The sequence below is a fragment of the Sparus aurata genome, chromosome 17 (genome assembly GCF_900880675.1).
Source record: "Sparus aurata chromosome 17, fSpaAur1.1, whole genome shotgun sequence".
Classification (NCBI taxonomy): domain Eukaryota; kingdom Metazoa; phylum Chordata; class Actinopteri; order Spariformes; family Sparidae; genus Sparus; species Sparus aurata.
In genome coordinates this window covers 17,980,012-18,268,369 of record NC_044203.1, presented here as the reverse complement: position 1 = coordinate 18,268,369, position 288,358 = coordinate 17,980,012, and the positions used below count along the sequence as shown (strand labels likewise).

Genomic DNA, 288,358 nt, shown 5'->3' with positions numbered 1-288,358 from the left:
GTTTTAGAAGAAGAAGTATGGGAGAATTTCTAAAGTGACATTATTTGAGTATCTTAGCTTCTGCCTAAAAGTGCCATTTTAGCAGAGCGCCTGTTTTACAAAGTGGTAGTACAGTGTTTAAAAGACAAGGACAGATGATGTTTTAAAGAAAGAGGACAAGTATTTATCTTATTTCGCACTGAGGGTAAATTGGCCTCTTTAAACTTTAATCTTTAATGGAGCCCTATTAGCTTCCATGGAGTCTTCCTGGGGTCGTTATCCACATAAAAAAAAACACAACACAAAATAAATAGTGCAGTATCAACAAGACCAAAGAATACAGTGCCAAGTATATGGAGCAGAAATTAGATGGAATAAAACTACACACAAATCAACAAATAATGTCGACTCAAAATTGTCAGAAAAAACAAATAAAAAGGCAGCAAAATATTTATCTGATTGACTTCATTTATTTCTGATCAGTTTTGATGTTGTTAGGTTGATTGTTCCAGGCGACAAAAAAACCTCCACGCTGATCCACTTTTGTCTTATAATTTGTTGAGGGACAAGGACGTGAATGCAACTTGATTTTAAGTTTTTACAGATTTTAGCTGGAAGCCAGGATTGTCTATTATGCATCTCACACCATTAGTGTGGCGGGAACAATGCAGGACTAATCCGGCTGCTCTGCTGTCTGTGGTTTTAAGATTTTTTTGACAAATTAAGTGTGAGAGTAAAGTGCCTTTGTAACAATTATCTGTCAATTTTACCAAATGAATGGAATCCCACCACTAACTTGCAGGAGCACCAGGCTTCAGCATAGCCTCAGCTTGACTTTTCTTCACATAACTTTGTGTTTATGTGTCTGCCTGTATTACTATTCTTTGTCTCAACATACATAAAATAAAAAGCTCCTCTTAGTGCATTTATGCTGCTGCAACGGTCATCTGCATATCTTCACATATTGTAGAAGAAAATACTGTCTGCTCAAAGTCATGCATTGTAATGATAATATGCTTAAACAAAACAATTATTTTCTTCAAGCCCGTTCCTACAAATCAAATGCACGCTGGCTTTGGATTTGAGCATTCACATTCCTGTGGTGGCTGACATGGAAAATTCTGCTTACCTGTTGTGAATTATTCGTACTTGCCAATCTCCTCAGTGCTGATTTTAGTGTATGTGCTGGGACTGGTGATGTCAGAGAATACACATCAAATCTCAACTGCAGACGGTGCATTCACTTTAAGTATTGCATCACCTTGCATAAAACTTGGCAGCGCATGCACTGAATAGAGGCAAATATTTTTGAAAATGAAGCAACTTACCAGAGGCAACAGTACACCCAATTACCAAAGGGTTGAACATTTTAGTGGACCAATAAACACTCCCGCTGATGGGTGATGTGCTGCACAAATTGGGCAGCCAGTTTGTAACCAACAATGTTGTATCACAGCTGATACCGTAAACTTAAATATGTTGTTGAAAACATTTTAGGTGAGAAATAAGCTCACATTCGATCCCGACTGCTTTGTTTTCCTTTTCACAATAAAGTGAAGTATATGCAATCACTTCCTGTTCACAATCTTTCTCTATGGCAGCTTAACAGTTTGCTCAAATATGTCTCTGACAACAGAGGACAGTGGTTTTCTGGTTAACCAATTTTCATTTGCATGTCCTACTAACATTGGTGATACGAAGCTGGTTGAAAATTCCCTTATAATAAATCAGTTCCCCGTTTCTCGGCTGACTGAACAGCAAAGGTCAACAGCTCTCAAAACTCTAATGTTTGAAAAGAGACAGTTTTGATTTAAGTTCAATGAGTTCTCACTTAGTTTTTAATTCTGACTGATCCGTCATGTTTCTGCTCCTCCCAAAATAGCTGGAGAATTGCTCCATCCCCATAAATCAGCCATGAGGCTGCTGAATAAAAATGTTATCAAACTGAGAAATGATGGCCAAATGTACGAAGAAAAGAAGAATTTATGTCGCGGAACTCGGTCGCAGTCAGCTGTCTCATCAGGGAGTGAATTGATTAAAAGCAGCTTTTTCTTTTTCTCGTCTGAGTGAAGCATTCATTTATTGTTTGGAGAGGATTTTCCTCTGATTGAGACGCCAAATTGCATTAAGATGAAAAGAAGAAGTGAGGAACTCTATTACTGGAGGATGGATTCTGTATTATTTCCTTCGACTATTATCTTTAAGTTGTAAGACGCAGAAATCTTTATATGTGGGCCTCGTTATAAGAATATGTTCCCCTGATGAATTTATTTTCCCCTTTGTTTATATTGATTAGAGTCCTGTGCTCGAAAGACACCCTCACAAGAATAACAACACAAAAGAACTGCTGTGAAAGGAAACATTTTCAAATAAGAGTCTCACTTTACACAAAGTCTTATTAGATCCTGGACCAAGGTTATATCTCATCTCAAGGTACGTATATGTTTATCAATGTATATATGTATGTTGATTCTTTCACTCAACAAAAAGTTCAGATGTGACTCAACAATAACATCAGAGTGACCACAAACAGTATTCAGTCTATAAGAGTCTTGCTGCAGTTTACTGTGCAGGTTGATGCCATATGCCAGATCAATATTCTTCCTTTTTCAAACGCAGGGTTTCTATCAGCCAGCCGTTCACATCTGCGCAATCAAAGTTAAACAAAGGTGAACTCTGAACTCAAAAATCTGTCAGGGCCAGTTGGAAATCGACCCAAAACAGGAAACGTCATCCAAGCTTCAGTAGAAAGTGAATGACAGATGGCGCAAATATTCACAGGATGCAAGTGTGATGTACCGTTAGAGGATCAAGAGTAGAGAGCTGGCAGGGAATGAGCAGTGAATAAGACAAGAAGTGACATGCGCTAAGAACCTCAGACTGATCTCAAACGAGACGTATGTGGAGCGCCTTAAACCATTAGGCCAACCGGGTGCTTCAACCCTGACGTCTTATCATCTAAATCTCATTTTGAAGTTAAGATAGGCACCACTTTCTTGGAGTGAATCGGCAAAAAAAAGTAAAGAAAAGAAACAAGTTATACATTAAGAAATCCACAATGATAGCAACATTACTGTAATTTAAGCAATCTGAGAGAAAAGTGGACCTCTCGGCTCTGTTCTCCAGCTTTACAGAATCTAGCTTGTGACAGCAGACTTCGGCTGATCAAGTTCGATTGCCGTGGCATAAAAGACCTGACGACAAACGTGGGGAATAGCTTTTTTGAGAAGGGACAGTGATGTATGTTTGTGTCTCTAAGTGAGAGAGAGACTGTCCAATTTCCTTTTACGTCTTATAAGAGGTCAGTGTGACACACCAGTAATATTGTTCCCGTCCTGGAGAAATCAGGTCCTAGGGTGTTTATTGCCACTTACTGCCAAAGCAGAGTGTTGCTGATGCAGCCGAAAAGGATGTCTGGACTGTCCTTTCATCCAACTGTTTGTAGCCTGGGGCAGTCTGCCCTCGGCCCACAAAGCGCTGGATGCTGGAGGGGCACCTTTGAGAAGATATGATACGGAGAGTTTGGTCTTAGAGAGGCTTATATCGTTGAGCGTTGACCCCCGAGGCATAAGGTTTGCAGGGCACTGAATCCTTTGTTTGAACTTGGTTTGGTAGCAGGAGTTTTACATTGTGTACTGTATGTCCAAACTGTAAATTCAAATGAAAGTGCTATAAAATCCTGTGATAGTGCTGGATAATGGGAGACGCTTGCTTCATTAAAATGAAACCACCATTGCAGATGAAAATCTGTCTGATATGACTCAGGCAGAAATGTTCTCAGGTGTGGTTTTACATTTTCATTCACTTTACGTTTAGTCACGTTTGTTGACTTCCTTACTCTCTGGAAGTTCTAGCACCACGGCGACCAAACCAAACCTAAAATCTGACATTTTAATGCATACTTGTCACTTGTTGTGTCTCTCAATTACGTAGCTTAAGCACCTTCTCATAATTTAAAACTGTCTCCTGAGTTATTGCTCTTCACCTGATTTCCTCCTTTGCATGTGTCAGACTTACTCTGGCCACTAGAGGTCGCTGCCAAACAATTCATGTAAATGCGGATAGTGATGAGCTGTTTGCACAGACAACCAAAAGCCAACTGCTACTCTGGTGAGGTAGGGCTGAACATGTGGATACGATGTTTTGTTAATCCATCCATTCAACTTGACCTTCTCCCACTATGGAATTTATTACTCTACTACTCTTTAACGTCACTGGACCAGTGGGGGTTCTAGACCAGTTTTAATAGGGGGGCCAGGTTGGGGCCGGCTTTTTTGTTAGGGGGCACATACAACCCGGAAAAAAAGATAAATCCCTTATTCAGACAAAACAGTGTTTACAATTTCAGCTATTTTGATTGGGTAGTAAACTGCTGAGACACTTTATTTCTGCCTTTCCCTTCAAAACAAAATCATTGCAAGAAATCTGTCATTGTATTATTAATGCAGACTCCCTGTCAGGGGGGCCACAGGGGGGTCCAGACTCGGAGTTACGGGGGCACTGGCCCCTGTTGCCCACCCCCCCCGCCACAGAACCGCCCCTGCACTGGACTCCTTTGCTCCTGTAAATTAATGTGGCCTATGGAGAGCTTTGTCACTTCAACATAAACATCCTTTTCTTGGTTTTTAAGGCCCTCAGTAAAACTAATGTTTCTGCCATTCTTCTAGAAGGGACAGTCTCGTCTAACATAACTGTTCTGCATTAACAATGTATTCTCAGAGACAAAGTCGAAGACGCAGCGTGGCGCTCATAAAGCACAGGGAAGATTTACAGTGGGGCTGTGTTTTAAACAAGGTTGGACTGTCTGTTGATTATAGTATCCTGCTGAAATGAACTGAAACCAAAGGCTGCCCAAAAAGTAAAAGAGGAACTCTCTTAATCAACCTAAAAGCATGTGAATGCGTGTAAAGCAGCTGCTGTGGTAAATGTGCTACAACAACAAACAGCAGCACACAGTGTGCACATTCGCAGAGATTCACGGGGGGTAATAAATCAAATAGATTAGAAAATTAAATTCATGCTTCATAAAACTTTTAGTAGGAGCACCCAAATCACTGATAGTAGCCTTTGAATTGCTCCCCCTTTCCTCTATGCTTAACTAAGCTTCAGTATATAGATATAATGTGCATATACGTCACAATCTGTCATTGATATCTGACTGCAGGTTAATTCTTTTCCTGCCCTCTCTGGGGTCTTTCTACACACCAACGAGCAGTTTATTTTGAGTTGTCACTGAGTCAGATTTTTTTCCTCCAGAGATATCTGGCGAATCTCTTAATACCGCAATCATTATCTCAACTCATCCTATTCCTGCTTAAACATCCTTTGCACTTGATTCTTTTTGTATCGCAAACTTTTGTTTGGCTCGTCAGTCTGAAGGAGCTAATTAGATGCCATTTAAAAAGGTTGTAATATGTTAAATATGAGCCCGGATTGATGCATATCCTGCAGTGACTTCTTCTACTAGGAAGGAAAATGAAAATGATCTCTGCAGTTTATTGGCTAATGTATATTATTAGCAAGTTAAAGCAACTTGATACTCGAAATGTGTCACATTTTTAAACTTAATATTTTAGCAGGGTCGCCCAAAGCTCATCTCCTGTGAATGACTGACAGGATCTCAGAAAATCTATAAATTCTAACTGCTTTTGTTTTATAATTCTCTGTGTGAGCACAGCGAGGAATGTTTAATGGCACGTCTCAGTCTCTTATATAGCTCCTCAGTGGGGCACCACATCTTCCAAGTGCTTTTCCTCTGTGTGAGCACACTTTTTTATTATTTTTCTAATGAAAAAATCTTTTCACCCCCCTGCAGTTCTCAATGGCTGATAAGTGACAATTTAATGTCAGTCAGTTGGTCCACCGCATTGTTCCAGCCAGAAAAATTGCTGCAGCTTCAGGATGAATTGACATGAAATTTGGTACAGACACTCGTGTTTCCCTAACAGATTAATTGGAGTAACTTCAGTGAACTTTTAATGGTTGATCTAGCAGCAGCATCAGTTCAATATCTAATTTGTTTGGTTTATAGCCAGAAACCAGCAAAAGTAATGACGTCCCTATCAGCCTCAGCTGTAGTGTCTGTTTAATGCTATTAAGTAAATGTAAGCATAATTTAACCTAAATACAAAGCCTGCAGGGACAGTGTTGGGGTTCGAGGTAACTGATTTCATAGTGGCCACACTTGGTACTGCAGCATCTCATGACACAAACTGGTCCCAAAGACTCTCCCATACACAATTGTTACAATTTGTAATGTAATGCCACACAAACAAACACATTATCTCAGCCCTAAACGTACATAATTTCCAAGTTTACAGCTTTAAAAACGATATACTGCTGGATGTGAAATCTTATTTGCCACACGATGCATCACACATCAGGAGGCTGGCATGTACGTGGCTCAAGAGAGAAGAGAAATGTCCTCATCATTCCTTTGAGAACAGCAACGTAAACATCTTGACCAGAGAAGACAGATGGTTTGAAAGACAAATAAAAGAATCCATCTATGTGAAGCTAGAAGTTTTTTTTGTTTTGTTTTTTTCAAATCTTGAAAGGGTTTTGAGGAATCTAACGATGAATAGCACATCTATACATGTAAACTGAGGCGTCAGCCCATTTGCCTAGCTGCATTGTTTGGCGTACTAGCTGGATAGAACTTAAGCTATTACATAACTGACTTTATCATTTTTACCACTTATACAATTTCACTAGCTTTCGCTTGTAAAACCTTAAAGTGTGCCATCGGTGCAGTTGATAAATAGTTATTTGTTATTAGCCCTCTCAGCAATCTCCTATTTACTTGCCCAGGAAACTCGTGGATAAGTGGTGTAACCTTTTCCAACAAAGTTCTGCTCAAGAAAGAGGAGATTTTAAGACCACATCTGTCTACACTCCTGTTCTCAACAAAGACTAAAAGATCCATCATGTTGTCTTTGTAATAACCACCACTTGCTACTGACTTTCTTTCAATATCTCGTATGTCACCTGCGTGTTTAAAGATTTCTTGCCACTTGTAAACAGAAGAGTACAAGGAGTGTATAGTAGATAGTTTCTTCACTGTCCATTTTTGTGGTCATATTTTTGAAAAATTAGAAAAAATACTTAAAAAGATTAATTGAGCAAGTGTTAAGTTTCTGGTTTGATTCTCTTTGTCAACAAAATAGTAAGCATCCCTGAAAAGGTCACTGACAAATACAAAGCAATATTTCTTGAGACTGTGTGGCAGCCAGTTGATAGATCTATTAAAGTTCTCTCTCTGCCACCCATCACCTTTACAAAATAACAATGCTAAAGTCAAAATATCCATCTCTCCACTGTGTGTGACACATAAAATAATATTCCTTTACAACAGGAGGGCTTTGAGATCCACAGGGTCTTGCTGACTAACTGACAGGAAGATGTGTGAGACAAAGACTCTGTGCTGCCATTTGATTGATGTGTCATGGCCAACTTTTCCTCCTCTCATCATTTGACGGAAGTCACATTCCTTCAAACTGGACATTGCATATGTGAAAGTATGTTTCTAGGAGAGTAAAGGTGTGTGTGTGTGTGTGTGTGTCTGTGGAGGGAGGTGCCGTCATTGTGTGCAGTAGAACGAACCGGACAGGAATGTTTTATTCTTTCATCTTCATTTCTGATACACAATTTCGCCTGTGCTCTCTGCAGTGGACAAAACAGTAAAATAGAATATTCACCTTTCTCTCTTTGCGGCTGTTATTGTTATTATGCGGCGAAAATGAATGGGCTCATTAGGAGAAGACAGAAACATGTGTCGACCACATTTCCCTGTGCCTGCTGGGCTACAAACTGTGGAGGTTTATCTTAATAAAAAGTTAAAATAATAAATACAAAAAAAAAACAAGCAAAGAGCTACAGTGGGAAGCTGACATCCGATGCACTGAAGTAGATGTGGTCCTCAGGGCTTACAGACTTACACATGGATGAAGTTCCAGTTGCTATATGATCAAGAGATTATTCCACAGGGATGTACAGTGTGGTTTTTTTCTCATAGTCCAATAACTGCCAGTGTATCTCCAACTTAATCACCAGAATAAATGTTGACAATGTACATCCCTGCAAACCACTGATATTTTGAAACGTAACTTTTTTTATGTTGCAACTTTAGATTTCTTTAGGTTCGGTTTTCAATTTTATTTTGTGACAACGCTGTGCTAATGGTCTTGGCAAAAAAGTCCAGCGGTGTCATATAACTAAAGAGAAGAATCTCTGTGTATCTATCTGTTCTTTACATATCTCGAGAACCGTTGATCCTATCTACTTGACACTTGGCAGGTGTGTTGCTAATGACCCAAGGGATTGCAGTGTTAAATGTGGTGCTAGCGACACATTTTTTATTGATATATTTGGAATAAACAGCAGGAGGTGTGGCTTCAGCAAGCGCTGATTTCTATATTTCTCGGCGCAAACTAGAGGTAATATTTTAATTTTCTGTCAACAGTAGTATGCTAGCCAACCTGATTGCTAATGTTGCTTGGCAGCACTGTCAGCTGCTCCAGGATGCCTCTGAAATTGGCTGTTGCTGTCCGGCTCGGAAAGTATAGATATATAGGCCGAGGACTGGATCCGTAAACTCTTCACATTACCAGATCATTTGTGCTGACACATGTTGAAAAGTTGTCTTCCCTCCTCAGAAATATCCAGTGGTTTCACACTTACAAATGTTAAGACGCAGTCTTGACTGACCTGGCAGCTTTCTGGCCTACCTCCACTGCTATCCCCTCCTCAAGATACAAAAGACATGAGTAAGTTATATAACACATATTAACAAAAGATCATGATGATATGGTGCACAGCCTATGACACATGGAAATGGGAAAGAAAAAAAAGGTTTTGCAGGAAGAGTAGCTGCCAATATTTTATTCTAGGGAGTCGGCCGGTACTTCACGACAGAAGTTTTATTTCAAGACCCACAACATTTGTTTTTCTGGGAAGCCAGTCACTGATTTAATGTTTACAAATCACCTGTTGTACACAGCCATTAGCAATAAACTCAAACTGATATTGTTGATGACTGACAGATTTATGGAGTGGGAGCCAACCTTGCCCGGACCCAAAGGAAAGAAGAGGGACTCTCCCCCTGCAGTGGCTCCCCACGCTGTCAGGATTATTTATGAATGTAAATACTGCTTCCTCTGCCTAGTAATTACTTTTAGAGTGCACTTCAATTAGAGTAGCTAATTAGTGTTTATCGTGTTTATGTTTTTCCTACTCCCTCTCTCTCTCTTTCTCCCCCTTTCATTATGTGTTTGTGCCTCTCTGTCTGTGGCCTTGCATTGGCTGTCATCTATAACATCTGCCGCTGAAAAACTCTGCCCATTCAATTCTTCACTTTTTTAAATTAATGATGCGGTGTAATTTAATATTTAAATGTGTCTGCTTTGAAGTGAGGGAGTCATTAGGCGTATCTACTTCAGCTCTCCTTGACTCAGAGGGAACCACCAGGAGACAATCTGCTGCTTCACGTTAAAGTTTTTCAAATGTGAATACACAAACACAAGGGGTTTGACCATGAATGCAGCACTTCACCTGTTCAGTTTGTTTTCCCCCGCTTGCTCCCAAAATATTACATGTTTTATCTTTTAATTCTACAGGACAACATCGTGTCTTGGAAAATAACCTTGCTCTATACTCTGATGGCAACAAAGTGTTCTCTGTGTTTTGTGGAACAGTGATCGAGCCAAGACGTGTCCTTGTAATGAGTTATACATTTGCTTGTAAGATTTAGAAAAACAGAGATCAGAGTAGAAAACAAACTTTATCAGAGTTGGTAAAACAGGTAGATATTCAGACTCTATGGAGTCAATTTTTTAAACATTTTTCTAAGAAACTTTTTTGCTTTAACCTATCACTCTTAAGTCAACACCAAAATTGTGCTGTCGCTATAATGTTACAGCTCAGCCACAGAGGACCCTGATAATGACACATCCCACACTGTCATTAGCACAAGTCATGCTTTCTGCAGAAAGACATTGCTGTTGAGTTTATTAAATGATTTTTTTTTTTGAGCACCACAAGTGTTGAGTGCAATCTAATTCCTTTGTATTTGAGGGAAGGCAAATTCATACCGAAGCAATGTAGATGGATAAAAAGCAATGCAGGTAAGAGAAATGATATGATATATATATATATATATATATATATATATATATATAAGGGCTGTCAAAGTTAACGTTATAACGCATTGACGCAACATCCTCTTAACGCCATTAATTTTTTTAACGAGCGATTCACGTTCGGTATTTTTAAAAAAACGCGCATTGTATGATTTACGGCCGTTGATGGCACCTGTAGTCTTGATCCAGTGGGTGGCAGAAGAATAAGAAAGGGAATCAGAAGAAGAAGAAGCAGGGTGGGCGGTTCAGGAAAAACACGGTGGACTGAAAAGCGAAAGCGAAAGGAAGATATAATGTTTATTTTAGTCACTGCCATATGATACTCTCATGACCGTTGATTCACTTCTCCTGGTCCATATTCCAATTAAAAACATAGTTGACTGACCTGGGCATTCCCCAACTAGGCATTGCTCAGTGCCAGTGGGTGACTTTCCCACTGCCAGGGACTGATGGACAATAGTTTGCTTTAACTGATGAGACACACCTCCCTCTTTCTTGGCTCCTGTCCTGGCAGGCGTAGAACGCAATTGGGAGGGTCGTCAGCTGATTAAACTCACCTGGGTCCTTTGGATATAAAAGTTGGCTCATGTGTTCACTCTCTTTCTACAGCTGGCATCCACCTCGCATGATGGTTCTTTGGGCTGTCTTATGATTTGTGTCTACCTTAGTTTCATAAATTTATTTTTTTCTTGCATGGACTATCTCCTTGTCAGATTACTTTAGCTGGTCTGTGACAATGATCAAGCTAAATATTTGCCTCAGCTGTCAAGCTCCCTTCATAAACCTTCCAGATCATGGTTGTGTATGCCCAGCTCCCTCTGCTGTCTTTTGTTCTTCCTCATTAAAGCCAGTTATCAAGTCATTTCTTTGTTTTTTACTGTGACCAGTTCAGTTGTTCAAGTGTTTACCTGTCTACTGTTGCAATAGATTTTTGTATTGACCTGAACAAAGACAATAAATATTAAGTATGAAGTCACAAATTACTCATGTTATTTGATTTCTACACTTTACAGCAAGTTACAACTGCAGCTGAACACACCAATAACTTTAGATCAGTCCAATGAAGATATTAATATATGTCCATGTAACCAAGAAATATAAGAGGGATGACTTTTTAGTCTGTATGGTTGGTACTATGCTCCTCACCTCTGAAAGATTGTGATAATTGATTGACATTAGCCTTGAATTGGCTGGTACAATATATCATCACACAACACATCCACACATTAGTTGAATAAGAGACAGCCAAGAGGTAGCCTTTCTTTAGCAGGACGCTCCTTGTGTACGCCTGTGTATATTATAAAGTACCTTTCTAAAATTGGCTTTACAATAGATGTATTATCAGGATTCATGCAGATTATATCTGTTTTCTCCACAGAAGCTACATAAGTTGATAGAATGAGATGAGGTGAGAGACGAGGACTGCTGGTAAACGCTTCTTAGGATAATGTGTCGGTACATAGTTCTCAGTAGGCCAGACGGTATCTGTCACTTTCATGTATTCCTGTGAGAGATCTCTCCCCAGTAGTCGGCTTGTGTGTGTGTGTGTGTGTGTGTGTGTGTGTGTGTGTGTGTATGTGTGTGTATTAAGTCAGCATCTGCCTCCTTCAGATAGGCCTGTTCCCTGCAAAAGGGACAGAAAGCTCTCTGAACATTGTGTTTACACAGGTTTTACTTGTGTATGTGTTTTTTTTTCCTAATGAATTTAAATCAGTAAGTCAGAAGGTAGAATTTATTTATGGAGCACTTAAAACCATAGCTACAAAGTGCTCTACAAATACACCCAATAAATTAGAATTGTACGATTGCTCAATTAAAGGAGGATACAAACAAGTCTGCAGTACATTTAAAGTGTTATTTTAAGGGACCCTGATTGGTAGTGTTGCAGATGATGTTTATGTAGAAGCAATATGTTAAGAAGTTACCTTTGAGGATTTGAATGTAATGAAAAAAAATTGTACTGGATTGCCCGATGTACGAACATTGGCAGGACTGTGCTCATTAACCCGCTTATACTGTCAGAAAGTATAAAACCATTTGTAAGTTTTTATTACCTAGCCAAAGAGGTTATGTTTTCACCCGTGTCTGTTGTTTGTTTGTTTGTTGGCTGGCTGGTTTGTCAGCAGGGTTACAAAAAAACTACTAAACAGATTTCCATGAAACTTCGATAGATGATGGGTTTCATCCTAGAATAGACTGTCAGCTTTTGGTACAGAGCCAGATGAAGGGATGGATCCAAAATCTTTTCTCTCACTTCCTTTAGCCTTGAAAGATAAGGTGTCTTTTCAACTGGTATCTCTAAGAGAGTACAGTGTGATACAGATCTTAAATCTGGTGCGGGTGATTTTAAATTTAGAGTGATTCCGGCTTATTGAGTTTGATATTGGATTAGGCTTGATTGAATTAAAGGTCCCATATTATACTGTTAGTTTCACACAGCTGTCAGAGGTCCAACAATACTGTATCTGAAATGCATTGCCCCAAACCCATCCTTGGTTCTGAATTTCAGCTGTCTAAAAGTCGCTCAAGTGAGTTCTACTGAGAGCAGGCTGTTTCTGTGCCTGCACCTTTAAATGCTAATGAGCTCCGTCTGTCAATGCCTGTCTTGCCTTTTACATGTCACTCTCAGGGAGAGGATGCTGCTTGCGCTAGCAGTAGCATGCGCTAATGTTTACGGTGGATGTAACGCTATGGCTCGCCGAGATGCTGTTGTTCAACCATACCAGTTTGACCCAGAATCGGACCCAGAAGGAGAGGCTCCTGAAGAAATACAGACTCTGCAGCTGCAGCAGGATGTTTCAGAATGGTTAGTGTGTCTGAATATGTTACTTAGTTTGTTCGTATGTGCTGTTACATTTACTACCTGCAGCCCTCCCACTGGTAAAACAGCGCTCCTAGAGGCAGTTCAGATTCAGCTCCTGTCGTTACGTAATGAAAGGTGTTCATAGGCCGGCCTCCTCTGCGCGATGATAGGAGATATCCGAGAGGGGGGCGTCCATCCCCGAGGTTAATTCGGTGTGTCCAGCGGTAGATAGCAGTGTTTCGAAAATGTCCTCACTTAGAGCTAGACACGCAAATTGCTTGGTTGTTGGTTGTATAAATCAACATAAGTGCCTTTATTCTGTCCCAGCTACAGAACAACAGAAGAGACAGTCGTTGCGTTTCATTTTTAATGACAACGTGTTAACTAGATAGCTCCGCTTCGGTCTGCTATGCAATGGCGTTTGAAGCAAGTTTAATGTTAATAATATTACAAGGGAGCTTTGTTGTCACAGTAAAAAGTCTGGAAACATGTGCAGACTGGATACTGAGACAATGCGAACAGTGTCCAAGAGTTTGGAGACTGTGTTGGAGACAAACACAGCTTTAGCTAGCTGTTAGCCATTAGCTACATAGTAGTAAATGTAACAGCACATACGAACAAACTAAGTAACATTATTCAGACACACTAACCCTTCTGAAACATCCTGCTGCAGCTGCAGAGTCTGTATTTCTTCAGGAGGCTCTCCTTTCGGGGTCCTATTCCGGGTCAAACTGGTATGGTCGACAGCACCTTGAGCCATAGCGATACATCCACCATAAACATTAGCGCATCCTAACCAAACAAAATAAACAAATTGCCTTGGGTTATGAGACTGAATTAACAAACTGACCTTAAAGGACAACTCAGTTTTATACTGTTTTACTTTGTTTATATTTGGCGGACATACTCTCTCTTCGGAAGTTAACCTTCTGGTTGTAATCTGTTTGCAGTGGCAAGTCCTCTCTGTCTTGCTGTTATTACTCACACGTCTCAGTTAGCAGTGACCCCTCAACTCACCTCTGCTGTTGAGCGTGGATGTTTACAACTTAAAGTTCAGAGCTGATGAATAAAGGTGTTTGTTAAAAGCTGCTAAAAAAAATAAATACTGTGTAAATGACAATATTAGATAATTTTTCAAAAAACTGCCATGTGCCAAGCACATAACATGCTGATGAGAGTTGCTTAGCTCTAAAGCTGTATTTGTATTTATTAGCATTGTTAAAAATGGCAAAGAGATTTTGAATGATGTTTTCTTACTCCTGGAATGGCACCCAACAACCACTCCTGTTTTGAAAGCACTTTATTGTTGACAGATACATGAATAAACATTTATAATGATGCTTATAAATGCTAATGCTGGCAACGTTTCTCGGCTGTGGGATGCGGGAGTGAAGGAGACGTTTCATATGAGGAATCACAAATAACTGTGCCATCAAAGCAAATTAGCAGCAAATAAATTTGCACTAATTTTCACTTCGCCAATAAATGTACTGACTGTTGTCCTCATGTAGCTTTAAAATCATTATTTCAGTCTAGACAACAGCTTTGAAAACAGAAAATAACCTTTGACGCACACATTTTCAGGGATTATTTCTCAGTGTTTTGTCACAGACACATCAAGGCTTGTGATACGTTTCACCTCAGTTTGGCCCGAGACTTTCTAATGAGCACTCCCTGTTAATAATGAAACAACAACAGGTGGATGCAGAGTTTCAGCACACTGCCTTGTCTACATGGACTAGACTAAAGAATAATAATGAACGATTTAGTCTGTTGCTTCTCTGTTGATTAACATGAGGAGTGTTAGCTAAAAAAAAAAAAAAAAGCTGCATAAAAGGAGAAAAACCAAGGCATGTTGCCAAGAAAACCATTTTTATTGACAAAAGGAAAACTGACAAGTGTAATTTGATGCATTTCACTCGATCATGTTTGTGAAAAGCCTCTTATCCTGAGCAGATAAATGGGTTTAGGGGGAAGATTTGTAGCAAAAATCACATATTGCAGCCATTTGCTTTATCAAAATGGGCCATCAGACAACTGCATGAACAACACAGTGTCTTTCTCAATGCCATCCACAGTTTGTTCACCTCGGTGCAGCACATGCTCTCAGAGCCAGAGAGGGGGGAGGATTTAACGTCTCTTTACTTACCGTACAGTGTTGCTGCCACAAGGTAATAGATGTTGAAGCACAAAGAAAAGATGGCACACACAGGTGAGGAACAGAGCGAAAAGGTGACATGAATAAGCAACAGTGAATGAGGAGCAGCCCTCTCTCATCCTCATTATTCAATAATCCTCATTCTATTACTTTTACATTCAGTCGTGCAAGCATGTGGGCCGCTTTCCATGCGGACGCCCCGCCTCTGCCCTCTGTACAATAATTGTTTGTTATGGCTGACTGAGCCCGTGTATCTCCCACCGATAACGCTAAACGCAATTTCCCCCAGGCACCCAGTTTGCTGAGAAAAACCTGCACAGTGCATTTCTCAGTAAAGGGCAAATTAAGGAGAGAAAAACAAGTCCCTCCGGATTGAACATGGTGTTTTCAGCATGTCAGATATAGATATTTATATATAGTCTTTTTAAAGGGGAATTCAGTGATATGCCTCACCTTCAGCGCGTTCTGTGAGACTAGTCGTCAAAACTTAGATTCAATGCATGTATATTATTTGTTAATAATCTATAGAGAACATTCTGAATTAGGTTGTTTGGATCCCTTATTTCTGCCTTTATGTCGTGCACTGATTTCAGGAACAAGCAAACAGAGGGGGATAAAATTAATCTGAGCTGTAGCATATAGGACTATTGTTGGGTGTCCATCATTGATCCGCAGCAGGTAGTCTGTCCTGGTGTGGGCCTAAGTGAAGAAGCAATCGGAAAGCCCCCTTGTAATTGAAATGTCCCCGTTGTGTATAGATGCCTGAGAAGAGGAATGACAAATCAATAATGCTCGCTATTAAGTTGCTCTTTTTCTCCTCTCCATTTTCAGAGGTGGGGGGAGGGTGGGGCAGGTTAAAAAAAATTGCTCCCTGTCAGGTGCGTTTGCATCTTGCGGGGTTCAATTTATCTAAGTTCCAAAAATAAAGAAATTGCTGCCTCCCTGTTGCCTTGAGCTTGGAGAAATAAACAGTCAATATTTGCTCCTGGGGACCCGCGAGAGGACGCACACATAAATCACCCAGCATGCACCTGTCCAAAGAATCAGCCACAGAGTCCTGTGTCATCTCGTTTAGGATCACGCTGCTACTGAGGCTCCCCTTCATCTTTGAATCAATGCGCCAGGGGGCACTCGGCGCTGCGGTGGCACTCCTGGTCGAAGGGACAGGAGATGAAAATTACTTTTCCATCGTTTCCCGTTGTACTCCCGTAGTAGCCAGTTTACATGCACTTCAGCGCTGTGGTGATGAAGATTGTAAACTACTGGCCTCAAACTGGTTTAATGTCTTCCTTTCATTTTCCTCTTATCATTTGTTAATATATGACAGACACGCAGTGCTTTTTTTATACGCTAGTGTTTTGATCCTGATCATAAAAACACTTCATTACTGCAGTTTTGTAGAAAATATTGTAACATGTCCACATTAAGATGTCTAAAAATGACCTTTGTTATATTTTTCGAGTTGTGTACTTGCATTATTCGAAATGTTTCCAGCGATGTTCAAACACAGAGAAATATGTAATTCATTCAAGATTACGCTGCTTTTCATCTGGTCGCCTGTCGCCAAGCAAAACATCAGACAAGAGAGTGACGAAGGAAGTCAGCGAACGTGACTTGACCTACATCAGTGGACTAAAAGTAATGTGAATATAGCTTTGATACATTACCTCGTCCGTGAACATTTCTGTCAGAGTCCTGTCAGAAAGATTTTGGCAGCATTCGCTGGGAGTCTGCGAGTGCTGAAGGCTGTCCGAACCCAACATTTTTTTAAGTCCACAGGCTCAAGCGGACTCGCTGCAGACTTCCAGGGGAACCACTTGGGGGTCCAGACTTGATTAAACTACCCACATATTCATCCCAATACAGACATGACGTCAGCAACTAAAAAAAGAAGAAAAACACATCATTATACGTGTAAAACAAATACTATATTAAGATGCTACTTGTATCATATAGGCCAAAAATAAGAGCGACCCTAACCCTAACCCTAACCCACATCATTATATGTGTAAAACAAATACTATATTAAGATGCTACTTGTATCATATAGGCCAAAAATAAGAGCGAGAGAGTCCACGCATTATTATTTTTTTCACCTAATCCTAACCAAGTAGTTTATTCACTTAATCCTAACCATATAGGTTTTTTTAATGGGTTAAACCTAACTAAACTGTGACCATAAAACATAATAGGTCATTCATTGCAAACTGTTTGTCAGCAAGCTTTATTTTGAAAATCCAATCTGATCTGACGACAGAGGGGGAGGTAAAGCGTCACGGTTTGACGCTTAGGCCACCGACACAATTTGATACATTGTGAGTAAAAACGTGTTGATACAGAAGTACATGTTATAGAGGTAATCAAATGCATTTCATTATTGTAGTCTTGAGGCCTGTCTATCAGCAGTTTATATTCGCCTTGCAGTTTCACACCCTTGCAGACTCGACGTGATGGCAATGACCAGGTCACAGTATGTTCAGCTGAGGTCTGAGAGTCCAGAGGGTGGACATTTGGATTCAGTCTTAATCTGCAACATTGGTTGTTAAACAGTGAAGACAACACAGCAGCAGAAGTTACATATTGTGCATTTAAATATGAAATAATTATCAGCACTATACAGTAGTCTTATGGCAGCAGAGGCTGAAGGTTTTGTGCTAACGGTGCTCTGATGTTTGCCACATCTTCATCTGACAAGTGAGAGGACATCCAGCAGAGAAAATGAGTCTGGATATATCACCGGCCCAGCCATTTCTGATGCCCTTTTCTGAGACGAATCAGACCTGTCCACTAATGTAACAGCAGTCTCGCATCATGTCCTGTGTCACAAGAGGCCGGTCTGCCTGGAAGAGCCACTAGCTGCTGTCATTAAGAGGAAATGGGCCCCAATGCACCAGCTCGGCAAGACTGATAGGCTTCCATTGACCGGAGCGATCATGCTGAGACAACAGAGGTTTATACACAATTTCACACATAACTTACCTCGCTGGACGTTCTGTCCACCGTGGCGTGTGCAGTTAAAGCATTATCAGGCCAATTTTGCGTGGCTTTATATAAATGTTTGATGTGAACACATGTAATTACATAATTAAAGACTTTGTCTATATGAAATATGCAGTGAAACAACGGCAAATATGTTACTGCCAAGCATGAGTAATGCTTTTGAAGCCAGTGTTTTGTCTCTCAGTCTAATTGTTTTATCAGTGGGATATTCATTGGAGTGGAATACGGACAGAAGGCTGGCAGAAGAGAAATGGAGATTCATATTGGATAATGGCTTCGTCTCTTCCCGCTTTTCCCGCCTGCCAGTCTGTCCGTCTGAGTCTCTATCACACACACATACACACACATATCCCCCTCTGGTGTCACACAAACACGTTCAGGGGTCCTGGCAATCTGTTCAATCATTCCCTCTCGCAGGTCTTTATACGGCTCTCTGAGGTCTAATTACTAGTGACAGAGGACTTTACCCGGTTGAACAAATGACAGAGCATAAAGAACCACCCTTCCTTCACCTCAGCAAGCAAGAGGCTTTAATGTGAAAGCCCCCTAATAGTTTGCAAGTTAAGTATTAATAGACGAATATCATCCTCGGCCTTAAAGTGATGAAAAGGAAGAAGGATGAGAGCATCAATGAGATGCTCATTGATGCTCAGAGAGGAGTCGTAATGTTCGGTGGCACCCTTTTAATTGAGAATGACATTCAATAGAGAATCACATACTGCAAACTGATACCTCGAATCACTGCGGTGTCATACAGTCAAGGATGCAGAAAGATGGTAAGTAGAAACTCACACCTCTGGTAGCCGTTTCAGGACTATGAGGATCATTTTTATCAATTTGAAATGAATTCTGAGAGTTTTATTGTTGGGCATTAGAGAAGCAATTTGTAAGATTTGGATTGAGGTGTAAGGTGCAAAATTATGGGATATTTGATTTTGGCGCCCTGCTTCTTTAATTCATACTCCCAACAAATAGGGCAGCATATCACCAAAGTAACTACTAACTGATGCTAATCTGTTTATGCATCCACGACTGTAGCTACTGCTAGCTCGTTAGCTCAGTTAGCTGTGCAGCTATCCTGACTACCAGGGGTGTGTGTTGGTGTTTATAGCGCTAGCACAGGAGCTTTGGACCACTGGGAGAAAGTTTCTGGCTCAGGGCTAACCAGTTCAGCAGACATTTCTGTAACAAAACATCAGAACTGTTCTGATCTATCCACATTTTGTTGATAATTTAAGTTATTTTTTCCATATTTTAAACTAAATTTCTTACATATTGCAACTTTAAGGACGTATCAAGAAATGATTGTCTCTTCAGTTATGCTCATTCATATTATGTAATGATTCGTTCCAGTCCTCACCATTATCTGAGTTTCGCTGTGTGTTTTAGATCATGTTTGTCTCCCTTCTGAGTAGAGCACACGAGAAGAGTACCAATATATGAGTCATGTCAATAAAACAAAGGCTTTGTATCATCAAGAGGTCTGTTAGGAAGTCTACCTGTCACAACAGCCATTTAAAAAAACAAAGCGAGCCGGATAATGGAAGCCTCTGTGAAACCCAAATCTTTTAGAAATACAGAAACAGAACAGAGTGAAGAGGATTGGAGATGAGATAAGCACTGATCGAAGTCTCATTTCACAAACCTTCGCTCTCAAGTTTGTCTTCCTCTGTGCTACTTTGTGCTGCTGAACCTAATTTATTCACTTGGCGTAGCTTGAGCGGCATTGCTGAATTAGAAGGACTAGAAGCTGTGAATTGCATTTATCAGCTGAAGGAGTTAACGACATGCCAGGTGGGATGATATGAAAGCCTTGCTTCAACAGTGAAAGAGGGAATACAAAGTTAATCTAAAAGCGGTGGGAGGTGCACGCTTCAGTACATGATAGGACGAGAGGGAGGCAGCTTATATTCCATGCAAAGCGTAGCTTTTCTGCACAGATCTTAATGAAAACCTGGGATGAACATTGTCATCCTTGATGCCCCCTGTTGTGCTCCGCTGCCTCTCCCCAGATAACTCACGGTAAAACCTCTTGTCAATGCTTTATTGAACTTGAAGATAACGGCAGCTGCTAATGCTGTCGTTCTGCCAGAAATTGTGTCTCACAGTGTCCCCGCACTTATCAGCTAATTCGTGGGTTTCAGGTAAGAGGAGGGAGGAACCGCACAGAAACAAAAGGAGATTATGAATGCGTGACCTACAACATGTCCCCTGTCAAGGATACGTCCTCAAGTTTCACTATAGAGCATTGAGCTGTTTCTAAAATCCAATGATTACGCAGTGTATTCATCCAAAGCCTGTATGGATTCTCCTCGCTGACGTTCCGGGTGTGATAATTACTGTTATCAAGTATCTCGCAGTTTGCTTTGCTTTTGACAACCGTGAGAGATGCATGTGCTTTTTGGTTTTGCACAGCAACATGTTAATGAAGAGAAGGTGGGAAATGGGATGATTTATAAATACTGTGTTGGCATGTCTGCTATATTTCCTCTGCCAATTCAAGTTAGCACAATCCGTATGGCAAATGGGGACAATGAGTTGCACATGTTGTGACTATCTGTCAGCTGTCGGTCTCCTGCGGCACTGAGAACTCACTTGGTGCAGTTGATGGAAGATGCTCGACTTTTTTAGCCTGTTGCACGTCGCAGATTTTGCACTTGTAGGGGACACGAACATTTTAAGACATTGTAAGTCATTTATAATTAAGGAACTGGTCATGATTCGGAGAGATACTTCTATAAACTTTTTCAGAGGGTTAGATTAGAGGATCAGCACCACTCTCATTTCTCTGTGCTAAATAAGGAGCTTGAGCTAGGCGAGCAGCTGGTTAGCTTAGCGAAGCATAAAGACTGGAGGAACAAAACCCTCCAGAAGAAATAGTCCAACACGAAGGCTCTTGTGAGATGTTTTACACTTTCATTTTTGTACAAATTAACGAAGAATGTGTTAATTGTGTTACGTAGAGTTTTAGAGATGTGAGCTATTTCCTCTTGCTTCTAGTCTTTATGCTAAGCTAGCAGTCTCCTGGTTACAGCGGCTGTTCGTCCGAGTAATGGTAAAGGCATGACCTGCCCTACTCTGCCTCTGATTGGCTTACCTTGTTATTCTGACTCTTACCCTAACCATCACTGCTCATGCCTAAACTAACTAAACCAGCAGTGATGGAGACAAATTCTAGCTAATCAGAGGCAGAGGATGGCGGGTTATCTCTTTGCCATCCTTGGAAATATAATTCCGCCTAGCGTACAGGCAAAGGCCCAAACACAATACATTCATTGCTCCTACCAATAGCCCCAACAGAATAGGGTGTCAGGGTTCTTGTTGGGCTCCATGGCCCTCAAAACAGAGGTTTTTCCAGAAGCTTGGGGGTTATGAGAACTGTTGTTTCAATTTATTATGGTCCTTTTCTTCATGATACTGATAAAACAGTTGCAACTAGTTTGCAGATGTCACCATAGCTTGGCAACCCTGCGCTGTTATTGCTTTTTTGTGCACAACAGTCCAACATTTACAACTTAAAACATCCACAGGCATTGTGTAGGCAATTGAGAGCGACTGGAAGGTCTCATCATTCATGTCACGTTACAGTCCACTCACATACGGTCAATAAAGAAGTGATTAATGCATCTAAATTACTACAGATTGTTACTTAGCGCCCGTTTAAGAGCAGCAGTGACATTGCTGCCTTTGGTATTCCTTCTCTTATGTCAGTGCAGACTGGCAGGGTATGAGCACAGGCTGCAAATGTTAGCTTAAAAAGCACAGCTTATATTCATATGCCTGATGGGAGTAAAGAGACGATTTATTTATTTACATGGTATCACCAGCACATGACTAAAGGTAGCATTAGTACAACAAATAATCATACAATGTGCATGCTTCCCAAACCCAAACAGGAGACGAGAGCTTTAGTGCAACTCTTCTGTTTGCCATGGCGGAGTGTAAAAGCAGACGCTGTCTAAGTGGAGCGCCAATATGAGGTTTCATTATGTGGTTAGTCATTTGTTCCTGTGGTCTGACCGCTGGTGGGCTGCACAGCTGCTGGCTGAATTAAAAGCCCAATCTCACCAGAACTGATAGAGGTCAAGTTCAGTACCATAGTAGCACGGAATATTGGTTTGTGCCAGAGTCATACAGATGGTCCACTGTCTTTAGCGCTCACTGTCAATCATATATTCCTCATAGCCATTCATGCTCTCCTGACACACACAAGCGCGCAAAATCCTCTCTATCTCAAGGCGCAACAACAGTGTGAATTTTCCCTATTGGCAGGATGCAGCCTGCAAGTAAACAGACAGTTGTGTCACATATGATTACAGCATCGTGCTGAAGACTAATGGTTGTATGACGCATGTTTTCGAGGCTCTGTTATCCAGTGAAAATGTTTGTTTTTTTTATCAGGATGTATCATACGGATGGTGAATTAAACAGAGGGAAATATTTGTATTACCATCTTTGTCACATGCATTTCAGACTGTGCAGGGTTACTAAATGAAAGTAATTAATGCCATTTGAAAGAAACAATTCAGTTAACAATTTCTTAAAAAATGAGAAAGTGCAATCTGAGAGTGTATGAGCGAAAACTAAACAGTCAGCCTACTTCTTCTACTCTGACAAATTGCAGTTGTCGCCCACATCAGTATGTTTCTTATGTCTGACAGCTGACATCTGAAATTCCTCAAACGCAGGCTGTAAATGCAAATGTGATGTATACATCCATTCTAAGTTCACTAATGTGCAGATTTGAGCGGTGGGATGCTAACTCATTCTTTAGCTGCTCCTCTAAACAGCATTAAGCACCTGAATCTGCAGCATTTCAGGTGAGTTTGGACTGTTCAAATCCCCATAGCTGAAAATTAAATCGTACCAGATGCGACTGAGAAAAATGAATCGTCATTCAGTCCTATCTGCGCCACTGTTTTCTGTCCTGAAGCGCCGAAAGCAGCAGGTATGAAAGTCAGTTTATGGAGTTAGAAAAGAGAGAGCCACTGCTCTCCCTCTCACTTGAGCACAGACATTTTCAGAGAAAAAGAGGAATCCCATCTGAAGGTGCACTTACTTACTTTTAACATTAAATTTGATCAGTGACAGGTCAAACCGATTTACAGAAGCCCTGAACAGTCAGTGGCGGACTCAAGATGTTTGAGGTGCAGGGGTGAAAGAAAACAAAAAGAGCACCACATGTATGTGGACAGATAGCTGTGATATATTTATAGTGAAGAGAGGAAACTTCATGATGTTTTGTTCATCACCCAAGAACAGTAATTTCTTTCCAACATGGGAGAACCAGTGCATTGGCGCCGCCAGCCGGAATCCTGTACGCACTGTGCGTACTTTTTTTGAAGGTGAAAAAAACATAAATAATAATTAAAGCAATTTGTTTGTTTTTTTTGTTTTTTGTTTTCTGAGGGTTGTGTAATAAAGAGTGCTTGTTTGTAATAGGCTGCTGAGTCCACTGATTGTTAAGCCAATCACTGGAAGCCTAACATAAAGGCCAATTCACTTGTCACTTGTGATTTGGATTTCTGGCGCCTATTCTTCTTCTGGATGAAAACGAATGCTGCAGGTCTGCAGTGCACTATCCAGGGTGCTGAACCGGGCCGGATTGGAAGGTTCGGCGGGCTAGATATTTAAATTATGCAAATCAGCGGGTGACACCAAACAACGTCTGCCCAAGCAAGTCAGAGCTTTTCTTTCTCTCACACAGTGACCTGGAGAGACGCAGCCGCATCTGAGAGGACGATCGCGTGTGTGTGCGCAATTGCGCATAGCGTGTGTTTCCCCTTCTCCACTACACAATACAGCTCGGCTCTACTCGACTCAGTTTAGGTGCTTTTCCATCACAACTGAGTTCTTCATAGTTCCTCCTCAGCGGGGGCGACGTCGTCATATCATGGCGGCTACAGTCGCGTCATATCGTTCTCTTTTTTTCTCTCCTCTGGTCAGCTCCAAACTCACTCGTCTGCACCGCGATTACGGACCACAGCGTGGTTTTCCACACAGCAGCCATTTAACTCGTGTCAGAATAACCACAGTCTCAAAGATCATGTGGGCGCTGCAATCTGTTATTTCACTGTTACTGAAAACATTAGATTTTGTCTTAAAAAAGTATTTTTCCATTTGTTGTATTTGCCGTTTCTGTGCGTGCTTTGAAATTGAATCCTGGCGGCGCCACTGAACCAGTAGAGGGGGTGATCACCCTCCCTTCACCCCCACTGAAAACAAAACCCTCCGCTCCTGCTGGGCACATAACAACAGTTGTGGATCAATCAAATGATTTCTTCAGTTTTTCTTAATAACTAGTTGAATTACATTTGTTTTCTTGAGATCACAATCATGTTGTAATCTAAGAATAACAAACGTTTTCTTGACATGACAAGATAACTTTCTTGAGATCTGGAGATAATGAGTTGAGATTAGTGTGTCATTTAGAAATGCATGTGGAAAAAGGTTCAACGTAATGATACTATTGTTACACCTACACTTACAGTAGCCATAATGTAAATACTCTGATATCAAATCAATAGACTAAACAATCAAATGGCAAAAGTTCTAAAAAGTTAATTTGGTTTGTGTGTATGTGATGGCCCACTGTAATGAATCTTATTAAGTCGTTTTCACGTGAGAAATTATCTCTGTCTAAAACAACATTTGTTTTTCGTGATAATGACATAAACGAAGTTCGATTCCTCAAGAAAATGATCTCATTATCTCGGGAAAACGTTTGTTATGATGAGAAGCACAAAAACAACTTGTTATCTCTAGAAGACAAATAGATTTAAGTCACGGGAAAAACCGAGGTAGTGACATGTTTGACCCACATTTATTTAGGGCTTCCGTACTGATTACAGCAAACACAAGACACTTTGTCACTATGAGTCATTTGCAGCAAAAGCCAAAAACACGACAAATGTTTGACGTCATCACTGACTCTGAAAACATATTCACATAACAAGACTTTGTCTGTCCATAGAAGGTAACCATTTCTCACAGTTCCACATTTTACTTATTTCTAATGCATCAGAATATCTTAACTTCCCATCTTCCTCTGCTGTTTCCTTACAAGGGCCTTGTAGATATTCAACCGCCAAATAATTCACTAGTTTCAACAGTCATGGCCACCTCAGAGCTGTTTGTCATGCTGGTTGTGCATGTGTGTGTGTGTGTGTGTGTGTGTGTGTGTGTAGTTGTCTGATCCCGCCACAAGAGGCCAGTGCAATTGGAACTATAAATAGGCTGCACAACAGTCCCCAAGTGACTGTCTGAGGAGTAAAAAGTGAAATTTGGAGGCGCTCACCTCACTCACAGATACCTGAAACCACCAATAAAAGTGATTTGGAGCCATGCTTATTCTTTTCAGCGAGGCACAGCGAACTGAATCCCAAATACGAGCCAAACTTCACTTCACAAAACTTTGCGAGAGCCAACATAGCTCAATACAGCTATTTCTGTTACTATTCACTCCGAGGGGAACATGAATTACTGTTCGCACTTAAGGGGAAATGAAATATAACCTGAGGGAAGAAATAGTGGAGGAGGCTGAAAGACTGATTTGGTTGGTGGAGATGTGCTGACAGGTTTCTGAAGGTACTATATTACTGCAGTTTTGGTTTTTTGCTTGTCTGTCAAACCCCTCCTTTCAGCTTGAATCTCGACAAACTCTTATCAAGCAGTCTGTTCAGAACTGCCTCAGCATGTCTATTCAAAACTGTGATTCATTTTGTGATTTTCTGGATGGTTTATTTCAAGAATGTGTTTTCCCTCGTCAGTCTGAGTTTCTGAGCAAAAATATATGCTTAAAATCTGAGTTTCATGTCAACAAAAACATAATTGACTGGTGATGAATATTTAGTCTGTATATTTAGCACATGTCCACTTGTCATCTGGTGTATTTATCAAAGTCATTGCTTCTTAAGATATTTCATCGATTGCCATGTGTTTTTTATTCTATTAGTCTAATCTGTTAATCACTCAACCTGTTGAACCTTATTTAAAAACGTAATGTGTAACCTCAGTATTTATCATCACAGTAAGTCACTTTCCTTCTGTTGTACTTACTGAAGTCATCTGCTCAGTCTTTTATTTCTCTTGATTTATGAGGCGCTCTGTAACTTTGAGTACCAGGCCTAATTGTATTGATTTGACATTGCATCTTTTGTTTCTGGCCGCTTCTGACATCGGCCTTAATGCTCATAGAGGTGTTACTGATAACATTCAGCCACTAAATCTGGCTGCATTCACGTCAGAACACCTCTGTTGTTCAAGTCATCAAGGGGTTAACAGTTTGTTACACAACCTAGCATTGCTAATGCTAGCTTACTATCATTCACGTTGCTAACACTAGCTAACATCAACTTTGATATCCCTTGCTAGTTGACATGAATGTTGCTTACACGAGCTAGCTAATGATGACATTGCTAACACTTGCGAGCTAACATTACTATTGCCAGTGCTTGCTAGCTCGCACTAACATTGCTGATGTTGTTAATGCTACTTGACATTAATATTTCTTAGACTAGCTGACAAAGAGATAAACAAAACAATCATTTTGGACTCGGCAACATTTTTGAAATTATTCATTTTCAATCATGATAATGTTTTTAATACTCTGCACTTTTCCACAAGCTTTGTAGGTGTGTTTTAGGTGTTTCATAAAAATAATTCTTGCTACAATAAACTGTTTTCAATATGACCTTTGAGCCTGATGCTGGAGACCATAACTTAAAACTCCTGCAAAATGAAAATACATCATTTATAGATTCACATATATGCCAAAAACTTGCTGGAATAAATCCTCAAAATAACCATAAATCTATGGATATTGTAACACTCTATCTTCCTTCGCCCACGACGATTCAGGTGCTCCTGGACATGCAGCTTCTTCACAGTTTACGGCCAAAGATGGATGGAAGTGGCTGCAATGCACAGTTCAGGGAAAGTGGAAGCAAGAAGCAATGACAAGAGTGAAAACCATCACCTCAGTCAACTATTTACAGATGATTAATGTGAAGAGTTGCCCATCATGGTTAGTTATCCAGACAATTGAGTAATAATACTCCAAATGTCAGAGAACAGAATGTGAAAACAAGAATTTTGCACGTCTGTATATAACAATAAATGATTCAATAAGATGCTGAAATCCAGTTATCTTCTTAACGATCCCTCCATTCAGTGTGTTCTTCAGTGAACCGGATTCCAATCTTTACTCCACCTCAAACATTTATATTACCAAGTCATTACTCATTATTTTATCTCAAGTTTTGTCTTTACATGTGACACTAACTTTGGAGCTTTTGCATATCAAAACATACACTTTACCCTGAATATATGCTGTGAGGTGAAGCTGAAAAGTAAGTGTGAAGAAAAGTGAATTTTGAACCGGCTTTTCTTTTCTGTCAAAATGCTGGATCTCTTTTGCAAGGCAGATGGACACTGGTGGGCAGAAAGTCTTAGAGCCTGGTTAGGCCTCCACTGCTCTAACCTTTAGGAAAATGTCAAGATCATTCACGGAGGGAATCCCAGCTGAATTAATCAGCGGGTAAAATAGAGTTTTTGGCCCTTAAACCTGGAAGGTAAAAAAAAACCAGCAGTGGTGGGTGGGCCACTGATCGTGCTGCCGCATCAACGCTTCAGTCAAATATTTGTATCCTTTTTTATGAAACTTAGAGTTTGTTGAAATATTATATAATTCCAAATGCATGATCTATATCAAACTATCAACCAAATGTGGTAATAACATTTTTATTTTTATGGTAGCTGTTTGGAGAGTGATTCTGAAGAAGCGCACTCAGGCAGCCTGGGGCTCATAAATAAATGGTAACGCTACTATGCTTGCAATTAATAACCAGACTTAGCAATAAAAAGCATATATTTTATACACACACACATATATATATATATATATATATATATATATATATATATATATATATATATATATATATATATTAGCTCTTTAGAGATCACGAGTCTAAAGCCATGCTCACAACTGTTACACTCAGGTAGCCTACTGTAGGTTGATTGTAGCACTAAACACAAAGTCGAATTTAGGTCACTGGTAGACCCGACCCTGGCAGGGGAGTCATTTGCCCCCATGGTAGATAGACATGAGTGCCCTCTAAGTTTTTGAATGTATCTGAATTTTCTTCATGCTGTTGCCCCACCACATACAGCTGGTGCCCTTTTGTTTTCTTCATCCCTGCCCCTTAAAGATCCTGAGTCCGCCACTGGTTGAGGTTGATGTGAATGTCATTAGTTTTGCAGATATTTGGTCAAAAAAGCAAAGTTGTCAGCCTACAATTCATCCTGAGGTGAACGTCTGTTCCACATGTCCTGACAGTCCTTTTAATAGTTGTTGAGAAAGTTCACTCGTAACCGAAATCGCTAACCTGCTGGTGGCACTATAGAGGAGGAATAAATCAGTTGGATCATCAAAGCTATTAGGATTCATCATCTGAGGACCATGAATGTATGTACAACATTTATTCAAAGTCTGTCCCGTCATTTCTGAGATATTTCTATTTGGCTTCGAATGTACCTAGTTTCCAGACCTCCATGTGGATTTTTAGGTTTTTAGAGAAGTAAAAAAAAAATAGCCTTGCTGAATAAAACATAGCAGAAAACATGAAACATTAGTGTACATCACTGCAGACGCATTCACTTTGTGAATGAAAATTTGAACCGAAAGGGTTTACCACGCAATAAAACAACTTTCGAGGATCATTTCAGTTCTGTTTTGCTGTGCTGCTCTCTCAGCGACTTCCTACTATCATCATGCCGTTTCAACTCTCCTAATGTTTATGTGCAAACCCATTGGGTGCAACCTTGAAATGATCCCAACTGGATCCAACAATCAAACAGGAATATTTTCATCTGTTGCTCTGAATTCATTCATGTTACCCCCCACGTTTGTAGCCGCCAACCATCAAGTGGTGTAAATGTGTATGAGCGTTTTGATTTCTGTGTTTTCTCTGATTCACAACTGGAATCAGAAGGGATACATGACCACATTTTATGTGCCAGGTGTCAGCTGGGCCTGCAGATAACGCAGGAAGCACATTTGAGTGTTTTCACATCACTGACATGAATCCACAAGGGATTTCGCTTTCATCACGAGTAGCTGTGCTGTCTCAGCCACCGGCCAAGTAAAGTGTGTTGACAGCGTGAAAAAAACAAAAGGCGATGTGTTGAAAAGCCCACAACCTTCCCCCCCCCTCTCTCTCTCTCTTGTAAATGCATTTAGCTGAATCTTAATTCCTTTCATACATGATAGATAATGAGAACACCTACCTGGCTAAATCAGGTCAAAAGCATTAAATTCCCTTTCTACACGTGTTGCATTAGATTTCAGCCCACACTTTCAAACTGACACTGAATACGCTGGTCTGAGAGCGTTAAATAATGACCTTGCAACACGTCGACCATTACCACCAAACCACCAGCACCCTATGCAGAGCTGACAGTGGGCTTACATCCAGGGAAAGAAAGTGAGGCACAGAGTATTCAGAAAGCACCGTCTGTGGAAACTGTCAAGCGTCAATTTTCCTATCCTCTCTGTCCTTTTACTCACTTGGTTGAGCTTGATTGATACTGCAGCGCGCCATTCCCTCTTAATCCTATGCATTTTTAAAGAACTAGTGGGACACTTGCTGGGAACTCATTTCCAATGACTCTAACCATATTGTAATAAGGCAGAGATAGTGCTGGCGTGGCGCTTTGTATTGATTCAAGGCAGAGGTTTCTGAATTGTGATTCATTACAAAACCCAGCAAAGCAATATAGAGGACTAAAACACCCTCTTGTGTCGGGAAGTTTGTGTGAATATGTGATACGGAGTCTGCGTACTTCTGTGTCCTCGTTTAGCCCCACCTATAAATGTTCTGTAAAGAAACACATCATTGCACGGTGGTGCTTATTGGAGAATATTAGCATTTCATGCAAAGACATTACATTGGAATTCTTAGAGTTAGCATTATGCTGTGGCTCCTTTGCCAATATCAACTGCATATTTCAGTGCACAATAACCCAGGGAGAGGCAAAGACTGTTTGCGGGCTATGCTGAATATTTTAACACCTCTGCATATTGTTCTTGCACTGAAAATTGTTGTTCATCTTAAAATGCCTGTAGCCGCTTCATCTTTCAACTAGTTCCTCCTGTTGAGAAGAGCCGCTTCCATGGAAACATTTACATATGGCAATCACTGAATTATTAAAAAACGTGTCAGAGGAGACGCCATAAATACACACCGTTTCCTTTGTGTGCATAAACATTAGAGGCAATAGAGTTGGACAGTGTAACGCAGCACTTGCAGAGTCACCAGCTTCTAAACTCTGATCATTATCCGGAAAAACCCGCGTGGCTGGAGCCTCTGAGGGATGTTTGTTTTCGAGCTGGCGCTGCGGAGAAATCTGATTGGAGGCTGAAATATAAAGGCATCAAAACCTGAGAGAGGGGAAGAATTTTAGCAACCAAGCCGCAGCGTCCACATGTTTAATGACACTGCACTTTTGTAGTTTTGTCAGAGTATGGAGTCAGATCATGAACTGTCGTGACTTCATTGACATATAGAGCAACCATTTCTCTCTTAAACTGGACATTTTTAGCCTACTTACATACAGTATGCATCCTGGGAAAGATGACATAACAGCCAAAAGGTCAAGTCACCAATTATTTGCCTCGTCTGTGCAACGGATTAACAAGGAGAAATGTTCCACTCCCCTCACATGCCAACACTTATGCGCACAAACATACATTTGTTAGGAATAAAATGCGAGTCTGTGATGGAGAAAATCCAAACAGTGTGCATATACGCAAAAAAAACCAACCCAAATACTGAAGCAAAGAAAAAACAAAGCCTTTTCTAAGGGTCCCTCTATCTTCATTTGGCTGACAGGCGAGTCTGAGTGTGTGACAGGCTCAGATGAAAAGTGTATCTGAGCAGGCTTTCTAATGAGAGCGGGGAGTGGTCGTTAGAGCTTTAATCTTAGGCTCGTAGCAAAGGGGACATAAAGAATTTGCAGCCCTGATGTTAAATAATGGCGGACCGTAATGAGGCGACACAAATTGATATGAATGTTCTCCTCGGTACAGTAGGGTCAGAAGGGGTACAAACTATGGACATGTTGGTTGGCGAAGCTGTGGAGGCATAAAAGCCTTTTCTGCCAAAGGGCAGATAATCGCTGAGCCCGGGCTGTTTACACGCGAGACATCCGGAGGAATTGCTTTTTCAGTTCAAACTTTTTTTAGTTGTTGTTTCCAGAAAGCAGAGCTGTTAGCATATTCATTGTTGCAGCATTGTTAAAGCAGAAGCATTGTGCTGTCAGTGTATGTGCTATGCTCTATATTGGGTAGTTAACCAACCCAATGTGTTGCCCAAGGACATGCTTGATAGCAATTGGTGGAATAATGTAAAAAGAATTGCATGAAAAGACTGTTCAACTGCAGTGCAAACAGAAAAACAGATCGCCACAGGCAGTGTCCCTCCATATCTCCCCCTTCTCTCTCCTCTCTCGTCCTTTCTCTCGCTCTCGCTGTCTGTCTGCATGTTTATGTATGGTCATAGGCAGTTTCATATCACTTGTATACCCACAGCTGTGTGGGTGTCAGCGTGCATTTGTTTGGTTCTTTGTGCTGTTTCCTTATGTCAACATCATTGTGGGCCACATCAAAGCAACTTCGACTCCACAATTCCTGCGACAGCTGAGCTGTGTTTTAACAGTTTCGCAGCCGCGAACCCGGCTTTCGGAAGTGTTCAATTCTACAACGGTTAGTAAAACTCGTTACTGTACGCTTAGCCTGGACAAAGACCTCATTTGCTTTCTGACCTCTCATGCGTGCAGTATTTTTTCAGCGCTGAATCACATTGTTGCATTTCAGTCGGTCCACCTTCATGCTGCCATCTTTAGTATTGTAACACTTGCGTAGATGTGCGCTTTGCTGGACAATGTTATGTGTATACACATAGATTGACACTTTGTGTATATTTTTGCGACGTGCTTTCATTCTGTGTACCTGTGTGAGCCACATCAAGGACAAAGGTCAATTGTAAGTGGGAGTTTTTTTGTTTTTTTCTGAATCTACTGCTGCTACCTTGTTCTGAGAACATTCAAAGATTTTTGTTTTTTGTTAATATAGGATTTCATGGAACATATCATTAATACTTTATATCTCTGAAAGAAAATCCTCATTTCACAGTTGACAGGTATGTGCTTCTATGCCCTCCCTAGAGCCTCCAGTAGCCAATGAGTGATCATGTAGACAAGTGACCCACTCTCTCTTCTTTGTCCTCTCTCCTGAGCCAGATGAATGATGCATTATGTAGCCAGTGACATTTATCGTCCAGAAATATATAGTTTCTATCAGTTTTTAAAGCCCTAAATTTGGAAATGCAAGTTTATGTGGTATTTGCATTTTGCTCTGTGAAAGCTGCTGACACCTAAGCACTTGTTTTTTACACTGAACAAAAATATAACCGCAACACTTTTGTTTTTGCTCCCATTTTTCATGAGCTGAACTCAAAGATCTCAAACTTTTTCTATGTACACAAAAGATCCATTTCTCTCAAATACTGTTCACAAATCTGTCTAAATCTGTGTTAGTGAGCACTTCTCCTTTGCCGATATAATCCATCCCACCTAACAGGTGTGGTATATCAAGATGCTGATTAGGCAGCATGAATATTGCACAGGTGTGCCTTAGGCTGGCCACAATAAAAGGCCACTCTGAAATGTGCAGTTTTGCTTTATTGGGGGAAAACCAGTCAGTATCTGGTGTGACCACCATTAGCCTCACATCTCCTTCGCATAGAGTCGATCAGGTTGTTGATTGTGGCCTGTGGAATGTTGGTCCACTCCTCTTCAATGGCTGAGAAATGGATCTTTTGTGGATATAGAAAAAGTTTTAGATCTTTGAGTTCAGCTCATGAAAAATGGGAGCAAAAATATTTTTGTTCAGTGTACTACTTTATATGCTTAATTAAAGTTTATTTCAATTAATCAAATTAAGGAAATAAAATATTATAATGAGATTTTGCCCCTGCTACTCTCAGGCAGTGGGGTTCTGAGGTCAAAGAATAGTTTTTTGTTTGTTTGTTTGTTTGTTGTTTTGGCAGGTGGCTGAATCATTCCTTAGAAAACGTGTCAAGTCTTCATTTTCAGCGATATTGTTATCAAATTTCCAATCCAATCAAAACAGTTGGCCAAAGTGTGCCAGTAAGTCAGCCTATAACTGACCCTTACAGGTCATCTGCTGGCTAATGTGTGCATTAAAGAATGTAGGCGAGAAAAAACACATAAATAAATTGGTGTGTTCAAACTCCTATGGATTAATGTCAGTAGCATTAACAGAGCTTCAAAAAGCTGGGGGAAAAAAACAGTTTATAACCTTTCAAAAGAGTTGTGTTTTAGGATAATTATACATAACTTTCCAGGATTGGTAAAATGTTGATAAAAGGTGTCTGGAGGTTTGTTAAAAACAGACTATAATCTGGTGAGGGCCTGGTTTGTGGAAGGGCTCAATATAGTTTATGTATCAGGCAAAGAGCAATGTGCCTGATAATGATCCTTGTGGAACACCAACATCTCCTATCTGGAGACTGTAAACAGAATTATCAAAACAAATGACAAGCAGCTTATGAAAATATGACATTATGATCATCAGTATCTAAAGAGAGAGATCCACATAGAGTGCAGAACAGTGTTGCTTTTTATAAACCATTTAAGACAGACTATGCTCACATCTTTGGAGCTTCATCCTCATTTCCCTGTAAGAGAGAGGGTGGGGGAGTTTCACAGCAGGAGAGCCGTGTAAAGCAGGAACAAGCTATGGTGATGACCTCCCAAGCTGCAGATGAAAAGTTAATTTGAATATAATTACTTTCACCACCTGCTTTTGAGAAGCACAATGCACAGTGACGCTTGATTAATATGTCGGTTCTTTCTCTCTTTTTGTCAGCAAACATTTGCTTTCAGGCCTTGTGTTAGTGATGTGTTTGACATTGATATACACTGGACAAGTGGTTGAGCACTGGCTTCTCAGCATCACCCAGTGGGAGGGCACAAGTCAATACAGAAGGTGTGCACAGCAATAACTTGTGTCTCCTGTACATTGGGCATAGACCAAACACCACTGTGTGATAGAAGGGTTTGTCATGCCTGCTGTCATGCTCAAGGGCATCCAGAAGGATCACTGGGTCTGCTTTTAATATGTTCGCTGTGTGTGCCTGCAGTCACGAACTTCTGTACCTGCTTATTCATTACTATACACACAATTCCTTTGTGGAAAAAATATAGTCTCATACATTTGACTTAACAGTTTGGTGCTCAAACCGTATGAAACTGGTATCTAACACAGATCATCACCTTATGCTAGAAAAAAAGTACACAGTGAATAAAGCAGTATGAAATAAAATGGAAAATGCTCAGCAATACTGAGACCACAGCCATGTGTGAATGAAACAGACAATAGTGTCTGGAAGGATTTAGTTGCAGTCATCGAGCAAGCGCCTCCATTGCTGTCAAATCTTCCCCAAGGTGTGTGAGAAAATAATCACGGATAAGAAAAGTGACTCTGCATTCTCGCCTTTTGTTCCTTTAGCGCTTGAATAATGGCTGGGCCACTGTGGAGAGAATTTCCCAGAGTAAATATTGCCATCTTTTCAAGAATAAGTTATGCATTAACTTCATTTTGACTGAGAAGTCTATAAATTGATTCCAAGGCTCATTTCTTATTTTGTTGCCCTCAGTTAAGAAGTTTGATTTCAGCCTGAGTTTGGTTTAAATTCAGGGTGTATTAGCATTTTATAAACCTGTTGTCACCTAAATGGAGGCTTTATGTATGCAGTTTCTACAGTGACATATGCCGGTGCACTCAATAGAACTATTTATGGGGGTAAATGGGCATTTATCTCATAAGTATCAATATAAAACCTAATTTAATGACATAATGTTGGTGATTCCTCCTGATATATAAAGAAATGTTCGACAAAGCTGTAATAGCATAGAGAGAAAGAGCAAGCAGGAGAAATAATGAAGTCATGAGGTTTCCAGATTAAAGTAATTCCTTCCCTGTGCTTTTTCCATCCCCTCCACAAAAGCCTCCATGAGCTCACGCTCTATTCTCCAGACGTTAAAATGTCTCTCATTTCTTCTCGCTAAGGAAGGGAGAGAGAATAGGTCCTTTTGCCATCATTAATCTGCTGACTGGCTTCTCCTCCTGCCCTAGCTCAAAGCAGACAGAGCACAGGCCGATTTAATGTGAAGTTAAGCGATGCTGAGGCTGCAGTGGCAATCAGTGTAGAGCACTGATGTCTGCAGAGGCAGCGCAGGCTCTGCGTTAAAGAGCACCCATTAGCCCTCTTTTTAATGAAGCACATCTCATAATGATATCTATTCCTTTCTCTTTACCTCCACGAGAAGAAAAGGAACAAACTTCCTGGCTCATGAAGCTGCCATTCTCGGGTGTCAATAGCTGCTCGGGGAGAGTTCAGCAACGGAAGCTGAAGCCGCAGAGGAGCACGGTGGTGGTTAGAAAACAGATGGCTAAAACACACAGCGAGTTCACACAATGTGATTTTCAAGCATCACAGCCAAAACGAAAAAAAAAGTCTGGATCATAGTTCACACTTTTCTTAGCCAATCCAGGACATGTCGTTACAGGTTGTATCACAGTGTGTAAGTAAAGCAAATATGTTGAGGACGAAACATAATGTAACCTAACAGTTCTTTTGAAGTTCAGTTCATTTGTCCTGTTAAAAAAACAGCTGTATAATGTTGGCTGTGGCTCAAGAGGGAGCTTTCCAAAGTTTAAAGTGTGTCACATTTTGGTTTAAGTTTGAGACTTAAATTAGTAACATCTGTTCCAAACGGGAGGTATGAGTTTTTAGAACAAGTGGACAATCAGGAGGGAGATGTTAAAGGCACAATGGCGTTATGTGAAACGCAGGAGCCAAATGTTTATGACTTTGACCCATATTAGAGACTAATAGCTCTCTGTGAGTCTCCTTCCTTCAGGTAGTGAAATGTCATTTTCTGGAGGCACCAAACAACTCTGTGCTCAAACATTTCCGGTCTATTAGTAGAGAAATTGTGAGATACTTACATCTTATTCTGCCTATTCGTTTCTATTTTCAAGCGTCCATGTCACAGGACTGTCAAGTTTTGGTATGTGAAACAAATAAACATAACCATAGTGGCTATTATTGGTTGAAAATGCAGCATTTCAAGATATGTTTATGATTATCTCTACTGTTTTGTTGTATATATTATTATTGTTATAGTATATTTTGCATATTTTGTTTTGTTGTATATATTATTATTGTTTATTGTTTATAGCACACTGTGCACTGTATATATACTCTATGTATATATTGGATTCTATTTATGTTATGTACAAAGTGTTTTATTTGCGGACCCACTACTGCTGTAACAAAATAATTTCCCAGTCTGGGATCATTAAAGTAATTCTATCTATCTATCTATCTATCTATCTATCTATCTATCTATCTATCTATCTATCTATCTATCTATCTATCTATCTGTGTTGTTATTATTTTTTGGAGAAATGTTTGTTCTATTTTCATAGTCCTTGTTTAGTAAATGTGTATGGTCTTTAGTTTTGTTTGAAAATTGTTTAAATGTAAATTGTTTGTTGTTGCTATGCTGGTTGCTATGGACTCTATCACTGAAATGACAGTCTCCACATTTGAATCATTGTTCATGTTGCGTAGTAATCTGAGTTTTTATGTTATAAACATGTTTAATAATGTTCTTTCAATAAAGTTACAGCAACAACAAAGATTTGAAGCTAAAATTAGCTTCCGGCTGACTTCTTGGACTCTCCCAGTGATGATATATTTCTTCTGATGTGAGACAACAATGGCAGCACACATGGGGATCGGGCAGTGTGTATTTGTAGATGACAGTTTTTGTATTAGTTTCAATACATACCTAAGTAAAGAGATGCACTTAAAACAAAATATGTAATGGCATCTGTTACCTCATATGTGGTTTCCCTTTATCTGTTAATATATGCGAGGAGGTTGCACCGACGAGGGGTTCGGCTGTGTGCACATTTTTTTTTTTTGTTCCAGTCAGTCAAGTTTCTTTCTTAACTTTTGGCATCGTCACCTGGAACGCTTTGAGGTCAGAAGGTTGGAAATTTCAACGCGGCGCCGGTACAGATAAGACTGAGAGCGAGGCGAGTCGACGTGCCCAGACAGGGGCGACAAAACCAACAGAAGGGTGACAGAGCTGTCAATCAAGCGCAGTCTGTGCACCCACACAGTCCCGAGCAGAGGTCTGATAGGCAACAAGTGAAAACACCTGTGTGTAGGGAGGGGGGGCTTTAAGAAGTGCAGTTCAACATTGTAACCCAACCAGTTACATTGTAACAATCTCTGATATTTGAGCTTCAGGATTTTACCATAGAGCTTATTCTTAGGCTCCATCAATGATAATGGCTTATAAAAATTTACAGTGTGTTCGCTGCTCCTTCCAACTGCTAACTTTGATTCGGTGTTTCTTTTAAAAGGATACCTTCACAGGGACCAATTAACATAAGAAGAGGCTCCCCGTAAAACAAAAAAACCTTTCACTGAACTCACTACATTTGATCAGCTTTCAATAACAGCATTCAAAGCTCCCCTAAAGACGCCATTAAAATATTTCTGAGAGGCTCAGATTGCCCTTAACATTAAAAACACATTAGGTTACACATAATTCACAGTCACTCAAGTTCCCGAAGCTTTGAGAAAGAGAAGAGAAATGATGAATTCAGGCGCTTAGACATGCGAGGAACAATGTAAAGTACATCCAGAGACCGACAGTGCAGTTTTTATAAACGCACTGAGACACCATGAGATGCAGAGAGAGAGAGAGAGAGAGAGAGAGAGAATCAACCAAAAACTGAGTTCCTTCTCATGAGAGACGCCTCAGTACTGAAGCACTTTTATGTAATGAGAGCTACCGCGCTAACCTTTAGAAAAGACAAGCATAACAATAGATGCAAAGCCGCCTGTTTTTTTGAGTCAGGTGTTTATCTTTGCTGGCAAAGTGAGGAATTTTTTATATATATATATATATATATATATATATATATATATATATATATATATATATATATATATTTCCAGACGGTGGCATATTTTTTTTTGAGATCACTCTGAAATGGACTGTTCAGCGATATTGTGCAGCTGCTGAATTCCCAGTTTTGGTGACAGCAAAAGGCGGAACAGTGGCCCATTATTTGGGTTATGCAATACAAAGTAGGCAGTATTTAAAAAGCGTGACACAGATTTTGGGTGAGTGTACCACAGAGAGGTGGCCACAGTGGCAAGTCGCTCCCGCTCACACTTTTCTGACAAAGCGATGAAGAATGCGGTGGAATTGACTCTTCTTCTTCTTCTTTTGTATCTTAGCAGAAAAAAGTGGAGCTGTGTTTGTGTTGTTGAAGAGGCTCGTACACCACATCTGAGGAGGAAAAAAGACCCCTCTCAGCTGCTGCTCTGAGTTCACAAGGAGCCAACTTTCCAGTTTCTCAGTTTCTGGCCCACTAGCTCCCCCTGCTGCTCGACAGAATGAACAAAACAGAAACTCAACCAGAGAGGTTTTTCTGCACGTGCTTTGCAACACCACACCTCTTCACATCAATCTATTTCTCACCAAAAAGTCCCCTCTGGGGTGTGCAAGCTATCTCAGCAGGTAATTCTGTTCAGCCACGATTGGAAGAACAGCAAGATATACATTTTTATTTTTTTCCCTTGTGCGGAGCGACTGTAAAGTCATTACTGGGAGAAATATGTAGCAGCTGACATGGAATATTCATCAAGAACGTTTCTGAGGAGGATCCCTAAGCCCACGAATCATTAAAATCTGAATAAAATATAAATGACCCCGGTTCGTTTGTTGGGTGTTGGCGTCTCACTCACAAGTATCACAATGTTTGGTAACTATCCGAGCAGGCAGTCAGGCGACTCAACAGGAATACAGATTATCTGCACAGCACAGCGTGTCCAGTGAACTTGACCTTCTTTAAAATGTAAGATTTAAGCAGTGATGAAAATGGGGGATGGGGATGTATGAAATATGGTCTATTGTGGACGCCCCGCGACCTTGAAAGATGAGAGGCTTGATAGGCTTATTGATTAGCAAATTCTCGGCCCCGCTTAGGAATATCAAGTGAGATGCACTGTGGCGGGAGGAAACAGGAGCAACAGACAATAGAGAATCATGATTAAGAAGTCTTCCACTGTGAATTTCACACCTAGCGTGAGTCCTGTTTAGTGGCAGCTGGGTTGTCCTCGCCCTGTGTTGTTCTGCAGGCTCCAGCGCCCACTAAAATGCAAAGAGCCACAGGGGAAGAGACAGAGAGACACCGAGAGAGACACACAGAGAGAAAGAACGTCGCTCTCTAAACCGGAATTATCAGCTCCCTCTTTACCAACACATCTGAATTCCATAAGAGCCGCCTACTACGCTAGATTGTGCTCTGCCCAACTACTGGAATGCCAGCCCTTAGCATAGCATACTTGGCCATACAGTCAGTGTGCAGCACACACAGTCCTCAGACATTGTTTAGTGTGTGGGAGCTCGTTTTGGCAGCGTTTGAGAATCAAGCTTTTGTTTTCGCGAGCTTTATGTTTGTTAGTGTTAGCTAAGGCAAGGCTCCACGGCAACAAGGGGAGGGAGAGCATGAGGGGGACGTCAACAGGACGAGGGGGAAAGTCACGATGGATGGTTTGTAATGGTGCACGCTGGTGATAATAGGCTCTGAGTGCGCAAGCAGTCGGTTATAAATCCACTTTTAACGACAGAAATATGAGCAACAATGTTGGTGGCTCGTGTAAAGCATGGAGCAGGACTAAAAATAAATGTTAATATTCAGCACTGAAGCGAGAATCTCGCAGACATGAGAATATGTGTCCCGGCTCACAAACACTGGATAAACATGATGGTCCAATAAAGAATCATCTCAGAACATCCAAAGCTTTGGCTCCAGCCCCGCCCTCGGATAAACTATGACAGCTGGTTTCGGGCCCCAGTTGTTCCAGGGCAAAACAGCTTTAATCTGGTTTGGGGGGCCTTAATGAAATGTGCTGTTCATAAGGCCTGTAACCATATTAGGAAGAGGGAAACTTGATATTGAGGTGGCCTCCATGGCAACAGTGCCGGGGACCGTGAGTCCAATGTTTGGGAGGATTTGGAAGCAGATTCGTCAGGCTTGAGGGGAGATGACAATGTGGAGAGGAAGGGGTGTCGAAGGAGTTTCATTTGCACAGTGAAAATCCCTTTGGAAATAAAAATTGAATACCTCCTCTGATCTTTTGGCTTTAGCACACATGAGTCGGTGGTATCATATTAAACACGAGATGTGTGTTTTATATTCACCAGCAGGAGAAGTTCATATTGAGGATTTGTCCTGCGCGATCAGTTGTCCACTACACAGCAGGGTCCAAACGTCAAAGTGGTGGATTTTTATTTTTTTTTTTGCAGACTGTTTATATTTTCTGCCGCTCTTTGCCCTTGATTGAACATGCTGACACTGTCACAGGTCAGTAATATGCCCTCCCCTTGTTCACTGCACAGAGGAAATGAATGTTTCTCTCGATGTCCTGGACGGTGTGGAATGTCTAGGAACACAGTGGCATGAGCAGCTTTAATAAAACATGACATTAAAACCAGATGGACCATTTTGATCCCTTCTTATTAATAACTTCTTATCTTAATCCTTTAATTGTAATAGCTTCTTATTCAAAATATTTGTATCTTATATGTTTTAATAAATTAGATGCTAGCCTTCTTTGTGTGTACCCCTCTTCTCTCTGAGGTGGCCATATACAAGAGAGGCTGATGAGAAGGAGCTCTTAGATTTTGTGTTTGTTTCTTCAGAGGATGGAGGTCTGGTGGCTTTGTCTTTCAGTTTTTTAACTCATGAAGCTTTCCTATACTATCCAGAGCTTCCCAGGTAAGTGACTGTGTACCTCTCATTTTTGAAAACGAGTCTCAAAAATCAATTTTCTTCTGAGTTAGTTCTACATGCTGTTTCTTTAATTGTGCATGCACAGTGGCTTGCCTCACCTTTGTTTCTCTCTCCTTTCTGTTTTCTCTCTCCCAGCAACACTGTCTGCTTTCTTAAACAGCAGCAAGTTCTATAAATTCGACCAATAACTGTTTTTTTTCATCCACCATTCCGTTGTCATAACAGCGGCTGAGCTGCAGAACGAAGGAGCTTGTTAATTATGTTACCGATAAAATCAACATGAACCGAATGACATCGCAACAACCAAGTGCACTTACAAGTATAAGCAGGTCTGCATTAAATAGGAGCAGTTGCATCACAATCAGTGTGTTTACAGGAGGCATATAACAGCAGAGAGACTCTCGCTGTCTGTCTGCCAAGCATGTGGGATTGACAGGCGGAAGAGGAAGAGCGAGGGCTGATTGTTATTGCAGCCGGTTAAAACAAAAAAAAGGAGCCATTAAAATATATTAATTGTTTGCAGAATATGCTTGGGCGGCTGTTAATTTACCTGGGTGGTCCGCCTAAGTAAACTGTATGTGTGGGAAACACTGGTTTAGGGAGGGAGGTTTTTGCCACAGCCAATTGCGTGGCTGGCCCAGACTTCCCCCATGATCCCTAAGTTCTCTTTGGCCATGCCTCCAGAATTAATTTTTGTTTGATTTTGGTTAAAACATGATAGTATTATTTGTAAATAAAAAAGTTGCGGGCACGGCGCCCTCTCATTATGTTGCTGTTCTCAAGGTTGAGCCAAGTGTTGTTCTGTTGTGGCTGTAACAGTAACACCTTCTTTTCTATATGTTCTTATATTGTGTTTTTTTATGGGTTTTTTTTTGTCATGTATATTCTGTGTCCTTTTATTGATTTCTATTTTGTAGTAGATTGACTCTACACCTGATGCATGAAATGTCCTATATAAGTGAACATGACTGAAATCATACATTAACAACATTACACACACACGCCTTAAAACTCCCAAATTGACATATGATACAGCTCAAATCAATAAAACTTACCATCCTGATTTTAGACATGGAAAGAGCAACACTGTTGTTGCACTCATAATGTGAACAATGATTTTTTTTTTGCCAGAAACAAATAATAGTAATAATAATTACTCAGAGTTCCCTTCATACAGATTATTATTTTTTCACAATAACCAAGGAAACAAAAATGAAAAAACTGACCTGCACCATCGTCTACACAACACATGGTTTCTTTCCAAAAATGTCCAAGAAGAAGGCTGTGCTCCAACAAATTGTCAGTGACATTAAATGATTCAGCTACAGCTGAAACCACAGCTGGCACCACACCAACAATTTAGTGGATTTTGTCCACAACGTCCAAGTGATTAAGAAGGTAGCCGATGAAACACGTCATAAATGATGCGTTGTTTTCCTCACGCCTCCCAACCAAACAGTGAAGACAGTGATGTTGACAGCAGGCCCAAACACCAAATACAGAAATGTACTGGCTCAACAGAAAGGTACTGGACACACACAGGTTCAGTTATTTGGAGGGTAGCTGGGTATAAATATTCAAAACTGGCAAGCTGATGGCTTTCAAAAAATACATCAACACAGCCGATGATAACATCATTTTCACAAAGATGGATTTACATAATAACAAACTGGCATTCATGTACTGCACCATCTCCCCTCGAGAAGGAGGGTGCCTTGAAGTTGAGGTGCACAGAAAGCCCGCATGAACCAGTGCTTCCTCTTTGATCCTCACCATCCAGTTGAGCATAAATTGGCCAGAGTTCGAAAATCTCGCACCATAGACAATCTCAGAAATCACTGAGGCACCAACACCAAGGGAACAGACACACTTCCAACAGGCTTTGAGAACCTGTGGTTATCCCGCCTGGGCCTTTGTTAAAACCCAAACATCTCTTATGTGGCCGCATGCTGCCTTTGAAAAGTACCAGAGGATCTGTGCAAACCACAACATTCTTGTTTTTTTTTTTTTCCAAACCTGGCAACACACTAAGGCAACGCTTAGGTCACCCAAAGGACTGCATACCTAAACATCAGCAGTGCAGCGGTTGCAGTGGAGTGCAGCGAGGAGCGTCGAGATCTGTTTGGCCAAACCATGAAACACTCCACAAATGCATGGCACAGCGCAGAGGAGCAGCAGACAGGGTCAGGACTCAGCTGTGCTCATCTGTTGACAGGATGAGAAACGGGTTCAAGTACAAACATGACTGAGAAAGTGTGGTCGTCAGTAAATGGTGGAATGGATTGTTCAGGGAGCTCAGGACATCACGTTTGTTGCCATGCAAACTGCCTGGCTCTCTGGACGTCGATGTTGTTCGACTGTCACCTTTTTGGACAGACTGAATGTTTAAATTATCTCAACAAGCAAATTTATTGGGACACTCATGGATCCCAGGTGAATCCTAATGACTTTGGTTGACCCTCAACTGTCCTGTTTTGAATGAAATGTCTCAACAGCTATAAATTGGATTGGAATTTAGTGCTTTCATAGTTTCACAGGATTATAATAATATTTTGGGTGATTCCTTAAAGCTAATTTCTGCTGCTTGAGGTCTTTCAATCGTAAAAAAAGATAGAAGTAGCGTGGCATCATTAGAGTTACTTTCTTGATTGCTGAACAACCACCAGAGAAAATGTATGTGACTCAGGCAGAATTGTTCATGGATGAGGTAATATTTGAAACTTTGATTTACATTACATTATGTCTCGCTCCCCAACTTCCTTCCTGGCTTTCTGACTCTTCCAGAAGTTACAGCAGCAGGTGGTGAAATGAAATGTACATGCTACACGTAGCATGCTAACATGGCAAACTAAGATGGTCATCATGGTAAAAGTTATACCTGCTAAACATCAACATATCCAACATCAAACTGCCTGAATCAGAAATGAATTGATAAAAAACGGGGTCAATAACTTAATTAATATGCCATTTAATGCCCCAAAAATAATATTGAAAATAAATGTCGCCATTAATTAAGATGTAAAATGTGACATAAATGGATATTTCTTGATTAGCCTCATATTATCACACATTTATTATTTTATATCATAATTTATTTATTTAATATTAGCAAGCTGATGTTAGCATTAAGCTCAAAGCACCATCATCAGGTGATGGGCTGGGTTGTAGACCTATTAGTCTTATTTATCTTATAAAACTTATCCGACTGTCCTGACCAAGTGGAGTCAAACCAACTGAAACTGTTTCATCATGTGACTTCCGAGTTTTCAACTCCTATAGAGGTGAAACAACATTAAATCAAACCCTCTTAGGATTCAAGTCGGGTAGATGGTTTTTACGTGTTATCAAATATTCTTTAATTTGTAAGGTGCTAATTGCTGTAGATAATTCAGGAGTGCAAGGCAAGGTGGAGATCAAGTCATCTGGGTATGGCAGTCTATTAAGATGTTCCATATCTTTTAAAGCCCTCAGTTTTCATCCAGATAATGTAAATCCCTTGTGTTTTTGGAGAGATTTTAAACATACTCCTCTATTCGTAAGTTTTATCTTACTTTGCATGAGGTCCAAAAAAAACTTTTTAAATTCTATAAATAAAATTGACTTGACTTTACCCATAATAATAATGTTATCTAATCAACTCCACATGCACATGAACATAATTTAAAAACACATATAAATAAACAGTTGCAGCTAATTATTAACAAAATCATCATTATAAGCTATACACCAATGCAATAATACATATTGGATGGACCCACTACACTGTCCTGGGGCTCTAATGATGATGATGATATGAGATTGCCTTTTGTTTCATCAACTAAATCCAAATAAATCTGATCGACGATCAAAATAACCTGTTACAACCTATTTCATGACATGTAGCGTGTCCGTGCCGTATTTTGATCTCTCTCTGTAGAAATTCAGTACAAAGCCGTGTCTCTTTAGTAAAACTCATCAATATGAAGGGAAAAGATGGAGAGAACATCAGTCAAGTCTTGCTGCTAAGGTTACTACATGGTATTGACACGGCTCAGACACAGATTTGTGGTTATGTAAGCTTTGCCTCACACTTCAAATCCAGTCACGTTGTCCTGGCAACTTGCCCAGAAACAACAGAACATCGCCGTGTAGCTGGAGAAAAGATAGTTCTACCACAAATCCAGGCTTATCACCCCTCCATAAGACTCTTCTGATAGCCAGTACAGTTGCTGATTTATAACATTATACATGCGGGTCACAATGGATGTGCAGAGCAAGGAGGTGACAGGCACTTCGCAAGAGGATGAAACTAAATCCTCGTCTTTGGGTAAGTGCATAAACACACACATTAATATGTATGCGTAGTGAACAAGCCAATCCTCTGTGACCCGACCTTTAATTTTGCCTGTTTGTCTGTGTTCACAACAAGTTCACAAGTAGCTGTTCAAAAAGCTCTGCACAGGAAGCTACTAATGGCACTGTCGTGTCGATCTGATGTACCGCATGTTAATAGTACTTTCCCCTCCTCCCACATCTCCCACACCTCCCTACACACACTCCTCAGTACCCACCTGAGTCTCGTTCATAAAGGAAATCAAGTGTCATCATCCGCATCTTGCTTTGGCTCTGCTCCTCTGGGTCCTCTGCTCCCTGTCTGTCGCTGTGGAGAAACACCGCAGCTCAAGTACACACTACCTGTTTGGCTGATGTTTTATTGGTCCGTGGAGGACTAGATATCCGGATTGGGCCACATTTGCATTTTAATTTTATATTCCGCACCACAGCTTCCACATTTTTTAACTACTTTGTGCTTGCTTAATGGTCCTTGGTGAAATGAACGTGCAAGTTTATAGTAAACAAAGGATTTCATTATGCAAATGCAGACCCGAGTCAGACCCTGGACTTATGAAAATGTTTGTGTGGATGTTTGCTGATATACAATCCGTCGACTTGGGGTTTTTCCACAAGAAACAAGACCCGCCGAGGAAGAATGTGTGCGAGTATTATTGGATTACCTGCACTCAACAGCTGGATAGGATACAGATGCAGCAGGGCACACAGCGTCTTAAATTTCAATTTAGCTTAAGGCATGCAAATATCTCCTGTGCTTATGCAGCACATTCGTTGCCTGATGCTGGGCCACATGCATCCTCATGTGCAAGTGACCTCAGCAATACTGTTAAAAACTAAGTAATTACCGTATCAGTTTAGATTATTACTATGGTGGGTGCCACAAAAACACTTTAAGGAACCTTTTTTATTGAAATACCTTTCAAATACAAATACAATGAGTCTCAATGCAAGCTTAAAATTTACAATATTTAAAGGATGCCACCAGGGGGCTCTCTATCAAAACAAACAACAGATATTTGCCTAGAGAGTTGTGTGCAGAGTCAGACCTTCTGGAGAAATAAACACCCAGAGTCACATCAGATTCTCCTCTGAGCTTTTTACTGACGGGAGGAGAGCTTAGAGATTACTTTTGAACTTTTTGGGGAACAAATTGTGGACTTATCCTACACCTGACCGAGGTGACCTCCATTGCTGGGGGTTCATGTTCTGTACTGCTGTCTGCTGACTGGAGCTGGAGGGTTAATGTGCTTTACACCATGAATCTAACATTACAGAGAGGAGAGGGAGAAAAGAGGAGAGAGTACCGGAGTCTCTGTTGAGTGCTGAATTTAGTGAGAGTTGACCTCGGTAACGTTATCTTACGGCTAGCATACAGTAAAGTGATCTGTTTTGGGCAGTGAGCACACCATTAAACAACCACCACTGCTGATGAAAACCTCGGTCACAAATGTTCGTGGACGAGTTAGGTTTCATTTGTGTATCCCTGAAGTCATGAAGGGCAACCAAATGAAACGAGTGAAACTGTAACCTTGAGTAAAGTTGTAGATTTCTCTGGGTTTCAGCGTTGTTGGGGACATTTTAAAAAATGAAAGTAGGCCTACACATCCCAACAAAATAACAAAAACCTAGTAGTCTTTTAATGTAGGATTCCTGCTTAGTATGCCTTTAACTGAGGAATGTTTTCTTAGAGGCGCTGTATAAATTAGCTCCTTTGATGAGATAATGATTGTGAGAATGGAGGTAGCAGGTTTTAAAACATATAGGCTAATGAAGGATTTACCAAAGACCATCTGGAGCATAAAATTAGCTCTCTGATTCCCTGCATCTGCTGTCTGGTAAGAGCTGTCAACAAATATAAATAGTGATTTGCTTTGCATTATCATCTCTGAGATTGTTTTTGAAGTCTTAACATAGTCAGTGTTCTTGCTCAGACTACCATCCCGAATAAACAGAGAAAATGTCTTGTTCAATACATGAAAACACAACAGTATGTTATTTTCTCCTGGACATTCCTCATTCAAGCGCACGTCTTTTGAAAAGCGCTGATGGTCAGTCCTAATCGACAGATTTTGATGAGATCTAACACTGGATTTCAGGAGACGGAGGGCTGAACAAGATGTTATTTACTGAGCTAACCCCAGCATCAGTGAACTGTGGAAAGGGCAGATTTTTATTTTGGGGTAATTAGACTTTAGTGCGAGGAAAAGGGACATCCACCTTTAAAGGGAACATTTTGCAGCACTCCATCTCCCTCAACCACTATGCTGTAGCCACAGCTAACAAGATAAATGCCGGCAAGAGCAGTCGGCTTTTAGCGGTCAGATGATGCAACAGAGAGTACAGTGAGTCAACTTGCTTTAAGTTCCTTTCCACAGTACAGTAAATTGCAAAAGAGTGTCCCATTTTGCACTGCCTCTCCGTCACTTTGTCATAATGACAGTTTTCTGAAGGGAGCAGAGCTGTGAGCAAGGTTGGTACATCTCAAATTATCCCTAAGCCCAGCAGCAAGCAGAGTGGAGACTGGCCTGACCTCAACCCCTTGACTTCTATTTTTTAATCAAAGATACATTTTTGAATAACGTTTCGCAGCACACTGCAAAGGCAACTTTCTACAGTATATGTGGTCATGCTAGCAGCTCTGTGAGGCTGCACATTGGCATAGCAGTGCTTTGAGCTAAAACACTGATGCCACAATGACAGTAAAATATAATGTTTAATGTGGGCCGCTAGGGCAGCATCAATTCTCAGTTTAAATGGTGCAAATCTGTTTGAGAAGGGCAGTCCGAGTTACTTAGTAAGTAGCCAATAGCCTAACAAGCTCAATTCCCTCAATGACCCGCACGGCATAATTTGAGATCAAGATTAATTACTCACCACTGAGAACTTTTGTAATGAGAACAGAAGCTCACAGACAACAATTAAAAAGAGAGATAGAGGCTTGAGTGTGTTCCTTCACACAAACAACGCCTCTCAGTTGAGCCATGTTCCAGTGATGGCAGAAAAACTCTGGAAGACACGCATGCAAACAGCCGCCACATCCCCACATCATAACAACTGACTAACAAACACGACATTTATCACTATGCCTTAGACAAGACAACTGTCGCAGGGCACCAGCGTACAAGTGGACCGTACGCTCACTGTTAAGTTGGTTTGAGGCACTAAGACTGTGCTGTTAGGTTTCACAAATCATTGTGCTTTGGGTTAAGATCACTACGTTACATATGTCACTTCAGTTACATTACGTTATGTACGTGAGGTGACTTACAGCTACAGTTATGTCCGACTGCCTTTCAACTGCCAGCCGACTGCCACCTGATTCCCTATTGTGAGGATCAACAATTCAGTATGATTAATTTTCTGGTAAATACTAATATCTGTGCATAATGTCAGAACAATCGTAGAACTAGTTATAGATATTTCAGTTTGAACTAAAGTGCTGCAGTGCAGGCGCGTCGTTAGACCTGGGCATTTGAGGCTAACCAATCTACATCGACGAGAGCCGCCCAACAGCGCAGACTGTTGCTCATAGAAAAAAAATGTTCTTTAGAAACTTATAACCTGACCAAGCATGGTATCACAGTCTAAGATGTGAAACACACAGTCAGAAAATTATGTGGCCCTGGAAAAACAGTGGCACAGGGAGGATTCATCAAGAGCAGTAAACAAGATGGGCCCCTCAGTGACAGTATAATAACAAACATCAAAGTGTGGAAAAAAGGGCCGGCATAACTTCAACTTGTCTGCCTCTAAACTTAATAATGCTCCCCAAAAGGTCGCACTTGTTTTGGCTTTTAATCCGTTCGAATGTCACACTCGAAGACGTTTTAGTATTCCTTCAACAGACGCACCGCCATTACAGCTCAGATGTGGGTAACTAAATAAGAGGAATGTCACATATGGTCCTGTGAACGTAAACACCTGTTAATAGAGGTGTATCGTCCCTGGATTGCGTTGTGAGTTTATTTCACAGAGTCACTGAGGTGTGGGTGACTGCTGTTAGTCCAGGGCTGATTTGAGAAACAGTACAGTACACTGAGGAAAGTTTTTTGCAGCTCCTCTTTGATTTCTTTTTTTTTTTTTTTTTTTTTTTTTACCTTCAGTAAAGTCTGTGCACATTAAGTCCCCGCCACCTGGCTTTACATCTGTCCATGCTCCTTCTTTGGAAATGAAACTTTTTTTCTTGAGCACAATGTGAATAGCTTAATTATTTTAACCAAGCGTCCTGCCACACAGGAAATTACCGAAAATTGGAAAATAAGTGGCAATTTCATCCGATACCATTTTTTTCCACCCCTCTGTCGTGACGTTGGAGGCTTGTGGGGTTTGAGTGCCAATGCTTCAGCAGGATGATACCTGCTGTCACGGAGGTGTAAACCAAGAACTCACTCTCAAATACACACTCGGCGATGCCCCTCACTGCCATGCCACTCTGCTCCCGACTTTTCTGTCAGCAGAGTATATCAAACCATCTCTGAAGATTTCTTTGACTCTGCCTCACTACTTTCACCCTTTCATTTTCTTTCCTGGTTTCTTCAGCACGACCTTCTTCTTTCCTGTCCCTCGTCTTTTTTAAAGGCCTCCAGTCCTTCATTTCTCACCACCTGAGCTAAAATTGCTTTCCTTACTGCCTGTAATAAGCAGTTCTTCAGTGATTTGTGTCTGACCCGCCACCTGACTCCACTCCTGCTTGATATGAAAAAGAAACGAAACCTTTGCTACCTGTAATCTGAAGCATTTGTCAACATTTAATAGCATTTTGAACTGACATACCAGCTGGCTTTTTTTTTTTCTCTTCTAAAATAAAAACCTTTGAAACTCGGGGATACAGATAGAGCTGGGAAGATTTCAAAAAGATGACTTCAGTATTGTCGAAATAGCCGCATTAGTTCAAGGAGACTGAGCTCGAATTTAGTGATAACAGCATTAATAAGTGACTTAAAGAAACTGGAGCAGCCTTGAGACTGGGCCTGTGGACAGAGATGGCTTCATTCAAACCGTCCCTGTCAATCACAAATGCATCTCTTTGTTGTTTAGTTTGCTGGGGCTTTTTTTCCATTTTTTTTCCACCCTTTTTTGGCCTGAGACAGACTCAATAAGTCGGTCACAATGTGTCCCATATGCGCATAAGCCAGCGAGTTTCCATTGTCCTCGTTCCACAAGTCCTGCGGAGAGATTTGCATATAATGGGCCACCCTGTTTGAACCAAAACTGGTTCACATTTTCCGGTCATACTTGGAACATCATATTAGATACATACAACTGAATATGACTTGAGAAAAACATTTTCACATTTTTTACCATCATAAAGCCAAAACACAGTCAGTCTCTAAATGAAAAACAACTAAATCAACTGAGGAAGGGAGGAAAGAATGTAAAATAATCCCATCCTGTCACCTGAATTCACCCAAACTCCCTGAACGTCTTCGGTCACTCACCTGCTCTCACATTTGTATGAAACTGTGAAATATTAAAGGTTTAAAGTGAAGATCCTCTTCTTATTTCAAGCTGCAACGCTGAATGGGTTGAAGGGGGTTTGTTGGTGAAAAGCCTCTCTGGATGTAAGATGTTAATTAAATCTTCCAGACACTTTTTTAATGGTTGGGGAAGCAGTCATCGACCAATATGTGAGGACTGTAATGAGGGGAAAAAGAAAAGGAAATCATTCACCGCTCATTTAAAGCGAGCCCGGGATGGCAAGTGAAGGATCTGGTTCTGGATTAAAGGTAGTGACTTTGAAAGGCAACAAACACCGGAGCGCAAGGGTTGAGTTTCTGCACACATGAAATAACTGTGGCTTCTGAGAGCTGGCAGCTATGACATACGGGTAGAAAACAGCCGGTCAGATTTTGTGAAGTTACAGTTCAGAAAAAGTGGCGTCTGTGCAGTGTTTTGAATTGAATTAAGCAGTTTGTTTGAGGTTGTGTGTATGTGTTGAAGCCTCTCCTACCATATGTCATAATTGCAGTTTTTCTTCCCTTTTTAATCCAAAACTGAAGATAGAGAATCTTCCATCGGCTGCAAGTCATACAAATATAGAGATATCTAGAAAGAAAATCTCTTCAGAAGCCAAATTTCTTCTCAATTAGTGGCAAAGGTATGGTCAGTGTACAGATCTCCTGCGTCGTATCACCTGACTCGTTCCATGTTCTGAATGTCTTATAAATCGAAGATGGAACCATTTAATTATTGGCTATAGGATATAAGATACTTTATTAAGATTGAAACGTGATTTACTGCACTTCATGTGAAGGCCGTGTGATTCAATTTGCCGTAATTGTATTAATCCATACACGAATCGTTAATCCATAACTCCGCGAAGTCATATATGTGGAGGTTTTATTGGCTCACGGCCACCCTCTCTTAGATGTTAATGTGAAACGCTGAGTTGGGTTGTTAATCTCAGCACTGTGTTTAAATTATTAATACCAGCATCTCCTCTGTGAGAATATGTATGTGTGCACTGTGACTTAAACGCGAGTACTAAGCTGGTCATAATGCACTCTGTAGAATAGCTAGCTGGATACATTAGCTGAAATTAGAAGAAGCATGTTTGTGCTGACCGTGGTGAGCCAACTGTGTGTGCATATGATGATATCCTAGTCAGACAGTGAATGGAACCAAGGCCGAGTAAAGGGGTCGATTAACTAGCCATTCGTTGTTACATATGTCATGCTCACGCTGGAGCAGGGAAGGTGGACCCAGATGCGCGAGACAGCAGGCAGGAAGCGCAACTGATGGGGTTTTAGTCTTAATCCGGACAACATTAATACAAGGGACAGGTAAATAAGAAGGAACATCAGGGAAACAGGAACATTAGAATAACAGAACAGAGCAAGGGGAACAGCAGTGTCTGGGAAACACAGCAGATGACTCAACAAAAGACTGGACTTAAATACAAAGTAAACCAAAGAGGGAACGAGGTGCAGGTGGAGCGAGGCAGATAAAAACACAGGTGATGGAGATTAACGGAAAAAAAGACTAGAAACGGAAGGGGGCTTATGGGGTGGGAAAAGGCTAGAAAAAACACTGGAAGGAGGGAAGAGCTAATGAGGGAGATGAAGTGGGGGAGAGGAAGCAGACTGGGGAAGAACTCAGGTAACAGGGCTGAGCTAATTAAACAGAAACCAGACAGGTGTGGAGGGAAAATAAGGCTGGGGAAGAAAACAGGAGGGAAAATGGAGCAGTGGAAAAAGCTGACTGCACACCCCCAAAAAACCCAGAAAACACACAAACACACATACAGTGATGTTGGGTTTTCAGTTAGATGCTTGAAATAAGGTTTGTGGTGCGCACGAGCTCCAGGATCATGTTTTCATGTCTTTTAAGACCCGGTTGCTAACAAGTGGCTACATGCGACCACAGAGGTCATCAGACATTGTCACACCTCATCTAGACTCATCTACATCATGTGAACAGTGTAGTGTAGTAAGAAGCTAAATGTTGGTGACGTGTTGAAGTCAGGGGGCTGCGATGTGACTCCTCTACAGCCCAACGTTGGCTTTTCACTTTAAGCAATTACATTGCGCTTGAAAAAATCACAAATTTTGATTGAAATGGTGTTCGTCTGCGAAGATTGAAAAAGACGCGCAAGTGTCTCTTCAAAGAGTGCTTGACACTATTTAGACAGCAATGAACATCCGTGGTACGGAGGCAGAATTAAATCTGGACACACAGTTCATCAATATGAACAATTGCTGGCTTTGGTCTTCTCATAAGATTTGTCCATAATAATAAAAGAATATCCTAGTACCAGCCTTATTCAAATCATGGTTTTGGTAGTTGGACTGTACCTTATGAGAAGAGGATGACTCTGCATTGCTATGGCGGCGCTCAACAACTCCACAAATGCTTTACAGGAAGTTATGCTAATGTATGCAAGTTTTTGTCGGTAGTAATTACAGAAGAACAAAATGAGAGGGTCTTGAAAGTGAAACTATGAATAAGAGGGAGGAGCGACGTTGGTCTCGATGTAACATTAGTGGCAGGTCTCCATTTAGCTGAAAGAACAGACACCTCATTGCGGGGCAGCTTAAACAGTCAGGGCATCACATTCTTATCTTAAAGGGAGATTTTTAATTCTGGGCCCTATGTGTTTATATTTTCATGTGTAAGTTATTCATGCTTAACAAAGGTTTTGGAAATGGTCCAGCAGATCGCCTCAGCTGGCAGCTGACACGACCACCCTGACCGTCAACATTAGAAAATCTAAAAGGACTTGTTTTTGTTACTCACAGGCTAAAATTGGTGTTCTTAGTGTATGACAGCACTGCAGAAACTATTCATACAGAGTCATCTTTTTGTTTAAGAGTAAGCCTCCCTACGGTCAGGCCCGCAACGTGCATGGTAGCCATACGTATATGTTGGTATGTGTGAATTGGTGAAGCGGAGGCAAACTGATAAATGCAGCCTCCAACCGTTTATACCATACAACCAAAGCTCCTGAAATGACTGAGTGGGCATCAGGCGTCATGGTTTGATTGTCTTTAGACAAATAGTTTGATATCATTTGCATCGAGTATAGAAACAGCAGCACTTCTTCCAAAGCTCCCACCCACAGAACCTGACCTTCTCCACCAAAAAAAGTAATCCACTCCCACCCAAAACCTGAGCCTGTTACTGCATCTCTCTCTAACTTTAATAATAGATTCATAATAGATTCGTTGTCTAGTCCCTGTATTCAAAGGCCTGCCAATCACTGAGTGAGAGATAGCAGGTTCCGCTCTTTGTCTTTCTCTCGTTTTGTATGTTGGTGCCGAGGCTGTACTTCTGTTTACATGTGGAGCATGCCTTTAAGACATCTAGTATTAAGATTTCGACCTCTGACACCTGTCTCATGATAAATTCATGTAGCATCTTCGGGTTGACCAACAAGCTTTTGCATTATTCAGGAAAGCAGAGCTCCTATATTGATACTGCCACCTTCCTAAATTTCATGAGCTGTAGGTGTTCAAACAAAAATATTTGCATGCACATCAAAGCCAGTGCCTCCTCAAAGATCTCTCCTCTTCACTGCATATATTTCAGCTCCCACTGAAGCAGACTTTTATACAGTTGGACTTCAATTGGATAGGACTCCAGGTGCAGATCTGCTCAGTTGTGCAGCGCAGGTCAGCGGACGTTACGGCAAGTTCTTTTTGTCGCTCCACGATGCTTCCACGCAGGCACCAACATCTAAGCCCTCCCCTTTGAATGCACATTTATTAAGTCAATTTCGGTAATTACTCAAGAAAGCTTCTTGACATATTATGCTAACTTATGGGTTCATTATTTTATCCTGGGTTATTACAAGAATAGGTTTAAACTTACACATTTACTCTGTCTGAAACTCTCTTTTAGCACCTGTCTCTTTGAGGTCTACTCTGATTGGTCAGCTCACACACGCCGGAACCTGCATCGCTAACAACAACAGAGCAGCTGTTGCAGCAAGTTAGTTAGAAGCCGCTAGGCATAAATTCTGCACAATGACATTGTGTGATGTCACAAAGTCACAGAATTAAAGGGATGAGGCTTTTTAGGAGCACTGGTTTCTGTGGGAGAGTGGAGCTTCATGTTGGTGTGGACTTTGACCTTTTTAACTTTTCAAGTTCTTTTACAAAAGATGGTATGCAAAAAACTGAAGCAAAGAAAAGGAAAATGAAAAAGCATAATGGGTTTCCTTTAATGCACTGTTATTTCATATTAAATGGGTACACTTGTGCTCTTTGGTACTGTGCAGTTTTCAGACCGAGTAAACATCCTTTTCCTGCCTCTGTTTGTCCTTTTTTTTGGTCTTAAAACTGGAACAGAACCTCATATTGCAGTAGAGAAAAAAGAAACATTAAAATTTCTGCCCTCCTCATTTGTTTCCTTTTGATTGACTACACAGATACTAGAATCACTGAGGCGTCACTCACTAAATCATACTGATGGCTTACAACAAGTCAGCGTAGGTGTGGAAAAAAACAATTTACAGAGGGAGGAAGATGATGCAGATTGTTGCTCCTATCTGAAAGATAAAGCTGGGGGAGGCTGCAGAGATCATCAGGGAGGGAGAGAAAGGGAGAAAATAAAGACAAGATTGAATACCCGGCACGCATGAGAGATTGGACACTTTCTATCCTCCAAACCTCTCCACTGATTCTAAAAACACAGACTCCCAGAGGGGGAGCGGGCGGATAAGAGGACGGTGGAGCAGAGCGGCGTGGTTTGAGAATCAGGTGGCGAGGCTTGGACTTGCGGGTGGGTTGTACTCGAGCACAACAGATGGTGTTAAATGTTGAGTGTTGGAAAACAGTTGAACCAGTAAACTCATTAAGCCTGGCTTGTGGGTCAATAGCATCATGCCAAGAATGAGGGAGAAAGTGCTCCCCGGAAAAACCAAGAAATCTGTGGGGGGAAATCATTCTAAATCGGTGTGTGTCACCGAATTTCATGCTGTTGCACAATGTTTCAAACTTTCGAGCTGACATATTATCATCCCACTGCTTAGGAAGAAATAATAAAAATTCAAATTTGCCCTGTGCATGCAAGTTTTACCATCAGTTTGGTATGTTTATGCATTTTACCTCCATCTCTTCGACATTTTCACTAACTATACATTTCTGCGCGCCCACACATCATGAAGCTTTCTCACACTCATTTATGCTCTCAGGATTCTCCATAGCTATGCCATTTATGCCAACCAGAACACAAAACAACATGATCAGGGTTAATTGAGGTAGCGGAAAAGCCTCCGTGTTGCCGGGTCTATCTATCACATTCGCGGCAAGCCATCTGTAAGCCACGCAACATCAGGCAGCCATGTTCTTTGTGCGGCTAAAGCGATTCTTAATTGCATGCAAATAAAAATGACCCCAGTTCAAGATGTGATGCAACAAATCCTGCTCATCACACAGGCTCGACGTGAGAACTGACTGCATGACAATGTTACACACCAAGAGTGTCCTGATAAAAAACGACTCGTGTTCGTGGAAAACTCAGTGAAACCACCAGAAAGTCTTGTGCGTGTCAGGACACTCCAAACTGTCTTTAAAGTTATATGATTCATGTTTGGAGTCGATCCTGAAAATCCCTCCTCTTATCGCCAGTTTTTCATCCTGAGTTCCAAAAACCCTTTTTCTCCAATCCTTCAATCCCCAGTCAGGTCTGATCTGTTGCTCTCCTCTGTTCCCTTACCTCCCTCAGCCATCTGTCACAGTAGGGTCGACGCTGCCAAAGCATCTCCTTTGAAAATATTTTAAAGCTCATACTGTCTCGCAACTCGACATTTTCCTGCTTAAATAAACTCTTTCTTGTTGTCCTCAATCAGCTCCAACTCTTTTGCAGATCCTAATAATAAAGCAGTCCAAAATCAATCGCATTCTGGGTCATTATAACATGCGTCACATCTGACAGCACTGTTTTTTTTTCTCTCTGTTGTATTCTTTTGTTGTTGCAATGAATTTCTCCACAGATGACCCAATCTTAAATCTGCCCTTGTACATGGACATTGTAAAGAACATTAAATATGGGAGAATAAAAGGGCAAAACACATAAACTACATACTTTGTTGAACTTGAGTTAGGATCAGACTCTGGCTTTTTTGTCACAAATTTAATTGTATTAGAATTAATGTGGCATGTAAATGTGTACATTTTGTGAAAATATACTTTTGATTTTTCGGATCTACAAAACAAAAGATCTGCCAGGTATTCTGATACAGTAAGCCACCAAAAAGAGTCTGTAAAGGCTGGTCCTGATGTTGGATACATATTGCAAATGCCTCCAGCAGATCCCCTCAAACGGACACCACCAGGAAAAAGGCCCAACTGACCACAAACGGAACTTTATGGATGCCTCAAATCCGACAGAGGCGCCTACAAGAAAGGAAAGTACAAAACGGAACTAAAGGCAAGCCAAGCAATAGGGGGTGTAGTTTATGAAATTTGACTTTGTGGCTAAATCTGGCTGGATAAACAACTGATGTCAGAGAGTTATAGCAACTGCGAGCTACAACTGTGAATTTACAAATCCTACTATGGCGAAGGCATACTCGCCTAACTACCGTACATATTTTTTCTGAAATAAGAATCCCATGTCTGTCTAGCAGAACGGGCGTGATTCTGCCTTTCTGGATTTATAATTGAGCGCCATAGCTAGCCTTAGCTAAAGCTAAAAACCAACGAGCTTACTTCATGATTTTCTCCCTGTTGTCTTGAAATGTAAAATCTGTGTTTTCTGATTAACTAACATGTTATTCAGTAAGCGCGTCCACTTAAAAAAAGGAGACAGCAGCTTAATCCAAACATGAAGGAAAAAACTAAGCTAACCTTTGTTCGAGGGAGTTAACCTGGATCTCAGCATTCAAGTTTCAAGGAATTCAGTGATTTGTTGAAGTTAAGTAATTTATAAGAGTAAATTATTATTTTAGAGGCATAAATGATAATAGTTGCAGAACTACTTAAACTCTAGCATCTGTTTTATTTAACATTTTAAATGTAATAGAAACCTGAATAACTCATCATGTTGACAAATTGCACTCACCAATTGCACTTCTTTGTTTCTTTATTTTGCTCAGCTCAGTCCCTTGGTTTTCGCTGCTCTCTGTAGGGCAGACAACAGGCCGCAGGTTTGCTTCTGCAGATGGTATTTCAATTGTATATCGAAACACAGTCTTTGCAGAAGAGATTAACATGTCAATGAAGAGGCCCTTATTTGTGACCTCCTGAGAGACAGTCATTTGGAAACATATTGTAAAAGTGGAGCACTTTTAGAATATGTAATATGGTCTGTAGCTGTTAGTGAAGTGTTAGCTCTGGGTTTGTTGTCAAAATGATGCATTAATTCCTGTCGCACCATCACGCCTCAGCTTTATGTCTTCTTTTACACTTTGGTAAGACTGAAAAAAGGTTTATCATATGAAGAATGAAAGCTGTGGCAGCGAACAATGATTCCTGTGTTGAGCATTTAAAGTGGGTGTATGAATTTAAAGTCAGACCTGAAAGGATAATTTCGGTCGATTTCAACATGCAGCTTTATTGCTCAAGCTACCCTTGACTTGCCAGTACCGAAGATGCAAATATTTTTGGTCCAACCCTTACAGGGCTCCTTGAACGGAGAGTTAGCATTGACAGCTAACGCATGGGGGCAGAACTTTACATTGTGTTTTAAATGTCTTAACTTTTTTTCTTAAGATTTTTTGTGGCGTAGACACCTTTATTAGCAGTAGACAGAGAGGAAACATGGGAGAGAGAGGGGGAGGTGACATGCAGCAAAGGACCTCCGGCAAGAATCGAACCGGGGTCGGCTACGTTTTATGGCATGCGCTCTAACCACTCGACCACCTGCGCGCCGTTAAACATCTTAACTTGCTGCAAATCTCACCCCAAAAGTTATGCAACATCAGCAGACCCTTACAACACAGCACTGTAGCGTGTATGACTCAAAATGAATGAAAAAAAAAAAAAAAGTGGTTAAAACAGTGTGTTTGTGCAAGCAGCCACATACCGGTTTGTTTTCAGCCCTGTCGTCCGGTAGTCCAAACAAGTCAATCCGTCGAGCTTCCGCCTCTGCCTGTTCCGCTCTCTGCGCCTCTCTCTCCACTCTCTCGTTCTCTAGTGCAAGTAACTCCTCATCTGTATACTCCGGTTCGAACAAATATGGTCTACCATCGAATTCAAAAGGTTTGTCACTGATATCTTCGACTTCGACATCAGACAAGTTCTCCATTGTGACTATTTCGGAAACAGCTTCGATCGCCACTGACGAGGCCACTCTCTGTACGAGCTACAATCATGCGCAGGAAAGCTAGCTCTCAGTGCAGAGCAAATAGACTCATAACAGGCTATTGTAAGGCTCATGGCTCATGACAGCCTGTAACATGGTCATGTATGAACAGAAAAACGAAAATGCTGGAATACGGTTTCTGTCTGCGAAATTCAAGTTTTCGCCTCTGCCAGTGAGGGAGCAAGCGCAAGCTCGACGGATTGACTTGTTTGGACTACCGTAAGACAGGGCTGTAAACAAACCAGTATGTGGCTGCTTGCACAAACACACAGTGCTGTGTTGTAAGGTGTCTGCTGATGTTGCATAACTTTTGGGGTGAGATTTGGAGCACGTGAAGACGTTAAAACACAGTATAAAGTTCTGCCCCCATGCGTTAGCTGTCAATGCTAACTCTCCGTTCAAGGAGACCTGTAAGGATGGAACAAACATTTTCGCGTCTTCCGTACTGGCAAGTCAAGGGTAGCTTGAGCAATAAAGCTGCATGTTGAAATTGACCAAAATTATCCTTTAATATTTACAATTTTAATGAAGTGATAATATGCTTTATAATACCAACTCAGAAATACAAATTTTACCATAACTAAACAAACAAGGTGGTCTCAGAGGAAAATAAGGTCACCAGAACAGTATGAAGTAAAACTCTGCAATATTGTGTCCTCCTTTAATACCAGTTTGTATATTTAGTTTGTTTCAGCAAAGAAAAATCAGTCAATGAAGACTTTTCTCTTCTGACTGTAACTGTCTTCCCCCAAACTACATAGTGCACCTTTAACGGTGTACACATAAATAAAACAGACTGTGGTTCTTCCTCCATTTGCACACAGTGTCTGTCACTGAGGGTTAAAATAAGAAAGCTTTTGTTGTTTTGAAGCAACAGGGAAGCGGCCATTTAGGAGCAAAACATAATTTACAGCCCTGTCTGTGATATATCCGTATCAGAATATGCAGCTGTAAGTTTTATTTTCTATTTTGGTTGTTGTGTGCATTCAGATAACTTTTCATATTCTGCTGGCAGCCCACAGTGCACTGTATTCAGGGACAGCAAATATGCCATGTTTTTGTCTGTGATTATTACAAGCCTGTGAAAACAGCCGCTAGCAGGCCACTCCGGGGTGAACGAAAGTTTGCAGAAATCCTCCTTGACCTTTGCCAAAATACTTTAAGGTAGGCCTTTAAAAGCTTTCAAATGTTATTGTCCCAGAGATACCAACTAGTGCTTGATTAAATATTCTGTTTAAATTCCCCTCTGTTATCCTGAATGGACCCATACTCTTATCACCTCATGCCAGTCCCCTCTATAAATATTTACCCCAGCAAGTAGTGCCTGCAGAAGAATACCAATTCTGTGTCGGCAGACCTTCACACCGAGGGGAGGAAGTGTGTGGCATGCCGCTGAGTATTGGATTAACAGCGAGTAAATTAATACAGCATCTGTTCTTCCTCTCATTCACTTGGCTTTAATATGTTTATATTCACTCTGTATATGAGTTCCAACTGCACTCCCATCTGTGCTGATATATGTTATCGCTTGAGTTTTTTTGGGCTGTGGCCACTGGCCTGAGAAACAGTCTGAACTGAAGTACACTGCAGTTAGAATTACTTTACAACGTCCAGATTTCAGCCACGAAAACTGTCGGGGCTGGTCTGTCGAGCAACAGGACTTGGACCCAAACACAGAAGGCAGGCGAGGCAGCAGGATAGCTCCAGTGATTTATTAACAAAGACTGCTGTCGTCGTCATAGCTGTTGACTGATGAGATTTGCACCTTTTGTCAAGAGATGAAGACGAGCCAGAACAAACAAATTTTCATATATTGGATGTGTCTGACTGTCTGATTGTATTTCCTGTGAGGTGGGTGAGCAAAAGTAAAGGAGAATTCAAACTTAGTTTGCTGTTCCATATTTTGGCCATTTGCAAGAGACAGTTTGAAAACATGAATGGCACTGAGTAGAGCGTATACCTCTGCCAAGGACCAACAGTCCCACTTAATCCACTGAAGCCTAATCCAATAACGAATAAGACTCGCTCGTAGATACCAGCTACACACACGTGGCTAATTTTTTTCATCAAGATCCATGAAAAATGTCGAAAAATGCCCCATATTTTGCAATGTTAATGTGAAAAAAAAATCCTGGATCCGCACGAAAAGTTCACTGGGTCTAATCTGGGCCGAGACCCATCCTCATCCAAGTGTCATGGAAACCCATTCTGTAGTTTTTGTGTAATCCTGTTGACAAACCAACCGACCGACCGACGACCAAAATAATAACGCATAATCAAACTCGTCACAGCAGAGATATCCTACGTTTTCGTCTCAAGTTTGGGTCAGGCCCCAACAACACTGGATACTACACTTCCCATAGTTCAACTGGATTATTTTGATAGAAACTCCCTGTTTGTTAAGGATCCACATCTTTAAAACTCCTGTCTTTAACACAGACTTTTTGTAAAAACCTTAGACTTCCAAGTTCAAGCATAGACAACTGCGATGATATCAGTATATTTTTCAGCGACCCAGATAAAAAGCCAGATTTAGAATTACAGTACAGATCCACACAACTGTTCTCACAGACTGAGAAGGGCTAATGAGTACACTGATCTTGATGTGTCAAATTAGAACTTTGCAGCTTTAAAGAAATTCAAACCTCATACGATGACTTTTTGGTCAAAGTCATAATTTTACCTCAGTGTGTTTTTCAGTTATACCCTTATAATGTGATTTGTTATGTAATATTGAGTTCAGTGTCAGAAAGAGAAGCTTGATTAATTAGGGCACGCTGAAGTTGTTCTTTTCAGTAGTGTCATCATTCAAGTCATCCTCTACACTACAGGTGGTGCAAAGACACCGGCGGAGAATATAATCATGAGAGCATGTTACATGATGTGACATTCCTTGTTGTTCATTTTCAGGATATTCTCTGCCAGAGTTGTACAAGTTGTACTTTATGTTGTTGTGGATGAAAGTAATTTAAATACGATTTCGCAAAAGATTTTTTTCCCTAATGAACCATATGGACCATAAAACTCTCTTTGTTTTGTTTTCCCTAAATTAAGTTCTGTAACAATTGCCATTGTTTCATACTTAGGATTCATCTCATTGCATCTGATTAAAACCCCTTTTCTTTTCAGGAACTTTCCTTTTGTTTTGTCCCGAGCACGGTAAAATAAGAAAAATACAGGCAGAGGGCAGCATCTCAGCAGATACACTGACACTGCCACACACTTATACTGGCTCATAATACAATATGCAAAGTTTAGGAAATCGTTCTTATTCTGCTTTTAAGAATCAACATTATGTTATCTTTTGTTAGGGAGGGATAGCCAGAAAGAACAACATGAAGATATTAATTATTCAGCGAGAAAAAAAAAACAGCTGCATTAATATGTTGTTGCTGAGTGTGGTTTCACAGCAGTGAGTTTACTTATTTGCTGCTCCATAAAAGTTGTTGAGCCAGCTGTCAACAGTAGCAGAGGGAGATGACTCACTAGTGCACGTGGGTGTGCGCTTCGTTAAACCTCAAAGAGTTACTATTCACACAGCTCGAAGTACATTGTGGACCCACACGTTCTTTTAGGTTCTTGAGTCTCCACCAAAATGCAAACTGTTTTTTTTAAGTCAGCACATCATCAATCTTTCAGTAAATCTACAGCCCGATTTATTTGGACTTGAAAGCGCTGAAGAAAAAAAATCTAAATAGCACCATAACTCATCTTCAACACTGCAAATATGCACGGCATGCACAAAGACCTTATTACCCTCATAAGATTTTGTGTTTCACAGGCCCAAAAAGACGTTAATGTATATTTTTATCACAAGGGTGGTGATGTGTGATGACCAAGACAGGCTCTTGAGCCCAGAGTGTGAACTTAAGCATCAGCTTCATAGGTGTTAAATGTTGAGCTGAAATCAATATACAGCATTCTGACGTGGCTGCTCAGATCCTCCAGGTGTGAAGACTGAGTGGAGGGCAATGAATTTGGCATCCTCTGTGGATCTGTTGGTTCTGAAAGCTTTCCAACAAATTATAAACCCAAACTATGAAATGTTGCCTTTGGGGATCTCTCGAAATTCAGGCTTAAAAACCAACCATAAAATCAAGATATACACAGTTTGTTTGAGAGACCAAGCCTGTCCCAACAATTGCTCATCTTATCATAGAAAATACTAAATATATATGTTTATCTTAGCTCTCAGCTTCTCTTCTCAAAGATATAACCGATAAGAAATTGGCAGTATATGGCTGTTATCAAATAGGTGACTATAACCCTGCGCCAAAATGTTTTATTTTCAAGTGCACGTTCTGTTAACAGAGCCCAAGAGTCTTTTATCTAATCATTCATTTATTTATTTATATATTTATTCATTCCTTAATTAGGGAATTTGGCAGGGACAATACATGTAGGAATACATATCGGCATTGTGCCATTTATTTCAAATGTAACCCACACAAGCCTTCCAGCCAATGGCTAATTTTGTGTGTTTTTATCTTTTAACTGTTTTATTTATTTAGAACATTTAAACGTTTTATCATATTCCAATACCAGAGTCTGAATATTAAGAATCAAAAGTTAATCGCTCTTCGAAAGGCGTCTTTGTGTTATTTTATTATGGTTTTATCAGTGGCATTAAATGGTCTTAAAATGAAAATAACGCCATTCATCAAATGATTTCTGGAACAATATAATGTTCAACAGAAGCAGTTAGCTTGACGGGCCTGTGGGGAAACACATTAAATGCACATCATGCCAGCCTTTTCCCTTCTCCTGCAGAAGCGCTCAGGTTAATTGGGATAAGAAGGAAGTTTTTCACTTCCCTCCAGCATCTCTAGAAAACTCTCAGACAAAGTTTAAAACCACTGCTCTCTCACAATGGAGAGGCTGAAACAGAAGCTTAATCAGAAACCGTGTGACAGTCCCAGAGTTTTTATCAGCACTGCCCCTCCTCTTTGTGATTTAGTTACTGTGCCGGCGCTGTCAGCCCGTGTGCCATCTATCAGCCCGTGTCGATTCACAGAGCCGGGAGCTCCACACCACACGACTGCCTCCACCCATTTCTTGTTTTCCCTCAGACACTTCTATTTAGATTTTGTCAAGATACACTCATCACATTATAAGTATTGTTTCAGAGTGATGGGCATGGGGGTTCTCTTCTTTTTGTTAACACTCCCGACTCTCCGTTGCGACAGATAAGAAAAATTGTGTTGTACATGTGCGTGGGGACTTTACATTGTTGAGGGCCACTTAGTAAAGACTGGTTCAGTTTTTTCAGCTATAACAAGGGTTTAAATGAACCAATATGGATTGTGCGCACTACCCGTGGCTCCACGATTTCCCCATTTATGTTTATTTCAGGGAGACATATTGATCAAGACCTTGAAAAAAGTAATGAATCACAGCGATTGAAAAAGTTACGGGAATAAACAAACACATTTTAATGATAGGTAAGTGTAAGTTTACCACCTGCTGTTCTGCCTGATGGATTCCAGGCCTCGTGTATAAATAGACTCTTAAGTAGACTATTGTTTTTGCAGTATGTGTGGTCTTTTGCAAAAGAAAAAACAAAAAAAGTAACCTGTATTCAAATAAACTGCCTACAATCACACCTGGGCCGGCTGTCAGGAGAATTCCCAGTTGTCCGGCTTGCTGATTGAGGCTGGATTGTCAGGTCAGTGTCCAAAATGCTAAATGGAATGTGTGAATCAAAAAGAAAACAACACAGTCAACACAACATTCAGTCAGCGTGTCGCGTGTTCATGGCTAAGAAGTCAACAGCACAGGAGAGAGAGAGAACGAGAAAAAGAGAAAAGGTGGAGTTAAGTGGGAGTGCATTAAAAGAAGAAAAGGCCAGAAGGAAAGTGTTGCTAAATGCTGTAAAATTACAGATATCTGCATTAGCAAGGTAGGAACGAACATCCTATCAGGGCTGCCCTCAGCACGTCGTATCTCAGCCACCTACCCTGAGTTAATTCTGTGTGTCAGGAATGAATCATGCCATGTAGTGAAGCCGTAGATGCATGAGGATGGAAATAATCTGCAGAATGAAGACCTTGTGTATCTTCTTCAGTCACGTTGAAGTGCCTCCAGTTTCTCAGAGCTCTGGAAATGCCAGGCTAAATGATATATACAGTATGAACTCTTATTTCTGAGTTGAGGGTTAGTGGGAATTTACGTACCAGTAGTTGAAAAGTTAAAAGAATGTGTGAGATAAATATAATTCTGCTTATTGATTGTAATTGAACAATTGAAGTCCATAATGAGTCCGATAGGCGACATAGGAGTGCAGTGCTAAACTAGTGGGCTGCTCTTTAAAACCTACATTACCCACGATGCCACTTGCCCACTGAGTGACATCACTGGAGGCGCGCACAACCTGATGGATGCAAGTACAATATTCTGTCTTCGTACTGGACTGGTAACATAGAAAGGCTTTATCCGAGCTGCAATGTGCATATTTACCCAAAATGATGCGGCTGTAAATGAGGCTGATAAGAGCAGTGAGACTGAGGGAAACAGGAACTTGACATGACATATAACCAAATTAATACGTTTGAAAGATGCAAAAATACTCAATACATCTCGAGGGAACTGCAGTTTGTCACTGCAGACAACTTTTTTACCATTACAGATTCTCTAAAGTCCAACAATGCAATATATTCAGGAAAATAATGTGTACATTTAAGCAATCAAAAACAGCCCATTTGATTTAATTTTGGTAGATGGCCTCAAGCTCTTTATTCTCACTATTCAAAGATATAAAACAAAGCCGCTGGTGATTAGTTTTTCTCATAATCACAATTTTTTATGTTATTAGTGCAGCCACTGTACACAATTACTTCTACTTTTCTTTTATACTCCTGTGGCAGACTTACCTCCACTCTAAACAAGCCTCCCACCGGATGCCCAGCTGTTGCTGAATAAGCCGGTTTAGACTGTAGAAAAGGGATCAGAGAGGGTTGCCAGTTTTCAGGCTGCTCTTGGTTCTCCTGCTCTTTGAAGGCGAGCAAGTCTATTCAGCAAACACTGAGCCAACACACCATATAGCACCATTTCCTTTCATCACCTTTGCGCCTCCCCAAAATTCAATTTAACAATTTCCGTGCTAATCCTCAGTGTGGATGTAATCCCTAAAAAAAAGTAGCAACAATAATTGAGCCCAGCCAATTGCTTAATCCAAGAATTACATTCAGAGCTACAACAGAAAAAAGATAACCACCGACCATCTCCTGTAACAGCATTGTTGTGTCTTGCTCAAGACTTTCATCATTCACTTGGAGAAGGAAGTTATTCTAACCGCTCCATCGTTAAACAACTCTCTCCAATATAGGATATTGTAAAGATATTAAGGAGTGATTGCGACGAGAAAATCAAAATGGCTTCTGATTCTCTATAGTAGCGAGCATGAAAAGCTTGTTCAATCACATCCGCCAGAAAATTGAAACCAGCGCTGCAGGTGGATGGGTAATTGAATAGTGTGTATCAAGGACAGAGATGAGCCGAGGAAGCGTACAGATGCACCTTAACAAAAGGATCCCGAGCCATCTGGATTCTTTTGAGAAAACTCATAATGTGGAGGAGGAGGTGGAGGGGACTCTTCACCAGGTGATGGATTTCAGAAGTGGAACATAAAGATTTTTCTGTGAGGCAGTATGAAAATGATGGCAAAGACACATTTGGCGATAAGATGAGGGGCTTGACGTTTTGACATGCACTTAACCTTCAATACTATGATTTATTCTATTCAAATATCAACAACACAGATGATGCAAATCATCTTCACCATTTCCATACCTACATATTAACTGTGTACAGTGTGTGCAATATGATCTTCAGTGCACTGTTAGTTAGGACACAATAAATCTATGTGCTCAACTTTTTCATACTAACAGGAAATGATACAATGCATCAATCAAAGTGCAAGGTTTGCATGTTTCTCCCCCCAAAACCCATCATAAGAAGAAAGACATAAGCTTCATATATTTTGTTGTTGTTGTTGTTGTTGTTGTTATGGAGCTGTTTTAACATCATACAAATTCACTCTGCCTAAGTCCGGCCTCTGTGCTCCAATAACAGTTTAGCAAGCTTCGTACGTAGATGAACCTTGTTCTACTTACAAACCTTATTCAACATTTCTATTTCCTGTTTACTTTAGGTTTGTTTATACAATTACAAAGATGTTGAACACACACAAAAACACTAGATAATGTGCAACGGTTAGCTAATTTTAGTTAAACCCAGCTAGCTTACTAATGTGTAACCGGATGACTTGGCCTCAGTTCAGGTAGTTTTGCTAAAACACTGTGGATATATCCTTGCATTGTGTATTGCAGTCCTTCCCGACTAAACAGGACTGCCGTCGCCATGTCTCTTACTGTCAAGATTGTTGGACCTAGCAACAGTAACTGAGCGAGGCGGGACTTGGTTGGTTTACGCTGATAAATGGCTTTCTGGCTGAGAGTTGGATGAGAAAATTGATACCACTATTTGTTAAATTTAAAGCTGAAGCTGGGAAACTGCTGCAGCTTGTTATTTGACACTTACAGAATGGTTAATGGCCTGAACTTATATATAAATATATATATATATATATATATATATATATATATATATATATATATATATATATATATATATGCCTTAGCGACCACTCAAGGTGCTTTACAGCACAAGTCAGTATTCACACATGTTCATTTGATACTGGAGTTCAGCATCTTTGACATGCAGACTGGAATAGAACCATCTTCCAATTGGTTGGCAACCGCTGTACCTCCTGAGACACAGCCACCCCAACATAACATACAATATAGAGCCGTACTAGACTGAAAATGTCAAAAAATGACTCCGTCTTGGTCATCTGTTTTAGTGAGTTTTGGATTTTGACATCATTATCCCAAATGTTTCCAACAATTGGATTTGTCAATTAGCTATCGATTAGCTATTAAAAAATAAATATATTTTTACATGTTGGGAAATATGTTTACGAGCTCAGAGTGTGTCAGTGAGAAGTTCAATACCACTCTGATGTTTATATGGTAAATATTATGACACCTCCAGCAAACAGTTAGCTTAGCTTAGCACAAAGCCCATAAACAGGGGCAAAGAGCTAGACTGACATCAGTCTCAAAAAATCTGCCTATAAAAATTCAGCAACACTCTACAACACTCAACACACTTATCCTGTTTGTTAAATCTGTACAAAATCCAAAGTGTGGACGACAAGTTGTAGTTTCTCACTCGTCAAAACAAAATTTTTTTCATGTGCTGCAGTTCTGGCCTCTCATATTAGCTTTTCAAAACATCTGGCTATATACAGCCACAAGAAGGCAAGTGCTCTACTGAAAATATGTCCCTAAACCCTGAAATGTAAAACTGACAATGACAACTGTTCTAAATAGGCTGCTGAATGTTTGGTCCATCGACTTCCCCTGGATTTCTTGCCCAATTGAATTTGTAATTGCTCTATTTTTGGCCCTTCTTTTCTGTGTATTCAGAATATGCTGAGATTTATGGTGTAGTACAGAGTTGTGACACAGCAGAAGTATTGTACTGTACTGTTAGCGCTGTATCCAAAATCAGATTACACAGGAACCCAAAGGTTTAGGTCACAGGGAAGAAGTTGTGCTGCAGCAGCGTGGAGTATTGGCTGTCATGTCACAAGGTTATTCAAACAATATACCCACAAAACAAGTCTATCTGCCCTCCTAAGCTGCACCGGCATAGGCCCCGCTGTGAGAGAAAAAACAATGTCCAGGCCTCTTAAAGTTTCCCACTTTCTGGTTATCTGTGTATAATGTGTTGGGAGTGTATAACCCTGCTGTATACGAAGAGGTTAAGGGGCAGGAGGAGGGAATTCATTATCCTTGAGCGGCCACGGGCTTTGGCAGGAGAGAGAGAGAGACCTTCAGATAGGGGGCATACGTGCTTCCTCCTCACCTCCGCCAGCCTCCAGTATCTCCTCAACCAGCCCGTGATGAATAGGCCCGATCAGCAGGCGAGTTGACTGGTGAAGCAAGTAGCGTCAAGGCACCCTGCAAAGATGAAGAGGAGGTAAGAAGTGTCTGTTTCAGAACGGACTAAATCTATTACGTTCGTGGTGAATTCTGACAGTGCTCTAGAGCGAGGGCTACAGTATATATCAATGCCAGCAGGGACCATGTTTGTGAGATTATGAAGAGGCCGACTCTCTCATGCTTTAAGTAGAATTCACATTAGACTATACAGTGAGCCAGTGAGTCATTATATCTTTTCACAACGTTAGTAACACACTCATTGTGTAACTTCACAATGTTCATATTCATTCTGATTGGCTCAAGGCCCACAATTTACACGCCAGTCTTCCTCATCATCCGACTTCAGCATCTATATTTCATGGCACTATTCGTCGTCCTCTGCTGAGCTATACACAAAATGACGACTGATGAGAAACACAGCTGCTGCAGGATTCGTGGGAGGTAGGACGCACGATTCCTATTCGAGTTGCTAATTGCGACGCTGGAAAACAATGGCTTTCAACACTTTGTAGAAAATTCAGGGCTGAGTGACAAGTGTAATATAAAGGCTACCGACGTAAAGCGTCGTCTATACAGTGCGTTAGTTGAAGGAAGGGGGCACAGTGTAATTTTCGCAACTTGAACTCAAAAGTATACATGTTCATTACTTTCAAGTGCAATCTGTGAAACAGCACCTGTGAAGCTGGAACGACGGATTTTGAAAAGTACTGAATAGCTCTCGCATGGATTAATAGGAATGATTTACTCTTATAGGTACTAACTTTTACTCTGATAAATGGCTTTCTGGCTGAGAGTTGGATGAGAAAATTGATACCACTACTTGTTAAATGTAAAGCTGAAGCTGGGAAACTGCTGCAGCTTGTTATTTGACACTTATAGAATGGTTAATGGCCTGAACTATATATATATATATATATATATATATATATATATATATATATATATATATATATATATATATATATATATATATATATATATATACATATATGCCTTAGCGACCACTCGAGGTGCTTTACAACACAAGTCAGCATTCACACATGTTCATTTGATACTGGAGTTCAGCATCTTTGACATGCAGACTGGAATAGAACCATCTTCCGATTGGTTGGCAACCGCTGTACCTCCTGAGACACAGCCACCCCAACATAACATACAATATAGAGCCGTACTAGACTGAAAATGTCAAAAAATGACTCCGTCTTGGTCATCTGTTTTAGTGAGTTGTGGATTTTGACATCATTATCCCAAATGTTTCCAACAATCCCAGAGAAATCCACAGTTTACTTCTTACTGCTTTTCATTGGGTTGATGTCAACACCTCCCCGACAGACGGACAAGACTAAACTCAACATGAATAAAACTTCGAAGCTAACTTTGTGTGAACACGTGCCTGAGTCACGTCAGATATTCATCAGCAATGGTGGAGGTCAAACGGTGAATTAACCGCCAGCAGATCAAGTTTGACTACAGGATCGACTGTGTTTGTTTGCCTTTCTCATGCAGCAGCCCGAACAGTCCGATTACGACATTAGCCATGAGCTAACATCAGCATGCAGAGAGTCTGTGTGTGTCCGTGGGTTCAAATTCAGGTAAACTCTCACTATTCGGCACTCACCACCGACTGTGATTCTCTCTCTTCTTTTCCCTTCTCCTCTCAGCCAGCAGTTAACATTATGTGACGTGTGACATTAACACTGACAACGATGCCCCCTCAGCAGATCACTGCTGCAGGAGTGAAGATAAATCTATTTTCTAATACCGAATCGTTAAAAAAAAATCGTCTCTGAGCTCTCCTGCCATCAGAAAATGGCTCCAGATCAGAGCTTAACGGCAGAAAATACATATATACTATGTTTGAACAAATAGTATCTAATGCGTTCATTTGTGAGCGATAGAGGTGCTGGTAATCGGAAGAACTTGTCTAGACGTTTACTTTACAGTTGCCACTTACCTAGCTATGTCTTGGCTTCAGGTTATATTGAAGGGATGTGAGTTGTACCAATGTTCTTATCAAACTTTTGGAAAAAAAGCAAATGTACATATTTCCCATAGCTATCCCCTTAAATCTAAACGAGAAATCATATAACACACATTGAGTTTGTATACTGTTTATACACTGAATATCACAGTAAGAAATGAAATATTTTAAACCCGAAGAACCAAATGAAGAAGTCTTTTCAGTTCACCAGAAAATGAGGTCTTTGGAGGTGGGGAACATCTCACCACCCTGCTTCTCTTCCTCAACACGCACCGACTCCGTGCTATTATTAGTTGTGAGTACATTGCAGGGAGCGCAAGGACAGGTATTACGTTATTTCCATTTTGATTCATTTCTAATTTCCAGTCTGATAATGTTTTGTTCGGTCCCTCATATGATTACATCCCTCATAAAACAGTGATTTTCCCTGAGCTTTTCACCGCGTAATAACAAAAGCCAGAGACCATATGAAAATACCACAATAACAAAGGGATGTGGGGACAAAATACCTGGCAGCGCAGGAGAGGTTCATCCAAAAATATATATATATATATATATATATACAAAATAAGAGAGAGAGAGAAGTTGGCTGTCTGTCACCTGGCAGAAAGAGAGAAGGCGGTTTAATAACTCTGAACAAAGCCGTTCCCTCCAGCAAGTCAAACCTTTAATTACAAAACATGATAGGAGACCAAGGCCACCCAATATTACCTCGGCAACCTTGATACAAATCATACAAAGCAAATGAAGCGTTTTAAAGGGGGGAGCGGAGAGGATGCAGTACGACTCGCAGACTGAGGAAGACGGGAGGGAGAGGAGATGGGTGGAGCTGGGAAGAGAGGGAGAGGGGGAGGGAGAGGAGACAGCGAGCTGCTCCAGAAACAGACGCATGAAAATTGATGGAGTCTGGGAAGCAATTGATGGTTAGAGGACAGGAAGCAGGCTGTAAGGCAATTATCACTATCTCTGCCATTTGATTTAAGACCCTCTGAGTGTGTAATACTGTGAATTAATCACATCCCAGGTAGATACATCAGGAGCCCGTTTCTGCCTTAAATTTCAATTATTCTTCTCCATCACGAGAAAATGTCCCTTAAAGATGTTCTAATTAGTGCGGCGTATGAATGTCCGCTCACTTCAGGTTTTACGGGTGTGTGTGTGTGACAGAGAGAGAGAGAGAGAGAGAGATAGAGAGAGGCTTAGCTTGATGACGGCTACCGTATATGAATTCACAGCATATGAGTCAGCGTAATCATCATAAGCAAAGCTCCTGATGAATATCAACAGAAAAGCCTGATGCTGTGTAAACCCCACACACACTTCCGCATATTTGTACTAATAGAGGACCCAAACAAATAACGAGGGACGTTTAAACAAAAACAAGTCTTAACACCCTCATGCAGCTACACCACAATACACACGAGCATAAATAAACTGTATGTGCCATATGAAATGTAACCATCGCTCCCTCGAGGAACATCTACATGAGCAACATGAGACGTAATCGTGTAATATTATTCTTAGTCTATTAAGCAAATGTTTACAGCCGTAATGAACTATTTGTTCATTTTCACCGGCGGTACAATCCAGCAAAGCAAAGTGCCACGCAGTGTGTTGTTAAGTAATCCGGGCCACAGATGGCTTCTAATGAATATTCTGATAAGTAACAACAGCAGGGGCATCGCTATCACTAAAAGGCAATTTAAAAAAAACAGTCTTGATTGACCTGCGAGTTGCTGTGATACATCAATAACACAATATATGTGGGGAAGATATGCAGATCGTTTGTGCCCCCTAATGGAAAGATTGGTCCTTGTGAACATCGGCGCTGTGGGAGTTGAGATAAACTTTGCCAGAGTAATTGAGCCTGTCAGAATAACTCCAGACGATGCAACTTTTTGTTTTTCCTGGCGAGGTACCATTTAGAACTCACCGTCCAAGAAGGAAATGATTGTGTGCTTATGTCTGCTGTACAGAGCGGCGAACCCATCCGTTTTGTATTTGTTTTCTGTCCTTTGTAACCAAAAACAGTGGAACCGACGTAATGGGACATTTATCAGCTTGGTGCAGTAAACAGGGTGACATCATCACAGTGGTTTTCTGAGTCCCAATTTTCATAAAGCTTTGAAACATTTGAGTCGTTTAGTTCAGCTTTAACAATAGCTTATTATTGAACTTATTCGCCATCTGAAGCCATTTTACTTTTCGGTTTACAGGATATAAACTTTTTTTTCTTCATGTTACATAGTCAAGATTAGAAGGCTGAGCCTTCAGAGAAACGTCTCGGTAATATTTGTCTGGTTTCTTTCAAAGCTCTGTAATGATTACGGAGAAAAGACTTTAAGCCTCCTTTATAGAACACATTACCTTGAAACACCTCTACAGAGTCAGTTATTCATAAGATGAGTCAATCCTCTCAATATGTTTCAGCCTTACCTTTGCTGTCAAACTATAACAGTTCAACCAAACAACAAGGCTGCCCTCTGGTGGCGACAGAACAGTGATTCATATAACAGGCATGTCTGAGGAACAGCTGGATGTAGAGTAGACCCGTCTTTATTGAGTGTATTTAACATTTACCGACTCAATACATGTAATCCAGGGCTCAACAAAGAGTCTCAGAGTGAAATTAACTGTCTGTTGCTCATTGTGGCTGCCAGTTTCATGGCTTAACATATATCTGCGTTCAGAACAGTTTTATTGTCTGCACGCCGAATAGATCTGCAGTCTCTGTTGGACACAAATCAATCTTGTGTCTTGACACTACTTATTTTGTTGTGTCTGGGAATAAGATTTACAATGTAAGATTAACAATGACATGCACGTCGTACCAAGATCACCAATATTTTGAATCCATTTAAAGCATCCAGTTAATTTGCTAATGTTGCATAGACCTAGATGAATGAATGTGAAATAAAACTGAAAGGAAGCTCCTTTAATTTGAAAACATAGTTTTGTGGTCTACGAAAGCAAAGAAAGGCCAAAATTATTTAAATTTTTTAAAAGAAATTGAAAACCTGTGGATCTTAACCACCACCAGAATACTTGAATTTATAGCATTGAAATGTCTTTCTCTGATGTATGTTGTTTATATTTTGAAATATCTTTTCACATTCCTGAATGTCTCTGTCTTGAATCATATGATTGACATGAGCCACCGACTGCATCCACTCAGGCTCAATTGACTAATTTTTGCTTAATATCTGAATTTTGGTGTCTGAATGTAACGATCTAAACCTCCAACTAGAGGAATATGTTTGTGCTGTGTGTTTGTTTGTCTGTTCCGTGGAACTCGGATGGTTGTCGGCTCTCAGCCCAGAATAAACCCCATTATTGTTATCGTGGATGCAGATGACACGACAAATCCAGGAACTTTATCTCACTTTCTTTAACATTCAGAGGTGTGTTTTTTGAACATTTGCATTCATTTCTGCATGAATTATTGCATGGGTATTGATGAAAATGGTCACGTGTGTTTAGGCGGCTTGTGTCTGACTGAGCAGTACTTCAATCTGGATTAAAGACTTTAGATATGTATTAGGACTCGATGAACTGAATCTGAGAATATTTAAATTGTGATTTTCTATATTTATGAAACTTTAAAATATCTCAAATGAATTAAATTCAACCTCAGATGACTGTATAGAACATAATACAGATGATCTCCAAAGTGAAATATTTTAATGTTATAACTTTAATGTCAACACTGGTTAAATTACACAAATTACATTTTCAGGTACACAAAACGTTCACATTATTATGACCTTTCTTTACTTCCATATGGCCTCTGACCTGCGAAAAACAAACAGGAGAAACTGAAGTTACTTGAACACTTTATTTTCTTAAATACCACATAATATTAGTACAGTCAGTCACACATATTTTTTTTTAGAGGCAGAAGACATTCTGGTCCCTCTCACCCTGCTTTCATGAAGTGATAAAGGGAAACCTTGGGTGGCATCAGAAACTATGTTTACACACGCAAATTTAGTCAACTGGCCGTATTCCAGTTAAGATCTCAGTCAGGTTGAACTGGCATGCAACTGAGACGATCTGGTATCCGCATTGCAACAAAAAATAAATACTAGAAATAGTTTTGGTCCTTTTGATGGTCAGGACGATAAACTCCTGTCACACGCAGGGCTGGTGAAAGACTTATAGGCTTCATTTGCCGATCTGCCATATCATTAGCCTATAATCGAGCCTTTTGTTGGACTATATGTGCACAAGAGCCTCAATCTTGTCGCCAACTATTAAACATGCACAAGATGGTAGGTGCCTTGCACCAGTTTACCTTGGTTATTCCAAGACTCATCGCAGACCAGAATAACCACTTTAACAGCAGATACCTCCACACATGTTAACATAGCCAGTGTTGTCAGCTACAGTATATGTACAGTGTTGATTCAGGCAGTGCATGATGAGACCAGGTAAGTATGCCAAAGTCAACAGTTAAAAGGTTCATATTCAGGGATTTAAATCTCACCAGTCACATGTTTGTAGTCAGGTCAGGACATCATTTAAAAACCAACGTGTCACTTCTATCATTCTGTCTCTGAAATCATCTCTCAGTAGTACCATCACTGAAGCAATAACAGATTCATTGGCACATTAAACATCATGAACGGAGAGCGCTATAATGAATACGGATCAGTTCTGACATTTAAGATTCTGTGAGATAAAAACCTAAGCAACATTACCAGTGAGCCGTATCCGTGTGATGTTTCTCATAACAAAAGTCATCAGACAAAAGAGGAAATCAGAAGGAGTCTTCAGTGTAACAGTGCAGCAGTATGAAATTATGTATTCATGGCTATTAAAGTCTGATAGGCAGGAGGACAGTGAGCACGACACGCACTCTGAAAGGATGCAGCAAAGTAGAAATGTGCTGTATTCCGCCGGAGGATAAAAGGATGCAGTCAGTCCTGTGCACTGTTTTGTGGGGAGAAAATGGGATGCAAATGACCGTCTCGAGAAACACAGCTTATTTACAGGATAAGAAAGGAGTGCAAGGCTAAGCTTTCATAGACATTCACACACTTAATATCCACAGCATATACCAAAAGACATGCGCAGAGGCACATACATATTCATCATACAAAAAAAACAAAGACATACCAAAAGCAGAACACCAGTCAGACACGGCTTTTTGTGACTCAACATCTGATCGACCCGACGATGAAAACAACGCGCGCAAAAAGCACTGACATCATGGGATGTGAAAAAGGCAAAAGCTGAAGTTCCAGCCCTTTGAGTAAAAAAAGATTAACATTGTCATAACAACAAAGAGACATCAGTAATCTTCAATTCATCTCTTAACCAATACTGAGTGCCAGCCTCATTTTAAACACAATTCAACAGAATGGTATCACCCAAAGAAAAATATCCTTTTTTTTTTTTTTTTAAACAGGAGGTTACAATATTTGGTTTTCTAATTGGGTTCTCAACTTTCCCAGAAATATGGTCAAACATTTGTGTGACACAGCGTTAGTGTCTTGTTAAATTGAAAAAAGAAATCCCTGCTTTGATCCATAAAGAGAGGGTCGGGAGCCGAGTGAAAAAACATTGTCAGATTTTAATTGGATTGCAATTGGTACCTGACCACATTTTACAATTTGTTAAGGGACTGTAAATTGTAAAAGCAAATGCTTGCGTGGTTTGAAATGCTTCGTCAGATTATTCGAATTACATTTGGTTGTAAGGCATCTTAAGAACCTCTTTGTCTATGCACCTTGAAAGTAAAAAGTATCTTTGCAGAAGAAAAAAAATATTTCTTTTGAGTTAGAGGTGCACTATGTAACTTTTTTTAGTAACAGCTTGGTTCTGTAGTGCTATATTCTTGAACTGTGGGACCTCTAGGATCTTTCTGTTCTCATCATAACTCATACTACAAGCTTGTTCATTTACAAAAATGTAAACGTTTGGCTTTAAAGGTGCAATATATGTAAGATTTATCCACCTGTCGAATTCATGCTTAGAACAAATAGAAACCGACAAGTGCTGCCAACTTTAGCTGCTGTTAGCTAGTTACCTCAGTTAGCCGTGCAGCTAGCAGTCCTACTGGCTGACTCTCCAAGACTGGGGGCTCGGAGCACCGATGGGAGTGTTTACTCATTGAAAAGAGCAATTAGGGGCTAGCTACTTAGCACGCTAGCTTCAGAAGATATCTCAGCAACACAATTCAAAGGCGCACAGACATAGAGAGAAAACTGTTATTTCTTCCCATTCTGTTGATAATATTAGTTCATTTGTTGATGACTTAAAATAGAATTCGTACATATTGCACCTTTAAAATACATCTAAAACTTGTTCTAGCACTTGCAAACTGCTATTCCTTGTATCAAGAGCTCTGTCTGTTAATAGGCCTGTAAAAAAAGTTGCGTAGTGCACCTAAGATACGAGGACTCTTTCCATTGTTTGAACACTACCTGTACTGCTACAGACAAATTATAAGACTCCCTTTGCATCGTTGTAACTCATAAAAAAAACCTTCAATCAATTGTTTTAGCTGACTGTAGTTTTGGCAGATCACATAGAGAAGAAATAATCAAGTAACTGTCACAAAATAATAACGTTCATTTACAAAAAACATCTCCATTATTTTTAATTAACGGTCACTACGGAGTAAAATAAATAAGACTTTCTTTTTTTTTCCCCAATCGTTTCGAATCTTACTCCTCTTTCTCATGTAGAGAGGCACGTACACGCTGGCGCACACAAAAGGCTGTGAGGGCGCTGCAGCAGGCAGTGAAGATGAAGAGTGCAACTGCGTCGTGTGCGAGGTCGCCGTGGAGGCGCTCGTAGAAGGGACGGCGCTCCGTGAAGTCTGTTCGCAGCGCTTCAATCTGCATCAGGGTGCACACCACCACAAACACGTGAAAGAGCTGGTGGCCCTGCCCGATGAAGTCACACCTCCCAGGGAACCAACTCTCTGGGTGAGGACAGCAGAAGAAATAGGCGCCGACTAAGAAAAAGAGCACATGGTACAAATGGTACGCCACGACTGGGTCGGAGCAGCCCTCCTGGTAGCAGCTGTAGATGCGGTGAACCACAGGGCTTATGTCTAAACAGTAAGCCAAGGCTGAGGGCACCACTTGGAAGAGCTTGTGGGCTAACTTGGGCATCTCGGGCCGCGCATATTTGCCATAGCAGCAGCCGAAGCATGTAAGCCAGGCCAAGAATGCTGCAGCGGGCAAAAAGAGCCCTCGCACTCTAGAGTGCCACTCTTTCTCTATGGCGTAGTAGTAGTGCGCCAGGGCACTGCCATACTGGTAGACAGAGACCCCCACGTAGTCGAGGAAGTAGAAGGTGTAGTAGGAGAGCTCGGACTTGGCAGAGAGCAGATGAGCGAGGGCGCTGAAGGAGAGGTAGGTGAAGGCTGCCAGGAGGACAATGAAGAGGGGCTGAGCATGAGGGTCTCGCAAAAAGTCGACAGTCTGCGAGATCTCCTGACACTTGACCAAGATGATAAAGGCGGCCAGCAGATGGGTCCACACGTTGAGGGTCTCGTTGTGCCTTTGGAAGAGGGTGAGGAAGTAGTAGCGCCAGCTTTGGTCCGGCTGCCTGTAGCCGGTGAGGATGTGGCGCTCCTGGAACACCCAGGGGACATCGGACACCTTGACGGTGCAAGGCAGCGTGGGGAAGGCCGACTCCAGGAGCTGAGGGATCTGACGCAGCTGCTGGGCGTTGATGAACAGGCGACCGATCTGCTCCATCACCACCGTCGCCATGGCAAACTGGAGGCCAGAGAGGAGGAAACAAAGAGTCAGTTAGTCAATATCTGTCTGATTTTGAGCTACTGCCATCTCCAGGTCTGTTTGCGTGCTTATGTGTACAAAGAAGTCATGCATTTTTCATTTGACTAATGAACAACACAGTTTGGAGAATAAATTATTGTCAAAAACCTTTTTTTTTTGGTATATTGTTGGAACAAATCAGATCATAAGATCATAAGATGATGTCACCTGGGGTTCAGAAAATCTGAAACAGGACTCATCTCTGTCTTTTTATATTCGGTTGAACAAATCAACAAATTTACTGATCATAAAAATGATTAATATTCACAACCATAAATTAAAACATCTGATTAATTGACAAATAAATTATCAATGAGATAAATGACTGATGGCATTTCATTAGCATTTTTCCTTAAAGGTGCGATATGTAAGAATTGGCCGCCTCTCATAGCTAGTTAGCTCAGTTAGCCATGCAGCTAGCAATGCAGACTGGGAGCTCGGAGTGTTATTGCAGGACAGGATGTCCTGGGGCATTTTTTTTTTTTTTGTCATTTCCACCAAAAATACAACATTAACTAATTATAACCATTTTATGCATTTTATAAGCATTCAGCAGTGGCCATGGTTTCTGACACCTTTTAACTCAGTTTTGGTCTCCACCAACTTCTACGAAAAATATCAGTCTCTTTATCTGCTCAATGCTGCACTATATTCACCAGTCAGTTGCTAAATGTGTCTGTTTGCCATTTGGCTTCTGAGCAGCAGGTAGTACAGTGGGTTTATGGCTGAAAACAGCTGCCTGTTGCAGCTGGAGTCGGGGGTTGATGAGAGAGGAGTTGTGGGCCAGTAGAGACAAACAATAAACCATAGAGCACAACAAACAGACTGAAAGGCTTCATAGAGATGAGCTGCAGTCTGTGTGACACTGCAGCGACCTCATTCGTATTAGTCATTCGAACCATTGTTACTGATTAGTGCAGCTTTGAGTGTTTTAATTTCAACAAGTGAATTAACCTGATGTTTTGGTAATTATTGATGGATTCATCTCAAATTGTTGCATTCGAGTGTGGCTGCTTGATATTGTCAAAACATTATTTTGACATTATTTTGACAGATTATAATTGTGATATGGTTCCTGACTGAGTCTGCTCTACAGCGAAAGTCTGTTGCAAAACCCCAGGACCTCAGGTGCAATAAAACGCCGACCTTTTCCGTCCCCACAGTCATAAATTTTGCCAACGAGGTGCTCTACCTCGTTCCTCAGGGCGGTTGATTGCAAACAGGATATTACTTAAGGACAAGTGTCGAACTCGACACAGAATCAATATTTCCCACAGCATCTAATATGCTTAAGAGGTGGGAGGTAGGATTTAAAAATAGCTTTTAATACTTGAGAGAGTGGAAGTTGTTTTCACATTGTAATGAATTAAATTATTAATGATAAAATAATCTGACAGGCAGCCTTACACACTCAGGGATGTTACATCATTTTGCCCCAACATTTCCCCTTGGATGGCCAAAAGTGAAACTTAATTGTGAACACAGGCCAAAAGAAAGCACTGATCGTACTGTGACGTTAACATGTACAATGGTTCTATAAAGAAATCCTGAGAGGAAAGAATTAAATTATTTTCTCTCCTGTGTTTATCACTAAAGAACAGGTGGAAAAAAAAATTTCCCAGGATGATCTATAATCCCTCTAAATACCCTTTTTTTTCATATTTGCCCTTTGGACTTCCGTAGTTTTAGGATTCCAAGTTCCCTTAATTTACTTACTTGCTGCATAAAGTCTTGCTCTGCCCACGGAGCTCAGATCAGAAAAATACACAATAAGTCAGGCTCCTACATTTAAAAAGCAATTTTAGGGTTTTTTTTTTATTTGCTTGACAGGCAAAATCAAAACTTTTGGTTTAAACTGAACTGAATGACCTGGTTCCTCAGCAGTACTTTAAATGGGCGGGGGCTAACCCAGTGTTAACCCCAAGTGGGCTATACTTAAACCAGAAGTGGATGGGACTGGCCCAGAAGTTGTTAATTTAAGAGTAGACTTTACAAGAGTAAAACATTTTTTTTTTCATGAATCAGAATGAGTAAACATCTGTTGGCGATCCAAAGAGGACTTTTCTTCCTCGCGAGTAAAGATATAGACCCAAATTTCACTCTCATGACACTTCAAACTGCATTATCTGTTACAGATAGTCACTAGGTAATAGCCAAATTAGGTGACAGAGGTGTGATTTCTTCTTCCGAAGCCATTCCCACTTGGAGATGCAAAATAATCACAACACTGGAAAATGGCTCAGAGCTGGCAAAGTGTTGTGCATCTCTACCTGTTTAAGATGCTTGATTGGATCTCCCTCGTCAAATCTGGCATAATTATCCCTCACACCTCAGAAAATATTCAAGAGAATTGGGGTCAGTATGACTGGCTTATTAAATAAAGTGAGCTGAACTGTGCACACTGCAATGATTTTTTCCTCAGGGCTATCTTTGATAGAGTGCCCTCTACAGATGTGCACTGAGGCCAGGGTTAAAGCCAGTCAAACACATCGCCGGCGCGGTGTTCTCGCTCCAGATCTTTCCTGGGCTGGTGCTTCACTTCCTCGGTGATGAGGGGAAGGCAGAGAGCAGAGACAGCAGCTCCACACGGTCCAGGATGTGTGGGATGAACAACAGGCCGAGGTTCAGGAGGAAAGGCGTGGAGTGATGAATGGGAAGGGATTACGTAACATAACCCCATCCGATGTCCACACCCTCGGTTTCCAGCAGGGGTTGCGATCATTTAAAATATTTATGGGTAAAGGGGAAAAAAATGCTCGACTAAAATCGGGGACGGGCTTTTTTTTTTCTTTTCTTTTTTTTAACGTATATATTCAACGCGGGCCTGTGCGGGGCCTGGTGCGGTGAATTCCCACAAGCAAAATCTGCACCTGATCGACATGGCTGTTAAAATTTCAGATCCTGTGTCCGAAATCAATTTGCATGCGCCCTTCCCTCGAGCCTCGAGGCGTATTGCCTCGATTCCCCGTGTGCATCCCTCTCCTGCGAGGTTGTTTCTTGATGGATTCACTAAAACACCGCTGCACATTCATGAAGGAAAATGACCAAGAGGCGCATCTGAACGTATTTCACGCTATGCCACTATAACGGAAGAAAAAAAAATGGCATGAATCTTCGAGATGAAATTAATAAAATAAATGGGCGTACCTGTAAGATGGTCGAATCAATCCGAAGCGTTCAGAAGATCAGTCGATGAAGGATGTTTAGAGCCGCACAGAATAGAGATAACATTGTTTGGAGGGGTGAACGGTGGAAGGATAACCGTGACGGGAGCAGCGCCAGGCGGCTCTCACACGGCGGAGCTGCTGCCAGGATACAGGGTGCTGTGACGGGCGGGTCCTCTAAGCCAATCGGCGAAAACGGCGCCGCTCTTGCGCACGCCGGCGCATATCGCTTTGACCAATGACGGCAGCCGACTGGCCCATCGGCCCGCCCACTCTCCGCGGAAATTCTTCCACTGTCATCTGAATGTATGGCACTCTGGTGAGGCATCTGTGTGATAAGAGGCTGCTGTACCACCTCGTATTCATCAGGCGGCTTCAAATGTCTCTTTATGACCGGGAAGTGTTGATTGAAAATAAAGCAGAAGTTATGAAATGTCTCTCGTCAGTGGTGGAAGGTCACTGAGTGCATTTACTAAAATACTGTATTTCTGTTTCTTAAAGTGAAACTCTCGCCAAAATGCAACGTAGCCTTTTTTTGTGAATGTATATGAGTCAAACTTTCTTGTAGAAGCATAATTACGATGAAAGAGGCACTTTTAAGATTTACCGTATTTTCGTTTTCGGGTCAAACTCATTTTCAGTGGGAGTGCTTGGGACAAATTAGCGATAGCATCAAAATCGTTATTTTGAAAACACTAAGAAGGCTCGACACAACATGATACTTTGCAGTATCACCTGGGTCTCTACACATGAAAACGAGCATTGAGAACATTGTTTGTGTGCACACAGTTTACTAAAAAGAAAGTTTTTGAACAACTCACCTTAGCAGTAGCTTGTTCCGCTCACCGCAGTCATAACAGCTGAGCAGTATCGATCTCAGAATGCAACGTAACCTGGAGGAGAAATAAGGTGGACCCGCTACTGTCTTCCGGCAACAACTATCCAGCGATATCTCATGTGACTTTTCTGGCTTTTGATTTTAGTATTGTTTCTTATATGACGCTCCTTTATCAACTTCAAGGTCAATATTGTTTTTTGCTAACGACAAAACAATGAATTATCCGTGGATTTATATGGAACTAAGCTTTAGGAGTGGTCCACCTTAACTCACCTCCATGTTATGTCGCATTCGGCGATCGATACTTCTCACTGGCAGGACAGCGGCAAGCGATTTTGATGCTATCGCTAATTTGCCCCAAGCACTCCCATTGAATATGAGTTTGACCCAAAAACAAAAATAGTATAAATCTTAAAAGTGCCTATTTCGTCGTAATTATGCTTTTACACAAAGGTTTGACTCATATACATTCACAAAAAAAGCTTAGGTTGCATTTTGGCGAGAGTCTCACTTTAATACTTCTGGGTCATTCTACGCATTCTATTCAACTTCCATTTTTCTGTTTTTAGCCTTTACAGAAAAATGGCACCTGAGAAACACTTGAGACTTTTTAAGATTTTTGACTGAGATTAGTCACTAGTCACTACATAGGGAGTCCGACATAATGGACTACATAGGGAGCTCATCAACAGAAAGAGAAAAGCACTTTCGGACACTACTCAGCTGCCATTTTCTCTCAGCGCAATGCATGATGGTAAATATTGCTTGGTTAGTGACCATCGGTTGCACAATACTTTTCACAATGAATTGTGGGATACTTTAAGTCCACTATATAGGGTTTACAAAATTGTGCACTCACTATATAGTGCACTGTATAGGTAGTGGTAAGTGATTTTGTGTTTTTATTCGCATTCTGGTCATAATGTTCATTGATTTTTTTATGTTTTATCTCAATCTTTAAATAAAAGTTTAATTCCATTACTTTTCCTTGTGACGGAGTTTTTCTACACTTTATTTCAAATTTTACTCCACTTCTATTTCTAGTCATTAATCATGAGAGGTCAGAAATATATACTGTAATATTCCCTAATCCTTCTACAATAACCACACAGGAGTTTACTTTATAATGCCATCATTACTAGATTTGTTATTGTGGGCTCCAGCTCCCAACTTTGCACATACCTTACATGCATGTATCATGGTGTGTCTATTCACAGCTACATGGAAACAAAAAAGTTCTCATTCAACAAATATTGACTGTTTTGGGTTCAACATTTTTAATTTTGCACAAGCTATTTTTTTCAACATTCATCATTTTCCCTCATCCATGAGAACCAGCTGGAATGTAGAGCCTGTCACCACCCTGGAGATAATGAACTGGACAGCGATCTTACTGACACATTTGAAGTTCCTACCCTCAAATAAGGTTCAGATTGCACTCCATGCTTCTGTACCTGTGCTAGAATTTGAAGAATGATATCACATAGGCCCTTAAAGTGGACAGCATTCCTTTGCCAGTGCGTGGCTTGTAAATTAGGCTCCGGCGATAAACCACACTCGATCTTATTTGGTTATCAAGCAAGCAATATCTTTGCTTGACGTGTATGGTCAAGTTAGTTTTTATGGCCTGTGTTGTTCTCTTGTATAGCATGCAGTTACAATGCTCCCTTTGATAGACTCAGTGTTTCTGAAAGATGGGCATTGTTTCCTGATCCAAACCATCTTCTCGTGTATATTCCCAAGACGGGTGGATTCAGGGCGTGTCCACAGCGACACTGACTATGTTTTGGCCTCCTTTTTTTTTCTTATCCACTCTCAGATGATCCGTGTCTTAACCCGAGTAAGGCAGACTTCGGGGAACATGAGCATCAAGTGTCAACAGAAACTCAGAATATGATTCATAGTACGGATTAGTGTAGCTTATATTAATGCTGATATACTTTCGTATGAACCAGGAAAAGTCATGATCACGAGTCCAAAAAATCCAGCTCAGGCTAAAGAAACTGGTGTTGGAGTAGAGCCAGGCCCTGTGCAATGTGTTGTTGTCAGAGGAGCAACGCTGCTCTATGGGACGAGCAGCTTTCTGGGCTGATGAATCCAGCAGTTTCTTCCCAACACATGACAAAGATGGGATTGTGCAGCAATGTGTCTGTGTGTGCTTGTGTGTGTGTCTGCACAGCGATACAGACTCACCACAAATACAACCAACTGTGTGTACATTTCTTTATGTTCCGCTCAAGGCTTTCTCTAGTGTGAGCACAAAGTATGAAATCACTATAAAACAATCTAAACATGAGTGAAAAGATGTGATATGTGACCATATTGGTAATTTCTCAATAAAGCAGCAATTATATTGTTCTAGATTTAAGAACAATAAGAAGCTTTTTTATGTGTGCCTCAGTTCATTTATCAGTATTTTTTGAATGATGTAGCATATATTTCCAACACTTCTGGAAATAAAGGGTAACTCCACCAATTTTGCATATTAAAGTGCTTTTACAGGTCTTGGTGAGTACTGCTGCATACGTGGAAAATGTAGTTGAAAGGCTTTTGCATCTCCAGAGAAAGCTGTGCATGAAATAATACATTGCCTCCAGTGATGTCACTCAGTGGCTAAGTTGAATTGAGGGTAATGTGGGCGGCGGGTTTGGAAAAGGAAGAAGAATGTGTGGAATATAGAAGGTGATATCTCTGGTTCTGCTTTACCGATGATTTTGAGCATCATTTCTTAAACTGTCCATAATGAGTCCAACAGTGTTACAGGAGGGCAATGCTTGACCACTGGACTGTTTTTAGAAACCTGGCACCTACATTACCTACAGTGCAACTCACCCAGGTTCCTCTGGAGCCACTATAGTCTTTATACTGCTTCTTTTCATATATGTGGTAGCACTCCCCAAGACCTGCAAACACACTGTAATGTGTAAGATGAAGGTGAATTTGAACCACCTCAAATTGTTGAATTAAATGAGACACAGACAATATTATACATTTTCTTTATGCTAGATTTAGTGTAATTTTCTAATACATATACTAACAATGTCCATTCAAATGTAATAGCAAATAGAAGTACAAATCCTGATGTGCAATTCAGATAATAAGGTTAATAAATATGTTACATGAGAGTTATCACAAATACAAACCTAAAACTTTACATTTTCCCGCGTCCGTGCTGAAAGCAGCCATGGTCGGAGGCACTATGTTTTCAGGTTGTCTTAACCTGATTCTTGTGCAAGTGATATCTCAAAGCCTGGAGGCAATCTCTTCAGATTTGGCACAATTTGTCCACTTGTACTCAAAGATGAACTGGATAGAATTTGGTAGTCAAATGTCCAGGTCAGTGTGACCTCACAGCAGCCCATTCTCGTGAGCCTCGTATCTCAGAATCGCCTTCAAATTTGGCATAAAACATCCATTTGGACAGGGTTTTCAATGACACAGCTCAGGAACAGCAACTTGTCTGGTGTGCAGAGGTTTACAACTGTGAAGCAATAATACTAGTGTACATTTTAATTGAAAGATAAACCATCTCATTTTCAAGGGGGTCCTCAGTCACAAAAACATGGAAACATACAAACATCTAAACAAAATATAAATGCGTGAATAACCGTCATAAACAATCCCACTGACACAAAACAATCAACATGCTAACATCAACAAGAACACATCGGGGCTTCTCCCACAGTCATCACGCCTGCATGCTCGACAACTGGAATCACCAGACAGGCTGGTCGCAATCACACAACTGCTCAGAACTCAATGTCACATGGAACACATGACCACAGGAAACTTGGCACTCAATTGGCATTTTTTAACATAGGTGACACCAGACAGAGTGCAAGCCTCTGCAGGATCCCAGCAAGTCTAAACAAACCCAAAAGTGCTGACAAGCTATCTGAATACTTACACAAAACTTTGTGGCTCATGTAGCATGCAGCTGTGTCCTCAGATCAGTGGTAGAATTTAACTGACATTACCGCAGTATAAAGTAGTTCAAATGATCTCAACTATAAAACATCTTCAGCAGTAAAATGCGACACAAACATTTAGGCACCCGTAATATTAATTCAAAAACATTACATATAAAAGTAAAACGCTGACAGGAAATCTGCTTTTACTTCTAAAAATACTCCTTCCACCACTGCTGAAATGTCTTTGGTGAAATAACTTCGATTGCAATGAACTGATTGGGGAAACATTCGTTTTTTTGCACAATGGGAAGAGACTCTTGTGAGCTCCACACATGCAGTGAAGAGAGCTGAAGATCTGTTGAGTGAATATGTGACAATGTAATTACTTGTAACAGTCCGTACTGGACCCATTTAGTTATGCATGATGACATCCCTGCTTCCAAGTAAGCGATCCACAGCTTGGTCCTGTAACACTTCCTTGTTGCTTATTAGAGCATATTTGTGTCCCTGCAGTCTGAGCTGCAAAACACAGCGTTACTGTTTTGTGTACTCAATGTGGCCAGAACTGTACAGATAAAGACAAAGCCCTTATAATCAAGGAAAAGTCTTTATATATATATATATATATATAGTTTATTTTATTATTTTTTTTCAAAAAAATCATATTGTACAAAAAATATGTATTTATCAGGGACCTGATATAAAGTCCTTCTTCCTACTTGATTCATTATCCTTTAAACCCAAGCGGTAGGCCATGAAGCAAGTCCAGATCCAGCAATCAATTCATTTTTAATTCACTATATCAGTACTTTGTATGCTTTCATTTCCTGATACAGAGGCAAAATATTTACCCCAAGAAAATCCTTTAAAAACTTTACAGGGAACCCTAGCATTTCTAGAGAATTTGGCTTGTCATTTGGTGTGTCCCAGGCATGAAATGTTTAAATCACTGCTTTAAACCATTGATTCTCACCCTTTTCAATTTGTAACTCCTTCAAGTGAAGCCATACACCTTATCTAAGACACACCTGCACAGGTTATGGCTTCACTTTGGACATGAAATCCATCAGAGATTGTTCAAGCTCATGTTTCTTATTGAAATATCTTTTTATTGGCCTGAAGAAGTAAGAGTATAAAGTATTTCAGAGGAAAAAAGTGAACCTTTGGAGTCATTAGTGATGAATTTGCACTGATGCACAACTATCATGAAGTTGAGCCAGCTGCCACTAGGTGTCAGCAATGTCAAAGTATTACTGAGTGCACTACATCATAATCCACATGACTGCTCTTCATCACATGTTACAAAGACACAATTATTTCATTTTCTTAACTTTCATGAAGCACAAAATACATTAAACACACATTACATTGTGGATATAGACTTTAATGTTCAAACCTTGGCATTGTACAGTAGATTAAAACTTAGAACAGTAACAAAGACTGTTATACGATGTATTTCAACAGTATGAAGCAAAAAGACCAATTAAGTACAACTGAATTCTTCTTAATAGAATAATATAGGGAATGCCACAAAAGCTACAGTGTAATCAGCTGCCAATAGGAAATATACAGGTGAATCAGACTAAATCCACACCCAGTCTAACATTTTACAACCAACTTTCATTCAACAGCATTATCAGAACCGACACAGCAAACAATACAGAAGTGTCGGTTAAAAAAGTACAGCTTATCTTTGGAGTTGCAACGACTGTTTTCCAGATCATTACGAAATTAATTCTTGCTTTCTTTCATCACCTCCTTGTTCTTCCTCACTTCTTCGAGCTTCTTGTCCTATTAGTGTTGAAAAACAAAAGAATCACAACACTGTAGTTTTCATTTTATCAACATTAGGCTTGAGGCTGAGTTGACATCAAATCAGGAGCTTACCTTCTCCTTGAATTTCTCAGTGAGAGCTGCCATCTGTGCAGTGCGGTTCTCTTTGTTCGCCTCCATCTTCTGATCGAGTTTCTCCTTTGTCACCTTGATAAAGTTGCATCTTTCCTCCATGGCTTTCTGCACAACCTCCTTCTCATGCTCTCTTTGTCCAGCCAAGTGTTTCAGTGTTTCAGCTCCCTGGCTCTGGCAAAAAAGACAGAAGAGAACTTTGGCAGGAAGTTCACAGAACCTGAATCCTTATCCAGTGTGCTAGGCTAAATCAATTAATAAAATTTCACATATCTGTTTGCAATTTCTGACAATACCTTGCGTCTCTCTTCGGCAGCTTCCAGTTTCTTCTTAATCTCATCCAGCGATGTTTCCTTTTTCTTCAGTGGGGACAATAGAAATTCAGCCTTGGCATTTGAAGCTGAGGGGCTCAGGATGAGCTCAAATGCCTGACCTGAAGCACGCTTGTTCAACTCCTTCACTTGGATGTCTGTAAAACAGGATGTTTGCCAGTGATGTCATGTCACATGTAATGGCATGACGTAACATTAGAGGTTAACAATGTTGAAATGTTTATACAATCAAATCAGACATTTTTATTTAATTAGTGACAATTACCCGACTATCAAATCTGTTAATAGATGCCTCTATTGAGATTCATTGTCCGTGGATAATTAAAGGAGGCCTCCTGCTACCATCTTATGGGTCATTGCTTTGTCAGAGAAGTCAGAAAAAAAACAATAATCCTTGCTGTGCAGCAGCATTTGAATAAGGCAATGAAGAGGAAATGAAAACAAGATGTGACAAAACAAAGACTGTTAAGTATTGTAGCAGTGCTGCTTTATAGATCAGCTTTGCAACTCGCTGCACTAACCACATCAAACGACTCCAGTTACTTGTAGAGAGTTAAATACGTGTTGGAGTCGTGCATACGCATTCAGAGGACACAGCAACTTTGCTTTGCACTACTTTTCTGGTGAGAAACCTTCCTGGTTTAGCTGTTATATACGGCCTTTTCTTGTTTTTGTTTAAGTGGCATTTGCGGTCCCTAAAGGTCTAAAATTGAACTTTTTTAAAATGTACTACTGCATGCCAAAACTAATCATCCACACACATGGTTTATACCTACCTCCTGAGGTTTCCATTTTTAGCAGAATCAGTTGATACTGGAGGAAAACATGAAAACACAGATCATTATCAAGCAATATATGTCTATTTGTACAAAATTAATAAGCTTTAATTTCAGGTCCACCTATGAAAGAAAGCAATGCTGTTTTTGCAGTGTGTCCACCTCAGTGACGGATCTTGTTTTGACAGATCACCGGTCATGCATGCGAGAAGGCCTTTTAACGAAACAGTTAACTTCTCTAATTCGCCCCCTAGTTTGGCCTGTAGCTTCAAAACACACAAGAGAATAACCTTATTTCTAAATCAATGAACTAAATATGTATGCTTGTGTTGTTTATTGTTATAGCTGATCAATAATTCATCTTTTCAGCATAAATAAGAATAATGCAACAGTAGGGGCTGTATAGTTGCTAATTCTACCATTACCAAATGACATAAACTGTCAACAGCTAAACATGTGAAGACATGACAGGCAAAACAAGTTCTCCACCTTAGCTATAATTACATCGTTAGTGATAGTCACACAGTGGTCCATATAATGGTAAGACAATGATGTGATTCATCACCAGTGCGGTGGAAGGGGCTGTTTCCACTGCTGGACACCACACACACAATTCTCTGTAAGTGCGTTATTTCCAAAATGGCGGGGGCGGGGCAACCAAGGGCAACAGATGTAACCCTGTCACAGAGGTGCTGCACTCGACCATATTCAACATTCACACAATTTAAAAAAACAAAACACACAAAGTCATTATGGAAATGTTAATTCATTAAAGACGATAATACTGATGAAGAGCAAAACAAAATATGTCCCCCACTGGAGCAATAAAGTCAGCTAGTTACCAAAACAGACTGTAACGTTACACTAGTGCTCATTACAAAACATTGACTCAAAACAAAACAAAGTCACAAAATGTAATGTAAACCAATTAGTCGACTTATTGTACAAGTTAAATGGCATAATGTTAGCAATAATTGTGCCTTTGAGACGGTTTTTCAATTAATTTTAAGACGCTTTTGTCATTTTGATGCAACGTTATTGACGTCAACCTAACGGCGGCCATAGCAACAAAGACCGTTAACTAACGTTAACTTCTCCAGTTGACTTCAGTGATGCTGAATGAACTTCTTAAACCGGCCTAAAAAGTGTCCAAATCGACCTTTAACTCCATCGCCAGTTGGTCTGAATGGTCTGAAAGCCTAGTTAAACATTTGCTTAAAACCCATTGTTCTCACCGTCTGAAGTGCTTCTGTTTGAAGAGCAGACCTCCGCCGAGTTATTCTTCTTCTCTTTTCTCTTCTCTCCTCTCTCCGAACGCCAACATCTGCACCTTCGCGCCATTCTCTAATGTGTTCAAACGTCACGGCAGCTGTGTGCGTCCATTGGTCCAAATCCACCAATCACTGGCAGTGTATTACCAGAGGGCCAATGACATTTACTGAACCGTTGGTGTCTCACCGGGAGGGGCGTGGTTCTGCAAGATGGAGCGCTGAAAAACACAAAGCTGGCACGACCTCATGGATGTGCGGGCAAAACAAGTCCGTTTGCGTTTTACCAGCCGTTACGTAACTGTCAAATAAATCATCCACATGTGTTTTTATATGCAACTCGAATCAACATTGGATCCAGCTGCTATAGTATTCATATGGTAGCCTATAGCAAAACAGGATGTTTCAGAGTATTAACAGACATTATTACATGATGACTCTTTTCATAGTTATGAGAAAATACAGTATACTACCCTGTAATGCGAGGGACAGTGACTAAATGGAAGTTTAACCCATTGAGGCTAATTATTTTTAGTTTGGGGTTGAAGTTATTTCAAATAATAATACATCTGGTGTTTGAATTGCACCTGAATTCCTGAACTGTTGTGTATGTAGTAAATGTATAGATTTGTATCGCAGTACTGGAATTAGGTCTACTTTAGTGTTATGTTGTACTTGACGATAAGTTGAAGTTGAAACAGACTCCTTTCATTAGAGGGTGTGGGTTATTTTTTTACATTACTACATAATTAGTGTTACTGGGAAACAGCTCAGCTCAGCACAGACCTTTATTGTACCCCGAGGAGAAATTTGATTTGCAGCTGTGAGTAAAAACACAAACAACAGAGAAGAGAACATGGGTCATCAAAACAGCCTACAACCAAGGAAAAAGAAAATGTTTCTGTTCATTCAAGTGTTGTTGAACAGTGCAGTCAAGGCTGCCATTGTTTGGGGACGAGGGCTGATCCTGAGATATGTAAAAATGTGTTTGGTTTCATTCATGCAGTGGTCTCCAAACTTTTTCCGCATGGTCCCCCATAAGTAGATAGTAATAATTACTTTTTTCTCCCTATCTGAGACACTTCCCCCACCTTGTGAACCACTGCGTTGATGCATTTTGGATGTTAGATGGGCTGCTATGCTGAGCTGCATGTTAGTTAAGTCAACAGTTTTGAAAAAAAGAGAAACCGATATAGTTAACTGTGTGTTAGTAATGTAAAAGAGAAAACAAAACCTGGAATACAAAAAAATACGAGATCAACCAATTTTTGTCCTTGAAAATGCTTTTCATCTCATTTTGAAGCCCAATTTACAGAATGGTATAAGTAACCTGTTGTAGTCACTGCATTTCCCATTTCCCCTCTCTCTCTATTGCACTTTTCACATTTCCAGTAAGCTGCTGCTGGCCTCTAAATGCACAACTTAACATACCTCAATGCTACTTTGCACCTCATTTAAATACTGTAAATATCCCATTTGCTTTTTTAGTCTGTTTTATTCTATCTGACTTGCGTACTTAATTTTTTTTTTTATTTGAATTTAAAGTGTCAACCTTTCCCTTTGCACAAACACAAACAGTGCTAACACATTGACAAATGTGGCACAACGCAAAAATTACCATAAAGCATTGTCATTACACAAAATACAAAGCAAATGTTTAATGCACAGTAAGTTAGACACATTTTTACATAGTGACGTTGTGTATGGGGTTGGTAGACCACAGAGAGGTCTATTCCCTGTAAGTCATAAAATACCAAGGTGATGAGACTATGTTAATTATATTTTTCAAGCGGTTAGAGTTGGCCTGATGATGTTTGACGTTTCTGTAAAGCACTCTGCATCACTGTGTACTTCTTTCTTTATCTCTCTCATTACTCACGCACAAACCGAAACCTGGTCAGTTACTTTGTCTCAGGGATGCAACACCGTGAAATCAAATGTTGTAGTTCAATATACAATAACATGTTATGGTCCATTTGAATATCGACTGTCAAGGCTTTCATCATTGGCCAAAAGTATATTAAAGTTTATGAGTCATTAAACTGCCAATGGAATCACTTGTGAAATATTGTACTTATTTGTAACCAGCTGTTTTCAGGCAGTGTGCCAACGAACTACTACAGCTACCTCTCTTTGTGTCCTTCATATTGTGGCATATGAATGTAATATAAATGAAAGATTAACACTTGATTTGAAATGAAGTGAAGTGATAAGTCAGTCAATCCAGGTTAGATGGTAAAGGTTCTCTAGATTTAGTGTTGTGCTTCACCTTTCCCTCTATATCCATCAGAAAAGCTCCAACAAGACTCTTTTTTTCCTTGCAACATTTTTCTTTTGTTGCGTCTCTGAGGGGGAAAACACCTACAGAGTGTTCTTGGAGTGATTGATGAAAGGGTAGTGAGTGAAGTTATCATCCTGGCAGCAGCATACTACGGACAATAAAAGAGGCAGACATCAGCTGCCAGCCAAGTGAGCCTGTCAGTGCCAGAACAAAGAGGTGATTATAGGAGACTCACAGGGCTGAGTGGCTCAAATGTACAGTCTTACTTTCAGTTTAAAAACTACTTTGGCGTATGCATTAACACAAACACAACCAAAGTTAATTCCAGAGAGGACTGTACATGAATCTAGCTCGTATGTGATGTTGTTTCATCTCAACATTGACATGAATACAAAATATTCTTTATTCAGTATATTGCAGTTACTTTTAACAGGATTTAAGGGTTAGTAATAGGAGTTCCATAACAAATAATACATCTATGAAAGTATGTTTAAACATAGCAATCCCCAGTCTACTGGGTGAAAGTATAAAAGGTGCTGAAAAGGGTGTTATTTTCATAGAGTGCAGTAGTGCAGGTTCAAGAATCATAATTAAATACCCATCCTTCTTCTATGAACAAACATGCACTGAACAGGTTATTCACAGCAGATGTTCTAATCTTTGCTCTAAATCACTCCAAGGACTTTCTTTTAGTTTAGTGTAGAATTGTTATTGGCTGTTGATTAATCTGCTGAAATGAGAAGCATAGTTTTTAGGAGCTCATTAAATTGGATGGTACAGTCGTGTGAAATGGTTAAATGCTGCGACCTAGTGTTGTTGAGCGGAATCAACCTGACTAAAAGAAATCAAATGCACATTAAATCCACATAAATTGTAGCGATAAAAAATTACTTCATATGAATTTTAAATGGTGATACATTGTGGTATTATAAAAACGTTTCTAGGAACATAACTTTTTGTTTATGGAAATGTGTATTCTGTTTGGAAAATGCTTTGGTGGTATTATGATTTTGATTGATAATCAATTCAATCAATTGTGACCAATGTGGATTCTTATTATAGAATCAACACAGCTATTAGGGTGTCTCTAAAGCCAGACTTTTATAAAATACAAGTTTCTGCATTACCAGTGATTGAATATTGGACTTGAGTTGCAGTTTTGATTATTTTCTATCTCAAGAACAATTCATCTGTGTCTAACAGTCGAGGGTAGTGTGGATTACCATGGTCTGTTGTATCCTCATCGCAAGTTCTTGTTTTATCTGTGCATGGCGATTATCATTTTGTATTTTACCTCGCACATATTAAAAATTAACAGCATAATCCGCTCATGTTGGACTCTTTCATGGTTTGTTACAATGCTCACCTTTTGTTTAAAGTTTGTATGTCAATTGGGTTTATTTTTTAATTCATACTCAATAAAGTAAAAAATATGCATTATTTCTTTTCAGTGTTTGGTTAATTGGAGAAACATCCAAGTGGATTAATTTTACCTACCTTTCCAGTTCTCAATACTCCTATTTGCAAGAGAATTGATTGAGTATTTGGCAGTTAATTAGTCCTTGTTCCATGTCAGATAATAATGGTTCTATTAATAACCGTTGGCTCCCTGCTGTGCAGGTGCTCTACCAATAGCAGGGGCTTTGAAGAGGCTTCTGTCCCCACCTGATGGTCTCTCTCTTGCTATCTGTGTAGTTTTAAACAACAGTCACTCAGCTCCTGTGATGCTGAATGAAGGGACAGATTGTCAGTTTCAAAATCCCCACATTTACTATGTTTCTTTATCCACTGTGCTCTGCAGACACAACTAGACTAGATCAAAATGCAGTATAATTGTATATGCAGAGATTTGGCGGTACTGGCAGTAAATTTCCGCTTACTGCCAGTACTGTACTGCCAAAACAAATGCCTCCAACAATCCCCAGGGAAATGAATGTCTAACTGAAGGTAAATAGGGGCTTGGATTTTAAGGGGTACCCAAATAAACACAGAGCCCAAAGTGTGCCATTTCCCACCTTTTTTAAGCATTTACAAAAAAGGGTGTCATCACACCATGATTGGCTGGGACAGAAATGCCCCAAGCTGCTTCCACTCTTCAATCATGAGTGAGTCTCACCACCTGCGTGCAGGATATCTGAATCCCCTGCAATTACTCATGAGGGATTTTGGAAAAACTGCCCAAAACAAAGAAAAATAGCAAGTCTCAAACAATTGGACTGCTACAAACATTTCAGTGAGGGTACGAATCATATACTTAAGAGATGCTTAACTAACGCTCGACTCCCAATGATTTATGTATGAATAAATGGATCTGCGTGTGATCAAGTGATGTGATTAGTTAACGGTTAATAGATAAGCAGTTAAAGAATGTTAATTCACAGTTTGCTCAGCACCTGATTAAAACAAACAAACAATAGTTTATATATTTCTATGAGAAAAAAAAGGTTCTTCTCTCAGAACTGGGCATGAGATACACACATAAATGACGTGTTGTTGCGTGACCTAGGTTGTATTGCTTTAAAATGTTGCAAATGACACTGTTCATTTGAGGTATTTTATGTTGAAAAGCTTGTCATTTTATGTCACTCTACATACTTTTATTTTGAAAAGCAGTCGACCAACTTCCGACGTTTTGTGTACGGGAAGACGACAGGCGACATTACTCCACCGTTATTTCCAGCAATTTAATGTCAACATGGGGGCTTGTCTCGCCTTGTGCTCTTTAGCCAGCTGTGTAAGTATCTAACCTTAACACGAATATCATCTTAGATACTAACTGAAGGCTTCAGTCCACTCTCGTCGCACTCACCAACGATAGGTGAGCTAGCTTAACGTTTAACTAATGTTAGCTAAAGAGTAGGAGCAGTTAGAAGCTAACGCGACACGACAGTCAACCTAAGCTGTCATTTCAAAGATGAGTAACGTTAATACCAGTGACTTAACGTTCGCTTAACGTCAAATTCTAGTTAGCTGGCTTGGCTGTACGAGACGTAAAGCTAACGCTAGGCAAACCAAGGAAGTTGTTGGCTTAGTAAGTTGGTGAATCAGCAGAGTAAATATATAAATAATGGGAACTGAGGAAGTGTCAGAACAGGCCATTCACTCCCACGTTAAACTCATTTGACCTAACTAAGTGGGATAGTGAATGCCACCGAGTTATGACAGTCTGCTATGGCTCACTGTATTTTAGGACGACAGCTCCTGGTTTGGCTCAGACAACGGTAATGTTAGCGTTAGCATAGACAGTGTATAAAGGCAAGGCACTGTGAGAAACCTTGGATTAAAGAAAGTGAAACTTGTTTGTTCTTCTCTGTGTTAACATATCAGAAAAGCCATTGGGAGGTTAAACCATAGAACAACTAGGCCAACTAGTGATAGGCCCGTGTTGTATATTTCATTTTGAATGACAGGAGTCAAAGATTTGTGGGTGATTCTTATCACTATCCCGATAAATAATTTACCGACCCCAATATATCTAATGGAACAAGACCAATTTATGATTGGCATTCTGCCAAAGCAGTTGCCTACATTAATTTGACTGTTGTCTTTAACTCTTTTTCCCACTCTCACTTCCTTCCCCTCCTCTCCATCACCCACAGGCCTCCTGTCTGTGTGGCTCAGCACCATGCCTCCTGTGTGGCTGCTGTCCCTCCTCCAACAACTCCACTGTCACACGGCTGGTTTTCTCCTTCTTCTTGCTGTTGGGGACCATGGTGTCTGTCATCATGATCCTGCCTGGAATGGAGACTCAGCTTCGAAAAGTAAGATAACTGCGGGTCTTAATACATTATGTTTTTTAGTGTTGTACTGCATTTAAAAGATCTCCTGAACTGCAGTATGTATTTACTGTGCATGTCTTTTCTTCCATATACTGTGTAGTGGCTGTTTCACTAGTATCTTATTGGAAGTTGTTGTTATGACCTACCTACCTAAAACAAAAGTAGGTCTTTGGCTTTGGTCCAGGTGTAATTACCTGAGATAGGATAGTTACATATTAAAAGCTACACAGACGGGAAATGATTATGTTTATATACTGTAAAATAAATGGTTAACGTGTTATACATCTTGTTGTATGCTATTATTGCATTCTTGTTGTTTTGTAGATCCCAGGATTTTGCCAAGGAGGAACTACAATACCTGGTATCGAAAACCATGTCAACTGTGATGTCATTGTGGGCTACAAGTCTGTGTACCGTATGTGCTTCGCCATGACGTGCTTCTTTTTTCTGTTCGCCGCCATCATGATCGGTGTCCGTAGCAGCAAAGACCCACGTGCACCTATTCAAAATGGGTGAGTGATAATAGGGAGCACATGTGTTCAGGGATAAAGACAGTTTTGCATGTGTTACTTGGTCTGTCTGTTGTACTGATGTTGGCTTTTTATCTTTCAGGTTCTGGTTCTTTAAGTTTCTGATCCTGGTCGGGATTACTGTGGGAGCTTTTTTCATCCCTGATGGAACATTTCATAGCGGTAATGACAGTAATAATCATTAATAAACTGTGGTCCTTTTATTGAGCAGACACTGACTGTGAGTGACTCAGACTTCTCCGGATCAACAGTTACAGGAAATTGTATCAGCTGTGTCTGTTTCCTGTCCACTTTACAGTGTGGTTTTACTTTGGAGTCACTGGATCCTTCATCTTTATTCTGATCCAACTTATTCTGCTCATCGACTTTGCCCATTCCTGGAACAAGGTCTGGGTAGAAAATGCTGAAAATAGTGACAACAAATGCTGGTTCGCAGGTACAGCATCAACTTCACAAGAGTTCTTTCTTTCTTAATATCTAATTATAACAGTGGTATATATTGGAATAGTTTAGATAGATTTTCCTCTGTTGTTCATGTTAGTATCACGTTGTTACCCACTTGTGGTTTACAACTTTTGCATTGATGTATCTTCATGTAATTTCCAGGCCTGCTGTCTTTCACCTTCCTCCACTATGCACTGGCCTTCATGGCTGTGGTGCTTTTCTACGTTTACTACACACAGCCTGACGACTGCACGGAGCACAAAGTTTTCATCAGCCTCAACCTTATCTTCTGCGTCATCATCTCCTTTGTCTCCATCCTACCCAAGATACAGGTACAGTGTGGACCAGTCCACACTAATGCAGATACATTTAAAAACATTTTGTTCCCTGTTTTGGTCTTCTTTGAAATCAACCTAAGAACCGTTAGAGGTTTTCTAGAGTGGATAAATGGGGAAATACCAGCCTTACTTTGTGGTGTTGACAGGGAAAGCAGAGGTTTTCCTAAATGTTGGGTACAATGTAGCAAAAATAGTACGAGGCAAAGATTATATCTCCTCAAACTCTTTATGTGATGAGTCATTATAACTGGTCACACAGTGCAGTTGATGTCACTGTGGTACACTGTGTATTTATGTTAATGTCTTAACATGCCTTGAACAAAAATGGCACAAAAAGCCTTTTGCTATTGTTATGGTCATTCAGTTGTGAAATTTGAAGGAACAACCCCCAAAAACTTGTGTGGATGGAAACCTTTTTTTATTTCACATTTACTGTATCTGTCATAGTGTGGACATGGCTTTGCTGTTGTCCCATGAGAAAAAGTTTAAATTTAAAGGGACACTATGTAGTGAAATTAAAACTCTATATCTATAATACTTTGTACTTAGAAATACAGTTACTATAACATGGGTTTCAAGGCAGCTCAGCATTATTTTACTGTTGTCAGTTTAGTTAATTGGTTCAATTTGTGTTTGCGCTGTTTGTTACAGGAAGCCCAGCCACACTCCGGTTTGCTCCAGGCTTCCCTCATCTCCCTCTACACCATGTATGTCACCTGGTCTGCAATGACCAACAATCCAAGTGAGTCTCCTGTTGTCTTAGTCCTCAGTTGCAGCTCTACTTTTTTGGTGGCATGCTTTGCTGTGATTGTACTCACAGTTTTCTTTCAATATATGTATCTGCTGATTATCTGCTGCAGCATTTTGATCGTACTGGTGAGTTGTCCCATGACATGCTATAGGAACAAAGAGCTGCTTTTTGCTAATAGTTGGCACACCTTCCTGGTCTCATGTTGTGTGATTTGCCTTTTCCTAGTAAAAGGCAACAATGAGCAAGCTTGTTGTGACTGTAGGGTTAGTTATATGTATGTGTGCGCATCTGAGATCCATTTACACACAATGTGAAACTCTATACTACCCACACAGAAGTACATTACACATGTCTTTGAAAAAAATCCTTCATTTTATATTCTAGATCTCTATCTCCCTATCTCTTTGATATTGATGTTGTAACGCAGTATGCACTTTTATCTTTGCTAGATATCATATGAAACAGCTGCCTATTTTATATTGTAAAGCGAACATATTAAAAGCATTATTTAGTATAAAACAGAAACATACTTTTCAAAAGCACAAACACCTTTCCTGTTTTTATAGTGTTTTACTGTCAACAGTGGAATTTAAAATGGTAGTTCACACAAAGATCAAACCTATGTATTTTTCCTAGAGATTGTTAGAGATTGTTTTGGTGTGAGTTTTGGAGATATCAGCTGTAGAGATTTCTGCCTTCTTTCAAATATAGTGGTACTACCAAACTATGCTCTACTTAACTACACTATCACTATGTAGAAGAAAGGGTGTGTCTATGGACAACAGGCTTGTGCTTGGAACACAGGAGGTAAACATAAATGGCGCCATTTTTGGCTTTGCTGTAACGTTAACTAGCTTTATTAGCTTTGTTAGGTAGCCTCTCATCCATAAGTTGCGGTATGCTTACTCCTGGCAGTGATTTGCTTAAAGGATTTAGTCACTTAGAAAGAAAACAGCTCCTTGATGTAACTGCTTACAACAAGGTCTATGGATGTCTTCAGTAACCAGTTCATGGTTTCTTAAAAGAGACATTGCTGTTGAGGTTTTTGGTTGTCTGTCTGAGTTTGTTTGTTTGTTTGTTTGTTTGTTTGTTTATTTATTTATTTATTTATTTATTGACGTATTTGAGTGTTATCTAGTTCCATCATTTAGGAGAGAAGGCAGACGTCTCTACACTTTGTAGTGTAGATGTAGCCCTCTTAAAAGGGAAACTGTTCTAAGGGAGAAATGGCCTTATATTGTGTTATTATATTGCATCTCTTACCATCTGCTGTGTCAGCATTTGAGTTAATTTATACAAGGAAAAAGGAGAAAGCCTATTGTCATTATAGATAGATTTCAGATACCGAGAGATACAGGATAAGTGCAGAGAGGCTCACTGTATCATGATTTATTTTTCATAACCTATTACAGTGTGATAAATGTCTAATGCTGCGTGTCTGCTCTGATGTCTTAGATCGGAAGTGTAACCCAAGCCTGTTGAGTCTGGTGGCAAACGTCAGCACCACCCCCTCCCCCGGTGACAGCACCCCAGGAACTGTGCAGTGGTGGGATGCTCAGGGCATTGTGGGTTTGATCATCTTCCTCTTCTGCACTCTCTACGCCAGGTAGGTTTAACATCACAAATTACATTTTACAAAACGTTTTGTATTGCCTATATTTTTTTCTAAAACGGTCTCTCTCTCTCTGTCCCTCGCCCAGTATCCGTTCATCCAGTAACACCCAGGTGAACAAGCTGATGCAGACAGAGGAGGGCGGAGGGTCAGGAGGAGAGGGTGTGGTGGGAGAGGACGGCATACGCAGGGCCGTGGACAATGAGGAGGAGGGAGTGACTTACAGCTACTCCTTTTTCCACTTCCACCTCTGTCTGGCCTCTCTCTACATCATGATGACTCTCACCAACTGGTACCAGTAAGTACATTTTAATACAGATTCTGTTTCCCCAGTAGACAGATACTTATGCCCCAAATTGACAGCTTTGAAGCACACAGATATTCACATACGTAATTGATGTGGAAGTAACGTGGGAAGGTGGAAGAATGTACACATCCTGAAATCAATAGCTTTCAGTGGTTATGGCAGTCATTGTAGGTCTTTGAGAAGGCCACTAGAGAGCACATTACTTCACCTGAAAGTTACCCATTTAAAAAAAAAAACATAGCTTGAATGTCATTTTCTGAAATCAGCTCAGTTTATAAAAGAAAATCTCCTCCAAAACAGTGATTTATAAAATCATTAATGGGAAATATATGAGAAACATTTTTACATAATAAATTGGAGTACATTGTGTTGGTTGAGTTGGTTTCACTAAATTGTACCTTTTCCCTCTGTGTCCTCCCTCAGACCAGACACCACCACCCAGGCCATGCAGAGCAGCATGCCAGCTGTGTGGGTGAAGATGAGCTCCAGCTGGCTGGGCCTTGGGCTCTACCTCTGGACCCTCATTGCCCCTCTCATCTTCCCTGACAGGGATTTCAACTGAGCACACCCAGCCTTTTTAGCTGGCTTTTTTTTGTTTTCTTGCCTTGTGTATTAGGCAGAGTGGCGATGCTGTAAAGGAAATATGAAGAATATTTTGAAGGAAACACTTTTAATTTCTCTTTTATTCCTTCTTTCAATTAATTGCCTCTGCTGTTGTTGTGATTCTGTTGTTTTACTCCTCCCGGTATGAGTATTTAGTGCGATAATTACTACAGAATTTTTAAGTGTAAGTGGATTTTTTAGTTAGCCTGATGGATGATGGTTTTGGCTGCAAGAAATCATTTTATTTGCCAGTAAATCACCTTAATAGGCAACTCCCTACCTTCCACCCGATGCTCTATTATCTCTTTGCTGGATCTTAGTTACTGGACTATCACAAAGACTTGGCAACAAAAGCACTTTAGCAATACCTCAGACGTTTCCGTTTCAGATTCCCCTTTAAAGGCCCTGTGACGTCAGACTTCTCTGATTGGCCAGGTCTGGAATCCCCCTGATTAGCTGGACTGTTTTGGTGCTGGGGGCAATGAGGAGATCCCTCCTCGGGAGCCCCTGAGTTAGGTGAGTGTGAGAGTTAGATAAGAGGAATATGACACACCCAAGAGATCGTAACAGGGCTTCCCTTTTGCTGCTAGGCTGTATGCAACCACATGTTATAACACCTTGAGCTAAAGAGCCCTAATAGACCACCCGTCTAATCTCAGCTCTTCCTTGTCTGCTTCAACCTATGGTAATTTATCTCCGGTGCTATGCCTCTTCATGTCTGACTGTGTTCGGCCTTGTACAGCCACGGGCAAAACAATCTGTACCTGCATAGCAGTCGATTTGCAGCAGGGAGACCTGTATTGATCCATAGCAATCAGCATCATGCGATGTGCAGCGGTACGGTTCAGGAGGTGACGGTGCTTACACTTAAGGGTGTTACTAACTCAAGAAAAAGGGATTTTTAATTGTCGCAGTGTACAAATCAATAATGACACATGTCAGTGCTGATAAATTGCTGTTAAATGGTTAAATTGACTTCATAGTATGTTGATGGTTGTAATGGTTGTACAGTTATTTTATGCATTATATAGTATTTACCTCAATTTCAATATGAATGGTATGAGTCAAAATAAGGCCAGAATATTTCGTACCAGTGAAAAAAAGTTTTTGGTACAATCCATTGTTTTTGTTACGTTCTTTAAACATTTCAGTGCCCACACATACAAATCACATTTCCTGTTTCTCTGGCTGCATATGAGTATTGTGAATGGAGTTTTTGAAAGTGTTGTGATCAATTGGAACCTTTTTTTTCTTTTACACTGATATCAATTTAATTTATTAATCCCGTCAAATGTATTGTACATGTTCCCATTATTGTTTACAAAGGAGATTGCCATTGTATGATCATAACATGTTCTATTTCAAAACACTAATTAAGTGCCTTTTTGTAGTCCTGCGTTTCAAAGCAAATGTATCACTAATGCTGATGTGTGCTCTTTATGCCTTGCCTTACATTGTGCTCATTGCATGCCATAAGGCACAGGCCGATGACAGGAATTAACATTGTATTTAATGTATAAACACTGTTTTTAATAAAGTTCTGTTGCTCACGTTTTGTCTCGATGCAGCCTCAATCGACACATAAGCTTATGTCCTATAAAAAGTCCAAATAAATTGAGTGAAATATCCTCATTAGCAAGTTTTATACTTCTACTGCAATACAATTCAAAGACAAATGTTGTACTTTTTATTCCAATACATATATTTGGCAATTGTAGCTATTTTGCAGATTTGGTTTCATAATTAAACATTTTATCAATAAATAAATAAATGATGACATATTATAGAGTTAGAAAAAGCTACCCTGTAGATAAACTATATAAAGTAGTATTTTAATTGTCATGTTACATGATGCATATTCTGCGGAATGAGTCATTTTACCTAAGTAAAAATTAAATGCAAGGCTATTGTATTTGTATTTCTGCACTGAAGTATTGCTGCTTTAAGTGCAAGATCAGAATAGTTTATTCACCTCTATCTACTGATATGGTAATTAATGTGTTTACATTCAGTGTTGGAAAAATGTACCCAACAGATGTGTTACAATATTATTTTGGAAAAAGTGAAGGTCTCAGTTTAAAAAACGGAAAAAGGATTATATTTAATGTACTTAAAGTAAGTAAGTATCAAAAGTAAATATATATATGTATCATATATTTATAAATGCTGAAATTCAAATATACATGATTTGCTTCTAAAATGTAGTGGTGAGGAAGAAAGAAGTAGCTGAAAATATCAAAAAAGATAACCTAAGTACATAATTTGAGTAAGACAACTTAGTTACATTACATGGCTGCCGACATGTAGGTGTGCCATGGATGTTATTGCTCTTGAATTACACCTTCCTGTGACAGCATTGTCTCTTCTTTTCGGTGTATCACCCTGTAGATAAAGGTCATAAGGGACCAGAGTGAGGGGGCTGAGGAGGGGCTGCACGTGCTGTGATGTACACATTACAGCACGTTCTGTACTGTGGGTGAAGCATCATGTATAGATTACACACCAAAACAAGCAAGCTGTATGTTATACACACTGTGTACACCTCACTGCAAGGAAATGTATATCTGATAAACTCCAACACTTTCTCAGCAGTGGTGTGAACGGGGACACATTGACATCAGTCACTGTTGCCTTGACCCTTAACTGAGTGTTTGTTCAGCCAGTTAGCTTCCTGTGACAGCTGTCCAAAGCTAAATTGAAAGCACATGTAAATAATAATAATAGTAAATAATAATCACAATAACATATTTAGACCCCTTTTGCCTAACTGTAAATTGCAGCAGTAAATGTGTCCGGCCCGTCCCCCCTGTGCTGGTACAGAGACAGAGCAGTGTGTGCCAGCGCTCGCAGCCTCTGCTGTGTTATTTCCTTCTCGCCTGGCCGGCAGACGAGGCCTGTTGGTTTTGGCAGCTACAGTCACTCAGTCCTGTTGGCACCGTCTAGAACTGTTCAGGACACACTACCTCCTGTCGACTTCCACCCTCCCACAGTACCACCCCTCGCTTAGCCTATCCATGACAATCCTGAGTTGATGGGTTGTGTCATAGTTTAGCTGTGAGAATTATTTCCCGTTTCCTTATATGCAGGGGAGGAAGCAAAGACTTCCCCGGCACTGTGGGGAGGACCACAGCACACTACTGTGAACATAAGAAAACAGCCATGAGAGGGCAAAGAAAATATTTAGTAGAAGTACTTTCAAAACAGTACGCAGTGTCATAAATATTCCTAGGAGCAGAAACTCAAATTGTGTCAGAAGTGAGGGGACGTGAAGGGCAAATACTTAATGCACAGATGGAAAAGAAGAACATCTCAATACCAGCGTCAGTATATCAGAGAACATATACGATTAAAAGATTGAATTAGGACCACACAGGGCCAGATTTATAATGTATAAATCTGTCAGAAACACCCTCCCCTCCCAATGTATTGATATTAACAAGCTAGAGACGATCTTGCCAGCCATGATGCCTGTCAACATGTTGATGTTCCGACCCATGACTGCTCAATCGTAATTACTACAATATTACACATCTCCAAACTCGGCCTTTATTTTGATCTCAACTACACAGCGCAAATCAAAACAACTGGGGGCCAGGGGCGTAAAGTGTGTGTGGCCATCCCCTTAATTTTAGCCCCCTTGCTTGGACCACGCCCATCTTTGAATTCAGCCTTCATTTTGATACACATTTGTATATTTTTTATATTTAGCGGCCACAGTCTGAAATATACATTAGAAAATGTGATCATAACATAACTAACTTATTAAAATGTAACTATCATTACTGTTAGTACTGAAGTGGCCGCTTTTATTAATTTTAAATGTAAACATAAGTGTTATGTAGGCTTGCCTTTATCACTCACAATTGCGATTGTTTTGTAAAAGTGACACCGAGATGATCATTCTATCTGAATGAAGCATCAGCCACTGAAAAAGCCCAAACATTCTGAGCATATAAACCTTGCTAGCTTTGCATTAATGTTAGGATCATTTCTTCTTCAAACTGGAGACCAAAGTTTTTGGTATGAGCGGCACTAATCAATCGTACGTCAGTTACCACAGCTAAGTTGTCTGCAAAGTTAACTGGCCACACATTCACCCAACGACCGGCAGCTCGCGGGTGTACTCAACCAGCGTTATTATCTGTATTTCATTATATTCGGCAGAGATCCCACATGAAGTCCGAGTCAAGTGCAATAAAAACCCATGTGTAAATGAATTTTTTATATTCAAGAATGGCAGGAAATTAGTTTTCACCCAGAATCCCCTCCCCCCCCCCCCAAAAAAAACTTGACTCCATGGCTCCAGCCCTGGAACCACACAACAAATTTAGAATATGATTCACAACAATGAAACACATCAGTGGAGCGACTGCTGCAGCAATGACAGCAGATGCAGAGTGAGGCTATTATAGGCCCGTAGAAGGTTATGATGATGTATTTAGTATTGGGTAACTAATAACAAGGTTTCATTGAAAGAAAAACAGCATGGCTGCAAAATATATACAAAAAAAGAAAAAGGAGTAGAGCAAAGCACGTTTCACAACGTTGAGCTGAGAATGATTGTATGTGACAAATAATGATGTGTGTGTGTGATGTGTTTTTTTTTTTTTTTTGCCTTTTAGAGACACTCCTCGAGATTCACCACTGGCAGCTGGAAGCTCTGCTCCTGCACTGGACTTGTCATGAAGCCGGAACACCGCTCTGTGTGACCGCTGTGCTGAGTTCAAGTCGTGCACACTCGTCCTGACACATGGCTTCACTTCAAGGGTCAGACACATGGAGGAGAAGAAGGAGGAGGGGGGGGACGTCGAGTCTTGTGCAATCGTCATCGTTAAACACAGATGTTGTAGTAACAATCACACTACTGTGAGTTATCACAAGTTCTTCTGAGCTGTGAAGAACTCAACTAGCCCTGTAAATCGGCACACAACAGTAGACACACATGTAATCTGTATGTACTGTCTAGAGCTTGAATTCAGCTCTGTATGCTACTGCTGTAATATGTTTTGTCAAAGGTCATAACAAAAGAAGTTGAAAAAAAAAGAAAAGAAAATGTAAAATGCAAATGACAAGAAAAGATCAGGATGAAGATTTTATCCTGTTGGTGGGGGCGGGACTTGATAAGCTTTGGCTTCTCCCGCTTTTCCCTTTCGGCCATGTGTATTGTATTATTTGAACAATGATGAAATGTGATGTTTATGAATTGACATGCCCGAAATAAACAACATAAATAAATGCGAAAAACCGACACGCGTGACGTCACGGCTCCAGATCCCGAGGCTGTGTTTTGATCTTTAATGGCTTCCACTTTTTATTGCTTTAAGGTTATCTCACTTTTTACTCTTTACCTCACTCTTGTAAAGGTACCTCTTGCCCCCCCCCCCGTTCCTTTCAGTGATTGAAGCGTTTAGTGTGAAAACCTCAGACTGAGCTCCACGAGTAGACTAAAGAACTCTTTTGCTCTGGACTCGTCCATTAAGGCCCCGTCTGAGATTTAACAACCTCCCGAACACAGCCAACAGCTTCGGAGAACAAATTAGCTAAATGTCATAAATCGCACTTTTATCCCCCCACGTTATCATCAGGTGTACAAATGTGAACTTGGATTTTCTCCGAGGGCAGATTTAAGACACTCTCCGCCTTTGGCCAGTGGCTCCGGTGTCATAAATCCCACCTTCATTTCCTCTGTTATCGTCAGATGCAATTTGTCGCTGTAATAAGAGATCAGAGGCTGTAATGTGATGATTATGAACCACTTAGTGTGGCTCTGCAGCCATGCTTGGTTAGGCGTCCTGGGGATTTTTAATTGCAGATTGACTGAAACAATGGTTATCACTTGCCGTGTTATCTCTGACCTTAATCTTCACTTCTCTTTTCCCCACATTTGTCTGGAAAATGTCAGCGTTTGGCTTGCGTTTCGCATTCGCTTGTCGAGAATAAGGTCAGATCCTCCTGCTCTTTCCAGCTTTGTTTCAGCGTTCATATTATTGCATTAAACGAACCGTGCGAGGTATACGACCGTTCCTCCTCGCGCTGGATTGGAGAAGTGTTGCTTTGTGAGCGGATTGTGCGTCCCTGACCACCTCTCCGACAGGATGACTGGAAATGCCCGTCTGAGGTGTAATTGGGTTTTTAAGAGTGGGATCCAGGCCCATTACATTATGCGCTGCATGCAGGGGAGCTAATTGAGTTTAAGCCCTGCTGGCATACTGCACGCGCACTGGAAACATTTACCCAACATTAAGCCCCAATTAGGCTTTTCAGGATGGGATACTTGTTGCTGGATGATGGGAAGTGAAGATGCTGACGCCTGTCACCGCGCTGTGAGTGAAATGTGTTATTTTCCATTAAATTGCTGAAATTCCGCTCATCTTCCAGAGGGCTTTCTTTCATCTTGTTTTTAGATTGCTTTGGCTGCATTGCAATGCAGTCTCTGTGTCCTAAGCTGGAAGTCTAAAAGTCTCTCTCTCTCTCGCTCTCGCTCTCTCTGTTTGTGTGTGTGTGTGTGTGTGTTATGTGTGGGGGGGCCGTCCTCTGCGCATGCTCACCCCCGGCTCAGAGGAGCAGCTAATGCAGTTATATAATAGTCGGTGCAGCCGGCGTCTGCTGTGAGCCAAATGCCAGGCCAGTCTGGTTACATAAGCCCGTCAGAGTCATATTGTAGCGGTGCGGAGCGCTCACACCACAGCGTGTCCCTGCACTCCTTCCACCGGCTCCTGCTCTGTCTCTCACTTCCTCCCACTGTCTTTCTCTGCTCTCCTCTTTTTCTTTTTCTTTTTTTGCTACAGCTCTTCCCTCCCTCCCTCCCCTCCCTATATTCCCTTCCCTTTCCTCTATGCTGCGGAGCTGTTCTCCACGCCGGGGAACAAAGAGTTTAGAGTGCTGGATGCAGATGCATTGACAGCTTTGAACATATGAGCCACAGAGCGCGGGACTGACTGTACGCTCGCATGCAGACGAGGACGAAGTGTTTCTCATTCTGCAGCAGTTTCTGCTCCACTAGACATCATGTGATGTGTAGTTCAGCTGTTGTCTTGTTATTTTTTTTTTTTAAATACCCTTCTCCATGGACTACTTGTGCACCACGACAGTCATATGCAGGTGAAAAAGATGATTCGTGCTGCCGGTGAGCACCACCAACACCACCTGTGTGCTCTGATGGCCTTTTTAGAGCACCATTTGATCTCAGGCAGCAGCCACTAGAGCAGCTGCCCTCACCGACCTTTCCTATCTGACCCCCCCCACCCCACACACACACACACACACACACACACACACTATTGGTCCCTCAGGTATGAGGTCAGACTGACAGGGTCATCAGATGTGCAGAAAAACTCACTCGGAGCTCTGACATGTGGCCAAAAGGTTGTAAAACTGGGACTCTTTGACAGTTCATCCAGGAGGAGTTAATTGATTTGTGGCTTCAGATCCTGACCTCCATTATCTCTCTCTCTCTTTCTCTCTCTCTTTCTCGTTTGTGTGTGTGATGCAATGTCAGCATCACTTAAAGGGGCACCATGTCGTTTTGGAGAAGAAATTCAATCTCAAAATGTTTACATTTACAATATTAAAGATGCAATATGTAGCCCCCTAACTGAGCTAGCGAGCTAACGGCGGCTAATGTCACGGATGCATGGAGAGGATTCAGTTGGCAGCAGTTAGCACTATGGTGACATGCTGCCCCTCTTGGGATGATTTCAAGGTGGCCAATTTTCACGTATTGCACCTTTAATGAGGTAATAATACAAACTCATAAATATTTAGGCCTATTTCTTCCATCACTGAATAAACAAGCAGTTTTCAGAGAAAAGTAAGATCCCAGAACAAGTCCCCATATAGGCTATAGATGTGTGTGTGTATACAAACTTTCATACTGTTTACTATATATATGTATTAAATAGTATGAAAGTTTGTTGTCCTATTCTGACATGAAAATGAAGTGTGTGTGTGTGTGTAGATGAAGTAAACCAGATCATTACTCCAGTCAGCCTCCGCAAACTCTCATGAGGTCGCTCGGCTAATTGGAATTAATAAGATTAACCGGGATCCGCTCCTCCTCAGCCAATGGCCGCCCGCGACAGCTCATGATTATTAATGAGGTGGGCTCGACGCGCCGGCCCACTGGCGGAGGCTGAGAGGGCGGGGGGCGGTGCCCACCGGACCTGCCGTGCGGGGTGGTGCGGAGCGGCGGAGTGTGTCTTGCGTAGGGCGAGATGTTGTTTTGTTGTGGCGATCAGCTGAATGTGGCATCGCTGTCCGGTCTGACACAACAGTGGGAAGCAGCCCGAGCCCGCCCGGCTCTCCGTCCGCAGGAGCGCTGCCACCGAGAGCAGCTCCGAGCGGCGCAACGCGATCCAGGAAATGCGGACTTCTGGCCCTTTCTCCGCGGGATACTCGGCTGCAGCGCTCGCTCTGTAGCAAGCTGGTAAGTATGAACCGTAATGTTATTGCCTGTTTATGACTTAGTTTCGGTGACGTTGCACTGGCTGTCACACTGAGCGGAGGGAGCGCTGTGTGGTGTGAAGTTAGGGCGCAGGATCCCACCAACCCGCGGTGTCACTGCGAGAGGGGGAGAGGGAGAGAGTCATGAAGTTGAGATTGTCTCGTTGTGTTTTATAGTGAGAGGTGATGATAAAAAAAAAAAAGGCGAGGATGTGTTTGCATGCAGCAGCAGCAGCGGCGGCGGCGGGGGGCGCTGCACACATCCAGCTGACAGCATATGCTTCATCACATCTATACCTCCATCCAGCCCGCCTGTCCTCAGAGACAGACCCCGGAGAGGAGAGCAACAGCGCACACTTGACACACGCAGGGCCACGCACAAGTTTTTAGATCAGCGCCGCCACACACACCAGGCCTGTGAACTTAACTTGGAGCGGGCAACACCTACACTTGGCAGATTTTTAAGGGATGACATCATGCTTTTGTGCTCAGTTGATCCGCGGCCTCACTGATAAATGGATTAAGTTGACAGGAGCAGGTTTACTTTGGAGGCTTTTCAATCAGTAAAACGGACTCCAGCTTCCTCTCCAGCGTTTATCATGTTTTATCACCCTCTCGCACAGGGTTTCACCTTTACACTGCAGGGTGATGATAGTGGCATTTGCATGCTGACACAATGAATGACTGTGTAACATGTCTGACATTTTGGTCATGCAAAATAGTTTGCCCACAGGCCATCAATAGAGCACCAGGGGGTCACCTTGAGCATCGATCAGGGCTGGCCGGGGTATTGATACTATATCGTTATCGTGATGTGAGGCTATATATCGTCCTAGATGTTCTAGATGTTTCTTCTCCTGGTATTAAAGGCTGCCTCGCAGTAGATTAATGTTGTTTTCTTGACTTACTAGAATGTTCTACCTGTTCTAATACCAGCATTCAGCCACTTAGACATTCTGTTCACATTACTGATGATTTTTTATCAAATCATTTATATTGTGAAACTCACCAATAGTTCAAGGCTCGAGGTAGAGCCCAACTGATGCTGGAATTTTGGGGCTAATGCCGATATAGTTACATACACGTTTTAATACTAGACTTTATTGTTCAGAATGACTTCAGAGCACTGACACAATACACTTCACAGGGTATTTAAGAATGATAAATGATCCCAATCATCTTTTTCTGCATGGAAACACCAGACACTGAACATATATCCTTATAGTGATATGAGACTATATATTTATTATATATAGATATGTACTATAGAGACTTTGTATGGCGTTATATTGTGATACAGCATAGTTGCTGTCTTATACAGGTTTTAAAAGCTGCAATGAAGTAAAGTGATGTCACTCTCTGAACATACCGGAGTGTTCCACTCGTCTTAATACTTGCCTTCACCCACTTACTCATACATCCACATTAGTGATGATGAAACTGAAACAAGCCCCGTTGCCTACGATATAGCAGTTTGAATTGCCATGACCTGGATGACTGAACCTTCATCTGATGATTATTTATCGAAAGTGTCATTGTGTTAGCGTTTTGTACGGCCTAGTCCCAACATTTATGAGGTGCTATTGAGGTATATCGTCTATCGTGATATAATATTGTGATATTATTTGAAGGCAGCACCGCCCGGCCCGTGTGTGTGTGTGTGTGTGTATATATATATATCCTCTCTTTTTGTTTATATATATGTATATATACATATATACATATGTTTACACAAAGACAGAGTGCATTGGGGGAATTTAAACAGCAGCAGCAAGATGGTGGTGATTATGTGGTTGGTCGGTATCTTCACCTATCTCGATCTGAGTTTTGACTCAAGGTAAAGTCGCTGCACTTTAATGTCTCTCATGCCAGCTTTTTACAGGAAGTGATGTAATGACAGCACTTCAAGTTACTTTCTGCAGATGAAGACCACAGTGGTTGTGGTTGCCCCAAAACCAGGTGCTGCTGAGATAGACTTTTTTTTCTTCACATCAGTGGAGCTTCAGTGCAACTCCCCGTGCAATTCAAAGGCATGTGGCTGTTAAAAAAAAACAAAAAAAAAACAATGCTGCAGTGTCCTTCCCCTCGCTCCGGGTCCTTACTGTAACCTACCACACAGAAAATACAGTAAAGTGTCAGACCACGGTGGTGAAGAGGGGATGAGTGGAGAGAGGCCAATATGCAATTATTTCTTATTGAATCAGCACAAAGTGGCAGCCTTACAGTGCTCTGCTCTGGCCTGGATCAAGACCACTTGTGGTGCTGGCTGAAGAAAGGCGCTAGCTCAGCAGGCACCCAAGGAGAGCGCTGCTCCATTTCCTTGCAAATTTCCAAGATTGTTTGACATCGTGAGGCATTTGATCGTTGGAAAAAAAAACCTGGGCTTCAGGGATTACCGACCGTTTATGGTTTCAACATGGATGAGGATAAAAGCTGCAAGTCGCTTTGATGTTTTTATACCATTGTAACTTGGCTGAAATGTTAGAAGTTGGCTTGTTAAGAATAATTACTATGTCTTAAAAGCTGGAAGTGAATGTGCTATTACCAGTGTTGCTGTAGAACCTGTTTTCATACCAGTCAACAGTTTAGCAGCGCCAAGCCATTACAAAAGGCTTCGGTATTCAGAATCGTAGCCGCAGACTTGTGCAATGAGTTTGTTCAGGTACAATATAACGTATCTCTCTGTCGGCACTGATTACTGAGGAGCTCAGTAAGTCAGGTTTGTGTGTGTCTGTATCTCTCTCTGCCACAAGAAACACTCCACTCCATAAGGGCAGTTTTATGCCATTTAAAGACATAGTCTGCAACAATTCTGCCTTAAAATGTCTTAAAATCGACTGGACTGATATTACCGATATGGACTTTTTCTCAGCCAATACTGATAACCGATAATTAGCTGCTTCTCATGGTGAATACAGATAAGTTGACTGATAAGTTCCTGTGTTTGTATTTAAAGACTAAGTTCTTTAACCTGTAATTTATGCACAACCAAGGGTCAGAGAGTCTAAGACTTAATGAGCAAGCACGAATGATTCGATGCTCCACAGCCTTAATAAGATTTGTTGTTCTAAAACGTGACACTTTTCCCTCCTCTCTGAACCCGGTGTATAACATGTAATGCAAATTCCAATCTTCCTCTGAAACCATAATAAACGATCGCGCCGCCGCCGACATCTTCATCTTTCACAACATCAAACTTTCAAGGTGCACACAGCCCACCTGATATTTCTAAGCCGTTTGGCTTGCTGGTGGCGACATGTTTATTCAAATGCATTAAACATGTGAGAGGGTCGTGTGGAGTTCCTGCTCCGACCTGCAGACATACCTCCCACAGATAACGAGGTTCGATCAAAGTCGACACGCCGGAACCGAGGATCAGGAGATGATCTGCAGAGAGAGAGAGTGACAGTTTAGTCTGAACCCTGGATGTGGAATCTTGGTTGCGATGCCTCTGGTCCTGGCTGTGTGCTCGGTGTTGGCTTGACAGATAGCGCGAAGTATTAAATGGCATGTACGAGCATGTTTGAGTTTTGTTTTCTCACAGGGAGCATGCAAGAAGGATGGCATTGTTGTTGGTTTCCTTAAAGTAAAATAAACACAAACACACACACACACACACACACACACACACACACACACACACACACACCCAGGCCATAAAATCCCGGTGGCTGGTTGACACAACCTTTTCATGTCTCTGCTGTTGGTCATTAATCCTGTTCTCTGAAGCACCCGAGAAGAATAGACCCACTGTAGTGCTGGGAGACCAGAGTGAACCAGGAACAAGACCTTGGGCTCACAATTTTCACAAACACACACACACACACACAACGCAAAATGGAGGTCAAGAGTGCCAGCCTGGCAGCTTCACAAATGCCCCACTAGCCCAATAATTTGATTGCATGCATCCAGTTGCATTGTTACATGGCCGCATCTGCTTTCGTATCATTTCAGTCAGTGTGTGTGTGTGTGTTTGTGTTAATATCTATCAGTGTGTGGCCTCGCCTCAGCCTCTCGCCCAGGCCAGTGTGTCGGCTGCCCCCTTTTCCGAATGGAGATAGAATTTCCCCGTGCGTGCCAGCGAGCGCGACTCTGTCCTGTATGTGTGTTAGTGTGGTTGCCTGGCTGGCCCGCTCCCGTGTGTGCCAGCCGGGCCAGCCCAGGTTATGTAATGATATATGTGGATGATGATGTACACGTACAAACCGGGGGTGGGCGGCGCAGGTTTCGCAGGGAGGAAAAAGGGATTACTCATTAAAACACTCCCTTCATCAGAGTTAATCATTAGCTGCTCGCGACACAGTCGGTAGCCAAGTGGAATGTCGAGGGGGTTTGCTGTTTTGTAACGGAGCCCGTCCCTCAAAACATTCATCGCGTCACAGAAACTCTTTTTGCAGGTCATGCCGACGTGATTTGCGATTTCATATTCTTTTTTTCTTTACATGCTGTGACCTGTTGTCCTCTTGTATCAGCGGTGAGGACATTTTTGTACAGGTGTTCCCTTTCCACAGTGGTCAGTGTTGTGTAATAGTGACTGTAAGCTTCCTGTGCACCGCTTACCACAGGTATGTCTGGAGAGGCTTGGTCAGGACCTCATGGTGAAGGGACGAAAACTGATAAGACAGGTAAAGCGGTAGCTATCACCTCCTGCACATTCAGAGTTAAATGAAGGAATAATCCTGTCCTTCTGGCTCTCTCAGCGTTCGAAGATTGCCTACAGATGCTGTGTGTGTGTGTGTGTGTGTGTGTGTATGTGTGTGTGTGTGTGTGTGTGTGTGTGTGTGTGTGTGTGTGTGTGTGTGTGTGTGTATTGATCGCTGATGTAGGCGGGATATTATATTCCATGCCCAGATATCTTCCTCCCCTCTCTCTCCGGGTCCCAAGACAGGAGGACCACACCCCTCGGCTCACACAGTCCCTATCTGCAGGTGTCTGTTCGCCACACTGATCTGTTTTGATTAACTGACACCTGCAGAGATAACTTGTGCTTCACTTCCTCCAAAATGTGCCTCTCGTTCTCGCTTTGGAGCTGCCGTGTCCCCCCCTTGTCCTCTTCCGGGAGGATCTCCATCTGTGTTGTCTTATCTTGGTCCCATGACAATGTGCGAAGTGTGTGTGTGTGTGTGTGTGTGTGTGTGTGTGTGAGAGAGAGAGAATGAATGAGAACCTTTTTAGAACTCTTAGAAACAATTCTTCTCCTCTCCTCCTCCTCTTTTCCCCCTTTCCCCCATCTCTTCCTTCTCTTCCATTCTCTCCTTTTGTTTACTTTCTACTCTCCCCTTTTCCTTCCATCCTTTCCTCTGCTCCTCCTCGTCCTCCTCACTTCCACCAATCCCCCCTCCTGTCTTCCTTCCCGTCCCTCTCTGCTTTCCTTTCTTCTCCTCGTGTCTTGTCGTCTCTTCTCTTCTCCATTCTTCTACTTCCTTCATTCTCTCGCCTCCTCTAGTTTTGTCTCCTCTCGTCTTTCCTCACTTCGTCCATCTCTTCCTTCTCTCCTCTCCGCGCGCCCCTCCTCTTCCATCCCTCCTCTGTTGTCCTCTCTTCTTTTCTCTTCCTTCTCTCCTCTCCACGCGCACCTCCTCTTCCATCCCTCCTCTGTTGTCCTCTCTTCTTTTCTCTGCCTTCTTTTCTCCTTTCCTCATCCTCTCCTCTCTTCTTTCTCTCGCGTGTCCTCTCTTTTTGTTTACTCTCTGCTCTCCTCTCTTCTCTTCTCCTCTCCTAGCCCCTTCCTCGTCCTCTCTTCTTTTACTCCATCTCATCTTCACTTAACCTAACCTTTATCATGTTTTTGTTTCCTCTCTTCTTTCCATAACTTTTCTTCCTCCTCTCCTCTCTTCCTCTGTCTCCTCTCCTCTATGCTTCTCTCCTCTCCTCTCCTCTCCTCTCCTCTCCTCTCCTCTCCTCTTCTCTCTGGACTCCTTTGTCTCAGAGTGTAAGGCGTCCCTGCAGTAACTGCGAGGAAGGATTGGAGGGGATTTCTGCTTGGCGGGAGGGTAAGAGGGCTTTGGGGGGAAAATCCTTCCAGCGCTGCCGGGGATCTGCCGAGCAAATCAAGGCAGCAGGCGACGCTCCAGCACAATCCTCCCCAGCCGTGTCACTGTCACTGAAGCAGAGCAGTCGAACTAACCCCTGGACACACACACACACACACACACACACACACACACACACACACACACACACACACACGTCCTCTTTTAGCTGCACTCTTTAGACAACCCTGTGAAATCCGTGGAGCAGCCTCCAGTAGAATCCAGATGTGTTTTGTCTCTCTCATGGCGCTGTGAGTCTGCAGTGTGCCATGTTCAGCCTAGAGGAACGCTCTCGCTCACCTGGAGTGACTTCATGCTCAGAGATGTTCTGGCTTGTGGGGAGCTCTGAGGCACGCTCTGCAGTATGATCCATTATCTGGTAGAAGAAATGTCTAAAACAAGATAAAAAAGAAGTGTGCCGCGGCGTGGTGGCACACACACACACACACACACACACACACGCACATGCATGTGCATTTGTTATTTCCCACACAGTCCCTGAAGGCAAGCTGTGCCCTGACATTGTCAGGTAAGGTCATATAAAAGAACGCCTCATTTTAGATGCTGTTAATTATGCAGGAGTGTGGTCGACCGCCGTCACTTGGGAAGGTCATTTTCTCCTCACCCCATTAAAGGGCAGAAAATTCTACGGATTCTGGTCTGTGTGTGTTGTGTTGGGGTAGAACTTGTCATTTTTGTTGTGGTTTTTGCGACGCTGCTGATGCTGCGCTCTGCATCCTGTTTGAGGTCAGATCTACCTTTAAACGGCTTCGGGTTCTGCAGACAGCTTCCATTTGATCTGCAAACGACGGTGTATTTACACAAGATGTGTTTGTGTGCACTGTTAAGGTATGTCTTGCTGCGTGTTTATATATATATATTCCGCGACTGTTTATGTTTATGATGTCTTATGCTGATGCCTCTGTATTGCAGCCCCTAAGCGAGGGCGTCTGTTTCACCTAATTCAGGGTCAATATTTGCATGAGCGTTCCTACAAACAAATTTCCCAGCCTGAATGAGAATGAACACAGGCTACCAGTGTGCTTCAATAAAATCAGAGTGCCTGTCATATTCTAGCCCTGCTCTGCCAGACCCATCTCACTACACTGGTGTGTATTTGCTCTGAGTCAGAGCCGTGGAGAGGACGTTCACAGCTTGCTATTATTCTGCAGGAGATGGAAAAAAAAGAAACCTTCCTGGTTGTTTGATTTTGTAAAAACCAATAAGAATCACCAAGTGTATCCCTTAACTTTGCAAAGCACACTGGTTCTCTCGCTAGATACTTCTGGGGAATGATTTTGCACATGGCTAATTATGCTCAGCAAACATGTGGGAATTTCCCTCTTTGATAATACATTTCTTATAGAGACGGGGGCTTTGGAGACAGCCGCAGTGACTGGAAGAGAGAAGAGACGGGAAGCAGAATGGAATAGTCAGGCAAGGCTTATTACATCGGCCAAACTAATGAATCAGTCAATTTACAGAAAAGTCATCTGTTTTAATAATCACTTAATTGTTTTAGTTGTTTTCAAGCAAATATAATGAAATAAAAGCAATTTTCTGGTTCCAGCCTGAATTACCTGATTTGCTGCTTGTCTATTTATCATACACTAAAGGCAATAGTCAACTGAAGACATTAGACATTTGAAGATTTGAAGATGGGCTGTTACGAAGCAACAATTCATAGACCAAACACTTATTGGAAAAACTAAACATTAAAGTAATCGATGATCAAATATTCATTAGTTGTAGCCCTACTTTTGTTTACTGTACGTTGCATGAGGTCAACATAACAGACTGTACTCTCCCAGTCGATTACACATCATGAGCTCTCTATTCTCACCCCCTGAATTAGCAAAATATGCTGCTCTGTTTTAGAAATGTGCATGTATGACAGCTACAATTCAAGGAACGCACTGATTTCCGCTTATTTTCGTACAGTATGCAGAGATGGGAGTAGCCAACAACTGTACTCAAGTAAAAGTATTTTTCTAAAGACATTCACCGAAGTTGAAGTAGTCATCAAAATAACTAACTTGAGTACAAATGTGTGAGCTGAAAAGTTACCTGAGTAATGAATAACTGAAGAAAAACAGATTTCTTGGTAATCCAGCTGTAAATATTAGCAGTATGAAACCCATACAGAGCTCCTAGCCTCAGCCATTGTGCTGCTTTGAATAGAGTCAACAGTATGTGGGAGGCTATCAGAGCCTCAGCAGACCTGAGACTAGCTGACCGTCGGCCTCTTTGTGGAATGTGCATGAATGCGTAACATATCATGATGAGTGAATAAGTTGGAAGACCCGTTTCTTTAAAAATCTGCTCAGGTAAGATTTAAAGGATGGTGTGTCAAAACTACACCGAAAAAGTACAAGTTACTCAAAACAGTTACGTTATGTATCAGACCTCTGGTGATATAAAACGGTAGCTGTTGGCGAAACATGCTTGAATTGTGTAATTCATCAAGTCTTCATTGTTTATTTGGCTGCCGGCAACTGTTGGAAAAATCCTCATCTCAAATCTGAAATTACAAAGCGTTCAGAAATGGGCAACAGACATGGTAGCTTAAGTTAAAGGAAAACTGCGATTTGTTCCAGTTCACGTACTTTTTGTAGCTTGGTCATTAATTCTATCTGTTCTATTTGTTGTAATCAATTAAGCCATTGCTGAGATTCCCAGAATGCAGCCAAAACCAAGGTCCAGCTGAGCAACCGGGGGTAGCTGTAGCTCAGCGTGTAGAGCAGGTCGACTAGTGATCGGAAGGTCGCTGGTTCAGATCCCGGCTCCAGGCTGGGCTGAGCTGCATGTCGAAGTGTCCTTGAGTGAGATACTGAACCACACCTTGCTCATCAGTGAGGGCCCTGTGATGAGCTGGTGACTTGTCCAGGGAGTTCCCTGCCCTCGCCCTGAGACGAGGTTGGGATTGGCTCCAGCAGCAACACCTCGCGACCCCATGGAAAGGGATAAGCGGTTACAGATGATGACATGACAGCTGAGCAACCAAGCTGTCACCATCATTACAGACCAACTTTCTGGTTCAACTTTGACCTTTGCCTCACTTTGAATAGTTGTTCTCACTCACAGTGGCCAGTAAAGTGTTATCAGTGATGTTTCCTTTATTTTAACTTCTATATAAAGTTGTGGCCAATAGATCCCAATCAGTTAATCTGTTGGCCAGTACTATCAGTCGGTACTGGCTTATCACAGATGTATCAGTATCTCTGTATGTTGTCAATATCGGTGGATATGAAAACGTTTTGGTTTTAGATACACACACATACAACAGTGCAGAAAACGATGCTTAAGGTGATTTATAGTTATTGGATTTTGGGTGAAGTTCCAATCCACTGATGTCAACAAGTTTATTGTTAAACTGTAAAACATCTTGACTCTGTTACAGATCTTTAGCATTTGACAGCAAAAATGGGCTAATAGTGTTTTTTGCCTCATTGGACTTTTATTATTTTAAGCATTAATAAGCTGTAATGTTGCTGTGTTTTGGAATCTCAACAGTTACTTTGGAAAGTACAGTCCTATGTTAAGGACTGACTAGTCCTAACTAAACATTCCTACTTGAACTTGCAGACGCACTGCTCCCACTCCTACTTGACTTCTTATTTGAGCCTTAGTCTGGGTTACTTCTGGGTGTCTGTCTGAAACCTTAATGATCCTTGATGAGGCAGACTGTTCTCGCTGTTGAGTTCATCCGCTAACGTCGTACATGACAGCAGGTGAATCTCTTTAGGCAGGATCCAGCTCCTCAATGCTCTGCGGCCTTAGTGAGGTAATCTCGTGTCACATCTGTGGCACGTGTCAGGGTGAATTAACAGGGCAGTCAGGTGACTTCTTTGCTTCTCAGTGTGAAGTTATGGAAGGACAGCGGAGAAAACAGCTTGTTTAATATCGCAGATTTTGTGTCACACAGACTCACCCGGCGTAATTGAGAAAATAAAACAGACGCTGTAAGAAAAAAGCGCCAGCGGCTCGTCACAGGGGCGGCGCACTTATCCTCTTGCGACCAGACGCTGAAGCCGAGGTTTTCTTCGCCTCTCTGCAGCAGCAAGGATGGATGAGATGGGCTGGAGTGTGGGTAAAGCTGCGGGGAGAGGCAGAATGAAGGGAAACAGTTGAGGCTCGACAGTCGACAGTACTGCACATAAAGTCCATCCATCAATCCAATTTTTCTCTACCTGCTTATCCTGCGCCATCTCATGAGATCTGAAAGGTAATCCAGCACATAACGCGTCGTCTTTGGAAGACTCGCTGTCACACATCTTGGTGAAAACTGACAGAGAATAGCTGTTGGAAGCTATCCCTCGCTCGCAGGTGTTACAGTGATTTCTATTATGTAATCCTCCTGTCCCCAACAATCTCAAACAGTCAGCAGTCCCAGTGTTTGCACCCAGGTAGTCCCCCACCGCCTCCATCGTTCTCCTGCTTTGCACAGTCAGCAAAGTGCTGTAGGGAGCGACCCCGGCTTAGTCACTGCAGACTTTGATTTTTCATCAACACGCTGCAACTGTAATATGCTTAATGGCACTGCTGCGCCCATCCTCTGTGGACCGGCCTCTCGCCCCGATGTCATCTGACAGGTTGGCGGGCCAGCGTCAATCCGGGGGTGGGGGGAGGCTGTGGGCGCAAAGTGCTCCCGGGTTGAACGCCATATTTCACTCTGACACCTGCACCCACAGGGAGACCAGGCCTCTCCTGGTTCTCTGGGACCCTCTCTCTTCCTTTTGTCCCACAAGTGTATCCATCTGAGAGGCTGATTAGGATTCTTTGGGAGTACAGTAGCTGGAGCAGCGGGGCTGGGTTCCCGCTCACAGGCCCTGAGTAGGGTGTCCATTACTGTGGGAGTGCCTAAATTACACAGAAGAGGGAGATCAGGAGAAACCCCAGTGAGAGTTTTGTAGAGAGAGGAGGAGGATGAGGAGAGGTGGAGAAATCAATTTGTCTCTGAGCGAACAGAGGATTACAGACACACACAGACACATAGTTGCAGGTGTAAAAAAAGATGGATACATGAGCTGAAAATTGTCTTTCTGGCTGTAAATCTCGTCTTGCCGTCGGTGTGAAATGTCTCTTTGTCAGTCTCTCTGGTCTTGTGAGTGCGAGCTGTCCCCGTTGCTAAGCCAGCAACAGTCTTTCTTTCATTGGTCACGGTGGTGTGTTTTGGAGTGCATGATTGCTCACGTTGTTATCAGCATTACAGATGCGAAAGTCACAGGTTTTTGGATGGCAGCTCGACGGCTTTGGAGTGGCAGTGAGGATGGAAAGAGGGCTTGTTTTTCCTGGACTTTTTTACACAGACATTTTTCCTCTTCTGCTGCTCAAGTGCAGCCGCAAAACTCAGGGGCTGCAGTTTGCTTTGCAGAGAGTATCAGTGCTTCATCCCATCAGTCTGTGTAATGCACTGTTTATTGCTTCTCTGTGTAACTACAGTGTTATCAGATTAGCCACAGTGCAGGGTTTTTTTCTTTTTTTATAGTGAACATTGTGTTTCATTGTATTGGCCAAGTCTTCTACACTCCAGTCTGTGAGATTTTCAAAAATGTTATCCCTCTAAAGCCTTTAATCTGAGGGTGCGATTTATTGATCCACTTATTTTCATCCTCTATCTTACATCAGTCATGGCTCTGTGGATGGCAACATGGTTCTTTCAGTCCTCTCTGACTAAAATGTCTCTTTGGGGTGGATTTGCTGGGAAGTTTTGTTCTGATATTTGTTATTCCTAAATTACTGACGAGCTGACTTTGATGATCCCCGACTCTCATCCCCTGACAATATAGATTTTGAGTGAAACAACTGTGTAGGTTGGAGTGCCTTAGAATTTGTACAGCTGACTTCTCCTCTGGCACCACCATCAAGTCAAAACTGCAGTCTGTCCAATACTTTGGTACTTAATAAACTAATGGCAGTGACATAAACATCAGCTTTACTTTGTGCAGTGCTAATTAGCAAATGCTAGAATGTTAACAGAATATACTTTACGAATCTTACACCAACATTTGTGCTTACATGTGGGTTAATCTGCTAAAAGTGGACAATTAATCTTTTCACATTGCCAGTTGACACGTTTACCTTTTTACCTACATTTTCTTGGAATGTCACCGTTGACATCACAGACTGGAGGGGAAACAGGGAACAGTTAAAAGCAGCATGGAAGCCACAGTCATTTTAATAGTGAATAGTGTCCAAATTAGCATGCTGATATTAGCATTGAGCTCTGAGAACAATGTTGTCTGACTGCAGCCTCATGAAAGCCACTAACATGACTTTTAGTATGAAATTATTTCTTTAATAACTCATTGTATGTCTCTGTCACTAGATATCTCCAATAATAAAATCTATAAAGTTTATATTTTTTTAATTAAGTGACGTAGTTTCTGTTAAAGCTGCTCAACAGTTTCTTATATTGGGACAAACCCAACATGTAACCCGACAGGTGAACTGTTTTTGTTTTTCACTATTCGAACATGAAAACTGAGAGACAGTTTATGATGTCCACGTGCAGGATGGGGATCTGTCAATCATCCTCTGTACAACCTACGTGAGATGACGTCCCTCCCAACCACACGCCTGTTGAGTCTTGCCAGACCACAATGAGCAGAGTGAAAACTGTGGGCTGACAAGACTGATTCTGCCAAGACCTGTCAAATGTGTGTTTTGCGACAGTTTGTGTTTTGGTAGGTGCCAGCTCGTGCATGTGTGTGTTTCTGCGTGCGTGTGTGTGTGTCTGACCATAAAATCCAGAGAGGGTTCTCACTGAACCTGAAACAGTCCTGACTTCTCTCCAGAATCACAAACCGCAGGAGTGGAGTTCCTCCTTCACTCTGCTGCATTTGTTCAGACGCTGGTTAACTTTGGTGGTATGCACATTTTCAGTTTTCTTCAATTTGCAGTCAGACTGCTTCAACAATGAGAGTTATCCCTGCCAGTCCCAAGATTTGATTTTCTAGGTCTTTAGATTAGATTTGCGTTCTCGGTTTAGCAGCTCACTGCAGGGCACATCTTGCCATTTGTTTCAATTTTGTGGGTTCAAGCTTATGACTTCCTCATCTGCTATTTAAATGGTCTATAAACACATTTCTGTTCTTCCAAAGTTATGTTGTTGGAGTCCTTCCATTGTAGCTTTTGTAGCACCTGAGGCTGTTCCATATCTTTACGACATAATAGTGCAATACCAATATTGTTCTGCTGGTTTCTTCAGTCCTATTTATAATTTTACATATTGTCTAATGAGAATATCTTGAGTTGAACGCATGGATAACTTTCAATAATTACACATTTATTGAACAAACAATGTCATAACTTGCACTTCGTGATCATATGCAAGTTTTCTTAAAAATGTTGTGGACACCTGAGAAGCTCTGATGAACTATAATCCACTTCATTTCGTGCCTAAAATAAACATGCCTGAAGCTGCTGACCACAAAAAGTCAGCTGAAAGGGTTGTTAACCACAAACGTCATGAAGGTTTCCCTTATCGGTCAGCCCTAGAGGAACTGAAGAAACATTTTTGTGGCTTGTTGAAGGTGATGTCACTCTGCACAAAAACAGGTTTTGAAAATCAATCGGTCTGCGCATTGCACTACTATAACACTGTTGGACGCATTATGGACAGTTAAGAAACAGTCAACTGACACAGCAGAACCAGAGACATCACTTAACTTGTTTCACACATTTGTCTTCCTTTTTTAAAATCTGGTATCTACATTACCCACAATGCACCTTAGCCACTGAGTGACACCACTGGAGGCAATTTGTCAGATTACATGCAGCTTCCTCTGGAGCCACAAAAGGCTTTAAACTACTTTTTTTTCCTACTCCCCAAGAGCTGTTAACACATGTTGCATAAATTGGTGGGGTTACCCTTTAATTGTGAAGGGAATATACAGGGATGTTATCCCCAAAAGAGACATCCACATATTTTTGATGGCTTGAAAGAAATTGTGTTCCAACGTCAAAATATAATTTCTTGGGCAAACAGCAGTGTGTTTTCATTTACCTTCGCTCAGCTGGTGCGTCAGCAAATCAAACAAATCATTTGACTGTGATACTGTATGAAAATTTTGAAAAGTTACCCCCCATCAAACAGCAAGCAGTACAGTGGAAAATTACTTGAAATGTATTCATATACATATATAAACACAAAAATCATATCATTGTCAGCTCTGTGACAAATTGATATTCTGCCCTCTCCAGACACAGCTGAATCATCTGGAGCAGGGTGAATTGGAGCCAGCTGACCACAAAGCCAGCAAAATCAAAGCATGAAAACTAATGAAATTTCATCAACAAAAGTGAAACTGTGTCAGAAAAAAACTGTCCCAGGGTGCGTGAAAGAGCTGCTCCAGGGTACAAATGCTCACCCGCAAAGAACTGAAAACATGTCAGTTCGCTGTCATTACATGAAAGCACAAGCTGATGTTACATATTCTGTCAAAGAGGTTGTTTTTATGGAAAATACAGTTGTTTGTTTTCTTGTGGAGAGTTAGAGGAGGAAGATTAATACCACTTTCACATCTCATTAGACAGCAGGGTACATTCAGCAGCAGGATAGCTTAGCTTAGCAAAGAGACTGGAAAAGGGGAAATGGCTAGCTTTGCTCTGTCCAACGGTAGAGAAATCTGCCCTATACTTTTAAACACATTACACAAGTTGGATATAACGCTTGTTGAGCTTTACACTGGTATGCATTATTTGATTTTTGATTTAGAGATGCAACAATAACAGCTGTTTTTTTAAACTTCTTGTAAGACCCAGAGTCGGGCAGGTCCGGTGAGATTTATAATAATGTGTACGTTGGCATCGAGAGAGAGGAACAGATAATGGGAGTCAGAAAAGAGCCATCTAGGGAGTACCTCGAGGCCAGCATCAGGGATGTCCCTCATGCACCTTCCAGCACCTCTAAACCAAAACCACCTGCTCCTGCCCCGACCCCAGCATTGGGGCCTCCAGACTCCTCTGACCTGAATGCTCCCACTCCAGGACACGGCACTGCTATGACCGTTACAGAACCATTAGCAATAGATGAACATGCAGATGTTTAGTGACTTAGACCATTGCAGTTGCCACAACTCAAGATTGTATTATGCTGCGACAGTTATGCTAAAATGTTCCTTGGGAATTTATTGGAGCATTGATTGAGGAAATAAAGTACGCTGCTATCAGTGTAATGTATAAAACTTAGGCAAGTCCCTCTATAAAAACAATTCTTTGGTTCTTGCACACCTTATATCCCACAGGCCCACCTACATCAATATTCCTGGATACGCTTCTGGTGTTGAGGTGGCTCATTCATATGGAAAATTGTTATATTAACCAGTAAAAAGTTTCACAATCAATTCCACAGAAAACTTTTTTCTTTTATTTAGTCAGCAAAAATGAAAAGATAATTAAAAACGTGGTTCTTGTAGTAATCACTGATAACTGTGGTTGATAAGCAACCAATAAGTGCCTCTATGAGATTGTGGTGAGATTAAGTGATTTGGTTAGCGTAATATTACGTAAATAAGCGCGTGGCTTCAGGTTTCAATTATATTTGGTATTTTACAGCATGCTCAAACAGATTTTACCCAATCAGAACCAATAATTGGAGCTATCTTCTCTATAATGGCAAATTTGCTTCATCAGGTACCCTATCTGCAGTCCTGAGGTGAGCAACTGCTCTACCTGAGGTTATACTAAGAAACATTCTCTCAGGTAACGTAACGATCCAATGTGTTGATATCTATAGAGTGAAGCCTTGCTTAGGGCTTGTTCACAGACAGTGCTTCAACCTGTATTGAATGACAAATCAACCGTACGTAACCGGGCAAGAACTAACAGGAAATCAATGTATACAGCCACCTATCCTTCATCAATACACTGTCTCACTTTCTCGCCATAAGCCTGCTCATCTCGCTGTCTTTCTCTCTCTCTTGTTCTCTTTCTCCCTGCCTCTTTTTTTCTGACTGTGTCTCTGCGGTGTGCTTCTTTGAAAGCCACAGCATCTCTATTTTAAGGACATCTTTGTTTCACTGCTTTGTATTCAAATGATCAGGCTCGCAGGCAGGAGGATGCAGCTCTGAGGCCGAGTGTGTTGGTGGGAGTGGAGGGGAGGCAGTGGCGAGCCGACTTTTGGAGTCGGGTTTCTCCCAACCAGATCGTTATTAGGTGACGACAGCTGGAGGAATGCGCCGCTAATTCCCCAAGCGCGGGTCACGTGACCTTCGGGGTCGCTTACCTTCAAGAGCGATTTGAACGGGCTGGGCGGTCAGTGGAGCGAGATACGTCCATTTATATTGCGTGTATCATGTACTTTATACGCACACCATGATTCGATCTCATTCAGAAGCAGGAATATGGGTTTGTTTTCATACCGCGTAACCAGACGGTGTGGCTGTGTGTGGCCTTCCCTAGCGGCCAGACTAGACTGCACCTCCTAGTAACAGCGAGTACAGCCGGTGACACATTTCTGTCTGTCTCCTCGCACAAAGTGGGCCATTTGGTTTGCAGAAGAGTGGGCGTTTTTTTTGACAAACGAAGGTGTCTCATGATTTAAATCTTGGAACAAAAACCCTTTTTGTCACAGCAAAGACCTTCTTCCAACAGTAACTTGATTTCCTTGTCGTCAGAGTTTTGGTAAAAAATAAATAAAAAAATTGGACGGTGCTTGTTTGCTTCCCCTGGTGCTTTGTTACTAAGCAGCATGCAGGTATTGACTTCTGTCTTCACGTCTTAATCCTTGTGTTTGCAGTACACTAATGCTCTGTTTCTTTAGCTCTCTGTTGTTGACAACTGTTACTGTACAGATAAGATTAGCACAGTTAAAGCAGCAGTCTGCGATTAAACCTATTTGAACTCATCATATCTACCGTGGACCCATACACATACATGTAGGCTGGCCAAAGACGAACCCCATCTTTATTTAAACTGAGATGAAAATCCTGAACTGTACAAATAGATAATTATGTCATCTGCAAAACATCAAGAAACCTTCATTTGATTAAAAGATATGATATTTCAGTCATTTACTTTGTTCAGTTGTGTTGTTACATTATGTCAGATTTTCAAACCCAGAGGAATCTGATTTCATTCAAGGTAACAGTTCGTTTCATTTGATCACCTCTCGTCATAGCACTTCACCCCCTCTAGTTGCTATAACTACCAGGGAAACATCAGAGGATACGTCAGAGGGTGAGGAAGGAACCTCGTGTACCTGGATTTTAATATTTCCATAAATCTCTCTCCTCAGTTTCAATGAAGTGCAGAAACAAGCAGACAAAGAATGTTATATAATATAGGTGACTGTCAAAATGTGGGAAAGTACCTCATGTAACTTTGAAGCTACTTAAACAGTTGATTCACTGAAATAATGAAAAAGCTAATAATTCTTTTTTAGTACCCGCCCATGCAGAACAGTTCAGATTACTGCCTTCACCTCAATGTAATGGAGGTCAATTGATTTTTGTTTGTCGGGCTAAAAGCTTTGAAAAGTTGCGTCTGTAAACAAATTTGCAGCAACTTTTCTTTTTACTTCTGAGGATCATCGAGTAAATAGGATGTTTTTGTGTTTTTGAAAGGAAATGTTGCTGTTGAGTTTTTCGTGATCATACGGTGAGCCTTCCATTCTGCTCAATCGAAAGGGGTGGCGGCAAAACTCTCAGAAGGATATACCAGAATCTGAACAATTAAGCCAAAACTATCAGCAGGACCACACACCACTAGAGATAGGTCAGAAAGTATGTTCTGTTACAAAAGAACCATCTCTTTAATGGTAGATTCAGGGAAAATATTGGGACCCTTAGGGTCTGAAGTTACAAAGTACAGCGACAAAACTCAAGAACCAGATCCCTCTGAACTAAATTTCATCCGCAATTGTTTCAGATAAACAAAATACACTATGTGCATACAGTAAGCATGCTTCAGTGCAATTTATTGTTGACATGTATTCTGTAGTTTCAGCATTTCACACACACTCTCTCACACACACACACAGATTTACTGCACTTGATTGTCGTGTTTGATTGATGAGCTGTCGCTCTCTGCCCCTGAGTCTCAAGATATAGAGACTGCACACAGCATACACCTTTGATAGCCTTTTATAAGATTGTCTCAGATGGCAGATAGAGTCACTGCTGTGGGTCGGAGTACTGAGAACACAAAATGACCACATACAAGAGCTCTCTACGTCGCTGTGTCTCTCCTACGCATTTGGTCACACTGTTTTTCTCCTCTTGTCTTGTTATTCTTCGTCTCGCGCTCGTTCTCTCTCTTAACACATGCGCTTACACACACCTCCACTTTCTAGAGAAACAAACACATAAACAGACGGGTCATGGCACATGGGGTTTGGTGTATGTGCGCTGGGTTTGAAGGGCAGCTGACGAGGCGTTTACACGTCAGGAGAGTCTCTGTTGACAGGCCACTAATGCAGCGTGGCACCGGGCAGAATGGGTAGCAGAGGAGGGAGAGTAAACTGTAAACCAACACTTAGGCTGAATGGAGCTGTTTGTCACTGTGGGTAGCAATTACTTGGACTGGCCTGGCTTTGAGTAAACTCCCTGATCAGGAGGGTGCCCCTCTGCCAGGCCGGGAGAGGAGGGCCGGGGATGGAGGCCGTGTTGATACATTCTGCGGCCTGGTCCTGGTGTTTGAACACACTCAGGCTGAGCTTCCACCTGTTGACTCTTCCCCCGTGCCCGTGTTTGTGCAGACAGCGCTGAAAGCACCAGCAGCTCCGACTTAACATCTTGAATTAACATAGTCACAGATAACTTGTGCAGATAAGGCACGGCGCTGGGTCATGCACAGTGCTACTACAGCAGTGCTCGTTGTACCGGCTGCAGCGTCACACAGGATGCACACAGCCGCAGCTGCAGAAAGAGGAACTAGCACAGGCTTTCCCATTGCACCGGAGGAATCCACATGATATAATGTTTTCATTGTTGGACAATAAAGCCTTAAAGGTGCAATGTGAGGGAATTTTAATTGTAAACATTGAACTATTAACTAAAAGTATCAACAGAATGTGCAGAAACAACAGTTTCAAAGTTATTACATCCATGAATTGTGTTGCAGAGTCCCATCCCAGCCAAGAGCTCCTGTGCTATCGGTGTAAACACCAACATTCCCTTGGCCCTCGAGCTCCCAGTCCATACTGCTAACTGCGTGCCAACTGAGCTACCTAGCTAATGGCAGCTAATGTTAGCAGCTATTCTGGTGATATGCTGCCCCCTAGTTGTTTGGAGTATAAATTCGACAGCAATACGTAAACATTTGCCGCCTCCCTCTACCCTTACCCACAATGCACCTTTGCCACCAAGTGACATCAGTGAGGCAATTTATCAGGTTACATGAAACTTCTCCTCGGGCCACAAAAAGGCTTTAGAATTACTTTTTTTTCGCATATGTAGTAGAACTCCCCAAAACCTGTAAACACACTTTGATGTGTAGAGTTGATGATGCTACTCTTTCATGAAAGGTATAAATCTCAGTTGAATATTTTTGTCATGGTACTGAGTTGTTTCATTGTTATTAGTGAGCTGTGTCCTCTCGATCACCCTAACTGGAGACAATCCTCTCATCACAGCTTTGCCTCATTCTTTTCAGTTTCACCATGACTGAGAGAGCAAATATGAAGCAGCCGACTGTGAACGACGGGTACAGTAAGCTGCGTGGGAGAATTTGCACTGTGATCTTGACATCCACGCATCAGTGAAACTTGTGGGCGCAGGGAGGACAGCTTTTGAGAATGTCAGTTCCTCTTTCTATATTTATCTCGCTCCTGCTCCCCCCCCCCCCCAGCCCTCCATGCTTTGTCACTCTTTTATTTCATTTGCACACCACTCGTGCTGCATTTTGATGTTCGGTGTCGAGCTGTCAAAAGGCAGTTGAAGTGTCTTTGACAGACACTCGGTATCTGTTTCACTTCTGCTGCAGCAACTCCCAACGAGGCTCCGGAGTCTGTTTGTTCACTGCTGCTGTCCCTGATGTATTTGTGTTTCATGTCAGAAGTCCATTTTGCCTTTGAAGCAGTGAATCAAACCTAATGCTTAATACTGTATAACTTTAATAGCTGGGTTCCCACGACAGTGGCAATTTGCGAATGATATATCAGCTCTATATATGGTGGTATCACTTACCAATCAGGGACTTTACTCAGGGCCAGACTACTTTCCATAATCATTACCCACAGCAACCCTGGAGACATGGTTTCCTGGTAGCCTTCCTCATAATATACACCAAGTTTACTTTGCCGCATATAAAGACAGTGGTGCTTATTAATGCTTCAGCACCATGGAAAAGGAAAAGATAATGAGAGTGTGAAACTGAGAACTAAACGGGGAGAGAGTGGCTGCAAAAAGGGAATTGTGCGTTTGTGTGTCTCAGAGAAATCGAGAGGAAAGGAGAAAAACGAGAGGCAGAGAATCTCCTGAAGATCAGAAAAAAAGGGACACTGAGTGAAACAGAGGGTGGTCAGTCATTCAGTGTTTTACAGGATCGGATATCACATCTGCTGAGGATACATATCGATTGGCATTAACAAAAGACTAGCAAGCTCGACTCCATTAGCAGGCCAGTTGGTTGCACGTCTAAAACCCTTTTCCACTAGCAGTATTTTGTCTTTCCACATATTTTTGTGTGGATGTACATATGTGTATTTGGATGCCTAATCCAATATTTTCAATTTATTGCCAAGGCACAACTAGATCATGTGAAAGTTGTCACCAATAAGTTTCTTATTCTTTAATCTGATATTTTCTGATTTAAACCACAGTTTTGCTAGTTTAAACTGTATTTTATCCAGGCTTAATTCTTTCTTTTTATAAACTATCGTAAGTCTGAATCAATAATGTCATTTTGTCAGTGTGTGGTCATTAACAAAAGTTATGAGCAAAAAGTTTGAACACAAACATTAGCAAATGGTGTTGGAAACATGAATGTCTGTTTCATGGCGGTCCATCAGTAGGTGTTATTTCAGTTTGGACCAAAGTGATAGACCGACCAACCAGCAGACCTACACTGACATCTCTAGAACCAGGCCCCAGCATGGCGAAAAGTAACATTTTTGGTATGATAGGTATATTGACACTTGTGTGGACAACATTTGTACAATTCTTTAACTCTATATATAACATTAGTCACCTATTGGTCACTTACAATTCAATTTCAGGGGTCATCCAGTCCAGGCAACTGACAGATGCTCCACTTTATTTTATCGAAGTGAAGCTGTTGTAGCTTTGGAAAAAAATGTCAAATTAAAATGTATTTAAGTTTTCTCTAGTTGTATTTTCAAGTGTAGGGTTTTTGTTTTTGTTTTTGTTTTTTTAAATAAACACAAACAGGTAGAAAAACACTGTGCCACAGTGGCTTTTATAAACTAGGTGGGCTCCCTCTTTAAATGTATTTTGTTTCTATCATAATACCACAGTCATATGTACAGAGGGTTGTCAGTTTACTCGAAGACCACACATCTGAAATAATCTGCCCTCAGGACAGAGAGAACCCTCTCTGGGTACTCCCAAATTTGCCTGTTTTACTGCCTGTGTCTGCACTTTATGGGGTGAAAGTCCAAAAATATGTCATCGGTATGGTTGTCTGTAAATGCACAAACCACTCATTTGGTCTGCGGCTGCTCCAAAACAACATGAAGTTTAAAGCATAATGTTTGCATTCTAGGTGTTGCTTGCCTCTGCATTATATTGTATAGGTAGGTGTGTGTCGTATACATGAAATCACGTGCCCATACCACAGGGGAGCCCTTGTTTTCATTTACTGTAAACGAGAACAGCTTTGCATAATGTGAGCCTGACATGCTCGGGGGGCAGCCAGTAGCATACAGTTTACACGTTTATTACAGCATCAAAATTTTAAGCTTGATTTTACACCTTCGCAACTGTTGCACTTCCCATTTTGATCGCAAGCTTCAAAGTTAGTATCTTCCCTGTCGTTTCTTCCAGCTCTCTCTCGCGCCCAACCAGACTGTGTGTCTGCAGCTCGGTCCCGGCCTTGCTAATCGTTACGTCTGTGTAGAGCAACTTTCCTGTCAATCATCGGCACAGTGGCAGTCTTGTTCCCGGGCCTCTGGCCCCCCCTCAACCTTCCCGTCAGAACCCCTCAGTCTGAGGAACAGAGGACAAAGGGATGACGGATGGGTGAAGGTCCCTCGCAGGGAAGTACAGTAGAGAAGGTGTGTGCTGTAAAGGGTGACAATGAGCACATTCAGGCAGACACAATACAGTGCCTCGGCCAGCAAACCCAGCAGCCTGTGAGTACCCCAGCATCAGGCCAGTACAGTCCCCCTACAGCAGTCAGCCAGCAGCCACACGGAGCCAGGGGTAATCACCAAGTCCTGAACAACACCCCTATTGACTGGGAGCAAATAAAATAAGAGAGGAGACACAGAGCAGAGGAGGGAGAATATAGGGGGGGCAGCTGGAGCAGGAGAGGAGGCAAGTGGAGGAGAGAGGAAACCAGAATGAGAGAGCAAATGAGCAGGTGTATGGTAGAAGAGGCTGAACAGAAACAAAGAAAAAAACAGTAGCATCTTTTCGTCTTGACTCATCCCCTCAGCTGGCTGCGAGTCCCACCAGGCCACCACGTGTTGCCGGCCTGTAACGATCCATGTTCCCCTCCGCCTGCCTTCTGATCAGCAGTCCAGCCATCCACTCCTCTCGCTCTGTGTGTGCGCCGGCTCTTCTCTGTGCGAGTGTGTTTATTTTAGAGTGTGTGACTCACACTTCCTGTACTCTGCCAATGAGGCAAAGCTCTATGGAACAGCAGGACCTCCGTTCATTCTCAATTCTCTCTTTCTCTTTCTGTTTCTCTCCCTCGCTCTCTCTTGTGTTGCGCCGCTGATAGGCCTAGCCCGGGCTCTGCGTAATGCGGGGGCTTGCTTGAATGGATGCCACTCTGGAATACATTTACAGAGGCAGCACAGTGGCACTCTGGAAGGAACTGGAAGCGAGAGATGTTGATGTAGGCAGAGGGTTTGTCACTTAGTGGGGGAAGGATGTGTTTTGTGTTGTTTTTTTCTTCTCCCTCACCCACCACCACTGCAATAAGATGCTGATGAGGAGGTGAAAATTGCAAGGAATCGCCTCCAGGGTTCAGGGGAAAACCCCGTGCAAGACCTGTTTGTAATCCTACCTACGGGCTGCGTGCCAACGCCGTTGAATGTGTGCGAGCAGACGCGCCTGTCCTGAATCCGAATGTACGTGTTGCCGGTTGAGTTAACAATCAGAAACGTGACGACTGACAACTATTCCAATGGTTTCCAGGAGGATCGTGTCATTCTCTGAGATGTTACGGGAATATGGGTTTCTTCTTGCTACCGCATCTCTCTCATCCTCCCCTCACGTTTTTACAGTGGAAACATTCATTTAGTGTCTCTCCCTCTCTCTCCCCCCATCACTTTTTTTTTTGCCTCACCCCCAGCCTCTCTCTCTCTCTCTCTCTCTCTCTCCCTCTCTCAGCAACACACCCACTCAAACAGTCATATCCGCTCTCACTCTCTGGCTCTCCCTGCTTGTCTCACAGTGCCTGTGAAGCGTCTCTGAGGGGGAAGACCAGACTGCTCCGTCAGGTAATCTAAACTCTGTCTGTCTCTTTCTTTCTCTCTCTCTCTCTCTGTGCTCCCCCCTCCTCTCACTCTGTCTCTCTCTCTCTGTGTGTGTCTTCCTCTCATCTTCTGTCTTCCTCTCCCTTTTCCTGCTTCTCTCTACCTCCTTACTATCACTTTACTTGTCAGCTCTGGCAAATGAGTTCTTTATTCGGTGCAGCTGTTCCAGGTGTATTTTTTTTGTTCATCTGTCATTGAGCACTTTATAATGTAGCACCTTATCGCCCAGAGGAGTATTTTGTGACTTAAAGGATTCACGTTTAAGAGTCTTTATCACTGGATACCTGAGATATTATAGCATGCCAGGTTTGGACATCGTGATGCAAGGATTTAATTAAAAGTTGGAAAGAGTCTACTTTGTGGTTTCTACCGAACGCCCGCTTCGGACAAGGGATCCCTCCTCTGCTGGTCCTGCCTGAGGTTTCTCCCTTTTTAACTGAATGTACAGACATCGTGTGGGATTCATTCCTCGTCCGATTCGATGGTCTAAGGATAAAACTTCTCCCTCTGGGCCATATAATTAAAACAGACAAACTAAGTGACTACAAAAAGGTGATTTCCAATCCATGACTCGCAGATAATATGATGGGAAAACCCTGCAATCTGCAATGTGGTCCAAGCTGTGATCAGTTTCTTTTTTAATAGTTATATCACCAAAGGACACCACACTTGCCAGGGGATATTGTTCAAACTTTCAGTGCAACTCTCTCCTGCCGCTGAGGTGTGCATCCCACCGCCTCCGCCGTGGCACTCATGTTTGATTTAAAGGCCAGTATTGACCTGCAGTTCACTGGCTTGTGTTTAATCAAAGTGAACACCGCGACGCCTGTGAACTGCCAGTCTCATCAAAGCCCTGTGAAATCCTCCTCTTCGCCGTCTCGCCTCAGAGGTACCGCGATGCATCCTGCACAGAGCTGGGCGAGAGAGAGAGTGAGTGAGTGAGTGAGTGAGAGCTCTGGTATGTGGTGTTTTTTCAGACGGCGTCCTCCTTCGGTAGTGATATCCCCGGGTGAGTGTGACTCTTGGCTGTGGTGTCTGTCTTCGTTCTGTCTTCTCGGTTTCTTTTCCAGCCGTTTACTATCATACCAGACTCTTCTTGTTGAAGTTCTGTGATTGGCTAGCTTGACTTTATAGGATTTGAGGGCTGAGTGTGATTGGCAGCTGGCGGTTGAACAGGAAGGACTGTGATTTAACTTTCCATTTACCTTATACTTTGGGAATGCTGCAGAGCCTCAAATGCAGTATCAAATGTTGTAGTGCTTCTTTGAGATAATGAGTGTCTGAGCCGTCACAGACTGAACCGTATGTATTCGTCTGCTGCAATATAGGGCTGAAACATTAAAGGGGCACTGTGTAGTTTTGGAGAAGAACACAATGAACAATACTTATGAGGTGATAATACAAACTGAGATATATCATTTTTTCCATGTCTGAATAGACAAGCTGTTCTCAGAGGAAAATAAGGTCCTGGAACACTGTTTGAAGCTAGAAAGGTGGCAGGGTCCGCCACATAAAAGCAAAGTGAGTTTGAAACTGTGTTGTCCTTTAAGGACAGTTTGTTTAATCAGTTTAATCAGTCATGAAAAGGAACAGAGTTTGTTAATTTTGTTTGTTTAGGCATAATAAAAAATCTGTCAATCTGACATCTTCTTCTTCTCATTAATGTTTCCCCAAAACAACATAGTGCACCTTTAATCGAAATTGCAGCAACTGTCAAAGAGATTGCAATATCAGTGTTTTTGCTTATCCTTCAGCCCGACTGTAACATCGACCCATCGACACTCGGATGCCGTCAGATGTCAGGGGTCATGCCAGCTTGTCAATGCATGCGGTGGCCGAGCATTTCCCCTCTTCACTTCCTGCTGCCAGTGTGCGTATATAGTCAGAAAGGATGCTGGGAGATAAATTTAGACCTCCAGCTCCCTCTCCATCTGCCGTTGCTCAGAGTAGGCTGGTTTCCATGGGAACCTGCACCAGGCTACCGCCAGTAAGAGAGAAACGGAAGAGAGAGAGAGATGTGTGTGTGTTTATGTGTGTGTGTGTGTGTTTTGAGGTGGGTATGACAGCAGATTTTTTAAAAAGCACTTAAGAGGGTTTATCTGTTCTCAGGGCAGAAGGTAATGTAATGTTTAGCCCATATTTTCATCCGTCATTACCAGCTGCATGAATACGTCTGGGTATTGATGAGGAAATGAACACAAACTCTGCCGGCCGCGCTCTCCTGTGCATGATAATGAAGTTTCAACTGTAAAGCTGCTGCAAAGCTCCTGCACTGCTTATCGGGCAGAACTTGAGCTGAATGTTTGTTTTATGGGATTTAGAAGTGTAACCGCTGGACGTAACAGACGCAACAGAGGGTGATGGAAGGAGACAGTGTGTGTATGACAGCGTGTAGGCATGTGAGCGCGGGCTCGTCCGTGTGTCAGGGCTCCCTCGGGCACCTGCATCACTGCCTGTTTCTGCTGACAAAGCCCCTTTGCATTTACTCACATATTTGCACACATTCCTCAGTCATTCTCCTCTCTTCTCTCTTCTCTCTTCTCTCCGTGGACCGGTCGTTAATCACATTTTAGACACCAGAAACTGGTTCACACAACAAATCACTGCAATGAGGCTGTTCTGTGAGTGATCATACGATGGGAGCTGGGCTGGACGGTGGAGATAAAAATGTGGACAAACTGCTGCTAATATCGGCTTCGTGGTTTCGATCTGACACCTCCTATCTAGAGAACGTAACGCAGAATAACAGCTGCATCGGTGGCTTCCTGCTTGCACCTCTGCGCTAAAAATAGATCCCAGCGAAGAACGCCCTTGCCCCACCCTCATCAATAAGGTTAGACAAGCTTGCATAACCTGCTTGTTTAACCAGAGGTCTTTATCATTATGATACCTACTCTCACCTGAACAGAAACGATTGCTCTTTGTGTGCAGACTGTATGAGCTCATAGTGCAGTAAAGTGTTGCAAGTAATAGGCGCCGTTGATAACAAGTCATCTCTGTGGAATGAGGATGATGAGAAAGGAAACCCCCTCATCAAACAGCAGGAGGATCGGCTGACTCAAACCGGGGGAGGTCACCTCAGGCCGCTGCAGCTGATTAGCTGGTCGGAGTAGATTTAGATCTACTGCGTGTTAGTGGGTAATGCTCTGGGGAGTGTACACTGCATGTGCACTGTAGGGTGTGTGTGTGTGTGTGTGTGTGTGTGCGTGCATGATTGCATGCGTGCGTTACAGTTTAATGTAGGCTAGACCCTGGCTTTCCTCTCCCTCATCTTCCTGGCACGGCCCTGACTGTGTGTTTCCCCCGCTCAGAGCTGGCAGTCTAGACTGCCATGAATAATGTAAGCAACGCTCTCCCCAACCTTAAAACCTTCTAATCGCCCTGTTTAAGGGCTGCATCAACAGCTATGCCAGAGATCATTAAACTTACACTCTGATAACCAACTCTGTGAACAAAGACATTCATTACAGATTACAGGGAGGTAGAGGAAGACAATTTATTGTGCACGCTGGTTTTATTTTCTGTGCGGAAGTGACCAAAAATACTTTAAATCAAAAAAGGGTCTTGGTGCAAATAATACTTTGGAAATGTATTAGATTGAAATGTTAGTAATTTGTAATTCTATTCTAGTGTTTTCACAATATAGTAACAGAAATAACTTTGATACTATACCTTAAAAAACATTGACATTATACCATGTCCAATAACACAAGCAGAATTGACACAACATTGAGTGCATCAATTTTTATATTTTTGTTAAAAGATAAATATAATAATTGTGTACTGTTTGTTAAGAATGACGGCATCGGAGTTAAGCTACTTCTGGAGTACGTGAAGCAATTGAGGCACTTCAGTAGTAGTAGTAGCAACTCACTGTTGGATTGGAGAGGGAAAAGGGAGCTAGAACTGGTGTACAGATGAAAGAGTATTTAAGCTGTTTCAAATAATCAGAATTGATATGTACCAAAATGTCAATACTAACATTATTGTAAACATACTGATATCACCCAAATTATCATGTTTTAGGGATTTAATTGCCTCAGTACTGGTCTGACCTTAACCCGCCTTTATTGCTGATTTCCCACATCAAAGACATTAAGTGGTCAATCAGGATATCTTGGAGGGTGGGAGGCTGCAAATTCAGGGATGCACGCTGGGTGGGTTCTGTTAGTCGTAGCAAGTCTGGACCAACTGAGTGAACAACCAGTTTGTTTATTGTTGAATGTTATTAGGCTTGTTGTTGCACAGTATTTTTTCAAAAGTTTTAACTTGAGGACAAATGGGTCTTATTTGAGAATAAACAACATGATGTCATCACAATGTAAAGTCTATCGGTTCAACAGGAGCTAGAGAAAGGGGCCAGCGGGAGAAAAACTACTTAGAAGAGTCTGTGGACCACAAAACCGTGAAGTAAACCTGTAAGCTTGAGACTTTTTTTGGCAAATGAGTCAAGTAAGCAATTCTCATGGGACTAGATAGTAGGGCTGCAGCTATCGAATTATTTTATAATCGGGTATTCTACCAATTATCCCATCAATTAATCGAGTAATCTCTCTATAAAAGCAAGGAATCTCTGTCTGTCTGTCTGTCTGTGTGTGTGTGCCTCAAATATCTCTGCGGATCAGGATCAGACTGACCTGAGAGTTTCAACATGGCTGCTGCGTGGTTCAAGGGTGTGCAACGTTGCATTTGTTTGGACTGCAATGATACCGTGAATAAATTATTTCAGAAATGCTTTACAAATTCAGCGAGCATTGTCAATGGAGCCACCACAGTCACGTGCACACCAGAGCCAATCACTGCAGAGCCCACCGCGACCCCCCCACCTTAAGAAACAAGCAGATTTGTACCTGCAGCTGTGCCAGCTGGACCGGGATTTTGCCGGCGGTTCGGTCCCGTTCTGTACAGTGCATCTAAACTGACTGTTGTGTATTAATGAGACTAAAAGAGTCCGGACCGAGTCTGTTCGGGTCTGAGGAGATCCGGAGACGCGCAGACAACAAAGTGGAATCGGAATCTGTCGATGTTCGTGAGTAGCTAGCTGCTAGCCGCTAGCTCACCCACACGGCCCACCTCCCGAGGCGACAGACCGGACGCATCGGCACGTCCAAAACTGGACTTAGGGTAAATAATGTCCACCACGCTTTTTCGCGAACATTGCCGTAACGTTTGCTTTGTGTCTGGTGCAGGAAGAAACGGTAGAAACGGGCTTTTGTCACAAAAATGTCCAAGCAGCAAGTTTGGTTGTTGAGGAACAGGAAGTTGTGGGAGGGACGTAGGCGGATGAATGACAGGCAACGACGGTCGGTGTACAGACAGCGATATTGAGAATTGAGAGTTGAGAGATTTGTTACATTAGCGTGTTTGGAGTGTATAGTTAGTGTGTTATGTAGTGTTTGGTGTAGTGTGTTTAGTGTGTGGTGGAGTCGGTTTTTTGTTTAATGAGTCAAAACAATGAGGAGTGCTGAATGAGCATTGCCTGCATTTAAATGTAAATAGTTTCATATAACTTTGTACATTTTTAAAATGTATGCACATATTTAGCAAACAACAATTTATATTTGCATTATAAGTAATAAAAAAATGGTTTGTTAAACATATTTGTGGTTTTCACAGTAAAAAAATCTAACTTTTTCTACTCAGATTTCATGTTTTTTTTGTGATTTTAGGTCCATTGTGTTAATACAGTATGTCAAAATAAAAAAATAACTGTACAGTCACACATGTGAGGTTGTGCTGAAAATAATGACACCAAGTAAATAGTTTTTAAGGTGAAATATAATGGCAAAATCAAAAATAGTCAAAAACAGCCAATTATACCCTGGAATGTCGGATTTCACAACAAACCTAAATATCCCTGACGTCCCACCTTCAAACACAGCCTCATCTGGCCATCCATGAAAAAGCTACTTAACCTCCCACTTTTCTATAGGAATACATTTTTCGTACGGGCACTGCACTAGTCTAATAAAAAATAATTTTGCATTATTAAATAATACCAAATAATGCATAACGAAAATGACCAAACAATTGGCTTTTATTCCTGAAAAAACATACAGACATTTATTCCAAATTGCTGCTGTCATGTGCTGAAAAAAAAAATTGCATGAGGGAGAGTGAGAGAGATGAGATGGGTGTGTGTGTGTGTGTGTGTGTGTGTGGAAAGGAGTTATTTGGTGTAGGCTACTACTCTCTTGCAGTTTAACACAAATTAGTTTCCACATCTTAACATGATATCTAGTCATACCGACATCAAGCTACAGCCTCTACAAATATCATACGTTCTAACTAGCGATGGTAGGCTACGTTAAATTAGCTAACATCAATGTTGTCAGCGACGCTTGGTGAGCTGGTGTTAACAACTGCACTTTGTTATCTTCTTTTGTAAGTGTGAAATGATCCCAAACTTTGAAAATTCTCAGACTTTTACAGGCGGTTTCTTGGCTCTCCGCCATCGCGCCAACTCAATTCTGAACGTAGTGTGTGTCCGCAATAATAGTCCGTGTGGAAAAATGATCCCTGAGCTAAGAAGGCCACATAATGCAGGTGATAGGAATTAAACGAAGCCTGGAGGGAGAGGTTTTTCTCGACCATTTTTTGTAATCGAATTATTCGAGTTACTCGAGTAATCGTTTCAGCTCGACTAGATAGACAACATTTTTGTGTCGGGTATCTAGTTCTATTATAAATCAATGGCAAGTTCAAGCTATGATTAAGTTTTTTTGTAACGAATAGAAAATACTCAAAAGTAACTCAATTTGGTTGAAATACTGTCCATCTTTGACAGCCTTGTTGTCCGCTACTATTTTCTTGTGTCTAAAGTTCAGGTGTTTGAAGATCAACACTCTCTTTTGATCTAACTCATTTACATGTAACTCTGGAGGGTTAATGTATCTCTCTCAGCTCAAGTGCAGAAAAAGTTTTAGTTGCCACCACAAACTAAAGTCTTCCTGTTCCGCTGAAAAGGTGGAAAAGATGAAAACAGAGAATTTTAATGGTGTTGATTCGGTTTGTTGTGCTGCCTAATTGCTGTATGTTGATACTAAACGTGCGCTGTAATCAAAGCGTTGGTCTGCTTGGAGAAACGCTCCCTAAACAGATGATCGGCCCTCAGCAGATGCGGGGGAACGTGGAGCCGAGAATCTGTCAAGTTGTTTCCAAGAGGTAGACTGATTCTCTTTCCACACTGTAAACTGGCTCTAATGAAGGCTGACTGTGCAGAGTGTTTTTTTAGACGCACAGAGAGAGCAAAAGTGTGGCTCATTAAAAAGAAGAAAAAAAAACGAAGAAAAAAAAACTGTCAGTGCTGCCTTGCCACCACTGGCACCTTAAGCTGCAGTCTTCTGCTGTTTATTCAGCCACTGGGTCACTGATTCAGTTTTTCTCTTTTCTCCACCTCTTCATCTTGCACTCGTTCTTACTCCTACTTCATGTGCACATTTCTGATATCATAGAACATCTATGCCTTTTCTGCCTTTCAACTCTTTTCGGTTCCTAGATCTGCCCCACCCCTCTCCCTTGTTATCTCATCTCCTGGCATGTTCTTAGCTGTCAGAGGTGGTGCACGCTGTCTGCACCATCACAGAGATCTACAGCTGTGCGGTGAGCACACACACGGCATCCTCCTTCACTGAGCTCTGATCTCTAGACTCTGACAGAGTCAGGGGGGGGGGGGGTTGCAAGTAGCGTCGACGATGATTGATACTCACAATGAGCCTGTGCTGGGACTGTCAGCAGTTTGGCTTGGCTGCTCAGTGAAAATGTTATGATTGGCTCCATCCATTCCCAGAATGTGTTTTGATTGGCTGCGATACAAGAATCCCACGTCTCAAGTTGAGACAGAGTGCAGGGTTTGTAGTAATTGGGGAATATTACAGAACATACATCTTGATAAAAGAGGAGATTTCATTGTGCCCTCAAGTCTCCATGATCAGCTACACTTGGCTTCTCATAAATGCAGCTCTGTGGCAGTGTGTGTGAGCGGGAAATATTACAATAGATCTGTCTTGATAAAAGTTCTCACAGCACCCTTTCACAACTGGCTTCATAACAGGCAACCCCTCATAAACACTGCACCCTGGTGGCAGTGAGTGTGAGGGGCGAACGCTGAAACCCAGTTGCTGTCAAATCTCTTTATCCGCAAGAAAACAGCACCCCTCCATTTACCCCCTTAGCTTTAGTGCCAGATCAGATAAGCATAGGTTGTATTTCCAACATTTGTTTTGACTCGTTGCCCTGACACTGTGGTCTCCTCTGTTGTTGCCTGTTCAGTGCATGTTGCCTTGCTGGCCCCGGGCTGCTCTGACTCCTGCAGCATAAGCCAGTCACGGGTTGGATATGAATCAAATATTTATGTTGTATTTACATTTAAAAAGATAAACTAGTGTGGAGGTTCACATACTAAAGCCTGTGTGCCTTTTTAAATTGGTACATGAAGAGTACAGCTTGACCTAATAGTTCTTAATAGATTTACAGTAGGTGCGCCTCTCTCTCTTGAATGACTGCACACTATATGCTTAATAAGAGTTGAAGCCAGGACAGATGAGAGCAATAACATGTCACTGATGCAATTACCTCACTAATGTTCTCATTACAACCCTGCCTACACCAGGAAATGTAACCCTATTCGTCATAGTATGATACATGGGACAATTTTTTAAGAGGGATAATAGGACACTAATGATTTTGGCCTTCAGCTCTACAAACATAACTCTTTTTCCAGACAGTGTGGCAGGCTTTTTGGAGACAAGTCTTCCTCACAAAGTCATATGTGTGTTGCTGTATCTGTATTTTATCCTAGCAGGACCTTCCTTTATCATCCCTTTTGCTTTACTGTAGCTCTCTCTGACAAAACTTTTTTTTAAGAGACTCTAATACATGTATTTATGTGTTTTTGCTTCTGTAACTCTTTTTTTCTGTGTTTCTTTAGACCCATTCAGAAGTCTGAGCAGTCAACATTCTTTACGACAACAAAGGAGATGCAGAGAAGACCTTGGAAGGGCTGTTAAGATGGCTGAGGCTGGACAGAGGCAGAGCTGCATCATTCAAGGATATGATCTATGTTTACCTGCATCCATGCAGCTCCAGGGCACCTTTTAATGATGCCTCATTTGGTCCTCTTGAATAACTTTTGGCCCACACTGAAAAAGGCCTTCTGTTGTGACTTACAGCTTAGTCTGTCGATGTTCCCCTGCCTCTGACCTCTCTGCTGCCATGCGATTAGCCCCATGAGGCTCCGAGAGCCCTTCCTTGTCTGTCTTTGAGGCCTCCTCCCCACTCTATGGAGGCTGAGCCCAGCCGTCCGCCTGATGAGGAGCGCTCTGGAAGGCAAGAGCAACAGCATGTAACGGCTGAATCCTCGCTAGGATCTTGTCCACCTCAGCAGCCCCAGCAGCCTCCTAATCCTCGTCCCGTACACAGAGCTTTGGGCCGCCTGCAAAATCGCCAACCCAGACGCACTGACCTTCTGCTTCGGTTACAGCAGCAGCAAGCAGTAGCATGGCAGCATTCAGAAACCCAAGGTTCCTCAGGAGGCAGCTTCTATTCTCCAGCTTCCTCATCAACCTCATCTCTTCCCTCTACTTCCTCCACCCGGGGTGAGCATGGTCAGGGGGCCCCATCTCAGTCCAGCCAAGAGGGCCTAGAAGGAGTCAGCTCACCCAGAAAAGGGGAGAAGAAACCCCCAAAACCAGGGAAATATGTGTGCTCTTACTGTGGCCGTCCATGTGCCAAGCCAAGTGTTCTTCAGAAACACATTCGTTCACATACAGGAGAAAGACCTTACCCTTGTGCCCCCTGTGGCTTTTCATTCAAGACCAAGAGCAACCTTTATAAGCACCGCAAGTCCCATGCCCATCGCATTAAAGCAGGCCTGGCGTCCAGTCGGGATGAGCAGAGTTTGAGTGGACCAGAAGGCAGCGGCGTTGGAGAAGACCCAGAGGAGCACACAGAAGGAGAAAGCACTGAGTCTGAAGAAGAGACGGGCCAACACAGAAAATCTAAGGAGATGTTGGGCCAGCAGAAGAAAGGTGGCAAGGAGCTGCTTGGAAGCTCGGAGGAGAGCCAGAGGCCTGAAGACTCCCAGGCTGTCAAGCAAAGGCTGGCACTAAGGCTTAGTGAAAGGAAACGTGGCCCAATGGCTTCCCCAGATGACCCACCTTCCTCCCTCTCCTCCACCTCTTCTTCTTCCCTAGGGCCCGGCAGTAAGGGAAGCACAGAGTCTGGCTACTTCTCCGGATCAGGCAGTACTGACATGTCCCAAGTTAGCCCCCCCAGTGCCAGTGCCAAAACCTACGCAGAAATTATTCTAGGGAAATATGGAAGGCTGGGAGGGCAGCAGCGCAGTCCCCATCAGCAGCAGCCTCATTCTTCACTTTCCTCATCCTCAGGAACAGAGGACAAGGGCATTCCCTTTGCTGTACCCAAAACCCAAGTAATAGAGCACATCACCAAGCTTATCACTATCAATGAAGCAGTAGTAGACACCAGTGAGATTGACAGTGTAAAGCCCAGACGCTCCTCTCTGTCCAGGAAGAGCAGCATGGAGTCCCCTAAATTTACCGCCCCTAAAGATCCCTACGCATTTGATCCCAAAGGAGAAGTCCCTGGCCCCAGTGGTTTGAGGCACCTCCACAATCCTGAGGCAGATCCAGCAGGTACTCAGGAACTGTCAGCAGTGCCTCTGCTTAGAAGTCACTCAATGCCATCATCTACCAGCCCAGGAGAGCCCTCCACCTCTAGCACCATGTCTCCAAGAGGTTACCGTCTCTGCCAGTCATTCGATGAGCAGCAAGCAGTGGTAGCAGAGATGAGGGTTGGCCATGCCCAGCGTATGCTGAAGCGCCAACCTGCCATAGAGGTCCCACTGGGAGCTGAGCAACTGCTGGAGGAGGCGGTACCCTCCTCTTCGTCCTCCGCCAGAGGCACAGAACTAGCTAGGCAGCCCCAGCAACAACAAAAACAAAGGACTCAGAGCCTGTTCGAATGTGAAGTCTGTGGTGCCCATTTCCAACATAGTGAAGGCTACGAGACCCACAAAGGCACATGTCTTGGGCAGAAAACACTAGAACAAGAGAGCAGGCATGCGAGTAAAACATGCAGGGAGGATCGCCCCCCAATGATGATGCACTATAAGTTCCGAGCATTGGCCATGGCTGTTAGAAAGAGGAGGAAAGAGGAAAGTCTGGAGGAGGATCCTCCAAGCCCTGGATCTGTAGCCATGTCAGGCAGCTCTGCAGGCCTCATTCCTTTGCCAAGCAGACCAGAGCACAGCCAGGCCCTCTCAGGTTTGTTTATTTATCCCCACAGTAGCAGATAAATTAATACCAAAATCATCCTGTGTAGGACTGCAGCTAACGACTGTTTTCATTGTTGGTTAATCTGCCTATTGTTTTCACAATCAATCTAGTAATCAGTTTGTCTGTAAAATTACATTAAAAAATGTTTAAAAAAAAAGTTTATCTCGGAGCCAAATGTGATTTCTTCACATTGCTTCTTTTGTCCAACCAACTGTCCAAAACCCAAAGAGTCTTCATTTACATAAAAATGCAAATCCTCACATTTGGAAGCATGAACTTGCAAATGTTGGGCAATTTTGCTTTTATAAATGACTGAAAAGAATAATCGATCATCACAAATAATTTTCTTTCTTTATTCTTGCAGCTCTAAATTTTCATTCATATCTTTTAATACCTTTTTAACAAGTGAGTAAATGTAAACAGCCAAAGAAAACATATGCATGTACAAGAAAATATATGTATACATTAGAAAAAAATACTTATGTTGCCCTGACTACAGATAAGGGAATGAAATGAAGAGGCAGTTCTGGGTCCTCATTTAAAAGCAGTATACCCCTATAATATGATGGGAGCCAATGTGTTGTTTCTTCTGCTTGCTTTTAGGTGTTTCTTTACGGACTGAGCCAAAACAACAGCAGCAGCAGGACAGGAAGGGTGTGTCTGTCATCCAACACACAAGCTCTTTTGAGAAGCAGGAGAGTCTGTCCATGGAAAGTCAAGAACCAGACCTCAGAGAGACTCAGCAAACACAACAACTCGAGCCAAAACCATCACCCTCTACATCTCGCCTCATCCGCCAGCCAAACATCCAAGTGCCAGAGATCCTTGTTACTGTGGAGCCTGATGCCGACATGCCATCTGTGTCACCGCCAGTGACAACATCCTCATCCAAGGTGCATTATTATTTAAAGAAGCATTGATGCTTGATTGTTTTAAGGGTGTTACCCTCTTTGATTTAAATTATTTTTCTACTTCAACATCCTGAAAAACTGTTTGTGCAGGTGAGCAGTCAATTTCCCTTTATATTACACTGAATGGTAAATAAATGAACTGCTTATGTATCCTAGGAGGCAGAGAGAGTGGAGGAGTTCCAGTGGCCTCAGCGTAGCCAGACTTTGGCCCAGCTCCCTGCAGAGAAGCTGCCACCAAAGAAGAAGAGACTCCGCCTGGTAGAAGCAGCCCAGTCCTCTGGGGAGTCTAGCTTTGAGTCTGTGTCTCTGCCTCGCAGCCCAAGTCAAGAGAGCAACATTTCCCACACTTCAAGCCTTTCTGCTTCTTTTGAGGACACAGCAAGACTAGAGTCTGCTGCCTGGGCCTCTAGTAGCCAAAGCTCCCAGATGTTGATGGTGCCATCCACTTCCCACCAACACCATCAAAGCCACAAGGAGATGAGGCGCTCAGCTTCAGAGCAGGCCCCAACAAGCCCCCAACAAGCAGAGCAGATCTCAGAGGCCAGAAGTAAGTCATTTGACTATGGGTCCCTGTCACCTCAGCAGTCTGCATCCTCCTGGAAAGAAAGGAGAAAGTGTCTCCTTGTGAAGCATGCCACATTAGGGGAACCTGAGCAGGAGGAGGGTGCCAGCATGACTCAGTTGTCCAGAGCAGACAGTCCAAAGCCTGGGCCTTCCCGTGCCATCCAGTCTCCTCTCTACTCAACTGAGAAAAGCTCCCGGTTCAGCCTAGATACCGCAGGGAAAGCCTTGCAGCTGTTCCAGCCACAAATCTTTCCGCGCTCTCAGGATGTGCTCCCTTTTCAACCCAGAGGCCAGCAAACATTTTCCCCAGGATCACTGTCGCAGCTTCTCCCCGTCACCACAGCCTTCTCTGAAGTACTCTCCACCCAAATAATACACAGAGCCTTCTTACATTCACAGACAAGACCTCCACCTATACAGATACACCCAGCACAGATCCACATGGCAGAAAGGTTGGGCATACCACTACCGCAGCTACCTGCTCTAGTTCCTCTCCAGTTCACCTCCAGGACGAGAGATGGTCAAACTCTGTACTTGCCTTTCCCTCCACGACTTACTGCACATGTTTCGTCCCCTCCGACTACAGAGAGCAGACCCACCATCTCTTCTGCCCTTACCCATCAATCTCTTGTAAGAATCTCCTACCACCACCCACGACCAGTCATCGCCACATGCGTGGCACAGCTTACACCAGTTGTGTCCCTTGTGGTGCCTGTGAGGCTCCAGACCCATATACCTACCTATGCCAGTGCCATGTATACTACCCTGTCCCAGATCCTGGCCTCCACTCACTCACAGGAACCCATTTCTTGCACAGCAATGGTCATCATGGGCCAGGTGGAACGGGATAAGCTGCAGAGATCCTATTTGAAGGTCCCCTCCACCGATTTTAAGAGCCTTCTTCCCCTTACTCTACCCACAGAGCTGGCCTCAGGATCTGGGGAGGGATACGGTCCATTGGGGGCTGGAGGAAGTAAACGCATGCTTTCTCCTGCAGCCAGTCTGGAGCTCAGCACTGAGGCCCAACGTCACCAGAAAAGGGTCAAAGAGGAAGGGGAAGGGGAGCACACGGCTAGAGAGGAGGAGAAGGGGGTCATAGAACAGAAGGTAAGACCGGAAGAAGAAAGTAAAAACACGGGGAGAAAACTGGAAGAAGGAGAGAAGAAACAGCTACAGATGGGGGAGGTGACAACTGTTAAGGTGGAGGAGGAACAGGAGCAAGATCCAGGGAAGCATGATAGTGAGGAAAAGGAGGAGGAGGAGTCATCTGAGAAAACAAGTAAAAAAACGGAGGCACCGCCAGTAGTCCAACAAGGGGTAGAAAGCACCACTTCATACCCCAGCCTCCACACCTCCACCTCAGTCAACTGGTGCTACCTGAACTATGTTAAGCCCAATCCGTCTGCCCTGAGGGAACCTTGCACCTCAGTTTATTCTACCTGGAGCGTCAGTGCCCACAACCCCAACTTACCAGGCGTCAGCACTAAGGTGGCGTTGTCCCTACTGTGCTCAAAACAGAAGCATAGCTCAGAGACATATACCATGGCCATGGCCCCATCCCCAGCAACAAGCAAACCGGCCCCTAGCAGTAGCAGGACCCCACGTGTGTCAGAGGTAAACATAACCAAAATGTACACTCACTGTGTATATAAATTAATGTGGAGACCATGAACTTCTGTAGAATATGAAATGTTGTCTTTTTTAACTAGTCTCGATGTTTTACTCATGAACCCAGCATTAATGTTTTAATGAGAAACATTTCAAACATCAAAGTCTGTTAACAGGTCTGAGGAAGTACTACTGCATATGTGAAAGTTGTATAAGCCTTAAGTGTCTCCAAAGGGAGCTGTGCAAAATCTGATAAACTGCCTCAGGTGATATAACCTGCAGCTATTGAGACTCAAAACTACATGTTTCAAAAATGAACCAAAACTGGGGCAGTGGAGTTGGAAAGAAGTGAAATGACCAGGCTTCCGTAGCCTGCTCCTCAGCTAACTGGTTACATTAGCCACTGCTAGCTAACAAGAAAGAATTAATGGAATAAAAATGACAATATCTTTGGTACTGCTGCATCAAACTGTCTATCATGAATCTGACAGGAGTACAGCACTGACTTGATTGGGTACTCTTAACAATTAAAGTTAGCACTTCATTTTAAGTTGTTTTGAAATTTCCTATGTGTTTTGAGTGTAGGTACATGCCACCCCACCCAGCACCTTCATTCAAGTAAAGGATCAGCAGCAACATGAAAAGGAGGACACTAAAGAGATGAGAGAAGAGGAAGCGCCTTCCACCTCCAAACAGAGCGAGGCTTCTCGTGTTCGCATCTTTGAAGGCGGGTAAGAACTACAAGAGTGACTGTTAAAATGCACATCTTTTAATTCAAAAATCAATATTTGCAAATAATGCCGGTGCCTCATTACACAAGTAATGTGTTGTTCTGTCACAAACCAACGCCCGCTGACAGCGAAAACAGAGACTATGGAGTGCTGACTGGAGTGCACATAGAGAATTACAGTAACAGATGGGAGCCAATGGAACCCGCAGGGACTTCATTTGTACCTGCAGCCAAGCTTTTTCCTCTTGCTGCTGGCATGAGTGTCTGTGTTTTTAGAAGTGTTAATTTGGAAAGTGTGCGTATGTGTGTGTTCGTCGAGGGGGGAAAAGGTTGTCTAACTCCACTGTTAGACTCTCATTAATACCTGTTTTTATAGTTACATAACACACTGAAAAGACACAGGGGAACAATATGAGGCAATCTGCAAGCAATCATCAGTACTGATTGTATGCAGTGTGTGCAACTGTTTGTCTTCAAACCTGTCTGCATTTGTACACTTAACTGCATTCACATATTTACATATTTGTGCTTTCTATAAATGTCCGAGTGATTGTTTCCAGGGCAGCCTCTCATCTTTCAGTTTAATGTGTTCAGAGCTCAAAGTTTCCCCATGCAATTGCTGATTCTGTGCAGATCTATTTACATTGAAGCTGTGGCACAGATAGATATGGATAAAAGAGGTAGATGGGAAAAACTCCACTTTGTAAGTCCCCACAATGTGGGCTAGGGTTTCAGTGTTGGGTTTGACTTTGGAAAGTAGTGTTTATAGTTATGATAAGGGTAGGTCTCCAAAAAATAAGTGTCTAATGTCGCCAGAAGTGATGCAAACACAATAGTGTGTGTGTGCATGTGTGTGTATTTGTGTTTAAACATGTATTACCCACATTAAGGGGACATCTATTTACACACCGCGCTTTGGGGCACCATCTTCCCTATGGGGACAAAATGTAAATCATTAATTAAAGGGTGAAGACTTGGTTTACGGTTAGGGTAAGGCAAACGGAAGTTATGGTTTTGTAAGCATAGGTCTCTTGGAAATGAACATAAGTTATGTAGTATGTAGTACTTGATGTCTCCAAAAGTGATGGAAACATGACATTGTGTGTGTGGTGTGTGTCAACACTTGCACATTAAGTCCTGTGTTTTGTGAAAATGTGCACACAGATTGAGTGTGAAGGAGTTGTCTGCTTAACAGTAGATAAGGCAGTAATTACCAGTCTTTATCATTTGCAGCCCCCCATTACATTTAGGAAGTCTCCATTTTCATACATAAACAGCCTACAGTCTTCACTCTTCATCATACCACCCTCCTCCTTCTGTTCATGCTGCCTGTGCCACTCTGGCAGCTCTTGCAGTTTTACTCACCAATGTTTTATTTTCTCTTCATTCTCTAGCGTCCTCTCTGTGTGTACCTGCACCTCTTGATGTCCTGTTGTATTTTCTCTGTGCATGCAAATAAGCACTGCTACTCTTGAACACAGCAGAATGTGTTGTACCCTGACTCATTATTCCTGTCTCCCTTTTGTCAACACATTGAAATCACAACTGTCTGCCACTCATTTTATTGCAGAGAACAAGCAACACTGTTTTTATGAAAATGCATCGTGCAGCTTTGTTTATGTTCCACTGGCCTGCATGATTTCATCTGGATCCAATTTCAGAAATCCCTTTAAGAAAGAGGGGTGCAGGGGTCTCCAGAGTTTATTACATTCACACAGCTAAAGAAACAGATATTGGATCAAGGCAGCTTTTTTCCCCTCAATAACATGTCTTAGCAAATAAGAAAGCATGGCTATTCCTTCTTGGTGGCAGAAAAGTCAGTGGAACAACAGCTTTAATCCCTCTTAGTGAACACAAGCTGAACCGTCTCCTTCTGCATTCTGTTAAAACATGCAGATTGATTTTCATAGTGTACATCTTAGTGGTAGCAACACTGCAGATTTTTCATAATGCTTTAAACATACTGGTGAAATGACATAGCCATTCCCGAGCACTCCTTTCTGGTTGAATAATGATCAAAATGTGTTTCAGTACCCTGCATCACTGCCTTTTACTGCTATTCAGTTGTTGCTGCATTGATATTCAATGACTTTATCAATCAGTCACACAATGTTTGAAAGCGGCATTCTCTCCACCAATCTGCCATGGCAGCCAGGAAGCCACAGTACAAGCAGGGGCAGACTGCCGGTTGAGTTTAGCGAGAGACGGGTTTCTGATTTAATGTTCGATGTGTGAAGTGCAACTTCTGCCTTGTTTTTACTGAGATGCGGGTGGATATTTTTAGAAGTGGCAACAAATACATGCCAGTAAACAGTAGCCAGCTCCTGAATGAATACAACATAATGCCACTGTTGAGACTATTTTACATTTGTGTAACAATTTGTTATGATTTGCTGTTGCCGGTTCTGTTATACAACTGGAAGCATTCATAGCCCGGGTTCTTGTAGATGTGGCGCATATCCTGTAATTAAACACAGTCAGCACACATTGGATATTTACAATTCAGAATGGTTTGTGCATCTCTTCATGAGTAGTGAAAGCAGATGGAGTTTTGCATAGAGGACAATTTATTCAGATTTTAAATGTCTGCGGTCCGCTGTGTCCACGAATAGCCGTTTGGTAAACACTGAGATTGTGTATAAACAATGTTTTTATAGACTAGACCTAAAAATGTTGCTTGATTTTTATATATAGTGTCTATTTTAGGTTGTGGGCCATAGCCAGGCTTCCCTTCCCTCTCCTTAGTTGCTGCTGTTGTTGGCTGGGCCACCCGGTCACAGCAGAATAGCTGGTATTCTCTGTGTGCCCAGGGTGTAGTGGAGGGAACAGCCAAGGGACTCAGTGCTGCCGGGGTTTTGGTGGGGCTTCCCTGACCCGCCTCCATAAAGAAAGCCTTGTTTCCCAGTTTCTCTTCCTAGTGTGTGTGTGTGTGTGTGTGTGTGTGTGTGTATTTGTGCTACACATAAACCCACATCCACATTTATTATCATTATTAAAGGTGCACATATCAATATTTTATGAGAACAGTGGGTCACATGACTGTGTTATTTAAAACGTAAACAAGCAAGCTGAACTTTATTTTATATGGCACATGTTATTACAGGTGGAAACACAAAGGATGAGCTACAGTGGAAGTTGCATCGATAAAAACAATGTATAAAACATTAGAGATAAGGAGACACAATAAAAATAAACATAAAGAATACATGTGCATTATAAACCATTCAACAACATAAAATAATGACTATCAACCGATTGGGAAAATAAATAACACAAACAAACAGTAATACAATTTCAGAAATTTCGAATTAAGTTCAATAATAAAAATAATTAAACACATAAGCTAAATCAATAAAGGAACCCATCATACAAATAAAGTAGGATAAAATTATAAAATAATGGTAAACCATCAGACCAGATGATTATGTTGGAGCACACCTAATATAACCAGGTAAGATGCTCTACAAGTGCTTGCTTGTTGTGACAAAGCTGAAGAGAATTATCACTCAATTCAGCTTCAGGGCATTTAGCATCTTTTAGCAGATTATTTGGGCTTTTCATCTGGCAAATTTCACTGTCATCAACCTTCTTTCCAGCAAATGCACCCACTGTGTGCTTCATGCAGTGCGCCAAATGATAGACAGGCCAAGTAAAAAACAAGCTGTTGAACATTATCAGCTAAAGTGCCAGATACATCCACAAGAGTTGGTGGAGATCAAATAAAGTGAAAAGTATTCTACTTTTCACTTTATTTGGACTGAATACCAACAGGTTGCCAAAAACACACCTTCACAAGAGTGAAATGTGTCACTCTAGAGTGTATTTGTGTTTTAGGTTGTTCTGATGCCCTCATGCGGCCCAAAAAAATAAATATCACGCAGCTTAAATGCAACTCAGTGTATGGCAATGAAAAAGCTTAATGCATGCAGCTAGTATATTTTCAATACAGCGAGACTGGCAGTTAATATGAAAGTAATCCTAACTATCTCATCTTCTGAAGGGCTCACACCATGGGTATAATGTGTAAAATGCAAGCCCTCAGAAAACAACCCAAAGCACATTGTAGGGTTGGTACAAAACTATGTATGCCTTTATTATAAATGACAGTATCTATTCAGAATGACCAACCTAATCCTAATTGTCTTTCTATTTCTTTTTCCTCGCTCTCTCTCATGTAGGTTCAAGTCCAACGAAGAGTATGTTTATGTGAGAGGTCGCGGCAGGGGCAAGTACATATGTGGAGAGTGTGGCATCCGCTGTAAGAAGCCGAGCATGCTGAAAAAGCACATCCGAACGCACACAGATGTCCGTCCATACATTTGCAAACACTGCAACTTTGCCTTTAAAACCAAAGGTAAGGGAACAATTTACGAGTCACTTGAAACATGATTTGTACTGCTATTCTTTCTATTTCATTATAGTTTAAGGCGCAGTTAGCAAATATTTCCCTCTTAATTTTTCTTACCCTCAAAGAGTCGAGGGCAATCTTAATGATCTTTTCTTGTTCCTTCATAGGGAACCTTACTAAACATATGAAGTCGAAGGCTCATGGGAAAAAATGCCAGGCGATGGGAGTATCTGAGTCATCACTCGACGAGCCAGAGAGCGAGGAAACAGGTACTTAAGAGGGGATGGAGAGGCATCTCACATATTTCCCATCCACTGCAGAGAAATATTGGTACACAGCTGGATGAACTTGTGCCTGTAAAGAATTGTAGCTGCTCAGCACTGACAGCTTATGCAACACCATGTTCTATTCTCCTCCCTTTGGCCATGCATAAGAAATGCGGAAAAGCAGAAGCTAAATGAATGACGAATACAGAACGTTTCCTGATGTGGCTGCGGCTGTCTGGCAAGTTCACCTTGTTCTCAAGGATGTGTTGCTGGCATATGTCAGCACCCATTCCAACACATTCATCCGTCCCCGGAAAAAGCCAGCCACCTCACGATTTCCCCTTTAACCTTCCTCTACTTCGTCTCTCCTCTTTGTCTCTTTCTTGCTGACAGACTACACTCACCTGAGCCAAGGACAAACAATTTAGACCACCCTTTCATTCACAAGGCTGTAGAGATAGTTTGTGAATAGAGGCATGATGCTATTCAATTAAATTCAGGTCTATTCATCCTCAGTCTATTTATAACATGGTTTTGATGGGTGGTGGGTGAGGTTTGTCAGAAAGACACAGTACACTGTCCTAACCCTTTGTGCTTGTTCCTAAAAAATGTTCTGTTAATGTGTTTTGATGTTTTGTAGTACGATTTTGTAGATTCAGTACAGGTTTAAAGTGTACAATACGGATCTAAAAGGGTATAATTTAAACAGTGAATTTTTCTCTGTCCGCAGAAACAGCAGGAAGTGATGAGCGTGTGGGTGGCTCTGAGGAACAGGAGGAACATCAATTTTCTGACGTGGAGGAGTCTGAGGACAATGACGACACAGATGACGATGACGATGAGGAAGACGAGTCCCACGATGATCCGCCATCCTCCTGTTCATCAGACACCCACCCATCAGCAGGAGGGCACTCCAGCTGCAGTAGGCACTCTCAGCAGGGCACTCCTGAACCCGAGCCTCCCCGCACCAGTCCCAGTCCCGGTCCGGAGTTGTCCCCAAGGGGAGTTTGGCCCAGTCGACGAGCTGCCTCTCCAGGCAGCAGGAGAGCGCTGTTCTCCCGGCGGGGCTTTAAGGCATCACCAAGAGCTTTCTCCCCCAGTAGTGAGAGCTGTTCCCCCAGCCGCAGCCTCTCTCCACGTGTGGAGCTGTCATCACCCCTCCACAGCCTCTCCCCCAGGACGGAGTTGTCTTCACCCAGCCGGCATGTCTCGCCCTCCCCTGAGAGAGGACCATCTCCCATCAGACCCCTCTCTCCTCTTCTCCCTATTTCACCCAGCTGCTACCGCTCACCCCAAGCTCGGACTCCTCCCTTGCCACTGGGGTTACAGCACAGGACCCCAGGATACCTGCCATGGGAGAGCCCAGGTACAAAGGGTAGCCTTGTCAAACCGGTGAGTCTTTTTTACTTGGTCTGTGCCAAGACATAGACAGCAACCACAATGTACTGGATTTCCTCTGCACTTTCCATATTGGAAAATCTCAGTGTATAGGACTGTAATCACAGAGTGAGTCTATGAACTGTAATGATGATGTCTTTGCTCCCCCTACAGGAGAAAGGTGGTAAAGCAGCAGAGGGGCCAGCATTGCCAGAAACCAGCTTGTTTCCACCTGCTTTCCGTATTTCTACGTGTGAGGCTTATTCTGGCACCCAAACAACAGACACCATCTTCAGCCATCTTCCCATGCACTCCCAACAAGCCAAGGTCCCCTGCCTGATGATCCCCATTGGAGGGATCCAAATGGTTCAGGCTAGACCAAGGTCCCACCCTACCACCCCCTCATCCCCGACATCTCCCCCCATGGAGGGGCCATCACTGGCCAGATTTGAATCATACTGGGGCGGGACCCCCAGAACTCAAGGGCTTAGGACTCCTGGAGACCACTGGTGGGAGCACCAGGCAGCAGGAACCAGCCAGTCAGGGCGGTGCATTCTCAGCACAGCACTAACATGTTCCAAACCGGAGTTGGAGACCTCAGACTCAAAGCAATATGGCAGCTCACATAGCTCAGCCCACACTTGCAGGTCTGCTACTGAGACCAGCGAACGCAGCGTCAGAGACAGTCGTTCAAGAGCACCCCTCAGTTTAGCAGCTCCTGTAGCCTCGCTTGTCACTGGACAGCAGCCAGAGGGGGAGGAGCCACATTCTGGTGGTGATTGGGTTGAGGGAAGAGCTAAAGGAGACTCAACCAGAGCAGACCAGAGCACGTAACAGTGTCTACACCTTGATGCATCATGCATCCCATTTTGCTTTATTGGTTGCTACACTAGTCTTGTTTTCTATTGCTTTGTTTTTATACAGTTTTCAATACTATTGGTAACTTAAATGTTTGTTCTTTGGCAATATTCAGGTTTGTTATAAAAATGCACTTTTTTCTTTGTAAAAATAATGTCTATCTATATACATCTAAATTATATATATGAAAATATATCCCTCCTGTATCTGTATTGATACTGGTAATCTTAATGTCTGTTTGAATATATGTAAAAGGAATATGTATAAATTTGTAAATGACCAAAATCTTTAAACAAAAATAATTAAATTTCTGTTTGTCCAAATTTTGTCCAGTATTACACAAATTGTAGTTACTTGTGCCTTTTCTGTCCAGGTTTGTGTTTTGAGATGTACAGTACGGATAGACAAAGAAAGGCTGTGAAATTTTATATCTGCTTTTTTGTGTCATTTGGGAGGGTTAATATTTGGTGTTTTGATTGTTTCTGTTCCATTGCTTTAATGCCAGGGTAACAGAGTGTCGCATGGCGGAGATATTGAAGGAGCAGCAGAAACGTGTCAAAGGAATTGCACTGAAGTTCTATTTTTTATTACAAAAGATTTTAGATTAGATTATATCTCTGTACAGGGAAGAGCGCTCCTTATTTATTGTTATTTGATGACAATGATCATTGTGTCAAGGTTGTTTTTCTTTTTTTACTTTTTTTTATTGAAAAAAGGATGTTTTTGTTACATCTATGTGTCTTTTTCATGATGTTCTTGTGACTTGAATTGGTGACAGAGATGAGGAAGTGAGCTTGGCTGGTACCGGAGGATTAAGTGCCCTGCAGATTTCACACACAGCAAAATTTCTAGTCATTGAAGAAATAAAAAATGCACCAGACTCCCCTGAGATTGGTTGTTTTTTTTCCCACGTCACCATGTGCACAGCATCATGCTTTAGCTGCAATAGCAGTCCTACCACAATGCTTGTTTTATTTACAGTGTGGGGGTCTAAGAAATTGTTGTTTAATAATTATTTGTGTTATGACCCAATAAATTGGTTTTCCACAACAGATCAGGGAAGTTGGAACACTTACAAAGAAACCACGTTAAAACCACAACATATATCTCTTGAGTGTCGAACTGATCACATCAGAATTTGTTAGAACACAAGAAGCTGTCATTTCTGTATGGTAACTTTTTGTGGTACCCTGTGGTGATATTAGTGGTTGTTTGTGGCATGTTGTGATATTTTGGTCTTGGCTTCTACTTTGGTGTAGTTGGTGGTAAATTTGGTTGTACTTTGTACTTTCTCTCTTAAAGCTGCAGTCTGGAGTTTTGAGAAAAAAGTGGACTTAGCCAGAATATTTGAATGAGCACAGCTGCCAGGTCCCTCCTTCTTCCTCTCTGCTGCACTTCAGCTCTGCCTTAAAAGCCCCTCCCCACAGATGTAAGTAAGGACGGTAACAGAGGAAGCCAGATAACCAGGATGTCACATTCAAAATAACAACAACATAAACCCTGATTGTTCTTTTTCTGGCCAATACAACTTAATTACAATGAGGAGTGCCTCATGCTGATCACTGTATATATCCCGAGTAACAGACAATATTCTGCACATTGCTGTAGACAAAGTTACCAGCTAATGATTACCCAGCGCTACATTTTTTCTCTGAACCATGAGAACGTTATTTCTCTCAACCAATTCAACCACTTCAGAGCGTCCTGAACACAATCTAACGTTATTATAACTGCCGGTCACTTGACATACTCTTTTGCTAACCAGCAGCCATAAAGACAAAGTTAAACACCAGAGTTAGTATTCAAGCTAACAAGCTAGATTTAGCAACAAGCTACATAGTTCGACTGCAACATCGTACGGCCATATGCGCTATTGTGAGTATTACTGTAACCGCTGCCACCATACCCTAGTGGTAAAAACATAGAATTAAAAATATGTCAGGAAGGGGTCCTTACTTGTCCAGCAGAAAAGCAGCAAACTCTGCATCACTCTTGAGTCCTTACAAATCCTGCAGCTCCCTCCACCTCTGAAATGACACTCCAATATTTATCCTTGTTTTCTCTCTGGCTCGGTCCAATTCTTTGTTTTTACACTGCTTTTCTTTGTCAGTCTTCTTATTTCTTCTCTTTGAAGTGGCCAATGGTGGGGCGTTTTTTTGGCTCTGTTGTTGTTGTCTGTTCTCCGCCATTTTTTACAGTTTGGGCATGAACATATCTGACCAGGTAACTGCAGGCACTGTGCCTGCATGAGGGAGGGGGGCTGCCAGCAGAGTATGCACAAGAGTGATTGACGCTTCTCAGACACTATCCTTGGCTCTGATTGGTTGTATTCTACTGGGAGCGGTAGTTTCTTGCAAATCAAATTAGGGCCACTGGGTGGAGCCACAGACAGTGGATTTTTACACACCTGACCTGTATCTCATTCTGTCAGATCATAATGACAATTTTAGCAAATATAACCAAAAATAGTTACTGACTACAGCTTTAAGGATTTTTTTTTTTTTACCTCTCCTTCTCACAAGTACATGTGTGTCAAAATGTTAATTAGTCTTCTATGGGGTCGCGGGGGGTTTTGCTGGAGCCAATCCCAGCTGTCTCTGGACAAGGGCAGGGTACTCCCTGGACAAGTCACCATGCAAGGTGCCAACCGCACATCAGGAGCAATTTGGGATTCAGTATTTTGCTCAAGGACACTTCGACATGCAGCTTAGCTGCGCCCAGAGCCGGGATTTGAACCAGCGACCTTCCGATCATTAGCCAACCTGCTCCCCCACTGAGCTATAGCCACCCATTATGTCACTCTTATGTGAAATATTTCCCTTCTTCTCATCAAATATATCTGTTTCTTGTCACTGCATATGATCATGATGATCATGTCATGTGAACATGATATGACATGTTTTGTAGAAATGTTGATACAGTATGATATGTAGGCCTATCAAGCATACAAATGTGAACTTATCAGTGGTTCACAGAAACTATTACTGCCAACATGTTATCTTCTCCATAGCGGATCTAAACCCCCTGTGGTGTCTCCTTTTATGGTGCCTCTCTGCTCATTTATTAGGTTGTTTTTCTTAATTGTTCACCATGTGACAAGGGTTTAGTAGCAGATATAAACCCACAATTTTCAGTCTGCTGAGATTTTGTTTCGTTAGGGCAGCTGTATTCTTTTAGAAGCACCACTAGATGTCCTTACTAAATCAGCAACCCTCAAGGTATCCATCCAAATATTATCACATTCCATGGTAGAATGATGTTGAATAAAGGAGGTGGTGTGATTTGCATTCTTGTTCACTTGGTTTTGATTAGGGTCAAGAGGGTAAACACACCTTTCTGAAGAAATGCACCTTATCAAATCTCAACCAACATAAACTTAAATAACAAGTCTATAAATTCTTTTGGCTATATAGGTCAATTGTGTGTTCATTTTGTAACAATGAGTTGCAAACAGTCCTGAAAACGCCCATTTTTATGATGGTGAGAGGACACTCACTTATCATTTCCAAAGGCTGATTTTGATCCTTTAACGATTGAACCCGCCATCATTCTTTTATATCATCCAATTTACAGCACTGTTTTAATCACTCCTTTCACGTGCAACTAAAGGAGTAAAAAACAATACGCACACACAAAACAATGTTCCTGTTAATGTATCACTCCCATTCCTGCAGTGTTTTTGTTTCCACTCACTGTCACTGGTGCTTTGCACAACAATGTTTAACAGCACAGCACAGTGGATTACGTAAAGCTGACTTAGGCACAGCAGCAAGTGTGTTGACAAGAAGCCCAGAGATGTTTGCTGCTGTGACTTGACGTTCCACAAAAAATGTTATAAAACAGGCAACAGGGGAGGCACTTGTATTTTTAGACACCCATATGAAAAATAGTTTGAAGGGAATGAGCTCTCTTCCATTTTCAAAGCTCTGTACATGCCGACAGCACCGAACCAGAAGGGTTAGAGGCTGATAATGTTTTCAGAAGAGTGAACTGAGGAGATAAGGTTGCTAATTGAAAATAAACACCTGCGTTAAGGACAGAAGCTGGCAAACACACAGGAGCGTGGCTGAACAAAGAGAGACTCCCTAGCTTCCCCCTCACTTGCATCGCTTTTACTCACTATCTATATTTCAGAGACCGAACAGCTGCTTGATGTGACGGCAGAGGGGTTACATCTGTGCTCCTGAGGGAACTGAACTTATAACCCCTGGTGCAAGAATGTGTTATAAAATCTTCAATGTAGACATCTCATCCACCATGTCACACATTCCACAAATGTGAGGAAGAGGGAAATATTGTGCCCTCCCCACCGGAAGTCTGGCAGATTATATATTCTGACACTAGTGCATCCTGATCGACTCACTAATAACTCTTCCTCTGAGAGTCTGGGAGGAGAAGAAAACAGATTGAGATGATGCTGAATAAGGGGTTCTATGAAAAATTCAAATTTAGAATTTTAAATATTTAGAATATTAATGAGGTAATAATACAAACTCAGAAATATTTGAAAATAGCTGTTCTCAGTGGAAAATAAGGTCCCCAGAACATTGTTTGAAGCTAGAAAGGTGGCAGGGTCCGCCACAAATAAGCATAGTAAAACAGTATGAAATTGTGTTGTCCTTTATGGTCAGTTTGTTTATTTAGTTTCTTTAGAAATATAAAATCAGTCAATGATGATCTTTCGCTTCTGATATTTCTGTAGAAAAAAGGAAAATGATTTTTTTTACCAAGATTTTATTTTGTTCAGTATTTATACCATTGCAGATAAAATCTTATTGATTATATTGATTAAGTTGTTGTTTCTCACTAATAACATTGTTTTGATTGTAATAATTTTTACAGGATGCCTAGCAGTGGAAAACACAGAGTTTTAAAAACAGGCTCTGATGAGTTCACAAAGAAGGGCAAGTCAGTTGCAAAGGCACATGAGATCTGCCATGTAACACTGAGCAGTTACTGCAGATCACTGCAGAGGCTGAGAGACCGGGGGTCCAGTGATCTTCCCAGTGTAAGTTATAAGAGCAGCAGCAGCAAAGTTTTCTCTGAGGTGCAGCAGCAATTGTTGGCTCACTATTTGACTCAGGCAGCAGACCTGGACAGACGCCACGTGAGGTAGGCATTTGACAGGTTAGCCACTGGAGACCATATTAAAACTGAATACTAGCATAGGTGATCAGACAAATTGAAAACCCTATTGTGTCTATATACTTAGGTTTCCTACTCCACTTTCATTTTGGAGCAAATTGCATGGTGTTGCATCCATTTGGAGTAAAAACAAAAACAAAAACAAAAATAAAACAGGGTACTTTATAAGGTATAGAAGTTTGAGAACAGAAACTATAAAATTCAAGGAGTTACCAGTACTGAAGTAAAAAGTGTTACAACCATACCCAGTCTCTCTATTACACAACACAAAATCACTGTATTGACCATCCTCAGTTCTGTCCTCCCACTTGTCCTCCTCTGTGTTTAATTTGCTTTCCTCAGTGTTTTCATTGACATGTTTTAGTGCGCTGCCCACTGCAGCGAGGAAACGTTCTGTCTGCTCTCTGTTGTGTTCTATATGTTCAGGTGTCATGTTTCATGGAAAATGGATTACAAGCCCCTTTAGATAAACACCATCCATAGAAGGGAAATGAAAATGGCAAAATGCTCTTATAGTAAAAACTATACATAACAAACAGATTACATGTCTACCTCTCAGTCTATATTTTTCTCAAATGCACTGCCTGATTCACATGCTCACAGGCTGCCATCGGAAAAAATTATCTCAGCTCACAGGAGAAAATGAAAATGATTTCCCAATCATAAAAGTGACCTGTCCTTTTCTGGGAAATAATTGCAGCAAAGATAAAATCAGTGCTACTAATCTGAACATGTATTCACATGAGTGAGGGCTGCCATTTGGCTATCAGCATGACTCTGGCACGGCTGACCTGCATACTGGGCACCATGTGGGTGGGACAACACCAGCAGCGTATAGTGCCAGAGGGGCAGGGGAGAGCAGCCTGCTTATCTGTATGTGAGCCCTCAGCAGCCATCATGGAGGCTTCATTTCAGTCAAATGTAACTCCTTAATGTATTTTATGATGGTTATACTCATACGGTTACAAAATGACTAGTCTGACTCATAAGATGAAGGGTTATATCAGTGGACACTCTCCTTCCTTCCTCTCTCTGCCTCCTACTGTTTTTAAAATCCCTGTTGCTATGGGATACAACAAAAACAACCCCAGAGCTAGTAGTCTACCTGCTGTAGAAGAAAAGGAATCCTTACCTGATTGTTGCTAATGTTATGAACAAAAACAAGCTAGCAGCTGTTAAATTTTCTTTGCCTTTTAATGCCTGGTGCAACCGCCCATGTGTAAAACAAGACACTGTATTGCTGTAGCTGCATCCTGGGCTTTGTGAAACGATCATGATTGGTTTAAAGAAGTAAAAACAAGGCCCCAAGTTTTTTGTTTTTTTTTACCTACACCATTTACATTACATTTTCAATAAGGGCATTAAGCAGACGCTTTTGTCCAAAGCAACTTATAGTAATTCATACATACATTCATACACTGATGGTGGTGGCAGCCATGCAAGGTGCCGACCAGCACATCAGGAGCAGTTTGGGGTTCAGTGTCTTGCCCAAGGTCCCTTCGACATGCAGCCCACAGTCCTCACCACAATGAGAATTAGTGCAGTTCATGTTAATCATCAAGCCCTGCATGTTTCACTCACTGGCTCATTCATTCATTATTTTGGTACTGCAAATTAAAACATTTTTCTTTAGATGAGATAAGAATGGTCTTCCAACCAGGCTAAAACATTGGACATGCTGGCAAAGTCCAGTAACACTGACTTAACATTAGCAAATATATATGCTTATTTAACATAGGTCTTACAGTTAGCTAACTTACTCTGGCTCATACAGCAGGGTAGTGCGTCTATAAGAGTCTTTTGAGGTTGGTTATATTCTTCCCGCTTCATTTGTGGCACCAGGGCGTCAATCCACCTCCCTTTCTGCAATGCATTATGTTTTCCTTTCTGCTGAATTATGAATTATAAATGTCATTGTTGTCATTAACTCATTGTTGGTTTGAGACAGCATCACCTGAGATTCTGGTAATCTGCACATCAACCTGTAATGTGAATCAGTGAAAGTGATGTATTGTTTCTGTATCTACTAAGAGACTAGACTAGACGCACCATTTGGGGAAATAACAGACTTTTTGGATATCCAGTGCATCGCTAACATTAGTCCAGTCGCATCAACAACAAAAACAAAACATTTTCAGTATAGTTTTATTAACAAAGATCTATTTTCAGCTTGTCACTAGCTTGACTTATTCAAGAAGACTACAATTAAAAAGTAATTAGCAAATATTTGATTTGATTTGTAAAGTCCAGTAGATTGCTGAATGGCGGCATCTAACTTCAGTAACATCAAACTGCCAGTACAGTACTTGGAGGTCAAGAGGTTTATTAATCTATATTTAGCTCTAAATAAGGCATTTTTCAGACATTTCTAAAAGTGTTTTTGATTCCGATTCAGTTTCAGAATACATTTAAAGGTCACAATCATTTGATGACATTGTGTCAGGCTTTGTATCAGGAGCTTCACAGGTTAGATTTTTAGAAATAAAAAGCCTCTGGTCTTCTGGTTTACATTTCTGGGTTTGGATATCAGTGATGAACCTTGATTTTATATGTTTTGTCCAATTTAAAATACCTCCTTTGCAAACCAGAATATTGCTTCCCTCCCACTTCCCACATGGGTTCCCAATGATCACTGTTGGGATCCATTATCTTGTTCCACCTCCATCGCTTAGACCCTATTCACACATCAGCCTCCATCTCTCTACTCCAGCACATTAGGCAAATCCCTCTAACCTCATGTCCTCCTCTGTCTCTCTAGCTCGAGGAAGTAGACATTCCCTCATCCAAATGTAAACTTCAGACTTAAATGTCAATCGGCGGGTGACAGCGGTGTCACGAAGAGGCTACAAAGCACCAGATATTCCTGGAATGTGTCACAGGTTTCCAACACCGTGGGGTCGTACACTGTGGCTCCATGGCAAACAGCTGTGGGTGGAGCTTATTCCATTACATCATGTGAGGGAGGTATAAGAAGGGCAGAACTCAGACACCTGCAGACAAACAGCAGCAGCAAATACAACACAGCTGTGACTGTACGGATAATCATCTCTCTGCAGAGCCTCGTCCAGTTGCTATCAGCTACAGTATGACTGCTAACACCAGCGTGCTTCTTCTCATCACTCTGTGGGCTACAATGCAGGAGGGTAAGCCTACTTTTCATTAGATGTATTCTGAAAGATTACAATATTTGCTCTAGTTTTAGCAGATGTGCATGACATTACATGTAAGCTTCTGATCCTTTACATGAATCTGGGAACTTTCTCAGTTATGTTAAAAGAGAGAATGGTAACAACTTATCACTTTATCTGCATGTTTTTGTTAGCAGTGTTGTGAATGACTTTATCTCAGTTGCAATGTACACAAAGCAGGAGTGGCCATCACTGTATGTTGGTGCACATGCGTGTTTTGGCAAGCCCCGAACACATAAAAGGGTCAATTTGTCACACAGAAGCTGCTCATTTGATCCGGAGTGGATTCTTACTGTTGCTCAATGTTGACAGACAGTTTGTAACTGATTTGTGTACTAACACAAGTACAAGTGGTATAAGTGTGGAGGTGTTTTTCTTGAATTTGAGTGGGGTTTTTTTTTATAAAAAACGATACAAGATGAAGTAGATGTGAGAACTTGGCATGAAAGGAATCCATGTATATCCATCCTGTAAATACATTTGTTTGCTCGCTGCAAAAGATTAAGACTGATGAGTTTTGCAGGAAGAATTTGTGAAGAATGGTTGATGAGCTTTTTCACGTTATCACACACAAATTGTGGTGATGTAACATTCAATCAGTTTTGAAAAACAGCAGACAGTAAAACAGTAGAACCCTGACAGATGCTGATGTTTTGGGTCTCTGTTACTGAGTGGCTCTATCTCTAACCAGGTTTGGGTCTACCGATGGTGAAGCAGCAGGAGGTGGAGGCTGCTGACGGTGTGCCGCAGAGAGCGAGGACCAAGCGCTGCGCCTGCAGCAGCATACTGGACTCTGAGTGCCACTACTTCTGCCACCTGGATATCATCTGGGTCAATACTCCCAGGTGAGCATGAGAGGACACACATGCAGCATACTCTGTATAGTAACTTTTGGCCAGGATGATTAGAAACACAACACTGAAGTGCATAAGCGTTCTGATCCAGAATAAACAAGTGCTATCATATCACTGTATGATTAAATGGGCAGCGGTGCAGGAGGTATCAGAGAGCAAAGTCTGCACAATGTTTATATCCCACTCATGGCACTGTGTCTGTCCTTCTCTCTGCAGTAAGACGACAGTTTATGGTCTCGGCAGCGCTCTGTCCAGACGCAGGAGATCTACTTGCCGCTGCACCTGTGCCAACCCGGATGATCAAACCTGCGCCAGCTTCTGTCGTCAGAGGTGAGTCAAGGCCCCTGAGCATCCAAAACAACTGTGAAGCAGGGCCCACGTGAGAGTAAAAGCCAAATGTTATTGCCCCTTGTGGAGGACAAGGAGTGGTATCAGTATTCCCACTGTGATCATCAAATTATACAGCCGAGGCCTGGGGGGTAGAATGATCTCTGTCTGGTGCACAAAGTCTGTTTCCGATTGGCTCTGAGGCCGGAGGCGTGAAGCAAGATGAGAAGCAATTAGAAGCTAAGTCGAGATATCTTGCTTCCTAGAAAATGCCCAAAAAATGGTGTCACCACCTAGAAACAGCAGAGATAAGAGGGTGAGTGATAGGCAAAGACAGGAGACTTCATGGGTGAACAGTGACAGTGATTTCTTGTGAAGTAAAACATTCAGCGAGCTTGTAAAGATAAATCTCGTTTTAGGTGACTGAGAGTGTATAAAAGTAAAATTTTAATGCCTTTATGTAAGTTAGATATTCTTTAACTAGAACAATAGCAATAAAACTTTAAAGTGGCAAAATGCAATGTCATGGGCAGTCTATTTAGTCTCTTTTAATTTATTTGCCAACTATAATGTTCTTCCTCATGTGCAGCCCTGGAATCATCTCCCCAAAAAGATCTGTAAAAAGACGTCAACTCAACATACTCAGCATCCTACGGTGAGCTTTGAATGACAAGAATTCAACTTCAGTGACATGTGACATTTTGACCTCATTTTACTTAATAATCTGACCTATTTCCCGTCCCTCAGATCTGTGGCCAGCAGGAGAGCTTTGGATGCACAGACAAGGAACGCTCGCTAAAAAACAACGTGGCTGTTGAGGCAGCGATTGAGAGAGAAAGACGGCAGCAAGCACCTGAACAAATGACACTCCTTCAATAGAGAGGGGGGAAACAAAGGGCCGCTGACAGACCCGATGCAGGACGGCCGGAGCGCCTTAAAGATGTCTGTTTGTACCCAAGGATAGAGGGTGGAAAATATGACAGAGTTCTGCGAACACATCATGGAGACGGATGTGAAGGATCAGTGTCGAGAGGAGCAACTATCAGGAGAGGACACGCTGCACCACTGGTCATGTTTGACTCTGTGTCACAGTGCAGACAGACCAGGTCAGCACTGACATAGACGGATGTAACAGAGGAAAATAGACATTCATACTGTACATGCATGCACAGGCAGTGGTGGAATGTAACAAAGTACATTCACTCAAGTACTGTTTTAAAGTACATTTTAAGTATTTTAAACTAAATTAATTTTAATAGCAATCAGATTTTAAAAAATGTTGTTCACATGCTTACCTCAGTAGATATCTCTTCAACGCAATACATAGATGTCTTTGACTAAAACTGTTATTTATTCACATTCTGCTGATAATGTATGTTCATTTTAAACTAAAATGTATACATTTTGCACCTATACATTTTTAAATAAAGAGAAAATTGACCACATCTTGTTTTCATCTATTATTTTCTGATTTATGGCCTTGTCTTGGTAAAGTGCACTGTCACTGCTGTATAGAAACAAAACATGAAGAATCTTTTGTGGGGGGGGGGGGACCTTTTAGACGCTTCAAATGTGTGACAAGCAAACACATTTCTGAGTTCAAAAGGAGGCCTGAGATGGATGAATGGTGCAGGAATTCAAGGCTCACATCAATAGTAAGTTTGCTTGCCATTCAAAGGCGGTGCGGCCCATGTTATCATTGGGATCTGTGGAAAGAATGCAGTGTTTTGTAAGTTTGCTGAGGGGGTGAGAGAGAGGTACAAAGTGCCCATCACCCTGTGTTCCTCTCTGCCTGCTTGTACTGTACATACCGTCCATGCTTACCTGAATAAGTAGGAAGACTCAAGTGTCAATGTGGTTTCAGGAGGTTTTCCTGCTTCACTGCATTGCATTTAATTCCTGTCATACCTCTCCTTCGGCTTACTCCTGTAGAGACCCCCTGCAGCAATCTTTTGGAGACAGGCCTGAGCAAAACCTCAGTCTATCTGCATGGATAGGCTGCCTGTATTTGCAGTAGAGCCACAGATACACTCGGGCAGAGTTATTTAACACTCATGTCTCTCACCTTTGGATGGCTGTAGGGTGGCAGGTCGGCTAGTGATCGGAAGGTCGCTGGTTCAAATCCCAGCTGCGGACTGAGCTGAGCTGCATGTCGAAGTGTCCTTGAGCAAGTTACTGAACCCCAAATTGCTCCTGATGTGCGGTTTGCATCTTGCATGGTGGCCTCTGCCATCAGTGAGGGCCCTGCGATGATGATGGCTCCAGCAAAAACCCCTGCGACACCATAAAAAGGGATAAAGCGGTAACAGGCGATGGATAGATGGATGGCTTCTCACCTTGCAGGTTTGTTTAAACCACTGACTAAATGAATAATGGATGGAGCTCAGAATCCAGTGTGCCTTAAACCTGCATTCTTGGTGATGGCCTGCAGGGCGCGACTCCACTGGTTTCAAAAAGAAGTCTGGCTGAATGTAACTTATGAGAAAATGACACGAGTTCTCATTGGATTTATTACCTCAGTAAACAGTTTCCTCGTGAGCACATGGTCTCAAAAGGTAGTTTTAAGTCTTCTTTTGTATGTTATGGTGCTTTAGCGTTAAAGTTAGGGACAGAGATTTTGGAGAAAGACAGTCAAGGGATGAGTTTCATTCCCAGGTCATCAAATGCTGAAGCCTTACATCAGTATTCGGCCGTAATTTAACTGAATGCCCCAACCCTAACCTGGGAATGAGACTCAGCAATCAACTATCTTTCTCCAGAGTCACCTTCCCTACCAGTAAATACCTGACAAAACAGGTTATGATTTAGGGCGTGGCCCCTAATCACACATTAGACTCTCATTTATTCAAGTGCTCTGGATCGATCAGCTGACAGCGTCACATCATACTACTCTGGATTCAGGTGTAAAAAAAGCTGGTGCTTTAAACCTAATTTGGGGCATAGTCACCAGACTTTTTAGGCAGAATTTTTTATTTTATCATATCTGAATTGTGATTCTGTACATGCAGTTTTTATTTCCCAGTGACCACTGAAAGTGAAGTTAGGGCTCTCTCCCCATTAATTACAATAGATGCCTGGTCTTGTTTGGTCAAAGATGGCTGCCGAGTGGTAAGATTTGCCTTAAAGGACTTTGCCCATGGGTGCAGATCCCGGGGGGACGGGGGGGACATGTTCCCCCCAATTTCTGAAAAACATGAATTGTCCCCCCCATAAAAATACCCTAAATTATTCAAAATTGAACAAATGTATTTTCAGACTTCTTATTCTTCACATTTTAGATTCTCTTAGAACTGTGTGTTTTTTTTTTTAGAACTGTCTACTAGCATAACTGGCATTGTAAAAACATTTTCATTTAGTTTACACAACTTGGTTAGGGCTTCATATTTTGATATTCATCCATATCAATTAATCATGCATAAAGTAGTCCCATACACTGGGAGAAAAGGAAGATGGTGAGAAGAATTGGGGATCTGGGAGGGTTGGAGGGAGGTGAAAGATAAGAACATGAGTAGACATTAAATGCCCGAGACCCTTGAAATTATGATTTACTAATATAACAGTTTAGTAAGCAGTGATACGCGCTGTTGGCCGTTTAGGACAAATAAACAAGAAAGGTTAGCACAATAAACGATTCCCCGTGCAGTACTTTTTGAATGATATGGCGAGCCTTTACGCCATATGGGCAAAAAAAACAAACACTTTTGTGTCCCCCCCCCCCAATCCTGACATTGGATCTGCACCCCTGACTTTGCCGTTGCTACCTTGTGATTGACAATCCGGGCATCCTCCTCTGCTACACTCTTTGTCCAAATATAATCCATTCTGGTTTCAAAAAAACAAAATCAGTTTCCGGTTGTTTCCAATCCAAGCTAACCTAACAGCTGCTGGCTGTAGCTTTATATTTAGAAAGCAAGAAAGAGGATACGAACAGTTCTCAGACTGTCAAACAAGTATTCTTTATCTCTCCTCCCCATTTTTTGCCTTTATCTTTTCCTTACTTAACTTACCTTTCCCTTACTTACTGTTTTAACAATGTACAAGTTGTGAGGGTAAAGTCCTGTTCCGACATCAGTGTTATAATGCCGGCATGTTCAATGTCACCTGTATACTTGTGCATCATTATGATCATCAACATACATGTTTAATTTATATCTTCTTCTACTCTTGTTCACTCTCTGGGTTTACAGTAAGTGGTTGTCTGTGTCCTATATAGCAAAACAGGAAACATTTTTAAAGTGGAGAAATGGCACAAAGCAACAGGCCAGTCACAGTTCAATCACCGGAAATGATACATGGTCACTGACGGTTTAAGATATGGCGAGTCATTTTATTTAACTTGAGGCATTCAGGGATTGTAAAGAGATAAAGATTAAATGGAAACAAAGACAAATGCTTATCAATGATTAACTGATGTCAGATAATGATGAAATAGGTTTTTACTGTGTCAGCTGAGCTTTAGGAAAGCGCAGGCTGCCTCAAAGGCAGAACTCTGTCCATGGTGCTGGAACAGGAGAGACTCCAGTGAACAACTTAAAACTTAAAACAGTGTTGTCACCATACACACATGAAAATCTCTGGTGAGCCGAGCAAAGTAAATCACATGTAGGTAAATATTCAGATTTGTTTGACTAGCAAACCAACGTCAATGATATCTCTGTCAGATCATTAGGGTGGATGATACATCACAAGGTGGATAGGCCAAGTGATTAATGGTCACACATGGTGGATCCTTGTCAAGAATAAACTAACCAAAACACAACTTTACTTTTTCTATATTAAAGGTGCAATATGTAAGCTGTGGTCAGTATTTTAGTTTAAAACATAAAAAAAAAGAATAAACCTTTAGAATACAATATGATTATGTCTAGCTGCTCTATGCTGGTTAGTGCTGGTTTAGCTGCTTCATCATGCTGGTCCACCATCAAGGTCTTATAAATGATGCTGGACCGAGCATCGGTGATATTGTACACACTGAGCACACAGGATATTAACAGCCTGTTCAACCTGCTGCTGTCCGAAAGGAGTTAGAGAAGCATTCGCTGCACCACCACAGATGAGTTGCCTCATCCTACAGGCTTGTTCTTATGGACTTGTTTTATTGTATTGTTCTATAAATTCTGAATGTTCAGCACTTTGGCCTGTTTGATTGTATTTTGGGGGGGAATATTGTTATTTTGTCATTAATAATTAATAATTACTTGTTTTTATTTTTGTAGCATACATGAAATAAAGATGCATTGTAATATTTTCATGTGCTGTGACGTTTATCAGCTTCCCATGCTGGTGACCAGCATCCCATACCAGCACCAAAACACAACATATGCTGGTCTTGCTGGTCACCAGCTATGCTGGTCTATGCTCTTTCCAGCTGGGTGTCCAGGGGTCCAGCAGTTCAGTGTGCGTTCATGTTAACCGTGAGACGGCTGAGCCCGGTTCTGTTCTTCCCCTGTTGCTCAGAGCCAGTCAGCTAATATCAAATAGGGCCACTTAGCTGCACGGCTAACAGAACTATCTAGCTAATGACAGCTAGTGGCTCAGCAACAGATAGCACTGAGTATGGTGAGCAGCAGTGGGCAGTTAGTTACACGGTGCACCTTTTTCATTAAGTATCTTAAAAAGTCAAATAGACTTTAGAATTAAGATTGTTTATGTAGTTCAATGTTACAACAGGCTCTTTTCACAGCAGACACTTTGATATACATATATGCACTATATGGTGAAGTTGTGGTTAATGAAGTACTTACCAGAACACTTAAATGTAACAAAGTCCCATTATAAGTGACCCTTGTTCTCTTCCTTCTATATCAAGTGAAAACATCACTTTAGAATATGGCCAGAAGGCTTTATTTAAAACATTGGAGACACATCTATACATATCAGTGAGGACTAACTATGTCTAGAATAGTCCTCAGGTCAGTCTCTTCTAACCTCTTTAACCTGAAAGGCTGCATAGTTCAGGCTAACATGCTGTTTCTTCATTTTGTATGAATGTAAATAGTGATTGCTAATAATTCATCAAACTGAGACTTGCACAGTTACATTACGCCTGCAGAGATACGTCAGCTCCAGTTCTTCAGACTGTGCTGTGACCTGCTGATTGTCTCACATTACACTGTTTGTACAGTCGGCTTCACAGGGCTGATCCAACCATTGTATCCAGCTCAGCCAACTTCAAGTTCGAAAACAGGAAGTTCCTCTTCCCCAAACAAGTGAAACCACAAACTTTCACCTTTTCTCCAGCTCCTTTCTCACAGATAAGTCCCTCTTGTTGCCATTGTCTGAAGAACTCAGTCACCCCAAAACTCTCCTTGGGCTCAGGTTGTTGTGTTGTGTCTGGTATTGTGCTGTTTGGCTCCTTTAGCTGTTTTAAATCTACATTACATGACTGTAGAGCTGAACTATGTCAAATGTGAATAGTTATTGTTCTAAATGTTGTTAAATGAAAATACAAAACTGATGAGGGAAACAAGTTGGAAGAACCAGACTCCCAGGTTGTTCATAAGCTGTACCATAATTGCACAAGATGACAACTGAATAGTTTTTGTTTTGTGTTTGTTTCTTTTCTCTGAGATTCTTATGGAGCTACGATACGGAAGCTAAAGAAAACCACTTTTTCATTTCATCATGTACTTTTGTTTGTCTGCTGTAAATGAGAAGTGACTTTTACTAGTTGCTTTTGAAACAGGTCATATGTGTCACCTTGGAAAACAACGATCAGCCACCTTCATTCAACTCAGTTTTGTTTAAATCTGGTACCTGAACACTGTTTGAACAGAAAAGTCATACAGGGATTCAGTGGAATTTGGTCAAGTAAAAGCAGCCAAACATCAGAAAACATGCCTCAAAGGGAACAAAAATCATATAAAAGAGAATTATAAACAGATTATCTGTTACCTATGATATTTACAGTAAAGCAAAAAAAGAAACACTGGCCACATATAAATTCTTACAGACGCAAACCCGTATGCTTTATACAGACAAAAGTGTCGATACGCAGCTTATACACAGTGTGCCCATAGCTGGATGCATTTCTCCCTCTAATAGGTGTCCTACCTAAATGAAGGCTAAAAGCCAAAAATATATATGCCTATATAGAAACAAAAGACTTTGAATTACTTAAGTTACTCACTCATATTTGATAATAATTTAGTAATTAAAATGCATATATTGTGATCCCAAGGTCCTTGATTTTTTTGCACCTCTCAGCTGTCCACAGTGGAGGCATCAGGCAAAACGTCCTTGATAATAAATATTTGAATACTTGATCTCACTCAGTAACAACTTTTTTTAAATGTATTTTTAAGATATTTTTCACTCTATCTGTTCCCTCTAAATGTAATAGATATCCTCTCTGTGATATTTAGGGGAATTCTTCCACTGCAGGTACAACATGTACCATTTCAGTACAGTGTGTTCCCTCTAAAGATGAAGTTCTCTACCACCATTATTAGTCCTGTGGTTCCTATTATAAACACACAGAGTTTTCACCTGGCAGCGCTCCAAATGTTAGTTGTGTAACTGAAAGATTTGTGTACATTGTGGAGAGAAACAGACGCTGACCCGTGAGGCAGGTGTGGAATCAGCAACTTCTGGCAATTTAGATATTTTCATGGCTGCATTTTTATTTTTAGCAGGTAGAAGTTTCTATAGTCCCTGAGTAATCCTCTCAATGACTCATATACTGTACCAGTACTGACCCCTGCGGTATATATAGCTTTAAATATCGCATCAGATTAGATATAACCACACTGATTCCACACACTCAGTAAACATTCCTCAAATGCTTTCTGTGTTCTCATTCACTCTAAAATGACAATAAATACTGTTAATTTGTAACAGTATGTTCCTACTCCTAAAATAGTCCTCGGTATCATTCATGTTTTAACCTGAGTGAACAGAGGAAAAGAGTTCAGGTGTAAGTCAAGTTCAAATAATTGCTTCAAAATCGTTACATAAATGTGGCTGTGAGAGGCACTTTTTCCTGCTTTTGTTCAAAATGAGTCATAGTTTGTGTGCCACCGCATTTATGACCGTTCGTTTCTAATAAAGGGGTGGAATTTTTATCAGGCATCCATAAAGCTTCATGAGCGCCCATCGATCAGCAGCTTGTCAGTGCAGATACTGAGACCTGCTGTTGAACAATGCTGATGGAGCCGGTGGTCTATTATTCCACAGCTGTTGCCCAAGAATGTGCAGTGAAGCAACTGCCCAGCAGCGACCACACACACACACACACACTGTACACACAACTGTTGAGACTTATAATGGGGGGAGTTTTATATAAAGACTCCAGTGTATCATGCAAAGAGAGGCGGATTCTACAAGCGTGTTTTACCCTCTACTGTGCAGTGCAATGGTTCTTTACCACCAGGCCACAAGATCATGTTTTTATCTTAAAGCAGGCTGAGACAGCTGCCTTTGCTGTTCATGTCAACATCCGAACAACTTAACCCATGCAGGAACAATCCATGCTGTGCAACACTGTGTGGCACCTTGGTGTTTTGCAGGCTTGGCAGGAGAGGAATTACATACACAGTATAACAGGGCAACGTGCAAAGGTTCACTTCGTGGGAGGGATGGTATAAACCTTGATAGTGAAGGAACTATCTTTATTAATCACTCGCTTGAGGAAGTGTCATGGAAAGCTCTGCAACATGCTCTCATCAGCACTGACATTTCTAAGGAAAGTGTTTCATTTCTCAGTGGTTGGTTGTTAATGATTTCAATTTAATGTAGAGATAGCGACCAGACTTTTGAAAAATCAGTTGATTAATAACATGAAAAAGACATTTTACCATGCTGTTTTTTTTTTGTCATATACACAGTTGAAGTAAACAAGTTTCCCTCTACAATGGAATTCTGTCATTGCCTTCCACTATGAATATAATATAAAGAATGTAAAAATACTACAATAAGATGAAATATGTACAGATGTGCAACATCAGTATCACGTTTAATAAAATTACACAAATGACACCTCTGCTTAATTGGTCATGTTCCCTACTGGATGGTGGATGGGCCTTGACCAAGAATTGACCCCATTAACTTTTTGTCAATAGCACTAGTATCATAGATGAGTAAATATTTAGAGTATGACAGTTTAAAAAGCAGCTTCAAACCTGTATATTGCTGCATCCCTACACAACACCACAGCCAAAAATGTGAAACTTGACTATAAGCTTTTTCATTTTACATGAATATATTCTGATACATATATGCATCATCAAAAAGAAAAACATTTTACAGCTTCTTTAGCCGGTAAAGAATGTGTTGTGTATTCATTATATTTGATGGCTGAGATTTTTTTGCTTTGTTTTCTGAAATAAATTCAATTGAACTAAAAAGTTCAGCCCATCTTGCAGTAAAACAGCAACAATGATTAAAAGATACTACAGATAAATAATGTGGTTTACAATATTCCATTAACATATACTTCAGACTGTTGGAGTTGCTTTGCATATATGCAGTGTCATGCTGAATGCTGACTCCAAACATTTCAAACTCAAAGTTCAAACGTCATCTCAGTTACTATATCAGTGCGATTCATCCCCTCAGGTTGTATGTGTTACAGTTTTTCTGCTCCATCCATTTATAACAGGACACGGTTAAATGTCACATGGTTTTCATGCTGTGTTTACAATGACAGCATTAAGCAAGCTTTAAAAGGCTGACTGAGGTACCATGGCATCAAGACAAGAGTCAACACCTTATCTCAAACATTAAGGTAATGATGGATTAGGTACCAGTCTCAGATCAACTATTGAACCAGGAAGATTTCAGATAAGGTGCTGCTGCAGTGCGGTCCCATTGTGCACATCAAACACTCACAGGGGCGAGAAACAGAAGATTTTTTACGACTGGGTTTTTCCCTTGTGGATCAAAATGTTTCCTTGTGTTAGTGTTGTAATAAAAACTTGTATTATCCAGGTTTAACTCGGATGAATTCCTATCTTATGACGCAAACCCGAAATGATTTCCTAACTGCAATGACTTTTACACACTGGTATTTATGATGGAACTCAACATGAATACTGTGTGTATTACTCTTGGGCTTCATTTCTCTGAATTCAGTGGAGACACATGCTATCACCATAGTCAGCCAGTAGATGGCCTCTGCTCACCATAAACTGGTTGCAACAGGCCTTTTCTCAGTTATCACATGAGGTGCAGAAGTTCCTACAACTTCAAAAACATCCCCAGTTCAACACCTGCTGCTCTGACTAACAGCTTCAACAGATGAACTCTCACTTGTGTTTGTAGATACTGAATAGAAAAAGAAACACCAAATAGTTTTGTTTTCCACTCACTGCATATGCCTTACCACCAACACAATCACTATGTTTCCATGGCATTTCATCAATAAAGCTTTTCACTTCAGATTTCTGAATGCATAGTTTTTAACTGAATATGTTTGCATAAAGTTGTGGACTGTATACTATGGACACTATACCCTTCCACCACAGTTGCACAGTAAGTGTGCGAAACCTCCCAGAAACCTTTGTCAGTCGAGCTGAGAAGGAGTTCATTTGTCCGTCTGTCCCTTCAAGTCAGCATCATTACAAGCGTGACAATACTGAGCAGAGGTTTCACCCAATGGCGCTGTGTCATGATGTTGTAGGAGCAACTTCCGCGCCACTTGTGATGTCTGAGAGTGAGAAAGATCTGTTGCAGTGAGTTTATGGTGAACAGAGGCCATCTGCTGGCTGACACTCTTCTGGACGGTGGTCTGGTACAACTCAGACTGTCTGTCGGGAGAATTTGGGGCCTTAGAAAATAAAGTATGATTGAACCATGGTGGAAAAAGTACAAATTCTTTTTTTTACTTATGAAGAAGTAACAATACAACAAAGAAAAAAAAATGTCCTGATTTCAAAAGCATCAAGTTTAAAAGTACCCATTATGCAGAATGATCGATTTTAAAACAATATAAATCATAGTATTGGATTGTAGTTATCAATGTGTCAGCATGTAAGTGGCCCTTTAAAGCTGCTATTAAAGGTGGGACTGTTTTTTTATGACTTTATATATTGCTGATAGCTTGATTTCCCCAATAAATCACATTTTATCTTATCATGAATCTGTAAATTAATTAGTATCTGATGTTATCCAATAAATGTATTGGAGCTAAAAGTACATTACAACCCTCTGAAATGTAGTGGTGTAGAAGGGGCAGAAAATGGAAAAATAATTAGGTAAAGAACAGGTAGCTTAAAATTTAAAACACTGTATTTTACCCCACTGGGAAAACAGAAACTATGACTCACCACTGACCATATTTTGCTTTTGCCTCACAGATTAGATTTGGTTAAATAAGAGTTAACGTTATTGTTATTACACCGTGCACAAGCGCTGAGACAATTAAATGCAGTTTAGCATCTAACCAGAAGTGACATTCAGGAAAATGCAGAGTATAGCGGTAATAAATAGAATAAGCAGTAGGGGGCAGTTAAGAATGTGTAGCCTTATATATAGTATAAACACTGTACAGTAAAGACTGTAGTGACAGGATCAAGGTTCAAAGTTCAATTGTTACAACAGTTCAAGAATCAGACACAGAGAGGACAGAATGATTCAGATGAAAACTAAATAAAGAAAGATAATAAAATGGAAACAAAGAAACGAGGAATAAGCTTTATACTATACAGCTTTCATATACAGACATGATGGAAAATTGTTCCCATAATTGTAATGCACACTTGAGCCTGAGTGATATATACATTTGCCAGTAATGTCAGCTGTTATTGGCTAATCACAGTTACATCAGTGTCGGGAGACGCAGTATGTTGTCAAGTATGTGACGATAAGAAGACTTCAGGTCAGAGGTCAACATGCTCCCTGGGCTTATTTATAATTACTAAATTCCCATTGATGTTTACTGTTTCACTGCACTGATGTTATTTTAGACAACAATGCCTATTCTTAAACTGTGAAACATCCTGCCTCCATTCTATGCTTTTGACAACCACATTTGAGGGATCATTGCAAACAAATTTACATATATCAGCAAGTATATCATTTTTATTTTACTTTTGAAGTCTTCTGTTCTGTCTCCCCTCTTTTTTTAATTCTATTTGTTTCTGTTTTATTTGGGAGAGGTTGTTGTGTTCTTGTTGTTTTCAGTGTATGTGTTTTCCTTTGTTGTTAAATTCTACAAAAATTTAAATAGAAATAACATGAAATAAAAAAGTATATCAATAATGGAACCTGAGACTTGGATTGCACATGACAATTGCACTGTATATATAATGGTGATCAGATACAGGCCATGCAGCATGGACAGTAGTATAAATATGTATGGGTATGTTAAAGAATATATACGGTTGTGCAGGTGTGTGTGTGCAGTGTGGCAGTATGAGCCAGCCGCCGGTGAAGCAGAGACAATCAATGTGCAAATGCTCAGCCACTGGATAAAGGTCTGTGGGGGTGTACCAACATTTACATATCTATTTGAGAGCTTTGACATGAACGCATTTAGAAAACGTGCATAAAAAGAAAGAATCTTCATAACTGATGCCTCTAGTTGCAGCTGAAGAGCTTTGTGAGCCTAAAATGTGATTTTCACCTCCGACACAGTGACAGAAGCTCGTCCAAAGTGATTTCTGGTGTTAAAGTTAAACAAATGATGGGACTGCATTTAATGCCGGCGTTATCTTAGACATGTTGATTATGAAATTAAACAACATTAGAGTTAATCACAGCCTCCATTCAACCTCATGTTGTTTTTAATTTATCAAGATTCATTATTGAGGGTTTATCAAATGCAATTCATTTAATTGTTTTTGCTTTTTTGATTATAGCTCAAGGTGTGAGTTCATACAAATTGTGCATCATGACATCAGGATCTTTTTGGGTTCCAATCTGATAACTTTCTTTCAAATGGAGTGATGGGTGTAGGGAGTGGAGAGCAGCATCCCTGTCATGCAGTTTTTCATTGTCACGGTGGGGAGCAGGATAATATAAAGGAATGCTCCTCCGCCCCCCCTTTCCCTCCCCAAATCAATGCAATGCAATGCCTGGTGGGTACTGAAGTCTTCTCCACACAAAGAGCAGACGTGCTCGCAGCGCCATCAGTGGAGCTGCAGCTCCCGCCGAGAACTACCGGTACCGAGATGCTCAGCTCGGGATGGTTTCCGGTAAGTGAGTGAAATGTTTGGACCGGGCAGTGGAAGAGGGGGAAAGTGTGAGGTGAGGAAATGACCGGGCTGCTATTTTTAAACTAATTTCAGAGGAGGAGGCGGAGGAGGAGTGAGTCAGGAGGAGACAGGTTTTGTGTGCCGGTATCCTGGGGGAGCAAATGTGTCCCAGGGGCTGAGTTTGGAGGGATATGTCTCCGCAGACAATACGCTGAGTTACGCTCCAACTTGGCAGACGCACAACAAGCCGGCATCGCGAGTAAACTGCACGTTTGCAATGCAGCATTGCGTGTAAACATCTCGGTTCCGTGCACACCCTGGGCGCCACAGGGAGATAGTTATTGTGCTGCTTCTGCTGCCGCCGGTCCACCACCCCAAACTCCATTTTCCACGGATCTCTGCGTCCGTTTACAACAAAGGATGCGTGTGATCTACGGGATGTAGATGGTGTGTGTCGATGTTTGCAGTCGGATGTCAGTCAGTGGGATGCGCCTGTACGGTCTGTATGCCGGGATCTTTTCCTTCCCCCCCATTACGGCTTATCGTGCTGTGGAAAAACACATTTATAGGCCTGTTAAAAAGCTGTCTGCAGGCATCAGAAAGGGGGTGCTGCTTGAATCGGAAAACTAATCAGTTAAGCACTTACAAAAAAAAAAATGGGGAAAAAAAGACAGGATTGCATAGGGCTTTAAAGACAGAAACCTGACCCCACTGCTTTAAAGTAATTAGCTCATTTAAAGGGTGGACAAAGATATGCGTCACGGCCTGTCTTCGTCTGCGTGTAAAGTAAGCTAAAATATCAGGAACCACAGAAAATCCACAGCTGACAAACCCCATCGTATCTGCCTTGTGTTCAAATTGGGTTTTTTTTCGTACAAAACGTCACAAAATACTTTCCCTGATACTGGGTTTATTTTGAAAGGCAGCACCGGAAGTGGTCGCTTCCGCTGTAGCTGCTTTGACCCGCTCGCGCCCGCTCATCAGCATCTTGAGTCGGCTGGCGCGAGATCCGCTCTCGGAGAAGGAGGCAGGTCGGGCTCCGCGAGCTCCTTCACGCCGGGAGTAACGGCCGGTTAGAAGTGATGCTCGTCGCACGGCAGACCGAGTCAACCTGTCAGGTAACTTACATCTCGCCTCGGGGAAGAAGACGTTTAAGTATTAGTCGGTGTAATGACGGCGCGAGAATGAGAAACGAGAGCTTCATTTAGGTCTAATTAGGACGGGCAAAGATGGAAGACGTGATACACTCGCTCCTGCATCTTTAAGCGGCGGTTAGTAGCCTAGCAAAGCCTTTTGTATTCTTTCCCCCCCATTTTTTAAGTCGTTTGCTGCATTATTTAACAAGCAGAGTGGATTTTCTCTCCCCTCAAGGACAGAAAAATAATTGGCATGACATGAAATATGTGACATAAGGAGCACGTAGTAATTTATTCAGAGCACAAGTGTCAATTTGAAGGAAACCAACTGATGGGAAGCAACTGTGCTCTCTCAACAGGCTTAAAAAAGTGTGATCTGTTAGAAATGACCGCTTTATTACTTTGTATATATCCAAACGAGCATTCACCAGTAAATCTGGCATATGCAGGGTAATATTAAAGCCAGTCAGATGCCCCTTCTCCCTCTTGAACCTGCATCTCCTCTCCTGTAGGGTGTCATCTGCCTGTGGTGTAATAGTTCCTGAGGTTAATGTGCTCCTCAGAGGAGAAAATGCTGCCTCATGGCTTGTGTTGTAGCTCTTCCCACTTCCCATTGGAGGCCCTCCCCCCACTTTAATGGCCCATTAAGAGGCAACCACTGTAGTTGAGCTGTCAGCTGGGCCTGATTGATTCTGTTAGACCGCAGATGAGACTGATGTGTGCCTGAGATTCCTCCGGAGCTCTCAGCTAAATTCTTCCCCTCCACCTCCTCCTTCGGACAAGGAGCAGATGTGGACATGTAAAACACAATGAACCGCGAAGATGCATGGTGGTAGCCTCGTGCAGTGCAGTCCTCACACAGGTGGAGGGAGGAAGAAAAGTTTAGCAAAGGCGAGGAGCATTTTGGGCTCCTTGTGAAAGTGGGCCACTGGTCCCTGTGGTGAGTGATGCTTTTTCTGGGGCAGGCTGGGTGATGACGCTCACCCAGCCCGGATTGGGAACAGACACCCTCGTCCATCCTCTTCGGAGAAGGGTGCAGAAACTGCTGCTGGGATACACACTGCAGAGAGGTCCATGCAGAGAGACTGCAGGTCTGACTATACTTTGCTTTTGTCTGATCTACACATCAATCACCGATATCTCTCTGGAGCAGGCCTGTAAGTATACTTCAGCCCAGCTGACTCCTGACCTGCTAGTATTAAAAGGAGTTATTCACCTTTTTGATAGAGTATAACCAGGAAGTGTAGAGTTGACGATTTTCCTCCACAGACTTGGCGGCTTTTGTACCCAAAACCCAAGCCCTGGAGTGAGAAGCGCACTGCTATTTAAAGACAGCATAACTGAGCCAGCTGCTGCCGTTTCTGCTCCCATCATAATTGAATCAGCGCTAGTAGAGTGCGCCAGTGAGGGTGTGTGCGCTCCATAGAAGATTATACAGTCCCGGCTTCGAGGCGGTCTGTAACGGCCACTTTCACATACCTGATTGGTGGCTTCTTTTCCTGGTGAGTGTGTTTGTGGGACTGAAGCTGGGAACAAAACGAAAATCCCAGCCAGTATCATCTGTGGTGAAGCTATCATCCGTGTGGAGGATGTGGGTTTGTAATGGGAGTTTTTAAACAAGAGTGTTCATCTGATTGTATAGAGCTGTAGACAAGATTATAGTACGAGCAGTGATTGATGAGGTGGGGAGGCAACTATTTAAGCTTCATTTGGGTGTTTATGTCATTATTTGGTTGTGTACGTAACATACCTTGTGATCTGTTCACTGTTAAGTGACTTGTGGCGGCTGTCAGAGCCGTCAGAGAAAAACGTCTTTCATGCCGGTGAGTGACAGAGTTCCTGCACTGTTTGGATGGACTCATCACTTTCATATTGATCTGTTGTGTACAGCATAGAGAGGGTTAACAACTCAAAAGGGAACTAGGCCATCGACATCCCTTTTTTGTGTGTTTTTTTTATTGGGCACAATTTGAGACTGGCTGCGAGCGTGACAGAAAACAGCAAGTGAAACAGCAATATTTGATGTTGGAATGTACCGCTCAAGCCAGTTTTTTTTTTCTTTCTTTTCTTGGATCGTCTGTGTTGTACTTGACATTCAGTGATGCGTGCAAGTGTTATGCATACATAACATATGAGGCTGTGGCTGAAACAGGGAAAATTCTGTGCTTGTAGCTCTACCCCCTCACTGCCTGAAATCCGCTCTTACTTTCAGACACCAAAGATATTTTCTCTTTCCCCGGATAGAGTGAAACGCTCACCACTCTGCTCGATTATTTTGAGTCATCCAGCCAAGGCTGTGGCACTGGGCGGGAGTGTAAAAAATTTCATCTCCGACCACGGATGCATCTGCCTCCTCGCAGTGGTGTTAGGGTTCTCCTCCAGTCTGTTTGTACGGCTCTACTATGAAAGCTTTTAGTCCCACTTCATGTGGTTTAAGGCCAGATTATTGGCCTCTTTGATGTCCAAATGTCATTACACAGGCTTCTTCTTTTGACAAGGAAGTTCACCTTTGAACCTGTCATTAAATTTGCCTGGAAGAGGAACAGAGAAGAATAGGAAATTACAGAATACTAGCGTATGGTTAGAAAACTATTTCTAAGTTTACACGTCTGATCTCAAAATGCCACACAGCATCGTGTGCCTCAGACAGAGCTTCACTTCTGACAGGACATTGATCATTGATTAATAGTCTTGTTTAAGGGCCTTTGGTGGCCTGGACACCATCACAAAGTCTAAAGGGGCCTTAGCTCTTATCTGATGTTGCGATTTTGTTAGAACAGTTATTTCTCTGAAATGTAAGACGATCTGGATCCCATGAGAGCACCAGAAGCGTTATTTTGAAATGAAATTCATCAGTATTGTTGAGCAAGGAACTGAAGGAATTTTTGTGGCCTTGTTTATGGTTAGAGTTTGGCTCATATGTACATTTTCACTGGTAGTTATAACCAGCATTTTTTTTCTCATGTTATTTTGTTTTTGTTTCACATGAAAGCAAATGTCTGTGCTTGTTTTTTCTCAGTTCCCACAAAGGATGTGGCTTTATAGTAAAGAATGAACAATTTGCAATGATGCTAGAGTTGGACTGCAACTAATGAGTATTTTCTATTAAAGTGTTTGTATAAGCGATTTAATATTTTTTTTAAAAGCCCTCTAAATAGTGTCCAGAGCCCAGGATGACATCTTGAATTAACAATGATATAAAGAAAGGCAGTTGCTTCTCACATTTAAGCTGTAACCAGAAATATTTGGGATTTTTGCTTCATAAACAACTTAAACTAAAATTCAATTAACAAAATTGTTGGCAGTTGGCTGCACAAACGTATTTAGTTTGTTATCATTTATGACAAAGAAGAGCATAAAATCTTCCGGTTTGAGATGCTGGAACCAGTAGCCAGACATTTTTGCTTAAAAAAATGACCAAAGTAACGATTCAGTTATCAAAATAGAGGTAGATTTGAGATCTGATTGTTACAGCTCTGTTTTTTTTGCACAACTAGAAATGGATAATTCGATGCTCTATTGTCTTTCCGTTCTTAAGTGCAATGCCAGTCTAGAAGTCATCCTTTTTTTACTGTTAATATTTACATAATGTACGAATATACAACCTGGGCAGGTAAGTAAAGCCTGCTCATTTTTCATTTATTATAGGGATGGAAATCGAGAAGCAGTTCTAGTTGAGAACCATTTCCAAAATGTCAAACAGGCTTAGCAGATTTTTTTCTTTGACTAAGAAAACCTGAATAAATAAAGAATACTGTATAAATATTCTCTCATTTCATCCACAGATAATGACTCGCAGGCGTTTGCTACAGCCACCTCGACTCGACAAAGTCCACGTTAAAAGCTGTTATATACCGGTGCTTTGGCACACCTGAGTCACGTGCATGCCTTGTTTTACACTGTTCACTCGCATGATAATAAAACTGTTACACTGATGCTAACAACCTGTGAATAACTACTACAGAAAACGTATCGGGAATCAATAGGTGAACAGATGAAGAATTTGACAGACAAGCAGATTCAGTATTTGCATTGGTAGAAATAAAATCATTTCAATTCCCATCCCTACTTTAAAAAGAAAGTTTTGTGTTCCAGTCTAAGAGTTGGACCTGGAAATTCAGATTCTAACAGCTTCTGTGTGATGATGTCAGGCTCAGTCTCCTCTCAACTCAGTTAAATCACAGTTTAAATGGTTTTCACCTGCTCTGCAATAAGTCTATCATGTCTTTTTCCAATCTTTTATATTACTTAAATTAATAGATTGTTTTTTGCTAGGTATGCCCAGTAAAATCATTTTATGTCATACATTAATTGTCCACTTCAGGTACTTGCAGGATTAGTTGTGGTTGTGAAGTGATGCACTTGGCCAACAAAAGTGTTGAATTACGTTACTGAAGTGTTAGATGACAGCGTTTTGACTTTTTACTCGTGAATAGTTTGAACAATGCCCACTTGGATCCAAAGGTCTGAGTGTATGCCAGGAAACTGTTCTCCCACGAGATTTTAACACCACAATCACTGTGACGTAACAGAAATGGAATCACGCTTCAGTCATCCAGTTTTTGGGATTACTGTAGCATCATGTCTTTTTTTAGATGACCACAGTAGTGTAATGCTGTCATTCATCTACTTAAAGTTTCACCCAACTTTGTGTACCACCAAACACTGAGCTTCGACATTATGTGCTATGTGTGTTTTTTAAGGGCTTTTGTTGTTTTCTGTGCTTCACACTTTGTCCTTCATTTAAACACAAAATCGCTTACATTGTCACACATTCACTTTTCTGTGTCTTCTTCCACACTTGCACACATCTTTTTTTTGTCTGACTTTTTTGGTAATCTCAAAGAACATCACTGTTCAGAGGGCTATATTCCTATAGTATTCATGATTTTTTTTTTTCCATTGTAACTATTGCTACCCATTAAAACATCGTATATTTGTAGTGATCCGTAATTATTGTTGAAACGGATAACTTTCACAACCCCTAATGTTTCAAAGTGGTACTATTGCCACACCGCAGTTTCCTTAGAGTCACAACTACCAACAAGCCTGACTGGATGTCCTTCATTTCCCCAGGAGATTTCGTGCCCACTGGCAGGCAAAATAGCAGGGTGAAAGTGAGGTTTAAAGGGAACCAATCTAAAAGCAGATGGTGTCATAATTCTATAGCCATTACATTGGGCGATCAACATTTAATTTGTAATTTTAATTTAAACTGATTAATTTACTTACATTATCTTTCTCCTACTCAGTTGTCCTCACCAAAACTCAAGAAGTAGCCTAGTTTAGACTGCAAACATGACACATCACGTGTATTTTGTTTTAACATCCAACTGTTTCAGCCATAAGCAATGAACAGCCTGGTTTTACAAACTTGCTTACAGACGATAATGGCCTTAATGTCAACAACTGGATTTCATATTTCTGATTATCTACTTTTCTTCATCAATATAAAGAAAGAACAGAGAGGAATCTAGCAAAATAGGTTGAAAAACATGGCGGCTTTGAAAAAAACCTTCCTTTTTTTTGGGAGGTTGATGTCATCTTCATGCTTTGGGCTTTCAGACATTACACCTTGTGTTTTGCTCTATCCACCTTAAGACATCAAAATGTGCATTACACTTCATATCAAGTGTAATGGTGTCTGACTTCTTAGGTACTTGCGTGTTTGAATACGTTGATTTTATTTGTAGTGATAACACAAGCTCCTTCACTGTTCTCTATTTATGACTAACTATGATCAAATCCTCTTTGTCTCTCTTTTTCAGAGGGGTTAAGATGGGTGGAGCTGCCGTCCTAAGCATGCTGGAGACCTGAAGTAATACTGCTTAACTGCTGCTGAGGACCACATACACCCCCACCCATGACTTTCTATAGTGTATGTCTATGTCTTTTTATATTAAAAGAAACCCACAATTAGTGATGCTGGGGTTATATTTACATGTTAATGTCATGTACAGTCTAAAATTGCAAAAGTAAAAATGAAATAGAAATAAAGCTTCAAGATTTTTTTTAGAGGGTAATGAAAAAACACAGTTTGGGATTTTAGTCATTTCTAAAGGCAGTGCTGACAAAAAAAATGATAATCTTCCAAAACATGTCCATAAATAATGATCAATATGCTTTTTTACATATGAGATTTCTTAAGCTCAATAAAAGTAATGACATATGGTTTGATTTTAAGTTTGGCTTGAAAGTGGTCAGGGATGATCAGATGCTTTGGATACTTTTCTGCTGAAAAGATGCCTTCGGGCTGTAAAAGAATTTTAATGGAGGCTTTTAAGACAAAATGTCTCATGAATCTAAGACCACAGTGTTGATGTTTCTTTGAGCATCGTTTGCTGAAAAAAGTTTGAGTGAAATCTGTTTCTTGTTCTACACTGGAGTCAACTTATTGGTCTCAACTCACTTCTTAAACTGGTGTTGATGCTCAAACTGTTGTTTTTCAGGAACCGTTGATTGGTGTGCCTCAAACTCTGTAATGGAAAATCGTGGTGAGTACCAAGTCGGTCGTTGTGGTTTGTTAAGTGCAGTGTTAATGCTGTGGAAAGAGCTGTAGATCCACTGTGTTTATGGAGTCTGTCTAGCCTCTGCGTTTTATGAGCCACTCAGGACTTCAGCTGTACATCTTATCAACCTAAGGGCCTGATCCACGATTGGTTTCCCCACCAAAAGCAGGGTTTTCCCTGGTCAGCAAAGGTCTGTGTGTTATGTGTGTTTGCGCGCTGTGTTACCAAAGATATGGTTCTGTGTTTATCCATTGTCAGTGTTTAAAATTACTTTAGTTTGACCCAGACCTGCAGCCCTTGGCTGCTGTGTCAACCCCCATTTACCATCTTTGTTCACCTCTCCAGCTGTCCTATGAATAAAGCTAAATGGCCAGGACAAAAAAGGTTTAAAAAAACGAAAAGGGTGCATAAAGGGGATAATTGCTTTCAAACATTCGTATGGCAACACTGACCCTTCAGTCTCTTGGAAACCCAGCAGCTGTACAGGAAAAAGGAAGTGATAACCTTGATGAAGTGCACTGCTGGTATTTGGTCAAGTGTCACCTGTAGCTCATACTTAGCCACTTCCCCTTTGTAAGACCAAAAACAACAGTCACTAGTGATTGTTTAGGGTATGTACACTGAACATTTTTAACTATTACTCAAGGCTTCCTGTAGCTACTTCAAAATAAAAGTACACATAGAACTATCATCACTCCAATACTTCAACATCGATTCAAGTTCAGTAGCTAAAGCTCTGGGTCTAATTTGTTTAATCCATTCAAACAAACCTAGCTAATGATTATTTTCATTATTGATTATATGCTGCGTATTTCCACAATAAATCATTTGCTAGGTATGCTAGGTAAAATCATTAAGTATAAGGTATTTTCCTAAATGCTGTCTTCATACCAACATTTAGTGTCTCTCTCCGGTCCTCACTCTGTGTGATGCTGTCGTTCAGATGATCTTTCTTTAACTTGCTTTTTCAATAAGCTCCACCTCTATATAGACAGGTGGTATTCATAGAATGTATGAATCATATGTCAAGACATTTAACGAAGATACATATTTCTGTGATGAATGATACTTAGTGTAGTGACACAGAGCTTTACAGCACCATGCGTAGGGCATGCTCAATACTCTTCCCATGTTGGACGGGGCCGTGTGTGTACCTGCCTCAGTCTGTGTGCCTGCTGAAGTGGCCTGGCCCAGTCTGTTATCCAGGTCAGGCCAACAGGTTCTGGGCTCATGCGGATTGGCTCAGCTCTCTCTGGAAGCCGGCCCGTTGTGGAAGGCTGTATGTGGGGCACAGGGAGAGAAAAGGAACGCTGCTGAAAACACTAGCTCTCCATCTTTAGAAACAGCCCGAGATGCAGCCAAACGCTCAGAAAACTCTGATCTGTCTGGGCATAATGACACAGCTCAATGCTCTGGATTCCTCTGAGGAGCAGTTGGACAAGGTTTTCTGAAGACACACAAGACTCAAAAGAAATCAAAGCGCTAATTCAGGGGGTCCAGTCCGCACTTCTTTTTTTTCGTGTGTACAGAAACTGGTCCTTTTTCTTTGCTTCTCTGCCTCTCTATATTCAAGCCCTAGACAGGGCAGCTCTCCTTGGCAAACATGTTTCAAAGTCATGCAAATGCCTCCAAGACTGTTCAAATTGTGATAAGAGACTTGGAGATGTGCATACAATGGTGTCTGAAAGAATTAAGAGAGGTGAGCAGCATGATAAGTGCTCTCTGAACGAGCGTAGTAATAGCTTTATATTAGCGTGCATGGACCACTTCTTCCTATTTGTCGGATGGACTTGTGATCTTTCATTCCTCCTTTAACATGTTTGGTGTCATCGAGCAGCTGTAATTGTGCTGATTCTTGTCTGTTGTTCGTACTGGAATGATGGGAGGGAACAGCATGCAGACACACTTGACCTTTCCACAGCTCCCACAAAAAGTCTGTGATCTTATTTAACATTTCTCCTAAATGAGGGCATTGATTGAAATTGCTCCAGTTTTCTCTCAGCTCCATCCTTCACATCCAGACTAAATTAAGGTTTTTGTTTGTCAGGTTAGATGTATTACTAATTTAGGAATGGCTTATACAGACGCTGTCTATATCTCTTGTCTTCTGTTCTCTTTGTCATCTCAGTGCTAGCAAGGCGAGTAAATACTGACACCAGTGTGTTAAGCAGAGAAATGCTTTTAGGCAACACAGTGTGGTCTGAGCTCTGAGGTTTTGAGATCATGCAAGTCCTTTTTCTCTTGAGCCACTGCAGCACATAGCATATATTACATTTGTATAATTATGGAATGCACACATTGCACTGCATGCCACAGCACACGCATCAAATTGAAAACATAACTCGTCCTTCTCCCAGGAATGGCAGGCATCTTTCAGTGAATGCTGACCTGTGCTGTGAGCCAAGGAGGGAGGGTCAGTGAGCAAGGGGGAGAGGGAGTCCAACTCCTGCAGGGAGGGAAGGTCTTAAGGAGATTGTGAGAGGGAGGGACGGGGGAAGGACTGAAGTGAAAGGCGTAGAGGAAGGGTAGACGAGAGAAACACAGGGAAGAAGAAAAGACCTGAGACAGGGGAGACCAGGGGCCAAGAAGGAGGAAGGCAGGTGCAGCTGCTGATCTGTCCAAGGTTGTGTGCGCGTTTCTGGGTGCAGGACAGGTAGAGGCCCCTCAGGGGCTGGATCATGGGACAGAGCCTTCGTGTGGAGACCCCATCTCAGGACCCACAACAACAAAACAATGGCGGTGAGTTTCAAGACTCACTCATGCTCTGAGTGTATACTTTTCACGGTTGTGCATTCCTCTGTCATACACGGCATGAAATCAGTTTACTATTCCGTAGTTCTTTAATGAATGAAAGCCTAGAGGAGAGATGGAGGTTGGAGATTGTATAATCAACTTTGCACAGTCTCGTCTTCCCCCCCCCCCCCCCCCCCCCCCACTTTCACCAACACAAGGAATGTTAAATCATTGGGATCACGTGGATGAATCTCAGCTGTGTTTTTTACACACTCATGCTTGTGTTGCGCACTTGTTTTCTCATGTGACAGTAACTTGCTCAGTTAAATTGGATTGGACATTTTTATATAATGATTGTTTGAAAATTGTGAGATTGTGAGGTTTTATATCATTTTTGAAAGCCTATTTTTTGGTATGTGCAGTATTGAATCTTTTCATATCGCAGTGTAAAGCTGCAGAGAAGGCTCATCTTTAATTATAGATTTTAAACTTCAGATTGACAAAGCATCATAAAAGTGACTTCATCTGACAGAATTCTGTCCCCAAACAGCATGATTTAATGGTAATTATTCAACTTTTAAAAGGTGGAATGATTTTAGGGAACAGAAGATTCCACTAGAAGCAATCACAGTGATTATAAGCTCCTTGTGCTGTCAATTAAGTAGATTAAGATTGACAATCTGGTCTGGCATGGGTAATTGTTATATTGAGGTTAGAGGTATTTCCCAACCATTGCACCCCCCTGTAAAGGGGTTCTTATGTAAATGATCAGGAACACTTGGCTTGCAGTTCGGCTAAAGGCCAGGTACTTTTTAAAACAACAATCTCCTTTAACCACATGCTCACCTGACCGGGCCTGCCATGACTCAATGAATCATGAGGTTAGAGGGAAATCTGGCCTCTCTGGGAGATGTGAGAGAGTGGTAGGTGTGGCTTAAGGATAGGGGTACGTCAGAGGAACAGACACACAGTGTCACCCACCCCCATGTTTCCTGACTGGTATGCCTTATCTTGGCAGAGCTGCTGATTACTGAGCATGACTAGAAGGATTGTGGTTCTGGCCTTGTTCTGAATGGAAATATGTTTTGTATGATCAAGATGCTTTCACCGTCAAAATATGAATTAGTTTCACTGGTGTCGCTGTGTTATACGTTCCAGCACTGTTTTTCTATGAGCAGTACAGTGGACTGTTATTGAGTGTGAGGGGAAGAGGTTGTCTTTGTTCTCGGTCACAGAATCAGGGCGGAGTGCCGTTTCCTCCCTGTGTTTCCAAGCTGCCCCCCTCCCTTCATAACTCCTGTACTTTTGCTCTTTGTAGCTCTTTCTGTACCCTTTACTCCCATTCCCAGACTCAGTCAGTCACACACAGCTGTAGTGCCAACACACAACAGACCTCTTCGCACTACAGTTGAAACAATGACATTTTGGAGTTTTCTCTGTATCTGCGAAGAATCATTTTCAGTGGATCCACAGTTCTCTTGAATGTGATAATTGAGTTGGATGTACTTTACTTTTTTTGTCTTTTTTGTGTCAGTGGATTGAAACATTTTATAATTGCTGGCAAGTGTACAAGTCTCCTAAGGATACGTTCAATCATTGTTTTGATGCCTGCTGCATGGGCTGAGTCCTGTGCCATCGTCATCTCTGCAGTGCTTTGGAGTGTGCAGGCCTGGCAGAGGCAGCTCTTATCCTGCTTCACTGGCTTCAGCTGAGCCACTGTGTCGGGGCTCGTCTGACAGAGCAGTCTGCTGCTGTGTGAGAACCTCAGTTCTGGTTCACAGGGAAGCTGCCTTAAGCAATGCTTAATCTGGATGTTATGGCAGCTGGTCTGAATCCTCAGATTTCTACCTCGCCAAGATAAGCTGGATTTCCATGGTGCGGACATGTCCCTTGAACCCGAACCCTTTCTGCTGTAGTTTTGAACGGCTCTCTGCAACTTCACTTCTGGCATTTTCTAATTGGATACATACAGGACGGTTGATTGTGGGGTTTCTGAATGCACCCTGCTTCCCCATGGCATGCTGTTTCAAATCCCGCCGCCATGGAAGCTGGACGCTTAACACCCCTCTTCCAGGTAGACGAGTGCCTATTTATTTATTTTTTTCTTTTGTCAGTCACAACTTAAACTTCAGAAAATGACAGCAAAAGCTAATTTTTGAATTGGCAGAAGTGCATACACTTTTACAGTTCTGATTTGAGCTGTTTCGTAGGTTTTACTGACGGTCAGGCTTTTAAACACTGTGTAAGCATTCAGTTCAAATTTTACCCCGCCAGCAGCATTGAGGTAGCTTTGTGGAGTAGCGGTTAAAGACTCTGTCCTTCAGCTGCAAAAATGGGTTTGAATCCTGTGTCAGCAACCATCCGCCTTGCTAAAATGTCCCTTAGCAAGATACTGAAACCCTGCCAGTTCCAGGGGCGCTGGTCCATAACTAACTCTGACGTCCCCTGCTGTGTGTGTCAAATGAGGACTCACTTTCCACCCAGGAATGATTTTATTATTATTATGTTTCTGTGTTCTTTATTGGACTGCTGAATACACCAAATCATTATTGTAGGTATTGTATGAGAGGATATTGTTGTGGGAATCAGACTGCGAGGCGTTATTGTCGCCGAGACATCCTGTGTGTGCATGAGACTGGATGTTTTAAATCGGACCCTATTCTCTCTCCACTGGTAAATATTATGTCTGCTGTACAGAGTAGCTGCAGCCTTGAAGCAGCTAATGTTCGAAACTCTTTCTGAGCTCAGTACCCTGTCAGTTGTCAATCATGGAACCCCGAATATGTAACATGACAGCAGAATGCCATTTAATGGAGCACTTTAAGCCTTAATGGCATCTGGCAATGATCGCTGTTCTTTGAGACGTTTCACTTCTTGATTGTTTGCTGTATGTGTTCGTCATGACTGACTTTTTTCTACTACTTCTGCTACTGTATGACTGCATCCATGTGTGAGCTGCTCTCCTCTATAGAGGCAGTGAGGGCTGAAAGGCTGATAAGGCGCTAGTCTCCATCCAGCCAAGGAATGTGAGCACTTGACGGCGAGAAATCCTGGCCCAACGCCAACATCAGACCTCTTCTGTTAACTGTGGATATGTGGAGGAGTCCATGAGCTCTCAGCATCACCCTGCCAAGGCACACTCAGTCCCCGAGAACTAACAGCTAAAGATAATAACAGCCATAATGAGCATGGCCCTCTCTGTAAAGGCAGCAGATGAGCTCAGTTAGAACCGAAAAGATCCTAGCTGATCTTCCATGCTTCTATGTCTCGTTTGCCAGATCTCTCTGAAAAACTGTTGGATTTATATTTTATTACTGCTTTTATTGTAGATGATGAAGCTGAGCAGCACCACAGCACAATGGTGGGAGAGGGGGGCAGCACAGGGGACAGCACCCCAAAGCGTAAGGGCAAGTTCTCAACCCTTGGCAAGATCTTCAAGCCATGGAAGTGGCGGAAGAAGAAAAGCAGCGAGAAGTTCAAGGAAACTTCAGAAGGTTTGTGATGTGAAGTCATTGTGTTCGCAGCGTGAGTGAACCTCCCTCTTTCTTCGCTGGTCATATCAGTAAAAATCAGCTTTCATCAAAATTCCTCAATGCATGTGTTCCTGCCTGAATGTTTTCATGTTTTCAGCGCACCTATAGTAAGACAATAGGCTGCTATCAAAATATCCTGTTGACTGAGGAGCTCTAAACGGCAGTCTTTGTATTCCGGACCATGAGGTCATGCGCTGAAGTGAACGACTACACTGCAATATTTCTTCCTTGTGGAGATCTACAACAAGAAAGCTCAGTGTGTAACGTAAATCCTGTTTATTGACGGCAGAACTGGAGAGAAAGATGTCGACGAGGCGTACGCGGCAGGAGCTCATAGAACAAGGAGTACTGAAGGAGGTCCCGGACAACGGTAAGAGTGCTTCTGTGATTCATCTGATCTCTCTCTTCACAGCGTTGTCTGTATCTGACAGCAGCAGCCCTGAGGCTATCACACCCACACAGATAGTACAGTTAAGTCATCAGTACATTATGGCAGAAACACTGTCTTTCTAACCAGCAGGTATCTGAGACATATTTTTAAAAAAGCAAATTGACTTTCACCTTGCTGTTTTTTCCAAAGTAATGCAACGTCTGTTTAAAATGGCATGCCACTCTCCAGAGCTGAGGAAAAGTGGAGCGAATTGTACCCTGCAGCAAAATAGCTTTGAGAGAGGGGTGTGTGCAAGCGTAATGCAGGCCCCGCTGTTGCAGAAGCCCATTTATTAAACCTACAGCTGCTCCTTCATCACACCAACAAACACACACACTGTCTATGGGGCTTGGGGTAGGTGCACATTATAGCTTTACCATGGAACAGGGCTGCAACTAAACATTTTTATCATTGATTAATCTGATTGGTTTGTTATTTCTCAGTCTATAAAATGTTAGAAAACAGTGAAAAATGCCTATCAGAATAAGTCACAAAGGTTGGCTTCAATGGACTCGTTCTGTCTGGCCAAGAATTCAAAGCCAACAAGTTCATAATTAACCAAAGAAAAGCAGCAAATCATCACACTGAGCAGCTAGATTTGCATATTTGCTTGATCAATGACCTTAAAGAGTACCTACTTTTTTAATCATTTTCACTTCACTTCTGTTTTATTATATCTAGTTTCAAGAGGGAGGGAACAATGAACTACAATTTCCAACAAAGACAGAAACATTTTGAATAATTTAGATTGAATAAATATTTAGTTCTTAGTTTCCTGCTAGTGTACTTGCTTGATGAGTCAGTGTTGGATCTTATCACTTTTAGGCGTGATGGTTGAAAATTCACGAAGGTCTTTTCAACTTTTTAGATTCAGATCCAGATACACAAAAGCAGGCCTATGTGAAGAATGGCCACACTCTGCCAGTGAGTGCTGGGGTCGGAGGAGGCGGAGGAGTCATCTGTGGTAGCAGGAGCCCGTGCAACCAGGGCAAACTCCCCTTAGAGTCGGACTTTAGGATGAACCCTGCTTGGCTTCCCCAGCCGGATGATCGCAGGGTCCGATCTCCCGCTAACGGAGACCGCCGGGGAGCTCCGGGTTCCAGGGGCACAGGACTTCATGAAGATGGGTGGAGAGGGGCAGGGATGGGTTCACGTGCACACATTGAGGGCGATTGGAAGCCTAACATGGTCTGGCAGGGACAGATCCACAGCCAGATGGAGGAGGGCAGACGCGGGGTCCGACTTCACCCTGAGGATGGGCAGAAGAGGCCCGGGCTGCAGAAGGCCCCATCGGAGGACGGCAGGAGGAGTCGGCCTGCGGAAACTGACTGGAAGCCCACACTCCCTCGACATGCATCTGCAGAGGAGGGAAGGGCCCGCAGAGGTGAGTCATCCCCCAGTATATATCCCCCTGTCAGCTGAGATTCATCCACCAAAACCTGTCATCATAATATCCCTGCTGAGTTTTCCTCACTGTGAGAAAGTCAAAGATGAGGTGAATATTTTAAAATTTGACCTCCTTCATACACGTTTAAAGATTCTTCAGTCCATGTATTTTTTCCATCTTTCTGTCACTTCCCTGCTTATGTGCTGTCCTCCCAGATATAGACAGGCTCCTGTCGGCTCCCAGGGGCCCTGCTCCAGCTACGCTTCTTATTCAGGAACATGAGGGAATAACTCGTCCTCTCTTCTCCTCTCCTAATTAACGTGGCACGATCACTATACCCATTATTGCCCTTTAACGCTAACACTGTCAGCTCAGTGATAATTGGTGAAGAGCACAGCTAATTGATTTTACTCAGACATTACACTTTGAGAAATAATGGTGTTTTTGGCTGTTTTTAGATCGCACTTGTCCAGTTATCACTTATCTGACACAAGAAGATTTTTTTTTGACTTCACTGCCATTGTAAAGTATGACGGTGAGATGAGCGGAAAACTTGATGATCCACTTGTGGAACTTGGGCTACAACAACAGATTTTAAAATATATTGCATGTATATATTGAAAAGGCAGTACAGACCTAATATTGTTCTTTCTATTGAGGTGAACAAAAATGTTCTCGCATTCCACTTTGTGTGTCCCTTCTCGTCTCTTTTCTCCGTCTCACCTTGTGTTTTCCTTTTTTCTTCTCTCTCTGATGCTGCTTTTCTCTATCTCTCCCACTCTCTTTCTATCTTTATCACATCTCCTGCTTTCTGTCCTCCTTTCCTTTCTCTCTCCCTCTCCTCTCTGCTCTTCATGCTCACTTCCTCCTTTTCTTTGGATTGTTTCCTCTTTGGTTGTATGACGGCACAGTGATAGAAGCTCATCTGTAAATAAATAACCCTGAACTTCTGAGCTGTAGCTTTGAGGAATGGCGTGGGAGCAGCAGCGCGGGGGGGCTTCTTTAGGGATGCGGTGGGGTGACAGAGGGGGAGGTTGGTTTTTGGTGGTAATTGCAACCGCCTACTCTGTTTATCTTCACAGCTGATCCCTAGATAATGCAATTCTCAAACAAGTGCTATGGCAGAGAGTGCTTTGAGTGGTTGAGCAGCAGAAAATGGCTCATTGCCAAGTCCCTGAACTGAAACATTTATAACCATGTAAAGGGTATTTCATAATGATATATCACTAATTCAATAATAAGAAAATATGAAGGATATTGTGTGTGCTTTTATTATATAATAGATCCTCATGATGCTGTGTTTGTTTTTTTCTTATATAGAGTCAGAAAGCCATTATGTCCCTGACCCAGAAGCCCTTCGGGACTCCCTGCGTGAACCTCTGCCGCCTAAACAGTCAGGTGTCATGCCTCCAAAATGGCTCATGAGCTCCACCCCTGAACCTGGCAGCAAGGGTGCACCTCGCACCCCGTCCAACCACCCCACGACCCAGTACTCCTCTCCCTCCGGCCCTTCGGCGTCCAAACCCGTCCGGTCCGTCTCCTCTGCGGGAGCATCCACTCAGCAGTCATCTGTAGCCCCAACCTCCACCTCTCAGGGCACCAAGCAGCCCCCTCTGCCCCCACCAAAGCCTGTGAACAGGGGCAATACCACCATGCTGGGTAAGTTCTGTTGAATGAGTGGCTTGCTTCTGTTAACAGGTGATGGAGGGTATCGCCGTGGTCACGTGCCCACATCAGCAGTCACAAATGAGCATTATGAACACTCAGATGTGTGCTCAGTTAGCATGTCATTTTCCCACTGGCGATTACAATATGTACATTTATGAGTCGGTGAACAACTGATGGCAAAGAGAAGTCTTCAACAGAGCTAGCTACACACTCACACAAAAACACACTTGTATACACACACCCTGGTAATGATGTTATCTGAACAGCTTGAGCAGCTTTTCCCCAGCTAATTACTTATTACGCCTGGACTATTTTAGCTGCAACTTTTCCCCAGCATTTTACACTCTGAAGATAACAGGGACTCTTGTGGCTGTCGGAAGCAGCGTAGTGGTTGTTGTTGTTTACTGTGGGCTTATCTCATCTGGGACCTTGCCTTAATTCCCACTCGGGAAAGGCCGTCTACTTTGATTCACTTTTATTTTGTCAGCAGATCTGATGATTGTTGGTACCTTGTGTGCACTTCCTGTCATGCCTTCAGTTGCATCTGTATGATTAAATTATTCAGGCTCTTTAAACTCACAAATATCTGTGAAGGGTTTTTTCCCTTACATGTTTATCAGCCATGTCATCAGATAGTCAGGTGACTAATCAAATGGGAGAAGGGAAATATTACAAGATGTCCTGTTGGTTTTCCCTTGAGGTTTTGTTGGTTCTCATTAGTGGCAGATAGAATATAATATTGTGAACAAGATTAAAAGTTACTAAACATTTAAAAGAATTGTTAAACATTTTGGGCAATACAAACATTTGCTTCTCTGCTTAGAGTTTGATGAAAAAATTAATACCACTGATATCTCTTCATTAAATATAAAGCTACATCCTGGAGACAGTTAGTTAAGCTGGGCTTCAGTTTTAAATGCTTTAAACTAGCGAGAAACGAGTAATGAAGTGTTGATAAGAGCTATTACACAGACTTTTCTGGCTTTGGACTATTGCTGATTGATGCATTGACAACCAGCATGGGAACATTTGGCCTATCAGATGGATTCCTTGATGCCTTGCATTGACACTGTTTTACCAATCAGATGAAGCCCTATCTAGCTGTCAGCTGCCCTCAGAATAATTGGTGTCAATTTGCCTCATACCATGCATGCCTACTTTGGACAGAGCCAGTTTAGCTGTTTTCCTCTGCTCTCAGTTGTTAGGCTATGTTAAGCTAACTTGTCCCTAGTTGTAGCTTTACATTTAACATAACAGACATGTATGTGGTATCGGTCTTCTCCTCAAACTCTGATAAAAATAAGTGTGTTCCCCACAATATAGAACTATTAGTTTGAGAAGGAAAAGAAGACTATGGTTGAGTTTTTTTCAATTGAGGGACAGAATGATTAGCATTTAGCTAGCAGACTCCATCTCAACAACAGACAACATCAACCAGCATGTACCTGCATTCATTAAACACTCTAGCTGAAGGCCTCCATCTCCTCCCTGTTAGTCTCCGCCCTGCAGGGGGGAGAGAACGCTCAGCTTCCGCTCTACTGGTCCTGTTGGAAGCGAGAATGCGACTATGATGTCTACCTGTCCCTGCCCGTCTACCTGTGCCGGCGGGCCGGAGGCCTGCGCTCAGGTAAAAGGCCCCCTGGTACCTCTGTGGCCAGGGTGCCCATGTGTGGAATGTCCCCCTTTAGAGTCTGCGTTCTTCATCGTGTCGCGTACTTTCCAGCTGCCAACATATTTCCCCCAAATGCCTTTAACTTGACTGGCACTGATTGCTTTTCTTTGGATATGGTGTATAAAAGCCGCATGCACGTAATGAGCTGAAAATGTATGTGCTGCCGGGTGCTTTGTATGTGTGAGAGAACACTTCTGTGTGAATGAGCAGTTGAATGTTTTTAATGCTATACTCTTGTTTGGCATGTGAATGAGGGAGAGCCTTCAGCAGGTTCCAGCTGTGGCCTGCAATGCATCAAGTTAATTTTATAGTGCTAATCCACTCAGCTTCTGCTACACTGGGGTGGATGTGACTGGATGGTTGAATGGAGGGGCGAGAGGGCTCTAACATAAGGGCTTCATATAATTTAGAGAGGAAGATGTAATCCAGATCAGTCTGCATGTCTTGAGACTGACTACACTGACCTGTTATTACGCCTCAGTAGCACGGCTATGGCTTTTTACATTGGTGTGGCTTAAAAGCTGTTTCACAGAGTTCAGGATTATAACAAATATACAAATGTGCACGCAAATAATTGGAGGGTTTGCATTTGAGTCTTTCGTTTAGGAGCTCTTTGCATTTTAAGCACAGTTTGACGGAGGGTTAGAGTTTGGCTTTGTTGAGCATGTAGGCTGTGTGTATCTTCTTCGTCTCTGTGACCTGGGGCACATGCTGCACACTGGTTTGTTAGGGCAGTGTGGGCATCCATGTTGACACGATCATGTGATGTGACACACTGTTTCTACACAATAATGCTCAGCCAGACATGTAATCCCAGTATTTATAATCGTTCATGTGTATTCTGTCATGTTGGGTACGTCACTCATGTAGAGCTGCTGCATGTGCGCTCATGTCACAGTGGCAAATTAGATAGAAAAATAAAACGCTTGCTAGCAGCTCACGCAGAGGCCTAAGATACAGCTCTTTGCTTTATGATTGGATGTATTAACTGTGTTTTTCATTTGCAGGTGATTTCAACCAAGCCACCGGTGGTACCAGTCTTGTGCCAGCCAAGCCCTCGCCACCCATGCCTCCTAAGAGGACGACCCCCGTCACCAAACGCAACACAGAGGACTCCTCTGGTTCAAGCCATCTCATCAGCCCCTCCCCGCTTTCTCTGGAGGACCACAGCAGCCTCCCCATGGGCTTCCAGCTACCTCTCCCTCCTCCTTCCCCTCCCCTGCCAACACACATACCACCCTCTCCTCCCCGCCAGCACATATATACCCATCACCTCCACCATCAGCACTCCTACCCCCACCCACTGCCCCAACCCATACCAATGCTGTTTGACCCACCAAGTCCGACCAATGAGTCTCCTCAGCGGCCTGCTCCTGTCCCGCTGCATATCATGATCCAGAGAGCCCTGTCCAGTCCCGGCCCGGCTCAGCCGCACCCAGACGGGTTACAGCGGGCGCACACGCTGCTTTTCGAAACCCCTCCAGAGTACCAAAGTGATCGTGGGCGCCCACTTCCTGTCAGCATCCAACCCCTCAAATTGTGAGTTTCTTGATACATCATTTTGGAAAATCTTGTATAAAAAAAGCTTATCTATCAAGACAAAACCACAAATCAGTACCAGAGAAAAAAGGTAACTAACAGACTTTCTGCAGTATCTCTACCTCCATTAAATCCAGCTTTGTATGTGACCATGAGCAGCAGTGTTGGGTGTAACGCGTAACATAGTAAAGTAATGTGATTACAGTAACGCGTTACTGTGATCACATTACTTTATTCAGTAACGAGTAGTGTAAGGCATAACTGTTCTGAATGTAGTAATCACATTACAGTTCGCCAAGCTCGTTCCTTACGTTAAATTGCTAGTCGCATGCATCACACACAACGGGCTGGGGGGGCGGAGGCCGGGGGCTGTCAGTAATGGAACAGTGATTGATTGGGGTTTTGCACGAGGTAACTTTCACCATCACCGATTGGTTGGTCGCCACCCGCAAGGGGAGATGGGATAACAATGGCAGCATCAACAACACAAGCGGAACATGCTGCTGCATGCGACTTGTCTGAAGACCCCCCGCTGCATGAAGCCACTTTTGACAGTTGGAGATACAAACATTACTTTGAATGTGTTGAACGTAAGGAAAATAACTTGACTGTAATGTGCACACTTTGTCTGTGTTGGAAACTTCTCTCCACCGCTGCTAACACTACCTCAAATTAAATGAAGCACCTACAGAGACAGCACGCACACACACAAAGATTGTTGCTAAGGAACCGTAGAGCAACATGAATGTAACAAGTAATGTAACTAGTAATGTAACTAATTACTTTCTTCAGGGAGTAATCATGTAATGTAAGGCATTACTATTTTTAAGAGTAATGTGTAATATATTACTTTTTTGAGTAACAAGCCCCAACACTGATGAGCAGCCACTACATCCATTTCTTAAACCTTGCATACTTTATACTTGAGCCATTTTAGATCTCATGCAAATCTTCCCCTAATCATTACAAAGTCTGGTGTAGCGAGAACAGTAAATATGTTTTGTTGAAGGTTTTGTTGAGTACATACATTGAAATTGGTAAAACTAACATTTTGGTTTTGTCTTGCTACTTCTAAATTCTTTAAGTAGACGCAATAGATGTTTTTATAATATCCAGAATTCTCATGAATAAATGTACATATTTCTCTTCCCATTAGATCTGAAGATGACTACTCAGAGGAGGAAGAAGACGAGGATGAAGATGATGAGGAGGAGGATGCGTATGATGGGGAGATCCCCCAGCCAGAGCTGGAGCCTCGGAGTCGCAGATGCTTGGTCGGAGATGCCGGTGTTTGTGTCATCCCAGGGGGAAACAGCAGTGAGGAAGAGGATGAAAATGAGGAGGATGAGGATGAGGAAGTAGAGCATGACATGCATGGGGAGGACAGTGACTCGGACGGCCCTGTACTTTATAAAGAAGAAGACTCGGATGAAGATGAAGAGGATGAGCCGCCACCCAGTAAGATTAACATGTGATTTGTGTCAAGACTTTTGAATTGTTTTTGTGCTCCTTCACACCTGAACACATCTCTGCTTGGCTTGAATCCAGGCGCCCTGGCCAGCAGGGTCAAGAGGAAGGACACGTTGGCCCTGAAGCTGAGCTGCCGTCCCTGTGCCCCAGACAGGGACAGGTTTGTTCAGGACAGGAGCAGCAGAGATGACCAGCCTCCAGGACAGACCGGCCTCACCTGGCAGAGCAGGGAGCAGTGGGAGGCAATCCGCACACAGATCGGCACTGCACTGACAAGGTAAAGGGCAACATCATACCTTTGTGCAAGTTATTCATTTCTTTTGTATCCCTTAAACTGACAATAGTGAATGTGCATTTTCTGAAGAAATCAGGAGTGCATTTCTTAGATCTTTGTCCTACTTATTGCCTGAATGACAAAGTGATGAAACTGTGTAAAAATAGTCCTACTCTTCTTTTTTTCCCTACTTCAGGCGACTTAGCCAGAGACCCACTGCTGAGGAGCTTGAGCAAAGAAACATCCTTCAGCGTAAGTATCAAGTCTTTCTTTCCTTTTCACCTTTGTTATCCTTTAATGAAGCTTTTACTGCCTTCTCTATAAAATGAAGGATTCTGTTATGAGCCTGCTAATCCTTAACTTGTCTGGACTTAATGTTTGTGGGCTTTTGCTTACTTTGGATTGACAACTTGTCTATGAATTATCTTGCATATGTAAATAAACACATACATTTAAATAAACACACATACATTATAACGTTCTTGAGTCAGGTCTCTAAACTTTCCAAGAGAATAACATGTTATATCTGTAGTTACAGCAAGAATTGACATGAAAAAACAGTTTGAAACTCAGATTAACACTTAGATGCCTAATTTTAGAAACTGCTTTTACCTTTGGTGCACTTCAAGTCTGGCTTTCATGCAGCATCTAAATGCAGTTCTATTGTTGTTGTTGGTTTTTTTGTTCGTTCCATTTCTGTTTTCAGCCAAAAACCAGGCTGACAGACAAGCTGAGGTCAGAGAGATCAAGCGGCGGCTGACCAGGAAGGTGAGGCAACACATCCCCAACAGACATCCAAGTGTCGAATTATGTATTTGCTGGATATAAAAATGACATAAAAACTCTCTTTTGATTGTAGCTGAGTCAGAGACCCACAGTCGCAGAACTACAGGCAAGGAAAATCCTGCGGTTCCACGAGTATGTGGAAGTCACAGATGCCCAGGACTATGATCGAAGAGCAGACAAGCCGTGGACCAAGCTGACTCCTGCTGACAAGGTTCTCACTCAGTTTGCCAGCACTTAAAATGCACCCAACAGATCTCTCTGCAGTGGATTGTGTTTCACATAATGTTAGTCTTAAGCGTTAAGTTACACCTTTACTTTTAAGTGCACATTCAACTGATGATGTCGTTCCTGTTGATTCATCCAGGCAGCCATCCGGAAGGAGCTCAATGATTATAAGAGCACTGAAATGGAGGTTCATGAAGAGAGCAGAATCTACACAAGGTATACTTTTTATCAACTGGACCTTGACATTATAATCCTTCGTTTTCAGTCCTGGTTGACTTGGCGACACCCGTGGTTACCATGGTGATAGCGAGTGGATTTAATACTACAGCAAATACTGTATGCAGCTTCTTTGTAGAGGTACAACAGAAGAAAATTACTCTTGTTCTGTAGAGGCATTTCAGACAAAGTCACTGAAAATAACATCATGTTTCCTCTGATTGCTTCATAATAAAAGTCACCCCATGTATCACCTGAAGACTGTTCGTATGACACAGCTGTTGGGTTTGCATAAGCAGTACTTTGATACAGTCCTGATACAGTGTTAGTTCAGTGAACAGTAAACAGAGAAGCTGATAGCATTGAGATGACATTAAAAACAGGATCATAGAAATGCATCCTTTTCTGTGAATCTTCCATCCAGCATTAGAATGGCAGACCCTGCCGCAAATAATAAAAACTTGTGATGGATTGTTCATGAAGCAGCCCAAATAACAGACTGATCAGTTTACATATTCGTTAGAATCTATCCAGAAATGTCTCACTTTGGTAATGACATTAAGACTCGGTATAAAAGTAAAGTAAAACCTTAGCCATATGTAATAGTATTTGATGTTTTTGTTGTTTTCTCAATCATAATGTAAAAATATGTTAATCTGTTTCCTTATATTCTGTTTTTTGATGGATTATGAAAAAAAACTGTGTTACTGAATGAGCTGTTTGGGGGCTCTTATTGCTGAGCTTAACCAAATGATCTGAATCACTAAACAGAGCCGGTATTCCAATCAAATGATGGCTATCTTATACAGACCTAATTACAGATTGTACATATATTGCATGGCTACTGCTGAAAAAAGATCTGACCATAAATGGCTTGTTTGATTTCATGTAAATTTTCTGACTTTGTCTGTTCAAGGCTCATGAGATCTCTTTGTTTCCTTTAGGTTTCATCGGCCTTAGCCTTTCCCCTCTTCACGGATAATAAAGCACTTGAGATCTCTCTGTGGCAAGACGCTGCTCCCTATGCAGACAGATTGCCCTTTTTACGTTTCCTGAATGTAATGTACAGATTATCAGGGAAAACCTGGAACTGACTCAAAATGAATGCTTCTCGCTTGCTCTCCATCGCCCTCCCACTGCATTGCTTTCACTTAACTGAGGTGGTGGTGGTGGCTGAGGACCAGATGCAGTATTTCTCCCGGACAACAGGGGGAACCACGTGCCAAGAAGTGGAGAAGTGACAGAGGACCTACAGGGCTTACTCTCAGTCTGCTGTTATGTGGTACCCCTCAGGGACTTGGATCTAGTTACAACCTTTAATGCGGCCTCATTCTGTGTTGCCTTTTTTCTTCTTTACTGTATATGGAAAAGCTAATTCATCTTGTTAATGTAATAACATACAATAATAATAGTAATAATAATGATGAAGACTTCTAATACTCCACACAGTAATAATAGATAATAGAGACAAACAGGAAAGCAGGCTGGAGGATGAAGACTGGGAGATTCTGTTATAGGACTGGACATCTCTGGGATATTGTGTATGTTTTATATAAATTGTGTACAGACTGCTATTGTTATACCTTAGAATGAAACTTGGAAAGATCTAATTACAAAATATTCTGTAATGCACAAGATATTTTATATTGTAATTTTGATCACATGAGTAGTGACAGCTTATATTTGAGCCTTTTTTTTTTTATATTTGGCTTGCCTGTATTTATGGTTGTGATGTGAGGTGGCCATTTAAGCGTCAATCCTAGATATAGAAAAAGGTGCTGGTCAGGAGGCTGTTGGTGTTTTTATGTGTGCCAACATACCCAATGCCTAAAGGAATATAGGATACTGGTTTTCATATCACTGATATTCTGCAATCCACTGCATGAGCCTACACAGAATCCGACGCCACTGGATCTGGTTAATCTCTCTTCATTTATACTTTTTTTATGAGTTTTTGTACTTCCCTTTAAAGATCAAACATGCAATGCATTCTGTAGCCATTTTGAATAAGGTCATGCTACTAGCATCCGTACTAAGAGTAAAAATGTAAGTTGCTGTGATTGTAGATCAGGGAATTCTCCAAAAAATCAGAAAATGTATAAACGGTGAACAGGGAGTCATTTTGGCCGGAACCTTTTGAAACTGCAGAAGTGTTTTATCTTGTATCGTCGTCTGGCCAGTAGCTTACAGGGTTCTCTATGCTGTGTACAGGTTGATCATAGGTTTAACTGATGCTTGTGTATATCTTGTCTTCCTTTCATTTGAAAAGAACATTTTAAATATAAAAGTATTATAGGTTGCTATTTTTTTAAGCACAGAATATTAGTTGACGATTTAATGCTACAAAGAATGGGAATATGAAAGTGTACCTTTTCTGTAAAACTGTTCATTTTTAATTGAATGTGGAATTGTATGGATTGACAGTTTTCTTTGTAAATGTAAATAGTCACATCTGGATCTAATTAAACACCTTACAATTCCTTGAACCCTCTGTGCTTTTTAATCAATAAACCTCTCCTACCTATTGATGGTTTAGAAATGAAAATATAAATGTGTGTCAGAGACAGTTTTGCTAGAAACGTCACTATATTGGTGAATTAAATAAGTGTACATTGGAGCCCTGCAGTGTCTCAACATTTAAATTGGGGCCTCTTAAGTAAGAATATGGGGCTACAGTGACACCTGGTGGCACGATACAGTCTGAAGTAAGCTAAACAGTTCTGAATACATCATGCACTATATTTTGTGAACAAAGGCTATGAAGTGATGAGGTGATGATGTAAAGTTAGAGTCCTTTTACAGCTCTGTATCCACTTTCAAAGGAGTTCACAGATAAACCCGAAAACCTGCACAGACTCCCGATTGTATAAAAACGAAAAATTACCAGAAGTTAGGCAGGCAAAAGGCTCCGCATCTAAAACGTTCCCGCTATGAATCTTGTTCTCTTTATACATTCATGGTATGATGCCGTGCGGAGGGCAGAATAAAACCTGTAGCAGATGCACATGTCTATCTTTTCAGTAATGTTCAAGTTTTTTCAGAGATGAGTTTTTTTCTGACAGTTTAATGTTAATAGTAAGTTTGCTATTTATGTTCTAAAACTAAATGTTACTTTTTGTTTTTGTGAGTGCATTTAGCGTGTCTGTTCAGAACATGGTGGCTTATGTTATGTTGGTAATTGTAATTTTTGTGCTGGTTTATAGTTTAACCATTAGTGAGGTAGCTGTTACATTTCCTGACACCAGCTGTTTTATCCCCCGCGCCTGTTGAAACACACCCTGCTGGACGAAAGCCAGACTGAAATTGTTCAAAGAGGTTGTAGCGAGACAGATGGGTGTGTAGTTGAGCTGCAACAGTTCTTTCAAGTATTTTGGAGATAAATGGCAAGTTTGAGATGGGACAAAAGTTGTTCAAATCATTCAGATCTGCACCAGGTTTCTTGATAGTTGGAGTAATTGCAGCAGTCTTTAGTAATGATGAAACAACACCAGAAGTCAGTGAGGAAGGATTTATGTCAGTTATGAGAGAGCACAAAGCAGGCAGGCAGCTCTTTACCAGGTAGGTAGGCAGGGGGTCTAACTGGCAGGTGGATGATTTAGATTTAAGGATGAGTCCGGTTATTTCAAAGACAGCTGGCAGTTTGAAGCTAGCAAGTAGGGAGCTGATGGAGAATGTGGGCAGAGAGTGCAGAGAGGGTGTAGAGTTATTTGAAGCAGCCAATGTCTGGTGGATGTTTTCAATTTTGGCATTGAAGAGTGGTTTCAGGATATTCGCTGTTCTGATTAAGGTTGAGTAGTATGCGGTTTTGGCTAAAGAAATGGCATCATTTCTTTGTGCACTGCTAGGCCAGTTTTGACGTAAAGGCGTTCCAGGCGACAGCCTTTGGTTTTGAGCTGGCATAGCGCTGGTGTAAAGCAGAGTGGGCAAAGGAAACAGACCTTGTTTTCAGAGGTGCAAGAGTATTAAGCAGTAGATGAAGTCCGAGATTGTAGTGGGATACCAGTTCATCTGTGGTGGATAAGCCGTCTCAGCTGGGAAAGTCATCAGTTCCATTAGAGAGGGCGAACAAGTCAATATCTTTGATGTTTCGAAAAGTGATAGAGCGAGGCATGCTAGTCCTTGATAATCTTAGCATGACATTAAAGGATATTAGCTTGTGGTCTGAGATGGGCAAATCTGAGGCACAACAGTTTAGGGGGGTTACACCAGAGCAGCAGATTAGGTCAAGAATGTGTCCTTGGAAGTGTATATCTGTGATAGGCAAAACTGATAGGATAAACTCGGCCCTACAAATAAGTCAGTCAGGCCTTACTATTTTGCACAATGTTCATTGTGTGTCCTTCAAGGAATTTAGATTGTAAAAAATTCCAAGGGGTCATGTGGATCATGAAATTTAAAATGACCCTGCTTGAAGTGTATTGTGAGAAACATGAGAAAACCCTGCCTGAATAAACTAGTCTACTGCATACATTTAAAAGGTGTATTTACTCATTACTTTAATTCAGTTATAAAAAGACAATTGTTGTAGGTAGAGAAGGAAGATAGCTGGATAACATGGAATTGTAGAATAAGAAATGTCACAGCTTTGGTTAAGGTGTCCTGTAACAATGGGCCTCATTCATGAACCGTTCTTACGAACAAATATGTTCTTAAGTCCCACTTACGAAGATTTTACGAAGATTGGGCCTCATTCCCCAATATCGTCTTAAGAATCTTCTTAGATTCTTTCTTAAGTTGTTCTTAAGAGGTTCCTTAAGAAAACCCTACGTCAGATTCACCAACGCGTTCATAAGCCTCAGAATTGTTCGCAGCTGTGTTCTTACATTAATGAAAGCCGCAGGAGCAATATATATGCCATTGTTTTGCGGGCCTTGGATGGAGAAATGCCACGTATAAATAGGGTGGGGGGGTTACTAATTGATGGCATGGTTCCAATTTACTTGATTTATCTTAAATCATTGGCACATGTAATTTATTTTAGAATTTAAATATGTAAATTACCAAAAATATTAAATGAATAAATAAATGAATAAATATGACAGAATTATCACTGTATTATTGCATTTTATTGAACTACACAAGAGAAGAAAACACAACCATGCCAACATTTCGGCACTGAAATGTGCGTAAGAGTACTCCTGAGTGTTCGTAGGATTTGTTCTTGCCTAAGAAAAAATCCTAGATAAGAAAAAATTCATGAATGCCACAATCTTCGTAAAATCTTCGTAAGTGGGACTTAAGAACAAATTTGTTGGTAAGAACGGTTCATGAATGAGGCCCATTGTGGCATTCATGATTTTTTTCTTATCTAGGATTTGTTCTTAGGCAAGAACAAATCCTACGAACACTCAGGAGTAATCTTTCATATTTTTGGTAATTTACAAAGAATTTAAATTCTAAAATAAATCAAATGTGCCAATGATTTAAGATAAATCAAGTAAATTGGAAACATGCCATCAATTAGTAACCCCCCCCCCCCTACCCTATTTATACGTGGCATTTCTCCATCCAAGGCCTGCAAAACAATGGCATATATATTGCTCCTGCGGCTTTCATTAATGTAAGAACACAGCTGCGAACAATTCTGAGGCTTACGAACGCGGTGGTGAATCTGACGAAGGGTTTTCTTAAGGAACCTCTTAAGAACAACTTAAGAAAGAATCTAAGAAGATTCTTAAGAAGATATTGGTGAATGAGGCCCAATGTCCTTTGGGAGGTGTACGTAGGTGTGTCGGGGCAGGGTGGTGCTCCCATTGGGCCATCCCCCCAGTTAAAAATTGCAAATATACGTTAGCGTCATTTAATGGATGAAGATGCTGTTGAAATTGTTAATAATCCGTGATTAAATCCGTGATTAAAAAGCACTCCACCACTGGACTCTAGAGCAGTGGAGCCGTGTTCTCTGGAGTGACGAAAAACGCTTCTCCATCTGGCAATCTGATGGACGAGTCTGGGTTTGGCGGTTGCCAGGAGAACGGTACTTGTCTGACTGCATTGTGCCAAGTGTAAAGTTTGGTGGAGGGGGGATTATGGTGTGGGGTTGTTTTTCAGGAGCTGGGCTTTGCCCCTTAGTTCCAGTGAAAGGAACTCTGAAAGCTTCAGCATACCAAGAGATGTTGGACAATTCCATACTACAATTCCAACAGTTTGGGGATGGCCCCTTCCTGTTCCAACATGAGTGTGCACCAGTGCACAAAGCAAGGTCCATAAAAACATGGATGAGAGAGTTTGGTGTGGATGAACTTGACTGGCCTGCACAGAGTCCTGACCTCAACCCAACAGAAAACCTTTGGGATGAATTAGTGCGGAGACTGAGAGCCAGGCCTTTCCGTCCAACACCAGTGTGTGACCTCACAAATGCACTTCTGGAAGAATGGTCAAAAATTCCCATAAACACTCCTAAACCTTGTGGAAAGTTGAAGCTGTTAATAGTTGCAAAGGGTGGACTGACATCATATCAAACCCTATGGATTAAGAATGGGATGTCACTTAAATTCATATGCGATTCAAGGCAGGTGAGCAAATACTTTTGGTAATATAGTGTAGGGCAGCTTTGACCATACTTATGCAACTTTTACTTTTACTTTTACCACTATCTGTATTTGACAGCTATAGTTACTAATGACATTGCTGATTAATAAAATTGTAAAATACATGGTTATATTATTAAATTACGTAATTATAAAATAGATATATAAATGATAAAAACTATAGATTACACTACCTTACTATATATTGTAGTTACAATAGACTGCAGCATTGACATTGTACTTGTTAATACAGCTGATGTAATAATCGCAAAATAGGCTATAATGTAATTTAACACTAAAATCACACTCTAATTGTTGAATATATATATTTTTTAAAACGTACCTACTTTTTGGGTAAATGGTCCCAGTTATTTTCCGTCACTGCACATTTGAGTGCTGCTGTCCCTTTAAGGATGAGGGCATCCAAAAACACAAATCCCGGTTTACTGGTCCTCTGATTGGCTCACCCTTCGACTCTTACCCTAAACATAACCAATCATTACCCCTCGTGCCTAAACCTCAACCTGAACCAATGAGGTTAAGGAGTCCTAGCCAATCAGAGGCATCGTAGGGCGGGCCTTGCTTTTGCCATAGTAGGATTCGTAATTTAGCGACCGGGAACAAGCGGAACAAGGTGTGCACGTTCACTTCTAGGCAAACTGCAACCTTCCACGTATCACAGGTTAGTAAATTATGAGCGCATAAAATGTCCAGAAGGCAAGCACTGCTGAGCAACTAAAGCGATGTCAATGCAGTCCATTCAATAAATTGTGTTATTGTAGTTTATTTCGTTCCCGAATGTCATGCTAACGCCGCTAGCTTACGTTAGTTAGCTCCGGCTAGCAAACAGCTCACGTTAGCTAGTGTCATGTAGACTAGGTATGCTTTAATGCTGTTCAAGTCACATGTGCTTCGTAGTGAAAGTGACTTTTTATGCAGTATTACCGTACCTGATCGCGTCACATGTATTTGCGATCGATAGGTAGACTGAAGCTCTGCCATGTACACGCTTTTCAGTCATGTTAACCTAGCTATCTGGGTGTTAGCAAGGACGCATGGGCACTGCCAGCGTTAACGTTAGATCACGCTGCCTATTTTAAACTACGGCATGTTGAGCGCATGTTGAATGTTAAAGCACTGACACCACTAGCTAGACACGTCTTTACAGAAAACGTGTTTATCAAAGAGTTGGGTGACTGAGAGCTGAGAGTGACTCTAGTTTGAAGTGCCCTCAGTACTGCGGAGGTTATAACAGCCTGGGAGCAGAAGTGGACGAGCCACAGCTGTCCTGAACCTGACACTGTTCCAGCCATTGAAATGACTCTCTGACAGCTGTTGAAGTCAAACAACTCCTGGGTCATATCAGTTGGTCAACTTTGTTTGCCAGTAGGCTTGTGAGTTAGTGCCTAAGTTACCATGGGTATACTTTCACTCAAAGCTCCTCGAAATCAAAGAAGGTCCAGTTGTGTTGAGATCTGCAGGAGAGATCATAATGGATGGCTGACTATAACCCATGGTAGGTTATTAGAATCAGTCCTCTTGTTTGTTTGTTTTTCCAAAGTCCTTAAGTGTTGCTGTCATGCCTGCAAAAAAGACCACCACTAAGAGGAAGTCTGAGCCCATTGTGGAAGATGTGCAAGACCCCAAGAAAGTGAAAGGTAAATCATTGAGTTTTCAGAAAGCAAACAGTTGATAAAGGTGTGTGTGTATGTATTATTTATTTATTCATTCATTCATTCATTCAAACTAGAAGAACCAAATCAATTTCATGAGAATAGTTTACGCCAAGTTCCTGAATGGAAAGCACTTGGCTGTATGCAATTTGAGTAAGCTTTGTAGCTGCATTTTTGATTATGATATAATTACTTTTGATTAACATGAAAATTGTGTGTGTGACAGTTTCCCACAGGAGTCATGGGAAGGAGGCAGGCCAGGTTCTTGTTCTGGGCATGGGTGATGTTGGACAGTTGGGTCACGGCGAGGACATCTTTCAGAGGAAGAAGCCGTCCCTTGTGTCCCTGCCAGAGAAAATTGTGCAAGTGGTGGCTGGAGGCATGCACACTGTATGCCTGAGCGACACTGGCAATGTAGGTGATCATCTGTCTTGTCTTTTTACATGGAATAGTAGTACTATTACTGTGGCTGCCTGCTAACATTTCAACACATTTTTTTTGTTTGTTTTTTAGGTCTACACTTTTGGCTGTAATGATGAAGGAGCCCTTGGTCGGGACACAACAGAGTCGGGGTCTGAGATGGTTCCAGGAAAGGTGCCTCTGGAGGAGAAGGTGGTCCAGGTGTCGGCAGGGGACAGCCACACAGCTGCACTCACAGATGATGGAACAGTGTACATGTGGGGTGCCTTCAGGGTTAGTAACCTGCTGTTATCAGCCACCTAGATCTGCGTTCATAAGTCAGGATGTTTGTGTGTGAGATAACTTCCCCACATCATCACATTTTTAAAGTATCCACTTGAAAAAGATATTTAAACTCCTCCACTTTCCTTGCTGTCACTGGGAAAGCAAGTTCTCCCTCCCCATATATAAAATGTATTTACTGAATTATGATTACTGTTAAGTAATTGGTTGCTGTTTTGACTAAAGCAATAACACTAACAAGTCTCCACATGCCTCCAAACTAGAATAACAGACAGGTTTGCAGAGTATTTCTCCTCCGCTGCGGTTGCAGTGTCCTGGTGGTTTGATATTGTTTGAGGCAAGATAATAGACATTTGTAGCAATTTTGCAGACTTCACAATTTTTGTGCATGTGTCTTTTTTGGCCTATATTAAAGCATCAGTTTCAACCTGACACATAATGTGTTGTTTCAACCAGTGCTTGTAGTATGCTTGATGTAATTTGGCAACCATAGCGTGACACATCAGCTTGTGTTGATTCTGTTTTAGCCTTTCTGCCACAGGGCTGCTATGTTTTTGTTTTTCTCTGCACCACTCCACCCCCACTGTAAAGAAAAGGGAGGACTGGCTTCATTGCTGCAATATATGATTTGGGCTGACTGAGGCCTTAGGTCATCAACCACTTCTTATTTGGTTAAATCGGACATGAGGCTCTGATGCTTTAACGTCAAATGGTCTTTCAGGTTTCCTCTCATCAGTTTCCTTTCTTAACCCTCCTGATATCTGTTTCTCCCCAGTCATGTGCGTCTCTCACTTCAGACCTCTCTAATTGCCTTTGAACAGGAGAGGTTCTTCGCGAAATCTGAGCTTTGGAACTTTTTCTCACATTCATTTTTTTGATCTCTGTATTATCTGCTGCATGTGGCTACATGACCAAATCTCTGACAGTTGCAGCATTGTTCATGGTTTGAGATAAAGTGGCTTAAGTTTTCTTAATTTGTTAGAGGGAAAAGTAAAGCTGTTCAAACATGATGATCCTTTGTTACAACATTCTTTATTATTTTCATCTCTCCACATGTACTATCACTATCATTACTACTTGTTTTTTCATAATTAATTCTCCATGGCACACTGGCAATCGCATCTCCATTACTGTACCTTTGCCTGCCCTCTACAGTCTGACAGGAGTAAGGCTATGTTTCACTATGTAATCTCTGTTCCTTATTTATGATGTTGTTGTTTTTATCTCAGATCTGATGTTATATTTGGAATGTGTATTACAGTATACATCCCATCAACTACCTTCCATACACTTTTTAATATGCTGGACCCTTTTTTCCAGGATAACAACGGTGTCATAGGCCTACTGGAGCCCCTAAAAACATGTACTCTTCCAGTCAAAGTCCCCATGCCTGAACCAGTTGTGAAAATTGCATCAGGTAAGAATGAGTCCGCTTCAGTGCAGCATGTTTTTGTTTCTATGCTGCAGATTACGTCTGATAATGTTTCCTTTGATCTTTCACAATTTCTTTGATAGGTAACGACCACCTGGTAATGGTTACACTGGAGGGATACCTTTACTCATCAGGCAATGGAGAGCAGGGGCAGCTGGGGAGAGTGCCTGAAATCTTTTCAAACAGAGGAGGCAGGAAGGGCCTCGGTAAGTAACACAAGCCTGGAGCATCAATAGCACAAGATTTAACACGTATACATTTCTGATTTATGGTTACATTGACAGTCGAAGTTTTCATGGCTTTAATGTGTATCAATGTAGCGTTCTGGCTGACTGTGTGTCCTCTGATTTCAGACCGTATGCTGGTACCACAGGTAGTTTCTCTGAAAGGGAAAAAAGGGAAAGAAGGCAAAGTTAAGTGCATCGATGTCTTCTGTGGGTCGTACTTCACCTTTGCTGTGACAAAAGAAGGACATATTTATGGATTTGGCCTCGCCAACTATCACCAGCTGGGTTAGTATGGCCTTTTTTGAGAGCGTAAATTCCATTAATCTGTATTGTAATTTTAACTGTAGTGGTATCTAGACTGCTTTCAGATTACTAAGTGTACTTTACAGTTGTATTATATTTAAAAAAAAATAAAATTCCCTCTTGATTCCCTCGTGGGACTTCCCTGGTTCAATAACAGCCTTTTTATTTATTATCTGACATTGTTTTCCAGATATGTTTTAGTCAGTTGGCCATATTCTGCTTGAAGGCAGTTGTATCAAACATTGTGAGGTCAATTTATTTGTCCTCATACCTTTTATCCAATCTTTCAGGGACTAAAAGCACCAAGATATGTTTTTCCCCGGAAAAACTGATGTGCTTCAAGAACTCCACCACTTCCTGGGTGCAGTTTTCTGGAGGGCAACATCACTCAGTCTGCCTTGATGCCGAAGGTAAGTTCCACATATGTGCTCTTTCAGGCCTGATCCAGATTTATGCTGCTTCGCCTTTACAAGGTGATACGTAAGTAAGCAAGTCATTTACAACTGATGTTACACATTATGTTTCAGCATTTAAGTCTGTTAGAGACTAAAAGTTGACACTGTTTGGAATTCAAAATGTAAAAAATAGTTTTGTCGAAATAATAAAATAAGACACACCAAGAACAGCAGGTGATATAAGCAAACAGATGAATCCTCTGAATGTCTTCCTCTTGTAGGACAGGTGTACAGTCTGGGCAGAGCAGATTATGGTCGTCTGGGTCTGGGTGAAGGCGCTGAAGAGAAGAGTGAGCCCACGCTTGTGACTGGGATGGAGCCGGCCAGCAGTGTGGCATGTGGGGCGTCTGTCAGCTTCGCTGTGACCAGAGAAGGTGAGAAACAAAGAAAAGGCATTAGAAGTTTGAGTGATCAGAGTTGGTTTCATAAGTGTTTACTTAAGTGTCACTTGCTTTCATGGCAAGTCCTTAGTCCTTGACAGTTTTTCCAAAGTGTGTGTCAGCTTCATTTGTCTGTAAAGAGCATGAACTCACTGTAAAGAGTTGCATTTTATTTTGTCCTTTTAAGAAGTACATTAACCTGTAGCTGGATTAATTTAATATTACATCATTGTATATTGGCTAAACCAGATTATAGATGATGTCTAGTTACACATGTAGTTACTTGCAGACAGATGATATGTTCTGACACATGAAACCTTTGTGTTTTCCTAAATTTGTCACTGTTCTGTAGAAAGTTATCACACAACATAACATTAGTAATTTCTAGCACAATAACATCAGATCTAATGTGACAAAGTGAAATAATCTTTGAGTAATTTGGGTTTTCTCAATGAATGAAGCCTTAGCTTGACGATTCCCTTTGTCTCCATCCACATCCAATCACATCTAATCTAGCACTTGCTGTAGTTGACCAGCTCACTTCAACACCAGAGAGGGTGATACAGAATGATTAAAAATCCAAGCTTATCAAAACACTGATGCAAGAATTCACAACAGTCAAACTGTCTCCACCCATGCCTGACTGGCCCGGAGATACCCACGAGAAACAAAACTCACAAGGCATCAGGTTACCAGGAAACTGTTCTCATTAACTACTTCCAGATATTACAAATGCAGTATGAATGAGATTTTACAGATTTCAATTATCAGCACATTTTAGGCACAACAAACCAAACGATTGATCAATTGCATTACTGTAAATATGAATTGTGGATACATCAAACTGTAAATAATGTAAATATTCCTTCTACTTCTGTAACTTAAATTCATGAATGCTCCTTTCTCAAACACGGCTCCTACAATTTAGATATACAAAAATATGTAATTCATCACAGTTAAAAGCTGGAAATCCCCCTATTAAAGTGCTTGAATTTGACTGTGAAAATGGCGTAAGAATCCTGAATGAGCCAAAAAGGTTAAAACATTATTTTTTAAAAAGGTTGCTCACTCCACCTTCTGTTGCCTGTTGTCACTCCAGGATCTGTGTACGCCTGGGGCATGGGCACCAACCTGCAGCTTGGCACCGGAGAGGAGGATGATGAATGGAGCCCCGTTAAGATGACGGGCAAGCAGCTGGAGAACCGTGTAGTACTGACAGCCTCCAGTGGAGGGCAGCATACAGCTCTTTTGGTCAAGGACAAACAGGAGAGCTGATGTCCATCTGACTGATGGGGGATCTTTTGATCAGCTACTTGGTGGGGCCTTGTTCACGATGCCTAAATCTGGAGATGGGGTTGATCTGTGTGACTTCCTGTGCTGAGCTGAGGGAGAGGTGAGAGTCGAGCGCTTTTATTGGAACTCTTTTCTTGCTGGTGTGAGGAAAATGTCCGTGGATGTTCACTAGATCATGAAAAATGAGAGACTATTTTTTTAAATCTAGTTTTTGATGTTCACTTTGAATTCTTTTCATTAAACGTCATTAGTATGACTGTAAGAAGGTGTATGCGATGTTTGTGAATGTGAGTATTGGCATGTACATAGAGGAAGTGAGAGTGTAACCTTTTTAATGAATTCCACAAAGCCTTTTTTAATTTTTTTTTCTTTCCTTTAAAGCAATCATTTCAATTCAATTTGGTTCAGGCATTTATACTGAGATTGATATGTGAGACTACTGTTCATTTTACTTTGAGCACACATTGTTGTGTCTACTTGGAAACACATCATACTGTAACCTGCATTGTGTTGCTTTTCCTGTCTGACAATAAAGATTACATTTTAGGTTTTAAGCCTTTTCTTATCCAATGCATCAAATATTCAGCAACTGTTTTTTTTTTTTAAATGATTAATTGTTTATTAATGATAATTGATCATTTTCCTGAAAAATACTGAACATTTTGTAGTGTAAGTTTCTCAGGTGTGAGCATTTAAAATTTGCCTTCCGTACAATGTGATTAATTTTAACACATTTTTTGACACTATATAGACAAAACGTTTAATTTATCAACAGAATAGTTGGCAGTTTGAGCAATAATGAAAATGAATAGCCACAGCTGTGTCGTGCAGTTACCACAGACATGTCAGCCGGATGTCACATCTAACACCCTACTTGCAAAAGGGAAAATCCACCCTAACACATAATCAATTATTTCCAATATGGTTGGACATTTCAGTCAATGTTGATGACTGGTTATATAAATGCGAGAACACATGAAAAGAAAATTGTTGGTTTACAACTTTTATACTGTAATGAAATAACTGAAAAAATGCAAAAGACATTGTGGCCACTGAAGGTTTTTGTGGCAAACTATGTTTTATTGCTCCAGTATCTACCATTGTTGCAGTCCTTTCTGATTATCAGAGTCTATTGTGCTGGAAATATAGGTAATTACATTTACTAAGGCTCAACCCTTATGATCCTGTTGGACATTGATATTCTGCAGGCATCATTTCATTTTCTACCCTATTTTTGCAAGTGGTGTAAAATGTAGGTTAAAACAAAGTTGCTGATGTTAAGCAGTTGCACCCTTGCTGCTTTATGTCTATTTTGTATGCAAATAACACATTCCATACCCATCGAGTCACGAATGTAAATCAGAAACACTTAAGGATGCAAATGATGGTACAAGTACATACATCAAAGCTACGTGCTTTTGTGTGTAATCTGAGGTGAAATGCACGGGGTCCTTGCACGTCTCATCGTGCTTTCATCTGTCCAAAAGGACCCAAGATTACATTTTTAAAAATCGCTCATGGTTAGAGAGCTCAATAAGCTTTGAAATGCTGAAGAAGCTTTCATAAGCAGTTAACTGATCAGAATGAACCCCTTCTATTGTTTTGCCTCACTGTTTGTCCTGTGACAAAGCAGAATTGTCAGAAATAAATTTGAACTAAAGGCACAGTTTCCTGTTTGGTAGAAATAAGTTGTACAATAGCTGTAAAGAAAATTATTTTTTTAACCTCCATGCTGATGGAAAGTTGATTGTATTCCACATTTCTAGAGCTTGACGGTGCTGTAAATACAAGTCTCTGAAAGCCCCAAGATACCAAATACTGTAGGTTTGACAAGACATAATTTACATCCTTTTTAAAGTTTTTACTTAACAAGTAGCAGACTGCTTCAACATTTTGCTCTGAGGCTCCAAATAATGACTGAGTAGTTCTTCTTTGGATGAACATATCCTTAAACATGGTTCTTTTTTTCAAGTAGAAACCATCTGAAAGCATTCTGGGCATTAAAAAAATGTACATTTACAGACAATGTTTCTGAAAAGCGTTCTTAAAGCACATTGTTCCTCAAAGAACATAACTTCCTTCTTTCTATATGTTGTTGACAGTATCTGAAAAGAGTGAATGTACTTGTTTTCTCGTGCACTGCCATACACGGCACACTATTCCGTAATTATCTCTTTCGACTATGAAGAATATAGTTTGACAATCATTTGACACTGAAATTTGCAATTTTAGACACGTCGATGTGTCAACCCCTCCATAACTTTCATTACAACATTTTATTTCCTTACCTCAGTAATGAGCTATTAGGAGGTCAAATACCAAGCAGAGTTAAATATTCTGTCTTGTTATCCCGGCACTGATTAAGTGCTCCCTAGATATGCACTTGTTATTTTTACTAGTCACCCACTGCGCCTGAATTTCGAGAAATTACATTTTTGATCTTGGACGCCTGTTAAGACATAGTTGTTTATCTCTGTCCTTCAGACCTCCAACACACAAGTTGTGTCTTTTTTTTTAAAGACTTTCAGAAGTCACAAATTCACTGTTATGACTGATTTAAAGCTGCGAGGTGAAGAAAGGGTGTTAAAAGCATCTTTGCCCTGGAAATGTAGAAAGTCTGAATGCACGAGTGCGGGATGTCAAAGAGAAACATTCGTACAGGGATTCAGCAAAAGCATCCTGCGATTAATTCCTTTCACTCATAGAAAGTCTTACTGGATTTTTCATAATGTGTGTGGGCTCTAATCTCCCTTTCTTCAAACTAATTACAGAGGAGACAGAGGAGACTCAGGCACCTGCACCACCAGCCACACATTCACTCTAATAAAGGAGGGAGCCAAATTAATCACGGCTGTACATATATGGATTTCATAAGCTTTTTGTTCAAGTCACACTGTCTTTCACGTGTGCCTTACACTGACAGACAGCACGATGCATTCATTAACAGAAGCATCATAAAATTATAACCTTACAAGGAAAATGAATGTTGGATCATTTTGCCCTGCCTTGATTGAGATGTGGCAGCCCGTAAGTCACCCCGCTGCCTTCTTAATTAACTTGTCATTTCAAGTGTGGGATGCTGTGTCTCTTGTATCGAAAAAATCCAAAGTTTTGTCATGATTTGAATGCTCTGGAGTGGCTTCACTCTGAGTTGTCTGAATAAGCTTTGGCTTTGTGTAAAATAGTGTGAAGATGGAAGTTATGATGTACAAAGCGTAGGAAGGGTTGATTGAAAGCGAACGCAACAGGCTACCCACAAAACACTAAACATGTATTTTCTATCATTGCCTCCCCTCACATGACAACGTGACTGTCTGCATGTTTGTTTGAGAAAGCATTCAACCCACACTGCCTTCCCACCACGTATGATCTAAAACACATAGCTCACTCTTTACCTTCAGATAATATTGATAATAAAAAAACATCTTCAAACAGGCACACTATTCATTCTTGTCAACACTGTCATACATCCTGTGTCTTAAAGTCTTGATAAATTTGACATGAACAACAAAATGCCCTTGGCTGTTAACCGATTCACCGAGATGTATGAAGTGCTACATGTATGAAGTCTCCACTGTTGCCATGGCAGAGAAGATGCTGTTTTCTGTTGTTATCACCCACAAAACATGTATTTCTGTGATTGCGTGAGCAGGAAAACGGATGGGGTATTATTAGCAAATGAGTACCTCTCTTGCATTTCAGCTGCTGGTTGTCCATTGCCTGCGGACCATTCTTGTAATTACTGGCGATTGCCTTGATGGATTGGGCTCCTCGTCCAGTGGGCTGAGGGCTTCTTGTGAGCCCCACAGTGGAGGACCAGCAGCTGTGCTGGGCTTGTAAGAAGGGCCATTCTGTTGATCTGCTGCATGGTTACAGACCTGTTCTTATTGACCTGATGACAACAGGTATCAAACCATTTAATGAAGCACCATGGTATATGACTCATCCCTTTAATGGGCTTTTCTTATTAGCTACTAGACGTCCGTGACATACTGCTTCTGTGCTGATTACTGACAAAGGTCCAGCTACGATCAAATAAATCACCTTTGTGGGTGGCAGCTGAACTGAAAACAGACTATGGTGTCCTGAGGATTTGGCGCAAAGGGATGGATCCTGTGAAAGAATTATCTGATCCTAAAAGACTAAATGTTGAGAAGATGGGGTCAGGAAAGGGGCAAGGTATTGGCTGAAGGTATACAAGTAGCAGTAGTATATTAGCCTTCCATACAAGGCATTAGTTATGTCAAAAGACATTTATCACCGGTGCTCTGCTTCATGATGGTGCACTTTGCTAGATGCAGAAGACAACAGTTCTGTCTCTGTGTCATAGCTTTATTATAAACGTGCTACATTGACGTAGGCTTGCACTCCTATGTTTTTGGTCAGTTTAAAAGAAAAAAATAAGAACAAAATGAAGTTACTTCAGCAAATATTGTGGCACATTTAACTAGCAAAATGAAAAGCTGTGGTGAAAAAATCGACAGGACGAAGGAAATTCTCAAGACGAAACAGTTATAAACCTTGATTCTGCATACTTTTAGACAGCTCTGATGGAGCTCGGGATTTATTCAGATCATTGTATGAACTTGGACTGTGTATGTGACTTTTAGGTGGCCTGTCCAATCCTGTCGTCCTGTTGAGAGATTTAAATCGTCACTAAAGCTAAGCAATTGTGCCTCGTGCCTCAATGCACAACTGACGCTGACTCAAAGGACAGTTAATCAGACTTTGTGCAGTCCCTCTGAAGCCACAACAGGCTTTTATACGTTTTTCACATATGCAGTAGTAATCACCAATACCTATTTAATATATATGTTGGTGGCACATATTAAAACTTTCAACATGGTATTCTGATTCAAACTGGGTCACACATTTTTATACACAGGATGTCATTTCTGCCACAAGGGGTCTCTCAATCAAAACAAAGTAAAAAACTGAGGTATTGTGGGATCATGGGAGTTGTTGTCTTCATTGTTAAACAAGTACCACTGGTAATGAAAATCTATCTGACGTGACTCAGACAGAAATGTTCACAGACAGGGAATGTTTAAAGTTTTATTCAAGTCATGTTTCAACAACGTCCTTCCCCTCTCTCGGACTCACCTGGAGGTTAAAGCGACAGGTGACCAAATGAAATGCACCGCTCCCTTGAATGACATTATGGATTCTGAATATTAGTTTGAATATTGTTGGGAAAATGATTTCAATGCAGAAATGTTACATATTACATCGTTAAACAGCATGTACCTTGACTGTTGTAATGTTGTAACACGAGTGTCTTTTTCCTCAAGGTGAGAAAAAAGGGGCCTCACTTTTTAAGTGAGAAATAAGGTTCAACTCACCCCCTCAACACTCCAATAGATTTGTGTGCAGTCCATCGTGACTCTCAGCTGGCAGATGGCACCCAGTTTGAATCTCTGTCTCTGCTCCTCGGCAGGGAACACCCAAGTGTTTGCCCCTGTGAAGCTTTCAGTTAAACTGCCTCCGAGCCTTTTTGCACTTGTCTATTCGTAAACACCTCCGGCCACCGGGAGGTCTGATGATGTCTGTGTTATGATCACACAAATCAGCAGGTTAAATTGCCAAATCCATTACCAGATTCCCGGCATAATCATCATAAAAACCCAATTCCTCCTGGGTGTACCTTCTCTTCTTTGGTTTTTGATTATACGGTTGTGACTCAACACCGACAGGTCGGCCAGGATGTTGTCCGAAAAACCTGACTTACAGTATGCTGGTGTCTACGGTTGTGACGCTAAAACATCTGTTATGTTAAAAGATTTATATGGCTGCAAAGGAGCTCAAGTCATGTCTTTTATCCAAGCTGTCGAAGTAGATATTTGTATTCCATAACTTACATACATAGATCACTTCATAAGTCTCCCTCACACGGAATTTGCAGAGGGAGTCTCACAACAAGCGACGTCCAGATGAAACGGAAAATGAAATCTTTGCCTCAAAACTGCTGGATGTTCCGAGCTTTTGATGGCAGCAAGGGAATACTGGGAGCTGTTCTGAATGCTTTATCAAGATTCCCTTTGTTAATTTGCTTGAGAGCAAGCCCAACCATCAGTTCGGGTCAGAGGATGAAAGCTTTTTAATTATCTGCGCGTCACTCTTGTCTACTGTATCTCTCTGTGTGTAACTGTTCCAGTTTGATAGCAAATGATAAAAGAAAAATGCCTGTTGCGCATAAGCTCTGACAGGGAAAAAAAGATCGACTTCAAAGTGCAGAACAAAGCTGTGTTTCTGTAGGGGCAAATATCACAGTGGACCTTTCAGACATGACAGTCGTGCTGTCGAACTGACTGCTCTGTTGAATAAAGCACTTCGTTATTCACAATTCAGGAGTCAGCTCGTGGTGTTTGACTAAATTATTCATTTTGTTGCTTTTTTTTTATTTGTCTTTTACACAGTGAGCGTATAAGCATACTGTATATTTCATAGGGATAATATTGTATATGTGCTGCTCTGAAGCGCAGAGCAAATCTACAGCGAGCCCTGCTCCCCTAACCTCCCCTGTGATGAATGTTACTGCGTGTCTGGTCTCTTGCTGCGAGCTACAGTTCCCTCCAAAACTACTGGAACTAGAGAGGCCAGTTCCTTGATTTTTGCTGTGCACTGATAACATTTGGGTTTGACACCAAAATATGTAAATGATACAAGATAACAGTATGTCAGCATCCATTTCCAGGTAGTTACACCCGGATCTGTTGAACCCACCCATTTTTCAAGTGAGCAAAATTATTGGAACATGTGACTGACAGGTGTTTTCCGCTGCCCAGGCGTGTCCTATTACATTTATTACTCAAACAATAAATAGAGCTGGATGTCTACACTCAGTTTCAGCAGTGGGTTTATCCTCTGCAGACTGCATTTAAAAAGGTGTAACCAACATGAAGACCAGAGAGCTGTCTATGGGAGAAAAACAAGCGATTTTGAAGCTGAGAAGAAGCTGAAGAAGAAAGAAACCACTGGTGCACTCAGCAACAGGTACTGAACTGGTAGACGAAGGAAAACACCAGCCGTTGATGACAAAACATTGCGAGCATGACAACGACCCAAAACACACTACAAAAACAACCAAGGAATTCATCGAGGGAAAGAAGTGGAAGGTTTTAGACTGGCCATGTCACTCTCTAGTCTTAAACCATATTAAGCATGCATCTTTTGATGTCAAACCCAAATGTTTTCAGATTACAGCAAAAATAAAGGAACTGGCCCCACTGTTCCGATAGTTTTGGAGGGGACTGTGCTGTATATGATTTCCTGTATAAAACCTCTGAGTAACTTAAGACTGAAAACCTCCCATTCCCGTCTTTTGAGTGATATCTTTTAAGAGCCTGAAAGAGAGGCGACTCTGCTTTCTAATCAAGGGTTTCCTCTTCTCTGAGACACCATCAGTCTTTCAGCATCGAATGATTTCAGCCCTTTAATGTGTGCAAGAAGTTGAACGAAAGACCAGTTGAACATATATGATCCATAGACCATGATACAAAAGCAGCAAAGAACACATCTTCTGTAGGCCTCACTGGCATGTCTCATGTAACTGTTGGCAGGTATCACCCAGTCTTGACTATTTGCGCTCCAGTGTGACCCACGCATGCCTTTGAGGAAACGCAATACACATTCCAGAAGCTCTGTAAAAATATACTACAGTGGGTTTTTTAAAATAAATGTTATCCCCTAGGATGAGTATCCAAAAACTGATGAAAATAGTCACTCAGGGATTTGGCCACCTGTCACCTGTTCACGAAACAGGGGGCAGCATATTACCAGAGTAATCGCCAACTGCTGCTAACTTTAGCTGCCGTTAGCTAGTTAGCCCATTTAACTGTTCAGGGGAGTGTTGGTGTTTACATTGCAAACACAGGGGCTTTGGACTTTTATGAGCTGGGGCTGGTTGGCATTCTAACTTCAGTAGATATCCCTACAACCCAATTCTAGGACATCATAGCTTCAAAACTGCAAGTTCTTGTTGATTATTTTAATCATTTCGAAATTGTTTTCGACTAAAATTCTTATATATTCCACCTCTAATACAGTTTAATAATCAAGCTTGTGATATTCTACATCTGTCTCATTGTCAACAAATAGTGTGATAAGACAAAAGAACAACAGTGAGTTCAAGGAAAGTCCAGATATAAAAAAAAATCCTCTGTTACATAGAACACCAGTGTTACTATTGAACTATTAACAACGCATAACTGAGCCATGCTGTTGCACCGGGTGAGTCACTCCGATGTCGTACTGCAGTAGCTGTTTACTGGAGCATCAAATCCATGTTGAAAATAGCCCCAAAGAAATGCACAATATAAAGGGTAAGACTTTATAATAACCATCATTAATAAATGTTCAATTTATAGTTTAATGGTAATTAATAGTTATTAGTGACTGTCAACAAACAATTAAATGTTTTAGAAATCATTTATTAAGCAGTTATAAAGGTTTATAAACATCAGTTCCAACAAGTTTTGTACAGCATTTCATTTCTGTTTTGTTAACAACTGTCATTTAATTAAATATAAGGTTACCATTTATTAATGATGGTTCTCATAGCAGAGTGCCCCAGGTGTTAAAGGTGCAATATGTAAGAATGTTGGTTGAAAACATTCAAGACTGGGATGAGGAATAACTGTGTCAAATGTTTAGCATGCTAACCAGTTAGCCTGGACCGTTAGCTGCAAGGCTACTTGAGCTAACTAGCTAACAGTAGCTAAAGTTAGCATCAGTTCATGTTTACCCTGGTGATATGCTGCCCCCTATTTATTGTGAATATGAATTCAGCAAGTGCCAAATTCTTACAGATTGCACCTTTAAGAGAAATGTTTTTTTTTTGTTTTTATTGAAGTATATATTCATGATCTGTTTGTTAACATCTTCAGGAGTAACCAGTGGTCATGGCCATTGTTTTTTTTTTGTCTTTTAAAATGATTTGTTGACAATAACAGAAATATGTAACATCATCAGTCTTATTATTTAAATTAAATATAAAATGTGCTGATTCCTCTGGGAATCTGGTGACCAGAATAAGAAGACTTATTCATTATTGTGCGTCCACGTGTTCACTGACATTTACAAACACCCTTCAGATGAGTCACATTTGTCCCGTGGTGGGCGGCCTCTGACCCAGTCAAAGGCCACTGGACCCTGTTAACATCGCCCTGATCGATAATCCATTCTTGATTGTGTCAACAGATTACATGTCTCCCACGAGGCCTCACAGGCATTTACAAAGAGTATAAATATATAAATGTTCACAACATCTGTAACAACAGCCACAAATAACTGATAACTGAAAGATATTTACAACATTTTTCAAATTGAGAGCACTTACAAGAGACAAAAATCAGTTTTACACCTATACAATAAGGTATTTTATATACTGTATTTGTTGAAACACAAAATGACAAAATGCTTAAAGATCGAGCACTTTTTCTCTACAGAACCAGAACTAAACATAATGCTGAATAAGGCATTACGGTACATATTTTCATTCAGCTGAACATACTGGCTGCAGGAAACATTTATGGATGCTCTTCTTACAGTGATGGTGATAAAAGAAGTTAGAGATAGTCCAGACAGAAAACAGAAAACAATATATATATTTTTGTAAGATTTAGAATGCTTCACTGAACATTGATAGCACTTAGTGTAAATACACATTATGTTATACAAAATTTGATTGCACTCACTGGTTACAAGTGAAAGTTAATGTCACAACAGCTTGACGGCACATTGAAACAAAATTAAATCACATTATCACTTAAGATGCTGTCACAGAACAATATCATCTATATCTTTACACTTCATATAGAGCGGCCTTTTGAAGCAGAGCTGCATTTCAGCAGTGGCAACATGAGAGGCATCGGTTTGACTATTCGTTGAAAATGTGCTTAAAAGACGTCTTCTTACTTCCCTAATCTTGTCTGCAAATGTCGAACAATCATCACTGGGAATGTATCCATTAACTGTAATACATATGGGAAGCCTCTTGTTGCTTACTTATGTATTTAATCCAATAGTGCCTTTGGTTCTTTCCCAGTTTGAGGTCATTCAGTCACAGCTTTCCCCTCCACTTCCTCACTGTACTGTCGGCTAAATTTTTTGATTGCACAAAATAAAACAGAGCAACTTAACTGCTTGAGGAATGGAAACACTGAGTCAGCTGATGTGAAATTATGCTGAAAGCCCCGATCATCTCTGCTCAGTCACGAAGGCCCTATCATCACCTTATTTAAGATGTCTTTCATGAGCATTTTTTCACGATGTAACAATCGATAAAAGTGCAAATCCATGTTGCAGCGTTTGTAGAGAATTTCACCCTCTAGTATTTTCCCTATTAATGTGTCACTGTGAGTTTGAGTGACAGTGCTATTAGCGGTCTAGATAAACATTGTGTTCAGAGAGTATCTGGACAGGAACACATTCAGTTCGCTCAAGCACATCAGACACTAAATTAAACACTTAGAGGTTAAAGTCAATTCAGCTTTAAAGCTGCTAAAAAAACATATTTTATATTAACGATGGATCAAATGACGTGTGTACTGCAAAAAGAGTTGCTCACCGTTAAAACCCCACAGAGAATGATCACTGCACTATGCAGGTCTACAGAGCGTTATGGCGTCTTTCAGCTCATTGTTTTGGTTCTCGACTGTTTTGGTTCACTCCCACTGCTCTCGTGTTGTTTACCGACTACAGGCAGCTTTGTAAAGCGAAAACGCTCTGAAACCAACAGCACGCTATCTTCCCAACAGTGAATAGCAAACACATTTAGCAACTAGCAGATGAGCATAGTGGCGGATTCTAGCAACTACAAAGCCAGATATTTCTCTAAGGAGGTGGTAAAGACCAAAAACAGACCAAATTCAGTGAATATTAACTTACTTTTGTCAGGTGGCCAATAAAGCTGATGTAAGTGATATTTTTCTTATTGGAATAGATATTAAATAGTTATATATTCCAGAGTGTTTGGTCAGAAACCTGCTTCTCTCCTCCTCTGGTCCATGCAGTAAAAGACAAAAGACATTTTTCTGGTATCCCTGCCCACTTTATCCAATCAGGACAGAGAACTCTATAACGAGGCGGTCCTATCTGCTTGTGTTCACATACAGAGCAGGATCCTGCTGTTTGCTGCTACATCCAGCAATCTCAACTGTTCATGTGGTGACGCAGAGAAGAGGTAAAGGATTAAACAGGCAGTTAGCTAAAAAACAACACACTTACAGCAGCTTCAACCTGAATCCAAATTGTGATTTAGCTGTTGGATGTATAAAGAGGCTTCCAACAGCTACCAACTGAACACCCCTCACTTCAGCGACCTCACTAAGACTTCTCCTAAAAACGAAGTGAAAAAAAGAGGCCCCTCTTTAGATATGAAAGGCTCATGAGGTCACAGAAACACTACAATTCTTAGTTTCATGTGTTTATACACTAATGAATGCGGAATTATGAATATGATATTCCAATTGCGCCTCTAAATATCTCTAGTATGTCAGTGTTGCGTTGACAGCTAATTTCTCCACCGTGATTGGTCAAAAAACGAATCGTAGTTATCTTCGGTGTAATTTGAAGGTGTCACGTCAACAGAATAGGAATTATAGCCCTTCATAAATGGTCCCTCGAATAATAAAGACATTTTGTATGTTAGCATTAATCTAAACAAAGTTCTCATGTTTCATCATATTTAGCTGCACATAAATACCCTGCTGACGCCTGCGACAGGAAATCAGCAGACAACTGTATGCTTCCCGTTGATGCTATGCTGCAGCCGTCTTCAGTTCCTCCTGCAGCAGAAGAGTTTCAGGGTCAACCTGGACTTCTCATGATCTGTCCAGCTGAGGTCAGGCAACTCACTCGGCCAATCGTGTGTCAGCCACAGCTCCTCAGAGGCCTTGTTTAGGATCAACGTCCTGCCTGACAATCTGATCACTGTGAGACCCACTATGGATGTGCACTTCTAAAACCCCCTTAAAGCCTCGAGGCAAAACGCTTTGAACTCCTGTTTTCTACTGAAATCATATCACTATCACAATACTTTCTGGGGGAACTGCATGTGTTTGTCCATATTGTTTCATTATAAACTATATATATACTTATACAGTATTTGAATCCATTTCCTTCCACACAGGCACACACGGGCATGTTTGTGATCAATCCATGATGTATTGTGTTTCACAAACCTGAATATGAAAGCGAAAACACAATCGATTATTTACATAAACAGTAGTTATAAGTCTGCATCTACAGACTCAGACTCCTGTGGTGGAGACCTGTGTGACCTCAGTCTGTAGGTCGTTCTGAAGAGTTCGTCCCCTCCACTGCTCCATGCCTAGTCACGCCGGCGGTCCTTCGGTCCGTGCAGGAGCGCACACGGACACGGGCTCCCGTGTGCTGTTGCGTGCTCTGGAGAAGCTGCTCTGCTCCAGACGGGAGCGGTACGGCAGACAGAAATCCCTGAAGCACCTTTTGAAGTTCTCATCCAAGAAGGCGTACAGCACCGGGTTGAGGCTGCTGTTGGTGTAGCCCAGCGCGATGCACAGATGCCAGCAGGCCATCACCACGAGGTTCTTGTGGTCGATATCCACCATGGTTTTAACAATGATGAAGATGTGGATGGGAGTCCAGCAGATGATGAAGGCCGCTACGACCACCAGGACCATGCGGGTGATCCGTCGCAGGTTCCTGTCCTTCTCTTTGGAGCCGGAGAGAAGACGAACACTCTTGAGGCGCAGGATCATCAGACCGTAGCAGATGGTGATGACGAGGACGGGGACCACGAAGGCAATGATGAAGACGCAGATTTTCATCACCGTGTCCCAGTACCACTCAGGTTTGGGGAATCTCAGTGTGCAGGCAGTGTTTCCTGGGAGTTAAAACAATTAGAAGTTTATGGGAGGGCCATGTGGAGAGGCCAATTTAAGTTGATAACCCAGCTTAAATGTTTTCTCTTTAACGATTAGATCGCTCCCTGAACACTTGCTACAAAAGTGTGTGTGCTGATGAAAGAAGCTTTTACAAAATGCTGGTAATTCCCTTTCCTTCCCTTTCCCTGCACTTTTTCCCTCTTACCTTTACCTGTCACCTTGGTCATAGCTATGACCATCACAGGGACTCCGACAGCAGAGGACAGGATCCAGATGCAGACGTTGATGATCTTGGCTTTGGCGGGCGTGCGGAAGTCCAGGGCCCTCACCGGATGGCAGACCGCGATGTAGCGGTCCACGCTCATCATCGTGAGCGTGAAGATGCTGGTGAACATGTTGTAGTAGTCGATGGCGATGACCACTTTGCACAGCAGCTCTCCGAAGGGCCACGTGCGCATCAGGTACTTGGCGCTCTGGAAGGGGAGGGTGCTGGTGGCGAGGGCGTCGGCGAGGGCTAGGTTGAAGATGTAGATGTTGGTGGCGGTCTTCATCTTTGTATACCTGGTTGATTTAAGGAGAAATGCTGAGCACCCAGATGTTATTCTGACTCACAGTCGATTGACTGGAGCTGCTGTTGGGCAGAAAAGTTATTTCAAGGTCTGCCTACTGCTGCAGAGCAGAGTGTGGCTGGTTCACGACTTCTATCAAAATGTTTCAAGGATGGAAGCCAGTTTATTGTTCGACCTAATCCTTTTCCTCTCTTTGACTATCAATGCTGTTTTCTCTTGAAAAATAGCAAACTACTAAAAGAGCTTTTAAAATGCACAATGATTTGTATGGCACCGCATCAAATGCGCAAGAGCTTCTGTGCTCAAAGTGACTGTAGGCCTCCATTAAACTGTCCTTCTATGTAATGTGTTGCTGAAAACGCCTTCTTGTTATCAGATATCAGTCTTTTTCTCTCTTTTAACAGGGACCAGCCTGTTCAACAATGGATTCCTCCACACATGTTCAGAATATGACAGCAGTCGGTCACATTTAATTAAACTGCAGCTACAGGCTCTAAAGGGATGAGGGAAGACTAGGGGATGTCTTTTATCATCTTAATCCCTCACATAAAGAGATGTATTACATCGCACACTGGGCAATGATCTCCCTCGTGTCTGTAATTGCTTTTGCCAGGAAGAGAGTAGGCACAGAGTCTTTTATATCCACTTTGTTTGATTGTTCTGAGGTTGACAAATCTAAGTGCAGGAACACACATTTCGTCTTGAGCACATTACACCTGGGATGTAGGAAGTTGCTCAGTGGAGTGATTGATTGACCTTCCTCATTTCCACAGCGTTCCCTCAACAACGAGCGAGCAAAACCAGAACCCTCTGAATCTCCAACACACGACTGAGTGTGATTGCTTATGATTGGCAACATGCCTACTTGCTCACCGTGCAAACGAATCATTTGAGTTTACAACATCATTCCTGACAGCAGTAATTGGTGCAGTGAAGTGAAGAGTGCACCGCCCTCCGTCCCCTCTTGTGTGTGCGTGTGTGTGGGAGGTGTGTGTGTGTGTGTGTGTGTGTGTGTGTGTGCGCGTGTGTGTGTGTGTGTGTGTGTGTGTTTGTGTGTGTGGGCGTGCTGCTCTCAGACACACTGACAGAGTGGCCATCATGATAAAGTCACACTGTGAAAATGTTTGTTGTTGTTTTCTTTTTTTTTTGCAAATATGGCACTTTTTTAACTCCCTGGGTTATATTGTTAGTCTTAAATCATCAAATACAGCCAGAAAAGAGCTTGTAGTGAGACTTTGATGCAATTTAAAACAATATTCATATTCTCCATTATGGAGGATCTGCATTGATCTTGTAACCAGCAGCAAATTATAGTAAATGTCCCTCTTTTAGCGGTTATTCATTAGTTGTTTTTTTTGTTGTTTTTTTGGTGTGTCTCTCACCTGACCACCCCGTACATCACCAGCACGTTCCCCAGCAGCCCCACCACACAGATGAGAGAATACAGAGCCGTGATGCAGACGGCGATGATGAGACTCGTGGTGTCCCTGCTCGCAGCCCTGCTCGTCTCGTTGCCACTCGGAGGCGCACGCAGCAGATCCTCGGAGAGCGTCACGTTGAAGGGAGTTAGTGAGACCGAGAAGCGCTCGTTAAAATCTGCGAGAGCGTCGGGAAGAAGAGTGGGGAACTCCATGTCTGGAAATAAACAAAAAAAAGAAAAGGAAAAGAAAAGAAAGACTAAAATGCAGGTGAGGTCACTGTGGCGCAAAGTGTCCAGGGCAGGTGCACAGGGGCGCACGAGGAGTGGACGGCGGATTGGAAATGAGGCGCACGGAGGAGGTTTGAGCTCTCTCTCTCTCTCTCTCTCTCTCTCTCTCTCTCTCTCTCTCTCTCTCTCTCTCGCTCTGTGTGTGTGTGTGTGTGTGTGTGTGTATCCCTGGTGCACAAAGCAAGATGTGAGGAAGCTGTTTCCTGCCCAAACCATCCTCTGCTTAAAGCCATACCATTTGTCAAAGGGCTTTAATTAGCTCCAGCATACAATACTGTTTCATCACATCCACTTTTATTCATTTATTTATTTATTTATTCATTTATTTATGTATTTATTTATTTATTCATGCATTGGCTGTCATCTTAAGCTACAGCTTTTTTCCCCTTCACCTGCCACCCAGTAACTCATGGAATAACGTCAGTCAAACCCTGATCTGAGCAGCTCTCCTTCTTGTAGCTTCGCAGCTCAATTAGACAAGTCTTTATTGAGCCATTCCTCTTATTGCTGCCTGCCTCCAACCCTGAGGTGCTTCTCCTCTCCCCACTCACCACGGACTGTGGCTGCCTCCATTAGAGGACTGACTATCCTCACTTGGCATTCACCTCCATGAAATCACCTTATTAAACCACAGGAGTGATGCAATTACCTGCCAGCAACAAGGCTGATGAAATATTTAAGATGGTTCTGATAGCCTACAGCAGCAGTCAAGTGGGGGATTTTCAAGTGGGTTCTACAAATTGTGTTGTTGCCCTTTACATTTCATAACTTGCATGGGTGTAATTGTGCACGTATCCATTACATCTGTGTGAGCAAACAAGTTGACGCGGGCATACGGACATGCAGGCACGTTCATTTGAGAGCTCTGTATTTGCTGTGGGTCAATATTTAACCAATGCAGCTGCTCGTGTTTAGCTGGATAAAGGATAAGTCCAGCGAAAAATGTAGTTTTTATTTCCTCACTTCCATGTTGATTGTAAAGTCAAGTGACGTTTCAGAGTCTACAAAACATTTCAGAGCTTCACAGCAGAACGGCGTGGCGGCATTCTCCTGAACAGCTGAAGTAGATGGGGATTTGTTTTAAAAAGTACAAAACAACAGAAGAAAAACATGAAATGGGTTCATACATCTCGTCTGGCTTTATCTGACGACATTTTACCTTAGCAGCCACATCAACAGCTTTTAAAATTCATATTCATACTGATTCATATTCATTTTGGGCCAAACTGCTCCTTTAATGCATCTGGAACATTCACACACGTTTTATGGGTGTTAAATTTGTTGTATTTCCAGTAGAATGTGCTGCTTGACCGATTCAGCTGACACCATGTCACATAAGTCCTTAATTACACGAATGTTTGGCTTTTCATCAAAGCACTCATTTATCTGTTGCTGGCTTTTGTCTGAAGCTCTTTACTGTGGAAATCAGAAACCATTAGGATCAAGCAGGTGCATGTGATCGCACGTGTCGGCTGTAATTGGTGCACACGTGCTGTCAGTTTCAGACTATTACAGTGTTTTCCAATTGGTAAAACACAACTTTGCAAAATAGGCTGGTTTGATCAAAATACTCAACACAATTCACAAAAACACACACCCAAACTGCAAAATACCTCATATGTCCTGCAAAATGACCACTGCACCAATTGGCCCACACTCCATTCATGTTACCAGATCTTTGTCTAACCAACTACACACTGTTGGGCATAATGAAAAGCACTCTCATCTTTAGTATGCTTTGCAATAATACTAAAATAGTTGAAACTGTAGAGAATTCTTCAGATTGTTCACATGCACAGAAATATTTGCAGATACACACACGTGCTGCTGAAACATGTATTTTGTTATTTTTCACCAAACAAGTCAGTGTAGCATATGCACAGCGGATATATTTACATTGGAGTGAAAAAAAATATGCTCACAAAACAGTAAACTGAAAAAGAAAATTGCAAAAAAAAAATGCAACAATGCGAGAGGCTTCACTCTCCGTCCAGCCTCTCGCATTGTCAGCCCACGGTTGATGACATGATCAGCTGAGGTTGCTCTGATTTCATTTGAAAGTTGTTGTCTTCTTTGGCCATGACCTCCTCTACCAGCTCTACCTCTCACTCTTCCTCCCCCTCTCATTCTCACCCTCCCTCTTCCTCTTCATCTCTCTGCAACATCTTCCATTGTTGTTATTACAGTTTTTTCCAGTTGCTACCACACTAAAATGACATGCACAGCACACATATTTAAACTGAAACACAAAGAGCAAAACCTCTTCTCAAGTCTCCGAACTTTAAACACATTTTCTGCTTTACACACATTTTGCTATTCAAAATGGCACTTTTTAAATGCATTGAACACGGTTCTCTGCATAAGACACAACAATCTGACATGAAGTCACATGTTTGCCATTTCAAAACACTGCTATTTAAAATGACACTACATGAGCTGACTGGCCAAACAATTGTTACCATAACTGTTACCACCTCAATCAGGGAGTCAGCACTAAAAAACCACAGGTGAGCTTTTTAATTTTCCAATAACAATGGAAGACATTGCAGAGAGAGGGAGAGGAAGAAGGATGGTGAGAATGAGAGGGGGAGGAAGACTGAGAGGTAGAGCTGGTAGACAAGGTCACGGCCAAAGAAGACAACAACTTTCAAATGAAATCAGAGCAACCTCAGCTGATCACGTCATCAACCATGGACTGACACCATGGACAGATTTTCTTTCTGCAATTTTCTTTTTCAGTTTACTTTTTTGTGAGCATATTTTTGTTCACTCCAATGTAAATATATCTGCTGTGTGTCACACCGCGGTGAGGGATGTCCTGTCTTGGGTTTTTTTGTCTTGTGAATTTCATGTTTTATTTTGAAAGGTAACTCTCCTCTCGTTTCAGGTCACTTGCCCTTCCTCTTGTGTCACCGGTCTGGCGTCTTCCCAAATCCCCTGATTGTTTCCACCTGTGCTCCCTCCCCTCATGTGTATATAGTCTTTGTCTTCCCCTGTCCTCTTTGCCAGGGTATTTTGTTTGTCCTGTCGAATACATCCAACCTTGCCAAGTTTTGTTTTCTGTTTAAGTATTCCTCTGAAGAAGAGTGATTTTGTGTTAATAGTTTTTTTTTGGTCAGTCTTTTGTTTGTTCAAGCCACTTAATCTGATAGCATTTAGCTTTTCCTCTGTTGGAGCATTTTGTTTGTAGATTTTGCAGCATAGAAAGAGTAGTTTATTTTCATAGCCTGTGTGCCTTTTTCCTCTTTGAGTGATTTTGTTTAATACATTTTCATAGAAGTATTTTCTTGAGATCAGTGTAGTCTATCCTTTTTCCTCCTGTGGGAGTGTTTTTTGTTCGTGTTGTGATTTTGTTTCATAGTGTTGTCCTCTGGACATTAAGATTTTCATAGCCGGTTGTTTTGTCATTCTGTCTGAAGAGATACTGTTCAGAAAATAAAACACCTTACTGTTGCCAATCTGCATCTGAGTCCTCTTTTTCTGCCAAAGTCTGACACTGTGCATATGTTGCACTGACTTGTTTGGTGAAAAATGAAAAAAATAAATATTTCAATGGTATGTGTGTGTATCTGCAAATATTTCTGTGCATGTGAACAATCTGAAGAATTCTCTACAGTTTGAACTATGTTATTATGGCAAAGTATACTAAAGAGAGTGCTTTTCATTATGCCCAACAGTGTGTAGTTGGTTAGATTAAAAATCTGTAATACGAATGAAGTGTGTGCCATCTGGTGCAAAAGTTTGATTTTGATAATGCTATATGTAGTTTTGGTTGTAGTGCTTCACTTTGAAGGATATATGAGGTATTTTGCTGTTTGGGTGTGTGATTTTGTGAATTGTGTTAAGTATTTTGATCAAACCAGCCTATTTTGCAAAATTCTGTTTTTGCAATTGGAAAAAACTGTTAAAAAAAAAAAAAGTGCTCACCTGTGGGATTTTAGTGCTTACTTCCTGATTGAAGTAGTAACAATTAATAATTGTTTGGCCAGGTGGCACATATAGTGGCCAGTGAGCTCATGTAGTGTCATTTTGAATGGCAGTGTTTTGAAATGGCAAATGTGACTTTATGTCAGATTGTTGTGTCTTATGCAGAAAATGTGTTCAAAGTTTTGGAGACTTGAGAAGAGGTTTTAATCTCTGCATGTCAGTTTAAATATTTGTGCTACGCATGTCATTTTAGTGTGGTAGCAACTGGGGAAAAAAAAACGTACTCTTGGGTAATTGTTTGAGGACAGACACACAACAATCCTCCGGTGGCTGTGTCTGCAGTGTTCATACAACACAGTCTTTATGAACTCTGCAATGTGACCTTTATCAAAATCCTCCCATAAGCAACTGCCATCAGTGCGGCACAGAGCTGGGCCAGTCAAAAGAAAAGGACCAGTGTGGTGAACAATTTTCTCGATCGATGGATCTTGTGGGTCTTCTTAAGATGAAGAGCTTAATTAAAATTATCTGGCTCTTTTTGAGAGCTCATCTCTCTTTCATTAATCTGAAGTGTTTGTTTAATGCTTCTGATTAGATTTCTGGTAATCCACATCCATCCATCCATCCATCCAGCCTTTATGTATAAATGCCTTTGGAGGGTCGCAGGGGGCTGGAGTCAGTCCCAGCCAACCAAACGTCAGCATACATCTCAACAACACGAGAGATTTTAGTCATGCTAGCAGCATTCTGTGAGTGAGTGTGTCCAGACTGAATTAACTCAACAACAAGGCTAATAAATGGATTGTTATGAAATTCAGTATAGAGATTGGTGGTTCCCAGAGGCTCAATCTGAATGACTTTGACTGTGGTGATGATTTTTTTGCTCATCTAATTAACCTAGGTGAGACAGGAGACTCAGGAGACGTGATGCCTTATGTTGAAGTATTAAATGAAGCCTGATCAAGGAGAAAGCAGCTCAACAGTATGCAGTGGTTCAATGCAATGCTTGCAAGTTCTGAAGGACACTTCTGGGCTGTGACTATTTAACCCTCTACAGAGTACTCTGTGGAAACGTGCTTACGTAAGTCATGTTGCACTTGATGGGAGAACATGGAGTTTGTTCTGTCATGGAGTCTCTCGTACGACACAGCGAAGGTTAAGATGCTGGAGAAGAGAACGTGACCTTGGTTGTCTGGTAGGCAGCATCTTAATATCTCTACAGCTGCTCACTGTGACCCGGATAGTGACCTCAGGGCAACCCTTCCTCCCAGCTGAGCAGAGTATATTGACAAATGTATGACTATGACACTATAAGACTTAACATATGGAAATTCCTTAACAGACTGAATTCCTTAAGCACCATTGAGCAGGTCTTCGCTTATCCTGAGAAATATTCTCAACCCAGACAGCCCACATAGGCAGACATCTCGCAGATATCGAATAGAAGTTTCGTAAAAAAAAAAAAGTAGCATGGGGAGGCTTTGCTGCTACAGAGTGTACTACCTAAAAAGCCTCAGAGAGCGTGTTGTTGTTGTTAACATACACCTATAAATAGAGATGAAACCCCCCGTCGGTTTCATTGAATTCAGCCAAATGTCAGAGTTGCCTGATTGGGCGGTTTCATTACATTCATAAATTGTATTCGTTAGTTATGCAGTCACTCTGCACAAATTGACACAACATCCTTTTTATTTCTTCTGCTGAGAGGAGACATAAGTCACCATCAAGCGACCCTGTCAACACACTGGAGAAACCACTCTGCTCGCAACATTACATCATCACTTGTTGGGCTTTCTGATAGCTGATTGGATTCCATGTGTGCTTTCTTTTCTTCTTCTCTTTCCACCTCACCCTTTCTTGTTGTCTCCCTCTTTATGCATTTTAGGGAGACTTTAGGCTATTGTCAAGGCTTGTTGCAGCGTGTTGCAGTTGCACCAGGTAGATATAAATAATATATATATAGTTATTTGCTGTCCCTTTATTTTTTCAGAGACATACGGCGAAAATGGAAAAATTGTTTTAAAGATGCATTGTGAGACGTAGCCTTTTCACTATTGTAGCGCTTCTGTGAACACTTGAGTTGTTATAATTATCATGTCATAATGAAAAAGTGTGAGGAACCACAATACCGTTGCTGTTCTTTATGACCTCATTTGTTTTGTTTTATTTTTCAGATTTTGAGCAGTTACTGGGCTGGAAAGCATCAAACCAATCTGGCAGCACTGCCCATGACACCTCCAGAGGGCAGGACAGTAGATTACATTCTCGACAGTTATCTCGCCCTTACGCTACACGGCTCTGACACTGGAGCCCTGATCACAATCACAATCTCAACAAAAATGGTCCAAGTGGAACAGCACACCCCACCGGCATGAAGTGACTTACACAGCGGCTCAGGATGTTCAACAAGTTTAATTTCAGTTCTAGCCGGGTGGTAAAAGAGTATATGACACCTGCAACTGCTGCAGGATCTATGATGAAACACAGTGTTAGATTGGAGGGCTATCTATTCTCCTAATGAACAGGACTCAAAATACTGTAATGCATGAATGCAGCATAGGTGCTCTCTGTAATGGTGTATATGCTGAAACATAAGTGTCTCTGTACCCTTCATACTATTTTCAGACGTGGTGGAAATGTGTTGTAAAAGAGAGAGAAATGGGTCAGGAGCCGACACCAACAAAATGCTGCCGCCGCTGCTGCTGTTGTTTTTATGTTTTTCTTGTCTTCTCGCGGGGAGAATCACTCATGATTAGTCTGTACAGACAGCATGATTACTCGCATCACTCATCAGCCCAATGGAAACCTTGGGATGCATTACGCTGCCTCCCGAACCCATCACAGTGATGGCAGGCAACGGAGTGCACACAATTTGAAGTGGGCTTGACGTCGGGTTTTGGCACGAGGATTAAGTGATGATGATGCACGTTTGATTCTTGAATGATCACACAGCACAGGCAGACTCCTGGCAGCTGCTGATTGATTAAATCTAAAAAGATAAAACATTTTAATACACTGACACATCAGCTTGTATCGAGGCCTAGTTCAACGTTACCAGTCTTGGTGGAAAAGGGTGCAGGTGATCCTTAGCTGAGCAGGAGAACGTCGTAATCCCAATGTTGGACAGTGCCGTCCCTGCTGTGCACAGTCTGATGAGAGAAGGTGGTTGGAGGTGGTTTCCTTCGCAGGGTAGCAGCTCGGTGCTCGCTTTCTTTTGTTCCTCCTTCTCGTGAAGTTAACTATCAAGCTGTGCGTCACAGCTGCTGGTGCTACCTGAGCTCAGGTACTACCAGGACCACGAGTCGTTGCTGTTGGGAGAAGTTCGTTGGGCCTGCTGGAACTGCAGTCGGCAGCTCTCAGCAGGAGAAGAGCTGGGGGCACGGCCGCCCAATGCGAAAAGAGACAGAACAAAAGAAGCTGGAGTTTTGACTACCTGGTCAGTGGACTTCTGTCACCCTGACCAATAGTAGCTCAAACTGGGAAGTCTTTGCACCTAGGTGTGAAAAGTGGAGAATTCTGGTGAGTTCAGCTCAGAGTCCATTTTGAAATCCCAAGTGAAACGACTTTATCTGTGGATCCCAACACAGTTTTTTTGTGCAGCAACTCTAAAATGAGCCTTACTTAGCCTCTAACCTTACTTCTGAAAGGTCAGAGAAAAAAAAGAACACATACCTTATTACATCTTGACATTTTATTCCTCCGAGTTGCCGGTATCTTTCGGCTCATACGGCATTAGATGAGAGGAACTGCAGTGAAAACACATGTTCTGAGGCTTTGGTGGTACCTGTTTGTTCTGCAGCTGTCAGAGCTGAAGCACTGTAGTGGACGGGGCTGCTGCCCGTCACATTGCATCACTATCACACTCACAAAGCAGTGTATATGTGAGCTTCGTGCTGTATATTCAACCTTTGGGTCTGAACTTATCTTTGACAGTGGGAAGACTTTGGTTTGTTTCTTCCAATTGTAACTTGACGTGCTGTTGCCTACAAGCAACAGCTGGATTATTTGTTTAAATTGTTTAATTCTGCTGGACTGTGGGTTTCTTTCTTGTTTATTTTATTATTTTTGTGCAAGCGTCTCGTAACTTTGTAAAAAAAAAAGCTGATTTATGTATATGTAAAGATTATTATTATTATTGTTCGACTGCTGTGGGTAGGCTAGCTTCGCTTGTAGTGTGTGATAGATTGCTGGGGTGTGGCGAGGGGGACATTTTGAGGATATGTGAATGGTGGGGGGGCTGTGTCCTCATCGGTATAAATACGGCCCTGCTGTAAGTGCACTGCAGAGAGTGATTTCTGTGTGATGCGGTCATATCTTTTTGCCATCGTTTCACCGCCACAATGGCGCTTTGTAGATCGATAGCATTGAGAGGGTGATCTTTCACTGTTATCGATGTTCTTCTGTAGGATGATTGGTTTACACAAGCTGAAAAACAGACAAGAAGTGTCACTACAATGCCAAGAAACCGTAAAATCAAATCTGACAACTTGACACCATGTTTCTGCGTATTGTGGATGGTTGTCTTTGCAGCGATCCTCGGGGAACAGCACATCCATACTATTTATTTAGGTCACATTCCTCATGAATGCACAAGACATGTTGTTGTGTGATCAATATTTCCTGTGGGGATGCCGAAGACTGAAAGAGCAGCAAAATAAACCGGAGGGGCAGGGAAAAAAAAGTCAGTCATTACTGGGAAAAAGACTGGAGCGACAGAAAACAGCAGGCTAGCAGCGCCCAGAGATTGTGCAGCCAGCAACCTGATTAATTTTAGACTCTGTAATAAAATCTGAATTTTGTTCAACCTAATAGGGTGTCTGCCTCTTTGTGGCAGAGGAAAAGTGTGTGCGTGTGCGTGTTTGTGTGTGCCTCATCATGTTTAAAGAAAACAGAAACAGTCGGGGAATTAAGTTTCAGAGCTTATTTTCTGGTGCAGATGATCTGTTTAATGTATTTTCCAGTTGACTTGTTTTGTTTTGAGATACTGGGGCTGGGAGTTGTGCAAATCTTCTTTCACAGTCAATACACTGTTGATATGAAGAGTTGTTTACAGCTGCATTTGTTTATATTTTAGGATTTAGGAACTGTGTTGAAATTGTTTTAAGGTGTCAAGAAACTGAGAAAGTAATATATTTATATATTTTTTCTTTTACTATTTCTTATACAACAAAGGGTACTGCAGTGTTGGGAGGGACAGTAGACGGAATCATTTCTCAACAGCGATTCCCCACAGGTCCTATAAAAGATACTATAAAACTATACTGGATAATAAAAGGTTCATAACTTCAGGGTTGTGCCAGCATGTTAGAAGACACAGCTGCTAGGTACCAACAGACAGACAGACAGTCAGACAGACAGACCAACAGAATGGCAGATAAGGTAAGTAATAATGTGTTTGGAGGTGCAGGTTGAGAGGCAGTGGACGAAACCACTTTGAGACATATGGAGGGGGGAACCAATTAAAAAAACATGTTGTTTTGCATCTTTCAAAGTGTTTTCAATACGTATGATTACATAGTTTGAAATGATATCTTTTCGATGATAAATTCAATGGTATGGATCATTGAGGGGGACAAATCTCTGTTTTTCCCAGGAAGAGGACACTGGACCCTGTTTGTTCATTCTAGCTGCAGAAATATTACAGTGCTCAGGCCCATCAGCATCAAAATCAGGAAGCATTTGCCTGATTCCTTCAGTACCTACATTTTTTCAATTTGCCAGATACAACAAACAATTTACACTTTCCTCATTATGTTGAAAGAAAATGTGATCCAGTTGGGAGTTTATAGTTTCCCTCAAAATGTATATGTTTTTGCAAATTAGTTGTTGAGTCTGTTTTTCCAGGAGGCAGGATTGTGTTTTGATAAACTGGGGCTGAGAGTGTTATTAATATTATTGAATATTAATAATGCCTTTTATATATATACATATATATATATATATATATATATATATATATATATATATATATATATATATATATATATATATATATATATACATACATACAATATACAGTTCAGCTCTGTTCCTCACAACAATCATTTTCGTACAGTCCCTTATTTGAGCATAAAATTCATTTGTCTGTTAGCTTCTTGTTTTTTGGCTTATTTTTCCTCTGCCCGACATTTATGTGATTGTAATTGGACAGGGGAACGGTTGGATAGAGAGTGTAACATTTTAAATGGGCAGCCAAGAAAATTAGGTACTCAGGCTTTTACGAGTCTCTAAACTCGCTGAATTGTCAGCACAACTAGGTAATCACTTAGAGGAAATTGGAACATGGTTATTTGTGTAGTGCTGCAGCGTCCTTGGAGACGTTTTTCTTCCCGCACTTTGTGATATTTTCTTTGCAGCGGCCGCACACAGCATGAATCCAGACGAGGAACCCTGACTGACACTCAAATGTAAACACCTCGTGGAATAAATAAGAAATGGTATCTTATAAATAGAGAAATCATTTAGAGTCGTTTAGAAATTAATTACTTGCATGAATAGTTCATCCCTTCAACCAATACTCGTAGCACCAGCGCGGCTGATTGCAAGCTTACTGATGCCTGTCGAATCCATTTAATGTTTTGTTTTTTTCCTTTCTTAACATAATTAGCGAGGTTCCGTCTGTAAACTGTGAAGGCTTCTCCCCGACTTCAGTGCTAATAACTTTAAACACGACACCTCCCCAGACGTGATAGCTGTGATTTACAGAATATTACACTCGCAAAGAGAAGAAAGAAAAAATCTCCTCTCTCAAGATGTTATTTTCATCTGTTAGTGTGTTTTTCTCTCACAGCAGTGATAACAGGCAGAGGTTCAGTCGTTTCAGCTGACAATTAGTTATGCAACAGTGATTATTCTGAGTCTAGGACTTGATGAGTTTTCTGATTTCCGTCTGGCACAGGCAGCCAGCTCAGTTTGGCTCTGACATGACAGAGACAGCATGCATTCAAAGGGAATGTTTGTGGCTGTGACACACATTGTGTCAGCTAATAAATAAATATGTAGACAATAGCAGAGTGCCTTTAGAAGTAAGGCTGACTTATAGTGCTAATGTTTCTTTCTATTCAAGTGGCAATGACGTCATGTAGGCAGAGACAGTTTGCAGCCCTCAGACAGATAAGGCACACATGTAGGCTGTGTTGTTAAAGGTTTCTCTTAACGTCAAGGTCTGAGGCAGCTCTTCTTTTCATAGAGCAGCGTTAGTCATCGCAGTCATCCACTGGGGGGATATGTGCGATGGCAGAGCCTCTGTCCTTGACCTACACAGAGCTTATTCATGTCTTGTCATCCTGTATGCTCTCTGTGCCACTCATAAATTATAACAATGTTGTGAAAAGAGTTGCTGTGCGGCGCAGAGCAGAACAAATGTTCATGTTCAATCTGCTTGTTGTATCGATTTGAAATTATGCTCGTGGTGAAGAAACAAGAAAAACGGAGGGTGTCAGCGATTACGCAGTGTGAAATGAAAAAAGTATGCCTTCCGCTAAAGAAAAGGTGGAAACTGACTGAAGCACTTAGAGACACTGTCGACTGAGCAGCATTGGTTTGAGCAGGTCGTCTAACTGGTCGACAGTTTTCATATTGACTTTGTGTTCAAACATTTTCTGCACACACTGTTTTTCTGCAAATGCAGGAAATCTTAAATCCGTAGTGCAGGTACAAAAATACAGAGAGAATAACACTATGTTCACATGATTCTCCTATATTTTTTTGTCTGCATCTCACTGACACAGCAACGGTGCAATATGTAAGGATATTAGTTCTAAACATTAAAAAAATTGTAATACAATTAGCTAAAAAGAAATATATATCTATATGTTATACTGAAGAGATATCTACTGAGGTTAGCATGCTAACCAGCTAGCCATGGCCCATCTTGTGCTGTAATACCACTACATACCTCAAGAGGAGTGTGAGAGTGTAGCTCGGCCTCTGCAGGCCTCAAATGCTCCTTCTTCTCCAGTGCTAGCAATGTAAACACCAACACCAGACCAGTATTCTGGCTACCTGCACAGCTAATGCAGCTAACTAGCTAACAAGCAACATCAGGAGATGAAGCAACCATGAAGAGCGCCAGGCTTCGACTTCCGTAGTGGCCAAACAGTGTAATGTACAAGTGTAAATACATGTTTTCGAGCGCCAAAAGCCCTGCATAATGACTTGTTTGACCATTTGGAAAGTCTAGAAAAGCAGAGAGAATTAATTATTTTATCTCCAATCAACTTAGCTGGGCGCTGAACTGGAAGTTAGCGCACGATCTGTGGGCCACACAATGCAGAAGATCCTGGTAATTTAATAACTGGGATGTCAGGCTTTTTTTGCTTCATGAACCGTTAAGCAGTCTTCGTGGGAATGAATGGAGATCTCCCTCCAACACTGTATCCAGGCTTCAATGTAATGTCTGAGGCAGTTAGCAGTTAATCAGGTGATATACTGCCCCCTTTTAGTTTGGAGCATGGGTTCAGCAGGCGGCCAGTTCTTACATATCGGACCTTTAACATTGCTTTCATCACTGCACAGTCTTCTTCAGGGTTGCCGCATGTCTGCACTCATTATTAGCAAAGGTGCATTATGGGGGAGGGTGTCAGAAAGGTGTGAAATGAGATGGAAGAGAGTACAGCGTGCCAAATACAAGCATCGTTCGAACGCGCACACACACATGCATGCTCTTGCAAAAACACACACACTCAAAAAAATGCACAAACAAGGTTGTTACCTAAACAGACAGCAAAAAAGAAAAAAAGCCACTCACATGACAAAACAAGGGGGGCAAAAAGGCTTACGTAACGCTGCAAAGAGGCACAGATCACATCTGAGTATACACACCAACAGTGGAGTGGCAGATGATCATCAGCGTTCCCTGTGGCTCACTGGAAAGACACCTGCTAAAAGAGTGAAAATGGATGTGGCTCTCATCTGAACAGTCCCCTGATGTCAGTGCTCTGACTTTTAGTTTTTACTATAAAGGGATCTTTCCAGGAAGCCAGCTGAGGTCAAGATCTGCAGCAGTGAGGATAATGTATACGACTGTAGGTTATGGAAAGTCTCACGGATCATCGTGACCCATACACTACAAGAGCTACTGACTCGAGAGTGAAATATAGATACGAAGGCAACACAGAAAAAAGTATCGCCAGGGCCATCTAAGTTACAGATACAGTAGATGGACTGAGTACAGGATGATAAAAGCCAGAGAGGAAAAAAGGCAGAAAGAAACTGCTATGAGAGATGAGTTCAAGAACAGATGTTGAATTGAAGATTGAGGGAAAAGTGCCAATTGCACCAGGAGTGGAATGTGTGAGCGAGAGCACCTCGTTGATCATTGTGACAAAAAAAAATCTAAGTTGGTAAAATCTGGTTGTCAAGGAAACAGCGGCCCTAATTTCCATGTGAATTCTTGCCTGGAAAAGCAACAGGAGACCATTCCAGTTCTTTCGGCTTTTGTCAGCGTCTGGGAGGACTGCTGTGCCCTGACACCTGAAGGACAGATGTTTACAGCAGCAGTCGGCCAGAGAGGGTGCTCCGAGGTAAAGTGCAGTTGAGTCAAAACACACCTGAGAGCTTTCTACATGAAATGATGAAATTACATTTTTTTTTAAAAGTTGTTTGTGGCTCAGGAGGACAGCATGCTTTCAAAACAAGTACATATTAAAAATGAAAACAATGAACGAGGCTGTTTTTAGGTGCTGACGTCAGTCTGTTAGTGGGAGAAGCTCAGCTGTGAGAGGAAAGATTTGTGTTTCAGTCAAGCTGAGCAACAAATTAAAGGATCCCTTCACTGGTGGAATATGAGCGTAGAGTATTATGCAGACTACATGTGGAATATTTTGTTATTGTGTGGCATTTTTTCTCTATGAGCCCTTTTATCTGGTCTTGTCATGGTTTGGGTTTTTGGTTTCGTTAATTGCTTTATTTTGGTAGTTTCATTCTTGTGTGTCACGTCTTATATTTCCCATTTCCTGTCCTTGTCTGTTTCCCACCTTTTTTGAATAAGTTGCTCTCTCATAAGTCCTTCCTCCCTTGTGGATTTAAGTCCCTCCCTGCCCTCTTAGACAGTCAGTGCGTTTACATGACACTCAAGAAAACCGAATTACTGCGTTAGTCTGACTATGAACGGATTTTTAAGATGCATGTATACACCTTAGTCTGACTAAAATCGGACCCGATCGGATTTCTCATAGTCGAATTAAAGCACCCATATTATTCAATTGATAGTCGCATTACTCCTCCATGTATACGTTCCAGCGGATCTGATCGGATTTTGCGTTCTGCGCAGGTGCGAGATTTTCCCCTGGGGCCTTGAGCCGGAAGTAGACGGACGGCGGCTGCGGCGTCTTTCCTCCGAAATCACCGGAAGAAAGAGCGCCATTGTGCATCTAGTTTGTGTAATTATCATGTACACCATATACGAAGTGTACAAAGATGTAGCTTCGTCTCGCTCTTCGTATGCGATCTTTCTTGAATGCCGAGGCAGCTGGTGACATAAAGAGGTCAGCCGGAGGTGGCTCTGTTACCACTAGTTGAAATGGGTACAGCGCCACCTAGCATACCGGGGTATGACATGCTCCGGCCAATAATCCAATTTTCTCACCGGCATGTATACTCGGATAATTGCAGTTGTCTGATTGAGTAGCATAGTCGAACTATGGCTGTAATCAGACTAAGCTGTGCATGTAAACGCATGTCTTGCGTTTTCAAACTGTAACAGTGATTTGATTTGATTTCTTGTATTTTCGTGTCGTGCACAGAAACTGCCCAACCGTCATGGGTTTACAAGACACCAAAGTACAGTTGCAGCTATCAGACATGTCATTTCATTACAAAATTATGGGTTATTTTGCCACTTGGTCTTGAACAAAATACTCTCCCGAGCTTGACAAACACAATCTGCCACAAAAAGCTTCCCTTCCCAAGGCACAGCTTATAATCAGCTCTCATAATCATCCAGCCTAAAGAAATCAGCATGAATGGAGGATGTTTTGGTTAAAAAAGTACACCCCTTGTGCCCTTGGTCACTTTCAGTTTCACCTTGCTCTCACAGCACACACAAAGCCTGTCCTCCTCTGGAGTTCTGTGTTCATGTCCCTTGATGAATTGTGCTTCATAAGATTTTAATTAGACATGTCCTTTACAAAAGGGTTTACCATTATCTATGAATGGTAAATAGAAAATGTTTTGCTTTAAAAATCAATAATAAAGCTGTCCATTAGAACAACTCTCGGATGATAAAGTCATTAGAGGCTCACATTTTTATATTCTAATATCTTATCAGCTAAATGTAGTCACTGTCAGTTAAAGAGTTTGGTAAGTAATTAATAAAGGTTGCTGTAGAAAATGTAAAAGAAATACAGATACAAATCATTAATAAAGCAACATTATGTAGAAATTGTCCTGTTGGGCGATTTGGTGCCCCCCACAGTTTTTCCAAGGTGCAACACCACTGTTGTAAATAAAGGTCTGTAACATTCATGATAATGTCATGTGTTGAAAACTTGTATGTTGAAGTAAACATGTACGTAACCCTCTCGCTGAAGTAACATGGTGCAGAAACAAGCGACCGCCATATTACAAGACACTGCACCATCGACATGATTTTGAAGCTGTTATTTTAAGGTGAACACACATAATTTTGCTTTAAGATAAATAGCTCATCACCAATTTGACTAGCTACTGGAAATCAAGTAAGAAAACCCAATGAATACACAGTGTTTCATGTTTCTAATACGTAAAACAAATCTGCCAATAGAAAAAGTGAAAACCTGTCTTATTAACCAGTCTCTTTTATCTCATTGACATGCAAGGTGATCGTGCCTTTTATCAGGTTTTAATGAGATATTTTGACAAAAGAAATTTTTTTCTTCAGATTTCGAGTTTTGGCAGTGTGCACAATATAAAAAACACAAATTAAGATATCTCATCCAACAACCCAGCATCATCTTTGATTGATATTCCCTGTCATGCAGAGTTAAAAAAACAAACAAACATTTTTAGTTGAATAAATTGAGATGGAGGTAACTCAACCCTGCAGCCAGTCTCCAGGAGGTGAGTGGTCAAAGCATTGATCTGTATCATTTTCATGGTGATGTCCTGAAGGGTAACGGTGAGACTAAATGAATTGACTTTTCCTGGAATCTCTATATTGATTAGGTTGTGGCTATACAGTCTATAATTTGTGAATAACGCCTACAGTGTTTCAGATCATTCATTGAAAGATGAAAATATAAAAAAAAGAAAGTCAGAGATAGTGGAGAGCCACTGCTGCAGCATTGGTATTGACACGAGGAGGGACTGACAGGTGGTTACAGCCTGTCCACTATGTGTGACATTATTCCTGGGTGTAAAGAAGAAAAAGAGGAGAGCGAAGCTGAAACTGAATCATCGCTCACTCCTGTGATCGAACAAAAAAGGAGCTAATGAGCTGAGGTGGAGGCAGCCAGGCGGTGTCCTTCGCCAGTCGGGGGGTTGATCGAAAGGGAGGTCGAGCAAGCAGAAGAAGAAGAGGAAGAAGAAGTTAAATATAAATGAAGTCTGTTTTCTGATCTCTCAGTGCCAGTAAATGCCATTCAGGTTAAACTCAGCGTTTAAGTTGGTTGCTTCTGAAGGCCACTGACATTTGCAGCCTTCTAAAGGTGACGGCGCCGTTCGGGCGGAACACTTCTCCCATTAAGCCTGATCAGAATAAGTTGGAGGTCAATCGCTTGGCTCAGGTAGTGTGCGGACAGGTACCGCTGCTTCTTAAGTTTCTATCTTTAAGTGCCAATACACTTCAATAACTCAACCACTTTATAAGATCTCTGTGAAGAAAAAGGTCTGGTTCAAGAGTTATCAGTCTCTGAATCACAGAAAGAATATGACCGAAGGGGCCTTCAGATTTGGCATAGCTGGAGGGGAGGATTAGATTTAATGAATGCCTGACGCAGAAAGCAATTCCCTGTATAGGAGTGACATATAGCAGGGTTAAACTCTGGAGAGAATAGTGGATTATGTGATTGAGTTTCTGCAAATCCAGGACTGAAGGAACCTCCCAGGGTGTCAAAAATCAGATGACGATAAGATGAAACGTTGATGATGAGAGCAAAGAAACTGGGTTATTGCAGCATCAAACAGTGACACAACGTAGAAAAGAGCCACAGAACGTTAATATTTCATTTCAACAATATCAACACCACAACATGGTGCATCTGCTGAAAGAGATGAATGGTTGCTGCTGTGTTGAACAATACGGGAACTGCTGATTGTGACAGTAAATAACTATAATTATTATTGAACATGAGGGATTTATAAGGAGATTCTTGAAATATAACAACATATAATCTCTGAATAAACAGCCTGAAATAAATGAACACTAATTCTTTAGAGAGCTTGTCCATTATATCTGTATCATTAAGTCGAGGAGAGGGCCACAATCGATGCAACTCACTGAAAGATACCATTGAATGAGGCGAGTTTTAAAGGCTGACAATGGATCGGCTAATTGCAATCTAGCTTCCTGTTTTCCTTCAAACGCTAATGTTGAAGGCAAAACGTTCAATGAGGGAGGGCCGGCTGAAAACCAAAGCCCTCATTAGATCCTCTGTGAGAGACAGAGTGTTGTTAGCCAGACAGCACACTAAGATTCATCTGCCAAGAAAACAGAAGCGAGGATGAAGGCTGCCGCCGCTGCCGCCTCCTCCCGCACTGGCTGTGGAACTTCCTGCTGGTCCCCACAATCACAGAGGATGGAGAGGAACACTGTCTCCAGGTGCCACCTGGAGTTCTGATCGACCTCCAAACGGACAACAGCTCGATAGACTCGATAAAGCACATGTCACGATCCAAGGAACGGACCTGTAAACAAGGTTGGATTCGTCGCTTAGCCAAGAGGAATTCTCTCCAGACAGTGGTGGCATCAGCTAAGCATGTGAAAGTAGCTCAGCGCTACATTTAAAGGTTAACTTCCTCTTGTACTCTGGAGGTTGTGAGAAGCAGGAGAGACCAGTCAGTCCTGTCTCCTAGACGTGATATACAATGAATTTTTTTTGTTTTGAGGGGAAACATAATCCAGACTGAAATATTTGTTTGGAGTCTAAGAAAGCAGTGAACATAAGTAACTCAGGTGTTACCTTTTTTTATGTCCTGACTCAGACTCGACACAGTTAATGGATCCACCCTTGTGTTTACAGTGCTACGTTATCTCTCTCTGTGTAGTGTTTGTGTGTGTGTGTTCTCCTGGCTCGGCTCAGTGCGCACACCTGCCTCTCATCAAGTCGTTAACCTGACCACCACTCTTTTTTTAAAAAACAGAGCTAGTTCTCTGACTTATCCACGGGAGAATAAACAAAAGCTTTGAACTATTTTCGCTAATCGAAGCAACGGTGGTCCGAGGATCGGTCATGTTTGGATGCCAGTGTGGGCATGCAAAGCCGGGAGCAACACTTGTAAAGAGTTGATGTAGTCCACTAGAGCTGTTCCTTGCAATGCTGGGAAACTGGAGAAGTATACAGTGACTGAATGATGTGACTCTACAGTGGCCCTCATGCTGCGGAAAAGAGAACCGGTTCTTAAAAGGGCTCACAATCCAGAACCAGCACTTGGTCTGTTTTGGACAAAAAAGCCGATTAGCTCAGTTGGTAGAGCGGGCGTCCCATGCACAGAGGCTTTCACCTCGCTGCAGCGGACTGGGTTGGAGTCCCGGCCTGGGGCCCTTTGCCGCATGTCACTCCCCCTCTCTCTCATCCTGTTTCCTGTCATGTCTTCAAGCTGTTCTATCAATAAAAAAGCCATACAGACGATGAAAAATATTTTTAAAAAAGGGCAAAAGTGTTGTCACATAAGTAACTAACCAAAGCATGTAAAAGGACACAACACAGAAACACAGGAGTAGTATCGCAAGCTTTTATTTTCACTAAAAGAACTTGAAAGCACAATGACGAATGACTTGACTAAACCCAACCCACACATCATTTCTAAATGTTGGTCCAAACCCAGGCAGGGTTCGTGTCGGGTATCCACGCACTAATTGAGATGAGGCAACGTATCTTTTTGAGGCAAACTAAGATTAATACCTATAATATAGTGAAACTGTGTTTTAGTGCCCTACTGTACAACTAGACTACAGGGCGACTACATCCTCAAAAAACCATTATCCAACCCGGATAAGTCACAATCAGACCGAGGGACAGGCATTAATAATAACTATAATGAACATGTAAGTAATAATCTTATCACCTTTGGTCTCGTCTGCTAATGTAGGTCACAAAAAGACATCAGCATTAATTTCCACAACCAATTTGTGACCAACAGCAGGCGGCAGTCTGGATGTGAACGCTGGTGCCGCAGTCATGCACCCTGTACGCCAATCACCCACCTCCACCTCCCTATCCTTGTGTCTCCAGCACGTTAAATAAATGCAGTGTGTCATTCTCTCGCACAAACGTCTGTGAACATAATCTAGGCAGCGATTATATTTCCTTCATATCATATTTGCTGTTGCAAATTAGTTGTATCTAAACCTATTTTCTGAGAGACAAGGTCTGCCTGAGGTTTGTGATAAATGTAATTATCATGAGGACAGATGGAAAAAAAAAATAGGACATTTGTGGATTGATGTTGAGAGCTTCTGAAGAAATCTGATATTATTGTTATGCCAATCACATACACCTTCAGGCATATTTTATTGATGTTATAGAGGACATCTTATTTGTACCGCCATGACGGCCATACAGATTCAAAGACTGTTGCAAGAGCGAGATGAAAGGAGAGGAACACAAAGGACAAGATCGTTGTGCTTTTAATTCCTCCGTTCTGTGGAACACAGCTCCTGAAGATGTTCCCGACATAGAGTACTTTGTGTACTTTGTCAGAAACTTTTGAATAATAGAAACATCAGTTTTTCATGGACCTTGCCTTGTTCCTGCTGCTCCGGGTGACGACTGAGACGGCAGCTTTGGATGCTTTTCATTGAATAATTTCCAGCAGAAAAGGAGAGGGGAGCAGAATTTCCATGAGAATGGCTTTGGCCTGATTGCACATGATAATGGTGCTGACAAGGACTATCTGAAGTGCACGTGACATTTGGCCATCATTCAGGAGCATTTGCATATTCATGTGAAAGTTGTTTTTATTTGTTTGCACCTGGAAACGTTGACTTAATTCTGAGGGGATCACTCATAACATTCAAAACTGATATTTCTTCACATTCTGTAGATGTTTTTTAATTTTTTAAGTAAAATTCTTATTGCACCACGAAACTGGATCTGTTCATTTTGATCTGGATTACATTTTAAAGCAATATTAGTGTGAAACTGCTGGATATCTTAAAGGAGACTTCAGGAAAATTTTCCAGGTGTGATTGTAGCGACCAAAACAGACGTTTAAAGCCACAACATGATGTTTTCTAACCCCTAAGTGTTTTTGTGTGCCTCCACCTAAAGCAACATTGTCACAGGATAAAAAATTAAATCAAAGAATAATGTTAAGTGGCAAAATAAAGAAATGGAAGGTTTTAACATATCCATGGTTCGATGACACGTACAGTTATTCAAGTGGTTCTGTTGTAATTGTTGTCATGATTCTTTGTTTGTCCAACACAGTTACTTTAATTACTTAATTAAATGATTGATTATTTAGTATTACAAAATAATACACATTACCAACCAGCTTCAGCTGTGTTTAAGGGCCTAAGTGTTAGCATGTTAACACTTTACACTAAGATGGTGAACATACTGTAGTTGACGTTATCTGCTGTACACGAGCGTCTCGTCACCGGGGGCATGTTATCATCCTGATGTGAGCATGAAGCACTGCTCTGCCAGACTTCAGACTCACAGAGCCGTTAGTGTGGCTGCAGACTGCTGGTCTGGTTGTTCATATCAGGCTTTACATTACTTCTTTAATTAAGACGTCCAGTTTATTGCATCCTGTAACACTAGTCAGATTTTTATTGATTGAAGTTAAAAGGTCGCCTGTGTCACTGCCTCCTTTCTTTCCTGCTAGTCTGGAGAATACTTAATGTCTTTATGCAATCCTCTCAGACAGTGGCTGATTGTTTAGAGTCTGAAGTCAGATATCTCTCTGTTAAGAACCTTAAGCTCTGACGTGCGCGCGGCTTCATCTGTCACAGCTGCAGACAGCGTTGCCTGAAGGCTTCAATTTCTTTTTTGTTTTTGTTTTTGATGAGGTGGAAATGAGTTTTTCCCACATGCCACCTGCAGGAGAACAGATAATACTGTAAATGTGTTTTGTAAGCTGCAAAATGTTAACATGCATGTCTGTTCAGTGTTTAAAGCTACCAATGTGAGGCTGGAAAAAAATGTTGGCGTTGTACGCTTTTAAAACCATAGATATATGGAATTTGTACATTTCATACACATCACATCAACGTGAGCCAAAACTTGATCTTTTTCCAAACCCTAACCAAGTGGTTTTGATGCCTACGCCTAACCAGAACAGTAGCACAGGGTTTGTTGCATTACACAGGACAAGCTGTATGGAGCCATTATAGCTTTTTTATCAGTGTTTTTTTTACGCTTTGCAACAAGTCCTCATCTACTTCAGCTGTGCAGGAGAATGCTAGAACTTTGTTTTACTGTGAAGCTCCACAAATGTTACGTGGAGTAGGAAACTTCATCATCTTTTCCATCGGTGTGCGAGTGAGTGGATAATGACAGAATTTGCATACTTTTTATTTCTTCTTTAAAGTTTCAACATATCAGCCTCACATTTCCCAAATTTATCCTAATTATCCTGTTTTCGTGTTGCTGATAGAGCAGAGTGTCCGCCACCTCACATAATGGCATTCTAAGTGCTCAGAAGTTGCTCCATATATACCTTATGATAAAAAGCAGCCTTAAAATTGAAGTCCAACCTTGCAGAATCAAAATGGAGTCCCGCAGCTTGTCCTCAAAAGCTCTCCACTGGTAAACCGCTGTGCCCGGGTCTGGTCCAGGTCATTTCACCCAGCGCTACGCAACCATGCATAGAAACATCCGGCACTATTTGAACAGCACTGCTCTGGCTCCCTTTCCGGAAAGAATGTAACCCGTACCAAACATCTGACACGTCCTCAAAGCTTATTTAAAAACGTCAGACACTCTCCTGATGGCCGGACATCTGTTTTGATGTCTGTAATTTATAAAGCCTGCCAATGAAATGACTGTGAGGATAAATCAAACAAACAAGTGTCATACTGTACTGCATTCAAAGACTCACCAACCTCCTGGGAAGAGACTGGTCAGCTCTCAACACATGTAGGACAAACTCCTGGCTGAGAAGCACAAAGTTCTCCCTCCACAGTCACCAGCCTACAGGATTAATTAAACAGCAGATCAAAAAAGCAGTTTCTTGGCTTGAGAACTTTCAATCCATGAATGAGTGAATGAATTCAGAAGCAAAGAGACAGGTGTATCTACAGGACGGGAGTATTCCCTCACAGTCTGACAGCTCTCGACATCAAATGAATTTCCTCCCACCACTCATAAAAGTGGCGGAAAGTGGCGGAGTGGCTTTTTCTTTTTTCTCGAGCAAAAGGCGGAGGGCTGCGAATGAGGCAGTCTGCTCGGCAGGAGTCCGGAGTTATAGATCATCCATTCCCTCTCTTCCTCGCTGTGTTTTCCTCGCAGTTCTAAGAAGTCTCAGCCATGACGCTTTCATCACAGCAGCGGGAAAGGTGAACATTTAACATATTATGCCCACTCACAAGGTTATTAAAGACGCCTCAAAACATTAAGCATCAACATTATTGAAATGCTCCTACTTCTAGCGCTGCCATAAAATGTTAATTGAGAGACTGATGAAATACATTCCCCTTCAGTTGAACAAGATGAGAGCTGATTCAAGCTTTTAAAAGAGCTGAGATGAGGATCAAAAAATTATTTTCTGGACATTTTTGGCCAAGGCCGTTGTATCTGAACATACGCAGCATACATAAAAGCAGTGATAGACTTTCTGAAAGTTAAGAGCTTCACAAACAGCAGCAGAGGTTGAAAGACTTGCAGCAGGTTGTTCGGAGTGCAGCGATGGCACGATTTCAATGATAGTCTGGATGCTTTAGAGGCTGCAGATGCTCCAAATTGAAAAGTTTCATAGGGAGTTAATGTTTCCTTGCAGCATGTTGCCCTGACACCACAGCTTTTAGGATAAAATACCAAGGCAGAAAAGAAAATCACATAAGTGAGATTACAGGGCTCAGACTGGAAGCCTTCAGCTGTATTCATTTTGACGAGGGAGACGAACAGCTATGTCAGTGATCTCTTATCAAAGGTATGCAGCAGCCTTTGGTTCAAGTCGATGCTGCTGTGTTCAGGAAACACTGGTAACAATATATGGTTCACTGTTCGCTCTCATGTCGATATCACTGATATCCTTGTTATAAAGCTTTCTTTAAGGAGATCTGACAGTTGACTTCTGCGTCAGGGTCATACACACAGGCACAAACCAGCCATGATGTTTAAGATGACACAGTGGGGGCATCAGTATACTTCAACGCCAAACAACTGGACTGTACGGATGAAGTGTTACGATGTGGCTCAGAAATGTTTGCGCGGCAACTTTCTTCTAGTAGCATGACTCGAGGCATGGAAATGTCAGCCTGTCTGTTCAGATTCCAATTGACACTTTGTGTTTAATGGTAATTAGCACGTGGTCATGCCGATCTAAATGCTAACCAGTGCACCTGCTTAAAGGATAAAAGCAGCGAATAAAATTAAGTTTGTAGTTAGTTTAGTTTTGTAGTCTGCAAAAAATTTCTGGAGTTTCACAAGACTCAAGACAGCCTGTCAGCATTCTCCTACCCAACTGAATATAAAACAAACTGAAAAAGAGGATCCATACAGCTCATCTGGCGTAATCCAAATCTTCACATGTGCTGATATTGAAAATTGATTTGAAGAGACCTCATTCCCACCCCTTTTAAAGTCAAAATCTATATCACTTTAGCTGCTGAACTATAGCATGCACCCTGCCTGAAGTGGGTGAATGAGCTCGATTGACTCTCTAAATATTGTCTTTTCAAATCAATCACCGATCGTCATGTTAGAATTATCATTGTGATCACGCCAGCATGTCGATGTTACAATTCAGCTCAAAGCACCTTTTTGCCTGACAGCTGCTAACATGGCTGTGAACTGTCATAAAACATGACAACAGGCAAATTCTATGAGTGCATCTTTGTCCTGAAAAATGTGTAAACCTCAGACCTTTATACGGCTCAAAGCATATTTAGAGATGTAGAGTGAAGCATCAAGTACTCTTTACTGCCTGAATGATGATGCAGTGGATACGGTTTACCTATCAAGTCTACATTTAGAGAACATTTTTGCGTTCCTACTTTCCTTACTCATTTCAAAAAAATTTTTCAACAGATTTTCGGTTGAAAGCCTGAAACAAGGTCTGCATTAAACACAAGCCAAAGAGATTTCACGTTTTGTTCTACAACTTAATATGTGTCACTTAACACCCATTTGTTTGAGTTAAAAAGTGTTTAAAAGGGTGGTTGCTAACAGGCACCTTGTCGAGGACACTGAACGTCATCACGATGAACACGGACGCTCACCTACTCACTAGTCCCTACTATTCTCACTCTGACTTCACAAAATGTAGAGTAATCATGTAATGATAATAATCATAATAATAACTTTATTTATAAAGTGCCTTTCAAAGCAACCGTTAGAAAGTGCTTCACACCAACACTTTACTTCATAGTAATGTTTGTTTGGTGCTTGTACACATATAATGTAGTCAGCAGTTTATTCCGGTGATGTGATGTAGAAGTTGTGTATTTCGTGTACAGCATTACATTAGCTTTTTACTTCTGGTAATAAAAAATCATAAAAATATTGTTCATCTGTGAAGATTTTATGGCTAAACAAAACAAAACGTCTGTATCATAAACTTCTGTTTGTCCACAGAGCTCATTTTCCGTAACAATCCAAAATCCAACTGAAGAATCTCACGGGCTATTCGCTGCTAATTTCTGGGGTTACTTTACAAAAACACATAATTCCTGCACCTACAGAGAGGTTTTAGCCTGGGAACCGCTTCAGAAAAGGCACATAGTTAGAAAAATCAAAGAAGCTGACGAGGTGAAACATGAAATAAATTGTCTTTGTACTGTTTCAATTGATCGTATGTCAAAAAGGGATTAGTAAATTATAACATTCTGATTTTGTCATCGCAGTGGTAGACAAAGACGACAACAAGTCAACAAGACAATAAGCTTTCAGTGTGAGCTGTGCCAGCCACCATATTACATAATTCTCTGTTGTGAGACTTCAGGTTTAAGCTTTTAAAGAAGAGCTATAGAGACTGTATGACGCAGTGTGCTCCCGCTATTAACACACCACTGAGTGCAGAGTTAATGTTGAAACATTCAAGCAATGCCTGTTTCCATCCGACAAGATGCAATTATGCCTAAATGTTCTGCTGTTCGGTGACGTGAATCCCTCCTGACTGACAGCCACTTTCACTCCTGAGGTCTGGCTGTTTGGAAGCAGACAGAGTTATCTGTTGGACGATGCCTGTATGTGGCTGTGAGTGATGGATTGGCATACGTTCTCAAGAGAGACTAACATCTGCACTGAGTTTACATCACCAGGTGCCTTGACACACATGTTACACAACAAAAGACAAGTACAGTGTTAAAATCAAACTGTGAATAGTTCACTGGAAAACAAAAATATCCAGTGGTTTCAAACAGAACTGTGGTCACTGCTACGGAAGCCCGTGATGCCACCACGGTCCCCACCACCCACTGATGTGAAAGTCAGGTAATAATGATCTAATGTGATATGACACATTTTGTATGAATGTCAATATGGTACAAAGTCTATGAATCATATAAATATGAATGTGAATATGTCGTGTTTTATCACCATTGGAGTGGAAAAGGCTGTTTAATAATGACGCTTAGAGAGGCTAATAATAATGAAGCTGTGCACAAAATTCTATTACCTTCTATTAGACGAGACTCTTTATAATTGACCTTTGAATTTGCATGAAAACACTGGGCCATTATTCGAGAGTATCACTCATTTGGGGTGTAGCGTGGACAGTATTACTGTTACAGCGGCTTTTATTGTGTCACATCTCTCATCGCCAGTTCTGGTGCACTGAGGTCACAGAGCAGAACAGCTGCTGCTACATGAACATATGGGCAATTATGTTGCAGAACCCATTAACAAATTATGACAGAAAGAATCTTTTTGGACACTGCACAGATTTTTTGTTATGCTTGCTTGTGTGAGAATTTTTTTTAATTTTTTAATTCCTGTCTATCTTTTATGTTTAAGTTGAACTCCAGGTGGCATTTCCCTGCATACTCTGGGACTTCAGGCTGAAAGAGAGGCAATGATCCCTACACCAATGTGCCAGTGTAGAATAACACAGTGATGCTCTCTGAGCTGCACATCAACACATGACTGTTAATGGTGGAAATAATGCAGAAGAAGTAAATGAATGTGGTTTCAACTCACAGGAAACCAGAGGGTGGATACTGAGCCAGAGGGCGGCCGGGATGCTTTTCCTTTCCATTATTTCTACAGACATATCAACCATATTTCTCCCATTAACACAAGCTTTATAAAGGATATATATTCAATGCACTCTGTGTAGTACAATTTTCCTCAGAAACACTGAATTAGCTGGGTACATTCTGCACCAACATATTTCTTTCTTAAAGAATACGAAAGGTTTATTTAGTTTGGTGTTTTAATGGTGTCACGTTGATCTTCAGCAGCACTCCCCTCTGGCATCACTAACCTGTTGGACCGGTACTAACGAGCAAGATCTTAATTTGCGGTTGGTAACGTGAGAAGAGGAAAACTCAGCTGTGGGAACTGATGCTGCCTGTGTGCTGAGTAATGATGAAGTGTTGCCATCTGCTGTATGTTTTCAGCGCTGCGACAGGAAAACGTCCTCCAGTCCCAAGCGCAGTAAAGTCACATTTGCGATGTGTGCAATGATGTGTCTTGATTCGTAATCAATCACAATTGTGTGATTAAAAATATTTCCTCTTTTTGTAGACGAAGAGAACATTTGTGGATGCAGTGTTAAGTTTGTATTTCTTTTCTTCAGTTCAGTTGCTCCAGATGTGTTTATAGAGATAATTGCAGAGAATGTAAAGAACGCTTTGTAATTTTGGAGAAAATAAATTAACAAACTAAGAATTTTAATATCGACAATGTTAATGAGGTAATAATACAAACTCAGAATATTTATTGTTTCAACAACTGAATAAACAAGCTGTTCTCAGAGGAAAATAAGGTCCTCAGAACACAGTTTGAAGCTAGAAAGGTGGCAGGGTCCGCCACATATATGCAAGGTAAAACAGTATGAAATTGTGTTGTCCTTTAAGGTCAGTTTGTTTATTTAGAAGAGAGTTTGTTTATATCTTCATTTATTCGTTTAGGCATCAGTCAATGAGGATCTGTCCCCTCTGATTAGAATTTCTTCCTCAAAACTACATTGTGCACCTTTAAAACCTCAGTTAACAATTCTTAAAATGGTCAAATATGCATCTAAACCACACTTTGATCTCAACAATTGTGTCAGACACTGCTGCTGCTGATTATGAAGATTTGGGTAAGTAACTCTGAGTAAGACTGTTTCACACCTTTTTATTAAATGTGATTTTCAAAAAGCTGATGATTGAAGCAGTTTTATTGAAATTAGATATATACATAGTGAACAGCTGTAATATGGCACAGCATGTTAGCTCAATCATGACAGCACCGTGATCATTCGTCATTGTTCCAACTGACGTTCATGCTCAGTCTTCAGTTCAATATAAAGCAAACTCCGATTATCAGCACACACTTAGAAATCTCAAAATGTCAAGTAAAAATTGTGACAACACTGTTATCTGTTTAAATCACTAGCTGCAATCATTTATAAACTCCCCCCCCCATTATAGAAAATATGCAGGTGAATAGTCTCAGGCAAAAAAAATATCGTGGTTTCACCCGGAAGGCATCAGCAGAACTGAAAATGAGGAAGAAAAACAAAATTTTTTTTATTCCAAATGATTAAAAAAACTACAAAAGGTTTGCGTTATTGAAAGAGAAGCGGAGGACATGACTTACCTTCCAGCGGTTACCACACTCATTACACAGAACAAATGTGGTCATTGGCTCATCAGCACTGCGTGTCTGCACCTAAAACAACACACACACACACACACACACACACACACACACATATACAGAAGGTTGTATAAGCTGTAAACAGCAGTGGTGGCTCAGGTTGTCTGAGGGCAGGGGTGAAAAAATAAAAAGGCTCGAGGTGTGTGTGGTGGGGCAAATTCATTCAGAAAGGTCACTGGAGGGGTACTTTATCATGTTCTAATTATAATGTCATCACGTTTCTCTCTGTAATGGTTTGTTTTGCTTTGTTGAAACTTGTGCCTGTCTGCCTGTGGTCTATTCGGCTCGCTTACCTGGTTGTAGGTGCAGTTCTTTTTCCTGCACTTGCCGCACTGCAGCAGGTCAGTGGTGGTGCCGCCAGTTTTGGCCATTTGGTGCTCCCTGATGGCCTCCTGCGTGAGAACGTTCCTCAGCTGCTTCAGCTCATCACTGGCCATTTCCTACATGAAGACAAAGAAGTGGACATTTGCAGCAGAGGGGACATTGTGAGGTACTGTGAGTGAGGAGTTAAAGAAAGGAGTTCATCACTTGGTTGGCATGTAGCTGCAGCGCTCCGTACCTCAGCGGACATGGAGGCGATGCGGCTCAATTCGATGCTTCCAGCAAGGACGTTTCTGCGAAGTCCAGGGTTCTTTGGGTCCTTTAAGTTGCTGATGCGGCTGCGGACTCTGTTTTTATATTTCATATCCGTGGCCTTTATCTCCTGGTAGATATGTGCAATATTGCAGTCAAGGGAGTGTTATTTTTGGATTTGGAACATCACTGAATCAACTACAGTTCAGTCAAACCAGGCAAATCATTTACTACACTGAAGGATATGATCTTCAATCTCTGCAGCCATGCTGTCACAGTTTGTCCCAAAATCTTTGTAGTCGTCTGTGAAGACCAGAAAACAACATTTCACGTTAATCTGCACACTATAGTGATATATGCGTGTGCTCCTGCCGTCTGCGTGTCTGTCAGTATGTTATCTGCTGCCTGTCTGCTCTCAGTGATGACAACTGTGATCTTAGCCTCACTGTCTGTGCGCAGGGCGGCTGCCAGCATCTCGATGCACTTGTCTCTGATGGACACTCCGGTAGCATATTGAGGGGACAGAGGACCCCCAGAACTGAAGCCGGGCGACATGGGGCTGGTCGGGGTGGTGGGAGTTTTAGGGGCATCGCTTTTTCCCTTTCTGCAGAATGGGAGACATCACAACAATCACAGAGCAGAGCGTCACAGAGGTGTCAGTCACTGGACATCCTTAAGAACATTTTTGCAGCCACAACGCCAAAACATTACACAGTGGCAACACAAGAATGCAATGTTCATTACGGAAAGGTTCACAGCTGCAGCACAGCTGAAAACGGACATTTTTATGGACTTAGGGTCCCCGTGGATAAAGAACCACCACATAGCAAACTGCTACGTCTCGCGTGTCATTTCACAAATTCTTATTATATTGTCTTCTATTTGTGTTAGACATCTGTATGTGTTCATTCTATCAGATTCATATGTAACGCTGTATAATAGATGTGGAGATGTTAACTGAATGATGAATTGTGCCATGACACTGAACTAAACCATAGAAACCCAGAAAATTGAACTGACAGAAGCTAAAACTCTCCATAGGGCTGAAGGGAATCTGCAGATTCTCGTGGCGATCATCTAATTAATTGGCATCAATTGTATATTTTAGAAGATGACCCTCCTGACTGAAAGCGTGTGTGCTTTAACTGCACTGACATTATATCACAAGGATTATATGCATAAATTGTAAGGAACCTACACCCTGACTGGGATTGAGTGAGATACCTTTCAATGCTGTCAGTAGAGGGCTTCCTCAGCGGAGGTGCAGGCTGAGAGGTCTTGGAGCTGTGAGACTCTCTCCTAGAAAACAAAGTCAGCGTCATCATCTCTAGTAGTTGAAACACACTAAATAAAAATGTGTCACTCAGCCCTTTTTTTGTTTTGTTTACCTTTCAGCTGTTAGTTTCTTTGCTGGTGGCGAGCTGCTCTTCTTTGAATCAGTGGACTCCCGCCTACAGTGACGTCAGGGACGAGAGACGGTGAATACGGTTTCATTGGCAATGTCATGTGAGTATGAGTGAGATTTTAAGGTCCCATGTTGTAGAAAGTCAGATTTCCTGTCCTGTTTGTTTATAAGGCAGGTCTGCATGCTTTAGAAAACTGTGAACATCAAATCTCTCAATCCACAGAGAATTCAGAAACTGTGCCTTTAAATTAGCCATTGGGATTTCTGATACAGTCACCGCTCCAAAGCCGTGGTAGGAAAATAATGAACCTAGCGCACGCCAGTCGTACCTGTCAGGTTTGGAGTCAGTTGAGTGACGTTTCACGGGTTGGCCAGGCTTTGAGTCGCAGGAGTCCTTCCTGCAACACAAAAGAAAAAGGGCTGTCACACCGATACCACGTTCAAAACACATCACACACACTTGGGATTATGTCAAAGGAGAAGCAGCGTAAATAAAAGTGCATGCAGAGTGGAATTTATTTCCTTGCTCTGGCACACCTGTGTTTTTCTTTTTTGACATCCACACTGGGCTTTTTTGGTGGAGGCGGTTTAGAGTCGGATGAATCCTTCCTGACAAAAGGAAACATTTGTTTGATTCTCAAACAGATCCACTCACAGGACAGTGAACGTACTAAACACCAAGCTCGCCATGCACTGACAGCCGACAAAGAGCTGTTTGAAGGAGTTGAACCACACAACCACCATGTTTCACACCCACAGACTGGCAATTTTCACACTCCTAACTCGCCAACCTTTCTCTCTTGGCCTCATCAGAGTGCTTTTTAGACACTTTGCCATCCAACGAGTCTTTCCTGCAGGAAGAAAACAGTCTTTGTATCAAGAAAATATCTGATACTTGACTGTTTTTTCAGTGAGTTACTGAAAACCTTCTTAAAGTTAAGATGTGAACGTCAATAGATTTATTAATAGTGTTATTATTTATCATTTTCTTTGTAGCCACATAACAGCCTCATAACAGCCCTAAACACTGCATTACTGTCTGACATTATACTGTGTCATTATTTTGTGTAAAACAAACAAAAGACAGAGATTAAAGTCTGAGGCCACTGATCCTCCAGGGACAGCAGCAAAGCATTTTTTCAAGGACAAAGGAGAAACAGAATAACTCCCAGATCCCGGACCTGTCTTTCTTCACGTGGTCGGACGTCTTCTTCAGTGAAGGAGGTTTAGAGTCTGATGACTCCTTCCTGCTGTGGCAAACAACACAAGGATTCAATGCAGAGGAGAAAAATCAAATTAGAGGTTGTTTTTTTTTTTTTTTTAAATAACCAAGGCTGTGAGTACATGCAGCCTCTCATGAGAACTCATCTGATCCAGACCTCTCCTTTTTCCCGTCCAGTGAGGGGCGCTTCAGGAGAGGTGGAGGGTGGAGGTGAAGAGGAAGTGGAGGAAGAGGAGCGTTGGGGTCAGGAGGCTCTTTTCTAAATGGAAAATACACTCTTGAGCTGAGCTGATAACCAGTGAGAACGAATATTAAAGGTCCCATATTGTAGAAAGTGAGGTTTCCTGTCTCGTTGGATCATTGAGCTGCTCACTGTGCTCTACAGTGCTGTTGAGGTATAAATATACAAACAGTTTTTCTTTGATTATATGCGGCGGACCCTGCCACCTTTCTAGCTTCAAACTGTTTTCTGGGGACCTTTTTTTCATCTGAGAACAGCTTGTTTATTCAGTTATGGGAAAAGAATTATTTCTGAGTTTGCAACCTTACCTCACTAATATTGTAAATGTTAAAATTCAGAGTTTTAATTTCTTCTCCAAAAACAACATAGTGCCCCTTTAAAGAGACAAGACCTAAAACGGAGGGTGAGTAGAGGTGCCAGTTGTCACCCAAAATAAAACGTGTGAACCTAACAAAGAGTACAATAAGGGACCTTTAATGTGAAGGCATGCAGTGGGCATGCAGACCCCTGACCTTGCTGGAGGAGGATGAAGGTGGAGAGGAAGAGGAGCTATAGGAGCGTTCGGGTCCGGTGGAATTCTCCTGATGTGAGAATCAAGATATGTTTGAGATTGAAATCTCACAATAAGACTGAAAAAAATCTTTTCACACACATGCACCAGAGCGCGCCTGACCTCTCTTTCTTTACTTCCAGTGAAGGTCGCTTGGCCGGGGGAGAGGCAGGTCGAGGAGCGTGAGGGCGAGGATGTCGGGAGGAAGGGTCTTTGGCGTCCTTCCTGAACAAACGTCACAACAGGACAGATCAGGGCATGGCAACCCGAGAGTCCCGCGATGGCGCGGCATGCAGTCCAAGTTTCAGACAGAATCTTTTCAATGAAGACACACCTGAAGAAGCATGCATAATGCACAGCCGGGTTCAGTGTTTGGCCTTGAGTCCGTTTATAAAACTACAGGAACAAATGTCAGTGCGTGTGAGTGAGTCAGAAGTGTTATGACATGCAGCATCAGCCGGAACATTTCAGTCAGTCACGCACTTCAGCTCAGGCAGCGTAAGAGTCCTGACCTGTCCTTTTTCAGGTCCAAAGAGGGCCGTTTGATCGGGAGGAGGGGCCGAGGACGCCGAGGAGGTCGAGGAGAGGGGAAACGGGTGGGATACAGAATGCTGCTGTCCAACACTCCTCTCCTGAAATAAATAATTCAGTTTGAAGCCCTGCTGATTGTTTCTGATGTGTAAGTGCCAGTTTTTTTTTTAACACACTTTCCTCTCACCTTTCAAAGATCGGTTTATGAGCGTCAGCAGGTTTGTCTCTCTGAGTTTCGCTTGGCCGTCTCTCTCGATGCGGCGAGTGTGACGTCTTCTCGTGTCTGTTTTCTTCTCTGTGTTTGCTCTTCGCCTCATTTGCGTGGCCGTGCTTCCAGAGATCCTCTGGGTGTTTCTCCCTTTTCACGTCTTCCAAGTGCCTCATCCTTCCTGGTTCTTCCAATGGCTTTTCTTTCCTTGGTTCCGGCTTGTTTTTCTCACTCTGCAGGTCCTGCACATGCTTCTGTTTCTTGTTATCCGTCTCCGGCGGGGCCTCCTCTACGGTTCTCTGTTTCTTGAGTTCTTCTCGATGCTTCTCCTTTCTGATTTCTTGCGGATGTTTCTCATTCTGGGGCGCCTCCAGGTCATTTTCACCGCCAAGGTCATTTGCATGCCTGTTTTTGTTTCTGTGTTCTTCGTTTTGTTTTTCCTCTCTGGTTTTGTTGGAGTGTTTCTTGTCAGGATCAGAGTCCTGTTTCGGGTTGACATCCAATCTCCTGTGACTAACAGAAACAAAGGATGTATAATCTTTACCTCAGTTCAAGACCTAGCAGACACTGACCAGCTTCACAGAAGTCAGGCTTGTTGTAATCTCACGTGGGCCATATTCAGGCGGGATTCAAATTGCAATTCTGTTTACAGGCCTTTAAAAAAGTTGCACAGTGCACCTTTAACTTTTTTGACTTATGTTGAAGCATCTAGAAGGAACATTCATTCTTTTGTTCATTCCGTTGCCCTGTGGACAAAAGCAGCATCAGCACCACCAGCACCTGTTGTACAGATCTAGATCTGGCCGGGATGTGCATTCGTTTTGGAAGCAAGTGAAAGAAAGATGTATTTCTTTCTCTGTTGTAAAGAGTCATCCACAGGATGCATGATGATGAGGTAATGTCTCCATTTATGGCTACGTACGTAAGATTAAAGGTGCAATTTGCAGTTTTTGAGAGGAACTGTATATCGGAGGAAAGAATCTTCATTTATTAATTTTTTTAAGCTTAAACAAACTAAAAAAAATAAAAAGATTCTCTTTGCTATCATGACTGAATAAACTGAATAAACTCCTCTTAAAGCGAAACTCATGCCAATAAGCAACCGAGGCTTTATTTGGGATTGAATATGAGTCAAACCTTCGTGTAAAAGCATAATTACGACGAAAGAGGCACTTTTAAGATTTACCGTAGTTTCGGTTTTGGGCACGTTCATTTTGAACGGGAGAGCTAGGGGCATCATAAGCTAGCATCAAAATAGCTATTTTTAGAACACTAAGAAGGCTCGACACAACATGAAACTTTGCTCGTAGCATCACCAGGGTCTCTACTCATGAACAAGAGCATTGAGAACATTGTTTGTGTACACAGAGTTTATGAAAAAGAAGGTTTTTGAACTACTCACGTTAGCTGCTGCAGCTCCTGCGCGTCGCCGTCATGGCAGGCAAAAAGTGTCGATCTCTGAGTACGACCTGACAGGCACGCTTGAGGAGCGGTTCACCATTACTCCCAAAACCGAAACTATGGTAAATCTTAAAAGTGCCTCTTTCGTCGTAATTATGCTTTTACACGAAGGTTTTGACTCATATTCAATCCCAAATAAAGCCTTGGTTGCTTTTTGGCGAGAGTTGCGCTTTAACAAAGATTATCTTTCTAAGTTTTTGATTTTCTTTTCCAAAGCTCCATAGTGCACCTTTAATAACTGTAATATGAAGATGGTGAGTGACGTACTGTGCAGACTACAGAGCAGCTTCGTTTCTTAGGCTGTGAGAGTCCTCAATTCATCCGTACCACGAAAAAGCTTTCATTTGAGGACCAATTCAACCCAGATAAGTCAGAATCTGACCTGGTAACGAGCATAAAGAATTACTATAATAACTACGCAGAAGTAAGTCATGCAGAGGGATCCGTATTAAACTGAGACTGGTCACTTAAAAACGTTTCGTTTCATGTTTAACAAATGGTCCCTGTGTCTTCAATAACATCAAATATAGCTCCATGTAAGAACTCACAGAGACTTTATTAAAATGCAAATGCCTCTGCAGACTGGACATAACTTACATGAGGACCAGTGAGTCCACTAAAACACAGCAATCACAATGATAACTGGGGCTGTGATCGTCACTGAGGTGGCTGCTGAATAATCACAGACGAACACACACACACACAAACACACACACAAACACGAACACACAGACACACACAATATAAATGTAAATGAACTTGTGAATGACTAAATTGCAGCCTTGGTAACATCAAGTGCGTTGAACCTTGAAGGTACATATCTGAATTCCTAATCTGATCACAATAATACCCATGCACTCACATACACTCAACACAACACTCCCTCTGAATCATTAAGCATCATCCTTGGTGCTGAACATTGTGTGACATCAGCCTCCTCCTGCCACTCACTGCTCATCTAAGAGTTCATTTATTTTTCCCTCGAAGAACAAAACTTTATGTCGGGATGACTCATGTCCACTTACAGCTGTTAGTGGGTAGAAAACTGTACGCATTCAGAATGATGGTGCAACGCTACAAAGGGCTGAAAATAGAGGGTTTTAAAAGCTGTCATGGTGAAGAAACAAACACGTCTTTGCATCATCTTCCATTTCAATTTACTCCCGGATTTCCGCCACAGCATCGCCTCCAGGCCGTCAGTGGTGACCCCTCACGCTTCCTTTCATCTTTTCATTTCCTAAGTGCTTTTTGACAGAACTGTTGTTGCATCTGTACTATTTGCCAAATGTCATAATGAAAAGATCACCCAGACATGTACAAACACTGTAGGTCCCGTGTGGTGCATCATCATCATGCATTTCTGTCATTATTTCATGTAATTCCTTTACATGAACTGAGCTCACACTCACCACTCTGATTCCGACATGTGTTGGAGGTGGACTCATACTGACCAGAACTTTCCTAACCTGTCTGCCTCTGTGCTAAATGTTACCTGTGAAAGAAGTACTGACCTGCTCTGGGACTCAGACGGCGAGCTGTTGGGAGAAGCTGCGGGTTTGCTGGAGTCCAAGCCGTTCTTGATTTCTGATGGTTTCTCAGAGTGAGAGGGGCCGGAGTCTGTGTGAGAAAGTCAGTCAGTTCACCGAGGCATGTGTTGCACAAACTAATATTTAAAGGACAAGTTTAGCCGAAAATGAAATTCAGTCATCATCTTCTTGGCCCCATGAAGTGAGGGGAAGTTTTTGTAGTCGGCAAAACATTTCTGGAAATTCACAGCGAAACGGTGCTGTAGCTTTCTCCTAATCAACTAAAGTAGATGGGGACTTGTTTTAAAACATAAAAAAAAGTCTCTGGAAACCCCAAGATCCCAAATTGAATAGAACAACCTTTATTTACACTGTTTAAGTGTAAAGTTACACTGTTAAAGCCAGAATCTTCACTGTAGCAGCTAAGCTAAAATTGTTAGCAGTAAAGTGGGTATGCACACTCGACTGCACTTTGAGGGTGTAAATAATGTTTTTTTTTTAATCAATTTGGGATCTCTGAGCTTCCAGAGACTTGTACGAGCTGTATAGAGCCATTTTATGTTTGTTTGGTTTTCTTTTTGGTTGTTTCTGTTACGTTTTAAAACAAGTCAAGTGGACTACGAAGGTAGATAAGCACTCAATTTTCACTTCTGGCTGACCTTTTCCTTTGAATGTTGCATACATCATGCATGTGTGTAAATCATATAAGTACCAAGGAGTCTCTTCCAGTCTTTAATCAGGACCTTTGCCAGAGCAATGACTTCCTCGTCTGTGCAGTGTTTCCTGATTCCATTCACGGACATGCCGATCCTCGTTTCCTGAAACAAACACGCACGTCAATGCACATTTTGGCTTTAATAGTCATGCACTTGTGTTGTGTTGTATGATTTGTATTGTTTTAAGAATGTGAATGGATTTAAACTAATGACAGAACTGCACTCTAAAGTAAAGCTATCAGTGCTATAATGGAGCCTACCTGGAGAAGCTTGAGTGTCATATTGAACCCTTTGAGTTCCCTCAGCAGGTCTATGGCGCCCTCCTGCACACACAACACATAATGAGACTATGACCAATCCATGTTGAACGTCTTTATTTACACACACGTAATGACAATGTCATGCACAGACTTGAGAGCGGGAACAATTCAACATTAGACACCACAAGCTGATCAGCAGTCAGCAACAGTTTCACTTCTGTGATGTTGTTGTTGTTGTTGTTGGTGGTGGTGTTTTTTATACAATCTCATCCGCATATTTGGAAGAAATCAACAGTGATTCCATAAAGTTAAAGAATATATCACAGCAGGTTTTAAATGAATCGCAGTTTTTTAAAAACAAAAAATGTTTTATTGACAGCTGCAAGAAACACCAGCTGTGCAAGGGCGCCATGGAGCAACGTCCTGTTTGCAGAGTCGGTCACAGCACACACACACACACACACACACACACACGACCTTGCCCGCAGGCCGCGGTGTTTACTTGCAGTTGCATTGGTCACGGATCGATAAGGACAGCAAGCGAAAAGATCTGCACAAGTAAAAGTTGTCAACAGGCGCACAAACGAACTCCCAGCGCCGGACACCCGAAGCGTCCAGCGAGCGGGAGCGCTCCTAACACCTGTTGGTCATTTGTTCCAGCAAAGTCGGGCTCACATTACACGTGTGCACAGCTCACAAAACACAGCGATTCACACTGAAAGTCAAACATATCTCCACTGCATTTTACTTCCACTAAACACATACACGGGGCCTAATCCATTTTTTGCGCGCAGCACGAGGCGGCGGCCGAACGCGCCACCTGTGGGTGTCAAAATACCGTCTCACCGTGTTATTTCTAGACACCATCTTGTCCAGTTTTTTTGCAATCCGGATGAGATCTTCCTCCCGCGTCATTGCTGCATTTACTCGACTGAGAGCGAATCGGTAATATCCAGAGGAGGGTTATTTGAGAAGAATCGGGTGAAATGGGGGTAAAAAAAGTAAATATTTTGGATCCGCTACGGGTCGGACTTTACGCACAGCGTGCTCCATTCAGCCCAGAGGCGTGTCCTGCAGCGGGATCCCAGCTGACCACGGCGACACATGACAACAACTAAATATAGACGCTGCTTTGGAGCGAACACACGGGACAACTTTGAAAATTATATTTTTAAAAAGACAGATAACAACTAGGCTAAAGTGTCAGAATGTTTAAATACTTCCTCATTTGTGCGATTAAAGCAGCCAATCAGCGACCGCATCTTGTGTTTTTTAAATTTTAATGGCTGCATATCCTGTCTTCTGTGTGTGTGTGTGTGTGTGTGTGTGTGCGCGCGCGCGCGCTCTGGCTGCAGCAGAGGAGCCTGACACCGATCACATTTCACTACATGTTTATGGGCTCCAACTCACACATCACGTTTATCAAACGTCTTTTAAGGGCTTTTGAGTTCCTCCAGTGTACAAATGTGGAGCGAAAACACCACGCAAGACTGTCACTTTCGTTTGCAAAAGGAAGTTAAAGTGAAAAAAAAAAAAAAAAAGTCAGCAACATATTCCTGGATTTGTTTATACGTGTTTGCCACCAGAGGGCGCTGTGATGCAGGTTTATCAGTCTGCACAGCCACACGGACCGAGATCCTCTGGTGAGAATAAGCCACAGATTTCCAAACATCACATTTGCGCCTATCTGCTGCCATTTTTGCAAATGTGGCAGGTTCTCTGAACTCTTCACACTCTTATGAGGTTTCACAAACATCGCGCGTGGTCAGTCTTAGTCAGCTTGTTTCTTCTCTTCTTCTGTCTAAGGAACCTGTTGCAGAAACATTTATTGTGAAAGTTTGAAAGTTGAGACAAGCTATTTACCAAGAAATGCCCACACCCAGTCAAATGGCACTAAACCACCCTAATGTTGAGCTTGAGTGAGCAATTATTTGAAATGATTTGCAGTCCGTGTCTCGTGATTTGTCTGAGGTTGCTTACATAAACGTCCAGAGAATTACATTTCTTGTGATTTCTTGTGCTCTCTACAAGGTCCTCGGTGTCCTCGAAAGAAAATGTGCTTGTGTATCATCTCTGACAACTTCTTGGAAGCGACCTCTAACAGACTGTTTTCATAGAAAAAAATCTCCTCCAGAGGAAACACTCTCCCAGAAGTGAAAGGCAGGAACGCTTTGACTCCCACAGTCCACCGGGAATGTAGCCCTGCTGCAGCAGATCTCAGAGATGTCCCTGCTGCTGCTGCTGCTGCTGCTGCTGGATGTCCAGACAGTTTGAGGGAATGGAGGACATGATGGATACAAGGGTTTTTTTTTTAAGTTAGATCAAATATCAGAGGGGAAGTTGAGGTTTTAATTGGTTTGGATTACTCTGTCTATAAATGTACTCATACCCAACAGTTTATGTAGACAGCAATGCTCTCTAGCATAATTGTATATCATTACAAAGCAGCACTGGCTGGAATTCTTTTAAAGTCTGCCCTAAAGGTGAAGTGTAAGTGTTTGGATTATTTTGTATGACAAAGATTTGATCCATCTCTCAGTAATCGTGGAGCAAACTGTGACACTCCTGTTTGTGATTCAGGGATTTGAAGGTAACCGTCTTAATGGCGGCAGGTGAAAGCAAAGAGTATTATCTCTTTACACTGCTGTTACACAACAGACTGAGCGTATAACCTGCCTCCGTCTGTAGGACCGGCAGCAGTGAGCCTCGTCTGCCAACTGGAGAAGTGGGACAGATCTCCCTGAGTTCAGAAGGGAAGCAGGCCAAGAGGAAGAACCAGTGATCAAGATCAACTCGCAACATCCTCTAAGACAGTGTACTAAACCCTTCAACTCAGATTAAATAAACTGCCTGATCTCATTACTCTGAAGAAAAGGAACTCTGTGGACAGCGTACTCTCAAACCTCAAATTAGACAACTGCACAGATTATTGAGAATAATCACATTTGCCCTCCATGTACACCTGTCTCACACGAGCGTGGTGGTGCCTTCACACTTCACAGTACTGCACTGAAGTACTGTCAAGACACTTCAGAGGCAGTTTCAGGGTTTTTGCTTCTCTAAGCTACAGTCATGTTTCAGACAGGCCAGTATTTTTACAAACAAAAAAAGTATTGATCTTCTAAAATATTTGAAATAGATCTGATTACTTAATAGTTGTTAAAATTAGCACCAACCTAGACAACGGTCAAATTCTATTTAATCTTGTAATATAGTGAACAACACATGGGATCATTTCTTCTGCTCGACGATGATGTTTACTTTGTACTTTAAACTTTAAATCACAACATCATTAAATATACACTTGATTATTTATTAATGTGACACTTTATACGTGGATATTACAAACCTGCTCATTTTCATATCCAGCAGATGCGGAGCAACATCAGTATTCACTTGGAGTTTTGTTTTCCACCTGATACATTTAAGTCCAGTGTTTGCTCACTTTTAGCTCCGTTTTTGGTCTCCACCAACTCCCGATGGAAATATCTGACAATTTAGCTAATAAATGCTCCACTATGTTCACCAGCTGATTATGTGTGTCTGCTGTCTGGTGCTGAGCAGGTAGTGTACGAGGGGGTTTTAAGTTCAATGGTGATACACCCCTTGTCCCCACCGCTAAGCCCCACCATTATGTTTTGCGTGTGCTTATGTGCGACATGGCCCTCCGAACAGAGCTTCTTCAGAGGCTTCTGAGACAAATGATTGTCTTGAAGGGTTGTCACATTTCATAGGCAGAGATTTCAGACACTACCACTTGTCACTCTGTCCTGAGGGGAGAGGAGGTATTCGGACGTCCATGAGAAATGAGAACAGTGTGAGTGAGCTACACAGTGAACTTGTGGACTTTGACAACAAAACAAGGAGCTCAAAGACACTAAAGTGGAGTTGCAATCCCTTTTATATTACAGTCAGTCATTTCATCCACTGCTGCTATAACTTTAATTGCATTTGTCGACTGATAAGAATGTAACTCGACTTTTTTGTTTTATGGATTCGAGATCTTTTTTGTAACAGATTATTTTTGCATTGTGGTGTTTCTACTTTTACCGAGGTGATGGATCATAATACTTCTGCCACTGTGAGTCAGGAAAAGTACAGGAAACCATATACCTAAAAGAGACAGCAGAGAAGTGGATTCTTCTGAGAGGAATAAGTCCCTCAAGTTTTGTGTATTCGGTGAGTCTCCCCTCACTCTTGAATCTCGGTGGCTCTCGGGCTCTACGTGGTTACATAACTGCATCTGTGTGCATTCCCATACACTGAACTGAAGTACCCTTAGCCTCTGCTGCTGGGTTTCACAGTCTGTCATTAGCCTCGCGACTCTGACCACATCAAGCCCTGTCTTGTCTTTGCTTGCTTTCTGAGCAGACAGAAGAAAGTGGTCCTGAACCCCTCGCTGTTGTGTACATCCCACATTCTTCAACACACAAAGAGTTAACACACATCCAGCAGGGAGCATCCACCAGTCTACTTTTTCTTTCCAGTGCACCTCGCCCAGCGCTGGTGTCTTTTCTTTGCCAGTCTCAGACCAGAGACGCCAGGCCGGGGCAATTATGGCAATTTTTGGATGACATCAGACCAGAAAATGAATGATTTCATTTAGCTGTCAATTTTTTTTTTGGGGGGGGGGGGGGGGGGGGGAATCTGGTGTAGGGTGCAGAACCTGTAATAGAGCATGTCAAAACAGAGTGGGAGAACTGTTTAGACGTTCACATCTGCAATTGGCTGGTAGGTAATCCCAGCCTGGTGGGGTTGGTGCGTTCGTCTGCTATTAATGACCACTGTTCGGCGTTGGCACTTGCAGAAAGTCGGCTGAATCTCCCGGAGAGGTTGGACCACCCAAAGACTTTAAGAACATCCTTGTATCTTCAGCTGTCTCTTAAGTCTCTATTTACTGCCCCACCCCCCGACACACACACACACACACACACACACACACACACACACACACACCAAATCTGTCATATCCAAAACACTTTTGGTGGTGCCACTATTTTCGGCTCCCTTTGACCGAAATAACTGGTGGTGCCACTGTTAGACGATCCAACCAAAATAACTAAATGACTGACCAAACTGAATCTGAATTATGCACTGAGAAAGAGATGTTTAACCCCACTCCTGCCTGCAAAAAGTACCTGTGGAGTTTATAACGCCTATGAAGAAATGACCCAGAGAAAATGATCCAGCCTTTTGTTGCACAGTGAAAAGCCCACGGATGCCTTTAAAGGCAGAAGGGAAAAAAAAGCTGGAAAGGGATATGTAGAAAATGTACTATAACTTATCCACAACCGTCAATTACACACTGGACAGACACTGAGTCATTTGTGTAGTGTGTCTGCAAAAAGATCCTGTGGTTCTTCCCAAAGCTGCGATTTTGATCCCAGAGCTCTCTTCGTTTGTGCTTGAGCTTCTGCTTTATGCTGACAAACAAACAAGTGCATAAAGCCTTTGACTCGAGACCGAAAGGGTGGGAGGGAATCCTTCATAAAAAAAAATAAAAGAAAAAAGAATCAAATCAGTCTGTGAATGGAAGAGAAGCTCGAGGGAGGGCTGCAACTGCTTGGTGTTGTTCCCTTCATTCAAACAGGATCCCGTAATAGAGATTAAATCTGTGGACAAACATCGAACTGCACAAATCCTTCAGATCAAGCTTTGAACATCGACAAAGCATATTTCTAGGCTAATGGGCCAAATTGTGTAAATCCCCTCTTACTCTTGTTTCCTTCTCAACTGGCCACTAATCCAATTAGAGCAGCATAGCTCGAAACCTGCGGCGACTACCTTTCCTCTGTGTATTAACAGCTTTTGCAGTGGATTCTCTGCACAGGTTAGATATTTATATACAGGAACAAGGAGTGATTTGAGAGAAGCAGGATTTGGACTCGATGCTAAATGATCCAGTTAGCTGAATAGACACTGTGCAAACATGTCTAAATCCAAAGATGTCACACATTTGTAAGCTTACTTTCGGGCTCTGTGTATCGACACCAGAGTCTTGTACTTCAAACACAGGTCAAAAACAGAAATGTACATAAGAGTAACAGGAGTGAAAATATTTATACAGTCGTGCCTCTTAAAATAGCATGTTTACATATGTCAGACAGCTTTGCCAGCTGATGGAACATGTGATCAGGCAAAAACCAGTTCCTCAGCAGAAACCTTGGTGAATTCACTGCTGCCAGGGCCGTACCGCTTGCTCTGACATTTCACGTTGGAAAAGCAGGCCTGTGAGAAGTAATCACATTGTCTCATCACATGTACTGTACAAGCCTTTATGATTTATCAGTTATTGTCAATTAATGCATATTTACCTTTTTGTAAAAGGAAATTGTACCACTTTTGTCTGTTTGGATCAGATATTGAGGATTAACTGCAGCTGTATGTCTTCTGTTGTTAAGTCTGACTAATGAACAGAGTGATGTCATCAGCGTCTGCCACACCAGACAACAATATCTGACAAACAGACGCCAGTCAAATTGCATTATGGGAATAGTATGAACCCCTTTGTTGTATTTTCTTGAATCAGTTAAGGCCTATTTTTAAATCTGTCTCTCTTAAGTCTCCACATTTTATGGGAGTGCAATAATTTTTCAAGTGTTTTTAGTCCCAGGGGATCAAGATTTTATGACTCCTCTTGCTAATGCTTGCTAGTACCTCAACCTACCGACCAAAACAGGACGTGAACAAGTCTCAAAGGACTGAAAATATATTTTGGGGTGATTTTTAAAATGCGTTTTGATTCAGGGAAAAACCCAAAATATGAATGAAGTTTGAAGGTTATGAAAAGTGTTTGGTAACAGCTGTGTAGCCCTTTCTACTCATTGAGGTCTGCCTGACTGACATACTGCTTTGCATTCCACTTGTTTGCAGCGCTGCCTAATGATCACATTGTTTTCTGCACACGCATGCATGGTTTCCTCGAGCTGCAGCCAGTAGCTTTGAATGTATGTCTGGCCATCCGTTGCTGATGCCGTTATTTTGAGACAGAGGGCTGAGATCCTGGTTGGGGGAGAAATTAGTTATATGTCTTGATTAGCTCTTTCTTCAACCAAACAGAGTTATTCATCAAAAACCAAGAGACCTAACACTGAACACTTCAATTTAAAGGGTAACTCCATCCATTTGACACATTAAAATGTTTACAGGTCTTGAGGAGTACTACTGCATATCTGAAAAAAGTAGTATAAAGCCTTTTGTGCCTCAAATGATTTCACTCAGGGGCTAAGCATTGTGGGTAATGTAGACGCCAAGTTTTGAAAAGCAGTCTACTGATCCAGCATTGCACTTCTATAACACTGTGGGACTCATTGTGGACATTTTAAAAAAACATATTATTAAATTGTTACAGCAGAACCAGAGATTGTCTTCTTTGTACACACATTATTCATCCTTTCAAAAAATGGCACCTACATTACCCACAATGCAACTAAGCCACCAAGTGAAACCTCTGAAGGCAATTAGTCAGATTACATTCAGCTTCTTTTGTAGCCCCTAAGGGATTTATACTACTTTTTTTACATATGCGGTTGTATTCATCAAGAACACTTTAATGTGTAAAAATGGCTGAGTTATCCTTTAACATAATTTTTTTTTTAAATGAATCAAATGTCAAAATATTGTTCATCAAAGGTGCCAAAAGTGATTCTGGAGAAAGTTGATGTTTGAGTCTAACTCCAAGGTCGTCAAATTCAAGGCTTGGGCTTAGCTGGTCCAACACTCACCAATAAGTATATCCTCATCCACATTTTTATGAAGTTTTGATGTTAAAGATTGTGCCTGATGAAGATATAATTGATAAAAATTTTGCACGGCAACAGCGAAGAAATAAACATGATGTGACAGCGAAGCGCTTTGTTTGAACCTTTTCTTCATTGCCAGTTTGTCCATTTACTGCATGTTTCTTCCCCAACTGGACACAAGTGGGAGGAACTGAAAACAGTGAAATCACAAAACAAAAATAAACATTGAAAAAGAACAAAGAAATCAGCTTATGATAAGAAAAAACATTTAAAATAACACAAGGGGCTATCCAAACATCTTTCTGCACTGTTCATTTTAACTTTGCAGTGGATTTATTACTACCACATGAGACTGAAACAGCCCAAAGGAAACGGGGAGTTCTGTCCAAGAGCTCCAGTGAACGAAAAAAAAGAAACGTCCTGATGGCCATGGAGGTCGCCCCACGGTCAGCCTGAGCAGACTTGTTAATGCGTGGGTGATGTCATAACCGAGAGGTCTCGTGTGGTGAATATACTAATCTAAGGCCTGTGCATGTGTGTGCGTTTGTTTGTGTAAGAGAGAGTGAATACATGCTGTGGGTGTGTTTCTGTGTCTTTTGGGGAATGTGGGAAAAGGGATGATGTGTGTGTTTGTTTCTGGTTCACTTCACTGTCAGCACACAGACACTCTCTGTCTATGTGGGGTCCAGGAAGTCAAAAGGTCTCAGAGCAGAGTGGGTGTCTCCTCTGAGGACTGGATGCTTAAATTCATCTGCTCGGACTCAATGCAAGCAGATCACATGACAACAACGTATGCTTTACATTGCCTCTGTTGCTAAATCCAGGTCATGTTTTTCTATTTTTCTCATTTTATTTTGTTCTCTGCTGATTTGTAGCTCACTTTGTGCGGCCTTGAAGAGAGGATGTTCAACCCGGATCATGCAAAAAACAGACATCCAGGACATTTCCCATCCTCAGCGGGAGATAGACGAACAGTAGGAAAACAAAAATATTATGAAGATGAGGAGAAGCGATGTCATCCAATCAAATCATTAATGTATCTGTGCCTGCAGATCTGTGGAAATCCAGTTACTGTGTTACATCACTTAGGTGAATGCCAAAGGTTGCGGTTGGCCGCCACAGTAGACTTCAGCAGTGCCGCATCGCTCCTCTGTAGCTCTGTCTGAAGATAGAAGGTGTTGTTGTAAATAAAGGAATAAAGCTGCTTTCTCCTGTAACATTTATTGTTTTTAGCCACATTGAAAAAAATTACTTCAACCAGTCAAGTTAAGTCAAGTTCATATTTTAAAAAATAAAAGAGATATTGTGCACTATGGAACTTTCTTCGTAACTGTTGGTTATATAGCCCTATTGGTTGTTGGTGGTGAGCAAAGCAATAAGGGGCTAGCTACTTAATAGCTAGCTAGTTACACGCTAACTTCTGAGGATATCTTGGCAACACAATTCTGGGACATAATGTCAACACTATTATTTATTCACATTCTGGTGGTAATTTTAAGTATTTACCTATTGCACATTTAAATTAAAACAAAATAAGGAGGTAGAAAAAACGACATTAACACAATCATAAAAAGGTCAGTCTGCAGCTGGGATTTAAAGGTGGCAATAAATGGGGAAGGTCTGGCGGTGATGGTCCATAGTCTGGGTGCAGCAATGTAAAAAAAATTTGTTCACCTTTGGATTTTTAGTTGTTGTGGGGGATTTTTAGGAATAATTGATCAGAAGATCTGAGGGGTCTGGATAGGTGCCAATTCATGTAGAGCCAGAACAAGTTAGAAATGGTTTCTTTAATGGTTTAGGTGAGGAGTCAATACGTTTTTAACTATTGTTGGAAGGACTTCCCCATTTCTTCCAACCATAGTTCAAAATCGACTGACTGACTGAGTGAGTTTCAAGTTTTGATTTTCCTTGAAGTAATAAAAGCGAGTGAGCTGGTCACCAGATATCTACAACAGAGAAAAGTTATTTATCTTTGCTTTAAAGTAGAAAAGGTTTTTATTAGGACATCTGTCTTTGAGCTGGAGAAAATTTGACATTCTCTTAAAATGGAACAAAGGTCAAGTGTAGCTGCTTTTTGTTCTTGTAAAGTTTGTATTCTTATTTTCCAAAAAGAGAAAATGACAAGTGGAAGCATATACAATGCAAATAAAATCGGGCCTAGGACTGAGCCTTGGGGAACACCACAGGAGACGATAGATACTGTTGGACAGGTTAATGAGAAAAAATCAACAAGTTCACACTTATGCTGTCATTTTCTCATTAAAATCAAGTCAAACATTAGAGAAAAAAAATGGAGGAGAAAAAAATAAGAGAGCTCAATATAAACAGACTGACATGGCTGCAGCACACTGAAGCCTCGTGAGCTCAGATCCTCACCGAAGATAAAATGTCCAAACATGATAATTTTATCATCTGGAAAAGTTGAGGCTTATATATCCGATGTAGGTTGACACAAGTGGATCGAGCTGGTTGTTCCAAATCCGCACGCTGGTCCCACACTTCCAGACGGAAAACACACAGGCCAAATCACACACCAGACTGACCAAAGTCAACACACCATGCTGAAGAACTAAAATATATAACCGTTTTATTAATAAGAAAATACTGTCTCAGTCTAGTGTTTGAAATAAAATAGTCAATGATAAGTTACTGAGGCTATCACATGTAGGGGAAAAAAGCCATTTTATTTATTTTTTCCTGGGGTTGCCTGCCGCGGCCACGTCTTTTAACAATAAACTTTAAACCTCTTGGTAGACAGACAAAATGATTTCATGAGAAAAGGAACTGCTCAGTTTTATATCTCACTATAAAAACAGACTGACAGAACAAGAATTAAAATTATCAACAAAGCATCTGGAACACACCATTGTAATTACACGCTCATAATTCACTCCCACTGGCTGTTTAACTGACGTGGTTTAATGCCTGGGGATGCATTTGAGCATTTAATTGGGAAATCTATTGTGTTCGTGCTAGGGACCACAAAAGTTTTTATCAGGGGAATTATTGTTGTTTGCCATCAGAAGGTGAAACATTTGGTTTGGTTCAATTATCTTGTTAATAATTTCTAAATTTGATTCAACTGAATTATGTGATTCTTAAAACACATCTGAAATTAATTCTTAACTTGACGTTCACTACCAGTTCTGAGATGTATGGCCTTTAGTGTACATGGATGCAATTTCTAGCGGTCATGGCCATGCAACTTTGAATTCATAACATCACTCCTGAGCTCTGTTTACACTTTCAATTTGAAATAAAATAAATATAATACAAATGAAAAGCTTTGTCGAGACTGCCACAATCTTTTTGACAGTTGATGTTGTTACATGCTGAAGGGGCACATGGTTTGGAGCAAAAAGTATTTGTTTCAGAAGTGAACTATATACTGGCAAAACAAATCACTGATTTATGTGTTTTGATGAGGCCTCGTTTTCCATCTGATCTCAGTTTCAGACAGAGGAGAAATGCAGTTTGACAGAAAAGTTGGTTTTGAGCGGGGAAGCTGCCATTCTCAGAAGCTCTAAAATGACCTTGGAGCGACATCAAGAAGTGGAGCATTTAATGATTTAGCTCAGATTAATATCAACACAAAGCCATGGAGTTATTACAACCAGATTGAACTGATGTGCTCAGTGAACTGGTAGCCAATAACCCCAGTCACTCGCAGCAGGAGGCAGTTTGCGGGGGCTGAGCAGCCAGCCTGCGGCAGCAGCAGCAAGGGTGAAGCACAGCTCTGAGACATGTGGAAAACTTGAAATGTGGAACAATGACTTTTACTGGGTCCTGAGTAAACAAACCCACATCAGATTGGACCCAGGTCCCAGCGCATGACTCATCATCCAACCCCCGTCTCTTTGAACCCCCACATGGAGATCTTCAGCAATCCCCTCTGCGCAAGTGTTGATGAAGAGCACAACCAAGCCCTTCTCTCAACATTTCACTTCCTGTCCTGTTCCCGGAATGCAGGAAGGGGGACATCAAGTGAAAGGGGCCTTGGTGATGGGCTCCACATGACGTCTAACTGATGTGAAAGGATCCAGATAAGGATTTCACATGGCAACCATAACTTGAGGCCACATCTGAAGTGCACTTCAGATCACTTTTCAGAGTAGGCCACCATATCCTGGAAGGAAAATCATGCGTTGCTCTTCAGCAAAACAATGTCACCACAAGATCTAGTTAGTGGCTGTTATGAAGCTTTTTTATCTAATCACATGATCTTCTTCAGAGGATGAAGTTTACCAGTTGACACGTAATTGTAGACGTTCAAATTTCTATTTTGTCGAAGTGCACTAAGGACTGGGAAAGATTAAATGTTCATTCATGACCTTGGAAACTGAGAATCAAAAAACTTTAATTTTCTTCTTTAAAGTCCACGTAGGTAGGCGAGAAGTCCTTGAAAAGAGATTTGAACATTTACAATTGACCATTGGCTAAACCATACCCGATTTAGATAGGTCAAGTGTCTTCACGTCTACATTTACCACCTCAAATTCTAAGCAATTTTGGAGACAGTGGATTTTGAATTCCAAACTGAAATCAGTCTCGTTTTAGCCATCAACCATATATTTTCAGCCATAGCTTGCTAGCTAGCACATGGTAAGACCACACAGTCATTAGTTTTGCTCTTACATATTTTCAAACCATAGCCTATGCTTCACTTTTTACAGAAAAAGGAATTAAAGGATGAGGAATAACTTGTTTTTTAAGATGCTGTATCTGTAGTGGCAAAAAAGAACTAAAGTTTTTACATGTGTGCATCTGGTTGTATGTGGCTGAAATAATAAGCACCAGTTTGATCTTTGTTACAGATTGGACGGTGTTGAGCTGTTGAGTTCTCATGAAATCTCCTTCATAGTTGAACAAGGCGGATGTTTTTGCCTTACTCCCCACTGACAGAACTTTATTTATTCATACGAGCAGACATGTGTGCTCGTGTTTTCTGGGAGATTTTTATGAACATGTTCTGCTGTGGCCATAAATCTTCGCGCCGTGAAAAGACCATCTGGTGCTGCTCTAATGAGAATAACTACTGAATGAAAAAATACAAAAAAGTCCTCCTTGTTTTCTTACAAACAGTAAGGATTACAAGATTGTCGACACTGAGATGACAGCTCCACCTCAGACATGATAGTGCTTGGACGGGGAGAGAGTGGAGGACTGGGCCGGGCGCTGCCCCCCTCAGTGGGTAAACTCGACACACTGCAGCCATTCAGTTGGCCCAGCTCACTGGATAAAGTTAGGATTGTTTGTCAGCGGGCTGTAATGCCAGGAATGCTCAGTGCTGGCTCCCCCTGTGTGCGCGACTGTCCCTCACACTTTTATTTTGCCTCTCCAGCAGCAGTTTGGATCTGTTTTAACACCCCCACGCTCCCTGAACTCTGAAGTGAAATAACAGATACTATTTCTCTCCTCCGGGCTATTTTGGTACCCGACACACGCATCAAACAACTCATATTACCCCACCCTCTGCCTCCCAGCGCCCCGGTAGGGTACTCTGAATATTCTAGCATGTTCCATCTGGCCAATATGACATCACTTTCTAAATGAGCAGACACATGAACATGAACAAACACACACATTGGTCTGATGATTCACAGCTTGAGTCAAACCAGTGTCCAGCTGCATCCGAGTCCTGCTCCACTCTCAAATTCGAAGTCAGCTGTCTGGTGATGTTTCATCTCGTCTTCGAAAAGACAAAAATGAGATATTTTTCTCATCATCAATTTTCCATTATATTTAATTTACTCTGGCGTACTTTTAAAATGTTACGTTGTTTTTATGGCTTTATTAGTGATACATAAATGGTTCATTAACGGTTTACCAGAAGACATTCAGGAGCATAAATAAAACAAACTTTCATAGGTTGCGAGATGACCACAGTTTTTATATTTCATATCATTTGTTTGTTTGTTTGTTAGACAGAAATATTGATACCACTCAGACGAGCCAGGACCCGATTAGCTCAGCATTGCTTAGGTTCAACTTTCCCCCCTGCAAACATTTCTCTGCCTTACTTTTGGAAACACAACTTCAACAACATGGCTGTAGCTAGCAGCCTGGCAACTCTTCAAAGCAAAAAACAACTTAACAAGAATCTTAAATTTGACACAGAAATCATCATCTCAGTGCCATGAAAAGGCAAAGTAAAACACCTGATTGTATTTATATGTAGGCAGGTTTTTTTTAACTTACTGATCTAGCAGAAAGAATGCCAGTTTTGAATCTTCTCAATTCTCGGGGGTAAAGGAAAACACATATTGGCAGGGGAACAGACTTTAACACAACACCGGTGCTCTCCATTGAGTGAATGCCTGTCAGTCCAATCTTGTTTCACCTTGGTTTCTATCACTCTCCCTCTTCTCCTTCTTTGCCTTCTCCATCAGAAGGGTTCATTTTCTTTTGCAGTGTAGAGTTTCCACAGTTTCCACAGGATTGTGACCGGGGAAACAAATGCCTCTTCCTGTTTTGGTTGTGCAAAGGCAGACGAGATTCCTACGCGCTGTAATTCAACCGTTGTTTTTTACAGGATAAAGTCGAGCCAGATGGCGACTGAATAGCACAGCGAAAGCAATGTATACATGAGGGTCATTTTTCTAGAGCCATTATACTGTATTAATTGGTATTAACTTGAGAAAGAAAGTAAAACAAAAAAGTAGTCTATTGTCAGTTTAAATTAGCTCAATGTATCGTAGCTTAAGACTGGGAGCAGAGGAAAAGATAGTCGGACTCTCTCTTATTCTAAAACAGGGGTCTCCAACCTTTTTTAGGATGAGAGCTACTTTCAAAAAATAAAACAAGTCGCAAGCTACTTCTACTCCCCTTATTTTTGTTTTGTTTTTGTAGTGTATATTAGCACATTTTAATATTATTATATGCTTACCTTTAATGAGATTTCTGACACTGCATGCTGTCAACCAGGGCATTGTAGTCTGGTGTGTATCCCGAGAGGTTCACTCTGATGCAGTCATCCAGGTGGGCATCAGTGAGACAAGTTCGGAACTTGGACTTGATAAAGTTCATGTCAGAAAAGGCAGATTCACACAGGTATGTTGAGCCAAACAGGGTATCACATTTCATGGCTCCTGTGCTAATGTTGGGGTACTTCTTAGCATCCACAAGCTTCCAGAAATCAGCAGCAGACTTGTGTGACTAAAGCGGGATGTCATTTTGCAGACTGAGAATTTCCATCTCCAAATCAACAGCACTGAGACTGAACACCTCACCCATCTGTTCAGAAATGTCAGATATGTCCACATACACGAAGGGGTTTGAAATAAATTTGGCACAGGGCTCCAGCCTCACAAAGTCTGTGAATCTGCTCTCAAACTCCTCACCCAGCCTGGTCAAGAGGTCTATGTATTTCTGGATGTCCATGGCCCCAGATGCAGCATAATTTTCTTCCAGCATTTTGTACACAGAGGGGAAGTGCTGCATCTTCCTTTTCTTCACTTGTTGAAGAAATAGGCCCAGTTTTGCCTTGAAAGCCTTGACAGCACTAATCATGTCACTGATTGGCTTCCCCTTGCCTTGCAATTCGCAGTTCAGGTTGTTTAATTTCTCAGTCACATCTGCTAGAAATGCCAGGTCCAGTAGCCACTCAGTGTCAGACAGCAGAGTTGTATCATCATTTCTTGCTTCCATGAAAGCTTTGATCTCTGTCAGAAGGGCTAAAAAACGATGCAGGACTTTTCCTCTGCTAAGCCATCTGATTTCTGTATGCAGCAAAAGATCGCCATATTAGATAGATCTAGAATTGTGGTAAGTAGATAGAGTTCACTATGAGTGAGGTTTTGTTTATGCATAGGGTAGATTATTTTTATTTTCTTTCTTTTAATGTCTCGCGAGCCCCCTGTTGGAGACCCCTGTTCTAAAATATGCCTGCCAACACATCTACAGCTTGATGTAGTTGTGAAAAATGAAACATGTTGTGGTTTTACTAGGAGGTGTTGTAACTTCCTTCATGTGAAATATTCCTTTCATTGATGTCAGTGGTGGAAGATGTGCTCAGACATGTTTTATATTAGTGAAAGGAGCAACACCACAGTGTACCAAACACTCTGCTGCTCTCTCTGTTAAGTGGTCACTTACATTTAGATATAGGCTGTAACACTGATTGAATACCTCTGATGCAATAAAGTACAAGCAGAATTCTAATGTTGTAGTTGGCACACAAAACTCTAATCAGTTATTTTACAGGTTGACAATTTAATCAATAATGATGCATCATGTTTCAGAAAGTCATACATTTTGATGGTAAAATATTACAGCCTATGCACACTCATAGTCCATCCACACACGTGTTTTCACTTGTCTGGACTGCGTGGGTGCACAGACTGCCCCCTCACAGCTCTGGCATCCTTGTGTGGTTTTGTTGCACCTTTTGGGGCAGGACAACTTACCTTATCTTCAATCTTATCAGTCCATGGAATTTGGTGACATCATGTATGACTGGCGTAGCTCCACCCAATTTACACCTGACTATACACGTAAGTCTTATCGGACAACCTAAAAACACCCAGGTAGGTGTGTAGAGCATTTAATTTGTAAAGTAGCATTCAATACCTGTCAGATACATGCAGAGGAGGAAAAACAATATTTAATATTTCCCACTGAAATGTTATGAAGTGCAAGTTTAAAGTTACAGCACATGGAAATCCTCAACGAGGAATTACTATCCAAAAGTTTCAGAACTGGTCCAGCAGATTGTGGTAAAAACAAGCACTTAAACGAAAGTAACTTCACTACAATGGCATTGTTGCCCCAAAGGATTGCATTGCAGCTATGTCAAGGCTGCTAGTGGAGACCAGACTGATTCCAAACTTTTGGTAAGTATGAAACATTTACACACCGAAACATGGTAAAGTAAGGTCCAAAATTGTAATTTAAGGTGAAATATCTAAGAATTTGGGACCTGTCGAATGCATGATATGAAAAAGATAAGAGCCAGCATCTCCAGAATTAGCGCTAGGTGCAGATAATAATAGCTATGATTAGCACGGGAGCTTTGAACCTGAAGAGGCCTGGACAGGGCTAGCTGGTGAGCATGTTGACTTCAGTTGATATCTCTTCAACATGACACTTTCCAATCCGTTAATAATCTGAGTCAATTTTCTTAATGTTTCCGACTAAAATTCTTACATATTGGCACCTTTAAATACAGTAGTTGAATAAACATATTTAGTTACATTACACTGTTGATTAATGTTCATGAATACACAACAGGTTGCATGTTTATTTTTAACCGGCCAACTAACCAGGAGCTCCTCCAGAAACAGTATGACCTCTTACTCAGTGGAAAGCTTTTGCTCATCCAGGCAAGAAAACATTCATTATTTTGTTGCTGTCCAGTTTTCAATGTTTTCCTAGCTATCCGGGAGAAATCTTGTTTCTCTGTGGCTTTGGACTGGTTTTTGAGATAGATAGATAGATAGATAGATAGATAGATAGATAGATAGATAGATAGATAGATAGATAGATAGATAGATAGATAGATATGTTATCCTAATATCTCCTTCAAAACCCACTGAATTATGTCAAAAATTCCCCAAAGTTCACAATTTGGATACAATGTTTGTACCTGTCAACAGCAACTTGTGACCTACAGTGCTATTATATATAACTGCATGCTTCATGGCTTATTGTACACTGTGGGTTTCCTCTTTATAATACACTTGGTGATATCTATACCACAGTTGTTTGGAGTCTTTCTCCTCTAGATGAACTCGTGATGAACGTTTTCTCAGTGCTGTACCCCGGCAACACAGCAACACACAGATGACGACCCACACATCTCCTCCAGCTGAAGCTGCACCATCAGCTTGCTCCAATCATGCAGTTCAACTAAAACATGTGTTTCCCCTTTACACTCCTAGGATGATGTCACATCCACAGAGTCATGTGCTGCTTAAGAATGGCTTAATTTAAAACATCTCTGTTTCCTGACTCAGGTCAATGTGATCGGGACTGAGCCTTAAAAGTTTGTCTGGCATCAGGGGAGAGAAAGTGTGCACCAAACAAAGGCACAAAGTGAGAAACTCCCCTTGGATAATGGGTAAGTGGGACCTTATAATCGCTCCCTTGGGTGAATAAACCCTTTTTCAGGAGAGGTAATAGCACAGATACCAGGCCAGGGTGAGTTTGATTTGTGTTGTGGCGAGAAATTGTGAAATCTCTGTCATTACTGCGTCTCAGTCCTGTCATCACCCCTCCTTTCACACAGACATGTGCACAGACCTCAGCCCACACACGTACTCTCCAAATCAAAGCCCAAATTAAGTGTCTCAGAAATCTCACACTATTATCCCTGCGACAGAATCCACCTCTGACATCCAGACGGGGCACTTGATGAAAAAATCATTTCAATTGCACGTGTCACTTCAACTGCTACTGCTTGTTCTTCTGTTAAATCCAATATTTAATTATGTACACAGATGTTTTTAATATGATGGAGGCCACTGACAATGACGCCATCTTGCCTGTCTTCTGTGCGCCAGTCCTAAGGATTAATATTGACCTAATGGCCCGATGGCAAACATGAATAAAACAGCAAAGAGAACACACCCTTGATGGTCTCGGCCAAAACAACCATGGCTGCTTGAAGAAATACACAAAGCACAAAAGGAACAATTTACAGAAGGCTCTTAATACTTCTACATGGTGCCAAAACAAGCAGAGTGGATAGCGAAGGTAATGGATAAACCAGGATGTTAGATTCAAAACATATCGGTAGAGGCCTTAAACCAGCGACAAATTTTCAAACATTTGGTTGCACATTAAATTGCAATAAAATTTACCTTTCAGCTCCACGACATCCTGTTATTTGATACGGTGGAAGAAAGGCTGAGAAGACGAGGAATAACAGGTGAAAGATTCCATAGACTCTGAGTGGAAGCAGGTGAATTGGACAAGCCCTTCAGGAGACACACCGTCATTTGGCTCATTTGCAGTACTGCACTGAGCACTAGTGGTCCGTGAAAATCTCATGTTGGCACTAATGAACCGGCCAATCCATTGTCTATCAATCACACTCATGGGGTTACAAATATAGAGGTAGACTGCATCATCTCCCCCATAGTAAAGACCCCACTGAGTGTTGAGAGCATTTATAATTTTGAGTACAATCAGAACAATAAACGTCTTTGCGAGCAGACCCTGAGATCCTACAAAAGCCTTAGATTCACTGCATGTCTCTTGGTTTTTGGTCTTTTATTAGTCTTAGCACTTAAAACTGGCAATAGACCACTTTTTGCTCAAACATATCATTCTGAAGTAAATGCTGATCGCACCATCCGTGTATAGATTGGTTGGTTCCCTGTAAAACTCGCTTTCACCATGCCACCATGCTTCCGCCTGGCGCCGGGCGGGATTTTTTGGGGGAAAAAAACTGAGGGTTGAATTACGGCACAAATGAAACCGGTCTGCCATTGCGCAACCAAAACAGGAAGAGGCATTGTTTTTTCCTGGTTGCTATCCCAAGGTAACGGGAGAACAACTATATAACTGCGGAAACTTTACACTGCAAATGATAAAGAACTCCCCCGCCGGTGGAGGAGGCAAAGAAGGTGAACGGACGGTCACTCAGCGGAGAGCGCCAGCATTGTGTCAAAGTCTGTTCTGTCGTTGATCAAGTGTTTCCCCTTACCAGCAGAACTCGAGACAGTTGAAAAGCGGCATTCTTTCTACCAGGTCAGTAACAACATCTGCCAACTTATTAATACAACTGGGTGTTTTACTCTGCCTTCTTCATAGCACTGAGATCAGGGTGTGTAGGGCAAATTGTGAATTTACAGTTGTTTTTTGCTGTGGACAGTAGTATGACTGCAAAGGAGCCGACAGTAAGACCACTGAGTAACACAATAACGTTTGAAAAACAAAGGTGAACAACAAAGGCTGAGATATTCTGGCTCTTCTTTTGTGGTACGGGTCTACTGAATCCTGTTTCCCATCATGCAAATTGTTAACGTGCCTGGTGAACGTCTCTATCTTTCAAGCTCCTACCCCTTGTTCGTAATTCCGTTTTTTTCGTTAGGCATTTCTAGTCTCAGAGCACAGGCCGAGAAAAAGTCTGTAAAAACACCCTGATGATGACATCGACGCTACGTACAACATTTACAAAGGCAGCACTAACAGACGTGGATTGTCCTTTGCACCATCTGCAATTAGCTTTTCAAACAAACTATGAACCTCTATGATCTATGATAGCCGTGTAGGTGATAAGAATCTTTAGTTTTGTTTGTGTATGATGTGTAGTACGTATTTGTCAATTTGTTCGACCACTGTGCCACAGGAACATCAAAGATTCACTGTACTCCGTTACTGTTGTTAGCTAGAGCCATACTCTTGCAGAAAGAACCTGTGTCGAAATGTTTCAGTTGACAGTTTATTTGTGTTTTATTTATTCATTGTGCTCACATCATGCAGGTTTCCATTGACGTTGTGTTAATTACCACAACCTACAAAAGGCAAATGATGAGAACTGGTTGCACTGAACTTAATTAAAACTTGGAGGCCACATGGGACACACACATTGCAGTAGGTGAAGAGTCAGGAGAGGCCCCAGCGGTAAATCTTTGCCCTGCGTTCCTCTCACAGGTTAGTGTGGTAATGTGTGCAACAGACAAAGTGCAATTAATTATTATTAATTAATTAATAAAAAAGTAAGGCAGAGTATATGTAGAGCAGCCCCTCATCGCCTGACTTAAAAAAGAGGGAATGAATACATGTGACTCAGATGACACGTAAACCTTTTGTTCCAGGAAGTAAATACTGGTCCAAATGTGACACGCGAGGCTTCAGAAGCTCCGAGTTCTGCCAATAATCTGTATGAGCTGTGTGGTTCCCACCAACATCTCTCTTTTGACAAACTTAACCACTCCAGCCATGTCTGTAAAGATTTTTTAATTCTGACTCATTCAGACAAAACAACATGGATATGGTATCAGTCAAGCACACAGGGAGGGCTCTCCAGTCGTAGCATGGGCGGGAGAACAGGCTGGTCTTTGTTAAAAAGCTTTAGTATCAGTGAGGAGAGAGAAGCCATTGTGCTTTAGAAAAGCCTCCTTATGGTTCATGTCCTCAGATTGTAATGGATCCCCAGCCTCGGTTTAACGAATGCAACTCACTCCAGACAACAGTATATGCATTTCAATGGGCCTGGTCATGGAAATGAGCCGCCTCATTGTCGTCAGCTTATCAAGTAAAAGAACAAACAACCCCCATATTTCTCTATCTAGTCCCAGATTCAATGAAAAACCTGTCGTTTATGATGGTCAAGTGGGGATATACGACTCAATGGAGTGAATGGTGAGGCAGTTTCAGAAAATGAGCAGTTGAAACTAACTGCAGCCCTTAGAAGCAAAGATCAACAAGGTTCAAATAAAATAACCACCATACAAAAAAGCTGCAGTTTTTCCTTTTTTTAATCTCACAAAAATGAATGACTTCTGTTCCTGAAAAGAGAGACGGTGTAATCTAGAAAACAGCAACTGCACAGTTCTCACTTTACAGATGTTTTCAGAACATTTCATGGTTCATTTTTAGGCACTTGGAATCATAACAACATTCCCTTTCTGAACAACAAATACATCTTTGGTCCAGTATGTAATTTTAAAAAAATAAAGCCAGAGTATGAAAACAGCACCGGCTTCAAATTTGTTTCCTCAAAAATGTATTTTTGACATACAATATATATATATATATATATATATATATATATATATATA

The 288,358-nt window shown here is 41.6% G+C and overlaps 9 protein-coding genes across 27 annotated transcripts; 5 read left to right on the top strand and 4 right to left on the bottom strand.

Annotated features, from left to right (window-relative positions):
* Positions 1–74,783: 74,783 nt before the first annotated feature.
* Positions 74,784–82,249, bottom strand: paqr7b (progestin and adipoQ receptor family member VII, b). Its single transcript, XM_030393710.1, has 2 exons — positions 82,061–82,249; positions 74,784–78,853 (listed from the first exon to the last, which is right to left on the bottom strand). Exon 2 carries the CDS (start codon positions 78,845–78,847, stop codon positions 77,789–77,791), a length of 1,059 nt encoding a protein of 352 aa, XP_030249570.1. The 5' UTR covers positions 78,848–78,853; positions 82,061–82,249; the 3' UTR covers positions 74,784–77,788.
* Positions 82,250–88,189: 5,940 nt separating this feature from the next.
* Positions 88,190–91,219, bottom strand: stmn1b (stathmin 1b). Its single transcript, XM_030393711.1, has 5 exons — positions 91,075–91,219; positions 89,840–89,876; positions 89,028–89,200; positions 88,714–88,905; positions 88,190–88,617 (listed from the first exon to the last, which is right to left on the bottom strand). The coding sequence occupies exons 2-5, from the start codon at positions 89,853–89,855 to the stop codon at positions 88,558–88,560; spliced, it is 441 nt and encodes a 146-aa protein (XP_030249571.1). The 5' UTR covers positions 89,856–89,876; positions 91,075–91,219; the 3' UTR covers positions 88,190–88,557.
* Positions 91,220–95,989: 4,770 nt separating this feature from the next.
* On the top strand, positions 95,990–103,304 carry serinc2l (serine incorporator 2, like). The gene is made up of 10 exons (XM_030393709.1): positions 95,990–96,122; positions 96,988–97,149; positions 97,492–97,679; positions 97,780–97,859; positions 97,996–98,133; positions 98,304–98,473; positions 99,131–99,221; positions 100,686–100,836; positions 100,931–101,140; positions 101,573–103,304. Exons 1-10 carry the CDS (start codon positions 96,084–96,086, stop codon positions 101,709–101,711), a joined length of 1,368 nt encoding a protein of 455 aa, XP_030249569.1. The 5' UTR covers positions 95,990–96,083; the 3' UTR covers positions 101,712–103,304.
* Positions 103,305–109,899: 6,595 nt separating this feature from the next.
* hivep3b (HIVEP zinc finger 3b) lies at positions 109,900–156,682 on the top strand. 5 transcript variants are annotated; one of them, XM_030393705.1, is made up of 10 exons: positions 109,900–110,177; positions 133,753–133,798; positions 142,764–145,119; positions 145,735–146,024; positions 146,199–148,220; positions 148,800–148,945; positions 153,123–153,298; positions 153,460–153,561; positions 154,289–154,950; positions 155,110–156,682. In XM_030393705.1, the coding sequence occupies exons 3-10, from the start codon at positions 143,115–143,117 to the stop codon at positions 155,767–155,769; spliced, it is 6,063 nt and encodes a 2,020-aa protein (XP_030249565.1). In that variant the 5' UTR covers positions 109,900–110,177; positions 133,753–133,798; positions 142,764–143,114; the 3' UTR covers positions 155,770–156,682. The 5 variants fall into 5 exon arrangements, with proteins under 5 accessions (XP_030249565.1, XP_030249566.1, XP_030249564.1 ...); XM_030393706.1 differs by lacking the exon at positions 133,753–133,798; XM_030393704.1 differs by lacking the exon at positions 109,900–110,177 and having other exon boundaries at positions 133,444–133,798.
* Positions 156,683–163,902: 7,220 nt separating this feature from the next.
* On the top strand, positions 163,903–166,750 carry LOC115567704 (endothelin-2). Its single transcript, XM_030394538.1, has 5 exons — positions 163,903–164,081; positions 164,818–164,971; positions 165,197–165,310; positions 165,897–165,962; positions 166,055–166,750. Exons 1-5 carry the CDS (start codon positions 164,024–164,026, stop codon positions 166,104–166,106), a joined length of 444 nt encoding a protein of 147 aa, XP_030250398.1. The 5' UTR covers positions 163,903–164,023; the 3' UTR covers positions 166,107–166,750.
* An 11,594-nt stretch (positions 166,751–178,344) lies between these two features.
* Positions 178,345–204,504, top strand: phactr4b (phosphatase and actin regulator 4b). Of its 11 annotated transcripts, none has more exons than XM_030393750.1 (16): positions 178,345–178,440; positions 185,345–185,454; positions 186,026–186,070; positions 192,148–192,312; positions 192,641–192,721; positions 193,650–194,165; positions 195,489–195,827; positions 197,332–197,463; positions 198,516–199,047; positions 200,204–200,505; positions 200,596–200,794; positions 200,988–201,043; positions 201,498–201,559; positions 201,651–201,788; positions 201,942–202,018; positions 202,963–204,504. In XM_030393750.1, exons 3-16 carry the CDS (start codon positions 186,058–186,060, stop codon positions 202,976–202,978), a joined length of 2,628 nt encoding a protein of 875 aa, XP_030249610.1. In that variant the 5' UTR covers positions 178,345–178,440; positions 185,345–185,454; positions 186,026–186,057; the 3' UTR covers positions 202,979–204,504. The 11 variants fall into 11 exon arrangements, with proteins under 11 accessions (XP_030249610.1, XP_030249608.1, XP_030249609.1 ...); XM_030393748.1 differs by having other exon boundaries at positions 178,402–178,492; XM_030393749.1 differs by lacking the exon at positions 178,345–178,440 and adding an exon at positions 178,529–178,939.
* A 4,568-nt stretch (positions 204,505–209,072) lies between these two features.
* rcc1 (regulator of chromosome condensation 1) lies at positions 209,073–215,567 on the top strand. Its single transcript, XM_030395145.1, has 10 exons — positions 209,073–209,230; positions 210,110–210,206; positions 210,448–210,635; positions 210,735–210,914; positions 212,244–212,340; positions 212,439–212,561; positions 212,709–212,867; positions 213,176–213,295; positions 213,562–213,714; positions 214,820–215,567. The coding sequence occupies exons 2-10, from the start codon at positions 210,128–210,130 to the stop codon at positions 214,993–214,995; spliced, it is 1,275 nt and encodes a 424-aa protein (XP_030251005.1). The 5' UTR covers positions 209,073–209,230; positions 210,110–210,127; the 3' UTR covers positions 214,996–215,567.
* Positions 215,568–222,432: 6,865 nt separating this feature from the next.
* oprd1b (opioid receptor, delta 1b) lies at positions 222,433–230,245 on the bottom strand. Its single transcript, XM_030392495.1, has 3 exons — positions 229,831–230,245; positions 228,085–228,440; positions 222,433–227,878 (listed from the first exon to the last, which is right to left on the bottom strand). Exons 1-3 carry the CDS (start codon positions 230,079–230,081, stop codon positions 227,349–227,351), a joined length of 1,137 nt encoding a protein of 378 aa, XP_030248355.1. The 5' UTR covers positions 230,082–230,245; the 3' UTR covers positions 222,433–227,348.
* A 27,451-nt stretch (positions 230,246–257,696) lies between these two features.
* tcea3 (transcription elongation factor A (SII), 3) lies at positions 257,697–268,020 on the bottom strand. Of its 5 annotated transcripts, none has more exons than XM_030395209.1 (21): positions 267,736–268,020; positions 266,890–266,952; positions 266,626–266,731; positions 265,899–266,004; positions 262,906–263,433; positions 262,700–262,819; positions 262,311–262,412; positions 262,150–262,218; positions 261,554–261,655; positions 261,356–261,424; positions 260,966–261,025; positions 260,712–260,783; positions 260,504–260,572; positions 260,158–260,220; positions 259,994–260,068; positions 259,216–259,373; positions 259,016–259,072; positions 258,756–258,910; positions 258,490–258,636; positions 258,137–258,208; positions 257,697–258,035 (listed from the first exon to the last, which is right to left on the bottom strand). In XM_030395209.1, the coding sequence occupies exons 1-21, from the start codon at positions 267,802–267,804 to the stop codon at positions 258,027–258,029; spliced, it is 2,271 nt and encodes a 756-aa protein (XP_030251069.1). In that variant the 5' UTR covers positions 267,805–268,020; the 3' UTR covers positions 257,697–258,026. The 5 variants fall into 5 exon arrangements, with proteins under 5 accessions (XP_030251069.1, XP_030251067.1, XP_030251068.1 ...); XM_030395207.1 differs by having other exon boundaries at positions 262,906–263,439; positions 267,736–268,018; XM_030395208.1 differs by having other exon boundaries at positions 261,356–261,421; positions 262,906–263,439; positions 267,736–268,018.
* Between the last annotated feature and the right edge of the window lie 20,338 nt (positions 268,021–288,358).

Excerpts from the sequence above, each read along its gene's own strand:
- phactr4b (XM_030393742.1), top strand. The coding sequence starts at position 190,691 with ATGGTGCGGACATGTCCCTTGAACCCGAACCCTTTCTGCTGTAGTTTT. Across the intron at positions 190,893-192,147 it reads GCTTAACACCCCTCTTCCAG|ATGATGAAGCTGAGCAGCAC; the intron begins GTAGACGAGTGC and ends CTTTTATTGTAG. Across the intron at positions 201,789-201,941 it reads AGCTGACTCCTGCTGACAAG|GCAGCCATCCGGAAGGAGCT; the intron begins GTTCTCACTCAG and ends TGATTCATCCAG.
- serinc2l (XM_030393709.1), top strand. The coding sequence starts at position 96,084 with ATGGGGGCTTGTCTCGCCTTGTGCTCTTTAGCCAGCTGT. Across the intron at positions 100,837-100,930 it reads TTCTGCACTCTCTACGCCAG|TATCCGTTCATCCAGTAACA; the intron begins GTAGGTTTAACA and ends TCCCTCGCCCAG. Across the intron at positions 101,141-101,572 it reads ACTCTCACCAACTGGTACCA|ACCAGACACCACCACCCAGG; the intron begins GTAAGTACATTT and ends GTCCTCCCTCAG.
- tcea3 (XM_030395207.1), bottom strand. The coding sequence starts at position 267,804 with ATGACGCGGGAGGAAGATCTCATCCGGATTGCAAAAAAACTGGACAAG. Across the intron at positions 261,656-262,149 it reads CTTCATCCTCCTCCAGCAAG|AAAAGAGCCTCCTGACCCCA; the intron begins GTCAGGGGTCTG and ends TTTTCCATTTAG. Across the intron at positions 260,069-260,157 it reads AAGAAACTAACAGCTGAAAG|GAGAGAGTCTCACAGCTCCA; the intron begins GTAAACAAAACA and ends TTTGTTTTCTAG.
- oprd1b (XM_030392495.1), bottom strand. The coding sequence starts at position 230,081 with ATGGAGTTCCCCACTCTTCTTCCCGACGCTCTCGCAGATTTTAACGAG. Across the intron at positions 228,441-229,830 it reads GTGATGTACGGGGTGGTCAG|GTATACAAAGATGAAGACCG; the intron begins GTGAGAGACACA and ends TAAATCAACCAG. Across the intron at positions 227,879-228,084 it reads GACCAAGGTGACAGGTAAAG|GAAACACTGCCTGCACACTG; the intron begins GTAAGAGGGAAA and ends TTTAACTCCCAG.
- LOC115567704 (XM_030394538.1), top strand. The coding sequence starts at position 164,024 with ATGACTGCTAACACCAGCGTGCTTCTTCTCATCACTCTGTGGGCTACA. Across the intron at positions 164,972-165,196 it reads ATCTGGGTCAATACTCCCAG|TAAGACGACAGTTTATGGTC; the intron begins GTGAGCATGAGA and ends TTCTCTCTGCAG. Across the intron at positions 165,311-165,896 it reads GCCAGCTTCTGTCGTCAGAG|CCCTGGAATCATCTCCCCAA; the intron begins GTGAGTCAAGGC and ends CCTCATGTGCAG.
- stmn1b (XM_030393711.1), bottom strand. Across the intron at positions 88,906-89,027 it reads CTGCCGAAGAGAGACGCAAG|AGCCAGGGAGCTGAAACACT; the intron begins GTATTGTCAGAA and ends CTTTTTTGCCAG. Across the intron at positions 88,618-88,713 it reads CTGAGAAATTCAAGGAGAAG|GACAAGAAGCTCGAAGAAGT; the intron begins GTAAGCTCCTGA and ends CAACACTAATAG.
- paqr7b (XM_030393710.1), bottom strand. The coding sequence starts at position 78,847 with ATGGCGACGGTGGTGATGGAGCAGATCGGTCGCCTGTTCATCAACGCC.
- hivep3b (XM_030393706.1), top strand. The coding sequence starts at position 143,115 with ATGGAGGCTGAGCCCAGCCGTCCGCCTGATGAGGAGCGCTCTGGAAGG. Across the intron at positions 148,946-153,122 it reads GTTCGCATCTTTGAAGGCGG|GTTCAAGTCCAACGAAGAGT; the intron begins GTAAGAACTACA and ends TCTCTCATGTAG. Across the intron at positions 153,562-154,288 it reads GCCAGAGAGCGAGGAAACAG|AAACAGCAGGAAGTGATGAG; the intron begins GTACTTAAGAGG and ends CTCTGTCCGCAG.
- rcc1 (XM_030395145.1), top strand. The coding sequence starts at position 210,128 with ATGCCTGCAAAAAAGACCACCACTAAGAGGAAGTCTGAGCCCATTGTG. Across the intron at positions 210,915-212,243 it reads ACATGTGGGGTGCCTTCAGG|GATAACAACGGTGTCATAGG; the intron begins GTTAGTAACCTG and ends CCTTTTTTCCAG. Across the intron at positions 213,715-214,819 it reads CTTCGCTGTGACCAGAGAAG|GATCTGTGTACGCCTGGGGC; the intron begins GTGAGAAACAAA and ends TTGTCACTCCAG.